General features: G+C 41.7%; 1 protein-coding gene across 5 annotated transcripts; it reads left to right on the plus strand.

The window, feature by feature from the left end:
* The first annotated feature begins 102,232 nt into the window (after positions 1-102,232).
* ENAH (ENAH actin regulator) lies at positions 102,233-239,833 on the plus strand. Of its 5 annotated transcripts, XM_061625049.1 has the most exons (15): positions 102,233-102,784; positions 105,725-105,822; positions 176,231-176,396; positions 183,023-183,200; positions 194,495-194,579; positions 218,097-218,422; positions 221,930-222,691; positions 225,057-225,349; positions 225,679-225,812; positions 226,145-226,199; positions 226,459-226,507; positions 231,692-231,758; positions 232,452-232,530; positions 233,512-233,569; positions 236,747-239,833. In XM_061625049.1, exons 3-15 carry the CDS (start codon positions 176,265-176,267, stop codon positions 236,782-236,784), a joined length of 2,256 nt encoding a protein of 751 aa, XP_061481033.1. In that variant the 5' UTR covers positions 102,233-102,784; positions 105,725-105,822; positions 176,231-176,264; the 3' UTR covers positions 236,785-239,833. The 5 variants fall into 5 exon arrangements, with proteins under 5 accessions (XP_061481033.1, XP_061481032.1, XP_061481035.1 ...); XM_061625048.1 differs by lacking the exon at positions 105,725-105,822; XM_061625051.1 differs by lacking the exon at positions 105,725-105,822 and having other exon boundaries at positions 102,242-102,784; positions 222,581-222,691.
* Positions 239,834-285,153: the final 45,320 nt, after the last annotated feature.

Here is a 285,153-nt window from a genome sequence, read left to right on the forward strand (position 1 = left end):
AAGTGGGCAGGAAGTCTGCCACATTGACAGGATTAGTCTATCCACATTGACAGGATTTAGACCCCTCCTTGAGTGAGTATATAGGAAAACATTAGGACTGTCATCTGATTCAAGAGGGTTGGTTAATTGTGTGAATTTTAGCCAATTAACTGATTAGATCTGCATATATTTGCATATGAACACAATGCCTTTTATGCATGCGTGCATTGCAGCAGACACCAGTGTCTTTCTATGTACTTGCATTAAAATAGCAGGTTTTTTATTTAACAAATTTGCGTGATTAATCATTACGGTTTTTTTAATCAAAGGGTTTCTTAAGTGATCAGCCAATCAAATCAACTAAACAATGCAGCCCTAGGAAATACGTCTTTTAATTAAAAACATACTTCTGCTCAGCACACAGCCCAGTAGACCAATATCCGAAATATCCTTTCTCTTCTGCCATGCAGGTGCATCCACATTATAACAAGCAACAGCCCTACGATACATTGGCACAACACAAAACAGTCCCACAGGTACATAAAACATATGCACATGCAAGTTAGGAAAAGAGAAAAAACCTTGGAATAATAGGGGCAGTACAAAGAAGGGCAGAGGTAGTGTAGCCAACACACCTAGCACCAGACAAAGAGCAAACAGGCTTACAACCCTACCCAGTCCACAACACCAGCATGCAAGATGTGCAGAGGAGCTTCCAGAGGATCCAGCCACACAATGTAGGGTGGTTGGACAGAAGACAGAACAACAACAAACATATTGCCAAGCATGAAGAACCAAGCAACAGGAGACAACCATGGAGTCAGAGACTCATTGCAGAACACCAGATAGTAAAACTCATGTGCATGACAGTGGGAGCCACACACAAAACAGGTAATGTGAGAAGGGTTAGGCAATCCATGTGCCACAACAATGTGCCTAGGATGTAAGACAAGAAGAGAAAGGAAGGAAAGAGTGCAGAGCCTGAATGTTGTATAGGGAAAGAGAGGTGTATAGATGGAGCCACTCTTCTTCATTCAATCTTTCTCATAGTCCCAGCCAGAGCTTGGAAAAGTTACTTTTTTGAACTACAACTCCCATAAGCCTCAACCAGCATGGCCACTGGATTGGGCTGATGGGAGTTGTAGTTTAAAAAAAGTAACTTTTCCACGCTCTGGTCCCAGCCCCACAAATGGAAATATATTCCAAAAGTATAGCTGCATTTCTAAGTTATCTCTCTGCATCCAGTTGTCAGTGCAGGGAGTTCCCTCTGTCTCTGTCTGCACAGAACATATGTCTGACATGCCAGCAATAGTTGCACGGAGATGCATTCCCAATGGATATCCTGCTGCCCTCAAAAGGACCCATCAGGAATAGGGTTCAGCTCTGCCCTAATAACCAGCTACTCTTCTCAGAAGGCTGGCAGCATCTCCACATTCAGACACTCATTCCTTTTTCCACCCAGTGATGATGCTGGCCTCATGACTGATAATGGGAAAGGAGGGAACATAGTAAAAGGTGGGATGAGGTGACATAACGGTGGGTGAAACAGGGAGGGTCAAGTGGACAGGGGAAACTGGGTTAGTGACTTAGAGAGAAGTAACAATGTTTCATCTTGCAGAATGTGCTGTCATGTAATATGTGGCACTATATACTAAAAGGGACTGGTAACAAGGTTACCATGACTTGTGCCTTCCTTGTGATGTGCAATCAGTCACTCACTGTTGATTCACTCTGTTCATAAGGCATGTCCCCAGTCTAAACCACTGGGTCACCGCACTGGTGACCTCTGGGACAATATAACAGAGGTTATTGTTGCTGTGCACCTTACATATGAGCAAAAAGAAACGTCTGTACATTGAAATGCTCACATAGGCTAATTTATTTGCTTTTCAAAACATTTGGTGTCCAAACTCTTAGTAGTTTTATTGGCCTTCTGGGAGGTTTGGAGAAGCTGTTAGTTGCCACTGCCAGTATGCACATCATCAGAGACAGGGCAAGACTAGGGGTGGGTGGGGTGGAGGAAGGAAGGAAGCTGAGAAAAGGTAGACATTTTGGGAAGGTGAGCATGCATTATGAAGTGCAGATACTTTTCTGTTGCTTAGCTTATTAAAATGAGCAAACAGGCACAAAACTACCATGTTGGTTTGTGGGGGGAAATTGTTTTATTTTAGTGACTCCACTTCAAGGCTTCCCAGGCTGAAAGACCTCTCATTAAGTACAAACATGACTATCTACAGAGAAGAACCATTTTGCTCTAAAAATATCTTTTAAAACCACTGAATTTGAGATGCTCTAGACCCAGCCATGGCTATTTCAAAGGTATGACTCACAGGAGATCCTGTGGCTTAGCCAATAGCTGAAATGCAAGCTGCTTGCTTCAGCAAGAAGCTGGAGGTGAGACAAATGAGACACACTAGATTTCCTAAATTCAGTTACAGCTGGTTAACATTCATTTGTTGAAACAGCAGGAAAAATTGTCAAGCTTTTCAGATTAAAACAAAAGGTGAATACATAAATGTGTGAATGTTGTCCCAGAATTACAAATATAGCAAGGATTCTCTCTTGTTTCCGCTCATGCTTAAAAAATATAATTGCCATCACATAGCAAGCAAAAATAGCAGCCTTCTATTATGTGCCTTAGGAGGATGCACTTTAAACCCAGAAGTTCCTGACCTGAATCATAATGGAAGCTGCTGTTTTAGATTAGCTGAAATGAACAAGCCTCAGTGGTGTATGGCCAAGTAAACAAGTAGCAAAGCACCCCACAGAATAGCTCAGCAAACAAGAAGTTGTTTTATGGAGAGCAGCAGCTCTGGACCTCGGCTAGAGGTAAAATAAGAAAGTACAAGCCACTGGTTTTTTGGTCACAAAAGGATGAGATATGGATCAAAGGGAGAGGGAATTGTGGGGAAAGGTGTCCTTGGCTCCTGCTTGGATACTTTTCCATTTGTACAGCCTGAGGATGTGGCCAGGATCCTTGGAGAGGTGTTAGATCCTTGCTCCTCCTAGCTCATTAAAAAGATCAGATAGCCGTTGTCGGAGAAGGGCCTCAGATGAAGCCCAAAGGGTCTGCATAGGTTCATATCAGGAGAGGCATTCCTTGCTCTCTCCTGTTTCTTATCTGTCTCACGGGGCAGGTGGAACTGATAGCCTCTTTGAGGGGGTAGGAGGGGCGCAGCCCTCATTAGAGTTGACGCTCATTCATGCAGTTTGGCTCTTAGTGGTGCTATCACATTAAAACAGTGGCCAGTTTCCAGTAGCGTCCTTTGTAATCTGTAGTTGTAATTATAATTATAACACCTCTGAGCTGAGCAGCTGCTGTTTACGCTCATTACTCAGGTTCAGACACATATATATATTGTGAATAGTATCATGAAGGAAGAGGCCACACAGAGGATCTAAACAATAACAAGAAGTTTACTATAACTAATTATATACAGAGAACAAAGCCCACAGCATGGTGCTGCTTGTAAGGCAGGCCTGGAACTGCCACAGCCTGGGGCTGACTCAGCAGTTCCTGGTATGACAAGCCTGGAGGGCCAATATTGGTTCTTTTTTCTGTCTATTCACAATTAGATGGGATAACACATTATGAGAGAAATAGCTGTGCTGTCCGGTTGCCTGCTAAGCCCATTAGGTAGCACGGGTTCCTGCCGCAGATTGCGGAAGAGGAGTGCAGGGGCCCCTGTAGCCCCAGGGGCCCTCGGCCAGTGCCCCACCTGGCCACCCTTTAGAACCAGCCCTGTTCTTAGCCAATGAGGGACACCACAGCTGACCTGGGAAAATCAATAATTTTAGTCTGCCTGCCTGCTGCATATGCAGAATCTAGGCAGTTTAGAAAAGTACACATGCTCACTTGATCAACATGTGCAGCTCCACTCCTTATCCATAGACTTTCTGGTTGAGTCAGCAAGGAGAAGCAGCCTTTATCTCAACTGCCTCTGTGTCTCAGGGTATGTGTCTTAAGTGGTGAATGCAATGGGAGGGTCTGTCTGCCATCATGGAGGATGGAGTAAAGGCATATGAATTCACCAAATGCTCCCTCCCCTGAACAAATACAAGATATAAAAGCAAACCTCTCTGTAGAAAAGGCTGCTGTATTAGCATTTGCATTTTCCGGCCCTGCCTCCATGTATTAAATGATATTTACTCCCAAGTAAAGGTGCATTGGAATGCAGCCTCACTCACTCTGTTGCCTGGCACAGCCTCCATTCAGCAATTCAGAAATGGCTAAAAAGGTTTTTTTTTATGTACATATCCTTCAAAATGACTGACAGGAATCTTCCCACCAAAGATCACCCTAGTTGATTTCCTCCTCAGGGATGGATGGGTGTGTGTTCGTATGTGTACATAGATACACACTCATGTGCATATACATACATACTAGGGATGGGGGGAATATCTGCTAAGGATTTCGACTCAATCCGACAGTCCACTGTCTTTTTGGACAGGCAATGATTTCTTGTGGCGGATCACAGCAGTCATGGGCACAGGTTTTTTAAAAATCCACTCCTAATTTTATGTTATTATCTCTGTAATTGGCTGTCCTTTAAGTCGATGTATTCTTAACGGCTGTCTAGGTGATAATGATCACCGTTTACATCCATTAACCTTCTTCCAATTGTCTTTTTGTTTTGTTAGTTCTTAGAAATGGCCATTAACATTCATGTTAACTTTTGTCTTTGTTCTCTAATTCTTCTGTTCCTTAAATAATGTTTAATCATTTCGGTCATTGTTCATTATCAGATTAAATCGCAGAAGAAAACATAGTTTTCTCAATCTACCCAATGATGTTTCAATGCAATGCAATTTTTATCATTTTCATCTATGAAAGATTACGTAATTTTTTCTTCTAAGTGGCATCAACATCACTGATACCACACACAGCACAGCATACACTCTGTGTGAGTGTTCTATGGAGGACCTTAAATAACGCTTTGTTGCAGAGTGGGCGGATTGCACTGGCAGACAGAGGCAGATGGACATCGCATTAAGGTTCGCAAGCGAAGCAGCATCATTTTTTTACAACAAAGTGTGTCAGTTGCAGCAGTTTCACTGTCACACTGACTTATGCTATTTTACACATACATTAAAAAATTGACCACTTCTCCTTACTTACTACTACTATATGAATTGGTCAAAATATTGAAATTATTTTCATGTTATGAAATAATTACATTTTGCTGCAATGCAGTGAAGGACACTACATTTTGAATGCTATAGGAGGGACTCACTTTGTTCTCTACTCAGCAGATTTATTCGGCTTTCTCTCATATAAATAAGCCCCTGAGTGCTGCTGCCAGAGGGGGGATGACGATGCTTTGTACTGCAGTGGTTGTTGACTTTTCAACAGTAAAGTTCAAAAGTACTGCAAAACCACACCAATAGCGAAAGGGGGGGAATCATTAAACGGCATATCAGTCAGCCTGAAGCAATAGACAGACTCAATGGGTGATCATCTGCCTAACTGATATATAAATAGGAAAAATGTGTGGAACATCATAAGCATTTGCATAAGCATTTTAATTAAAAATTATGTTATTTTTTCACTAAAAAAATCAGTGGATCGACAAGTGCGAAAGCAAACAAGAACAAAAAAAGGTGGACTGGGAAGGAAAGACGGACTCTTAGAATCGAAGCAGATCAGAATAGGCAGCAAACACCATCCCTAATCCATACACACAGGCGCTCTCTCTCTCTCTCTCTCTTCAATGAAGTGGGGGTATAACCTTCTCCCCCTTAAGACCAATAGGAATGGAAAAGCTGCCCTGTCTAATGCTAACACTGCTTGCCAGGTCTCTAGAATTCATTGCATTTTTAGTTTTTTTTTTTTTTTAAAGGTGCCAGTATTCAAGTTTCCATCAAGTTGCAGCCTTTATCATAGAAGTCTGTGTTTCCCCTCTCCCTGGTCTGGTATGTAAGAATCAGTGTACTAAAGATACTTCTCACATGCTCAGATGCTGCTGTCTTTAGATCAGATGATTGACTGAACTGATAATATTGAAATCTTTATTTCTATCTACGTTAAAAGTTGTAGTGGTGTGTTCATTTCACATTTCCTAATTGTTGGTACAGACAATCTCTCAGTCACAATATTTCTTTTACTTTATGCTTTGCTGGCTTTTTGTTCTATGCTGGATTTTTATACTGCTGCGTTGACTTTTGTTATGTTTGTTTCTATTTTGAGTTTTATTATGTTTTTATATTGATTGTGTATTTTTATTGTTTTTATTATGTTTGTAAACTGCCCTGAGCTCTGTTTTTAACAGTGGAAGGGCAGGATATAAAGCGTCTTCATAAATAAATATTCCATAGTGTTGAAAACCAGCGTCTAGGGCATTTAAGGCGGAAAATGTAAGGTTTGGTTTTTTAAAAAAGATTTCTCACAGTTTTTGGTGGTAATTACTAGGCACAAAAACAAAACAACTGGACAATGCAACCATTAATGTTCTTAATTTGCATAATTTGGAAATAATTTGCATAATATGCAGATTAGCCTTCCAAGATTTGTGGAACTGGAATATGGCAACCCTGCCTGGAGGGGTCATTTGCAAGAGAGAACTGATGGGTGCTTAACACTTCCCCTACCTGCTGATTCTGCAAAATGGCAGTTTTTACTGTTTTGTTATTCCCTTTCCAGACAGGTTCATAGATCAGAGGAGACCACTCAAGCATTGCAAAAAAAAAAAATGCATCACCAAAAAAGAGGGCAAAAGATGAACCAGATCTGCATACATTATGCATATGCTGATGCAAATGTAGTAATAATAGAAATAGAAGTATAACACATCTCATCATAATAGGGGAGGCTGGCCAGGTGCCCTTTGTGCCTGCTTGGTCTGTTGCCCAGGTGTTGACTGTGGATGGACAACTTATTTATTTTAAATCATTTTTATCATGATGTTTAGCCAAAAAAAGTTTCCCAGAGAGGCTTACAAATGTCTTTCATAAGACACTGATCACTTTAAGGCCCCTGCTCCCCATTCTTCATTCCTTGTCTTTCTACTGGACAGCCTTTCAAACAGAGGTTGCCTTCAAACAGAGGATTGTACTGTGTAAAATAGGGCTCATGGCCACCCTATCAGAAGTATGCCTGGCTGGGGGAAGGGGCATTGTAGGTGAGAATGGTTAAGCATGTCACCTTCCTATCATCAAATCTTCCCTATGTATGCCCTCCTGCTTATGTGTTTGCGTTCCATCAACAAATATAGTTTTAAAAATTCATTTTAGTTACCTTGATGGTGGCATTAAAAGTACAAGTAAGATTATTATACAGCCACAAGAGTGGCTGTATACTGTAGTCAGCATGGATTTTTCGCATTCCACAATGTTAAGTTGAAAACACCCCCTGATACTTCCCGTAAGCTCATTTCAAAACAAAACCTCTAAATTTTCATGGTGATACACAAAACAGTCAGAGACAATCAAGAGTTCAAAGTGTACAAAGAGAGAGAAATTCACTAATAGGTCCAATTTCCCTGCTTTTTAAAGTTTGATAGAAATATCTGTTGGCTATAGGTACATTCTTAAACCGGAAGATTTTTTGCCCATTAGCGAATACAATAAATATTTTACAGTGCTAAATTAAAGTGGTGTCCAAAGGAATCCTGAACAGACAAGGTGCTGAGACCATGTGCCCCCCTGCTGTTGAACTCTAACTTCCATTAGCTCCAGTCAGCATGACTGATGGTCAGGCATGATGGGAATTGTAGTCCAGCAACACCTGGAAGGCCACAGCTAGGTTCCCCACTTCTGCTGAACAATAGTTCTCTTTGGGCTAGTTCCATGCTTGAGGGAGCCCTAGGTAGTGGATGATGGCAGGAAAGTAGCAGCAGGAATGCTTTGACAAAGGATTAATGCTCATGCAATGGGATCCCCTCCATGCCATCACTAAATCTATTCTGGAGAGTTGGGGGAACCCCAGAACAGTTTTAGGGGTGGCTGGGGGAAGGAGAGTGGGAGAATTTTTGGTTGTGCAAGGAGAAATCCTTGCACTGATGGAACGTTCACCTTAGCGCTACGTTGAGTACGACCCAATATTTCTGAAAACCCAGGAAACTTATCTGGGCACTGGCCTTAAAAAAAGAAAAAGAAACTCAAACAAATGAGAAAAGCACACAAGAAAAATATTTACATCAGCACGGAAGGTTAGATTCCCCCTCATTAGCTTTATAAAGATTGTGTGTAGTTCCATCACTGTCCTAAAGAGCAACATATTTTTTTCTTGTGATTTCCATCTCAGATTATGACAGTATGACAGTCATCTAGGTCTTTGATGCAGTGGCTCACAGGAAAGAAGGGACAGGTTTGCAGTAGCTTTGGGTCTTTGGATCACAAGTAAGATTTTTCACCCTCTGGGGTTCATTCTGTCCTTGTATTTTTTTGCAGTTTCCCTGTACTGTGTACATAATCTGTAATACCTTTGCCCAGCTACAGCTGCTGTGCCAATTATAGCCATTACTGCAACATGTTGTACTTGGAGCTTTCCTTGAAGACAGTCCAGAAAGTACAACTAGTACAGAATGCTGCTGACAGGTTGCTATTGCGGGCAGCCTGGTGGGATCATGTAACACCAATTCTTAAGGCTCTGTACTGCCTGCCTGTGAGTTATCTGGCCCAATTCAAGGTCTTGCTATTGGCATATAAAGCCTTAAATGACCTAGGACCTAGATAACCAAAAGAATGCCTCTCCCTATACTCATGGTCCCACCCACAAAAACTGCTACAAACGTGGTGATACCTACTATTGTTCATAGTAGCCCCCCGACTCTGGAACTCCCTCTCTGGGGAAATACGTTTTTGGCCCACATAGTGGGTAATTTTAAGAAACAAGTAAACACTTTATTTATTTTACCAGACATTTGGTTGTTTGCTCTGTAGCTTATGAAATTTTATTGGTGACTGTATAGTGCTTTTAACTGTATACACACAGACACAGGTCTATTCCTTGTTTTTTGTAAGTCATCTTGGGCTCCATATTGCAGGAAAGATGGGATATAAGTAACTAATAAATACATATAAATAAATAATACAAAAATCAAGTTGAGAACCACCTCTATACTCTGGGATAAAAGATGGCTAAGGCTGCAATCCAATATACACTTGCCTGGGGGTAAGTCCCATTTAACCCAATGGAGCTTACTTCTGAGTAGACATGCATCCCAGTTACCTTGGGAGTAAGCCCCTTTGACCTCAGTGGGATTTACTTTGGAACAGACATGCATAAGATTATGATGTAAAGTGCACTTAGACTGATCATACAGAAATGTGCTCAGAAAAGAGGAGAATCTTTCGCAATATCACACATTCCCCAGGAGTTGCAGAGATTCTCGGGAAACTGATCTTCAGAGATGATCCAAAGGTGTTTTCATGCCCCTATTTTCCCAGCACTTTTAAAAACAAAACATGGGAAGCTGTGTACATGAAACACAGCAATCTTCATGTGGACTCCAGATGTAAAAATGTGATTCTGACAGAGCAGAAGCTGCAATGGCAGCACATATAAAAAGCTAGTCAAAGGGGAAATCATTAATCATGCTCAAGCTGGTTGAATGGTCGGAGAAGACCAGATGAGGGAAAACAACATGAAACCACCTAAAACGGAGAGAAAATTATTTTGAGTTGTAGACTTATAGTATAGAAATAAATACAACCCAACACACAAGAGAAAAGATAAAGAGAAAAACTGAGCTATAATTAGGGTTGCCAGGCTCAGGGCCTGAGAATGATTCTGTATCTTTAAGAGACGAGAAAATTCAGCCAAGTGCAGGTTTTCTTGCAACACTGTAATGGGAAAAACCACAAGGTGGAATTCTCCCTTCCCCCTGCACAACTTTTTTTTTCAATTAATTTTTATTCCAATTTTCAAAACCAAAACAATACAAAAAGAAAACAACACAAATCAATAACTAGTACAATACAAAAAGAAATATATATATATATATATATAAAAGAAAGAATATTGACTTCCGATTTGTCATAGTTCAGCTATAAATCTATAATATATAACAAACCTATCTCTTAATAGATTATAAAATCACCTTCCTCCAACGGTTATCTTAGTTGGTTTCAAATCTCATTAACATCATATCATTTTAATCTTCCACAAAAAGTCAAAGAGAAGTTTCCAATCCTTGAGATATATGTCAATCAATTTTTTTTTCTAAATAAACATGCCAATTAATCCAACTCATCAAATCTACTAAGTCCAGTAATTTTAAATCGCTCTTCTGTCATTATCCATATTGGGTCCATCTTCCATCTTCCATCTTTACGCACCCAAAAATCTTGCTGTCATAGTCATATAATAAAAGTCTGATAGGAATTCCTCCATCACAGATATTTTCTTGCCATCAAATCCAAACGTATCACTGAAGTATTGTTGCAAAGCCGCATCTCTGTTCCTCTTTTCCACATGATACACTAGTACATCTCTTGAAGGTTTTTCCATTGACACAAAACAGGGATTAATTCCGTTAACTTTCTCCATTTCAAGTTCCATCAAATCCTTCCAGTCCAAGAATTTTTTTGAACCAATAATATCTTTATCTCCAATCTCTTCAATTCCTTCAGGGACAGCGCTGAATTCCAAACTGTAATATTTGTCTCCAGGATCCATCACAGCCAGGAAATCCAAATCTTTTTTCATGTCCATAATTAAGCCAATCTCCATAGTTTGAACCTTGCCTTTAATTTCTCTTTCATCCTTTTTTTGTTTTCCAGATCTATCTTTATTCTCCTTTCTCATAGAATCCTGAGTTTCTTTCAGCTCCTGTCTCATTTCGTGAAATTCAATTCTCCACGTTTGTCTATTATTTCTCAGTTCTTGTTTTATTGAGTTAATCCCATTCATTATTTTCTGAAACGTGTCTAGAGATAAAGTCCCTTCTTGTACATCCATGATCTTCTTAGTTGTCATTCTTAAAGCCAAAGGAACAAAACTCCTTCAATTTTCAATGTCCCAAACAAAGAGCAGCTTATTTCTTTAACCAGTTACAAAGGAGTTAATCTTTCCAACAAACTAACGTCACACGCTAGACAGCCCTTATCTCTTATCTGCCTGGAAGTGTAAGAACGGCTTTAGTTCACAGTGTCGAAATAGCTAGTAGCAGAGAGAATGAGCAGATTCGTCAAAAAAAAAGTAGATCAGGAAAAATAGTCCCAGCCATAAATCAAAAAGATTTCTGATCTCTTCCAATCAGAAATCTCTCGTCCGTTGTAATCTTTAAAATGCTATTTTCCATGTCAGCTTTTTGCAATAAAAAAAAAGATAAGCTATTTATATTTTCTTCCCCCTTAGTTCCGTGAATAAAAAAAGGAAAGTCTTACCTCACCTAGGTTATCTCAATTGCTGTTACTTTGACAAATCTCTTTAGCTGTATAGATAAGAAAATGATGAATGTAGACAGGAGGATGTTTGCCTGTTAATCCGTATAAAAAAAAAACGAGTCACTTATCCAGCTGGGCTAGCATAAAAATCCTCGCTCTGTCTGAGCTGCTGGAAGACAGACAAGTCTGACGAATTCCAGACTCCAACAATCAAAACAAAGCTATGTGGGAAATCTCACGTTTCTTCTTTAACCGGAAGAAATTATTCCCAGTCAGAAAAGAGCCTTCTGACTGAATTTAAACTGGATAAGTTTCATCCAAGACGGAACTCATCTCAGAGGCTGCACAGGCGTAGGGATCCTCCTGGGAAGTCCCACCTGCACAACTTTTAACTAAGAGGTCAGAATGGGTGTAGTCATCCAGGGACTCAGGAGTCTTAGCCCCCTACTTTTTTGGGAGCAGGGTCCCAGCACGGTCCCTATGTCTCCAGCATCCTACCAACCAATCAGCATGAAAAGGGAGTGTGTTAGTCACTGAGAAGAGTCTTCTAACATGCTTCCTTATCCATTCCTGCTGATTCGAGCCAACCGGAGTGAAAGAAGGCAAGTCAGCCACTGAGAAGACTCTTTTCAGTAGCTAACACTCCCGCCGCCTTCATGCTGAGTGGCTCCTAGAGTTGTCTGTTGTTGTGGGAGAAGGCATTAGCAAGGATCTAATTCTCAACCCAGGAGCAAAAAAGGGTGTCTGTGGTTGTGACTATCATGAAGGGACCCTGTACTTCTGAATTTGCCACTACACTACTGGTTCAGAACAACTGCTTTTGTCTGCAGACTGCAACAGAGCCAAGTGTCAGCTGAGGGTGGAGACACACCTATTGTGCTGGTTTCAGTGCGTCTCCACCACTCTTTTCTGAAAATAGGGGCACACAACACTAGTCAAACTCCCCTCCTTTTCACTCTATTTTTTTTTTTTTAAAAATTCAGCTTCAGACAGATTTCATAACTGGTTAGTAGATTAACCTATTGCCTCTCCAGATGTGGCCAATGGAAATAATTTGCTGTAGGTTCAAGCAGAGACAGTAATTCGCCCAATGCTTTGCTGTGGGCCGTCCGGAAAGATCTGAAGTCAGCAGTGGGAAAAGGAGGTGTGTCCAGCCAAGAACAGAGTCACTACAAAACGCAGCCAGAAAACCCATTCTCACTGCTTTTGAAGCGACTAGTGTGCCCACAGCCTTTGTCAAAGCCTGGCATGCAGGCTGAAAAACACAAGTGACTTGCAGTGATTTGAACCATCACATTTGCTTGGGAGCAAATAGATTTACTTTTGAGAACAAGGTTCATGTTGTGAATCTTGGCCAGGGCCAGTTCTAAAGGGCAGCCAGGTGGGGCACTGGCCCGAGGGCCCCTGGAGTTACAGGGGCCCCTGAGGGAACTCTCTGCTCCCCTTCTGTGATCTGCGACAACAGCCACAGATCACAGGGCAGAAGCTTCCGCCTGCTCACCATTCTATTGCCTCTCCCCACCTACCTGTCTCCTGCCTTTTAGCATTGCCCTTAATGAAGATGGCGGCCAAGGTTTCCCTAAGGTGCAGAAGCCCCTGGCACCATCTTGGTTGATGGCAGAGATGTGTATGCATAGTACGTCCGCATGCCATCAACCAAGATGGCGGCGGAGGCTTCATCCCCTTAGGGAGACTGTGGCCACCATTTTGGCTAATGGCAATGCTAAAAGACAGGAGACAGGTAGGTGGGGCGAGGGAATGGTGGGCAGGTGGAAGCTCCTGCCCTGCGATCCATGGCTGTTGCTGTGGATGGTGGAAGGGGAGTGAAGGGCCCCTCTAGCTCCAGGGGAAGTGAAAGTGGAGAGAGGTAGGTGTGTGTGTGTGTGGGGAAGGGGAGCGGAGACAGGTAGGTGTGGTGGTGGGACCACATGCGCACACGCCTGCCTGCACCTGTGCACATGCAGGGGCCCAGGGCAAGCTGATGCCCAAGGCCCCCGGCATGCCTGGAGCTGGCCTTGAGTTAGCCATCAACACCATTGTCATTTTTTAAAAAATTAAGGAAGTGTTCCAAGAGTTACTACATTGCTCTGCCCCTTGGTCATACACAGGAGTCCCAGTAGCAATTGGGGTGGTGGTGGTGGTATTGCGTACCTGGCTTCCAGACACTGAGAGTCATGGCCACTTGTCAAGAGGGGAAGTGGCAAGACATTGGGAGTTCAATGCAGTGTGGATGGTGTGGTGGTGCAACAGCAGGAGTATTGGATTAGCTCTGCGGCCCCACCTGCACCACACTGAGCTCCCCACACCTCTATCTCGTCCCTCCCCATTTTGTAAGTGGCAGTGACCCTTGGCGGCTAGAAACCAGGTACACAACACCTCCCTGTCTCCCTGCCCACTACTGTCCTGCATGGGAGTATGCACTTTCTCACACATTGCTGCAAGAGGACATTTAAATAAATAAATTTAAGTATATAACCTGTTTGCAGTTTCACTGAGCATCTATCTCTTCAACTTGGGATTTACTTCTAAATAAATATGCCTAAAGAGAGTGTTGTGGCTGCAACTGACAAGAGTCTTTCCTTAGTAGGAGGGAGATCAATCTTATTACATGTTGGAAACATTTATAGAGAGCTTACAATTTTTAAAATAGTACTTAATTTGATAGAGAGAAGTGGCTTGTTCACTGCTGTCTGGATCTGCATCACCAGGATATTTTCAGTTTACTATTCCACCTCTCACTCCTCATGACTCATGAGAACCTGTTTCAATCACCCACTAACCTTTCTTGTTCTTCCCCTGCCCCTTCAGAAGTTCTTAGCAAGGATGACCCACATGTTGAAATTTTCATTTGGGTACAATCCTTTAACTACTTTTGGTCAATATTTCCTTTGTTACAGACAGCTGGTTAATAGTTCAGAGTGACTGGTGTGGCTAATATTTCATCCATTTGTTAGCATACAGTTAGGAGAAAATAGGATTCCTTATCCCCACCCCCTCACCAAATTAATACTTTGTGCATGCCAAAGTTTGGCTTGCATGAAAGTAATTCCACTTCCATCACAGCAGCTGGCAGCCACACAGTCTCATCCAACCTGGAGCCAATGTTTGCCTCTCACATCTCTGTGGAATCTCTTTTCCTAATCTTCCTATAAAGTTTAGCTACCCACCCACCCCTCCACAGTTGTTTGTTAAAGGAGATCCCAAAGGAGCTGAGCCTGGGGTGGCAATCAAACAAAATTAAAACAATACAATTAAAAATAAAATAAAGACATATTTACAACATTTGAAAACAAAGGTATCTACAAATATTTTAACAAAACAATCAAGCATTAAAAGAAAATTAAAAACAGATGTAACCAGATAACGTCTTTGGATAGGCCTGCAGAAGCAGAAAGGTTTTCAGCAGGCATCTAAAATGGCATAGTGAGGGCACCTACCCAATGTCAATAGGCAGGAAGTTTCAGGGCACATGTGCTGCCATGTTAAAGAAATGACTCTGGAAATTTGGTTCTATATTCTAAATTAGTGGATCCAATCAAGACCCATACATCCACTGCCAAACTCTGCAGGCATCTTCACAACCTAGGCATCTTCACAAATGTGGAATGAGCGTTGTGTGGCACTTGTAAAAGTGCAAGTTCTGCAGACTGAATTGATCAAATATGCAAGTATGGGGTAAGGTGATCCCTTAAGTTAACTGGTTCTGTTTCTGCTTGAGACACCTTTGATCTATGAGAGAGGAGGAATAATGCAAGTCCACGGAAAAGTAAGTTCAATTGAATTCAGCTGGGGTTAGTCCCAGGGAAGTAGGTATAGGATTGTATTTTATTTATTTATTTATTGTTTGATTTATATCCCGCTTTCCTCCCAGGAGGAGCCCAGGGCGGCAGCCTAAGAATAGATTGTAGCCTAATAACACCAATAATCTGCATTTAAATGTGTGAGGTCAGGGGGGAATGGAGTGGCAATATATATATTAATTACAAACTACAAAGAATAGGATAAGTAAAATTGGGAAGGAAGGATTCTCACAATTCTCTCTAGAATCAGAAGGTGCTTCCAATCCAGACTGTTGCTGTTTTCAGGTGGGTTTCAGTCACATACCAGCAAATTCAGGTTGTGCAATTAAAACTGATCTGGAGCTCTTGTGCAACCCACTCTCCAAAAGATCAGATTTCTTGCTATAAGGAAATTTATGGAACAATACACTGGAAAGTGTGGGTTAACATTTGCTTGATGCAATGCAATATAACCTCCCCGCAAGCAAATTAGAATGAATATGCGATAGTCGTCTAACCTACCCACAAACTTAGTGCAAGCAAATCAGGATGAATGTTCAATGAACAAGTCATCTGGGAGTGGCAATGATCTCATACCATGCAGCTTTGCATGTGTGCCTGGTTCCCTTGCTGCTGCTGGTTAGCCCTGACTGTCATGTCACTGACAATCATGCAAGAGCACTTTGTAGTTTAACTGCAACAATAACCCTGGTTGAAGTGCAAGGCTTCCGTGATCTGGTGCAAGGATACACATGTTCTGAGCCTGGGGGAGAGTGAAAATAGTGCCTTTGACAACTTCCTGAGATTTCTTTCCGTTTCAGGATGCCTTGAGCATGTTGTGCAGGAGGACCCCACTTTGGTAAGTAAGCCATGTGGTGCTGCTTCATGCCATGCAGTTGAGTCTAGCAGTGCAGTTGTTACTATTTCTACAATTGTTCCTTCTTGCAACACCTTTCTCATGCTCTGTGGCATGATTTATCATTGCTGATTAAAGACCCCACTTTGCACATGAGTGTCTGATATTCTGGTGTGTGATGGATGCTGCTGTGGATTGGATGAGAGCAGGGCACATTGGGGAGGTGGAGCTGTATTTTTGTTCCACAGTCTTGTCCTTCATTTGTCTGATGCTTGCTCTACTTATTCAGGATTGTTTGTGCTGTCCCAGTTCCCTTTTCCTCACTAACATTGGGTGCGCTGGATGGTGATGGTTATGGCTATTATTTTGCATTAGGCTGTGTGTTAATAGGTTTTGAGTTAGGACTCATGTTTTAAAGAGTACAGTGTTTTTGTGTGTGGATCCTGGTCCCTGGAAGAAGGATAATATAATAATTAATAACTACTTTCCATCATCCTTCCCTTGTCCTACAGCTTCATGCAATATAATTCTATGCATTTTTACTCAGAAGTAAGTTCCACTGTGTTCAGTTGGGCTTACACCCATGTAAGCCCAATGTATATACAGGACTTCACCTTTCTGCAAGGTTTTGCCTGAGTGCAGCTGCACAGTTTCTTGCACTGGGGCAATCTGGACATACTGAAACTGTGCCAACACAGGAGCACCTATGCATAATCTTATTTAGTTTGAACTCTCTTTGGCAGAAGGTGGAATTGCTCTCTTTAGAAAGTTTTAATTGCATAAACGGAACAATGAGCTCCGGCTGAAAGCTGGTGAATGTTTAACATTAGTGAGGTTTTGTGCCTTTAAAAATCTCTTTCTGAATTGGTTATTGCAGTGAAATTAAATATTCAAAGCCTTGGGTGGGAAGCGTGTCTGTGAAGAGAAGCTTTCACAAAACTCATGCATTATGTACAGTATATAGGAGGGGATTCCCTCTTTCTGAATATGTATTTCAGATCCTGGCAATTGGCTAAGTAAAATAACTTCTTTCCATGTTAGTATTTTTAGCTTCTCTTGGAGAAAAGAATAACTCCCTCAAGATGCCAATGGGGGGAAGGTACTAGCTTTTACAGGAATCAGGCTTGGTCTTCTGTCATCCTGAATATTTAAAGAAACCTGTGAATTTAGGAACAATGATTCTCTGTTGCACTGTGTGTAGTTGTGTTGCTTAATTTCGTTTAAAAACAGCACCACAGCAGCAGAGAGTAACAGCAGATGTTGAAATGCGAGTGTGCCAGAGTGTGGTTGCATTTGCCTAAGAAAGCAGGCTTTTACCCTGCAACAGCATCACTAAATAAGAAAAGCTACTTTATTTAGAGAAATACATAGTAGATAGAAAAGGCATACCTAGTTCTAACTAACTAGCTAAGTTGGAGGCATAACTCCCAGGTGTAGAAGTCAGCCCCATGCTCAGAGAGAGAGCAGAGACAAAGGGAGTCTCCTCTCTCCTGGTCAGCCGGAGGACAAAAGAAGGGAAAGGGCGGAAGGAGGAGGGGCAGGTAAGCTTCCCTAAAGGCGTCACAGTCTAGCGACAGAAGGAAGTCAGTCAGAGCATCACAGGTAAAAGGTAAACAAAGCCTATCCATCTGGAGGACCCTAGCCCTATCTTCCCTCTGGAGATTAAACAAAAGAACAAAACAGGAGTTGCTCTTGCCTCACTTCCAACATACTCTTCAATACTAGAGAGCTTTGGAAAGTGTGAAGGACTGTCCTGAAGGAACAAAAGTCCCATCTAATTGTTCTTCCTTCCTGGGCTTTATTGAGGCTGTAAACACACAAGTCACCAAATCAAAGCATTTCCATTAGCCACAACTGTTGATACTGATTATGTCCTAGTGCTATTCAGCTCTTCAGCTCTCCTAGTGGAGAAGGTAATAATAGACTCATAGGGTAAAGATACACTTACTGTTCTGCCGGTTCCAGTGCATCTCCAGATTAATTATTTCTGATATTCTCTATCTTTGTGGAGAGGATTTTGAAGTAGTAATTCTCTGCACCTGGTTTCCTATTCATTCTTATTTTTTTCCAGTTTGTCAATAGCTTTTTTCCCAATTCGTCAGCTGATGAATAGCTATTCATCAATTCCATGAGTGATACTTTTATTAATTGACTTTCTATGTGAGCTCTTCAAATGTGTATTCCCTTTAATTGATTTCAATGAAGTGTTGATAGTAACTGACAGACAGAAAGCAGCAGGGAAATGAGGTGTTGATTGTAAGGGGGAAGACACTGACTTGATTATCTGCCTTAATCTGCTCTGTAGTGCACTTGAAAAGGAATGTAAACAGGCAATAATTACAGAGTTCAGAATAAAGATTGATACCAGTGGAGACTTGGGCATAAATAGCAATTATAATATTGATAATTCTCTGCAAAGCAAAAAAAATTGGAGGAGATGGGAAAAATGAAAAGATATCAGAGGAAAAATGAATCAGATCATTAATGACCACCAGGGGGCCACACAAAAGAAAAGTAAAAAAGGAGAGGGTTTCATCCCTAGTCTCCCCCTCTCTTTTCTGAAAACGGGCACATGACACTAGTCAAATCCTGCCCCTTTTTACTGTAAAACCTGGTGGGATCAGCTTGAGTGCATTTTTTATTTTAATTTAGCTTTAAACAGATTTCACAACTGATCAGCAGATCACCCCATTGCCCCTCCAGGTGTGGCCAATGGAAATGCTTTACTGTCGGCAACTAGTGTGCTCACAGCCTAAGTATCTTAAAGGAGGGGTATCACCTGAACATACCTGAACTTTTAATTTTTGTTAAAGTTTTTTTCCATTTTCCTACATAGCTACTGTAAAACAACAAGAAGAACATTAGAATGCCAGCACACCCTGCCCATTATTCCATACCTTTTGCTTTTACTGGTTTAAAACAAGAATTATGGAGAGAAAGCTAACAGTGTAGCATTTGTCAATAAACACACACACAGAGTTTCTGTGAACTAAACTCCCTGCAGAGGTGTGCAGAGCTTGGAAAAGTTACTTTTTTGAACTACAACTCCCATCAGCCCCAGTCAGCATGGCCACTGGATTGGGCTGATGGGAGTTGTAGTTCAAAAAAGTAACTTTTCCAAGCTCTGGAGGTGTGAAGGATCTTGAGGTTTCCATTTGTTGGAAGACTGCTGCTTCTCATAATCAAATCTTTATGATCTCCAGTTTTCTGGAGATCTCTCTAGGGCAGTGTGTAATACCCTTCCTCCATTTCTATTGAGACAAATTGCTGTTTTATGGGTGGAGAAGCTCCTCCTGAAAGAGGAGTGTTAATTTGCTTTGCTGCAGATGCCTGCTGATGAAAGAATGACATTTCCCCCCCCTCTAAAAATGCAATCATGTGTGTAAAAACTGTGATGTCACTTTCTTTCAAGGAACTGCAGGAGCTCCTCATATGCAGAGCACATGTAACACTAAACCCCTTCTGTAACTGAAGTATGGAGTTTAGACCTTGAGCTATGTTCAGTTTTAATTGTTGGAGTCAAGCAATAGCCAAACTGGCATCCTCCTGTTCCAGGGAACCGTGTACCGTTGAAACTTGCTGCCACGAGTTGTGGTGATGGCTACTAGCTTAGATTACTTTAAAAGAGGAGTAGTCAAATTAACTGAGGATAGGTCTATCCATGTTGAACCTACATCATCAGAGGTAGTATGCAGTGGAATACAAGTTGCTGGAGTTTAACTGTGAGAGAGCACTATTGCTTGTGGGCTTCCCAGAGCTATCTGATTGGCCACTCCTGGAAGCGGGATCCTGTATTAGATACACCTTTATTCTGAGCCAGCATGGTTTTTCTTATGGTTTGGTCTGGACTGGTTGCTAAAAAAAATTCCTAAAAGTCTCCTTTTAAAAATCCTGTTAGGCTACAAGGTCAGCCAGCGCTTTAGATTGCTTTTAACTGTTTTTAATTATGTGTTTTAAAACTGTTGTAACCTGCTCAGGGACCTTTGGGTGAAGGTCAATTAAATAATAATAATAATAATAATAATAATAATAATAATAATAATAATAATATTAATAATAATAATAATAATAATAATAATAATAATAAAAGCTATAGCACTATTAGGCCCTCCTAACATTCAGTGGAATGTAGTGAATGGGACTGAATAAACTTGAAGTATCTGTAAAAAGCATTTTCATCTGCATTGACAAAGCTTGGGAATCCATCTGAATTAGTTTGGCACTGTGGTCATCTAAACATTGTACTAGAGAATGAAGCTAGTTCAGTAGTAGCTGTGGCAGTAATGAAAGGCATAGGTCACATCCACACCATACATTTAAAGCACTCTTATACCACTTTAGCAGTCATGTATTCCCACAAAGAATTGTGGGAACCATAATTAATTAAGGGTGCTGTTTGTTAAGGGTAGCTCTGTGAGGGGTCTCTTAACAACTCTCAGCCCTCTTAACAAGCTACAGTTCCCAGGATACTTTGGGGGAAGCCATGACTGTTTAAAGTAGTCAAAGAGTGCTTTATATGTATGATGTCGTTTCTATGCAGGATTGACAGCTTTATTTTATGATTAAAAATATCCGCTAATAAAGACAAAAATGAACCACTACATATGTGTGCAACATAGAAAACTGGTAACCATTTGCAATACATGCTGATGTTTAAGGTTTCAGCTTAGGTCATCCGTCATCACCCTTCTTGGATCAATTTGCACTATTATAACTGCTCTAAGGTGAGTTACAACACTGCCTGAAAAGTTTAGGGAGCTGGATTCCGAGAGCACAATACGGTGCCTCTGCTAATGAGAATGCGCCAGCAAACTTTGACTTCCTCAAAGTGAATGATAAAATGAAGCAGTTAGCAAATGGGAGTAATCATCTGCCTAAATGGAAACTGGAGGAACCATTTTGGAGTAGATAAGTTGGAACAGCCTTTCCCAACCAGTGTGCCTCCAGATGTTGTTGGACCACAACTCCCATCAGCCTCAGCAAGCATTGCCAATGGTCAAGAAAGATGGGAATTGTGGTCCAACAACATCTGGAGGCACACAGGTTGGGAAAGGCTGAGTTGGAGAGTTGTTCTGCCTGGGAACGGCCTGATCCTGACGCTTAAGCATAACAAAGACTATGGAATGTCTTTTCCCCAGGAGCGGGTTTAATTCAATGCTCTATAAAGCTTGTTATGTATTCTATTTGCTCCTCAGAGTAGTATCATGACGGTTAATTATTTTCCTGCTCTGACTCGCAGTGAGTTTTGTGCCAGATGATTCTGGCAGTGAGTGTAATCCTAGTAATACCCATGGTAAGGAAACCATTGTTGGCAATGCTCATGAAGAAGCGCTAATGGACCCTGTTGCACATGTTAAGAGTTTTGGCTCAAAGATTAAAGGAGAGGCAGGGGCCTGGAAACCTTAAGACCATTGCATTGCCCTTAATAAATTCTCACTGCAAATAGCTTTTTAGCAGCAAACAGCAGGCAACACAATTTCTCTCATGAGGCTGAGCTGCTTTGGTAAAAAGGAAAGCATTCATTATTGAAGCTAGTGCTGGAAGCTGCTTGCTGCATGAGGAGCTCTATAGAGACTGGATCTTAGGTCAAATCTATAAATGCTATGTCTTGAGTACCAGATGCTGGGAACAAATAGATTGACTGTTGCCACCATGCCCTGTGAGCTTCCCTGAGTAGTAGCTAGCCTGGAATGTTAGTAAGCTGCATTGTACCAGATAATTGGTCGATTAAGCTCAGTATTGTTAGGGAGAGTTAGGGAATCTGTTGTCCTCCAGATGTTGTTGGATTACAATTCCCATCATCCTTGACCATTTGCTATGCTGGCTGTGGTTGATGGGATTGGGAGTCCAACATAAGGAGGGCCATAGGTTCCTCATCCTTGGTTTATACAGACAAGTTGTAGCCCTCCAGGCTCTCAAACAGGAATCTTTCCCAGTTCTACATAATTGTTGTTATGTGCCTTCAAGTTGATTATGACTTATGGAGACCCTATGAATCAGCGACCTCCAATAGCAGCTGTCATGAACCACCCTGTTCAGGTCTTGTAAGTTCAGATCTGTAGCTTCCTTTAGGGAATCAATCTATCTCATGTTTGGCCTTCCTCTTTTTCTACTCCCTTCTATTTTTCCCAGCGTTATTGTCTTTTCTAATGAATCATGTCTTATTATGTGTCCAAAGTATTATAACCTCAGTTTCATCATTTTAGCTTCTAGTGATAGTTCTGGTTTAATTTGTTCTAACACCCAATTGAGTTGCCAGGAATTAAACATGGGACCTTTTGCATGCAAAGCAAGTGCTCAATTACTAAGCTATGACCCTTCCCACAAATCCTAGATTAGCTATGCCTTTGGTCTGATTCCAGAAGCTGATACTGGTGTTTGTACTATTCACATCCTGTCCTGCCCAGAGCCCGAGGCACGAGATGGAGGCAAAGCTTGGTTTAATTCTTGCTTTATTAGGATGATGCTTACATCCAAAGCAGTGCGCTTCATAAACCTGTCTACTCCAGCTCGCTACTTTCCCTAGCTAAACTACCTAAACAGTCTCTGCAGTGTGTGGGGAGAGTTGAATCAGCACTAGAGCCTGGGCGGACACCTGCTTAAGTAGGGAAGGTCTTCACCTGTAAATGACGGCTCCTCCGAAGTTCCAGCCCCTCAAGGTCCCTTTTCTTGCGCCATCTCGCGCAAGGTGAGGGGGGTCGAGCCTCCGATGGCACATCTGACAGCGGGGGTTCACTAGGTGATGGCTTGGCTTCAGTGAGCAGGAAGGTGGTTGGTGGAGAAGCATTTGAAGTGCCAGGAAGTGATTCCTGTGGGGCGTGGTTGGTGCACGCGAGGGGTCGCTTCCCAACAGCTCAGGCAAGGGGCTCTCAAGCAGAGTGGGAATGGCCTTGATGGGGGGGCTGGCCGAAGGAATCTGTGGGCTGACTGCACTCCCCCTTCCTTCAACGCTCCCAGGGACCTCATCCTCATCTGACTCCTCTCCCTGAGCTAACTCCTCTTGCGCCTGGGGCGCAGCACATCCTGATGGCAGCTCCCCAAACACCCAGCTGGGCACTGTAGCATGCCAGTGGACTGAGGGAGTGTCCCATGGAAAAGCAGTGTATCCTTGGGACACCTGTTTGCATAGCATGAAAAATGAGTCATACAAACTACACACCCCACAATGCTCCCTATCTGCTGTGTGAACAGGCAGGATCATCTGCAGAACTGAGGAGGGACCATAACTCAGTGGGAGAGTGCATGCTGTGCATGCAAAAGATCTCTGACATTAAGGATTAAGTAGATGTCTTATGGAACACTGTGTTAGGTCCAAACCCAACACGCAAGCCGTCACTGTCTACTCAGCTCACATCCACCCAGAAAGGTGTGGAGTTGAGAGCAATAACCCACTGCCAGAGATCAGGAAATAAGTTGCCAAAATTACCTTTGGAAAGGGGTCCCAAAACCTGCCAGCAAGTTGCCTTTCAGAAGTGGGAACCCCGTTTATTGAAATACAGTAGATTATATAGATTCCCCAGTGGTTACAAAAATGGGGAGCAGACGTCATAAACTACAAGACAAATAACTGTAGACAAAGTAACTTTTAGATATGTAAAGAGGGGTGCTTAAAGTAACAAAGCTAGGAACATCTTGCTTCTTTTGCAGACATTCACTTGCATAGTTTGTGCAACCTTGAGATAAGCGCTAGGAGCCAAAAGAACAAAGTACAGATAGGAAAAGGGGAGTATTGAAACAAGAGAGGCCCTTCAGTGGGGGATACATTCAGGTTACATTTCTGCATTTACAAACAGATACGTGTAGAAATCTATAGACATGTTAAAAGAAACATTAGCTTTCTTTGTGCTCAGGGTCAGCAATATGATACAATCTATAGGGTATTGATACTGAATGCATAAGGAAGGAAGGGAGTCATCTCCAGTTTATTCAGGCTTTTACTTACCCAGCCACCTGGAGTGTGGGGTCAGGTCAGGGGGAAATAAACCGATATCATGTTTATATCAACCTTCATTTTCTTAACCCAACAACTGTAAGCTGGGAAAATAAACAGAAGCAGTTGGGTAATAGGGCAGCATATACATCAGACTGTTCCCTGGCAAGAATGTCTGATTCCAAACAAGATGTTACAGTGGTTGCCCTCAAAGCCTGTGGTCTAAGAGACCCTATAAAGATGTGAAGAGCAGCTGATTTCCTTAAACAAAGTTCCCCAAATGTCCTTGCCATCTTAATGCACAGTCTTAAGACAGTGTTCCTCAACCTTGGGTCCCCAGATGTTGATGGACTACAACTCTTATCATCCCTGACTATTAACCATGCTGTCTAGGGATGATGGGAGTTATTGTCCAACAACATCTGGGGACCCAAGGCTGAAGAACAGTGGTCTAAGAGATATCCCTTTAATGGATTAATATCTATCAGGAGGAATTATGGGAGTGAGAAATTAACTGTAGCATCAGTACACTGGCCTAATTTCAAAACAACAGATGTTCCTGACTGACACCTTGAGGAAACAAAATGATTTTAAGGAGGAGAAGTTGAGTATTGGGGGGATCTCAGTTGGTCTCAGTGTGCAAGAATTGATAGACCCACTGCCCAAGAGATGAGAGCACAGAAACACATTGTTAAAACAATATGCCATAGTTGATGCATGACAGGCAATGAATCGAGATGAGAGAGAATATACCCACTTTTCATATAGACTTCAAGCATACTCTCTTATAAATTACATCATAATATCTGAGGTGGTGCAACACTTTGTAGGAGAAATGAAACTCAGGATCAAAAAGATATCAGAGTGTGCTCTTTATTGGTACAAATAAATGTGCTTGATAAACAGGTGTCCTCTCTGATCTGGCAATTTAATCCATTATTGCTCACAAGGCACTGTTTGATTGATACTTTATGTGAAGACCTTAAATATTACTTTGAGTTCAAGTTTGGGGAGAACTGTCTCTAGATGTAGTGAAAGATGTCATGAAAGCAGTCATGCAAAGGGTGTGAACAGGTGAAACAGCTAAGATTTAAAAGAAAACAAACTTCATTAAGGAAAGCTTACAGGAGACTACTGCAAAATAGGAACAACACAAATTATGATTCAGCAACATTTTTACCGAGAATCAAATTAGGGGGAGGGAGTTAAAAGCTGTATAGGTGCACGAAGCTGCAAAATCTTTGCTATTTTGCTCAAAAATATTATGAACATGGAAATGAGTTCTAAATTACTCACCAATGCCATGAAGAAGATAAGAGAGAGAAAATACTTAACATTCAAATAGGTGACAATCAGATGACACAAAGATTATTAACAAAGCTTTTGTAGACTGTTACTCTAAACTGTATAAATAAGAATACTCAAGAGAGGAGGATATTGAGAATTATCTGAATAAACTTAATTTACCCACTAGTAATGAAAGGCAACAGGATATGTTTAATAAAAAAATGTTGAGGAGATAGAGCAGATGATCTCAAAGTTAAATGGCAAGACACTGGGGCATTTTAAAATGCTTTCTATAAAGTTTATAGAGATCCTAACACTGCATTTAGAATATTTAGAATGACATCTGAGAAGGGGCCCCTATTTCAGGCATGTGTAAGAATTTTAGAATCACAGTAATTCTATGTATCTGGAAGATATGGGATCATATATCCATGCCCCTACTTGAGCAGGATCAAAGATGTTTACTATTATTCTTGATTCTTGACCGAATAACATACTCACTACTGTATACTCACATGCTAGTAACTACATCCCTCTCTAGGATGCACACCTTAACGTAGTGAGAGGGTTTGAGAGTGTTGAAGAAGCTGAGATCAATGCCGTCAGGAGTCTAGACCAAGAGGCTAGACTCCTAGCAGAAGCACCCAAGGCAGAATGGTCAAAGCTGAGACACCAGACTAAGATGCATCCAAACTCTGAGGAAGGCAATGGTAAACCACCTCTGAATATCTCTTACCACAAAAACCCTATGAACAGAGTATCCAAAATGAACACGAGATTGTGCTGGAAGATGAGACCCCCAGGTTAGAAGGCACTCACCAAACTACTGGGAAAGAACAAAGGACAAGTACGAGTAGCGCTGTGACTAATGACACAACTGGGTCAAAGCCGAAAGGAAGCCCAGAGGCTGATGCTCACAGATGAGAAAGGAGAGTCTGGAGTTGTATGACCCACACAATAGGAACATGGAATGTGAGAAGCATGAACCAGGGAAAGTTAGAAATTGTCAAGCAAGAAATGGAACGTATCAACATTACAATACTTGGCATGAGTGAATTAAAATGGACGGGAATGGGACATTTTCAATCAGGCAACTACAAAATATTTTATGCAGGAAATGAGAAATTAAGAAGAAGTGGGGTTGATTTAGTAGTGAGAAGTGATGTAGCAAAAACAATTAAGAGCTACAATGCAAGGTCTGAGCGAGTGATATCAATGAGATTAAACAGGAAACCTATTAACATAACCATCATCCAATTCTATGCTCCAAGGCAAACGCAGAAGAAGAGGAATTGAAGAGATTTTATGCAGGAGTACAGGAAGAAATTGATCACACACCAAAACAAGTTAATCATGGGGGACTGGAATGTGAAAGTAGGAAACAGAGAAGAACTAGGAATTGTGGGGAAATGGGGCTTAGGAGACAGAAATGAAGCAGGAGAAAGACTTATTGAATTCTGTGAAACCAATAATTTGTTTTTTGTGAACACATTTTTTGAGTAGCCAAAAAGACAACTGTACGCGTGGACATCACCAAATGGTCAATATAGGAATCAAACTGATTATATAATTGGTAGCAGAAGATGGAGAAGTTCCATACTTTCTGCAAAAACAAGACCAGGAGCAGACTGCAGTACAGATCATGAACTGGTCATATCGAAAATCAGAGTAAAACTAAAGAAGAACAACAAAGCAATCATAATGCCAAAATACAATTTAAATAACATCCCAGAAGAATATAAAGATCAAATAAGGAACAGGTTTGAGGCTTTAAACTTAGTTGACAGAGAACCAGAAGAACTATGGACTGAAGTCAGAGACATTATCAGGGAAGAATGCAAAAAGACAATGCCTCTAGTTAAAAAGAGAGAAAGACCTCAATGGATGACTGAAGAAACTCTTAAAATGGTTAAAGAGAGAAGGAAAGCAAAAGCAAAAGGAGATAGAAACATGATCAGAACCCTAAATGCAACAATACAGCAACTAGTACTTAGGGACAAAGAGAACTATTGTATGGAAACAGAAGAGGACAACAAAAAGGGTAGAAGAGCCCTATTCCAAAAGATTAGAGAAATGAAAGGGAAATTTAAACCAAGAGTAGGGATATTGAATAATCAACAGGGGAACACACTGACTGACCGAGATGAAATAAAAGGAAGATGGAAGCAATACACTGAAGAACTCTATAAAAGAGATGCCAGGATGACAGATTCATTCAGGGAGGAACCGTATGATGAAGAACCAGACATTTTAGAATGTGAGGTGAAAGCTGCTCTTAAAATACTTGGAAGAAACAAATCACCAGGAACAGATGGCATACCAATAGAGTTGCTGCAAGCTACTGAGACTGAATCTGTCCAAATTTTGACAAAAATATGTCAAGAAATATGGAAAACTAAACAATGGCCACAGACTGGAAGCGTTCCATATACATCCCAATTCCAAAGAAAGGGGATCCTAGGGAATGCAGTAATTATCCAGCTATTGCCTTAATATCCCATTCAAGTAAAGTAATGCTCAAGATTCTACAACAAAGGCTCTTACCATATATGGAGCAAGAAATGTCAGACGTCCAAGCTGGATTTAGAGAGGGAAGAGGCACCAGAGATCACATCGCAAACATACGTTGGATAATGGAGTGGAGCAAGGAAATTCAGAAGAATATCACCCTGTGCTTTTAGATTATAGCAAAGTCTTTGATTGTGTAGATCATGAAAAACTATGGAATGCTCTGAAAGAAATGGGGGGTGCCACAACATCTGATTGTCCTGACGCGCAACCTATACTCTGGACAAGAGGCTACTGTAAGGACGGAATATGGAGAAAATGACTGGTTCCCCATTGGAAAGGGTGTGAGACAGGTGTGTATTTTATCACCCTATTTATTTAGTCTATATGCAGAACATATCATACGGAAAGCAGGATTGGACCAAGATGAAGGAGGTGTGAAAATTGGAGGGAGAAATATCAGTAATTTAAGATATGCAGACGATACCATACTATTAGCAGAAACCAGTAATGATTTAAAATGAATGCTGATGAAAGTTAAAGAGGAAAGCACAAAAGCAGGACTACAGCTGAACGTCAAAAAGACTAAAGTAATGACTAAAGTAATGACAACAGAAGATTTACATAACTTTAAAGTTGATGACGAGGACATTGAACTTGTCAAGGATTATCAATACCTTGCCACAGTCATTAACCAAAATGGAGACAATAGTCAAGAAATCAGAAGAAGGCTAGGATGGGGGAGGGCAGCTGTGAGAGAACTAGAAAAGGTCCTCAACTGCAAAGACGTATCACTGAACACTAAAGTCAGGATCATTCAGACCATGGTATTCCCGATCTCTGTGTATGGATGTGAAAGTTGGACAGTGAAAAAAGCAGAAAAAAGAAAAATCAATTGATTTGAAATGTGGTGGAGGAGAGCTTTGCCGCATACCATGGACTGCAAAAAAGTCAAATAATTGGGTGTTAGAATAAATTAAACCAGAACTACCATTAGAAGCTAAAATGATGAAACTGAGGTTATCATACTTTGGACACATAATGAGAAGACATGATTCACTAGAAAATACAATAACGCTGGGAAAAACAGAAGGGAGTAGAAAAAGAGGAAGGCCAAACAAGAGATGGACTGGTTCCATAAAGGAAGCCACAGACCTGAACTTACATGATCTGAACAGGGTTGTTCATGACAGAAGCTGTTAGAGATCACTGATTCATGGGGTCACCATAAGTCATAGTCGAAGGCACATAACAACAACAGTAACTACATACTCACTACTATCAACCCAGATCACACAGGGTTCATTTTAGGGTGTCAAGTATCAGATCCAATTCACAGATGTATGAATATAATACAGCATAGTAGAAGGAATGACAATGATAACACTGGTTATTTCTTCTCAAACTTTTGAAACTATTTCATCTGGGAAATAAGTTTGTGGGTTCTGTTGTAAAATTATAGTTCTTCAAGGATAGCACGAGAACCAATAATTTTGATTCCTGTTTGCATTGATTTTATCAGGGTACTAAACAGGAGTGTCCTTGTCTCCCCTATTTTATCTCTTGAGCCCTCTGCCATTACATTCCAGAGGAATGATAGGATTGCAGGGTATGCCAGAGAATGCAGAGAACAGCTGCTGAGTTTATGTGCAGATGACATTGCAATAATGTTACCCGATACAGACCTTACCAGAAATGAGGTGTATTTTGAGAAGGTTGAGGGGTTAAAAATTAATCATGAGAAGTCTGCATCACTTTATGTAACTATTGGCCCCAAAGGGTAAATGCAGACCAAGCATGCCGTGGGGATTGTGCCTAACTTCAAATCAGTCAGATATCTTGGAGCTGAGATTCTTAAAAAAAACTACAAAAACCTGTATGACTGAAACTTATGTCCAGTTTTCAAAAGAATTAGGAAAGAAATGAAAAGCTGGAAAAGCTTCAAATTATCCCTTTTAGGCACCGTAGCAGTGATAAAAATGTTGATCCTGCCAAACTTGGAGGTGCTTCCCATTTTAATTCCTGGAAAAGTGCTTGGAAAATTATAAACTTCCATTATTATCTTTATTTTTCTGAGCAGAAGGGCCAGAGTTTGTTGTAATTTGCTGAACAAAAGGACAATTCATGGTAGAGAATTTTGGTAGAGAATTCCATATCTCAAAAAATACTATGAAATTGTTCAGTTGTGTCAGTTAATTTATCTGATACTGAACAACAAAGACAAGCCCTGAGTGGAGATGGAACTAGCACAGTTAAACAATGTTCCTCTGCAGGTGCAACCTTTCCTTCCAACAAACAGTTGCAAAACTGTAATGCATTCACATGGTGCACACCTTTATGGTATGAAAAGCATTGCAACTCAGATTAATCCCGGGTAATTAATCCCATATTAAATAATTCACCCTTCTACAGTGCAAAGAGACACAATTTTGGAACTTGGTAGGGGAGGGATTATACTGGTTTAGAGACTTCTATATTAACACCCATCCAGTCATGGAAGAACCATTGGGAAATAGATTTGCCAATATCCAAGTAAACTGGCTTAATATCAGATCTATCAATCGGATCAATTATTTATTTCCAACAGAGAGATCTGGAAGCAAGCTACCAGAGGTCTCACAGCTTTTGAGGCCCTTGCTTTGGGCACAGTGAATGAGTTGAGAGCATTCTCTTAATGCTCTGCATTAAGAGAAGATACCATGAGAAACATGGTGGGCCTTAGAACCGTTTTCAAGGGAAATATAGGGGAAGAAATTCATAAGAACATAAGAAGAGCCTGCTGGATCAGGCCAGTGGCCCATCTAGTTCAGCATCCTGTTCTCACAGTGGCCAACCAGGTGCCATTCTACCATGGCAATGAGACAGCATCTGGAAAGTGAAACTGTTGCAATCAGTTTCTCTGTATATCAGAGAAAATACATTAAAAACAATACACAGTTGTTATTATGCCCCAGTGAGCCTGACATACATGATGGGTACAATGGTCTCAGACTGTTGAATGGAGCACATATTCATCTATGGTGGGAGTGCCAGGAGGTAGTGAGATTTCGGGATGAAGTACCCCAGGAGATCAACACCATAACTGGGCAAACAATTATAGAAATACCAAAATTAATGCTACTTTCACTGTTTGACTTAGAAAGGGTGAAGGTAATATTTAAGGACTTGATTAGATTCACATTAGTTGTTGCCAGACTTCTGATAACACACCTGTGGAAGAGCAATAGTACTCCTATAGATCTCTGGTACAGTAAACTTTGGGAAATTGTCCTTGTGGAGAAGCTTACGCATCAAATCCATGTCATCAAGGGACAAGAAAAACAAGTCACCTTTTTTTTTTGGCAGTAGTTTTATTTTTCATGTTAATTAAGACCATCAATACAAGAATACATCCTACTATCATGCCATTGAAGTTTTGGGTCTTTTCTTTGGTCTGGAGTTCTATTTGTTTGCTTCTGTTTGCTGTTGAAACAGGCAAATAATTGTGGTTCTCAATTTTTTTTTTTTTTTAAAGAAAAGTATCAGCAGGTAAAGGAAAAGACCTCTGCCCTGAGACCCTGGAACGCCACTGCCAATATTGGGCTAAATCAACAAAGGCAGCCTCTTATGTTCCTAAAACTGTTAAAGTTGTAGGAATCACTATAACATAATTCTTAGACTTCAGAACTGAAGCTGCCTGGATGTGCCTTTAAAACGTTGGTAGTGAGCATTTGTTCTTGCATGACCAGAATATGGTGAACCCTTTGTTTTCCCACTCTTACCACAATGAGGCTTTTGTTAGTAGTGCAAACAGATAAGTGTTCTCCTTGGCTTTATTTCCTCCCATTTGTGGCTAAGCTTCTATAGCTAGAAGTGTTTGGCAGCTGCTAAATTCCTCTAAAAATCGGAATCACTATTATTCAATAGCGGCTGCCATTGAATACTTCAAAATACTGCTCTGCAATGCTAGATAAGAAGGCTGTGTGTGTGCGAGCATGTGTGCATGAGTGAGCATGCTATTTATATGGTGTAAGCAGCTACAGAATCTATAACTTTCGTGGTGGGCCTTTTGGTGGGGAAACAGATCTGAAATATCTGCAATTTTGAACTTTTAAGCTAAACCATAGCTTCATTTTCACAAGTTGTATAAGATGTACATCTACTTTCTGCACCAGTACTAGGGATGGGCAAGAATTTTGATTCAGTTCCCATTTCAAGCTGAATCTATCAAATTCACACTTTCCAAAACAATATGAGACCTGAAGCATGTATCTGAATTTTGCAATGCAGTTTGCCAACCAAATAATGTTTGCAAAAATGCATATATTAGGGGAAACTGTACATACACATTAATATATGAGTGAAAATCACATGCAAACATGCATTATATGACAAGAAATTGTTTGCAAAAATATGTGCATTAGTCAACATTGCCTGTAAAAATATGTTTTATTAGGAGAAATGCACACTAAAATGCTGGGGAATTTTCATGAGGATTTTTAAAAAGAAAAATCTGCAAATTGCAGAAATGTGGATACCTGAATTTAAGATGGAAAAATTAGAAACAGACGGAACCGAAATTAATCGATCTTTGCATTCCTAACCAGTACTCAGAGTGGTGTACAGGTTTTCAGGCTGCCTTGTGTCCCACTTTACAGAAGACTTTCATCTATTTGAAGGGTTGTTGCAGGACAATCTGATATCCGAAGGAGTCTTCTGTTTGAAGGGCTGACCTGTCTAAACCTGGATTAAAGGTAAAGAAGCAGAAGGGAGAGAAGAAGCTGCACAGAGGCAACCTTGTCACAATCTTTCCCATTGTAGTATAATGTTTTGTATTTATGTTTAAAAGATAATAATAGGCACTTTAAGGGTAAAGTTGCTCGCCTCCTGTAATGCCAAATGCCTAGCCTTTGCCAAGCATAAGACTACTGAGTTTGGCATTTCAAAGAAATCATGAACACAGCTGGCTGTGGGGAAATGAAGGGTTTATTACGGCAAAGAGATACAAACAGCTAAAATGAAACTAAGTAGCTAACATGCTACCACTCCCCCACTTCTGTCTAAGTGCTCTTATCTCACGTCTGTCTCCCTGCATGCTGGAAATCTCCTAACAGCACTATAATAAATCTTGCCTGGGAGGCGTTGAATCTTCAATCTTCTTTCTTTCTTTCTTTCTTTCTTTCTTTCTTTCTTTCTTTCTTTCTTTCTTTCTTTCTTTCTTTCTTTCTTTCTTTCTTTCTTTCTCTTTCTTTCTCTTTCTTTCTCTCTCTTTCTTTCTCTTTCTTTCTTTCTTTCTTTCTTTCTTTCTTATTTGATTTATATCCCGCCCTGCCTCCCAGCAGGAGCCCAGGGCAGCAAACAGAAACGCTAAAAACACTTTAAAACATCATAAAAACAGACCTTAAAATACATTAAAACAAAACATTAAAAACATAAAAAAGCTTTAAAAACATCTTTTTAAAAAGGGTTAAAACATTATTTAAAAAACATATTGAAAAGCAATTCTAACACAGATGCAGACTGGGATAGGTCTCAACTTAAAAGGCTTGTTGAAAGAGGAAAGTCTTCAAAAGGCGCCAAAATGATAGCAAAGATGGTGCCTGTCTAATATTTAAGGGGAGGGAATTCCACAGGGTAGGTGCTGCCACACTAAAGGTACATTCCTATATTGTGAAGAATGAACCTCCTGATAAGATGGTATCTGCAGGAGGCCCTCACCTGCAGAGCGCAGTGATCGACTGGGTATATAAGGAGTAAGACGGTCTTTCAGGTATCCTGGTCCCGAACTGTATAAGGCTTTGTACACCAAAACTAAAACCTTGAACTTGGCCCAGTAGCAAATGGGCAGCCAGTGCAATTCTTTCAGCAGCGGGGAGACATGTTGGCAATATCCTGCCTAATGAGCAGTCATCAGGCTGCATCAACTGAAACTGTTCCCAAGAAGTTGCAGCAGATGTTGCACTGGATACCTCATTAGGGACTACAGTAGATGTGGATGGGGCATCAAGACTGCTACGGAGGCAAGCAACTTTACCCTCAAAGTGCCTTGCGAACAATTCACAGTGGGCCTCCGAAGGGTCTAAAACTCCATTTCCTGGTGTTGATGTCAACAGACTCCTGACAATATGGAAAAGCTCCACTGGACGGCTACTTGAGGATGCGATGGAGGCAGAGAAGTGAGCCTTCTTCGCTGCCCCCACCACCACACAGTAGGCACAGTTATGACATTGACGATACTGGAACCACTTCTAACCATTTGGAGTATGAATCAACAACAATCAAGAAAGTTTGTCCCTGGAAGGGGCCTGCAAAATGAATATGAAGCCACGACCATGGAGTTTTTGTCGATTCCCATGGGTTCGCTGGGGCATGTGGTGGAGCTGGTCTTGAAACCTGACACTTCTCACATCTCTTGACACATTCTTTAATCTTGCTGTCCATCTTGGGCCACCATATATAGCTGCGCCCCAGAGCCTTCATTTGCACTATACTAGGGTGTCCAACATGTAGGGCCTCCAGCATCCGATGTCTCAACACAGTGGGAATGATGACTCTATTTCCTCACAGGAGACATTCCTTGTGCACTGATAGTTCATGTTGTTTGGATACAAATGGTCTGAATTTCTCCTCAAGCTTCCCTAATGGCCATCCCCTCCACACCCAGTTGAGAACACGGGCAAGAACTGGATCCTTGGACGACACAGTGGCAATATTTCCTGGAGGGCCAATACACTACAGCCACATTGACTCTAACATTTATTTATGTATTTTAATTACAAAATTTATATACTTCTTTATTGTAAAAAAATCTCAAAGCAGTCAAAGCAGAAAGAATTAAAACAATAAAATTATTGTCAAAAACAGTTAGACAGGTATTTAAAAATATTCAAAATATCAAAACCAACAATGAATTAAAAATAGATAAAAACATACTAGCTTCTACATGCCTGGGTAGGCTTACCTAAACAAAAATGTTTTAGCAGGTACCAAAAAGAGTACAATGAAGGCACCTGCCTAATGTCAATTGGCAGGGAGTTCCAAAGCATAGGTGCTGCCACACTAAAGGATCAATTTCTTACAAGAGCAGAACAAGTACTATGTGGCACCTGTAACAGATTTCAGAGCAGAGGTATTATGTGCTGATAGGGTCTCATTCATGTCAGCAATTGTGCCACAGCACAGCCCCCATGTCAGGTTGAGCTGCATGGGGATTTTTGTGGCCTTGGCTGACTGGCTGCCAGGATTTTTTTGTTAGGAACCCTGACTAGTTGTGGGATGCTGAGTTTTCCGCTTTACTCATAGGAATCTTGTTGTGGTTGGTATGATATTGCATTTCGGAAATCATCACTGTTTTTGTTTTTCTATTTGCATTTCATTTACCTCTGACTCCCTTAGGGGGTTGCCAACCCTACTTGGATATGAATATCTTTGCAGAGAATCCCTGGTCAAGGTTTACCAACAGCACAATCCTAACAATATCTACTCAGAAGTAAGTTCCGTTGAGTTCTATGGGAGTCCCTTAGTAAATGTGTTTAGAATTGCAGCCTTTGGGGGCATCCATCTTTACTCCTGAGTGCTCCTATCAAACATCTCCACAATGCTAGTTTTTCTTCCTACAATGGCCTTCTGGTGATAGTCTGGCCTGAGGGCACTTAAACCCTTCCTGCTAGAAGGAAGTAGGCTAGATTAAATGTTCCTTACCCAGGTTGTCTAAGCAGGTGAGAAGGAATGATTCCATCACTTCAGCTGGACCTGGAAACACCCTCATTTAGCTAAGATTTCTCTCTTAATTTCCAATCAGAGAAATTTTTTGTTTGAGTGGTATGCTCCAAGCAAATGTGGTTGATGCTTAATGTATTATGGTTAATGACATCACTAGGGCCCTTCCCCTATGACATCACTAGGGCACGCCCCATGACATCACTAAGGCACACCCACATGGCATCACTAGGGCCCACCTCTGAAATCTCAGGGTTTGGGATGCTTCTGACCTGGTAACCCTATTCCCTACAGACCCTCTTGGGTGTTAAGATCAGCAGAGGGGGCCTTCTTGGTAGTCCCACCACCCTCAGAAATTTAGGGAGGTGGCCTGGGAGAGGGCATTCTCTGTGGCAGCCCCTAAATTGTGGAATTCCCTCCCTACAGAGATGTGTCTAGCACCTTCACTGTACAGTTTTTGGCAAGTGCTAACAGTGCACCTTTTTACAGTGGCCTTTGGCTTTTGAGATGTATGTTTTCAGGAATGATCCTATTCATATGAATGTAATTTTTTTAAAAAAATTAAAATTTCTGTAACCCATGCTAGGAACTTCTGGTGAAGGGTGGATAATAATAACAATAATAATAATAATAATAGTAGTAGTAGTAGTAGTAGTAGTAGTAGTAGCAGTAGTAGTCTGGGAGCCGACTGCAAATGCTAATTGGTAAAGGAATGCTACCCTGTACATGCTTAGCATAACCATCCTTCACCCTGTTGGTATATAGAAGTGAGGTCTAGAGTCACAACTGATGAGGAGATACTGCCCCATTGTATTTCCCACCAAATATCTATCAGTTCCCCATTACTTATTCCCTACTTTCCACCATTTGCCACACGCTGTAAGGATTCTTACAAGAAAGTTGTTGTGTGTGTTTTTTCTTAGCAAACTGCCGCACTTTTCACTCTCTTTCCTTTAAAAAGGCTTTATTCTTCAAGGACTGAAATGTATAGCCTCCTGTGGGACAGGGGGAAAAAAATCCTATCATTTATGGACACCCAGAGACAATTGAGGACAGAAACTGAAGATCTGCTTCTCCAGATGAAACAACAGGAGGAATTTTTAGACTAGCCAGGATATAATTACCTACACTGGAACACAGCCAAGATCTCACTAAGCTTAGCAACAGCAAAATCCTAACGGTGCAAAGGGGACTGAGAGAAGCTAAAAAGAAAAATAGAATAACCCAAGTGGGATGTCTAATTTTTACCATCTGGGAAGCAGGCGTTGCTGGTTACTGAATATTACGGTACCTTCAAGGACTAAGATGTGAAACACAAGGGAAATGATCAAAAGCAAGGGGAGAGGTAGAGTGGGGAACATTCTGTACAGTATCAGAGTTGATGGGCAGCCTATGGAACCGATGAAAAATCCAGCCGAAAAATCATGAGGATTTTCTTACTGAATCTGCAATGTGGAAAGGTTAGGTAAAATACAGTTCAGTTTTGGGTGGGATTCTATGACTGGGGGTTAACATTTTAAAATCACTCATGGCAGCATAAATGTAGTATCTAAATTCCATTTCCATTCAGGGGATAATAGAATACTAAATGTGTAAAAAAATTAAAAGAAAAAAGGGTGGTCTTTAAGAACAATATTCCTATTAATTATTTACACAGCGTTTTTCATTTAGTAAGGTCAGGGTGTACAGACACACATACACAGAGTGCATGTTCAGACTGATTTTTTAAAAATGGATCACCTACAATTGTGGCTGGCCCATTAGCTCTATACCCTTTAGCTATTGTTATAAATTGTTCTACATAATCAACTTGCCTTCTAGAGGCCTTTGCTTAAAGAAGACGTGTCCGACTGTTCTATGTGGTTGACCTTCTTATGGGTTATGTGATATAAAAAGTATCCTCAAGAAATGCTCTTAAAATATACTGCCTTTTGCAGTTTAATTTTGAATTCAAGATTGGGTTTTTCTTTGAATCTTGCTACACATCTCTGCCCTTGCAATTGAAATCTCTTTGCAAAAATCATAAACAGAGCTCCTGCTCAAAAATCTTATATAATCCTGGTGTTATGTATCCTCCACAACAACCTTGTGATGTAGATTAGGCTGAACAATAATGATTTTCCCAAGGGAGAGTAATCATTCGGTGTGGTTTTGATCCTGGTTTGTTGACATCCAAACCCAACACTCTCTGCACCACAGCAGCTTACTTTAGAAAATAAAGTGGCAATCCTGCAGATAGGGTGCTTAATTCCTATTGACTTTAGGGATTTAGGCAGCTCAACTGTGCACAGGACTACAGCCTAAGGCTCCATTTCCAACAAGTATCAGTGAAGCCAGATCATTAAAATGCATTCTGTAGTCATCTATGGATCCATGCATTTGTTGGTTTCACATAGGCGATGTGGCTTAAATAAAACACTAAAATATTTGGAGGAGGCTGCGTAATGAATTATGCTGAGCGAAATGTCCTCATTGGGCAATTTTAAAAGAAGTACTGAAATAAAAAAAGGACAACTGAGGAAAGAAACAGAAAACCAGTTAGATTTCTTATTACTGTTATTGTTAAAAAGGTAATAATATATGTGTTAATAACAGAGCATCTAGACATTGTACAAATATGAAAACTAAAGACAGACTCTGCCAAAAGACCCCTTCTAAGAGAAAGGTCACCCCATCCCTTCATGTCTTTGCTGGAAGTTGGCTACAATCAGCTTTAGGCACTACAGAGCAGTGGTTCCCCAAAGCTCACCCCTGGACCACCTGAAAATTGCTGATGGTCTTAGTGGACCACAATGCTTTTTCTGCTTGTTGTGGCAATTGTAATGCACTGTGCTAGGTGCTGTATGTTTTTTTCTTGCTTATTTTCTTATATTTTATTTAACTGTATTATAAGTCCTGGAGCCTCACAGCCGCCGGGCACTCCCACCGCCTCCCCCTGGGAGGCAGGAGAGTCAAGAGAAATAGTGGCAAGCCGCACCAGGGGAGCAATAACCTTTTACCTGCTTGTTGCCCTCCTCCATAATAATTTCAGTTTTCTTACACTGTCATAGAGCAGGGAGGGCGGCTTATGGGCTTCCCTTAGCGAACGCTGACTTTTGTACTGTGTTTATGTATATAGATATTGTTTATGTATTTTGCTTTGTAAATTAATTTGGTATTTTTATTGTACTTTGTGTATTCTATTGTAAACTACTTTGCGATCTTTTAGATAGTAAGTGGTCTATAAATGGAAATAATAATAATAATAATTTGCATTGCATAGAATTCAACTTGTAATACAATTAAATACAATATAAGAAATAAAGGAAGCAAGAAAAATACAATTAAAATGAATATTTAATATGGACATGCTGCAGACCACCCAAATGAAGGCTGTGGTCTACTGGTGGTCGACGGACCACAGTTTGGGAATCTCTGCTGTAGACCATATGCACTACAAATGGAATTAACCTTTTACAGCACAATTCTTTGCATGTTTACTAGAAAGGAAGTCCTAGTATGTCCAATGGGATTTACAAAGATAAAAGTACATAGTAACACAGTCTAACTGAGCAATCTGAATCCCCCTTGCTGTGGGGTAGGGACTGGGTTGGGCAAATGTGTCCCTCCGCCTAGCTTTCCTTGCTAAGCTGGCTGAATGCCAATGGCCAAATGTGCAGGTGGGAGTGCAGTTAGAGGGATGCCTGCCGGCAGTAGCCAACAGAAGGCCCCAAAATGGAGCATTCCAGAGGCAGGCTGGGGGGCAGGACTGAGCTGGCCTAAGATCTGCTGGATCCCAAGCCTGTCTCACTGCTGTCATCTAGGCCAATGTGGCCCTGACCACTGCACTAGCTCCACGCTGGCACAATAATCTTACTGCACCCCCCCTCCTTCCTCCCTGGTCATTGTGTGAGGTAGGGCAATGGATGTGGTGGTGACTCTCAGTTATTTGTTGCACTTTCAGGCCTCCACTGAATGAAAAAATAGGTATCATTACCAAAACTGAATGTAAAATTTAGAGAAATGAAAAACTGTTGAAAAACAATGCTGCAAAATGCTAGCAAAAAAAACATAACTATCCAGAAAAGCAGAACTGGGAAAATTAATTTAAAACAATGGAGGAAGAAAATCCAAATTTTCATTCTAACTAGTACATACTATAGTTGCTGTAAACTAAACAAAACCAATACTCTCTCTTTCTATTAACAGCCTCAAAAGTTTATATATCTTTTCAATGACGCAAAATGAGAGATCTCAAATGGTGTGGTTGTATTGTATGAATTGCCCACAATGGAAACACCTGATCTTGATTTGTTGATGTTGCTTAGATGTTCTATACTTGTTTTCAGGGTTCTGTGGTTTGGTCAATATATAATTTGTCACAAGGACATTTGATTACATAAACTACATAATTTCTGCTACAGATAGTGCATTGCATGAGTATTGCTTCTTGATGGTAGATCTGCAATACTTTCAACATGTAAATGTAAAGATCCTGCAAAAATAGAGATGGTTTTATTGTAAGGTAACTGTGAAGTATATACTGATATTATTGCTTTCAAACCACATCTCTGACCTTTAGCTCCTATGGAATAAATCACCTATACGTGGCCAACTCTTTAGTTATACATAGACCAATTCTCCCAATAAAAGGGAATGTGCCAAGCTATCTACAACTTAATAATAGAAACAGGTTTGATCATGGCTTGCAGTCCTCTTCTGCAGACTCAGATCTTGCATTTCTAATATCCCAGAGCTGGATGCGGTTCACAGATGCATTTAAAAATAGGGGTTCACAGGTCTCAGCTGGCTCAGCTTTACTGGTACATCTTGCTAATAGTACACTATTGCTTCTAAGCAACATTCTTGGCCATTAGCTATTATGACAACAAATCGCCGATACTTGGCCAACTTTTTAGTTGGACAAACTGGACTACGAGGAAGGAGCTCATGCTGCAATTTTTCTCCTACAGTAGCACTGTTCCACTTTTCAAGAGGGGCAATACTGCTTCAGAAAGGTATGTTGGTATAAGCTTTTTTGATGCCCACATCTTCTGGCATTATTTCAGTGGCTCCAATATCCTGCCCTAAAGGTAATACCAGAAAGGCCTCAGTGTGCTGCTGTTAATAGTGGATAGCCTACTTCTTTACACTCTTAAAGGGTTAATATACTCTTAAAAATAGATCATATAAAGTCAGAAAACTTTAAATTGCACACAGTGAATGGAAATCTTTCCATGACTATTTTCTTCTTTTCAAACCCTTAGCAAGAGTTTATTTGGGTTTACATATTCGTTCATCTGCCATGTTTACAGCCCAAATACTCTAGCAGTGATTATCACAGAAGAACTTGAATCCAGTTAAGCTCATATGTGTGAAGCATGTTGGAAAAGAAAAGGCTTACCAAGGCAGATCCTGGGAGGCAGTGAGCACAATGTCTTTTATTGTGCAATGGGAATGCAATGCGCTAAGTAAACAAAAGCTCAAGTAAACTTGACCTTCCAGTTTCAGTCAGCTAAGCTGGGATTTTTTTTTTAAACCCAAAGCTTATATAGTATGCTTTTTTAAAAACCACAGTTTAAATTTAATTATGTTAAGAAGAGAGAACATTCATAAGCAGTGACATCATGACTGAAGCTAATCCTCTAACATTGCAATACTATGTATGTCTGGTCAGAGGTAAGTTCCATTGAATTCAATGGGGCTTACTCCCAGAAAAGTGTGTATAGGATTGCAGCCTATGATTTTGCCTTCATAGATTGCAGCTATGATTGTGCTTTCTCTGTTCAAAAATGTAGGACAATGACAGAGGAATCCTGTGCTTAAATTACACCAGGACAGGAGATATGTCAGTACTACACTGGCAGAAATGCCACCCTATCCAATCTATGCTCAGCCTAGACAGGGCAGAAAAAAAACCTAAAACTGTGTTTACCTTTATAAGCTGTTACATGTAACATGAAGAAACACAAAAAATAAGAAAAATACAGCAAGAGACACATGTATGCAATGTGTGTGCACCATTAGTGACAATGTCTGTAAGAAATAGCAGTATAGTGATCAGAGATCCTGATCACTCACAAACACAACTAGCTTAAATGTGGATTTGCCCTAACGAAATACATTTAAAGAAAACAGTGGGGAAAAGATAGATATGCCCACAATGACCTTAGAAACACCACCACAGCTCACCAGCCAGGGACTGTACTAGTGATGCTGCCCACATGCGGCCCACACACATGGAAAGAGCTCTTGGTGATGAGGACATGCCCTTAGCACACACCCCACACCAGATCACACAAGATGATGTCACAGCACCCCCAGTCCATCTGGCACAGTGGCTTAATCAACAACAACAGTCCCCAGGCAACCCTACAGGCAGAGATTTGAGTTCCGTTGTGCTCATCCCAACCACCATCATTTTATGAGCACAACCTGCACAATGGAGAGGAAGGGGAGCCCACACAACGCAACACCCATATAGCTCCCTGGGCTATTGCTTCTGCAATGACAATCCAGTTAAGCTCCTCCCCACCAACCCACATGACTAACCCATCCTCTCCCGTTTGCCTGATAGGCTAGCCTTGCTAGGTAGCATCCTAGCCAGCCCTAATGACTCCCCTGCTCCTTATCCATCTCCTTCTCCCTCCCCCACTACTGACTGCAGGCAGCAGCTCCTATCAGCAAAGTGGATTCCTTTGGTTTCTTCCCTGCCTTCATTTTAGTTTCCCTTGCTTATTCCTACATAGCTGCAGCCCTTTTAGGCTGTCAGTACCAAAATCCATTCATACTAATTATTATTATACAGTACATCCAGAATCTATTTGTCCCACAAACTATGTAAAATTGCTCTATAGAATGCTGAACACTTGTTTTTTATTATTCTGTTAAAAATCAAATTATATAGGTTTAGCAACAAACTTGTTATTAGGGTCAGTGGAGGGCTGTGGGCTGGATAATAATGTGGATTCTGCACATCTCATCATGTTGCTCCATCATTTGCCAGATTCCAGTGGCAATATTATTGCTCCTCAAAGATATTAATGTTACCAGTAAACTGTACCCCCTTCCTGGACTGGAACTGCTTCTTCAGCCTGTCTTATCTTGCCCTTAGAGTACAAGGGGACCCAGAGTTGCTGCCATGAAGATGAATGATAAAACTGCCTGTGGAATGAGGAACAGAGGAGAACAGTGGAGATGGCAGAATGAACAATAAATATGCAAGAATGGAATGAATAAGTAGGGAAGGGAAATTTGAAATTGAGATAATAAGCTGCATCTTCATGGAAGATTGTGGGATGTGGATGAGACAACTATTTAGCCCATTTTAGGAAATCCCATTGCATCAAGAGAATGAGAATTGGAACACTATGTATATTTATTTGCACAGTTTATATTCTGTATTCAGGGTTGCGTACAAAAGTAGGAAATTATATATAAAACTTTCTAAAATTAAACATAAACAAAACCAGCAGTTAAAATAATAAAACAAAAATATGAAACGTAGCACAGTTAACTTATAGCACAAATACAAGATAATAGGATCAGTTGCAATCAAGGCCTAATCTCCAAATTCCCAACAAAACAAATATGCCCTGAAATGCATTCAGAAAGACAATGGGAAAGATGGGCATTAACTTACGTACTTCTTTTAGGTGGGCCAAACTGCAGAAAAAAGCCCTCTTGTCCTCCTTGCTACTATTCTTACTTCGTACCATGAGTGGAAATTTGATGAAGGTCTCTCCAGCAGGTAGGAGCAAGTGTTGACTCCCAACTTTAGGGGATCTTTGGGCAAGATGCCCTCAGTGGGCCCACCTCATTGTCATTGTCATCCCTGCTCACAAAATCATAGAATCGTAGAGTTGGAAGGGGCCTATAAGGCTATCGAATCCAACTCCATGCTCAATGCAGGAATCCAAATTAAAGCATACCCAACAGTTGGCTATCCAGATGCCTCCTGAAGGCCTCCCGTGTTGGAAAGCCCACCACCTCCCTAAGTAATTGGTTCCATTGTTGTACCTCTCTAATAGTTAGGACGTTTTTCCTGATGTTCAGCTAAACTCTGTGTCCTGCACTCTGGGATGATTGAGAAGAGATCCCAGCCTTCCTCTGTGTGACAACCTTTCAAGTACTTGAAGAGTGCTCTCATATATCCCCTCCATCTTCTCTTCTCAAGACTAAACATATCCAGTTCTTTCAGTCTCTCATAGGGCTTTGTTCCAGTCCCCTGATCATCCTCATTGCCCTCCTCTGAATCCATTCCAGTTTGTCTGCATCCTTCTTAAAATGTGGTGTCCAGAACTGGACACAGTACTGAAGATGAGGCCTTACCAATGCCAAAGAGAAGGGAACCAATACTTCACACAATTTAGAAACTATACTTCTGTTAATGTAGCCTAAAATAGCATTTGCCTTTTTTGCAGCTACATCACAGTGTTGCCTCATATTCATCTTGTGATCAACAACAATCCCAAATTCCTTCTCGCATGTAGTATTGCTGAGCCAAGTATCCCCCATCTTATAACTGTGCTTTTGGTTTATTTTCCCTAGGTGTAGAACTTTGCACTTATCCCTGTTAAATTTCATTCTGTTGTTTTCAGCCCCGTATTCCAGCCTGTCAAGATCCCTTTGAATTTTGTTTCTGTCTTCTGGGGTATTAGCTATCTCTCCCAATTTTGTATCATCTGCAGATGATCCAAGTCATTAATAAAAATGTTCAGGAGCAGTGGGCCCAGGACGCCACCCTGTGGTACCCCACTCATTGCCTCCCCCAGTTTGAGAAGAAAGCATTGATAAAGACTCTTTGAGTCTGATTCTGTACCCAGCTGTGGATCCACCTGATAGTTGTTCCATCCAGCCCACATTTAGTTAGCTTGCTAATCAGAATATCATGGGGCACTTTGTCAAAAGCTTTGCTGAAGTCAAGATATATTACTGTATATCCACAGCATTTCCACAGTCTACCAGGGAGGTTACCCAATCAAACAATGAGATAAGATTAGTCTGGCAGGATTTGTTCTTGATAAATCCATGTTGGCTTCCAGTAATCATTGGATTGTTTTCAAGGTGCTTACAGATTGACTGCTTTATAATCTGCTCCAGAATTTTCCCAGGGATGGATGTCATGCTGACTGGTCTGTAGTTCCCAGGTTCCTTCATTTCCCCCTTTTTGAAGACTGGGACAACATTAGCCCTCCTCCAGTCATCTGGCACTTCACCCATCCTCCACGGTTTCACAAATATAATAGACAGTGGTTCCGAGAATTCTTCAGCTAGTTCCTTCAGTACTCTAGGATGCAGTTCATTGGCCCTGGAGGTTTGAACTTGTTCAAAGTGATTAGGTATTCCTTGACCATTTTTCTATCAATCTCAAGCTGCAATCCTGCCCCTTCAAATCACATTTCTCTGGAGGGTCATAGACACTCTTTTGGAAGAAGACTGAGCTAAAGTAGGAACTTTAGCACTTCTGCCTTTTCCTTTGTTATCTGTTATCATTTTGCCATCCTCACTGAGTAGCTGCACCACCATTTCTTTTCTGTCTTTTGCTATGGACGTACCTGAAGAAAGTTTTTTGTTGCTTTTGGCATCTCTCGCTAATCTCAGCTCATTCTCTGCTTTAGCCTTCCTGACGCCATCCTTGCAATTCTGTGCTACCTGTATGTACTCTTGCTTTGTGGCCTGGCCTTCCTTCCACTGCTTGTATGTGTCTTTTTTTTTGTTTTCAGGTCATCTCTAAGCTTTCTGTGAAGCCACACTGGCGCCTTCTGCTGTCTTTCCCCTTTTTTCCTTGTTGGAATTGTTTGCCATTGTGTCTTTAGAGTTTCGTCTTTTAGGAACTCCCACCCATCTTGGGCTCCTTTTCCCATTAGGGTTGCTTGCCATGGAACCTTACTTACCATTGTTCTGAGTTTATTAAAATTGCCTTTCCTGAAGCCCAGGGTATGCATATGTCTCCTCTCAGCTCTCATTTGCTTGCCCTCTTTCCCTGGGCCCAATAGGTTATGCCAAATTGAAGTTGCTCCTCTTCCTTGCTCTTGTCACTGCTCTTGCACAATTGAAGAGAGAAGGTGAATAGGTAGCACTACTGGGATGTGAAGCATTGCTGTATCCTAGGAGACAATGCATTACAGGACGCTGAGATGTGCTGCTACAAGAAGTAGATCTTATGCAAGACCAACAGCAAATGCTTCACCTACAAGTTTAGTTTTGACACATTGGTGATGTCATAGCTATCCTCCCACTGACATGTGCAAGGTGGATGACTTTGGAGAGCAGGGTTCTCCTCTTCATACAACAGTGTCATGTTCTGGTCCAATGTGGGATCCCATGAAGAAGGAGGTAAGACAGGGCAGGCCTAAGGTTGCCTGAGCATGGATAGCTCCAAGTGAGCAGGCTGGAAGCAGACTGAGGCCTTTTAAGCCTCTGTTTCCAGACTACCTCGTCCAGGTTTCACCCCCTTGTAGAGAATTTCAGAGCCTTATTTTCAGTTAACCCTGAAGACGGGCACTCCTCTCACGTTCCATAGCCTCCTTCCTAGTGTGCTTCCTGTGCTGCCTGTCTGGTGATGTCTGGTGGGAGGCATCTGGTTCTTCATGCTCAAGGGAATGTGCCATTAGGGTCCAGGTTCTGGCCCTATAGGACCTAGTGTTCTGGGAGGTTCTTCTGGGGGCTGCTCTCCAACAGCCTCAGTGCAATAATCTGCCCATCTTCAGCAGTAATTTCTGAGCCCTGAACCTGACTCAGTTCCACACCTGGTGCCCTGCAACCTCTGACCCTGTGTCAGGATCCCTACTAGATCCACAGGTCATGACAAAGAGTCATTCTACATACTTCTAAAGCTTTTACATCTCATGTTATATGTAGTGTCCAATCTGCTCCTGTCTGAACATCTCAAATTGCCAACACTTGGAGGCTTCAATGTACAATATTCTCTCATACTAAGGCAGGGCTGAGAAACCTTTTTGAGCACAAGGGCTGCATTCCAGGGGCTGTGTGCCAGTTGTGAGCGGGGCCAAAGACAAAAAGTAGGTAGAGCAATATATGTGACTCTTACCTTTGTACAGTAGGCTACATTCCAGCCACACGTAAATCAAAAGTTTACACACACACACACACCTTTCCATCATTCAGGCATGGAAGAGGCATTATCACAGTTCAAAGACACATTCCAGCTAGGCAAATGCACTCAGGCACAGAGCACAAGCAAGTAGGGTTATGACCTGGGGAGAGGGAATAATCTAGGGAAAGTCCCAAGAGCCATATCGAGAGGCCTGGAGGATGCAATCGGGCTCCTAGTCTGAAGTTTCCCATCCCTGTTTGAAGAAATACTTAGTGGGCAGCTACATTTCAAGATGTGAAAGGCGTAACTGTAGTGCTTTGGGGCCCTCCAAATTTAGTCTGCTTTGCACACACAAGTGTCTCATGTTGTGGTGGTACTTATATTGATGGCCTAGAAAACACGTGAAAGGGCCTAAATCTGGACTCTAATACCCAATTGGGCATTCTTTCTTTGGAGTTGAGACAGAGACTATCCGTGAGAAGCTTGGGGAGAAATTGGTGGGTGGGTGGGGAGAGTCCATAATTCAGCAAATGAGCATGTATATTGCATTCATGCACAAGTTTACTGGGTCAGAGAGTAGACAATGGTAGTGGTGATGGTAACTTCATAGGTTGAAATGCCTCTGTGTTTAGTTTGTCCCTTTAGACTTTCTATAATCAGGCCATCACAAGCAGACTTCTCAAGATGCTGAAGGAGAAAAGAGAGCAGCAAGCAAAGAGAAGAATGGAAGAAACCAAATGGCAGCTTCCGTAGGAAATAGGAAGTAATAATTTCAATATGTGTATGTCCATGTGTGCTTAAATACTGCCTAGCATACTGTATCCTCCTTTTCAGGAATAAGTCACAAACCTGTATTTCTTTCCGCTTGGTTAACCACTGTATACCTATTGTAACAACAACAACAACAACTAATCATTACCCATCCTTCACTAGCAAGTCCCAGGGCGGGTTAGAGATTTTTAATCTTGTAGAGCTCCAAGATTCAAAATGGTAAAGAAGCAATTAGACTTTGGCTGCCACAAACGTCAAAACATCACAGAGTTTTCCAAACATGGTTTTAAAAAATAGCAGTAAAGCTGCTTCTGGAACAAATTATGACATCACATAAGAGCGTGCCAATCTCATCTAATATATATATATATATTCCCTGAATGTGAACATCAGCAAAGAATTAATGGCTATGAATATTCGTCAACAGTGATATATAAAAAGTAAGCGATACATGGCAAAGGAATCTCTTCTTCGAGTTACATAGCCTAAGTAACCATTGTGGTCTGTGACATAGCTCCACTAGATTTTTTCCATGTTTATCCAGCCTAGCTTAGTAAGCACATCATGCATTCCATTCATTAAATCTGTGCAGGAAAGTACAGAGTGTGACCCTAAGCAATATTTTTACTACTCGTAAGCTTGTCAGACAGGGGGCCGCTTAGGTTGCTGAGTGCCAACATTGCTGTCAAGTATTTGTTTCAGTTTAAGAGTTTAGTACTGCCGAGGAACCATAAAATATTCTTAGGGTCTGATTCTACCTCCAGTTATGCTGATGTTATTCTGTTTACTTTCTATGGGATTGCATGCCTGTGAAATCTGTGTAATGAAGAAGATTCAGGCTCAGATTTCTATTCATGGATGAAGCCTCAAAAGCTGTCAAGAATTATGCATGTTACACTGACAATATTCCGTTCATTTTGAGCCAGAGCCACTTATCTCTCACTTGGCTGTGAAAAAGCACTGTTCCCAAGGTACTCTTGATGACAGTGAAGATACTGTAAAGCATGACACAGGTCTTCTGTCTCATATGCTTTCAGCATACAAAAGGCCTTTAGGTTACACCTTTTTTTCTGTGTAATAAAGAGAGTTCTTACTGAAACTGCTCTTAAAATATCAGCTTGAAGTGTGCAGGATGGCAAATTCTACTCGCCTTTCTTTTTTCTTTTCTTTTTTAAGGCCACTGAATTACAGTTCTAAGCAGGTGGGTTGCACAGCTCAATCCCACTGTTTTCAATTGGATTTATGCCCAATTATACATGAAAACATGCAACATTTAGCCAATTCTCCTGGCTAATATTTTCTTGCTATATTCCCCGTATTTGAATGTCAGTTCCAAATATCATTGGACTTTTACGTAAAAGTAATGCATTTAATGATACAAAAGTTATAAACAAAGACTAAAAATTAATCTGTTTTTATAAGTGTCCCTCAAAGTTGTATTTCAGATTCCTGCAGGGAGCCTGGGTGATAAATGGTGTACCATTGAGCCTGGAGCTGTTGGGAGCTCCATTTCGCAGACTTCTTGGGCATAATCTTGAGCATGATAAAAGCAACTCCCATAAGCTATGCATTAAATGTAAGGCCCTGGATGCTGGTGGAAGCCTTCCTTCCCTGCTGGTGACCACCACTACAGGATAAGTTTTGGGAAATGAGGCAGCAGAGAGGGCTATAGGACCACGGTGAGCAATTATAAGCTTTGTCTGAAATTCAGGATGTAGCAATGTGTGGTGTATTCCACACTGGGGGAGATTAGTTTACGAACTCCCTGCACTGAATCTGGTGCCATGGCAGTGGCACTTGTGATATGGTATTCCCCAGGTTTCTGTTTAACATCTGTGCGGAGCTGTTGAGTGAGGTGAGCGAGGTACCTTTAGTTTGACTATGACACCCAGCTGTTTGTCCTTTTCATCTGAACCAGGAGGGGCATTGGTGCCTAACTGTCTATCAGAGGTCCAACCAACTCTGGATACCTGTACACATCCCCTTACCAGCAAGTTCATAGTTGGAGAGTGCTGTTTGACCTGGCCCTTTTATTAGGTGCTCAAGTATGTCTATGGCATGGAGAGCCTTTCGCAAGCTTCGATTGGTAAACCAATCATAGACTAATATAATCTTGCAACAGTTAGTTGTACCCTTGTAACATGAGGTTAGATTGCGGCAATGCATTTGTATTGGGGCTGCCCTTGAAGACTGTTTGAAAAACTGTTTCAGAATATAGCATCTAGATTACCAGTTACAATACATCAGTCTGAACATATTTCACTTTTAAATTTCTTCACTGGCTTCCAGTGAATCTACAATTAAAGCCCTAAATGCCTTGGGACCAACTACTTAAAAGGCCACTTCTTCTTACACATCATAAACCTACATCATAAATCTGCCAGTTGATTAAGGTCATCCTCAGAGGCCCTTCTCTGGGTATTCCCACCTTCAGATGAGAGTGGCCCTTCAGTGGTGCCCTTATGCGTGGAATATCCTTCCCACACAGATCCACAAGGCACCAACATTGTTATATTTGAGATTACAGGTTGATAAGAATTTTCATTTTCCAAGGCTTTTTTTAATGGAAGGTCTATAGTTTTGCTGCTTTTAAACAAATTTATATTTATTGGATTCAAAAAATCTGCTTTGCTGACTCTGGTTCCTAATGTCTGATTATTTTATTTGTGTGCTTTTATTGCTTTAACTGGATGACTTCTATTATAAGCCATTTTGGATATATTTAACAGAAAACAGTGCATGTATTTTTTAAATAATATAAATAATAAATTGGAATAGCACATTCAAAAAGGCTAGGGAATATAAAACAAAGAGATCCCTGTCCTCTGTAGTCTGCATATAGCAGCCTTATCTCAGTGCTGTAATATGAGCTAAAAGGAATAAAGATCTTAATAACCAGTCCCACCAATAATTCTTTAATTACACTTCATCTTTAAGATTCACAAATGATTCAGTACAATTTCTTTTGATCTTCCCATCATAAAATATTAATTGTATTGATTTTAGTTCCATTAAGTATGCTGACCTTATTTTCATATTTCCAAGTCTGTTATGTATTTCCACTTTGAATTTATCAGAAATGTTTGTACTTCCTCTTGTCTTAAGGGACATGTACCAATCCTTGGGGGACTCCACTTTCTACATCCCTCCAGTAGGAGAACTGTCAATTTATTCCTACACTGTACTTCCTGTTTCTTTACGAGTTACTGTTTCACAAGAGGACTTCCCCTCTTATTCCATGACTGGAATAAGCATGTCTTTGTCATTAGAGACCCAAGTTAAAGAGGCTTTGCTACATCAGCTACAGCCATATCTGGATTGGGATCACTTGGCTACTGTTGTCCATGGACTGGCAACCTCAAGACTGGATGGCTGCAATGTGTCTGTTAAAAAGTACAGGCCTACCACCCAAGCCATGAGAGGGGAAGTATAATTGTCCAGGAGGGACTGTAGATCACTGATGAGTGGTTTTAGCTGGAAACTATAAGTGACAATAAGTAGTTTTCTGTCATTTTCTCTTCTAGGTCTATCCTGTAGTAGATTATTCTTGAATACCAGGCCAGCATTGTTCATCTGTTCCCTCTTCCCCCACATGCACACACATATTCTTCATTAGGTGGATATTGTAGTTGGAGGGATGCTTTATATAAATTTGTAAGTTGTGAGTCTCTGTTTGATGTGTCTGGACAGATGCAGTTGTATTGTAGGGCCGGCTGTAGACAATGGATTTTGGGGTGTTTTCTGGGTTGAAGTTGGAAGCTGTTTAGAAGCGCTTTCTAGGAGGTTGTTGTCAGAGAAAAAGTGTGACAGGATACTCACTGTGAATAGCAGAGAGAAACAAACAAAGGAAATGCAACATAAACATATATCCAGCAAGGTTGACTTTGCTTGCTGGCTCCCAAAATAGGGTTTGGCACTGTAAAATGGCAATAGTCAGGTCATGTAGGCTGGGATCATCACAACTTTCTCTTTGAAAGGAAACTGATCATGTAAAAGGCCACCCCCTGGAACTTTCTACTGCATGTTTAGGAAAGTGTGGAGCATGAAATGATGCATATATATAGATATATATGTAAGTATCATTGTGAAATTTTCACTAGATCTCTTTAAACCACAATCGGAGGACCCTCCGGCTCCCAGCTGTGAATTCCTGTGTTTTTTTTTAATCTGATGCTGTACCTGGTAATAAGCAGCACTGAACTGAAATTGGAGCATGTTCTCTTGCAGTACAAATATGGTCTGGGAAAATATGTCAGAAAGGGGATATGTGGTGACATCAGAGCTGTTGCCCTCCACAAACCTGACACTGTAGAATGTTATGATGGAAATCAGAGAAGCTAGATCTCTGTATGCAGAGCATATGAGTAAAAGGAACCCAAATATATTGTGGTAGGCAGCACATTCACATGAAGCTATCGGACATAATACTGTTCATTTACCTTTTCCGCTTTGCAATTATATACACCGAGGACCAGCTTGCACAGTTCCAGGCGATCACATACACAGATGTAGGTCACACAAATTGAGCATGTGTTTGTGTTCAAGCCTTTGTTGTGTGCTTCTGAAAAATATAGCAGAGTGACTTTGAGAAACTAAGATTAATTTCTTAAATCTTCCCATTCCAACTTTAGGCAGTCCTCAAATATTAAGACAATGTACTCTTACATCATCCAGACTGTTCAAAATATAGGCTTGGTTCATAAGGACAATATTTTATTTATTTATTTATTTATTATTATACATTTATATCCCGCCTTTTCTCCAAAGAGCTCAAAGTGCCATGCAAACATTGTTCTCTCCCCCCCCTTGATTTTATCCTCACAACAATCCTCTGAGGTTAGGCTGAGAGACAGTGACTGGCCCAAGGACACCCTGTGAGCTTCATGGCCGAGTGGGTATTTGAATCCTGGTCTCCCAGGTCCCAGTCCAACACTCTAACCAAGTCTTTTCCAACCTTTGGATCCCCAAATGTTGCTGGACAACAGTTCCCATCATTCCTGACCATTGGCCATGCTGGCTGGGCTGATGGGAGTTGTAGTCCAAAAACATCTGGGGACCCAAAGGTTGGGAAAGGCTGCTCTAACCACTACACCACACTGGCTCTCACAATATTCATAATGCTATGAAACCATGCCAAGATTCATTGAACAATATGATGCGAAATCAAATATTTTAGTCCTGGTGTTATTGCCTATCCCACTTCCACATAATAAGCCCATATGGAAACAATTCATGAGGCTTCCTTCCTTTGCAGTGAAATTCTGGTGACAAGAGTTTACTTATAATTGTATTAATGAAGTGATTCATATTTTAGAAGATTATTTCCAAGCCTCAGTTTATTCAGAGGCTCATTGCTGTATAAACATTTCAGATTTGACATCATTCTCTGATACATTAGGACGGCTGTTTTCTTTTGAAAGAGAACTGGTTTCAACAGGAGTTAATTGTGGGAGAATGTACTGTATTATTAGACACCATAAATAAGGATGGCAAGATCTCACCCACCCCTCCATATGGTTTTCAGTTCATATTAGAGGCCTTGAATCTGGATTGAATTATTATTTTTCTTCTTCTTTCATTAGTTAAAACAAATGTACTGGCTTGGCTCTAGGCATGAGCAGCCTGTGTCATGGTAGTACTAGAGCCCCCAATACAGTGGTCTTAAGGGACACTTTGAAGCCTACCCTCCTTGCTCTGAAATAGAAGGCATTTTGCTGGACTTCATCCCACACTCCCTCACCCAACAACACACATGGGAAGGGTAAATACGGGAGGATGCAAACAGGTGGAGGTCATTTCCACAGACATGGGGGCATGATATAGTTGTATAGCAAAAGGCAGTATCTTTCAACTGGCTGCATTTTTCAAGATACAAGTTGTGTTCTGGTGTAATATTAAACGGGGTAGCCAATGTGGTGCCCTCCAGATGTTGTTGGACTACAAGTCCCATTAGCCCCAGCCTGTCTAGGTAATGGTCAAGAATTATGGAAGTTGTAGTTCAACAAAATCTGGAAGGCACTACTTTGGCTATCTGTGCTAAACCATAGTTTAACTTTGGGAATGAGTGAGGGTCAGCCTTGGGAATTAGGCTCACACATTCCCTCTCCCCTCTTCATCTGTGGTGTGGCCACAAGACTGGAAGCTTTTGCTTCCATTTTCAATCACAGTTACTTGATTATTTATTTATTTATTTAATTTGTATCCCGCCCTTCCTCCCAGCAGGAGCCCAGGGCGGCAAACAAAGCACTAAAACACTTTAAAACATCATAAAAACAGATCTTAAAATACATTAAAACAAAACATTAAAAACATTACAAACATTTTAAAAAACAACCTTAAAAAGGGTTAAAAACATTATTAAAAAAACATATTAAACAATTCTGACACAGGTGCAGACTGGGATAGGTCTCAACTTAAAAGGCTTGTTGAAAGAAGAAATTAATCCCAACCAAGAACTGTTTAGGGTACATATGGGCAGCCTGGGGGCCACATATGGCCCTTGGAGGTGTCCAAACTATCTTCTACCTCCCAATTGCCTCCCACTGCCAAATTTTGCTGTCTTCCTGCTTAGTTCATGCTTCCCCGCTGCATGCATACTCCTCCCCATGTTAATCATTCTACACCCAGCCCTCCAAACAACTGTGTGATGGGTTTGGGATAGCACAATTGTGATAGGTAGGATGGCACATGAGGGAGCGTTAACCCTCCTTTCCCTGCATGTGGTCTTCCCACCCACCATCTGCTTGTGTCCACCCACTTCCAGTCACACCCGCTGGCATGTGCCCCTGACTACCCACCCAACACTGTATGAGGCCCTTGGGGACAAAAAGGTGGCCTACCTCTTTTTAAAAGAAAACAACTCAGGATAATTAGCAATGGTCTGAAGTTGGCATATTTCCGTCAGTGTATGTACTGCCTTCAAGTTGATTCCGACTTATGGCGACCCTATGAATAGGGTTTTCATGAGTCTGAGAGGCAGTGACTGGCCCAAGGTCACCCAGTGAGCTTCATGGCTATGTGGGGATTCGAACCCTGGTCTCCTGGGTCATAGTCCAACACCTTAACTACTACACCACACTGGCTCTCTTTCCCTGTCAGTAGTTAACACTAAGCACTGTTTGTTAAGATTCAGACATATGCTGTGTATACACCATAAGTTTAAAGTGCACACACACACACAAATCCTGGGAACTGTAGTTTGTTAAGGGTGCTGAAATTGTAGCTATGTGAGTGGTAAACTACAGTTCCCAGGATTTTGGGGGAGGGCAGGGGAGAGAAATGTGTTTCAGATGTATGGTGTGTACACAGACAAAACAAGTAAAACTAGTTAATTCAAAATAGAAGCAAATACAGCCATACCTAGAGGGGAGAGGATGGGGGAGCACACAAGCCTGGAGGTGCATGCATATAACACTACACCATAGTTTAGTGTTACTTGTGAACCAGGCTCTAGTATCTTTCAAGAGAAGTAGTCTTTAAAAATAAAACAAAGCAGCTGGATCTTCTCATGCTTTCTGCATAGATGACTAGAAATTAAAAAATACAAAAATAAAAATAATAAATGTGCAGGAACAACAACTGTCAGTTTCAATCAGTCATCATTTTTAAAATGGTCTTGAGGAGGTCTTCTGCCTTGACTTAAAAATACAAACAGAGGAAGTTTTCTGGCCGTAAGTGCAGAAAGGGTGAGCAAATGCAGCTGCTTTACTTTCATGATCAAAACCAGAGTATATTTTAAAATGTGTCAGAAATAAAGCATATTGCCTTTTCCGACACTGCTGTTTGTTGTTTGTTTGTCAGCTCTTTGACTTGGAGCTCTCTTGTGGCTCCAAGCATCCTCCTCTGTGTACACACCATATTCTGAAAGCACATTATTTCCCCCAAAGAATCCTGGGAAATGTAGGTTACCCCTCACAGAGTTACAATCCTCAGCACCCTTAACAAACTACTGTTCCAGACGTCTTTGGGGAAAATAATGTGCTTTTAATGTATGGTATCAGGTAGTCCAGGAAAAAAGGATGCACAAATTTGTAGGTTTGTTTGCATTTGTATAAAACTCAAAGGGCAAATTTGCATGATCAAATCCTGGCTTTACTCCTTTTGCTTCAGTCCTCCCTTCACGCAAGTGGTAACAAGCCAGGATCAGGTCTTAACCATGGCTTCCTGCTAACATGCAAACTCAGAAGTTATGGCTAATGACTGAAAAACAAGTCAGGATATTAAGCCTTGTGGCTTAATAAGGTCCCAGTTCCCAAACCATTTGGGGATTTAAAGGTAAGAACCAGCACATATCTTCAATTGAGCCTAAAAATTAATAGGAAGCCAATGACTTGCATAAGACCAGAGTAATATGCTCTGCTTGGCCAGCCCATGACAAAAGTCTGGTGGTGGCCTTTTGGGCTGATTGAAGTTTACAGATTCCTTTGAAGGACAGCCTCAGTTAAAACATGTTACAGTAATCCAATCTAGTTTCATTACCAAAGCTTGAAATATTGTGGCTAAGTCAGTCTTAGGAAAGTGCAGTTGGCTGACTAGATGAAGCTGGTAAAAATCACTACTCATCATTGCAGCCACCTCTCAGTCTTAGATGAAGAGATGGTCAAAAGGGATATCCAGTGACTTAGTTATTAAGGAACTATATACAAATAATCTTCTCTCTTTGAGCTTCTTTGGCACTCTGAAACCCTGTCCTTTCCCTGGGCTCAGCCTCTTAACCTAGCTAGGGTAGATGTCTTTAAAGATATAATCACACTTATCCTTTCATCTTCCTTTTAAAAAAAAAAGTTGACATGGTCTAGAAATTAACTAAGTTCTATAAGATTCTCAAGAGCCTTCCAGATTTGATTCGATCTTTGCAGATTCATTTTCAGAAGTTGCTTCATCTCTCTGTTGTATGTCTTGGTCATTGTTTGCCTCTTAATGGTTTTCCTGCTGTGTTTCTTCTATCTCCCTCCCCTTTGGGTATTTGAAAGAGATGACACCTTTTGCATCTCAATACTTGTCCATTCCAGGTGTGAATTTCATATGATCTTGGGTCTTCTTTGTGAACAACAGCCCTCTGAGCCCACTTGTCAGCATCAGGTACTCACACTTTGGCAAGAGACAAACTTACCGTTCTGCGGGTTCCACTGCATCTCCACCTCTCTTTTCTGAAAACGGGCACACAGTGCTAGTCAAACCCTCTCCATTTTTACTGTAAAACCTCGTGGGATCAGCCTGAGTGCATTTAAAAAAAATTCACTTCAAAGAGATTTCACAAGTGATTGGCAGATCAACCCATTCACCCTCCAGGTGTGGCCAATGAGAACACTTTGCTGTAGGTGACTAGTGTGCTCCAAGCCTGAATCTTTGGGTTGCAGAAGGATGAAGTAATCACAGATCAGGGCACCCCCTCAACTGTGATCTACTTCTTAAGTGTGTGTGTGTGTAATCCATCCAGCAAAGGCTGTGTAGATAAAACTTGATCAGCCAAACACACCACCAACAAGACTCCCATCTTATCAGGATTACATTCAGTTTGTTCTCACACATCATTACCACCTTCCTTTCATGCAGGATGAGGCCATCAATGGCTGCTACTCATTATACTACCTCCAGGATCAAAGGCAGAATGCCTCTGAATGCCAGTTACCGGGGATGGAGTTTGGAAGAATGTGGAATGTGGTCGTCTCTTTTTTGTGGGTTTTTCACAAGCATCTGGTTGTGATGAGATGAGAAACTGTGAGAAACAGAATGTTGAAAAAGATTTAGCAGGGCTCAGTCAATATTATAAGTGTTGCCACAGCCTCTCTAAAGTCTGATGAAAGCAAGAGATAAGAGATAAGTATCATCAACATTCTAACCACACTTCAGCAACAGCCCCAATCTGTAGATGGCTTCCCTCACAGGTTTCATTTAGATGTTGAAGAACAGAAGAGACGCAATGGAATCCTCAACAACCCCATAAACTCTTAGCCATGGGAGAGAGCATGAAGGCTCCATGACCACCTTTGGGATTTGACCTCCAGGAACAACTGGAAGTGGCTCTCAGCCTGTAGTAAACTTGTCAAGTGCATCAAACCATGGTACACAGGATTTGACCTATGATACTGTGCCACAAGAGTTGCTTTGTTCTTTTTAGCAAAGTGTTGGTACGCTAACATTCTAACTCTGAGTGACCCCAGGCTTGCCATAGGCTGGGGGCCAAACTGCACAGGTGCCTTCCCCCTAATGGCTTCTGTAAACTCTCAGTAACTTTACAGCAAGGAGCACACATAGGAGCCTGTGAATAGGATTTACTCAGCAGCTGTATTGAGAGGTGTACATAGGATTCTACTTCAGAACCACCAAGGGGAATATGGTGTTCCTAACAGGGCTGGAGCCAGTGGGCAGCCAGGTTGTGCCCTGGCCGAGGGAACCTGCAGGCCAGAGGGGCCTCTGAAGGGGCATTCCTTAGGGTGGGAGGGCAGCACTCTAGTTCCTGTAACCTGACCCTGCTGTGGATTGTGGGGAGAGAGCTCCCCCCAATACAGACAGTGTGGACTTCAATAAACCCACCCACACGACCCACCTACCTCTTCTGTCAGTGTGAATGTCTTGTGTGCTGTGTGCACATGCTTGCCATTGCCCAAGATGGTGGTGGGGGCTTCCCTAAGGGACTAATGCTCCTGCTGCCATCTTGGTTGATGGCAGGCATGTGCGCACATCATTCACACAACACGAGAGGTAGGTAGGATGCGTGGGCAGGTTTATTAGCCTTGTACCACCTGTATGGGTGTGTGGGTTATCCTACGGCACAGCAGGGCCAGGGCAGGCTGGTGCCCAAGGGTCCAGTCATGCCTGGCACCGGCCCTGGTTCCTAGAAATCCAATAAAATTCCTTACTCCCAAATACATAGAATTATAGCACTATGGGAGAACAGAAAGGACAAACTTCTGGCCTGGTTTGAATGTAATGTTAAACTGTGGTTTAACGTTATATGCATCTGCAATCCTCATGTTCATGCCCTTCTCTCTTCTCTGCTCTAGTTGTGAAGAGGACATTGGAAGCATCTACTTCAGCTTTGAAATTAAATGGAGTTTTCTGGGCTATGAACTTTGGTTCAATTTTTTTAAACCCAGGACCCATGTGTAACCCACATATGAATTTGGGTTCCTTTTCTTAATTTTTCACCATATATTTGTATGGTGACAGTGCTGCTGTTATGACCCACTATAGATCAGACTGCAATTCAGTAGTGGGTCCTGACCCCACCAGTTGAAGACCGGTGGTCTAGAGCTATTTCATATACGAACAGCAAATTTCTTATGTGATGATCACTTCTGTGTTAAAAATTGCATATACTACGTTAGGTGAAATGAATGCACACAAATGTGTTCTACAGTGTGGATACATGATGAGAAACCAAGTGGCAGCAAGTTCTTTCGGTTGGACCTGAGGTGATCTGCATTCATGACAGAATAAGAGAGGAATAGGGAACCTGTGGCTCTCCAGATGCTGCTGGACTAAAACTCCCATCATCCCTGACCATTGGCCATGTAGGCTGGGGATGATGGGAGCTGGAGTTCAATGGCATCTGGAGGGTCACAGGTGCCCCATGGAACAGAAGCAGGAGCATGCTGTTTGCACAGACTTTGGAGACCACTGCAGGGTTTGTTTCAAGGCTGATTTTTATATGAGCCAAACTATTTTCAATTCATTTTAACAGATGATTTTAGCCTAGCACTTGTTTTCACATATCCCCTATTGGGTAGCTATGGCTGGGAGGAAAAAGAACCGCTGCACAACTGTGAAAGGAATGTATTACAGTGCAATGCTGAAATGCTTAAGAGCAAAAGATGCTGCTGTTCAGCTCTTTTGTCCATGCCACCCTCAAAGCAAGAGTGCTGTAGAGGTGGTGGTGCTATAGGAGTACAGAATGTTTCTTTTTACTAGGCCTCAGAGAGATTGCTGTGAGGCTCTGGGGCTGAATTGGTAAGGCAGTTAGCCGGGCTTGATCACCCCAAAAACAGCAGTTCACAAGGCAGCTGTGGACTTAGCAGCCAATGAAACCATATGAGAAAATTAGAGAAAACGAACCAATTAAAATCACAAAGGGATGAGTTAGAGAATCCTCTTCCTGGAAATTCTGTCTATACAGGGAAAGTTAGTTTCTCCCTTACTGATTTGGCGTGTCCATGTGGCTCAATATATATGTGTGCCAGCCATTTTTATTTTTATTTTGGCTGGGGCAAGCTGCCTAGGGAGAGTTGGGACTAAGTAGTGAGAGGAGGCATAGGGAAAAATCACTGCTGATTTATTTTATTTTTAACCACCAGTAACCAAACAGCAGGTCAAGAACTCAGTCCTTTGATGCACAGTGTAAGGGCCCCTACAGCTGCCCTTTTTATTGCACACTCATGATTATTTGTGTTCATAATGGTATTGGATCAGTTATATGCAATCCCGCTTTCAATCCTGTTTGTGCCTGCAAAGGTTTCAGGGTGGACACACTGCTTGGTTTCCAGTCAGTGCATGTCCTGTTACTTCCTGTTGAAATCCTATAACTTTTTATGCCACAAATGTTCTGAGTTTATTTTCTGTCCTGCTTTTGTTGCTCTATAGTATAAGAATGTCCCTCCAGATGGCAATAATGAGGTAACAATGGAGAAGCATTGCAGAACAACTAATAAAGCGGAATAATGGATGGATGGCCCAGTATAAATCCACCACTCATGCACTATTATTGCATCAATGATATGTTGCAGTATACACCCATAAAAAAATACCAGTCTAGAAGGGTTCCAGAAAAGCACCAGTCTGGATGGGTCCCAAGATACATCCGAGTACAGGAACTAAGATTTCCCATTGGTATTTCAGGCGCACCCGTGCATTACTTGAAGGCTGTGTGGGAATCTTTGTGGAAATGATGAGAGCCAGGAGCAGCAAAGAAAACAAAAGGAAACTAGAAGTTATGGACAGTATATTATTTTCATCCTAAATTATCTGTGCCTACACTTGTGAAAACCCAGTGATTTTGTTTCCCCGCTCCCAAATGAAACTGGAACGCTAGACTGAAACCAACAAGATTGAACTCAACAGAGATAAATGTAAACCCCAGCATTAATGGGAGAAAAGAATCAAAAAGTGACAGGGAAATGCACCAAAAAGTGTGGGCTAAACAAACTTACACAGCTTAGAAACTCCGGTAATAAAACAGTATATAAATACCTTAAATAAATAAATAGATCAATGGGAATAACCACTGCACAAGCAAATCAGGATGAAATCAGGATGAATGCTCATTGTTGCTAACCTCCTTGCAAACAAACCAGAACAAATGCTCAGTAAAGACTGGACATCATCTAACCTCTTTAGGATGAATTAATCCTCAATAAACAGGTCTGTCATGAACCAACCTGTTCAGATCTTGTAAGTTCAGGTCTGTGGCTTCCTTGATGGAATCAATCTATCTCTTGTTTGGCCTTCCTCTTTTTCTACTCCCTTCTGTTTTTCCCAGCATTATTGTCTTTTCTAGTGAATCATGTCTTCTCATGATGTGTCCAAAGTATGATAACCTCAGTTTCATCATTTTAGCTTCTAGTGATAGTTCTGGTTTAATTTGTTCTAACACCCAATTTGTCTTTTTTGCAGTCCATGGTATCCGCAAAGCTCTCCTCCAACACCACATTTAAATGAGTTGGTTTTTTTCTTGTCTGCTTTTTTCACTGTCCAACTTTCACATTCATACATAGAGATCGGAAATACCATGGTCTGAATGATCCTGACTTTAGTGTTCAGTGATACAGTACATCTTTGCATCTGAGGACCTTTTCTAGATCTCTCACAGCTTCTCTTCCCAGTCCTAGCATTCTTCTGATTTCTTGACTATTGTCTCCATTTTGGTTAATGACTGTGCCGAGGTATTGATAATCCTTGACAAGTTCAATGTCCTCATAGTCAACTGTAAAGTTATATAAAGCTTCTGTTGTCATTACTTTAGTCAGTTTTCACACCTCCTTCATCTTGGTCCAATTCTTCATCTTGGTCCAATTTCCATATGCTATGTTCTGTGTATAGATTAAATAAATAGGGTGATAAAATACACACCTGTCTCACACCCTTTCCAATGGGGAACCAGTCATTTTCTCCATATTCCGTCCTTACAGTAGCCTCTTGTCCATATAGGTTGCGCGTCAGGACAATCAGATGCTGTGGCACCCCCCATTTCTTTTAAAGCATTCCATAGTTTTTCATGATCTACACAATCAAAGACTTTGCTATAATCTAAAAGCACAGGGTGATTTTCTTCTGAATTTCCTTGCTCCACTCCATTATCCAACGTATGTTTGCGATGTGATCTCTGGTGCCTCTTCCCTCTCTAAATCCAGCTTGGACGTCTGACATTTCTTGCTCCATATATGGTAAGAGTCTTTGTTGTAGAATCTTGAGCATTACTTTACTTGAATGGGATATTAAGGCAATAGCTGGATAATTACTGCATTCCCTAGGATCCCCTTTCTTTGGAATTGGGATGTACATGGAACGCTTCCAGTCTGTGGGCCATTGTTTAGTTTTCCATATTTCTTGACAGATTTTTGTCAAAATTTGGACAGATTCAGTCTCAGTAGCTTGTAGCAACTCTATTGGTATGCCATCTATTCCTGGTTATTTGTTTCTTGGAGGAGCCCTTAGCTGATCACAAAGTGAACATGAGCCAGCAGTACAATGAGGCTGCTAAAAAAAGCTACATTCACAGAAGCACAGTATACAGATCACAGGAAAGAAATAGCTCTGCTCTAGTCTGTGTTTGGTTCTGGGTGCCACTCTGCCAAACTGCAACTTGTTCAGAAAAGGGGGCCGAGAGGACGGGGACCAGAATGGTGAAGGGCTTGGAAATGATGTCCATGGTGAGCAGTTGAAATAGCTATGTTTAGCCTGAAGAAGATAAAAGAAGAGGGTGTGATAGGGACCTTCAAATAACTGAGGGACTGTCATGCAGAAGATGAAGCAGCAGACTTTTTCTCTGTTGCTCAGTCTAGACAGAGATTTGGACTAGATTAGGACTAGAACTAATACGTGAAAAATGTGGAGAAGCAGATTTCAGCTAAACATTAGAAGGAACTTCCTTATGGTAAGACCTTTTTGACAATGGAAGAGTCTGCCTTTAGGAAGTGGCGGGCTCTCCCTCACTAGTGAGATTTATAACAGAGGCTGGACGGTCAGGGATATTGTAGTTGAGTCCTGTATTGTAGATCCTGCATTGAGCAGGGTCTGAATGATCTTCAAGGTCCCTTCCAGCTCTCTGACTCTATGAAATGTGTCCTTCCTGGCTTAGCAGGCACTGATATTATTACCTCTCCTATTGCTATTAAGTGGAAGAAGCCTGCTGAACTGTTAATTCATCTATCTATAGGTGATCCAGGGGTATCATTATTTTTATTAGGTCTGATTGTGGGACCTGCAACATACACACAGCCACATAGGTCAACCTAAGATGGAAAGAGTTGTGACCCCTTGCTTAGATGCTTTGAGACAATGAACCCAACATGGCACAGATGACAAAGTTAGCAGCATCTAAGTTAGGCCTGCTATATCCTGAGCAGATACATCCAGCTGATTTAGCTCACCGCAAGCCACATGATTTGCATTGTTCTTTTGATCAAGACTCTGTGGGTCATTCATAATGGCTCCATTTTCAATGTAAATCGGATTTCTGTGCACTGATACCCATGCTTCATTTGCGCCAGCTGTGAAGGGGTATAATATAATGATAATCTAGTAAGGAAAATAATGGGAAGAAGAGGAGGAGCAGCTTGTACTGTCCATCCACAACTGTCCATCCTCACCTACATGTTGGAGCATTCAGAAGGGCTGTAGCTCAGTGGCAGAGCATTTGCTTGGTATGCAGAAGGTCCCAGGTTGAATCCCAGGTAGGACTGGGAGGGAACCCTGTCTATAACCCTGGAGAGGTGCTGCCAGTCAGTGTAGACAAATCCATGATAGGCGGACCAATGGTCTGATTCAGTAGAAGGCGACATCCTATGTACCTGATGCCATTTGTTTCAGCTATGGCTTTATTGCAGGGGCGAAGGACCTTTTTCAGCCCAAAGGCCACACGGCCTCATGGGCAGCTTTCCAGGGGCCATATACCAGGCAGGGCAGGCCCAGATGCAAAAGTAGGGAGAGCAATTAATTTGACTCTTACCTTTGTCAGTAGGTTACATTCAAGCCATGCAAAAGTCAAAAGTTTACACACACACACACACACACACACACACACACACACACACGCTCCGTCCTCCATCTAGGCAAGCAGTAGGCATCATCTCAGTCCAAGGATGCATTCCAGCTAGGCAAAAGCACTTGAGGAGGGTGTGGACTGGGAAGAGTCCCAAGGGCCAAATACTGAGACTTGGAGCCACATTTGGCCCCCAGGCCTGAGGTTCCTCATCAAATTTATTGAAACTGTGTGGAGTAATTCTTATGCCGCTGTTTGACAGCAGTTCATTTGCATGCCTTCTTTCTCTGCTTGCTGTTGCTGTTTTGCCCCACAGCAGGTGAGTGGGAGGCCTCGTGACTCCCCTGGCAACGGTTCACTCCTCCGTGGAGAAGCCCAACTCCCTCTTCAGGGATCTCAGAAACAGCAAGCAATTCAGTGTCACTGAAGATTCCTGTTGATCTCCAGCCCATGGATAATGGCTTCTTCAGAATGGACTGTTTGTGCCAAATGTATAGCCACAGAACAGGATTGTGCACGCACTTAGTTATCTGCCTTTTGACACCTCATGCCACAGACTGAATTACACTTGATGCTTGCCCTTCAAATGCCCTACCAGAAGGTGGAAAGATGCAGAAGGCTCTGGAACTGACATCCCTTCGGTTGCAGTTTGGACATTAAGACGGCAATCCTAACCATGTCTACTCAGAGGTAAGTCCCACTGCCTTCAGTTGCTGGAGAATGACTGGTTTGTTGTTACAAGATATTTATGTTGCTCAAGGCAACCTCTGATGACAGTTACAGTGTTGAGGTGCTCAGCCAGTCACCACAATTAAATAAACTGCTTCCTAGAACATCCCTAAGGGTGCTGGTATTATAAACTAATTCACATAGCTAGAATTACTTCCCTTTAATGTATGCCTACGGTATCTTCCTAGTGTGACTGACAACACCTTTTCTCTAACTATTGTGATGGACTATGTACACAGAGAGCCCCTGGCTAGGATCCAAGGGGACACCCAACTAGTTCTCCATGCCCCAGAGATAACATTTTCGACTATGTCTCAAAAAGCAACTCCATGTTGCAAGGCATACCTCCTTTTGAAACTGAATGTAATTTCAAAAGCAGTGTGAGATAAGGCAGCACAATTCCAAGGAGGGAAAGTCAACAGTCCCACTAGACATGCCCATAACTTGGGTATCTCTAAAGTAGCTCTTTGGATCCCAGCCACTGCATCTGTGCAAACCTGTGAAATGTGTTTCATGTAGAGACACATTTCATATTTGGCAAAGTCCCCCTTGCTTCGAGAAGCAGGCTAAAGAACTGGAGTGTTTGGGCTGATTCACATGGGAGGTGAACTTCAGATTAAAAACACAGTTTTTCCCTTCACAATATTTTGCAAGATTCACACTACCTTCCAATCTGCTGTTTTCCACTACCTTCTAATTTGCTGTTTTCCATTCACATTTAGTATCACTGTTTCCTTGTGGCCCTGCCCCAAATGTACATGTTTGCTCCCTCCGGAGTATTGCTAATGGAGAAAGGGAGGGTTTTTTGTTTCACTGTTTCTTGTCAATTGCACACTGAAGCTGGGAGAGTGTAGGGAGTGCAACTGACACAAAAAACTTTTTCTGTCAGTTTCATTTCCTCCTGACATATTTATAGCAAAACCCTGTTTTTTATTAAGTACTTATGAAATGCAATTTTTAGTGGAAGTCTGTGTGTGTGTGTTCACATCGCACATTGCGATGTGTCTGTCACATCGGTAATTGGGTGATACAATGATATTGGGGGGGTTCCATCGACCATCATGCAGGGGACTGTTAAATAACACACACACACACACTCATGATGTAGTTGGAAGAGGAGACTATAGAACTCAGAATGGAGAGGGGGTGCAATCCCCATGACTGTTCTGGCTTCAAGGCTGAAGCCAGGAGAGAGTCTCCACATGTAATTGACATGACACTGACTAGACCCCCCCTTCTATTCCTAGTAAAACCCTTTCTTGCTATTTCTTTTTTAAAAATTAGGTAATCGGAGACAGGTTTTGTGTGTATGTGTGCTGCAATGAAAAGTAGACACCAACATTCCCCCACACACACTTCACAGTCCAACATTCCCTTCCTTCCTGCAGATTGGCAGTGCTGTGCAGGAAAATGGAGGGGGTAGTTCACCTTCGCTTTTGCAAAGCCTGAGGGAGTTTGTGTGGAAAGAGTTTGAACCTTGCCGAAGTTTAAAAAAGAAAGAAAAAATGGGAGTGAAAGAAGGCAGTTTACTGGGTGAGAAAGGAACGAAAGAAAGGAGGGCTGCAACAGTTCAGGAGCAGTCAGTTGGAAGTTGCTTGTTGAGCCAACAGAAATAAATGGAGAGTTTAGTGGGCAGAGAAAGGGAAGTATCTGAAAGTGATGATCCACCCCCCCAGCAAAAAACATCCGAGCAAAGCGCCTACATGGGAGGAGCTCGGTGAAGCAGAGACGGTTTTTCCTTCACTTTTCACATTTTCAGCGGGTTATTTTAATTCAGATTTAAAGAGAAAAGCAGCGACACACATTCCCTTTGCCTGCAATGCCATGTAAATCCTGCGAATTAAACAGGGATGCAAGTAGCACCAATCTTACATTAATCGCCATGTGAACCAGCCCTTTGAGCAAGTGTGATTTTTCTCAGCCACCCAGGGAAGGTAGAAAATCCTTGAAAAGTGAAAATAAAATGTGACCCACATTTCTTTCCCTTTGAAGAGCAGCACATGGAAGGTTTGACTGCATCAGAGAACAAAAGGTACATTTTCCTTTGGGACAAGCCAAACAGAAGGGATGGGCTTCACTTGAACCAGGATGGAACCAGACTGCTGGCACTAAAAATCAAAAAGGTGGCAGAGCGGCTTTTAAACTGACTGAGGGGGGAAAGCTGACAGGAGCTGAAGAAATCTCTCCCCTGGGATAAAGACAGAAAAAATGGTGACAATTTAAATGGAGTAGGCCTAGAACTAGGCATTGTCAGTGCAGGGGCACAGGATAGCAATTCAGAGAGGCCAAAATACCACAGGCCAAACCAAAAGTGCCAAAGACAGTATATAAAAGTTTATACGCTGATGCTAGATGCCTCCGAGCCAGGATGGGAGAACTGGAGTGCTTGGTTTAGAGGACAGCACTGATGTAGTAAGCATGACTGAAATCTGGTGGAATGGAGAAAACCAGTGGGACATGGTTATCTCTGTATATAAGCTATGTTGGAACTACAGGGAAGGACATATTGAAGGTGGTGTCACTCTATGTGTGAAAGAGGGCATTGAATCCAGCAAACTAGAAACCCCAAAAGAGGCAGACTCTTCCACAGAATTGTTGTGGGTGGTGATACTGGGTCCCAAGAGTAATTCAGTACTGGGGAAGTTCTATCATCCCCCTGATCAAAATGCTCAGGCAGATCTTGAGATGAAAAATGAAACTGAGGAAGTATTCAAACTAGGAAATGTTGTAGTAATGGGTGCCTTCAACTAACCTGATATAGACGGGCTACATATCTGTTCCAGTCATGACAAAGAGGTAAAATGTCAAAATACTCTAAATGACAGTGTCCTTGAACATGGAACCAACCAGAGGGGCAGTGACCCTGAACTTAATCTTAAGTGGCACTCAAGGACCTAGTGCAAGATGTAAGCATTGTCAAACCAATTTGCAGCAGTGACCACGGTGCTATTAAATTAAACATATATGTAAATGGCCAATTGCCAAGAAAATCCAACACAATCACATTTGAATTCAAAAGAGGAAACTTCCAAAATATGAGGGGATTGGTTAAAAAGCAAGTTGAAAGGCAAAGTCCAGAGGGTCAAATCACTCCAAAATGCTTGAGGAACTGTTTAAAAATGTTAAAAGCTCAACTGGAGTTTATACCGCAGATCAAGAAAGGTACCACCAGGGCCAAGGGGATGCTAGCACAGTTAATGAGCAGAGTCAAAGAAGCTATTAGAGACAAGAAGGCTTCCTTCAAACAATGGAAGTTTTGTTCAAATGAGGAGAATAAAAAGGAACACAAACTCTTGCAAAAGAAATGCAAGAAGACAATAAGGGATGCTCAAAAATAATTTGAGGAGCACATTGCTAAAATAAAAAAGCCAACAATAAAAGATTATTTAAATACATTCAAAGTAGGAGACTGTCTAAGGGAGGTGTTTGGACCCTAGGATGACAAGGGAGTCAAAGCTGTGCTAAAGCAGGATAAGAAGATTGCCGAGAAGCTAAATGAATTCTTTGCATTTGTCTTCACAGTGGAGGAGATAGGGGAGATCCCTTTGCCTGAACTAACTTTTGCAGGAAGGGAGTCTGAGGAGCTGAGGCAAACAGAGGTGACAACAGACAAAGTTCTAAGTTTAATAGACAAAATGAAAACTGATAAATTGCTGGGTCCAGATGCTATCCACCCAAGAGTTCTCAACTCAGATATGAAATTGCTGATCTTCTAACAAAAATATGTAACTTGTCCCTCAGTTTTGCCTCCACACCTGAGGACTGGGAAGCGGCCAATGTAACACCAATATTTTAAAATGAATCGGGGGGGGGGACCAGAAATTACAGGCTAGTTAGCTTAATGTCTGTCTGAGGAAAACTGGTAGAAAATACTGTTAAAGATAAAATAACCAAGCATATGGAAGAGTTGAGCCTTGCTGAAGCAGAACCAGCATGACTTCTGCAAGGGAAGCCTTGGCTCACTGACTTGTTAGAATTCTTTGAGAGTGTCAGCAAGCATATAGATAGAGGTGATCCAGTGGACACAGTGTACTTGGACTTGCAAAAAGCCTTTTACAAGGTACCTCACCAAAGACTCCTGAGTAAGCTTTGCAGTCATGGAATAAGAAGAGAGGTCCTCTTGTGGATCAGGAACTAGGAAAGAAAAAGCAGAGAGTAGGAATAAATGGACAGTTCTCGCAATGGAGGGCTGTAGAAAGTGGAGCCCCCCAAGGATTGGTACTGGGACCTGTGCTTTTTAACTTGTTCATAAATTATCTACAGTTAGGAGTGAGCAGTGAAGTGGCCAACTTTGCTGATGATACTAAATTGTTCAGGGTTAAAAAAATAGAATTATGAATAGCTCCAAAAGGACCTCTCCAAACTGAGTGAATGGGCCGTAAAATGGCAAATGCAATTCACTGTAAACAAGTTTGCATATTAGAGCAAAAAATCTTAAGTTCATATATATGCTCAGGGGCTGAACTGGCGCTGACTGACCAGGAACAAGACCTTGGGTTTATAGTGGATAGCTTGATGAAGATGTCAACCCAGTGTGCAGTGGCTGTAAAAAAAGCAAATTCCATGCTAAGGATAATTAGGAACGGTATTGAAAATAAAACTGGTAATATCATAATGCTGTTATATAAATCTATAGTGTGGCCACGTTTGGAATACTGTGTACAGTTTTGGTAACCTCACCTCACAAAGGATATTGTAGGGCTGGAAAAGGTTCAGAAAGGGGCAATCGAAATAATCAAGGGGATAGAGCGACTCTCCTGTGAGGCTTTTTAGTTTAGAGGAAAGGCAAGTAAGAGGGGATATGATAGAAGTGTATATAATTATGCATGGTGTGGAGAAAGTGGATAGAGAATTTTTTCTCTCTCTCATAACATTAGGACTCATGGACATCCAATGAAGGTGAATGTTGGAAGATTTAGGACAGACAAAACAAAACACTTTGTCACACTGAGCAAAGTTATAATATGGAATTTGCTCCCACAGGAGGCAGTGATGGCCACCAGTTTTGATGGCTTTAAAAGAGGATTAGACACATTCATGGAGGATAAGGCTATCAATGGTTACTAGCCATAGTTGGAGGTGGTATGCTTCCGAATACCAGTTCCTGGAACTGTGCTCTTGCACTTAGCTCCTGCTTGCAGGCTTCCCGTAGGCAACTGGTTGACCACTGTGAGAACAGGATGCTGGACTAGATGTGCTATTGGCCTGAATCCAGCAGGCTCTTCCTGTGTTCTTATGTTCCTTATCTATACTACTCTTTCAAGGAAGCATTAGTTCTCCTTCCACCCTGCCACTCTTCTAATTTTAGGTTGTAAGATCTTTGTTTTGGTTTAATTAACTCTGCATTGCTTTGCAGAGTTACTTTAATTTACTTTATCATTTAACAGTGCCATGCCCACTGGTGGCTCTAAAAAAATAAAAATAAAATAAAGTCTCAGCACAAAGTGGATAAAGAAGCTCCTGGAGCAGGCCTGTCCAATTAGTGTGACCCACCAAGCTGAAAGCAGTTTACCAGCCATCTGTTGTGGCCTTCCAGGTTCTTGACAGCTCCCCCCTCCCCTGCTTTTTTTGCAGGATCAGGCAAGCATAAAAAACAAGACCTATATCAAACTGCTGTTGTGTCACAAAACATGGTAAAACATGCCTTCAGCTTTGCAGGTCACAATTTGTGCAGGCCTATCCTTAGCTTGAGAAGATGACAGAGAAACTCCTAGAGCAGACTTGCAGTAGTTCAAATGCCCCAGGCAAGGAGAGTACTCTGCAATGGGTTTGGGAGGGCCCTAGTCTGGGCATGTGGATATTGTTGAATATTATGACTTCATTCTAAAGCAGTTAACCAAAAAGAGTATTTTTCTTGGTAAAATCTAGAGAGCGGTGTCAGCAAAATAGGCAATTTAGGAAGTAAGTATTTTTCCACTCTTCGTCTGAATTAGGGTAGTCACTGATATATCTCCAAAAAAAGTGGTCAAAAGATGACAATTTGTGTAACATTTGCATATTTATTTATTTATTTATTTATTTATTTGATTTGTATCCTGCCCTTCCTCCCAGCAGGAGCCCAGGGCAGCAAACAAAGCACCAAAAAACTTTAAAACTTCATAAAAACAGATCATAAAATACATTAATACAAAACAGCATTAAAAACAGTTTTAAAAACAACCTTAAAAAGGGTTAAAAGCATTATTAAAAAACATATTAAACAATTCTGACACAGATGCAGACTGGGATAGGTCTCAACTTAAAGGCTTGTTGAAAGAGGAAAGTCTTCAATAGGTGCCGAAAAGATAACAGAGATGGTGCCTGCCTAATATTCAAAGGGAGGGAATTCCACAGGGTAGGTGCCGCCACACTAAAGGTCCGTTTCCTATATTGTGCAGAATGAACCTCCTGATAAGATGGTATCTTAAATATGCTAATTTATATGTGTAAATGAATATTTCTAAATGAATATTTAGAAATAATTACTTTGGTTTTCTTCTTCTTCTTCTTCTTCACCCAAAGGTCCCAGGGTCACAATAATTTTAAAATGCTACATTAAAAACAGTTAAAAATATCCTAAAATCACATAATATGGTGGGTTCTAAAAAACCCTAGCCCTTGAGACCACCAGAGCCTCCAGTGACAATGCTGGTTCCAGGAGTATCCCAAGCTGCAGACCTGCTCCTTCAAGGGGATTGCAACCCTGTCCAGAACAGGCTGTCTCCCCACCTCTCAGACATGAGAACTCTGGACACATACACCTCTGTAAGGATTTAGCCTAATTTATTGGCACACATCCAACCCATCACTGCCTCCAAACACTGGTCTAGCATCTCAACTACCTCTCCAGATCCAGATCATAGAATCATAGAATAGTAGAGTTGGAAGGGGCCTATAAGGCCATCAAGTCCAATCCCCTGCTTGATGCAGGAATCCATATCAAAGCATTCCTGAAGATGGCTGTCCAGCTGCCTCTTGAATGCCTCCAGTGTTGGAAAGCCCACTACCTCTCTAGGTAATTGGTTCCATTGTCATATGGCTCTAACAGTTAGGAAGTTTTTTCCTGATGTTCAGTCGAAATCTGGCTTCCTGCAACTTGAGCCCATTATTCTGTGTCCTGCACTCTGGGACGATCGAGAAGAGATCCCAGCCCTCCTCTGTATGACAACCTTTCATGTACTTGAAGAGTGCTATCATATATCTTCTCTTCTCCAGGCTAAACATGCCCAGTTCTTTCAGTCTCTCCTCATAGGGCATTGTTTCCAGTCCCCTGATCATTCTTGTTGCCCTCCTCTGAATCTGTTCCAGTTTGTCTGCATCCTTCTTGAAGTGCAGAGACCAGAACAGGATGCAGCATTCAAGATGAGGCCTAACCGGTGCTGAATAGAGGGGAACTAATACTTCACACGATTTGGAAACTATACTTCTGTTAATGCAGCCTAAAATAGCATTTGTCTTTTTTGCAGCCACATCACACTGTTGGCTCATGTTCAGCTTGTGATCAACGACAATTCCAAGATCCTTCTCACATGTATTGCTGGATGGAACAGAAAGATACAGGGCTCATCCACATGGCAATTTAGTGTGCATCTGATGCTACTTGCATCCCCTTGTAATTTGCATGGTTCACATGACATTGCAGGCAAGCAGAAGCTATCACACAGTTTCCCCCTTTAAATCGGTATTAATCCAATCCGCTGATAATGCAAAAATGAAAGGAAAAACCATCTCTGCTGCACTGCGTGCTTCCTTGTAGGTGCTTTGCTTTTATTTTTTTTCAGTGGGCGGGCACTCTTATACCCCATTGCCTGCTCCCCCCCTCTCTCTGCCGCCTGCAAAAGCTGCCACAGCTGCTGTCTACTTTGCCTTTCACTCACTCCCCCCCCATCCGCCTTTCACTCAGGCTTGGACAATGGAGAAGGGGAGGGGGGTCTAGTCAGTTTCATTTTTTTCTTGTACACCAAGGCACTCTCCCAGCTTCAGCCTTGAACCGAAGGGAGTAAGCATGTAAATTTAGAGGATGGAACCACAAGGAAACAGCAACACTAATCCTTCCCAGAGGAATGCCTACTAGTGTGAATGGAAAACAGTGGATTTGAAGCTACCACTGAAAAAGAAGTGTGGACCTTACAAATCTATCACAACAGTAAAAGCAGCGTCTATAGTACGAAGGTATGCTCCTGTGTGGATAAGCCCTCTGTTGGGTGTTATCTGCATATTGATGACACCTCATCCCAAATCTCTTGACAATAGGTCCCAGCAGCTTCATACAGATGTTAAATAGCATGGGGGACAAAATGGAACCATGTGGAACACCACAGGACTGCTCCCATGGTACTGAACAGTAGTTTCCCATAACTACTTTTTGGAAGCAGCTCTGGAGATATGAGCTGAACCACTGAAACACAATGCCCTCAACTCCCACCTTCCTGAGATGCTTCCAAAGGATACCATGGTCAACAGTATCAAAAGCCATCGTCAACAGTATTAAAAGCCATGGTCAACAGTATCAAAAGCCACTGAAAGATCAAGGAGAACAAGCAGGGTCACACTCCTCCTATCTCACTCCTGACAGATGTCATCAACCAGGGTGACCAAGGCAGTTTCAGTGCCATGGCCGGGCCTGAAGCCAGACTGGAATAGATCCAAGTAATCAGTTTCCTCCAGACATGCTTGAAGTTGGACCACCACCACTTTCTCGAGCACCTTGTCTAAAAAGGTGATATTTGTCCCTGGGCGACAGTTGTTTAATACTTCTGGGTCAAGAGGGGTCCTCTAAAGGAGGGGGTGCACCACCCCCTCCTTCAAGGCAGATGGTACCTCCCCCTCCTCCAGTCACTCTCTGGACCCACCCAGTCAACCCCCTACATAGACAGGCAATACATCTCACCATAGTGGGGAAAAATGTAACCAAGTGACCTGTGTGCCTCCTCAATTTGCTGCCTAAGTGCTAATTGCTGATGAGCAACTTCAAGGCCCCTGCTCTTATTGTTCTTTAAAATGGACTTAGACCAGACAAACTGGAGGGGGGGGGAACCTGTGCCCCTCTGTTGTTAGACTCCAGCTCCCATCAGCTCCAGCCAACATGACTAATAGTCAGGGATAATGTGAGTTTGTACTCCAGGAATATCTGGAGGGCCACAGGTCCCCCATCCCTGAAACAGATGGGTCCTTCAAAGTAGAGAACTGCCCTTTCTGAAATAAGGCAGAAGACCACCCTAGCCCACAGGTAGCCCATGGTAGATATAGGTATCTGGGCCAATCAGTAACTTTGGACAAGGCTTGCCCAAAACATTTTCTGCCCGAGGTGAAGGATAGGATGGCACCTCATCTCCCTTTCCACATGCAGAAGCTGACTGGACTGGCAGTTGAATCTTACTTCAAACACTGCTGATGGGACAGCATCACTCAGCCTAAAGGCAGGAGTCAGACTTTGTGTCACTTGTAAAGTTACCTTGGAAGTTGTTTCCTCCAGTTGGTATGTTAATTATCAAAGGCACATGGACCTGAAAACAAATAACACTTTATGGACAAAGGATGCTCCTTCACTATTGCTGCTTAATAGGGTATTTATCAGATGGGTAGGATATGTATGGTGTTAGAACAGAAGTTGGGTGCGAGTGGGTCCCCTGCGTGCAGTGACTATTTCCTGAAGGTGCATTCAGCATCTTCCTCTCTTGGAATCTTGGGCTCAGTTTTGATAAATGGACAGACAACTTGAGTATTAAAAAGTATTCAAAAAGGAGTTTCTATATCACAATGTTTAGTTCCAGCCTATTACTGTACTTTAAGTACTGCTGCTTGCTGAGCCAGGAATATTGCATAGGTTAAATGGTGCAAAGAAGGTGAAGTGGCATCCATCTTATCATGGACCATAGGATAGGGCTATTAGTGCAGAGTTAGTACTGAGTGGAGATGTGAATTAATGTTTTAACTATAAGGTGGTCAAAATGTACTGTAATATTCTTAAAAGTGGGAAGGGGAGGTCTATTGTGAATGGTTCTTTATAATTTTTTGCATAGATTGTACCTTTCCCTGGAGCTTACTGCTAGATATAGTAATTATAACAGCATGTGCTAGTGATATAGAGTATTATAGAATGCTTTCTGCCTTTTTATAGAAAAGTTAATTCATTTGGCAACATGTTTGTGATGTTCCTTCTAAAACATTTAAAGGGTATTCTTGCCGTTGCAACACTGTGTATTTTGCATCTCATGGATGATTTATCACTTACTATATTTGAAATCCAGATTGTGAGTTTGGCTATGGCTGCTGCCAGGAAGCAAATGCTGAAATGATACAAGTACTTAAGAACCAATTATCATCCCTTTGACTTTCCAATTTGAGGGATGTTTCACACCAGACAGATTTCCTACATGAGGGCTATCACTTCAGAGAAGGAAGTGGCATGATTAACATACCCACATCTGATGTCATCTTGGGCACATCAGATTAGCATTAAGTTCCTTTTGTAGGTATAGCTAGCAAAATAATAAGAGCTTGTGACATATGACTGTGTGTTTGTGTGTGTGTATCCAATGGTGGTGTTGCATTAACAGAAGGCTCTTGATCATTCTGTGAATTGGATGGAGCAATTTTTGCAAATCTCCCTTCAACCTACAGCACGCCTCACCACCTCCCACACTGTACTGAAGGTCCCTCCAGATCCCTGGAGCAGATTTTTCTGGGATATAGGAAGAAGAGGGAAATTGAAATGGGTGAAAATGACCCCTGTCCTTCTATTAATGGAATCCTCCACTAGATCCAAAGGTTTTCCATGAATGGAAGAGCAGCACTGGATACAATACATCATTTATTACATTTATATCCCACCTTTCTCTCATTAACTGAAGGCAACCCGCCATGGGGTATATAGGTTTTCCCTTTCTAGCCACTGCCTAGTCCCAGACCTGCTTTGCTTCAGCAAAGGGTTAATTTACACAATAGATTACTGTGTGTTTGATGCTAATCACATCTTCTTTAAATTTGCATGGTTCCCATGACATTACCAGCAAACAGAAGCTATTATGCAGTTTCCCCCCTCTGAATCCATACTATCCCAGTCCAATGATAATACAAAAAGGGGAGAAAAAAAGTTTTCACTCCGTTTCTCTAGTGCTTGCAGATGCTTTGCTCCTATACTTTTAGATGGGCATGTCAATCATTTCCCTTTCCATGCCCACTATCTCCTCCTCTCTTCTTTTATTTTATTTTCTGTAGGCTGACAAGCAACTTCTGGTCAATCTCCTCCATTCTGTTGACCTTTTTTGTGTTGCTGCAAACAGTGCCTTTATTTTCTTTTTCCCCTAACGTGCACAAAAGCATAACACTGCTCAAACAAAGATTTGTATTTCAGTTGTATCCCACCAAATATAGGCACAGAAAACAGAGCTATTTGCATGTCTGTTTTTTTTTAAAGGAACCTACTACAGCTGGTAGAACAGACTAAGTATGCTCAGTCACTTAGCAAGCAGAGGGGGTGGAAATGTATAATTAGAGGGCAGGACCACAAGGAAACAGCAAGACAGTGCTCCCAATGGAGGGGTATAGAAAGTGGAGTCCCCCAAGGGTTGGCATTGGGACCTGTGCTTTTTAACTTGTTCATAAATGATCTAGAGTTAAGGGTGAGCAGTGAGGTGGCCAAGTTTGCTAATGATACTAAATTGTTCAAGGTAGTTAAACAAAAAGGAATTGTGAGGCGCTCCAAAAGGATCTCTCTAAACTAGGTGAATGAGCAGTAAAATGGCAAATGCAATTTGGTGATTTTTGGGGGGCAAAAAAACCCTAATTTCATATTTATGCTAATGATGTCTGAAGTGGTAGTGACTGACTAGGAATGAGACCTCAGCATCATAGTGGATAGCTCACTGAAGATGTTGATCCAGTGTGTGGCAGGTGTGAAAAAGGTAAATTCCATGTTAGGGATCATTAGGAAAATTATTTTCAGTCCCTTTCCTAATGATCCCTAAGATGGATTTTGCCTTTTTCACAACTGCCAATATCATAATGCCATTATACAAATCTGTGGTGTTGCACTTGGAATACTGTGTACAGTTCTGGTCACCTCAGCTCAAAAAATATATTGTAGAGTGGGCAAAGGTTCAGAAAAGGGCAACAAAAATTATCAACGGGATGGAGTGACATGACAGAAATGTAAAAAAAAAAAGCATGGTGTGGAGATAATTTTTCTCCCTTTCTACTAGAGCTCAGGAACATCAAGTGAAGTGGAATGTTGCAAGATTCAGGACAAAAAAAACTTTTTTAATCCTTGTCCAATTGGATGCCAAGCCACATCTCTGGTACAAATGAGCAGTGAGATACAGTACTTCCAACAAAGTTGAGAAAAGTCAACAGAGCAGCAATATAAGTGATAAAATTGCATCCCTTAATGCATATATAAACAGAATGGTAGTAAATTGTCCCGTTAAGAGACAGAATGAGAAACAAGGGCTCCGATCTGCAAAGTGAAAGGATGAGGTCAATGAGAGCATAGACCTCAATTAAGATGTTTATGAAAACCATAGGAAATTTTAAATACACAACCCAACAATGTGAGAAGTCTGTAAAGTGTTGTTATATCTGGAAATATGACACTAATGAAAAACAACAGGGCAAACAAACACAACAGATAGTATTTTCCACTTATGCTATGTGTGATAAATAGCTATAGAAAGAGGCCTTGATAATCATTACAAATGACAATTTGTAACACAGAATGTATTCCTTCATTGCTAGAGGGCAAAACTGAACTCTTTGTTATAAATGGGTCAGACATAATGAGCTCGTCTACACTGTGGTTTTTTTTTTTAAATGAAAGTTACTGGTAGAACAAACTGAGCATGCTTGGTTGCTAAGTAACCAGAGGGAGTAGAAATGTTAAATTAGAGGGCCTGGTCATTAGGAAACTATGTGATTGATCCTCCTTTCAGTGTGAATAGAAAACACTGTGTTTGCAGCTGGCATTGAGCCTTTACTGTGGATGGTGCAAATAGAAAACAGAGGTAAAAACAGCATCAAGTATGAAGTAATTCTCCCATGTGGATGAGCCCATGGTGTGTCCCATGCACACAAACATTCTCCTTAATTTAGAGCCATCCTCCATTATTGAAGTTCTGAAACAAAGAGTAATAATATAAAATAAGATCCAGCAGGGACCCTTCTGGGGGGCAATGTCTACACATGGCTTCTATTTGCCACCCCATAAAGAGCTACCTCACTTTTGTTTCTTTCCTTTTTTGTTGCAGCCATGCTGCGGGGAAATGTCATATCTGTCTGTGTTACAGAACAGAGAGATTATAGAAAGCCAGAGCTGGAGCCAACACCTAGGTTACCTGGGCAACTTGCTCTGGGAGTTAGTAGACAGTGCCAAAGGCTTATGGACAACGTTTAGGGGGAGAGGGTTTCTGCCACCACACCTGTCGCTAGAAGTAAGTCCTGATTATAATATAGTACACCATGTCCCATATTGCTGTATATGGTCAGCAAGTCACTCCAAGTGTCTGCTGCTAGGCTGCCTTTGTTGGAGCCTGGTCCAAGCTTTTAGAAGCAAGGATGACGCAGCTGTGATAGCCAGCTGAAGTTTTATTGCTTGGAGCAGGTCTTTATATTAAAAGAAAATAACATGGGATCAGGGACAGAGACTAATCAGCTGGGTGTGAATTCCAAGAGAAACCAAGATCTGAAAGCAGGACCATTTGGGTGTGTTAGAAACTGGATTACTGGACTAAACCCAGTGTGGTCCTATGGCACATGAACTGAGACAAAAGAGTTGCACCAAGACCACCACCACCAGAAGATGGAATGATGTGATGTGATGAAATGGCTGGGAGAGTAAGAAAAGAGATGGGGGTGAGGAGGCATCCAGAAACAGAGGGAGCTTTTGCATGTCATGGCTTCTCGTGAACACACAGAAGATTCTTGCTTGGCTCCTCTACTCTATCCAGCAGGAGCAACGCATCAAGTTCCCTGACTTAGCATTATGTGAGAACTGGGGATCATGGTTTGTTTCACTCCAGGCACATTATGATGTGAAACTAAGAGGTGTTTTCAGCTTACTAATCATGGTTTGAGTGAAGCAAACCATGATGACCAGTTTTCTAATCCAGGGATCGTGGTTTGTGCTCCTGTTGGCTAGAGGGTAGAAGTGAAGCAGGAGCAATCTCTGCATTTACAGTAAAGCATTACCTATGGTTTACAGCGATATAAAAATTGGACTGGAAAGAAAAACAGAAAGAGAAAGCTTAACATATATGATTAAAAAGTTAAACATAAGATACATGTTTCAGGGTGTGTGGGATTACATGTGGTTCTCTCAACTGGAAAGACTGAAGCCTAATGGTATAGTAGGCTGAGTGTTGGACTTTGGCTGATGTGATCTGAGTTCTAATCCTTGGTCGGCTATTAAGCTCACTAGAAAAATGAGTCTCTCCTGCCTTGAATGAAGGGTGGGATAAATAAATAAACATTTTGCTAGTGAGACTGTACTTGATCCAGAGTAGTCTGGTGATGTGGTCACATATTCATTTATTGATAAAAAATATTTGTATACTGCTATTTCATTTAAAACATCAACATGTTTATAACCACCACCACCACCATAGAATTAAAAAAAGTTAATAATACAATAAAAACAAAGGTCAATTGTTGCAAAAAAGCATGTTCTTAATTGCCTGCATAAGCCTGCTGAAACAGAAAGGTTTTCAGCAGGCGCTTAAAATTTAAACAGAAGGCGCCTGCTGAATCTTTGTTGGCAGAGCATTCCAGAGAACCGGGACGATGACACTGAAGGCTCGCTTTCGTGTTGATGTTAAATGAGCCTCGCCAACTTGGGGGACAACCAGAGCCACTCTGCAGAAGATCTTAGTGATTCAGCTGGGATAAAAGAGTTCAGGTGGTCCCTAAGATACCCTGGATCTAAGTTGTTTAGTGCTTTGTAAATTAATACAAGGGCCTTGAACCTGGCTCAGTAGCAGATGGGCAGCCAATGCAGATGTTTTAAAAAAGGTGTCACATGTTGTTGGCTATATATGGGAAAGAGTCAATACAGCAAACATCTGATGGCCCCGATGTGGTGGACACATCCAGCAATTAAACAAACATCTAGTAGCCAATGCATCAAAATGTTTGTGCATATTTGCCTGTGGGAATGCAGAATGGGAGGTTGATAAAGTAAGCAATCATGATACTCTGTTCTCTCCATGCCAGTTAAATATATTAGTATCTTATTTCTGTCCCAGAAGAGCCTAGATCAACTCTTACAGTAGTAGATACTAACAATAATAGATGCTTCACTAGTGAATCCAATCTGTGGAGAACAGAGAGCTTGAGTCCATTTTTAATATATGCAGCTGATTTCTGCAGTCATAAAGATGGTGATAGATGTCTCCAGTAATCTGCAAGCCTATTAAGATCCATGTATCTGTTTTTTATTTATTTATTGAAGGATTTACTGTATAAAACCACTTCCAACAAATGGTTCCAAAGCAGTGTACAACAAGAAAACTAAAAGAAAAAAAAAGTATAATAAAAATAAATATATATATAACGTAACAATATAAACAGCAGAAGTTAAAAGCATCAAATTACATAGATTCTGTATAGTATACGATATAAAATGGCTGAGTCACGGTTCAGGGAAAGCATTCTTTTTTTCCAAAACACCTCAGTAAGGCAACATTTTGCAACATTTCCCTCCGCAATTGGAATGCTTTGATTCCATTTGTGTTGGAAACATCTGAATTACATTTTTGTTCACATTACACAAACCACATCTCCAAAGAAAGGCCCAGTGCCTGGGAGAGGTTTCATCTGTAGTCAAAAACCTAGAATGGCACTCCAGAAAAAAGTCACAGACTGGAGAAATATATTAAGTGAGAAAAAGGAATATGGTTCTGTAATGATAGCTGATCACATTCAAATCATGACTGTGCCTTATTAGGGATATATGTATTATGTAAGTGAAAATAATATGCAGAATTGAACTATAATATGCTTATTGCACATAACTGTAAGATCCAATGCTATTAACTACTCTTTCTGGAGCAAAGTCTTTGAGGTGAACAAAATACTCTGGAGTAAATGATTTATTGACGCATAGCCTAAATGCCTTTCCTGAAAGGTAACTGTGGCTGTACGCCTTGGATAAACACAAAATCAAAGTTGACAAAAGGCAGCTTTGCATGAGGCTGCTTTCAGTGGAGTGTTACTAGAGATAGGTGCTTTGATCATGTACTTTTAGTTGTGTGTGTGTGTAAGGATATTACACAAATAAAATAAGTAAGCCTGTGCCATGAAAATGAATGCACAAAGCTGTCAGAGTGCTGCAGTACACTCAGAGCAATCCTATACTCTTAACTACACCCAGGCTGAGATAGGGGAGACACACCACCTCAACGCCAGTAGAACAGCTGCCATATCCTATATATGGTCAGCCCAGGATGGGAGGAGAAAAACACACAACAGGCAAAAACAGTAAAAATGACAGACATGCCTACAGCATCCTTGCCAAGGGCCAACCAATCAGGGACTGTGCTGGCAATACCCACATGTTGCCCATACATGAAGAGAGACAATGAACTCACAGTGACGGACACCCCCACCACACCCCCTGCTTCCTCCCTGCTAAAATAAGATCAGCACAGCACATGTCTTAGTTCGGTTATGTGGGCAGATTAAAGGTGTTTCCAGCACTCACCATATGCTCAGAGGCACATGTTACCAAATTCTTCCAAGCTACACAGGGAGTGGACTGGACTGTGAAAGACCAACCCAAATTGTGTTTGCATTTTGATAAATTTGTAGGGCAGTACAATATCTCAGAGAGGAGGTCAGGTCTCCTGCTCTCCCAGTACATTCACCATTGCTGCCCAATTTCTCTGTTTTTTAAAGTTTGAAAGAAATATCCATTGGCTATAGGTACATTCTTAAACCACACTTTTTTGCCTATTAGTGAATTTCTCTGCTTTTGAATCTGGGAGGTAAGAAATGGGATCCTGTGCAAGTTTACTGAGAATGGAATGATGATTTGCATGCTTATTGAGTTCAGTGGGATTTACTCCCTGCAATCATGCTTAGGATAGGTGAAACTGACCACAGGGGAGGAGAAGTAGGGGGAGGGAGGGCTGGAGTGCGGAGGGGAGAAGGAGAGGAGGGGGAGGGGATAGGCAGGAGGGAGGGGATAGGAAGGAGGAGGAAGAGGGGCAGGTTTAATCATTTGCATGCTTATTGAGTTCAGTGGGATTTACTCCTGTGCAATCATACTTAAGATAGGTGAAAGTGATCTGGTGGAGGGGCAGGGAGGGGGAGGAGGGAGGAAGGGGAGGGAGAGGAAGGGGAGGAGATTGGGTAGGTGGGCACTCAGGAGAGGGAAAGCCTCTTTCCTTTCCAAAAGGAAAACATTGTTAACAGTATCATTATTTTTTAGGGTTTCCCTAACCTTTTCATTCTACAGCAGGCACATGTAGCCTCCCACTCAACTTTAAACCAAAGCTGTCCTTGGCTGCATCCACACCAGACAACTTTCAGAATTATCTGGGAAGAGGGGCTGACTGCTAAACCACTCTGGCCACTGGAACTCTGTCAGGGGAATAGAAGTCTCTTAACAACTCTCAGCACCCTTCACAAATGACATTTCCCAGGATTCTTTGGGGGAAGGCATGACTATTTAAAGTAGAAAAATGTCTGGTATGGGTGTGGCACGCTGATTAGCAAAGCCAAACAACTGTTAGTCTGGCTTTTAGAATACTGACAGTTGGCTCTTACTGAGTATCATAGACTCCAATGCTCAGTTTCTTAAATTAATTAAAAATCAGCCATGCATTTTTTTGACTTTTAAATTGCAGAAGATGAATGTCAGAGTTTGGGGAAAGGATAGTAATAGGATTACAGGTACTCTGTGAACATGGCTGATTTTTAATTAATCTCAACAAATTATAAGACTATTGACAGAAAAAAGTCCAACGGGGTCTGGATTTCCCCCCTCTTGTTCTACACTTTGAACTCTAGATTCTCTCTGAGTGTTTTGTGTATCACCATGAAAACTTATTTATTTATTTATTTATTTATTTGATTTATACCCCACCCTTCCTCCCAGCAGGAGCTCAGGGTGGCAACTTAGAGGGTTGTTAAACAAGCGTTTCTGAGTTGAGGACTATACATTTTGTAAGATTTTGTTTCGAAATGATCTTATGGGATCCAGCAGCATGGCATGGGCTTATTTTCAATCTAACATGGCAGAATGTGAAAAATCCATGCTGGCTATAGTAGACAGCCACTCTTGTGGCTGTATAATGTCTGTATAGAGGGCATATTGTGGGGGATGGGGGAGAAGAAGCTTTGCAGTATATCTTGTTCTTGTGTTTGAAGGGACAAATCTCTGAATTGTTGACACAGATTCCCTAGAATGGGGAAAATGTTTTCGTGACACATACTGTAACGCTCCTGTAATAAAGCCAGCAATTGATCAGAATGCAGGCCATCTAACATTTACTAGAACTGATCAATGTTCATCCAAGAGCCTTAAAAGAAAATTTATGGGAAGCGTCAAAATGGCATGGGGGGTATTTTCAATTTAACATGTTGGAATGTGAAAAATCCATGGTGGCTTGCGGCTGTATAATAAGAACAAAATTCCTTGCACCACATCTAGGGCTGGAGTAAAGCTCTACCAATGATGGAAGTGTGGCCATGGATTGTATAAGATATAGCGTAAAGTGCCTCCCTTCCCCATGTGCTGCCCACAATTCCACCTTATTTTAGCTGTTCCGCTGGCAATTTTTTTTATGGCAGCAGTGGGTCTTAACAGTCCATTGATGTAGTAAGACTTCTGCCAAATCCCAAAGCTCCCTTGCTGGTGGATCTCAAGTACAGGATTGTGCCCTAAGAATGCTTATTCTTATGGTGCAATTCTATATTACTAAGTAAGATCCATGCAAAACAATAGGCCCTCATAATGTAAATGTGAGCGAATTTAGGATTAAATGTCAATTTGTTGTTATTGCTGTAAATACTGGAATAATTAAATGCAACTCAAACAGTGAAATCAAGCATTTCATTGCAAAAATATAAAAGGCACAGTGGGCCTTAGAGTGTGCATTCATGTGTTTTAATCTAATACTTTAAGAATTCACTGACATCAACAACCTGTCCTTAACAATGGAATGCCTGCAAGATATTTTAGGAGAATAAATACCATCATTCTCTAAGTACAGAAAGTACTGCACATGAGGTGTAATGTAATGATTTGACATGAGTTATTTTTAGGATTGTCACCTTTGGTCAAGGCAGTTCAGGGTATCTTACTATGGAGCTCATTCAGAGAAGTACAGCTGAGTCAGATATCAGTAATAGAGAGCACTAAACTCTCAAAATGTCTTGATGTGTGTGAGAGTTTGCAGTATCACTGATATATGATACATATCCAATCATTTAAATACTGCCTCTTGGCCCTCAAAAGACCCCTCAAGGGTCTTCTTTGTTATCTTTTCGGCGCCAGGTAAAGACCTACCTCTTCGCCCAGGCATTTTAAAAATTTAAAAATTTGAATTTAAAATTGAAAATTTTTAATTATGTTTTATTGTGTATTGTATTTCCATCCACTTGTATTTTAACCTGTTTTATTATGCTGTACACCGCCCTGGGAGCTTATTGCTATAGGGCGGTCTAAAAATGTAATAAAATAAATAAATAAATAAATAAGGTGATTTACAATATTAAAAATTCAATTAAATAAGTTATAAAATCAGAAAGCATTAAGAACAAATCCACAAGCAGGTAGAAATTAAATTGAAAAATCTGCCCTCCTGAATATCATCAATGAGGGGGCCAACTGAACCTCACTATGAAGGGAGTTCCACAGTCAGGGAGACACAAGGAGGCCCTGTTTTCCATCAGTGAACATTCTCAGCTGTGTTTGTGTTGGAGGAAATACATGGAGATCAGAGGGCATGAAAGATTTTTCCTTCTATTACCTATGACAGATGCTTGGTTGAAAACATTATACATTTATTTATGAAGCACTGGTTTACAACATTATTTCTTTAATTCATTTTGTGTGGTCTGACTGATCTAGCTAAGTTTGGAGGGGAACATTGCTCAGTGGTAGAACATATGTTTTCTGTGTAAAAGGTTCCAGGTTCAAACCCTGGTATCTTCAGGTGAGGCTAGGAAAAACCCTTTGTGAAATCCTAAATTTATTTATTTATTTATTGGATTTCTTAGTCGCCCATCTGGCTGGCTAACCAGTCACTCTCGGCGACGTACAAAATAAGCAAAATAGCAAAAAATGACACATCAATACAATAACATTAAAATCTAAAAGCAATGATGTTAAATCTAGCCCACCCCAAAGGCCTGCCTGAAGAGCCAGGTCTTCACGGCCTGGCGGAAACTCACTGTAGAGGGAGCCTGGCGGAGATCATTTGGAAGGGAGTTCCATAGGGTGGGGGCCACAATTGAAAAAGCCCTTTCTCTAGTCCTCACCAGTCTAGCTGTTTTGACTGGTGGGATAGAGAGAAGGTCTTTTGAGGCTGATCTTGTTAGGCGGCATAGCTGATGATGCTGGAGGTGCTCCTTCAGATAGGCTGGGCCAAAACCGTGTAGGGATTTAAAGGTCAAAACCGACACCTTGAATTGGGGCTGGCAAACAACTGGTAGCCAGTGCAACTCTTTTAGCACTGGAGTTATGTGATCTCACCGGTGGCTGCCTTTAATCAGGTGCACCGCTGCATTCTGTACCAGTTGCAGCTTCCGGACCGTTTTCAAGGGTAGCCCTACGTAGAGCGCATTACAGTAGTCAAGGTGAGAGGAGACCAGGGCATGTACCACTGATGGGAGCAGATTATTGGGAAGGTAGGGGCATAGCCTCCATATCAGATGGAGTTGATACAGTGCTGCCCGGCTCACAGCCGAAACCTGAGCTTCCATGGACAGTTGGGAGTCAAGAATGACCCCGAGGCTGCGGACCTGGTCTTTTAGGGGCAGTTGTACCTCATTGAGCACCAGGTCCAAGTCCCCTAACCTTCCCTTGTCTCCCACGAACAGTACCCCGGTTTTGTCAGGGTTCAGTTTCAGTTTATTCCTTCCCATCCAGCCACTCACCGACTCCAGGCACTTGGACAGGGTTTCTACAGCCAACCTCGGTGAAGATTTAAATGAGAGATAGAGCTGCGTGTCATCTACATATTGGTGACACTGCAGCCCAAATCTCCTGATGATAGCCCCCAGCAGCTTTATATAGATGTTAAATAGCATCGGGGAGACAATGGAGCCATGTGGCATCCCACAGGTGAGAAGCCTCATCCCCCAGTGCTACTCTTTGGTACCTATCAGAAAGGAAGGAATGGAACCACTGCAAAACAGTGCCCCCTATGCCTAGCCCCTCTGATTGGTCCAAAAGGATACCATGGTCAACGGTATCAAAGGCCGCTGAGAGATCCAGGAGGACGAGGAAGGTGCATTCACCCCTATCCAACGCTCTCCTCATATCATCCACCAAGGCGACCAAGGCTGTTTCAGTCCCATGTCCAGGCCTGAAGCCCGACTGAAATGGATCCAGATAATCTGCTTCCTCCAAGTGTGCTTGCAACTGCTTCGCCACCACCCGCTCGACCGCCTTGCCCAAGAATGGTAAGTTTGAGATTGGGCAAAAGTTATTCAGATCTTGGGGATCCAAGGAGGGCTTCTTTAAGATTGGTTTTATTACTGCCTCCTTGAGAGCTGATGGCATCACACCCTCTTCCAAGGATGCATTTACCACTGCCTTGATCCCCTCGCCCAGTCTGTTCTTGCAGCTCATAATGAGACATGATGGGCAAGGATCAAGTAAGCAGGTGGTTGGCCTTAAGGTTGAAAGCACTTTGTCCACTTCATCAGAAGGAAGAAGCTGGAACCGATCCCACATCACCGGAAAACCACTGGCTGACTCTGGCTCACTCACTGTAACCACAGCGTGCGGAATCGTACTCTTTAGACGATCGATTTTATCCACAAAGTGCTTTGCAAACTCATCACAGGAGGTCTTAGAATGTCCCATCAGTTCCGAAGCAACTGGACCGACCAGGCTTCGGACCACTTGGAACAGCCTCCTGGGACAGCACTCTGCGGACACAATAAAGACCTTTATGCTAATCAGTGCAGACCAGCCTTTCCCAACCAGTGTGCCTCCAGATGTTGTTGGACCACAACTCCCATCAGCCTCAGCTAGCATTGCCAATGGCTGAGGCTGATGGGAGTTGTGGTCCAACAACATCTGGAGGCACACCGGTTGGGAAAGGCTGGTGTAGACCCTTCAGAATCTGAATCTGAAGTTCAGATGACAGGACTGTAACTCCCATCTTCCCTGACCACTGGCTATATTGACTGAGGCTGATGGGACGTGAGATTCCAAAACATTTGGAAGGTGCCAGGGTGGGAATGGCTGCATTAGACAATATTAATCTGACTTAGTATGTGGCAGCTGCATGTATTTGGCTTCATAAATCAGTTATTTCCAGATCCTAGTCCTTCAGACATAGATAGAATGGCATAGCCTTATGCAAGTAGTTTGGAGATTGGGAAAGATTTCACCTTGCTTGCTTTGGGAAGTCAAAATATCAAGACCCTCCCAGGGGCAACCTCATCAAGATGGCCAGCCTGGATCACCAATGATTGCAAGAAGGATAATCAACAGCAAGGAACTTGAAAGTGGCACATTTGAACCAAGTGTTCCACTGGGAGCAAATGGTAGTGGTAGTCTGGCACCATGCATGACATACAGTGGCAATAAAAGGATGCTTCTTCAAAAGGAATATCAGGGAAAGGTTTGATTGTGCAGGGTAAGCCCATCTCCAACATAAAAAGATTATCTGAACCTATGAGCACATGGGGCATATTTTTATTTGTATATCTTTGTCCTTTTCCCTGTTCTTCTTTTCTGTTGTGGAAGCTGGTCAGATAGATCCCCACCCAAGGTGAAATTGCAAGTGGGAAAATACAGTAAACGTCAGCAAAGTTAGGGTAAGTTGAGAAGATGTGACAAAGTGAGACTGTCATAACCAGCTGCGAAGTATTGGGGCCCTAAAAATGGACATAATTCCTGTTAAGGAAAACTTCATCCCCTCAGGCTAAAAGTAAAACCCTTCCCACCGAGAGGCAGTGTGGTATAATGGGTAGAGTGTTGGACTATGACCTGGGGGATCAGGGTTTGAATCCCCACTCAGCCATGAAGTTCAGTGACTGACCTTGGGCCAATCACTGTCTCTCAGCCTAACCTACCTCCCAGGGTTGTTGTGAGGATAAAATGGAAAGGGGAGAACCATGTACACCACTTTGCGCTCCTTGGGGGAAAGGTGGTATATATTGTTGTTGTAGTCGTCGTTGTAAAAGAATGATAACATTCTGAATACAAATTTTATACTCCTTTTCTCCCCTCCATGCAACCCCATCAGCAGTGCTTTTCTCCTCTCTCGCTGTGTGTATTTTAACAAGGCTATCACCATGGCAGGGAGGCTTCCCCTGCTTCAGTATCTACAGTGATCTCCTTACTGTTGCAGGAGTGCATCTAATATTCCACAGCATTAAGAGTGAGCATGACCTTGGGGAGAAAATAGCACTTGTGTAAGTCTTTAGTTTAATGTTTAACTTCCTTCCATGTCCATCCAATGGGGGCTTATCATAAGGCTCAGAACAGAATATATTTCTGTTCATCTTAAAAGTAGCTGGTTGGAGACTCTGTAGTTTACTTTCCCTGGACATTGACTCAGTTTTGTATCATCAGTACACAGATCATCATTTATAGAGTTTGGGACATGCTGTCTTTTTATGGCTATAGTGGGAGCATATGATTCATGTCAGAGCAACCAAGGGATTTCATCCAAATCCCTCTGAGTCATGCAGATCTTTTATCCTATAGGCTTTTACCTTTGAGCTCTACCATAATTAAAGTATTGTTTTTGGGGATGATCTATGGGTATTTACAAATGAATGTGGCTGAGATAAGCCCAAACATTACATTTGAGTAGGACTTATATACATTTTGTGAGGGAAGAGCTTATGGGAAAGGACTGTGGCTCAGTGCTAGAGCATCTTCTCCGCATGCAGAAGGTTCTAGGGAAAATCCCCTGCATCTCCTGGTAGGGCTGAGAGACACTCCTTGCCTGAAACCCTGTAGAGCTACTTCCAGTCAGTTTAGACAATATAGAGCTAGATGGACCAATGGTCTGACTCAGTTAAAGGCAGCTTCCTGTATTCTAAACTGTTCCTTAAGTCTGAAGACTTCACTGTTCCTGAATACTGCAGTGGGGTTTTTTGAAGGCAGCACATAGAACTGATGCAGATGTTACTGTACCTTACTGTCCTCCACAAATAACTGTTTAAAAGGTTTAACTCCTGCTCCTTTTTCCTCTTCTTTTGCCCCATCAGCTATCCTGAAAGTTGGTGGAACGGCCCCCCTCCTTTTCTCAGAATTCCAAATAACCCCAAGTGAAGACCCATATAAGTGTTGCCCCATTCTTCCTCTCCTGATCTAGTATAACTTTGCTTTGCTTATAATGTAGTGGATGAGAGAGCATGGATATTGCATCTAATTAAAAACCAAAACCAAAACCCTAGGGTTGGATCCAGACTTAGACTGCAATCATGTACTGCTTTTCAGGGAGTAAGTCTCATTAACTCTATGGTACTTCAGAGTAAAATACATAGGATTGTGTTGTAAGTTCATTACTCTTTATGATGGAATTGCCCAAATGATTTCAATGGGACTAAAATAACAACATTTATTACCCACCCTTCGCCAACAGATCCCAGGGTGGATTATAACAATTTACAATTCAGTATTAAAAATTAAACAGATAGGGTCAGCGACAAGCATGACTGGGCCCTTGCACCAGCCAGCCCTGGGCCCGCGGTATCGCAGACCAACAACCCCTCCTGATACAGAAGGCACAGGGCTAATAAGCCCACTCACACACCCCACCTACCATCAGTGTGCATGATGAGTGCACATAGCACTCATGCCTGCTATCAACCAAGATGGCGGTGGGTGCCACCTTAGGTCAACTCCTTGGGTGATGGCAGGCATGTGTGCACAGTGTGCACACCATGCACATTGACAGGAGCGGTAGATGGGGCATGAGGGCAGGCTTATTATAGCCTGTGCTGCCTGCATGTGGGGGGTGCCTGGGAGCTCCCACTCCATGAATGATCCATGGCAATTTTGGGACGCAGTATCCAATGCTGTCATGGATCGCAGAACAGGAGTGCCATCCTCCCATCCTAAGGAGGGCCCTTTCAGAGGCCCTCGGCCAGGGCCCAATCTGGTGCTGGGCCTGTAAACAGATTACAATCTCAGGAACGGGGTGTATCCTAAAAATATAACAGTTTTGACCGTTGAATCCTTTGAATTCAGTTAGGCTTATTCCCAGATAAGTGGGGTTGGAATTGCAGCCTAATACACTTGCCTCGAAGTGAGATCCATTGAGCTCAACAGGACATTTTTAAGTAGGCATGTATAGGAGTGTACTGTTAGCTTGGATCCAACTCATACAGTGAATAGTCTCTTATAGTGCAATTACAATAAAAACAATTACAAAAGGAAAATAAAAAAGGAGGTATATATCTGGGTATAATATGGAATAGTTATATATTAAAATAGGATTAAGAAAATTCTAGCCTACATAGAATCCCCTTCAATAGAATCTCTTTCTAGAATTTAAAAGGGAAGACATTTTGTCCCAAATATATCTGTTGTCTTGTGTCCCTTCTCTGACATATATCTTCTTCTTCTTCTTGTTATGTGCCTTCAAGTCAATTACGACTTATGGCGACCCTATGAACCAGTGACCTCCAAGAGCATCTGTCATGAACCACCTTGTTCAGATCTTGTAAGTTCAGGTCTGTGGCTTCCTTTATGGAATCAATCCATCTCTTGTTTGGCCTTCCTCTTTTTCTACTCCCTGCTGTTTTTCCCAGCATTACTGTATTTTCTAGTGAATCATGTCTTCTCATGATGTGTCCAAAGTATGATAACCTCAGTTTCATCATTTTAGCTTCTAGTGACAGTTCTAGTTTAACTTATTCTAACACCCAATTATTTGTCTTTTTCACAGTCCATAGTATGTGCAAAGTTCTCCTCCAACACCACATTTCAAATGAGTTGATTTTTCTCTTATCCGCTTTTTTCACTGTCCAACTTTCACATCCATGCATAGAGATCGGGAATACCATGGTCTGAATGATCCTGACTTTGGTGTTCAGTGATACATCTTTGCATTTGAGGACCTTTTCTAGTTCTCTCATAGCTGCCCTCCCCAGTCCTAGCCTTGTTCTGATTTTTTGACTATTGTCTCCATTTTGGTTAATGACCGTGCCAAGGTACTGATAATCCTTGACAAGTTCAATGTCCTCATTGTCAGCTTTAGAGTTACATAAATCTTCTGTTGTCATTACCTTAGTCTTTTTGATGTCCAGCTGTAGTCCTGCTTTTGTGCTTTCCTCTTTAACTTTCATCAGCATTAGTTTCAAATCATTACTGGTTTCTGCTAGTAATATGGTATTGTTTGCATATCTTAAATTATTGATATTTCTCCCTCCAATTTTCACACCTCCTTCATCTTGGTCCAATCCCGCTTTCTGTATGATATGTTCTGCGTACAGATTAAACAAATAGGGTGATAAAATACACCCTTGTCTCACACCCTTTCCAATTGGGAACCAATTGGTTTCTCCATATTCTGTCCTTACAGTAGCCTCTTGTCCAGAGTATAGGTTGCGCATCAGGACAATCAGATGCTGTGGCACCCCCATTTCTTTTAAAGCTTTCCATAGTTTTTCATGATCCACACAGTCAAAGGCTTTGCTGTAATCTATAAAGCACACAGTTATTTTCTTGCTCCTTTCCATTATCCAACGTATGTTTGCGGTATGATCTCTGGTGCCTCTTCCCTTTCTAAATCCAGCTTGGACGTCTAGCATTTCTCACTCCATATATGGTAAGAGCCTTTGTTGTAGATTCTTGAGCATTACGTTCCTTACATGGGATATTAAGGCAATAGTTGGATAATTACTGCATTCCCTGGGATCCCCTTTCTTTGGAATTGGGATGTATATGGAACGCTTCCAGTCTGTGGGCCATTGTTTAGTTTTCCATATTTCTTGACAGATTTTTGTCAAAATTTGGACAGATTCAGTCTCAGAAGCTTGTAGCAACTCTATTGGATCTCCGCTCGTATCCACCATGCACTTTTGAAGTTCCTTAGATCGTTTGATTCTTTTCCGGATGGAAATCTCCTAAAACTCTGCCTTGCCCACCCTTTGGCATCTAAACTGTGGTTTAGCAATCTAGGGGACCTGTTACATAATTACCATATTTCAACTCGGGAGTTCAATTCGATTTCTAACACAATCCGCCTTCACACAATCTGTGTGAGAAGGACCTTGGAATTGTAGTGGATCGCAAGTTGAACATGACCCAGCAGTGTGATGCTGCGGCAAAAAATGCAAATGTGGTTTTGGGCTGCATAAACAGAGCTATAGTTTCCAGGTCGAGGGAAGTAATAGTCCCACTATATTCTGCATTGGTCAGGCCTCATCTGGAATATTGCGTTCAGTTCTGGGCGCCTCATTTTAAGAAAGATATAGACAAGTTAGAGCGGGTTCAGAAGAGGGCGACAAGGATGATAGCCGGTATGGAGAACAAGTCTTATGAGGAAAGGTTGAAGGAACTTGGCATGTTCAGTCTGGTGAAGAGAAGGCTGAGGGGTGATATGATTGCACTCTTTAAGTACCTGAAAGGCTGTCACATAGAGGAGGGTACAGATTTGTTCTCTGCTGCCCCAGAGGGTAGGACTAGGTCTAATGGTTTTAAGTTGCAGGAGCGTAGATTCAGATTGGATATTAGAAGGAACTTCTTGACAGTAAGGGCGGTTTGGCAATGGAACCGACTGCCTAGGGAGGTGGTGGGATCCCCTTCACTGGATGTCTTCAAGCAGAGGCTGGACAGCTATCTGCGGGAGATGCTCTAGCTGTGGATTTCCTGCTGTGAGCAGGGGGTTGGACTCGATGGCCTACAAGGCCCCTTCCAACTCTATGATTCTATACTCTGATTTTCGATATCACCAGTTCATGATCTGTACCGCAGTCTGCTCCTGGTCTTGTTTTTGCAGAAAGTATGGAACTTCTCCATCTTCTGCTACCAATTATATAATCAATTTGATTCCTATATTGACCATCTGGTGATGTCCACGTATATAGTCGTCTTTTCGGTTGCTCAAAACATGTGTTTGCAAGAAACAAATTATTGGCTTCACAGAATTCAGTAAGTCTTTCTCCTGCTTCATTTCTGTCTCCTAAGCCCCATTTCCCCACAATTCCTAGTTCTTCTCTGTTCCCTAATTTTGCATTCCAGTCCCCCATGATTATCATTACATCTTGTTTTGGTGTGTGATCAATTTACTTCTGCATAAAATCTCTCCAATTCTTCTTCTTCTGTGATTGCTGTTGGAGCATAGACTTGGATGATGGTTATTTATTTATTTATTTATTTATTTTATTTTATTTAATTTATATACCGCCCTAAGCCAAAAAGGCTCTCTGGGCGGTGTACATAAAAGATAAAACAAGCACAATATATAAATACAATAAGTATAACAAAATCAAAGATCAAAACAAACAATAACAAAGAACCAACAACGTCAAAATACAACAATAATGAAAATACTGATAAAATACACTATAAAATACAATTTAAAATACACTTTAAAATGCCTGGGAGTATAAAAAGGTTTTCACCTGGCGCCGAAAGGATAGCAGCGTCGGCGACAGGCGTACCTCATCGGGGAGACTATTCCACAGTTCGGGGGCCACTACCGAAAAGGCCCTAGTTCTAGTGACAACCCTCCGGGCTTCTCGATGGGATGGCACCTGGAGGAGGGCCTTAGATGTTGAGCGCAGTGTACGGGTAGGTTCATATTGGGAGAGGCGTTCCACCAGGTATTGCGGTCCCATGCCGTGTAGGGCTTTATAGATCAAAACCAGCACTTTGAATTTAGCCCGGAAACAAATAGGAAGCCAGTGCAGACGAGCCAGAACAGGTGTTATATGAGCAGACCTTCTGGTCCGCGTCAGTAATCTGGCCGCTGCATTCTGGACTAGCTGTAGTTTCCGAACTATCTTCAAGGGCAGCCCAACGTAGAGCGCATTGCAGTAGTCCAGCCTAGAAGTTACCAGAGCGTGAACAACTGAAGCGAGGTCGTCGCTGTCCAGATAGGGACGTAGCTGGGCTACCAGTCGAAGATGGTAGAAAGCATTCCGTGCCACCGAGGCCACCTGGGTCTCGAGAGACAAGGAAGGATCGAAAAGAACTCCCAAGCTACGAACCTGTTCCTTCAAGGGGAGTGTAACCCCATCAAGAACAGGATGAACATCCTCCATCTGGGCAGTGAAGGCACTCACCAACAGCGTCTCGGTCTTGTCAGGATTGAGCTTCAGTTTGTTAGCCCCCATCCAGTCCATTATCGCGGCCAGGCAACGGTTTAGCACGTTAACAGCCTCACCTGAAGAGGATGAAAAGGAGAAATAGAGTTGCATGTCATCAGCATACTGATGACAACGCACCCCAAAACTCCTGATGACCGCACCCAGCGGCTGCATGTAGATGTTAAAAAGCATGGGGGACAGTACCGATCCCTGCGGGACTCCACAATGAAGAGTCCAGGGTGTCGAGCAATGTTCCCCAAGCACTACCTTCTGGTGACGACCCACCAAGTAGGAGCGGAGCCACTGCCAAGCAGTACCCCCAACTCCCAACTCCGTGAGTCTTCCCAGAAGGATACCATGGTCGATGGTATCAAAAGCAGCTGAGAGATCAAGGAGAATCAACAGAGTCACACTCCCCCTGTCCCTCTCCTGACAGAGGTCATCATACAGGGCGACCAAGGCTGTTTCAGTGCCAAAACCAGGCCTAAAACCGGATTGAAATGGATCAAGATAATCAGTGTCATCCAAGAGCCCCTGGAGCTGGCCGGCAACCACCTGCTCCAGGATCTTGCCCAGGAACGGAACATTCGCCACAGGTCTATAGTTGTTCAAGTTGTCTGGGTCCAAGGAGGGTTTCTTCAGGAGTGGTCTCACCACCGCCTCTTTTAGGCAGTCAGGGACCACTCCCTCTCTTAAAGAGGCATTTATTACCTCCTTGGCCCAGACGGCGGTTCCGGTCCTGCCAGCTTTCATCAGCCAAGAGGGGCAAGGATCCAGTACAGATGTGGTCGCCCGCACCAGTCCAAGGATCCTGTCAACATCCTCAAGCTGCACAGACTGAAACTCATCCAATAAATGAGGACAAGACCGTGATCTGGATACTTCGTTAGGTCCAACTGCTATAATATTGGAGTCTAAGTCCCGGCGAATGCATGTGATCTTATCTTGGAAGTGCTCGGCGAACTCATCACAACGGGCTACAGATGAATCTATAATATCCCGAGGGCCAGAATGTAAAAGCCCTCGCACAATTTTAAAGACCTCTGCTGGGCGGGAGAGTGATGACTTAATAGTATCAGCAAAATATCTCTTTTTTGCTGCCCTCACCGCTACTATATACTGCTTAGAACAAGCACTTACCAAGGTGTAATTGCATTCATTGGGAGTTCGCCTCCATCTGCACTCAAGCCTCCTCCTCTCTTGCTTCATCGCTCTCAGCTCCAAGGTATACCATGGAGCTGTATGAGCTCTGCATAGGAGGGGGCGCATGGGAGCGATCGTGTCAACCGTCCGGGTCATTTCCGTATTCCACAGTTCAACCAGGGCTTCGACAGGAGAGCCAGTCTTCTCAGTCGGAAAACCCCCCAGAGCCCTTTGGAAACCCTCAGGATCCATTAGTCTCCGAGGGCAGACCAATTTAATAGGTCCCCCGCCCTTGCAGAGGGAAAGGGCTGCTGTGAGCCTAAACTTCAGCAAGCGGTGATCTGTCCATGACAAAGGAATAGATGATAAATCCCCAACCTCCAGATCACCATCTCCATGTCCAGTGACGAAGATCAAATCAAGGGTATGTCCCGACACATGCTGAGCTGCACCAGATAAAGCAGTCTCGGCATGGACGTTGAAGTCCCCCAGTACCAATAGTCTAGGGGACCGCAACAATACCTCCGAGACTACCTCTGTCAGCTCAGTTAGGGAATTTGTTAAGCAGCAGGGCGGGTGGTACACCAACAAAATTCCCAGTCTCTCTCTCTGGCCCAGCACAAGGTGGAGACATTCCAAGCCAGTCGTCACCTGGACAGGGTGCTTGGTGAGTGAGAAAGAACTCCTATAGACCACAGCAACCCCGCCTCCCCGTCCTTCGGTTCTACCATAATGCTGAACCATATACCCAGGTGGGCAGATCTGGGAAAGAGCAACTCCTCCCTGATCACCCACCCAGGTCTCGGTTATACACGCCAGGTCAGCAGCCTCCTCCACAATCAAATCATGAACAAGGGAGATCTTATGATGTACCGACCTGGCGTTTAATAACAGCATATGGAGATCCGAAGGCTGACTGACAAAACAACCAGCAGTCCTGGGGATGTGAGGAGAACCGGAACAAGTCACAGGCACTATTTGTCTGGGATGAGTTCCCCTTACCTGGCCCGTTCTCCTCACAACACCATACCTCCCACTACCCGTCACTACACTAATAGTTATGCTAATAGGTTTCCCATTTAATCTCATTATCACTCCTCAGACCTTGCATTGTAGCTCTTAATTGCTTTTGCTACATCACTTCTCACTATTAAATCAACCCCATTTCTTCTTAATTTCTCATTTCCTGCATAACATATTTTGTAGTTGCCTGATTGGAAATGTCCCACTCCCGTCCATTTTAATTCACTCACACCAAGTATTGTATTGTTGATATGCTCCATTTCTTGCTTGACAATTTCTAACTTTCCCTGGTTCATGCTTCTCACATTCCATGTTCCTATTGTGTGCGTTGTACAACTCCGGATTCTCCTTTTGCATGTGTGCACATCAGCCTCTGGGCTTCCTTTCGACTTTGACCCAGCTGCATCATTAGTCACAGTGCTACTCATACTTGTACTTTCTTCTTCCACAGTAGCTCGTTGAGTGCCTTCTGACCTGGGGGTCTCATCTTCCAGCACTATCGTGTTGCATTTTGGATACTCTGTTCATAGGGTTTTTGTGGTAAGAGGTATTCAGAGGCAGTTTACCATTGCTTTCTTCTGAGTTTGGATGCATCTTAGTCTGGTGTCTCAGCTTTGACCATTCCGCCTTGGGTGACCTGTTAGGAGTCTAGCCTCTTGGTCTAGACTCCTGACGGCATTGCTCTCAGCTTCTTCAACACTCTCAAACCCCCTCACCACGTTAAGGTATGCATCCATAACTGCAATGTCCCATCAGTTCATTAACAGTTCCTTCTTAGTGGCATCCAAAAATAATTCTAGCCAGAACAATCATGTTTAATATAAATAAATAAAATTAATTTGAAATGTATGGGATCCAAAGGATAATTATAACAAAACTCTTCTTTTTAGTATTGTTTTTGGTCATTTAGAAGGATTTATTCAGTTTGGGCCATTTCCATCCCCTGTGGAGGGTGTCTCCCTTTGGCTCACAACAACTCAATTGTTCAGTCAATTCTTATTTCAGCTGTTGATATGGGGAAATGAATCCCTTAAATCTTTTCATTTGTTCAACTTAGCCAACAGTTCTGTGATGAAGTGAGTAAAAAAATGTATAGTCTTCTTGCATGCTGAAGAGGAACCTGCATGACTGATAATACAAACAACTGCTTTGCCATGTAGTTGGGATAAGGATTGATTTAATCAACATCTAGTCATGCATCAAACACCACACAAACCAGCCATAATACAAAATGCAATTAATTGTTGTGTGAAGGAGAAAGAAGTTATTTCTCTGTTTAGATTATTTTCCAGCAACAAGAAAAGGACAATATTTATTTACATTGTTACCTAGATACCCTAGAACAGCATCTAGGACTGGATGCAGGCCAATAAACTGAAGCTGAACCATCCAGATAAAACATAAATGTGCTTGTCCGTAATGAATAGTATTCCCTGAATAGGATTGTTGCCTGTTTTGGATGGGGTTGCAGTCCCCCTGAAATATCAGGTTTGCAATTGTTGTTGGGGTGCTCCTTGACACAGCCTTGAAATTTGATGTACACATGACAGCCATGGGAGTGCCTCTGGCCAGCTTATGCTGGTGTGTCAACTGTTCACATTCCTAGAGAGAGCAGGACTGACCATGATGACATGCCTTAGATATGTCTCTACATGGGGTTGCCCTTGAAAAGCATTTGGAATCTTCAACTGATTCAAAATGCTGCAGCTAGTTTTGACCAGGCCTACTTTGCTGAATCATTGAAAGCCATATACAGCTTAGGCACAGGATACTTGAAGGATTTTATTCTTCTTTATGAGACTGTTCATTAAGATTGGCTGAGGAGATTATCCTGTATGTTCCTTCAGTACAAGAGGCATGTTTGGCTGGAACGTGGGAGACAGCACACAAGAGCAAGAGTCCTGCTGGATCAGACTAGTCCCACATTCTGATGTAGCACTGGCCAACCAAATACAAGCTGGACATGAATGCAATAGCCCTCTCCCTCCCTCCTTTGAAGCTAGGCTTAGGCTGTGGAACTCTCTGCCTTGGGAGATGAATTTGGGACCTTTGTTGAGTTTTTCACTGAGTTTTAAAAGATGCATCTATCTCAGGAAGTGTTGCTGGATTTGTCTGGCTCACTGGTGGGATTATATCTGCCATTCTGTTTGCTCTTGTTTATATGATTGTTTTAATGGGAATGTTAGGGATTAATACTGATATTGCTTGTTATGTTTTATAGTATAACCTTCTTGGGTGGCAAGGTGGTTACACAAACAAAGTAAGTAACTAAATGCATCATTACGGATACCAAGGTGAAAAATGGATAGGAACAATCTATTTGAATGGAGAAACCTCAGAAAAAAGGGGAAGCTTCTTTTCAAGAACTGGGACCAAAATATAGGAATTTGGCAGCTACTGAAAACTACAATAATACCTCAGTTAACAAATGCTTCAGGAAAGAAGCTCTTTTTTACAAAATATTTTTTGGGTGTAGGGAACATGGTGGTGGGGCACACACTCTGACATTGTCAGAATGTGGCTCCTTGTCTACTGGATTGTGGCTGCCACATGTGGCTGGAATAGCTCTCCTTGCCAGGTGACACAGGCGCCTCTGCACTAAACAGTGGTTCCAAAGCACTGTTTACTGCAGACACATCTGCTCAAGTGTAGGGGAGGATGGCAGAAAGAGCAACTAAGCACAGGGTGGTGGTAGTGACTGCCCCTTGCCTTCTTGCTCAAGTGTATGGAGAGAACTGTGCTTTAGATTGCTATAGCAAGATGCTACATGATAAAAGAAAAAAGGCAAGGCAGGCATCCCTGGATGCATTCTGGAAGAAGCCTTCAAGTAGTCTGTATGCAAGGCTTAGCTGATGTGGTTGTTTCATTTCAGACATGCATATTGTTAGTTTTGAATAAAAAGTCTGCTGAAATATGTTGCTCTTCTTTTTGTGGTGTAGAAACCTATTCATATTCTTTCCGTGCTATTCCTACCGCTGTTACCAAAGCTTCTGTTAAAGGAGGAATGTCCAGGAACGCATGTACATCGTTAACTGAGGTGTTACTGTATACTGGAATGTTACAGTAAGCAAAACCTGGTAAATATTAACTTATATTTTAATGTTTTGAATTATTTAACCTTAGATGCAACTATTAGAGAGTATTTTTTAAAACTAGTTTCACTTTTGTGTTGCTACATTCCTGTGCATGGTCTGAATTAGGAGTGGGGAACCTTTGGCCCGCCAGGTGTTGGTGAACTACAACTCCCATCAGCCCCAACAAGCATGGCCAATGCCCAAAGATGATGGGAGTTGTAGTTCAGCAACATCTGGAGGGCCAAAGGTTCCCCACACCTGATTTGAACATTTAGGACACTTATGTAATCAGACATGGGTAGGAAACCTCAGGCCCAGGGATGAAATACAGCTCTCCAGGCCTCTCTATCTGGTCCTCAAGGCTCTCCCCAAGCCAACTCCCTCACCGGCCCTGCTTCACACCCTCTTTGAGTGTGTTTGCCTGGCTGGAATACGTTCTTGAACTCTGATAATTCCTCATAGTTGCCTGGGTGGAGAACAGAGAGGGGTTTGTGTGCAGAATTTAGCCTGCTATACAATCTACAAAGGTAAAATTCACATACATTGGTTCTGCACACTGGCACTGGCATGTGGCCCCCCGAAGGCTGTCCAGAACGGATTGTGGCCCTCAGGCAGAAAAGGGTTCCCCACTCCTGTCATAAGGGAATGTTTGTGCACAAATGGTGCTTCCAGACTGTCACTATTTTTGTCACATACCATCAAATTCAGGTTGCACAATTATAGTTGACTGGGAGGTCTTGCACAACAGACCCACTTCCCCAATATTGGAAGACAGCTTTTTATGATAAGGAAACTGATGGACAATGCACTAGAAAGGGTGGGATAACACTTCCTTTGATGCAACACTATCTAATCTCTTGGCAAACAAATCAGACCGAATGCTTATTAAATAGTTAACTTTGTTTAATCTCCTGAAAATAAATCAGGATGCATGCTCAATAAACAGGTTGTCTGGAAGGGGGGGGGAGTATTTTTCCTTTCCAAGATAAAGCTTGGAGCAGTCACTCTTAAATGCTACATTAGCACTTCTTCAACCTTGTTCTTATGGTTAGTTTCTTTTTATTTCAGCACTTCTATAGATGGCTATCTGTATACAAACTATAGAAATAACTCAGCAAGAAATAATACAGAAGCAGTCAGCAAAGTATTGTCCTTGAAGAATAAACATGTCATTTTTTTAAAATGAAAAGCAGTATCAGCTAGGAAATAAATAAAAAAAACAAGGCAAATGTAACGATGGGGTTCGCCTTTGATGTTTAGTTGAGAAGCTGAAGGAACAGAACAACAGTGTAATTTATTTCATGGACTTCAGTCAAGCCTGCTGTGACCCAGCCACAATAGTCTGTTGCATTTAGAACACTTACGCCAATTCTCAAACAAGAGAATCTCATACCTGTCCTTTTACTTTGGAAAACAACTCTTGTGGCACCTTGAAGACTAATAAATTTCATTACAGCATGAGCTATAACGGACTAAGGTAGGGTTCCCAAACTGTGGTTCATGTACCACCAGTGGTCCATGAGCTTCATTCAGGTGGTCTATAGCATGTCTGTAAAAATACAGTTAAAAATCATACAGCACCTTATAGTTGCAGCAACAGGCAGAAAAATTATTAAGTGGTCTGCCAAGACCCCCAGCAATTTTCAAGTGGCCTGTGGGGAAAAAAAGTTTGGGAACTACTTGACCAGAGCCCACTTCATCAGATTGCCACCGACTGTACCCTTTGCACTGCCATTTAATGTAACTCCAGCCTTATTTATTTATTTATTTATTTATTGCACTTGCATACCGCCCCATAGCCGAAGCTCTCTGGGCGGTTTACAGCAACCAAAAACATTAAAACAAATATAAATTTAAAACACATATTTTAAAAACAATTTAAAACGCAATTTAAAAATTTAAAACAATTTAAAACACATGCTAAAATGCCTGGGAGAAGAGGAAAGTCTTGACCTGGCGCCGAAAAGATAACAGTGTTGGCGCCAGGCACACCTCGTCATGGAGATCATTCCATAATTTGGGGGCCACCACTGGAAAGGCCCTCTCCCTTGTTGCCACCCTCCGAGCTTCCCTTGGAGTAGGCACCCAGAGAAGGGCCTTTGATCTTGAACATAGTGTACAGGCGGGTTCGTATCAGGAGAGATGTTCCATCAGGTATTGTGGTCCCAAGCCGTGTAAGGCTTTATAGGTCAAAACCAGCACCTTGAATCGAGCTCGGAAACATACAGGCTTTTACATTTCCTCCTTCACCCACGGGTGTGCGTGTATACCTGATGACTAAGGATTCATGCATCTGATTAAGTGAGCTCTAGTCCACACAACCTTACCCCATAATAAAGTTTGTTAGTCTTTATGGTGTCACAAGACTCGTTTTTATTTCATTTACATATTATTTGATATTATTTCTATCCCACCCTTCCTCCCCAAGGAGCCCAGGGTTGCAACAGACTAACATAGCTACATCTCTGGAAATATTTACTTGAAAGCAAGTCCTACTGAATTCAGCTGGAGTTATTTCTGAATAGGCACACATGGGATTGGGAAGCAAGCCAGGGTATTTGGATATAACCAGACATACAGCCCAGTCCTATGACGTTAACTTGGAAATAAGGCCCCACTGAGTTCAATGGGACTTGCTCTCAAGCAAGCATGCATAACATTGCAAAATGCGACCTTAAGTGCACTTCCCGGAGTAAGTTCCATCGAAGTAAATGAGATTTATTTCCAAGCAAAAGTGTTTAGTAGTGGCATTAAGCATTGCTTATTATCGTAAACATAGGTGAAGCAGTGTGATTTCTTCCACGTATTTAATATATTCTCAATTAACTGTGGCAGAGAAATGAAACCAAGCAGATTGAAATTGAAACAGGAATCATATTTACAGTTGGGAAGCGTTGACTGGAAAGTGGTGTGCACTAGGTAGAGGGAGCATGCAGAGTATTTGTCCAGAAACTTTAGGTAAACGTGGATTGAATTACAAGGTGCATGAGAGCTGAGAAACAATCGGAGTATTTCACAAAGAATTCAAGGCAGGTCTGCTGTAGAAAGGACTAAACAGTAACCAGCGGCTTGAGGAGCAGTAATAAATGCAATGCACGTGTCCTTAGTAACCCACACGGCAAGCAGGCAACCATTAACAAATGCAATATGGTGTGCAGAGCAGGCAGGCAGAAACCAGCAGAAGAAAATCAGTAATCCAGTCCCATAGCTGTGCGATGACGATCCGCAAACAGTTTATTCCAAAGAGGTCCCTCTGACTGCAGATTTCAGTCCTTTCAGTCATGGGTAGAGGACTTGCGACCACCGTCTGCAATGGAAGGCAGGGGGGGGCGTTTACTGTACACAGCTTAGGCACGCGCCAAGGTGTGCAACGGAAGCATCCAAGCGGTCAGCAGGGGTCGCCAAAGCTTATGAGCTCACCGCGGAGGCTTCCTCCTCCGCAGCGGGTTGATTCCCCCATTTTCACACTTCCACCGCTCCCTCCCCCACCTCCCGTTATAACCCTCATGGAACGCACAGGGAACGCAGACCAGCCAAAAAGGCGCAGCTTTCTCTGCTCCACCCCCTTGGCGGCCCCTTGCGTGCCTCCCTGCCGCCGCTGCGCTTCCCCTCTCCTTTCCCATTCTTCTGTGCAAGCCGGTGTCTCCAGCAAGCCGCTTGCGCGTTCCCCTGCGCGTTCCCGACTGTCCCCCGTTCTCTTGTTCTCTCTTCCTCCCCCCCCTCGTTCGAGCGTCGGTGTGCTATCCTCCTCCTCCGCGCGCTCTGCCTCCCCTTCCTCCGTCCCTCCTTCCTTTGATTCCCAGCTGTGGTCGGGTTGGGCCAAGCCGGAGGGCGCCGGCAGGCGAGCCAATCTCAGGGTTGCCAAGGCAGGGACTGGCTGGCGCCTGAGGGGGTCACCCCCTCCCCTTCCTTCCACTCGCGTCGCCTGTCGAGAACAGCCCGGCCGGCTCCTGAGGAGAGAAGAGCGAGGAGCGGGGGGGAGAACGCTCCCCCCGGCCCCTGGACAGCAACATGAGGTGATGAGTGTGTGTGTATGGGGGGGGGAGAGGTGGGGGCTCGTAGTCTTTCCTGCCCCTCAAAGGAGGGGAGCCATTATGTTGACGTTGGGGGGCTTCCTGAAGCAGTCTGTGTGTCCATTGAGATTTTTTTCTCTTTCTGTTGCGACGATTGGGAGCGGGTGTGTTTATAAAGGATTGGAATTGAGAACGGGGAAGCCTTGCGCGGGTGGATTGGGAAGGGCCCCCGCAGAATGATGCCGGGGCTTGAAGGGGGAACCCCGACGGAGTGGGAACGGGAGCGGTCTTAATAGGGAAGCCGCGGGCGGGAATACTGGGAAATATCGGTCGGTTTGGAGGGAAAGAGCTGCGGCGAAAATCCGCTGGGGGGGATTTCTTCTCTTCACCCCCCGTCACGCATGTTTTTCTTTTTCCCCTCCAAATTTTGCACAGGACTCCCGCGGTGTTGTAGTTGGAGGTCCTTTTTTCCACCCTGCCCCTCTCAACCCCCCCCCCCCCGTATTGTTCCTTTCTCTAGAGTGGGGGAAGTTTTGTGTTTGCCGGCAGGGAAATAAAGAGAAGGGATTGCGTTGATGGTGTGACCATAGGGATAATAATGGCTCATCTGGTGTGCAGAGCTTTTGTTGCAAACAAGGGTTGTGGAGGAGGTTTTGGGGTTGCACAGAAGGGAAGGGGGAGAGGTGACACTGCTTCGTGAGGGTTCAAAATCACCTCAATTTTTTGGTGGGGGGAGATGGGGATTGGAGCTGAGGGCAGGGAGGCCGGGCTATTTTCAGTGACCTTTTTTGGCGTTTGAAAACAAGACATAGAATCACCTAACAGTTCGCCACAGCTACAGAATTCAAGGCGGAGAAGTGCAAGAGTCTCACCCCCTCCCCATCTCAAATCAGCGTGTGTTGCATTGCAGCAGCCCCTGCTGGGTTTTTCTTTGTGTAATCGATAAATAGGAGAAAATGGCATGCACAACAATTCGTCTAGCAATGACGAATATGTATTTGGGGTTTTAAAAAGGGTTTTCTTCTTTGAGTGTCAGTAGTGAACTAGGAATGCCCCCCCCATGGCTAATATGTGAGGAGGGATGCCGTTCATTTGAAACGATTTTTAGTTTCTGTGTTATACATTCTGTAGCCACTTTGACGCAACACTTTATAAATGGGAATATTAGGCTGTTTCTCAGGCTCCAGGGGAACCTAACCTGGTTAAACTATGGAGGTTGGGACTAAATTATTCCTTCTCCCCTCAAATGTTTGCCATTGTATTTGATTTCCTTTGTGTTAAGATTAATGACGAACAGTTGCCAAGCCCTTTAGAATATATGCAATAAGATTCACATGATATTGCCCACCATTTCTTTTAGTGAGACAAAACGTAAAGTAACTTGACTTTGCCAGGATTTTAAGCTCTTCACTCTGAAAAAGTTTAGTAGAATTTTTTTTCCCAGTGGCAAGATGTACAGTCTTGGAATCCTGCACCTATGTTTAGTTACTTCTCATTACTGCCTACTTTGTCTGTTTAAATCTGTGGTTTTGTTCACGCAGTTGGTACTTGTTGCATGTCCTCCTAGCCTGTGAGCATGGTATAAATGTGTTTTCCAAGCCCTGTCTGAATACTTTGAGGAAGCCAGCAATACTTATGGAATATGTTTATAAAGTCTGGTTGAAAATACTAGATATTTTTGTTTGTTAACTGAATTGGAGCTGAATGTTGTATGTATTAGGTTTCATTTCAATTAGTCTATTTGGGATTACATAGTTTTTCAAAGTATTTAGAAGTGTGTTAGAAGTCTCCCATTTAATTTCTATTACCTTGTATTAGATTTCTAGAAATCTTTGTAATAGAAATTTAGAATATTCTGATATTTAGTATTCTAATTTCTAATATTAGAATTTCTAAATCTTTTGTTTGCTTTTGAATACTGTGTATTAGAATGCCCAGACACTACAGGCAATGTTTTTGGAGCCTGTGTTGCTTGTGTGTGGACACGCTAATTCCCCTTTAAAAGTGCCTCCCATTAATTGTAGCGCATGTCTATATAATGAGTTGAACACATGGCAAAAAGATGTTTTAATGTGTTTCAGTGCTGGTGTTGACAGGCTACTATTTATTTAAACATATGTCAGCTGGTTGAAGTAAGCTGTATTCCTGGCAAACATAACTTCAGAAATGAGCACAGAAGTATAGCCTCCTAAGCTAAATTGACTGCCCTTGATTTCAGGCTGCTATCCTACTTTTATATCCTTAGAATATAACTTGTGCAACTTGTTCTCTTAATCTTTCGTCTTTTACAAACCTTTTGGAAATAGAATGTAGGTTCTTTGGAGTTTTATTACAAATATCAAGGTTTTTAATCACTGAAAAGTTATAGCTAAACAAGTATGTGAAGTGGAAGGAGATAAATTTGCTACTCTTTAAAATACATACCTTAAAAGTATTCAGTGATCTGTTAGCTAACTGTTCTATCCTGTGCCTGATGTCCAGGCTGTAGCTTTAAGTAGTACTTGATTTTTGTGGCCTGTAGTTCATAATGGATTGGTGATACAGACTACAGGTGTCACTATAACTATTTTCAGGTACAAATATTGCTTTGAAATGTAACTTAAAATTAACATTTCACTATATAGCAAATTAACATATATATTAAAATTCCAATAAATTCTGTTAGTCTTTACACGGAAATGCGCTGTGACATGGTCATATTAAACTAGTGTCGTGAATTCACAGAAGTGTGGATTGCCTGTTTTCCCAGGAAGTAATGAGAACACAATTTCTATTCGGTACAGATATGTAATGTAGCAACTTTGTGCTCTGGAAGGACTGCAGTGCACAATGGAAACTGAAGCAGGAGGATTCCTGTTTCTCAGACTCTTGTTGGTCTGCTATGGAACACAAGTGCCAAAAAAAAAAAGAGTGTATAGTCTTTCCCTCTTGTCCTCTGCTTAGGAATCTGAACATGTGAAAGGAAGTCAAGGAGATGCCATGTATTTCCCCGCCCCCTTCCAGTAGGTTGCTGTGGACACAAAGATAAGTGGGCCAGACAGGTGGGTTAGGGATTGTGATAATGTGATTTTCCTTCTCTGCACCTTGCTTTTTTGGTAAATGCTGTATTGTGTGAAGTGTTGGGGATATTCATCTTCCTGCATGGAAAAACCATTAATCTTTTGAGTGGTTTTGGCCACATACATGAATTGTAGGCAGTCAAGGACATATGCATATGCTATGTTAATGTTGTTTTAAATGGGGTTCCTTTACAACTGTTACTGCCTCTGACAATGGCTATATCTAAAGTTGGTGATATTCAATACCTTTCAATATTCAGCCCTCTGAATAGGAACAGGTGCTGCATAGTGGTGGGATAATATGTTTGTGTTAAATCTGAACTATTTGTAAAGCAGTCTGTATGATGGCTGCTTTTTTAGCTTTAGTTACCTGAGTAAACAAATGCTGTAGACAATTGTGAACTTTTGCGCTTGTTGAAATAGTAGTAATTTAAACCTTTTAGTGTCTTTATGTAACTAATAAAATGTATGAAAACTTTGTTATGATCTTTGAATGTAGGCAGCACTGAAGCTGTACAAAAGACAAAATTTCTGTAATAAAAAAAGAAGTGTAGGGTTCCTTCATTAAATCTGGTTACGGAGCATATGTATCACTTCCTTTATACTCAGGCTATTAAGTGGTATTGCTTGAAGGAAATCGTAATGGGCCATCCTGAAAACAAATGTTATTGGATATGCAATATATATGTATTAAAAATGACCAGAGATTTTTTCAAAGCTTTGCCAGCTCAAATATGATAAAACCAAAGCTATTAAAACTGTTTGAGTCTGAGTATGATGTCTGAATCAAAAAATATATTCCATTGTTTCCCTAGCTAAGTATTAGTGGTTGCATTCAGATGCTACACTGAGCCACAAACCATGGCTAAGCAAATATATCTATGCATGAGCTGCATGCTGGTTTTACTCCAGACAAACTACAATCTGAAGCCTAGGTTTATTTTTGGCTTCCCAAACATGGCTTGTTTGTAAACCAGCTGTTGTGTGGTTTGTTTCATTTCTGGAGTGCATGAGTTGTATGCTCCAGCATGTGGCTTGTGTGCATTTTTAATATGTATATATAATATATAATTTGCTTAAACTTTGTTTAAGACTCAACATTGTGTCTGAATGCAGCCAATGACCTGGTTTGCCAGTCATGTTAAACCATAGTTAAAACAAACTATGGCTTAATGTGAAAGAGCAGCATGCCAGTGCATGCTGCTGAAATTATTTTTATTTATTACAAATATCACTTGTTTTATACGATAAAAAATCTCAAAGTGACTTGACAAGATGAAATCAATACATAAAATAATTTAAAACTAGAAAAAATAAAACAATGAACAATAAAATCATATAAAATGCTCATCCAGCATATAATAGGGGCAAGTCCTTTCCACCCCACGAAAATATGAGCACTTATATAGCAGGCAACTTAATTAACCAAAGCTTGGGTAAACAAAAATCTTAGCCTGGTGCATTTGTGGGTGCTTCGCTCTTCCCCTACTCCTGTACCTGTTGTTCTGCTGGGAATAAGCCATCCTTTGGCTTGTTGTGTAGTCTGAACCTGGCTTGTGGTTTGTCTCCAAACAAGGCACAAGCAGCAGTCAAGCTTTGTCCTTGGTTTACCACCTGTGATTCATTGGGGCGAGGGGGAACAAACCAGAAGCCTGGATTCATATAACAAAATAAGCCAGACCATGGCTTTTTCCCGGTGTTCTGCTAGAAATGGAAGAGGAGTGAAGTGCCTGCAATTGCATCCAGTACACTGTTTGCACATATTAAGCCATTGGGGTTGTATCCAACTAAATCATTGCACATGCAGAAAGGCTTCTGTGAGCACTTATCCTCGCTGCCCCTCCCATGAACTCCCCACTGCTTCCAAATCTGTTTCAGAGGGTTGCAGAAACCCCCAGAGCAGATGGGGGAGGGTGCAGAGGGATGTAATGTGTGAACCAGGTCACTGTAATATAGCTTCCATAAAACAAAAGGAAGGCTTTTTTGATGTAATATTTCACTGCAATATTGAGGGACCTTGTTTGTAGGTAATAAGGATAATTTTTGCTAATGTTTAAATATGAGATCAGGGGTAGTATCATTAAGTTCAGAAAATGGAAAATGATGCATTTAAAGTGAACATTGTAAATTAAATAATATTTTAGTGATACTTCTGAGTTAAAAATGCTGGATGTAAAAATCTCCATTGTTACATTTGTTCAGTTTTATGTCTTCAGTTGATACAATCTATTTCCCCCATGTATAATTTGGATAAGTTCAGCACTTTGGTAAGAAAATAAACTTTCCATGTTTTTTCAAACATGACTTTTCAGTTACTTTAGATTCTAGAACAATCAAACACTATTTTGGACAACAAAATGTTTCATGATATTTTAGAAATGACATTTAGAACTTGAATATCTATGTTTATGAATTTTTACCACAGTGTAATGCAACTTCAGATAAATGGGGAGAAGATCCTGTCAGAGAGTGGCAACATTGTAAGCAATATGTAACTTGTTGGAAATATATACTTATATCATAAGCTAATAAATGATGAAGTAACTCAACTTAATTGAATTCTCCTCCAACTGACAATTCCCCAACACATCCCATCAGCGCAAGGATTTTCACCTGTGCAAAGGCACTTCCTTCCCCCCCATGTGTGCCCTGCCCCCTCCCCGAACCTGCTCTGGAAAGTTGAGGGACCCCTAGAACAGCTTTAGGAGGTGCACAAGCAGAGGAGTGGGAGGAAGTTCCATTGCCTAAATGGAAATCCTTGTGCTGATGTGACCATGATTTAGCACTGTGTTGGATACTGTGATGTTCCTATATTAATGTATATATGGTAAGTGTTGGTTGTTTAGAAGATACATGGTAAGTGGAGTGAAAGAGGAGGGGGAGTGAATGGGCAGTAGAATGCTAGATGATTGGCTGAGTGTTTAAAATGGCTGAATGTATAAAAGGAAGAGTGAGAGTGGAATCAGGGGGGGAAAAGAGAACTGAGTGGGTTGTTTGGTGGGGTTTAGAGAGTTGTTTGCCAGGAGGGAGGTGGAGTTCGGATTAGTATTGAGTAAAACCAATACTAAGAAGAAATCTTGTTAATCTTGTTAGCTTTGTTATCTGTAATAAATACTTAATTTGGTTTACCAAAGGCCTGATCCTTGGCTGGGGTTTCACAGACCAGAAGGGAGGGTAAGGTAATGACCAAGGCTGAAAGGGAACTGTAACAAATGGTGGCAGCGGTGAAGAGAATAACAATACCAGTATTCAGAGTCTCTGGGAATACTAGTATTGGGACGTTACTGGTGGTTGCCTAGCAGGGGGATCTGTTGAGATCTGTGCTAGAGCGGGGAGAGAAACCATAAGAGAGAGCGGTCCGGACTGGTGGAGTCCCTGGTGGTGCCTAGTGACAGGCAGTAACCACGAGCAGGTAGGAACCTGACAGGGAGAGCCAGGGATGGACGCCTCACAGATACAACCTTTAGTGTTGCTTACTACTGGAGAAAGTAAGTTAACCTCAAGGTACCTGGGAGTACAGGGATGTTGCGTTAAGGGATTCTCTTATTTTTTCCATACTAATGATGAGGATGAATGGTCAGACACACATGAAACCAGTGCAGATGCTAGTCACATTTCCTTTCAGGTACAATTGTGCACTAAATGTTTGACTTAGGAACCCCTGGATGGCTTGGTCTGTAACACGTCTGCTGTGTTAAATATTTATTTATTATTTGATTTATATCCCTGCCTTCCTCCCAGCAGGAGCCCAGGGCAGCAAACAAAAGCGCTAAAACACTTTAAAGATATAAAAACATTTTTTTAAAGAGAAAAAAAGGTTAAAAACATTGTTTTTTAAAAAACATATTAAAGAGCAATTCCAACACAGATACAGACTGGGATAAGGTCTCAACTTAAAAGACTTGTTGAAAGAGGAAGGTCTTCAATTGGCACCAAAAAGATAACAGAGCTGGCACCTGTCTCATATTTAAAGGGAGGGAGTTCCACAGGGTAGGTGCCGCCACACTAAAGGTCAGTTTCCTATGTTGTGCAGAACAGACCTCCTGATAAGATGGTATCTGCAGGAGGCCCTCATCTGCAGAGCACAGTGATCGACTGGGTATATGGGATAAGTTGGTCTTTCAGGTATCCTGGTCCCGAGCTGTATAGGGCTTTGTACACCAAAAGTAGAACCTTGAACTTGGCCTGGTAGCAAATGGGCAGCCAGTGCAGTTCTTTCAGCAGCAGGGTGACATGTTGGCGATATCCCAGTGAGCAGTCTCGCTGCCACATTTTGCACCAGCTACACTTTCTGGACCAACCTCAAGGGCAGCCCCACATAGAGCGCATTACAGTGATCCAGTCTGGAGGTTACCAGTGTGTGGACAACAGTGGTCAGGCTATCCCTGTCCAGAAACTGCCACAGCTGACTTACAGGCTGATGCTAGTAAAAGGCACTCCTAGCCACAGAGGTCACCTGGGCCTCTAGAGACAAAGATGGATCCAGGAGCACCCCCAGACTACAGACCTGCTCTTTCAGAGGGAGTACAACCCCATTCAAAGCAGGCAACTGACCAATTATCTGAATTCTGGAATCACCAACCCACAGTGCCTCCATCCCAGTTTATCGGCCCTCATCCAGCCCACCACCAAGTTCAGGCAGTGGTCCAGGGCTTGCATGGCCTCTCCCTATTCAGATGTTACAGAGAAATAGAGCTGGGTATCGTCAACGTACTATTGACACCTCGCCCCAAAGCTCCTGATGATCGCTCCCAAGGGCTTCATATAGATGTTGAACAGCATGGGGGATAAGATGGTACCCTGCGGCACCCCACAGCACAACTGCCAGGGGCCGAAAGACAATCACCCAATGGTATTCTCTGAAAACGACCTTGGAGATAGATCGGAACTACTGTAAAACAGTGCCTCCGATACCCATCTCACCAAGTTGGCCCAGAAGGATACCATGGTCAATGGTATCAAAAGCTGCTGAGAGATCAAGTAAGGATAACAGGGTCACACTCCCCCTGTCTTCTCCCAATAAAGGTCATCCATCAGAGCGACCAGGGCCGATTCAGTCCCATAACCAGGTCTGAACACAGACTGGAATGGGTCAAGATAATCTGTTTCATCCAAGAGTACTTGCAATTGCTGCGCCACAACCCTGTTAATCACTTTCCCTAAAAGGGGGTATTTGCAACCAGTCAGTAATTGTCACAGACCAATGGGTCCAGGATGGGCTTTTTCAGGAGTTGTTGGATCACCACCTCTTTCATGGCAGCTGGAACCACTCCCTCCTGGCAATGATGCGTTGACCACACCCTGGATCCGCTCGGTCAACAGCAAGTTTTAATAAGCCAAGAAGGGCAAGGGTTGAAAGGACACATTGCTGACCGCATCATCGCAAGCACCTTGTCTACATCATCAGGCCGCGTCAATTGAAACTGTTCCCAAGAAGTTGCAGCAGAAATATGAACGCCTCTTCATGTCCTTGCCATTTTTAGTAATTGTATTCTGTTTCATAGGAACATATAAACATAAGAAGCTGCCTTATACAGAGTCGCACCATTGGTCCATCTAGGTCAGTATTGTCTACACTGATTAGCAGTAGATCTCTAGCGTTTTTCAGCCTGGGATCTCTTCCATCCCTACCTGGATATGCTGGGGATTGAATCTGGGATTTCTACTTCTACCACTGAGCTGTGGCCCTTCCCCCATGATGCCTGGGAAAAGAGTGCCAGTACATCTTTCAAAAATGGCATTCAGGGACTAGAGATGTGTATAGGATAATGATGCATTCCTAGGAGCTGTTTTGGTCCATCTTTTTGAGTTCTGTCTACTCTGGCTGAGATTGGTTCTACAAGGTCTGAGACAGATGTCTTTCTCTGCCCAGCTCTCTGATATCATAAGTCAAGATGCTGCATATTAAATTGCAATCTTCAACGTGTGTCCCATGTAAGCATATGTCCTATCAATGAACTAGTCCTGCTTTTTAGGAGAGCATGTTTTCCCTTAAGTGGGCATGACATTTCACATTCAACTGTACTAGTAAAACTTCTGATACTGGCTGTGTTCAGTCACGTAATGTTAAACCATGATTTGACATTACATGAATGAACGTCCAGTATCAAATCCAGTCTGCAGTACCAGGCAAGCAGTGGCTCAGATGTACTGGATGGGCGAACCGAACAGGCTCAGATGGTTTCATTCACCATAGCAAATGGGCTGTTGCCTTTGGCTGAGCATAATGAACAAGAAGACTGCTTCTCAAGCTTGAAGCTGCAGAAGTGGATGGGGATTGTCTGGAAGGTTTCTGGTGATCCTCCCTCCTTCCCAGGTCCAACTTTGGGAGGAAGGATAGGGTGTTTGGCAACTGCATGGACATGCAGGACTAAACTGGCAAGCCTTCCCTTGCCACTCCATTTTCTGCTCTGGAGTATGAAAGGGAGGTAGGTTGGGGGAGGGATTCCTTTGCTGCTCTGGAAGTACTAGGCATCTTTGCACAGTAGTGGTCAAAGCAAGCATGCTTTGTGCCACTTTTTCATACAGAAAAACGGGCAGAGGGGTTAATTTGGCAGCTGCTGTGGGTACAGGGGTACATCTAGCAACACAGTTTTGGTCTTTGGAACAAACTCAGTTCAGCCATAAAGTAAAACATGGCTATTCTGGCTTAGGAAGTTTTAATATGGTGTGTGGTTTAATATGATGTGTGAATTGAACAACTATAGTTGCAGTTGGCAAGCACACTGGAATTGAAAACCATGTGTTGAAGTGGGTTTGAAAAGCATGGTTTGTGCTAATTGTGCTTTGGCATAATGCTGAATTGACAAATCCTAGTTAAGGTTATTTTTCTACTTGCAAAAATGTTATACCATAGAGTTAAGACGGCATAAAAAGCAGACAAGCAGCTGTAAACGAGGATTAGACCAATGATCTAGCAATCGTAGAGCAAAACTAGAGCATAGAGTGAGTTCTAAATTGTGGTTAGCACAAACCCATGACTTGGGGTGAAACCTGAATTGAGCCATAGCATCTGTTTTAATCACAGACTAAGGCAGCAATCCAATATACATTTACCTGGGAGTAAGCCCTATGGAACCCAATGGAGCTTACTTCTGAGTAGACATGTAGTGGATTGCAGCCCACCCCTTCTCTTGTGGGTCTGGAGCTATGCCAAAATAAGTTTTTTTTTAAAAAAAAATTAAGTGCGTGTACATGTATGTGTGGATATCCAGCACTTTCTGCAAAAGTATTTTCCCATGACATAGAAACCAATTTTGCCAATAATTATTAATCTTGGTCCTGGAAGGTCCTGGTAACTTGGTCTTCAATCCATCATGCCTAATGAAGTCTATGATTGTGACCCTTGTCTTCAACTAAGTAATCATACTTAGTGTCACATATAGCTGCCCTGGGGATTTTATTGAAGAGCAGGATATACATTTCTCAAATATGACTTCAAAGATGCAGTCAAAAATTTGATCTTCCCTCCAGTCTCTAAGAAGATATAATTCAGCTTTTTAAATAACCCCACAAAAGTTACTAGTCTGCAAAAATATTTACTAGTCTGCTAAAGGCTAGCAGAGGAAGGATGGAGATCTCTTTTCCTTGTGCATTGGTATATTACTTATTTCCATACTGGACTATGGAGTAGGGGCTTCTCTCCTCTGGCAGCCTGCTTTGTTTCTATGCTAGACTAGCTGAAGGACAGAGCACTATATCCCTCTTTCACCACTCACATACATGGAATTCCATGCACTTGTGTGTAATTCTTGTTGCTAGTAGGATAGTGCTTAATCACATGGCTGATATAATTGTGTAGTGCTAAAAACATATGACAGATGATTTTGGATAATTTTCCCAGTTAATAAAAATGTTTTAAATGCTATAGCAAGCAGCTAGTTAGCTTGCACACTTGTTCAGGAAATGCATTAATTACAAGATGGGTTAATATAAATGTATTTAAACCAACGATTGGATTATATATCCCAATTTGGGGCACAATCCAACTGCTATTTATGCCAGGCTGAAGAGAGTTTGATATGGCAGATTTTTGACTGAGCCAGCTGAGTCCTGGCTCAGCTGAACTACTCTGGCATAAGTTCCTCATCCTGGCTCAGCTACATCCTGGTCCCATTTGGTGCCCTCTGTCCTGGTAGCTGCTATGCTGGGAAAAGGGGTGGTGGAAGGAAACATGTATTTAGTTTGCCAATGCAGCCAGCGTCGTCTCCTCCCAGGGGCTCCTGAAGGAATTCTGGGTATGATGGCCCCTTCCACCAGCTCTGCCTTTGCTGGCTCCACTCCTGCCAGCCTCCAGAGATGAATTGCTCTGTTAGTCACTGAGATCTGCAGGAGGAATGCTGTTAATTGTCCCCCTTGTGAATGAGGCCCGCTTCTCATCCATGAGAAATCAAGCTTTTAGCACAGCCAGTTTAGCAATGTAGAATGCTCTCCTGATGAAAATCTGTCAAGTGTCCTTGCTTTTATTTTTAGACATCATTTGAAGACTTTCTTATGTCAACAGGCCTTTTCAGTGGGATGATTTTTTTTGTGACTGGCCAGTTCTTTACGATGTTTTCTGCTTTTGTATTTTCTTACATTTATTGTTGATTTATATTTGCTATTCACTGCTCAGATGCTTTCTATATGAGTTAGCAGTATAGAAATATTTTTATAAATAAATATTTAAGGGCACAATCCTATGGGACCTTGGAAGGTGTCTCAGGAGGCATACTATATTGTGGACCTCTCTGTTGAAGCTGCAGGAATGTCTGCAGCCACTCTGGCTGGTGTTGGAGGTAAAAGGGGTATATTGTGGGCAGATCTCCTAGCATCCGCCTGAGAAGTGATGGAAAATACACTTATTTTCCCTGCAGCCTCTTTTACAGGGCTGTGGAGTCGATACGCCAAACCTTCAACTCCGACTCCTCTATTTTTCTACTGTCCGACTCCAACTCCACCCAAAATTGCTTCCAACTCCACAGCCCTAGAAAGGGCTGTAAATGTCTTTTTAAATTAGAAGCTCTCATAGGAGCATTTTTATCGCTGCCTGAATATGCGCTGATCTTGGCATCACAGCATTTGTCTTCATCTGGGTCCTGTGTCATACACTGACACACAAAATGTTTTCCATCTTGAGTTATGGTGAAATGCTCAACTACTGCTAACTTCATGGGAAGCTTCTTTGACATTTTGAGTTTATATTTTAAAAAATTTCTCAATCAAAATTTATTTTGAAGTCGGAGTCAGTACATTTCTTCCGACTCCACCCAAGATTGCTTCCGACTCCGACTCCACAGCCCTGCTCTTTTATTTCTTGCTGGCATAAGAACTGCATATTCTGAATTTGGCAGGTCTTCCACCATAATAATAATAATAATAAATTTAATTTTTGTGTCGCCTATCTGGCCGAAGCCACTCTAGGCGACGTACACATTAAAATGCAGTAAAATACAGTGTAATACAAAATAAAATACAATGCAGTCAACACTAATGTAGCAGTATAAAACCATGTAGGGCAATCAATAACAATTATAAAACAATCACAGAAAAATTAGCCCACCCCGGAGATCCCAAAGGCCTGTCCAAAGAGCCAAGTTTTCAAGGCTCGTCGAAATGTATCCAGGGAAGGGGCATGGCGAAGATCGAACGGGAGGGAGTTCCAGAGAGTGGGGGCCGCCACTGAAAATGCCCTCTCTCTAGTCCCCACCAACCTAGCTGTTTTTGTTGGTGGGACTGAGAGAAGGCCCTGCGTGGCTGATCTAGTCGGGCGGCTTAATTGGTGGTACTGGAGGTGCTCCTTCAGGTAAACTGGACCGAAACCGTATAGGGATTTAAAGGTTAACACCAACACCTTGAATTGGGCCCGGAAAACAACTGGAAGCCAGTGTAGATGAAATAACACTGGCGTGATGTGATCACGGCGGCGGCTGTTAGTAAGCAAACGAGCCGCCGCATTCTGCACCAGTTGTAATTTCCGGACCGTTTTCAAGGGTAACCCCACATAGAGCACATTGCAGTAGTCTAATCGAGAGGTGACCAGGGCATGTACTACCAGTGGGAGCTGATGGACAGGGATGTAGGGTTGCAGCCTCCGTATGAGGTGCAGTTGATACCAAGCTGCCCGGCTTACTGCCGAAATCTGAGCCTCCATGGACAGCCTGGAATCAAGAACAACCCCGAGGCTACGGACCTGATCCCTCAGGGGTAGACTCACCCCATTAAGCTTCAGGTCAACAGCACTCAACCTTCCCCTGTCACCCACAAGTAGCACCTCGGTCTTATCAGGATTGAGCTTCAGCCTGTTCCTTCCCATCCACCCACTCACAGATTCCAGGCACTTGGACAAAGTCTCCACAGCCGACTCCGGTGAGGATTTAAAAGAGAGATAGAGCTGCGTGTCATCAGCATATTGGTGACACCGCAGCCCAAAACTCCTGATGATAGCTCCCAGCGGTTTTATGTAGATGTTAAATAGCATGGGAGAGAGGATAGAACCCTGTGGCACTCCACAAGTGAGGGGCCAAGGGTCTGAAACCTCATCCCCCAATGCTACCTGTTGATGCCTGTCAGAGAGAAAGGAACGGAACCACTGTAAAACAGTGCCTCCTATTCCCAATCCTTCCAGGCGATCTAACAAGATATCATGGTCGACGGTATCAAAAGCCGCTGAGAGATCCAGGAGGACAAGAAAGGTGGATTCCCCCCTGTCTAATTCCCTCCTCATATCATCCACCAGAGCGACCAAGGCTGTTTCAGTACTATGTCCAGTCCTGAAACCCGATTGGTATGGATCCAAATAATCCGTTTCATCCAAGTGTGCTGGCAACTGGCTAGCCACCACTCGCTCAATGATCTTGCCCAAAAATGCCAAATTCGAAATGGGGCAAAAGTTGTTCAAGACTTGGGGATCCATGGATTGCTCCTCTCCCATCCCCATGTATGTATTGGGAGAGGTGGGTAGTAGAAGGGGGGGAATGGTGGGCCTGGGAAGAGCAGAAGCAGCATGTGTGTAGTTTGTCACTGAATCACTTTGAGCACTGTAAGAAGGAACCATGGCACATTGACTGCATGCTTTGTATATAGAAGGTCTTGGGTTCAGCCCTGTGCTTTTCCAGCCAACAGTCTCTTGGGTAGCAGATTTGAAAGAAACATGCCTGAGATTTTGGAAAGCACTGTCAAAGTAAATAACATTGGACTAAATAGGCTGATGTTCCTAATAGGTGTAAGGCAACTACCCATGTTCTCATAGTATGTATATACTATGCTTGGTTTCTGTGACTTCAGTGTGTGAAGCACATGTGCTTAAAACCATTTTCTATGTGTCTTATTGGTAAGAGATGAACACACATTGAAAATTAGAGGTGAGACTCTGAAAATGATTGGGGACCCTAGACAGTTGTTTAAGTATATGTTCCATTGTTAATATGGCACTGAACATAATGAAAAATGCTGCTTTTTTCTAAGATGGGCCTTCCCTCCTGCTGCCTTCTTGTATGAGAGGGTTGAGGAATAGCTGGTATTCCTTTTGTTACTGATATAGATTTCTCCAAATGGGAGAAGGTTGGAGTTGGTTACAAAATGGTGGCCCAAAGGACAGAGCTAATTATCCACAGCACCCCATGAGCCATGTAATGGAATGATCTGCAAAAATAAACACAAAATTACTACAGATCAGTGGGGATCCTAACAGCCTAATTTGAAAGAAGAAAGAAAAAGCCTTGTTGTTGCTGTTATTAAACAATTACAAGTCAAACTCTTCTGGACCTATTGCAAATCGTCAAGTGAGCTACCGGTAGATCTTGATCTGCCCATCCATGTTTAAGAAGTTGGAATTGTTAGAAGTAGGACAATCCTGTCTTATAACTGGTTTGGCATGAGTTAAATTGATCACTGAGCCCACTCATGCAGTTACATCACAAATAGAATGCAGCATTGGCTAATACCAACCCACCTTTTACTTCATAACCTAGTAGACATTGGTCACATCCGTTAAGCAATCTGATCACCCTGAGTCAGAACAGTCTTCCCATTTGGTGAAGAGATAATTCCTTTGGTGATGTTGTAAAAGGATATTTCTCACAACTATCTTCCAGGATCTTTTAAAATCTCAATAAATAGCTGACTGAGTTGGTTGACATTGTTACACATACACTGATAACTTCTTGACCAGTTTACTGAAATGTACTCCACCTCAGGGTTTATTCAGAACTTTTTCCCTTATTGGTGTAGTGGTTAGAGCAGCCTTTCCCAACCAGTGTGCCTCCAGATGTTGTTGGACCACAACTCCCATCAGCCTCAGCCAACATTGCCAATGGTCAGGAAAGATGGGAATTGTGGTCCAACAACATCTGGAGGCACACTGGTTGGGAAAGGCTGGGTTAGAATGTTGGGCTAGATCTTGGGAGACCAGGGTTCAGATCCCAACTCAACCATGAAGCTTGCCAGCCACAGTCCCTTAGTCTAACCTACCTCACAGGGTTATTGTGAGGATAGAATGGAGAGGAGGGAGAACCGTGTATGCCATCTTTGGGGGAAAAACTGGATAAAAATGTAATAAATAAACAGGTGCTTGCCAAAGAGAACTTACTACATTGACTTAATAAGAGTCTTACTGATTGCCAGTTACTAGGGTTTCATGTGAAATTCAATTGCATTGCTTGCACTGCTTTTAACATTTATTAAAGTATATGTTGTTTTTCAGCCCTATATGGGGCTCACTAAAATCACAATACAATAAAAATATTAAAATACCAAATGCAACAATAAAAATAGGTAAAGTACATAACATTAAAATCAATTTAAAAACAACACTGGAGACTGCAATTAAAATGGCCTTAGCAGGCAAAAGCCTTGCAGAATAAAAATGTTTTTGCCAGCCAGTGAAATACGGCTGGGGGATAGAGGGCTGGAGTTCCAGAAAATCAAAACTATCAGATGATGATCTGTCCATGACAAAGAATTTAAATTAGTGCCTCCTGCCCCAGTTCCCATCCTATTTTGCAGGTAAGAAAAACTGAAGAGTGTGCCCTGCAGTATGGGTGGGTCTTGTTATAGAGAGAGGCTCATGGAGGTAATGAACTCCTGAGCTACTCCATCTCAGCATGGACATTTTTCTGAGGTATTTCATTCAGCCTGGATATTTATTCAGTGCCATGTCCATCATTAGATACAAACGCTCAAAACGTGGAGATTGCCAGACAGGGCAGTCAAAAAGGAGGATGGATTCATGATAAATTATTGGAACTCTCTGCCGTGGGCCTAGTCTGCTACTACACTAAGAAACCTGGAGGATAGAGCTGGGACATATTATAGGCCGAAGTATCTTTGGTCCAATATATCCCCCCCACCCCTGCATGCCTTTCATATAAAGGACCATGCTTGATGCAAATTTATCTTTGTGAGTGAAATCACATTAATAAGATTCTAATAAGAAATGCCACCATGATTGAATTTGTGGCATTTCTGACAAGAAAACTAAGATTGCATTTAAAAAAGAAGGCAAATCTGGCTAAATGTCTTCAATAAATGGGCATTAGTTCATGTTAAGAAATTAGAAGTGCAAGTTTTAATATATTTTGTGTTAAACCCAGTTTTTCTTAAAGAACTTCTTACCATTGTTATTTACTGCAGGGTTTTAAAAACAGATTTTTATTCACCCCAATAGTGCATTCAGTATTCTGGGCCCAAGCCTATAGAACTCACTTCCAGCTGAGATTAGACAGGTACCCTCCTTCCTGAACTTCATGTGCATGACAAAGACTTCCTAATTCCAGTAGGCGTTTTAAGGTAGTGTTCAGGTTTCTTTTTGGTTTTATGGTGATTTTGTTTTATACTGTATAGTTTTTTTTTCTATGCAGTGTACATAAATGCAAATAATTAAACAGTATATAAATGACTTACATAAATTAAAATAAAATTTTGTTTTTATTTTTTATTTTACAGAACTTACATGCTACTTAGTAGAAGACCTTTAAGTAGTTTACAAAGGAAAATCTAAAATACTCCTTTTTAAAAAATCGATAAAAGCAAATATTAAAAACAAGTTAAATAAATATTTAAAATATAAGTAAAATCTGCATATTTAAAACAATTACACATGTTAAAACTACATGGCTGGGTAGGCTTGCTGAAACAAACATTTTTAGTAGGCACCAAAAACAATACAGTGAAGGCACCTGCCTAATATTAATAGGTAGGGAGTTCCAAAGAGTAGGTGTTGCCACACTGAAAGATGGGTTCCTTGCAAGTGTCTGACAAATAGTATGTGGCACTTGTTAAACTTCCAGTTCTGCAGAACAAAACGGTACAGTGGGAACATATGGGGTACGGCAGTCCTTCCAATAAATGGGAAATAAAGCTGCTACTATTGAAGGACTAATTTCTGTCAAAAATGTTGCTATGGTTGCATCTGCACCATACATTTAGAACACTCTTATACCAATTTAACAGTCAGGGCTTCCCTCAAAGAATCCTGGGAACTGTAGTTTGTTAAGGTTAAGGCCGCAGGGTACTATCTTGTCCCCAATGCTGTTTAACCTCTATATGACCCCTTGTGAGTGGTCATCAGAAGATTTGGGGCAAGGTGTCAGCAGTACTCTGATGATACCCAGGTGTTTTCCTCTGTAATATCTGAATTGGGAGGGGCTGTGCAAGCTTTGGACCAGTGCCTGGACTTGGTAACGGACTGGATGAGGGCCAATAAACTGAGTCTGAATCCTGTGGGTGGTTCCCTAGTTTGGATAATTGATCAATTGCTCCTTGGATGTGGTTGTACTCGCTCTGAACGAGCAGGTTCATAGTCTGGGGGTGCTCCTGGATCCATCTTTGTCACTAGAGGCCCAGGTGACCTCCGTGGCTAGGAGTGCCTTTTACTAGCTTCAGTTGGTAAGACAGCTGTGGCCGTTTCTGCACCAGGATAGCCTGATGGCTATTGTCCATACACTGGAAACTTCCAAACACACTTACTGTAATGTGCTCTATGTGGGGCCCCCTTTGAGGTTGGTCCGGAAGCTACAGCTGGTTCAAAATGCGGCAGCACGATTGCTTACTGGGGCACGGTATCGCCAACATGTCACCCTGCTGCTGAAAGAATTTTACTGCCTGCCCATTAGCTACTAGGCCAAGTTCAAGGTTCTACTATTGGTGTACAAAACCCTATACAGCTTGGGACCAGGATACCTGAAAGATCATCTTACCGCTTGTATACCTAGTTGATCACTGCGCTGTACAGGTGAGGATGTCCTGCAGATACCATCTTATCAGGAGGTCTGTTCCACACAACATAGGAAGTGGACCTTAGGTGTTGTGGCACCTATCCTTTGGAATTCCCTCCCCTTTAATTATTAGACAGGCGCCACTCTTACCTTTTCAGTGCCTGTTGAAGACCTTCTTCTTTCAACAAGCTTTTTAAGTAGAGACCTTATCCCAGTCTGTGTCTGTCTTGGGATTGCTTTTTAATATGCTTTTAAAGTTTTTTTTTTAAGATTTAAGATATCTTGTTTTAATGTGTTTTTAAGGTGTTTTGTTTTAATATATTTTAAAGTCTTCTGTTTTTAAGATGTTTTAAAGTGCTTTTAGTGTTTTTGTTTGCTGCCCTGGGCTGCTCCTGGGAGAAAGGAGGGATATAAATGTAATTCAAAAATAAATAAATAAGGTTAGGAAATTCCTCACAAAGCTTACAGTTCCCAGCACCTTAATAAACTCCAGCTCCCAGGATTTTTTGGGGGAAAGCTATGACTGTTAAAGTGGTATAAGAGTGCTTTATATGTATGGTGTGGATGTGGTCTGTGTGTCCTAGATCACACATTCATGTAAATACCCTTGTGTGCGCTTCTACTTGACAGATGCTTGTAATGCTGTGTTCTTAGTTCAGAGACATAGTACACCATAGAGAGATCACCCTTGACAGTACTATATAGGGGAGTTCAACAACAAACCAGAGTTCAGAATAAAAAAGTTATTACAGTTGGATACATTGATTAATATGTAAGTTGTTACAGAACGAAAAAGCATTAAGCAAGTAGCATTTAAGTTGAATTGGCTGCTTAGCTGCAGCTGAGGCAGTTTGGTAAGTGGCTTTTCCCCATCTCAAATAGAGAGAGGGAGATAGCAAGCAGTGCCAAATGAGCAAGTGAAGCCTAACTGGTATAAGAAGGGGAATTAGATAAGTACACACTGCTAGTGCCAGAGGGGCTAAACTTAGAAACCGAAGGGAGGAAAGGAGCAGAGTGAAAAAGGAAAGAGAAGCACCAACAGGGTTCTCCTAGGCTTGAGAGAGGGAGATGGGGAGAGTCTGGAGTTTGTCCATGGCACCAGACTGGTGAGTGTTCCTGGGTTGGCTGTGGTATAGAGTTGGGACTGTCTGAGACATGCAAGTCCCTGAAGTGTGTAACTGTGAAATTTCCTTGAATATGGCTGGGAAGAGAAGCACATTCACTAGAACCTCTTAAGTGAATCAAATTCAGAACAACAAAGCAGAGGAGGGAACAGAATGTCAGGGAGCAGGAAAATGAGGCCAAGCTAAATAAAGAAAGAGGGTTGGAGCAGCCTGTCCTATGAAGTAATCCCCCTCCTGGACACATCAAATGGTCCATCCAAGAATGAGCCCAAGACTGACCAAGATGGGGGCTGGACCCAAGCAGGGTAACTTCAAGACTGAACACTGAGACCTGTATGAGGGAATCCCTCATAGACGTCATATTATACTGAGAGAAATTTTGCCCTTGTAACCAAGAAGAGAAAAGATCTGGATGGATGACTAGGACTTGCCATGGGTGCAGAATGAATAGAAGAAATTAGTTCCTTTCCTTAATATATGTGAATAGTAAGTTATTAATGGGTTGACCACTTGTAGTAGTGTTTTAAGAGTGGTGCATTACTTCAACCAGGCTCTCAAGAGGATCAAATTAAAGGTGTGCTTTTGGATAGCTTGATCAAGCTATGTGTCAGATGATGAGGGACACATCTACATTTCTGGAGTTCTCAGACTGGTATTCATACTTAACAAGTGTATTTTGTTACCTAATGTAAATTGAGGTCAACAAATACAAAAGAGAACGTAATTGCCCAGACTGCCTGTAAGCTTTATGGTTAGTTAGCCTTTCCCAAACAAAATGGAAATAAATAAGGCTAAGCACCTTGGTATCAAATTAGTAATTTATATTTCTGTAAGTTGCCTTGAGTTGTCTTTTGAGAAGGCATCTAAAATAATTAATATAGTTTGCTAAAGGTTTACCTCAATAGAATGAGTGGGAACTCCACAAGCTAACTGAGGAAACTGGTGTTTGCTACTGCCTGATTTTGATTTTTTTCAGAAAGAACTGTAATTTGGCAAATCGAACAATTTTCTGCTTCCCTGTAGTAGATTCTTGTTGCCATGCAACAGTATTACTTGGTGCACAGTATATTAAAATGTTTGCTCTGCGTATCTATTTTATTCTTCTGTTGTAACTTTAGGATTGAATTCACTTATGGCCTTCAGTGTAGAAAGGATCTTTTGATCCAGTGGATGCTTCTGCTGACGGAAGAGGAGGGGGTATGACTTCTGCAAGTTTCCCCTGTTTCAACCCCCCCCCCCGTTGCTTCAGAGGGTTGGGGGCATTGAGGAATAGAACAGTGTGGAAAGTGGTGTAGGAACTACAGGGGAATTGGCGAAAATAGCCTCCTCTCCGTTTCCTCCTTGGCTAAATCAAGGTTCTTCCAGAAATGGAAGAATTCAGTGCAATCCCTTGAGCTATTTAAGATTGTATATAATCTTAGTTCATATAAGATGTGTTATAATTCTGGTTACATATAAACAATAGCATAGTTTAACTTTATTCTCCAAGCATTGACATGCCTATACAAATTGATTGATTGTTTGATTGATTGCATTTGTATACCGCCCCATAGCTGAAGCTCTGTGGGCGGTTTGCAACAATTGAAAATATTAAGAGCAAATATACAAATTTAAAAACACATTTTAAAAAAGCAATTTAAAAACACATGCTAAAATGCCTGGGAGAAGAGGAAAGTCTTGACCTAGCGCCGAAAAGATAACAGTGTTGGCACCAGGCACACCTCGTCAAAGAGATCATTCCATAATTTGGGGGCCACCACTGAGAAGGCCTTCTCCCTTGTTGCCAGACTCCCAGCTTCCCTTGGAGTAGGCACCCGGAGGAGGGCCTTGGATGTTGAGCGTAGTGTACGGGTGGGTTCGTGTTGGGAGAGGCGTTCCATCAGGTATTGTGGTCCTAAGCCTTGTAAGGCTTTATAGGTTAAAACCAGCACCTTGAATCGAGCTCGGAAACATACAGGCAGGCAATGCAAGCGAGCCAGAATCGGTTTTATATGTTCGAACCGTCTGGTCCCTGTTACCAATCTGGCCGCTGCATTTTGCACAAGCCACAGTTTCTGAACTGTCTTCAAAGGCAGCCCCACATAGAGTGCATTGCAGTAATCTAACTTGGAGGTTACCAGAGCATGGAACTGAAGCCAAGTTATCCCTGTCCAGATAGGGGCGTAGCTGGGCCACCAACCGAAGTTGGTAGAATGCACTCCGTGCCACCGAGGCTGCCTGAGCCTCAAGTGACAGATGGTTCTAAGAGAACTCCCAAGCTACGAACCTGCTCCTTCAAGGGGAGTGCAACCCCATCCAGGACAGGTTGGACGCTGTCAGCTCTACACTGCCTCAGCAGTGTCCGGGGGGGGGGGGCTGGAAATTCCTGGGTCTTTGGCAGGGAAGGAAAGTCCTTAGCCAGCAGTCTTGTTGTAAATCTGCCAGGCCTATCCGAAGCGTACTTGCCGAGTCAGAAGTCCAGAAGCGAGGTCAGTGGAGGTCTGGGATCAATTGCCAAGGAGGTCAGTCAAAGAGATGCTGCAGGGAAACTAGGTCTACACAAAGCCACGCCTGACGTTGCAGTCAGCAACAAGCTGCAGCCAAGGTGTGCCTTATAAAGAGCAGGATGGACAGCAGGTGTGAGCCCTCAGCGTTTGGGCCTTAAGGAGACAGGCCTGCCTCTCTTCTGCCTGACCTTCTGCTGTCTACGTTCTGCAGGTGAGGGGGGAGTATCCTGTTCACTGTCTGTGTCTGGCTGCAGGGCCTCTGCTGTCCCTGGGGTGCTCTGCAGCTGAGGGGCAGAAGGAGCTGGATTCTCAGGAGGCTCCTCCGTGTCTCCTGCTGCTCCTGGGTCTGCTGCTGTTACTCCCGAGTCGTCCTCATCTGAGGAGTCCTCTGACGGGGCCATGACAGACATCCACCATCCAGTCAGAAGAAACACCCACTAGCAGCATCTCAGTCTTGTCTGGATTGAGCCTCAGTTTATTAGCCCTCATCCAGTCCATTGTCGCAGCCAGGCACCGGTTCAGCACATTGATAACCTCACCTGAAGAAGATGAAAAGGAGAAACAGAGCTGTGTGTCATCAGCATACTGATGGCAATGCACTCCAAAACTCTGGATGACCATACCCAACGGTTTCATGTGTTGGACTACGACCTGGGAGACCAGGGTTCGAATCCCCACATAGCCATGAAGCTCACTGGGTGACCTTGGGCCAGTCATTGCCTCTCAGCCTCATGAAAACCCTATTCATAGGGTCGCCATAAGTCGCAATCGACTTGAAGGCAGTACATTTACAGACGTTGAACAGCATGGGGGACAGAACTGACCCCTGCAGAACCCCATGCTGGAGACTCTTAAGATGTGAGCAATGTTCCCTAAGCACCCCCTTCTGTAGCCGACCCGCCAAGTAGGAGCAGAACTACTGCCGTGCAGTCCCTCCCACTCCCAACTCAGCCAGTCTTCCCGGAAGGATACTGTGGTCAATGGTATCAAAAGCTGCTGAGAGACCAAGGAGAATCAACAGAGTCACACTCCCCCTGTCTCTGTCTTGACAGAGGTCATCATGCAGGGTGACCAAGGCTGTTTCTGTGCCAAAACCAGGCCTGAAACCCAACTGAAATAGATCCAGAAAATCGGTCTCATCCAAGAGTGTGCAGCGCTGGCCTGCCACCACTCGTTCAAGGACCTTTCCCAGGAATGAAACATTTGCTACCAGCCTATAGTTAAGATTCTCTGGGTCTAGGGAGGGTCTCTTCAGGAGTGGTCTCACTACTGCCTCTTTCAGGCAGCCAGGGACCACCCCCTCTCGCAGGGAGGCATTAATCACTTCCCTGGCCCAGCCGACTGTTCCATGCCTGCTAGCTTTTATTAGCCAAGAAGGGCAAGGATCCAGCACAGAAGTGGTTGCATGAACCTGTCCAAGCACCTTGTCAATGTCCTCAAGCTGTACCAACTGAAACTCATCCAAGAAATTGGGACAAGGCTGTGCTCTGGATACCCCGCTTGATTCAGCTGCTATAACACTGGAGTCTTAAGTCCTGGTGGATGTTAAAAGATTTTATCCTGGAAGTGCCTAGCAAATTCATTACAGCAGGCCTCAAATGGTTCTACCGCGTCCTTGGGGCCAACGTGTAATAGCCCCCGGACAATTCTGAAGACCTCCGCTGGGCAGCAGTTTGATGATTTGATAGTGGCAGCAAAATATTGTTGGTTTTTTTGCTGCCCTCACTGCCCCTAAATACAGCTTACCATAGGCACATACCAGTGTGTAATTGCATCTACCAGGAGTTTGTCTCCATCTGCACTCAAGCCACCTCCTATATTGTTTCATCGCTGTCAGCTCTGGGGTATACCATGGTGCCGTATGAGCTCTACACAGGAGAGGGCGTTCAGGAGCAGTTGTGTCAACTGCCTGGGTCACTTCTGTATTCCACAGTTCAACCAGGGTTCTGACAGGAGCGCCAGCCCTATCAGCTGGAAAACTCCCCAGAGCCCTTTGGAAACCATCCGGATCCATTAGTCTCTGGGGGTTGACCAACTTAATAGGTCCCCTACCCTTGCAGAGGGGAAAAGCCGCTGTAAGTCTAAACTTCAGCAAGCAGTGATCTGTCCATGACAGAGGGACTGATGTAAGGCCCCCCACATTCAGATCACCATCTCCATGTCCAGCTGCAAAAACCAAGTCTAGAGTATGCACTGCTACATGTGTTGGGCCAATGGCATGTCGGGACAGTTCCATGGTTGTCATGGAGACCATGAAATACTGAGCCGCCCTGGATAAGGTGGCCTCGGTATGGATGTTGATATCTCCCAGAACCAACAGTCTAGGGGATCTCAACAGTACACCCAAGACCACCTCCGCCAGCTCAGCTAGGGAGTCTGTTGGGCAGCGGGGTGGGCGGTACACCAACAGAATCCCCGGTATGTCCCGCTGACCCAACACAGTAGTCACATGGACAGGGTGCTTGCAGAGGGAGATGGAGCTCCTATAGACCACAGCAACCCCCCCCCGACCCTCAGGTCTACCCTGATGCTGAACCAGGTACCCTGGCAGACATAGCTGGGAGAGACTGACTCCTCCCTGCTCACCCACCCAGGTCTCAGTTATACATGCCAGATCAGCTGCCTCATCCACAAGTAAATCATGAATGAGGGAGATCTTATTATGCACTGATCTGGCATTAAGGAGCAGCATCTGGAGATCTGAGAGCTGGCTGATAGGGCAACCAACAAACCTGCGGGTGTGGGGAGGACCGGAACAAGGCACAGTTGTTAACTGCCTGGGCCGCGTTCCCCTTACCTGGCAAGTCCTCCTCACAACGCCATATCTCTCTCTACTCATCACTACACTAATTGGGCCCCCCTCAAGTCTCCCCACTTGGCTCTGAGTTCTCTCTTCCAGGCACATGACTCAAGACCTGCAAAAAGCCAGGCAATCTGCAAAGCAGGAGCCACTTCAGCCAGCCAGCTTATGTATTCCCTCCAGGGAAGGGACAGGTGGATGATATCAGCAACAGCTGGCTGAGTACCTGGGGGCCTGGTCCTGCAAGGCGTGACCCCTGCAGAGCAGAAGTCTAACAGGGAGAGAGCGGTGGTGGTAGTCTAGTAGCAGGAGCAAGCAGGCAGACAGCAGCAGCAAACGGCTTCCCTTCTTCCCTTAGTCAAGTTTATTCTAGAATGTGGGTGGAGTTCCATACATAGAATAGGATGGGATAGGACTTTCCCACCCACTTCTTGTGTCATTGTGTCCCCCTGAAAATCTACTGACCTTTAGGGACAACTTGCAAGAAGCAGTGTGGGAATGTGCTCAAGTCTGCAGAAACATATTTTTGTCCCACTATATCGGACAGGTTTTACCACAGTTGGCTGCAACCAATACTTCTCAGGAACCATGGTGTATATTCAACTCTGGCCATAAACAGCTGCTTATGTTTATGTGGCAGAAACAGATTTTCTAGTAAAACATGAATTTTGTGAAAGGAGTAGACATACCATCATTGCCACCACATCACCTCGATCTAGATGGGTGCCTCCTGATACCTCATCTAAAATCAGATGACTTGCACACCACCTTGTGCCCAGTGTTCAAATAAGTCCTATTCTGGTCTCAGAAAGCGAATATCCATCAGAAACAAGGCAGAGACTGGACTATTGAAGAAACCTCAGCAACCAGGAATAGTATTTATAGGGCAGGGGTGCAGAATCTCCAGTGTGTGGACTTACTTAGGCTCACCTTTGGCCCTCCATATGTTGCTGAACTACACCTTCCATCATCCACAACAAACTTGGCCAATGGCCTGCGATGATGGGAGTTAAAGTTCAGCAATACCTGAACCTCTCAGTTTGCTTTACAAGGCCATCTTGAACAAATCACACTCACCTGACATAATATGATGTCATATGACATCAGGCACAGATCTAAGCACTAATTCAGGTGTGGGGAAACTTTGGCCCTCCAGATGCTTGTTTTATTCATTAAATTTATATCCCACACTTCCTCCAAAGGAGCCCAGAGTGGCACAAACACAAGTGATATACATCTAAAAAACAATTCCAACACAGATGCAAACTGGAAAGAACCTCTACTTAAAAGGCTTGTTGAAAAAGGAAGGTCTTCAGTAAGCACCGAAGAGACAACAAAGATGGTACCTGTCTAATAGTTAATGGGAGGGAATTCCAAAGGGTAGGTGCCACAACACTACAGGTCTGATTTGTATATTGTACAGAACAGACCTCCTGATAAGATGGTCCTCTCCTGAAGAGTGCAGTGATCAATTGGGTATATAAGGGATGACATGATGATGATGACTGAATTTATATACCGTCCTTCCTCCTAAAGAAGCCCAGGGCAGCAAACACATCAACAAAACAATTTTTAAAAAGTTCAGATCTATCATTCCTGCCATTGGCCAAGTTTGCTGAGAATAATGGGACTAGTAGTTCAACAACATATGGAGGGCCAAATGATCCCCATGCCTGCATGCAGTGATATCACAGTGATAAGATTGGAGATAAGCCTCTGCTGCTGGCTTTTAAAGAGCATGACTGTCTGCTCCCTTCTTCAAATTTGAATCACCTGATGTCTCTGCCTCTGTTATAGACGCTTACCTGTAACAGCAGACAACCATCAAGGGATGGTTCAGAGTTGGGAGGAGACTGTAGCCCACACGGACTCGTATAGAATCGTAGAAGGATTGAGTTGGAAGGGGCCTCTAAGGCCTCTGAGTCCAACTCCTTGCTCAATGCAGGAATCCAATTTAGAGCATACCTGACAGGTGGCCAGCTGCCTCTTGAATGTTTCCAGTGTTGGATTGCCCACCACCTCCCTAGGTAGTTGGTTCCATTGTTGTGCCGTTCTAACATTTAGGAAGTTTTTTCTGATGTTCAGCCTAAATCTGGCTTGCTATAACTTGAGCCATTATTCCATGTACTGCATTCTGGGATGACCAAGAAGAGATCCTGGCCCTTGTCTGTGTGATCTTTCAAGTACTTGAAGATTGCTGTTATGTCTCCCCTCAGTTTTCTGTTCTCAAGACTAAACATGCCCAGTTCTTTTAGCCTCTCCTCACAGGGCTTCGTTTCAAGTCCCCTGATCATCCTTGTTGCCCTCCTCTGAACCTGTTCCAGTTTGTCTGCTTCCTTCTTGAAGTGCGGAGACCAGAACTGGACGCAGTACTCAAGATGAGGTCTAAGCAGTGCTGAATAGAGGGGAACTAATACTTCACATAATTTGGAAACTATACTTCTGTTAATGCAGCCTAAAATAGAATTTGCCTTTTTTGCAGCCACATCGCACTATTGGCTCATATTCAGCTTGTGATCAACAGTTCCTAGATCCTTCTCACATGTGTTATTGCTGAGCCAAGTGTTCCCTATTTTATAAGTGTGCATGGCACACTGAAAATCCCAAGCCTTAGCCATCCTTACCCATAACCTTGCCTGCTACCACAAGCACCATGGGGGGGTAGTTCCTACTCAGCATAGGACAGAAGCCTCTAGAGCTCTTTGCAAACAAATCCTTTGAAACAATGAGGACTAGTAGGCAGCCCAGGTACGGGGCTAAGCTAGAATGCCTAGAGTGGCAGGAGGAGATTATGTTGCCTCTTAACCTGATAATGCTATCCTGAGTATATTCTTCTCCTTTTTAATTTTCCTTTTTAATGAACAGCAGTAATATCAAGGATTCTCAATTCTGTAGTTATAGCACAGGAAGAAATTATAATATGCACTCTGAGAAATTAAATGTAAACTTAAAACAACTTTTAAATGTCAAAGCTGCTTTTTATTGTTTGTTTAAAATTGCTTTAATCATAACTTTAGAGCTATTAACCCGGGGGACGTGCTGCTGTCGGGGATTCTGTCGCCGCGGCCCGCGCCATCGCCGTTGCCGCTGTCGGCCCACTTGCATGCGGGCGTTGTCGCTGCTGCCGTGGGGCGTGCCGCTGCGGTGGACTCTGCGCCGCGGCCCGCGCCGCCGTTGTCGCCGCTTGCCCGCTTGCGCGTGGGGCGTTTTCACCACTGCTGGGACCGTGTTGCTGCCGGGGACTTCGTCGCTGCGGCTCGTGTTGCCGCCATCGCCGCCGCTGGTTGCGGGCGTTTTCATCGTCGCCGAGGACCGTGCCGCTGCCCAGGATATTACCACTGCGGCTCTGCTGCCTTCGCCGCTTCTCTGCTCGTGTGTGGGCGCTGTTGTCGCTGCTTGGGGCTGTGTTGCTGTCCTGGTGCCATCGCTGGCGGCTCGTTTTTGGCTGGGGGGCCCGAGACTGCCATTGTTGTTTGAAGAGGACTAATTAATTTTAACGTTGTTTGTTCGGTGTGTGTGTGCGTGTGCGTTACTGTTGGGTGAATGATTGTATGATTGCTTGTCTGTGTGAGTTTCTGTATTTTTAACATGTGCCTGGGAGAAAAGATCCCATCCTTCGTGGGGGGGCTTTCGGGGGGCCCAATTAACGTAGTGACGGGTAATGGGAGGTATGGCGTTAGGAGGAGAACAGGCCAGGTAAGGGGAACTCGTCCCAGACAAATTGTGTCTGTGCCTTGTTCCGGTTCTCCTCATACCCACAGGTTTGTTGGTTGTCCTATCAGCCAGCTCTCGGATCTCCAAGTGCTGCTTTTGAATGCCAGGTCGGTACATAATAAAACCTCACTTGTCCATGATTTAATTCTGGAGGAGGGTGCCGTCCTGGCATGTATAACCGAAACCTGGGTGGCTGATCAGGGAGGAGTTGCTCTTTCCCAGCTTTGTCCACCTGGGTATTTGGTTCAGCACTGTGGTAGATCTGAGGGCTGGGGAGGGGGGGTCGCTGTGGTCTATAGGAGTTCTTTCCCTCTCACCAAGCACCCTGTCCAGATGGCGACTGGTCTGGAATGTCTCCACCTTGTATTGGGCCAGGGAGACAGACTAGGAATACTGTTGGTGTACCGTCCACCTTGCTGCCCAACAGCTTCCTTAGCTGAGCTGACAGAGATAGTCTCGGAGGTGCTCTTGAGATCCCCTAGACTTTTGGTACTGGGGGATTTCAACGTCCATGCCGAGGCTGTCTTATCTGGCGCAGCTCAGGACTTCATTGCCTCCATGACAACCATGGGGCTGTCTCAATTTTCTACCGGCCCAACACATGTGTCGGGACATACTCTTGATTTGATCTTCGCCACTGGACATGGAGATGGTGATCTGGCGGTGGGGTGTTTTTCATCTACCCCATTGTCATGGACAGATCACCGCTTGCTGAGATTTAGACTTACAGCGGCTCTTTCCCTCTGCAAAGGTGGAGGATCTATTAAGTTGATCCGCTCCCGGAGCCGGATGGATCCCGCAGGTTTTCAGAGGGCTCTGGAAGATTTTCCGGCTGATAGGACTGGTGCTCCTGTTGAGGCCCTGGTTGCACTGTGGAATACGGAAATGACCCGGGCTATTGACACGATCGCTCCCGCGCGCCCCCTCCGCTGTAGAGCTCATACAGCTCTGTGGTATACCCCGGAGCTCAGAGCAATGAAACATGAGAGGAGGAGGCTGGAGTGCAGATGGAGGAAAACTCCCAGTGGATACAATCATGCCTTGGTAAGTGCCACCAATAAGTTGTATACAAAAGCGGTAAGGACAGCAAAGAAGCTTTATTTTGCTGCCTCTATTAGATCATCCCTATGCCGCCCAGCGGAGCTTTTTAAAGTCGTGCGTGGGCTCTTACACTCTGGCCCCCACGATACTACGGAAACATTGGAAGCCCGCTGCAACGAAATTGCTGGACACTTTCAAGATAAGATTGCATGTATCTGCAGGGATCTTGACTCCGATGTTGCGACAGATGAATCCATTGAAGTGTCCGGAGCACGGCCTTGTCCTTCATTATTGGATGAGTTTCAGTTGGTGCAGCTCGAGGAAGTGGACAAGGTGCTTGGAATGGTTCGGGCAACCACGTCTGTTCTGGATCCTTGCCCATCTTGGCTAGTGAAAGCTAGCAGGGCTGGGACCACCGGTTGGGCCAAGGAAGTGGTTAATGTCTCCTTGAGGGAGGGAGTAGTCCCTGGTAGCCTCAAGGAGGCAGTAGTGAGACCTCTTTTAAAGAAACCCTCCTTGGACCCAGATAACTTGAACAACTATAGACCGGTGGCGAATGTCCCTTTTTTGGGCAAGGTTTTGGAACGGGTGGTTGCCGGCCAGCTCCAGGCGCTCTTGGATGAAACCGATTATCTAGATCCGTTTCAATCCGGTTTTAGGCCCGGTTTTGGCACCGAAACAGCCTTGGTCGCCCTGTATGATGACCTTTGTCGGGAGAGGGACAGGGGGAGTGTGACTCTGTTGATTCTCCTTGATCTCTCAGCGGCGTTTGATACCATCGACCATGGTATCCTTCTGGGGAGACTCGCGGAGTTGGGTGTCGGGGTCACTGCTTGGCAGTGGTTCCGCTCCTACTTCGCGGACCGTCACCAGAAGGTAGTGCTTGGGGAACATCACTCGACACCATGGACTCTCCATTGTGGAGTCCCTCAGGGGTCGGTCTTGTCCCCCATGCTTTTCAACATCTACATGCAGCCGCTGGGTGCAGTCATCAGGAGTTTTGGAGTGCATTGTCATCAATATGCTGATGACACGCAGCTCTATTTCTCCTTTTCATCTTCCTCAGGTGAGTCTGTTGATGTGCTGAACCGTTGCCTGACCGCGATAATGGACTGGATGAGAGCTAATAAACTGAGACTCAATGCAGACAAGACCGAGACACTGCTGGTGAACGCCTTCCCTGCTCAGATGGTGGATGTTCACCCTGTTCTGGATGGGGTTACACTCTCCCTGAAAGAACAGGTACGTAGTTTGGGGGTTCTTTTTGATTCTTCCTTGTCTCTCGAGGCCCCAGTGGCCTCGGTGGCACGGAATGCATTTTACCATCTTCGTCTGGTAGCCCAACTACGCCCCTATCTGGACAGGGACGACCTCGCCTCCGTTGTTCATGCTCTGGTAACTTCAAGATTGGATTACTGTAATGCGCTCTACGTAGGGCTGCCCTTGAAGACAGTTCGGAAGCTTCAGCTGGTGCAGAACGCGGCTGCCAGACTATTGACGAGGACCAGTCGGTCTTCGCATATAACACCTATTCTGGCGCGTCTGCACTGGCTCCCTATTTGCTTCCGGGCGAGATTCAAGGTGCTGGTTTTGACCTATAAAGCCTTACACGGCGTGGGACCTCAATACCTTGTGGAACGCCTCTCTCGCTATGAACCTACCCGTTCACTTCGTTCAGAATCTAAGGCCCTCCTCCGGGTACCAGCTCATCGGGAAGCCCGGAGGGTGGTTACTAGATCTAGGGCCTTTTCTGTGGTGGCCCCTGAGTTGTGGAACAGCCTCCCCGAAGAGGTACGCCTGGCGCCTACACTTCTATCTTTCCGGCGCCAGGTAAAGACCTTTTTATGCTCCCAGGCATTTTAATCTTTTAATTTTCTTAATCTTTCTACTTTTAACATGTATCCTTCTTAATTTGTGTTGTATTTCGTTTTTGTTGTGCTTTCTGTTGTTTGTTTGTACATGTTTTTGTGATTTTTTACTATGATATATTGTATTTTATCTTGTTTGTTCCCCGCCCTGAGAGCTATTCTGCTAAGGGCGGTATATAAATTGAAATAATAAATAAATAAATAAATAAATAACCTGTTAAAGCTTGTTACTTTGATAATTTGTTTTTTGTAACTTTCCTGGTTTTGTGTCATGTTAAATCTACTTTAATTTTGTTTATCCTGAGAGATTGTAACACCTATTTCCCCAAACTGGGTATAAGAAGCACTTGGGACTTATTGTGCAGGGACTATGATTTAGGCTTAGCTTAAAAAGACATTTTTATATCTAAATATTCAAAAAGTTTGTAAACTATGTCATTCATTCATTCATTGGTGATCACTCGTGGCCGAGTAAGATTGTCTTCCAGGGTAAGGTCTTTAACAGTGGGTCCGTAAGTGACTGTGGAGGCCAATTCTGGATCCGCACAGCCTCCCACAGTGAGGACATAGGTTTCCAGATGGAAGATTGTCACGATGAGGATTTGCTTGATGTGCCTTCCGCTTAGCTCGTTTGTCCCTTTCGCCATGTATTCATGCTTCTTCAAAGTCCATAGCACCTTTGATAATGGCTGACCTCCAAATGGGACGTTCATGGGCCAAGGCTTCCCAGTTCTTGATGCTTATGTTACATTTTTTAAGATTAGCTTTGAGAACATCTTTAAACCTCTTTTGCTGTCCACCGATATTCCGTTTTCCATCCTTAATTTGGGAGTAAAGTAGCTGCTTTGGAAGGTAGCGATCAGGCATTCAAACAACATGGCCGGTCCCGCAAAGGTGATGTTGGAGGATCATTTTTTCAACACTAGTAGTCTTTGCTTCTTCCCATAGGCAGCGTTGGTGGAATCTTTCAAGAAGTTGGGAGTGGCATTTATAGATGGTCCATGTTTCACAGGCGTACAGTAAGGTCAGTAGTACAATGGCTTTGTAAATAAGCATTTTGGTCTCCCTGCGAATATCCCGATCCTCAAACACTCTGCGCTTCATTCGGTAGAATGCGGCACTCGCAGAGCTCAGATGATGCTAAATTTCAGCATTGATGTCAGCTTTTACAGAGAGATGGCTGCCAAGATAAGAAAAGTGATCAACATTCTCCAGCATCGCACCATTAAGCTGGATTGATGGTGTTACAGAGGGATTGGTTCACACTCGCTGATCAAGCATTTTGGTTTTTTTTATGTTAAGCGAGAGCCCAAGCTTTTCATATGCTTCTGCAAAGACATTTAGGATAGTTTGAAGATCTTCCTCTGAATGTGCGGAGACTACATTATCATCGGCATATTGAAGTTCTATGACAGAGATTGTAATTACCTTACTTTTTGCTTTCAGCCTACTGAGATTAAAAAGCTTTCCATCTGTTCGATATGTGATTTCCACGCTAGTGGGAAGTTTCCCCTCAACAAGGTGTAGAATCATGGTGATGAAAATAGCAAATAAGGTCGGAGCAATGACACATCCCTGTTTGATGCCTGATCTCACTTTGAATGGATCACTTTGAGAGCCATTGTTATCCAAAATTGTTGCCGTCATGTTGTCATGGAGGAGTCGCAAAATATTCACAAATTTATCAAGGCATCCAATTTTCAGAAGGATGGTCCAGAGAGCAGTTCGATTTACAGTATCAAAGGCCTTAGTCAGATCAATAAACGCCATATACAGAGGTCGGTTTTGCTCCCAGCATTTTTCTTGAAGCTGTTGTGCAGTGAAGATCATGTCCACTGTCCCCCTGGAAGGGCGGAAACCATTTTGGGATTCAGGGAGGATGTATTCTGAGATAGGTAGGAGACGATTTGTGAGGATCCTTGCAAGGATTTTACCTGCGGTAGCTAGAAGAGTGATGCCTCGTTAGTTCCCACAATCTGTTCTATCACCCTTCTTGAAAAGAGTGATAATTATGGCATCCCTAAAGTCTTCCGGGATCTCTTCCCTCATCCAGATTTTTTCGATGAGCTTATGAAGTTGTTGTGTAAATTCAGGCCCACCTTCTTTAAAGACTTCAGCAGGAATCCCATCAGGTCCACTAGCTTTGTTATTCTTCATTTGATTAGTGGCTTTACTGACTTCATCCAAATTAGGGGATACTGCAAGCTCATCTCTAATTTGTTGTTGTGGGATTTGTGAGAAGACCTCATCAGCCACAACAGAGTTACGATTAAGGAGGTCGTGGTAATGTAGAACAAGTTGCAGGGGAAAACTTGGTAGGTTCATTGGTAGGTTGCCTGAATAAGGATCTGCTTGGGATGGTTTATATACAGTGAATTGAGCAGGAAACCTTGCAGCTCTGTTTCTTCTTGTTTTGAGTTTTCTGGTACAAGACACATAGTTAGGTAATATCTCGCTTGTTCATTTTCCCACCTACTCATTATTTGCAAAACTTTCTTTTAAGTAGTTGTGTGTTAACATAAAAGTTATAAAATAAACTCAAAGAAGAATAAAGCAACTATCTACCTTTTAATTAAATTCTACATTTGTCTGGAAGATCACAGGGCAATCCCAGCCTGTTTTTAATAAACTTGCTTTGATTTTAAATGCCAGTCTTATTGTTCAGGGCAATAGTACCTTCCCATTTTAGGTGGAGACGTCATAATGGTATTGAGAAAGAATGTATCAGTTTCTCAGGAGTTTCTTCACCATTTTTGGAATATATTTTGGAAGCTGGGCTGCTGTCTAAAGATGTATACAGTATAACATTAGATTAATGATAAATGTTGGGCTATGCTGTGGAATAATTTGTTTATAAGCCAGGGTCTTTTAGAAAGGAGTATGTATTGTAGTTCTAAAACTACATTTTCACTTACCTTGGAACAAAGATGCACTCTCGAGTCATACCATGTCTGTGAGTAGTAATCCAAGAAGGGGTGTTTTGTTTCAATTCCCAGGAGGTGAAAGAATAGTCCTTAACCTGAGGTGCACCATTGTAATCACAATACTATCAACATAGGAGGTTGTACCTTTGGGTCTTTGTTGACGTGTTAAAGAATCTTTCAGCTGACTCTAAAATTACATCCTTACTTTACAATTCACCGCCCACATGTCCTAGACTGGCCCTCTTTGTGTTAGTAACACAAGTTTCTACCTGTCCATAAAATTATAGTTTCTTCCAAACAAAAATGTATATTCATCTCATCAAGTTTGACAGTCGGGTGTCTCTCACTCCAATAATTCTTTGTCCTTTATGTGCTTTTTATTCTGTCATAGGGCCAAACCAGATCTGTAATCTATGATTGCATTTTACATATCTGGGTTTTTGTGTTTGTTCTTGGGAAGGTTAAATAGCAGCTACTTTGGGGATGAGATCAGGACGCAATAGCAGTTTCTCTCCTGCATCAAATAGCAGGGTTCCAGTACAGGGGAAAGGGTTAATATTTTTCTCCCATATCCACACATTATGGTCCCAATCCTAATCCATTCCCACATAGATGATTAATCCTAATTTATACTCCCCACAAAACTACCATCAGATCATAGGTCTCCTCTGTATCTGCAGGTGTGTTCTGTGATTTGGTTGATGGTTTTGTTGTCATCACATGTAGAAAAATTTCCTGAACATCCAATGATGATCTGTGCCTCAGATCAATGTTTTTGCGGTGTGGGAACTGTGATGTTTACTTTGCAGTTTACCAGTGTAAGCTTTAATTTGATGGTACTTTGGGGGGACTCTGTAAAATTATGCAAACTCTAGATGATGTAGTTTTAATTTTGCTGGATCCTGAAGCCTATGGAAAAGCACTCTCTGTGTGTGCATATTTTCTCTTGTTTGTTAGTGTGGTAGGTGGGTGGGTGAGAAACCAGAGTATTTATGGCACAGTCTCAAAGTTCTAAATGGGTCCAAAATGTTTGCAGCCTCGTATCTCTGCCTTACCTACTTCAGAACATAAACGCATCACACCAAGGCTCATCTAGTTCAGCTTTCTGTTTCCACAGTTGCAAATCAGATGCTTTATGGGAAGCCTACAAGCAGGACATGAGCACAATAGCACACTCCTTGTATTCTCTGGCAACTGTTATTCAGAGATATGCAGCTCCTGATACTGGAAGTAATATGTAGCCATCGATAGCCTTATCCTTCATGAATTTGACATACTTCACAGGGTAGCTGAGGATAAAAGGAGCGGTAGAGAGGAGCCATGTATGCTGCCCCAAGCTGCTTGAGGAAGATTGGGCTGTAAATATAATATAAAAATATGATACTACTGAGCATGGTTAAGTTTTTTTTTCCCTTCCCCCTCCAGTATGACCCCTAAAATAGCATTTCTATTAATCTCTTTTAAGAAGTGGTCAGATGACTTTTTAAGTCTCCCATTGGTGTTGGTACACTTTTAAAAATAGGAATGTCATGTTACATAATTCCAGTACACAGTCTATCATAAAGCATCACTGCATTTTCCCCATAAATGAAAGAACAGTTTCATTCTGCTTGCATTTACTCAGTCATGTCTTGGACTTTTTAAATGCTAGTTGGTGTAAAACCCATCACCCCTGCGTCATTACTTTTTGTTAATGGTACATATCCAACATGATGAAGTCATTGTGACGGGAAATTTCTTGCAGGTAGCAAGGTAGTTCCTGAATTGTAGCTCACCTAGAACTGCATGCATTAGCTTAAATTTTAGTTCTGATACTGGTTGTTAGCATTTTTATTTTATGATTTTAGTGGTACTTATTTTAATTTTTACATTTTTATAACCTGCTGTGGGACCATTTGGTGGAGGGTGAGCTACAAGTACAAATAGTAAGTTTTAAAACAGTGTTTTTGACTACTTCTGTTTTGTGCCACATGAATATATACATGGATAGATTTGTTTTTTTCCATTGTCACACAAATGTTGTATGGTCCATTGATTTTTATTTATCTGTGTGGCATTAAAATGGATTTCCATAAAGTATATAGTATAAACCATCATCACAGTATTGGAAGTTTGCATTCTGAGCTCTTATTTGATAACATATGCTGGTTTAGAAACAGCATTGATTTACAGTTGAACAGTTTGGTTGTATCAAAATAGACAATAGTCTATAATTGCATGTAGATGTTTATATATTCTTCTAATGCAATATATATCAGTAAACCCATTTTAGTGCAAAATCACTCAGCTGTGAAGAATTTTGGAATTAAAGTGCCTTTTGTTTGAAGAATAACTCTGAATACATTATAACTAATTTCACTGAGATGTAATTAGTAATACTTGTGCCTTTAATCTTGCAGCTGTACTAAATGGCTGACAAGGCAGGTGCAGCTGATCTTTCCACCTGTTCACAGAGCACTAAAATATATCTTGAACTGTTCTTCCTAGTATTTTTATTTTGAAGTTCAGTTCAAATGAACTTTTTGCCAGTAAAGCTGTCATCTGAAAATTCTAAAATATGTCAGTAGTGCATTGCTTTATCTAGCCTAGCTACTAACAAGTAATAGCAGTCTTTCTTTTAAGCATATTATTTCTTACTGTGATGTGCACATATTAAGTAAATGGTTGGAACTTTTCATCTGTGATGATATGATGTCCAAGAACTGATTTGTAGTTTTGGAGAGAACATTGCAATAAAAGTCTTGCTATCTTAGCTGTGCAAGGACTTGCAAGCCTGGCACCATTCTCCCCCCCCCCAAAATCATTTGTGACTAAGAAACAATGGACTATTTCTTTTTGCAGCTAGGTTCTCTTCAAAATACTGCCAATCCAACTTTTTGTCTCCATCCAATTAAATTCTATTCTTTGTGTCATACTGGTCCAATAAATGTTTGTGGACTAATATTGAATGGTGGCATAGCAAGTGGCTTCTTTCGGATGATGATTATCTGAACTGGGCCGATAGGTCACAACAAAATGAAATGGAGTGCCTTCAAGTCGATTCCGACTTATGGCTACCCTATGAAAAGGGTTTTCACGGTAAGCGGTATTCAGAGGAGGTTTACCATTGCCTTCCTCTGACGCTGAGAGGCAGTGACTGGCCCAAGGCCACCCAGTGAGCTTAATGGCTGTGTGGAGATTCGAACCATGGTCTCCCAGGTCGTAGTCCAACACCTTAACCACTACACCACACTGGCTCATAAGAATATGTAAAGTTTGGGATGCATCATGATGGCAAATGAGCCTGTTTGCAAGAGCTTAATTCCTTTATGGAATTTAACCTATTTCTCCTTGTAGTTCTGCTACCTCAGCAACCAAATTTCCAATTATTCAGTTTCATGGCTTGGGGAATATGACCTGCAGCTCAGAAAAAAAATAAAGGAGCTTATCAAACAAAGATTTGGAAAGCATAGTAGGTAAATGAAACTATTTCTTGCTTTGGGCTAAATCATATGCTGCCTTCTTCCTCTCTTAAAGTTGAAAGGCTATCCTTCATTCTGGAGTTACTGGAATATGTTAAATATGATGTGGTGCTAATGCTGGTAACAAGCAACTCTGTTCATAGTGCTGCCAAAATTGATCAAAGACCTAAAGATCTAAAATACCCATCTGTACTATCACTGACATCATGAAATCTTGGTTTTTCATTTCTTTGTGATTCATAGTTCACCTGCAACGTTTGGCTGCAGTTCTCAATTCAAAGTGCTGGTTCTGACCTTTAAAGCCCTAAACGGCCTTGGACCAATGTACCTGAGGGACCACTTACGCCCATATATACCTGCCCGGGATTTAAGATCATCTGTCTCTGGTCTCCTCTGCGTGCCTGGAATGAAAGATGTTAGATTGACAGGCATGCAGAAGAGAGCTTTTTCAACTGTGGCTCCCAAGCTTTGGAATACCCTTCCCCCCAGAAGTTCGCTCTGCTCCCTCCCTGTTGGTTTTCTGAAAACGATCTTGTTCCGGAGAGCCTTTGGGAGGGATTGAAGGTAGAGCCTGACACTGATTTTATGCCTTCTGCGTTAAATTTTACCTTTGTAGTCCCGTGTGTGTGTGTGTGTGTGTGTGTGTGTGTGTGTGTGTAGTATTTTATGTATTTTAATTGTATTTTATGTATTTTAAATTATTTTAATGTTTTTGTGATTTTACTGTTTACAATTTTATTATGTACATGTTTTATTTTATTTTTGTAAGCCGCCCTGAGTGCCCTGTCATTAGGGTAGAAGGGTGGGATAGAAATATTTTAAATAAATAAATAATAAATAATCCTCAGGGGTAAATTTGGCTCGCCAGACCTCCCCATTTTTCCTGTGAGGCCATTTTCCCCAAACTATGTCCATCTGTCCTACACCTGACGTCATATGCCTGCCTAATGTCAATAGGCAGAGAGTTCCAAAATACAGGTGCTGCCACACTAAAGGAATTACTTACAGATGCAGAACAGATATTGTGTGGCCCTTGTAGAAGAACTAGTTCTGCAGATTGAAGTGATTAAGTTGGCACATATGGGGTAGAATGATCTCTTAAATAAACTGGTCCCAAGCCTTTAAGAGCTTTATACCAAAAATAGAGCCTTGAACTCAGCCCGGTAGCAAATTGGCAGCCAGGTCAGATCTTTGAGCACAGGTGTAATATGCTCTCTCTTCTGTCAGCAATTGTGCTGCAGCATTTTGCACTAATTGCAGTTTCAGAACCAAGCTTTTTTAAAGAATGTTTTTTAAAGTTGTTTTGTTTTAATGTATTTTAAAGTCTGTTTTATGATGTTTTAAAGTGTTTTTAGTGCTTTTGTTTGCCGCCCTGGGCTCCTGCTGGGAGGAAGGGCAGGATATAAATCAAATAATAAATAAATAAATAGAAAACCTCACAAATCCCACAACATGCTACGATAGACCTGCTATGATCTTGGCTGCTGTTCACTCATATTCCACTGCATACCCTGCAAGAAGCATTTTTAAAAGTCTGTTCTTAAGATGTCTCAGGCAGCAGTCCTATACCCTTTATCTATGAGTAAGCTCAATTAAACTAAACAAGGCTTACTTTGGTGCAGACATGCATAAAATTGGACTGTTAATATCCTGAACATTTAAACCTGGCAGCTGTTGTAGTTGCTGCTGGGCCTGTGATTATCATGAACACTGCTTATAGTTGCTACCAGGCCTGTGATTACCATCAGACCTTCCAATACTTTTTATTGGTTAGTTTCCCTGTGACTGTGAAATGCTTCTGAAGAACGGTGTGAGTTTTCAGTAGTTATTTTCTTGATTGGTTAAAATTGGAGGTGGCAGAAGATATTGGGGATGTAATGCTGGTTTAGATGTTGAGGTATTAGATGATGGGGGTGTGTATAGAAAGAAGAATTGATGAAGAGGGAATATTTCCCATACAGTTGGACTGAGATACTTAGGAGTGAACCTATTGGATAAAAGACTAGGAGCCAGGATAAGTTGGGGAAGGATGAGCTGTGGTGGTTCTGCAAGAGAGCTGCCTGAAATAAAAGTGATGGGCTAGATTAAGTGAAAGCTTCTTGTGTGTGAGCTAGTCTTAAATAGAGAATTGTTAGACAATACATACCAAGTATTTTTTTTAAGACACATTGAACACCCAGGAATATGTTCTCAAACTATTGCTGTTTGTTTGTTTATTTATTTATTTATTAAACTTGTATACCGCCCCATAGCCGAAGCTCTCTGGGTGGTTTACAATAACTAAAAACAAATACAATTTAAAATACATGTTTTAAAAAACAATTTAAAACACAATTAAAATTTTTTAAACAATATAGAACACATGCTAAAATGCCTGTTCACGTTTGCTCATATCTTTCCTTCGTTGGTTTAGTGCATGGCTAATATATTTCTGTGTGGTTTTCAGACTTTCTGCTTTCCACTTCCAAGGAATTCTGTCCTTTTGTCATCTGTCACAGAACCCCATCATCTTGCAAAAGATTTGGGTCTCATGTTTTGACTTGGTCTGTGCTGGTGGCAGTCTTATATAGTCTTATATAGTCTAAAAAAATCTTATATAGTCTTATATAGTGTAAAAAAATCTTATATAGTCTAAAAAAATCCCCATGGTCCATAAAGATGCAACAATATTTTGTAGGGAATGTTCAATGGTTGGTGGACAAGCTTGTCTTCAGGAAAGCTCTTCTATCACTATTGATTGGGTCGCAGATGATTCCCTGATAAGCTTCCAACTTCCAAGGGACCCAGTATTTCTCAGATCCAACTTGAAAACCTCTTACCTAAACAAATCTGAGCAAGGTCTGCCAAGGTTACAGCAGTTAACAGTTTCTGAAGAGATGAAATACGAGGAAAGACTGTTTGCCCCCTTCCTTATAAGAACATAGAAGAGCCTGCTGGATTAGGCCAGTGGCCCATCTATTCCAGCATCCTGTTCTCACAGCGGCCAACCAGATGCCTGGGGGAAGCCCGCAAGCAGGACCCGAGTGCAAGAACACTCTCCCCTCCTGAGGCTTCCGGCAACTGTTTTCAGAAGCATGCTGCCTCTGACTAGGGTGGCACAGCACAGCCATCACGGCTAGTAGCCATTGATAGCCCTGTCCTCCATGAATTTGTCTAATCTTCTTTTAAAGCCATCCAAGCTGGTGGCCATTACTGCATCTTGTGGGAACAAATTCCATAGTTTAACTATGCACTGAGTAAAGAAGTACTTCCTTTTGTCTGTCCTGAATCTTCCAACATTCAGCTTCCCTGAATGTCCACGAGTTCTAGCATTATGAGAGAGGGAGAAGAACTTTTCTCTATCCACTTTCTCAATGCCATGCATAATTTTATACACTTCTATCATGTGTCCTCTGACCCGCCTTTTCTCTAAACTAAAAAGCTCCAAATGCTGCAACCTTTCCTCGTAAGGGAGTCGCTCCATCCCCTTGATCATTCTGGTTGCCCTCTTCTGAACCTTTTCCAATAATGCTGGGAACAACAGAAGGGAGTAGAAAAAGAGGAAGGCCAAACAAGAGATGGATTGATTCCACAAAGGAAGCCACAGACCTGAACTTACAAGATTTGAACAGGGTGGTTCATGACAGGTGCTACTGGAGGTCACTGATTCATAAGGTCGCCATAAGTTGTAATTGACTTGAAGGCACACAACAACAGATGTTCATATGGATATAAACTGCTTTGAACCCTAAAATTCTTTTAAATAAAGAAATTAATATACTTACCTCTAACCTATGAACTGGACAATTTATGGTTACAGCTATTTTTCCTCCAATGCAGAATAATTTTGAAATGGGTTTCTAACTCTGGTTTGGAGGTACCCTATGTACCAACTATGTGTTAACTATGGTTAAGTGGGAACACATTCCTGATGCCCAAAATGTGATTTGGCTGTGTCTTCTTAACTGAACCATTGAGGCTTATTTATCATAACTATATTCACTAACAGGCAAAAAAACCTTGCAGTTTAAGAACGTACCTATAGCCCACAGATATTTCTATCCAACTTTAAAAAGCAGGGAAATTGGGCAGCTATAGTGAATGCACCAGGGGAGCAGGAGACCTGACCTCCTCTCTGAGATATTGTATTGCCCTACAAATTTGTCAAAATGCAAACACAATTTAGGTTGGTCTTTCACAGTCCAATCCACTTCCTGTGTAGCTTGGAAGAATTTGGTAACGTGTCTCTGAGGATATGGTGAGGAAAGGCAGAGGGGAGGACTGGGATGGGAGCAGGCAGGAGAGGGAGGGGAGAAGAAGGACAGATTTGATCACTGCATGTTTATTGAGTTCAGTGTGATTTACTCCCGTGCGATCATGCTTAGGATAGGTAAAACTGACCGGGGAGGGATGGAGGGCTGAAGTGAGCAGGGGAGGGGGAAGAAAGAAGAGGGGAGGGGAGGAGGAAGGGAGAGGAAAGGGGAAGGAGGGGAAAGGCAGGTCTGATCATTTGCATGATTATTCAGTTCAATCAGATTTACTCGTATGCAATCATGATTAGGATAGGTAAAACTGACCATAGGGAAGGAGGACGGGGAGGGAGGAGGAGCGTATTGGAGGGGGGCAAAGGAAGGGGAAGGAGAGGGCAGGTTTGATCATTTGCATGCTTATAGAGTTCAGTGGTATTTACTTTTGTGCAATCATGCTTAAGATAGGCAAAACTGACCATGGGGAGGAGGAAGGGGAGGGAGAGGAGGGGGAAGGGGAGGGAGAGGAGGGGGAAGGGGAGGGAGAGGAGGGGGAAGGGGAGGGAGCAGATTGGGAGGGGGAGGGAGGGGGAAAGGAAGGGGGAGGGAAGGGGCAAAAGGGAGGGGATAGGAGGCAGGAGAAGGGAGGGAGGGTTTGGTCATTTGCATACTTTTTGGGTTCAGTGGGATTTATTTCTGTGCAATCATGTTTGAAAATGGAAATGGACTGCCCAAGGCGACCGGGCTTATGGCAACCCTTTGAATAGGGTTTTCATGGTAAATGGTATTCAGAGGTGGTTTTACCATAGTCTTCCTCTGAAGGTGAGAGGCTGTGACTGGCCCAAGGTCACCCAGTGAGCTTCATGGCTGTGTGGGGATTCGAACCCTGGTCTCCCAGGTCGTAGTCCAACACTGACCTGGCGAAGGGGCAGGGAGGGGGGAGGGGAGAAGACTGGTGGGTGGGCACTGGGCAGAAGGTAAGCCCCTTTCCTTTCCAAAAGGAAAACATTGTGAACAGTATCATTGCTTTTCAGCTTTCCCCCCCACCTTTTTATTCTACAGAAGGCACATGTAGCCTCCCACCCAAATTTAAAACAAAGTTGTCCCTGGCCACATCCACACCAGACCCCTATTTCACTTTGGACAGTCATGGCTTCTCTCAAAGAATCCTGGGAAGTGTAGTTAGTGAAGGGTGCTGAGAGTTGCTAGGAGATGCCCTGTTCCCCTCACAGACCTTCAATCAGAGTGGCTGACTGTTAAACCATTCTCTCAGGGGAATAGGTGTCTCCTCTCACCACCCTTCACAAACTACACTTCCCAGGATTCTTTGAGGGAAGCCATGACTGTCTCAAGTGAAATCAAAGTCTGGTGTGGATGTGGCCCCCTGTTTAGCCATACCCAGCAGCTGGGAGTCTGGCTTTTAGAACGCTGACAGTTGGTTCTTACTGAGCATGCCCCACGTTATCATAGGGTTCCTGCCAAATTTTATTAAATTAATTAAAAATCAGCCAGGCATTTTTTAAACTTTTAAACTGCAGAAGATGAAGGCCAGAGTACAGGGCAAGGTCAGTATTAGGATTACAGGTACTCTGTGAACATGGCTGATTTTTAATGAATTTCAACAGATTATGAGAACTCTGAGAAAGTCTAGAAGGGCTCTGGGTTTTTTTCTCTGTTTTTAGACTTTGAACTCCTGATTCTCTCTGACTGTTTTGTGTATCGCCATGAAAATTGAGAGGGTTGTTAAGCAAGCTTTTCTGAGGCCACGGCTGTAAGTTTGGTAAGGTTTTATTTTGAAATGAGCTTATGGGAAGCATCAGAATGGCATGGGGGTATTTTCAATTTAACATTGTGGAATGTGAAAAATCCATGTTGGCTATAGTATATAGCCACTCTTGTGGCTGTTTAATTCTAGATTTGATGTCAAAAATGTTTAATGCATTTTGAACAACTTTTTGGCATAAGGACATTAGGGTACTGTGCTGGTTTGGAACTTGGAGATATACGCTATAGCAATTAAATGAAACAGCACAGTAGAAAAGGCACAGACGGTGCCCTTATGAGGTTTGACATTTCAAGAGCTGATTTTAAATGTGTTTATATCTGTGTGCACACTGAATGACTACTACTTTTTTATCTAGTCATGGAATGATAAAAATGGGAGCTCTGTTTATGAAAAAACTGTGTGAGCAGAAGATTTGATTGCGTTAGCTTTAAGAAGCAGTGAACTTTTTAAAATTTAAAAATGTTCTCACTCTTAATTTACCGTACCTCAATATCCAAAATGGCTTCAATAACTTAATACAAAAACTAAAAATTCATCCAGCAGTACAAAATCTAAATTATGTAACATCACCATATAAGAAGTGCCATACAGACATTTGCCTGTATATTTCCTATCTGCTGCTTAATATTGGCTGGGTTGTACTATAGTGTGTCTTGGGCATTTTGCAGGTTTAACTGCTACAGAAAAAACAAATGTCCTAGTATCTGCCAGTCTCATTATGTGAATGGAGGGAGGAGGCTTTTGCCCTCAGTTCTGAGCAATGGGTGACTTTATGAGGAGGGGTATTCACTTAAGTGTACAGGACTTTATAGATAATAACCTTGAGTTGTACCATTCTTAAAATAGAAGAAATTGGGTTGCTGTGCAGTCTAGAATGCCTCTAGTCATTATTAATTTTATTATTTATAGTGATTTATAGCCCATCTTTCTTCTATAATGGAACAAAGGTTGATGTATATGGAGTTTCCAAGCAGTTTCCTACCCACCATTCACTGACCAGATCCAGACCTGTTTTAACTTCATTGAGGGTGCTGCATCATGTGCCCTTGGGACTGTTATTCTCTTGCTTTCTGGAGTTTCATCAAAATGTCATGCATTACCAGATGCTATGCTAAAAAAATTAATCTGGAATGCGCATAGTAATTAGCTAATTGTTTTTCATACTCTGTTGAGATCTGTGGAGGGCTGTTATGATGGAATGGAGAAGAGAGAGATTGTGAGGGTTGACCCGTTCACACAAATTACCACTCAGCACTTCCCAGAACTGTGCCAATTTCAGCTTTGTTTTGACAAAATTATTTAAAAATAACATTTAGAAGTGGCTTTGAAAGAGTGTAAAATGTATAAAAACATTAAATACAATGCAGATCAAAATAACACTGCAAGTTAATGCTCGGTATAAAAAAGGCCTTAACTTTAGTGCCAGCGTTGCAAGTGAATCTGTCAACTTTGTTTTTAATTTATTTATTTTTGTACCAGCTTGGCGATCAGCAATGCTGAAGGGTTGTCCTTAAGTTTTTGAAATAAAATAAATTAATAACTTGCTCATATGATTTCATGCTGGTTAAGCAAAACGATTTCCATTTCAAGAATTGTTAGTCTCTTGGTCCTCATCAGCAACTGCACACCTTGTAGCTGGTAGGAAGGAAGAGATCTATAGTGGAACCACTTTTAACTGTCTTTGAGTTGAATCTAGTAGTATTCTCTAAAAGGTAGTGTTGGCTACCTTAGGCTTTTTGCTCTTAGCTGTCAGGATATTGGGAGGAGCTTCGAGTGTAGCTCCAGCCATCTGGTATGATTTGCAGTTTCCCACTGTTTTTTTTTACATCTGTTTTTAGACTTTTCACCCTCTCTCCTTGTTTGTCCTGATTCTCACTTCACAATTTGTGCAGAGCTTTTCATAACATAGCATTAATTAATATGAATGATGGTTGTTCAGTGCAATAGACGAAAAAAACTGTCCTTTAGAATATCTTTTTTAGTGCTCACCAGATGATTAACAGATATTTGTGTGATTCAAAAAATTGCTTAGTCTACAATTACTATTTCGTAAATAGAACTATAAAAGAAGTTCAAGTGGGCAGTGGACCAATTTACTATTTCATTGTAGACCTTCAAGCAAGAGACAGAACACATACAGAAAAAGTTTTTTTCTATGTGTATACTGAATGTTAGTGACCATGAGAGGAATTAAGTCATTTCTCAAGATTATTAATATTATATATTAAAATTATATAATTGAAATTAACTACAGAAGAGTTCTGATAGAGATTAAAGGTTGGTCAGATTGTATAGGCTTAATACATGAATGGTAATACTGCTTTTAATATGGTAGATATCTTGGAAGCTTATCTGTACAGCTTGCTTAATCAAAGTTTGTGACAAGGGAGTGATAGACAAGGCTGAGTACATTGAGATGTGGTTTAATGCATCACAAATTCAGAGTGCCTTAGAATACCAACTGATACTCCAAAAATAGGATTTATTGTCAAATATAGATCCCCTGTACTTGATTGAATAGTTACTGACTGGATCTACTTTTTGTTTTTGTAGTAACTGTCTGAAGTGACTATCAGAAGTCAGACTGATCCTGTCTCACTTGCTGCCATCTTAAGTTGAGGATGCTGTTCACAGTAGAATTGAGAAATAACTGCAGCATGTCCCTATGGCAAACATCATAAAGTAGCAAATATGTAGTGAGCATATGCCTGGTAGCCACATGCTTTCTTGTTTCAAGTGAACTTGCCTTCAGACACTAGTGTTCAACATGGGAACATGCAGTGAACATCTTGCAAATACATTTGTTACATTGTGAAGCAGTCTTCAGAAATCGTAGATGAATACTACAACCATTGCAGCCTAAAATGAAACATGAGATATAGTAATAAAACTCTCTACTGTTAATAGTTTAGTTTGTAAGCATTTTTAAAAACTCTTAAGAATAACATGCTAGATGGATTACATATTATGCTCTCATTCAAACACCCATGCAAGTTTTGATGTCACAAAAATGAATATTTAGCCTCAAGTAGTTGTCATTTGACACAGCCTGTTGCTTCCCTGCAGGCTAAGAGCTTCTAGTGATCAAACAGGGCAGACAAGGAGAGGAAGCCAGGCTGAGGCATCTGATTGAGAGACTAGGCTAGTCTTTCTCAAATTGGTGCTGCCTACCGGCTGGGGCTGATATAAGTTGGTTTATTTTTAAAAAATTCTAGGCTGCTTTTAGGGACATTGCCTTTCCTGGTGGTCATGACAATAGGAAATAGAATAATTACAAGACTATAATTGACATCCATAGTAGTATATTGGCTAAAGACACTGAGTTATAAATTGGGAAATTCTTGATTCAAATTTCTCTTCTACTAAGAACTCACTTGATGGCCTTAGGCATGCTGATTTCTCAACTCGAGTCGCTACTCCAACATGCAGTATGGAAATAAACATAACTTGCCTTGCATGCTTACAGGGTTGATGTGAAAATTATAACAGTTAAAGTTTGTGAAGCTAGAGGAATTGAAGTGCTGTATGAATGTTGTTGGTTTATACAAATCATTTGTATAGTACTTAACTATATTTCAAAGCTTAAACTAGTTGTATCTCAGAGCAAAGAGTAATTGATTTTTTCAAATTATGTAGTCTGACCTTCACTTACCTGAATTTTATTAAATTTTAATGTAGTGGTCATACAGATAATACGCAATCTCCTTTTCAACTTGTCATACTTCCAGCAGTTCATACCCATTCCATATTGTATAATGACACATATAAACTGGGAGCAGTCCCAATTCTCAGAGTGTGGTCTTCACGTAGCCAAAACCATCTAGGCAAAAGAGAGAGGTATCAACAGGTTTGGGAGGCCCCCAAGGTTTCTAGAAGTATACAAATTCTTTAGAGAATATTAAGGGGGGATCTACTAAAAATCAGTCCAGTGAGGACTGGACATGTTTAGTGGCCATGGAATTCTGACTGTTAGAAATGTTTGGTGGAGGAGGCAGGAAATGTTTGGGCAGGTAGAGAATAGAAAGAATAGAAAACCAAGAAGGAGGACAAATGGAGTATTCTGACAAATGGCAAGCTCCAGCTAGGTAGCTAAGAACTGGACCGCTCAACACTGCAATATTTGATTGCAGTTCCCGCTTATTAGGGAATACATGGCCAAAGAGAATAAAATAAAAAGAGGATAGGGAAAACAAATCCATTTTTTTGTGGTCTTCATATGGACTCCATTAAGTTTGAGTTGGCCAAGAGGTTGCAGAACTAGTGCATCAAGATTATAAAGAGCTGTGCAGAATTGCTGCTGATCAGAGTGCAGTTTTTATTGCCTTATTAGTTGCTTACTATAAAAAAGTCTCTAAGTGACTTGCAAAATGGTTAACAGCCAAAAAGGCATAACATATAAAACAATACATTTCAATAATGCCGTCCCAATAACTCAGGGGTTCCCAAATTGTGGCCTGTGGACCACCAGTGGTCTGCTGCGAGCTTCATTCAGATGGTCTTGGAGTGTCTATAAAAATACCATTAAAAATCATGCAGCCTCTAGCACATCACATTACAGTTGCTACAGCAGACAGAAAAATAATTAAGTGGTCTGCCAAGACACTGCAGTTTTCAAGTGGTCTGTGGGAAAACAAGTATGGGAAGCACTGCAGTAATATATGAACAAATACAGAAGAAAAGCAAAAACTTCAGCAGCAATAACATACCCATTAAATAGGCCGTTAACCTGGTTGTCATACTCTGTCAGAAGCCTGCGAGAAGAGAGAAGTTTTAACTTGGTGCCAAAATGATGACACCGCAGGCAGTATTCCAGAGGTGGGGAGCCACAACTGAAGAGGCTCTCTTCCTTGTTGCCACTTTCTGGCAACAGAGTGGGCACATGGGCAAGGGCCTCAGAAGGGTCCGGGTAGATTCATACTGGGAAAGGTATTGCCTGAATCTTACTTGGGGGGTATTTTAATTTCTGGCAGATTGAGTTGTGTTCTGTAGGACTGTTTCAGTGTAATACATTCCATATACAGGAATGATACAGAAAGATTTCTTTCGAAAAATATCATGATTAAACACTTACAAGGAATGATTTTGCAGGTGTAGGAGCTTGTGTTCTATTATTATTTGAGGCATTTATACCCCACCCTTAAACAAAATTGCTGAGATGACTGCTATTCTGCTTATGCATCTTTTGTGCACAGTCTGTGAATCCTTGTGTTCATTTTTGACTGGCATTCCTTAATCACACTTTATGCAGAGGAAAAATAGAATGGCCCTTGTATAAGATAGTCACTTCATAGTAGCTTGGTAAAACTTTCTCTCTTTGCATCCTGCTTATGCTTTACTGTTGCCTACTACATTTAGAGAATGAGTTCAGGAAGGAAAAGAATTATAGCGTAAGGCTAAGATTTCAGTGGCATGTTTATTTTAGGGACCAGATACATTCTTGCAAGACTACTCTTTGACTTAATTAGAAATTTGGGCATTGCTTTCAAGCTTCTAGTGTAGTTGAGCTCTTAAAAGTCTTGAGAAATACCCATTGCAGGGGGTTATACATTTACTATGAGAATTTTAAGAATGTCTGACAGAGAGCAGCAAATGATTAAACTGTGGGATATAACCGTGGCTGTGCCCCAGCTGCCTATAAGCAGTGTAAGTGCATGTCATATTTTTTCTTTGTGATAAGTGTAGATAAATTTTGCTTCTAAAAGATAATACAATTTTTTAATGAATTTACATTTTTTTAGGTGCTATAGGTTAAAATATATTTTTAATAGCAAGTGGAAAGAAATTATTGCAGATAGTTTTTATGTGTAGTAAGACTTTTTTAACACTATAGCTGGAGTGCTACAAACATTTAACAAGATAAGATTTAAACATACATTTGAAAGATACTCCTGTATATGTGGCTTTCTGTAAAATATAAGGAAATGTTAGTAATGGCTAATAGCCATACCAGATTAAGCCTTTGCTATGAATGCTCATAAGATAGTTATATTTATCCTAATAATAAGCAAAGCAGTACTACCTGAGCAATTTTACTGTTGTTCAGTCTTTTGAATGTCTTTTGAACTGTTAATCCTAAAAGGTGTCTTGGTTTGGCTCACTGAATTTTCTGGGTTCTAATTGAAGCGGGTTTCGATTTATATCATAGAAAGGCTGTGTGTCAGGAGATATGGTAGTTAGTATCATCATTTTGTACCTTAGTTAAAACATGCTGCTTTCCAACATTTTAAAGGAGAAAAATGGGTCAGTACTAGCTTCCTAAATAAAATTAGCAGTCAAGATTAAACTGCTGTTATTTCATTAATGACATTTGTAACTTAAACCAAATTAGTCTTCTATTTAAATAGAAGAACAAATTATTGTTAGGAATAAAATCTTCAGTATCGAAGCAGCATTATCGAAAACTTTTCAGTAGTGGAAAAACTACAACTGAAGAGGCAAAGGGTTTTTTTTCTCAAAGTGAAAAAGCAACTTAGAATTCTAGAGCAATTTATTTACCTTTTAATTAACAAAGTTTGTTCACTATAAATCATGGTTCCAGATTAGTCCCATTATTTCTTTTTAGAAATGCTACAGGAGAAATCTGTGTTGAAGGTTTTCAAGTTTGCCTTCCTCCAGGAGCCTATCAGTGGCATAGTGTATCTAAATAACTGTTAGCTGTCATCTTCCCATTCTCAATTCACTGCAGCTCTGTAGCTTTCTGTAATCAGTCATCTGTTGTAGAAATTACTGCTGCTAAAGCTGAAAAGAGGAGTAGCGCATGGACTTGATGTGGCACAAAGCTGTGTTTCTTAATTGGCTCAACAAAAGGAAAGCTTGATAGGCAGCTCGGAATAGAGGACCTCTTGGGCACCTTCCTCTTGAAATGTCAGATATGACAACATTCTAAACAAGGAGCATATTTACAAAATGTTTGGAGTCAAGATTTGGACAAATGCCAATATTTCTGTTAAATTAAACCCTGTTTAAAGTTTACTTATCAAACAAGAGGCTATAACTCTGTTTCTCCAGTATTTTTTCTCCTGGGACAGATTAGAAGTGGACCGCACAGAACTGGAAGGGATCTCAGAGGACATCTAGTCCAACCTCTTTGAGGGTAAAGTTGCTCGCCTCTGTAGCAGTCTTGATGCTACCTCCACATCTACTGTAGTCCCCAATGAGGTGTCCAGTGCAACGTCTGCTGCAACTTCTTGGGAACGGTTTCAGTTGATGCAGCCTGATGACGTAGACAAGGTGCTTGCGATGATGCAGCCAGCAACATGTCCTCTCAACCCTTGCCCTTCTTAGCTTATTAAAACTTGCTGAGGGGGTCTGACCGAGTGGATCCAGGGTGTGGTCAACACATCACCGTGGGTGGGAGTGGTTCCAGGTGCCTTGAAAGAGGCGGTGATCTGACCACTCCTGAAAAAGCCCACCCTGGACCCATTGGTTTGTGACAACTACCAGCCAGTTGCAAATACCCCCTTTTTAGGGAAGATGATTGAGAGGGTTGTGGCACAGCAATTGCAAGTACTTTTGGATGAAACAGATTATCTTGACTCATCCCAGTCTGGGTTCAGGCCTGGTTATGGGACTGAACTGGCCTTGGTCGCCCTGATGGATGACCTTTATCAGGAGAAGGACAGGGAGAGTGCAACCCTGTTATTAAGAACATAAGAAGAGCCTGCTGGATCAGGCCAGTGGACCATCTAGTCCAGCATCCTGTTCTCACAGTGGCCAACCAGGTGCCTGGGGGAAGCCCGCAAGCAGGACCCGAGTGCAAGAACACTCTCCCCTCCTGAGGCTTCTGGTTTTCAGAAGCATGCTGCCTCTGACTAGGGTGGCAGAGCACAGCCATCACGGCTAGTAGCCATTGATAGCCCTGTCCTCCATGAATTTGTCTAATCTTCTTTTAAAGCCATCCAAGCTGGTGGCCATTACTGCATCTTGTGGGAGCAAATTCCATAGTTTAACTATGCGCTGAGTAAAGAAGTACTTCCTTTTGTCTGTCCTGAATCTTCCAACATTCAGCTTCTTTGAATGCCCACGAGTTCTAGTATTATGAGAAAGGGAGAAGAACTTTTCTCTATCCACTTTCTCAATGCCATGCATAATTTTATACACTTCTATCATGTGTCCTCTGACCCGCCTTTTCTCTAAACTAAAAAGCCCCAAATGCTGCAACCTTTCCTCGTAAGGGAGTCGCTCCATCCCCTTGATCATTCTGGTTGCCCTCTTCTGAACCTTTTCCAACTTTATAATACCCTTTTTGAGATGAGGCGACCAGAACTGTACACAGTATTCCAAATGCGGCCGCACCATAGATTTATACAACGGCATTATGATATCGGCTGTTATATTTTCAATACCTTTCCTAATTATCCCTAGCATGGAATTTGCCTTTTTCACAGCTGCCGCACACTGGGTTGACATTTTCATTATGCCGTCCACTACAACCCCGAGGTCTCTCTCCTGGTCGGTCACCGCCAGTTCAGACCCCATGAGCGTATATGTGAAATTAAGATTTTTTGCTCCAATATGCATAATTTTACACTTGTTTATATTGAATTGCATTTGCCATTTTTCTGCCCATTCACTCAGTTTGGAGAGGTCTTTTTGGAGCTCTTCGCAATCCCTTTTTGTTTTAACAACCCTGAACAATTTAGTATCGTCAGTGACAAGTGGGAGGGCTGAAGCCGTGCTGGCAGTCAACGGTGGTGGAGGCAGGCGAAAGGATAGGAGGATTTTCAAAGCTGAAAACCTTGGCTTGCAGTCCAGGAGATTGGGAAAAGCATGAATGATAAAAGGAAGCCCTTGTACATAGTTCAGAGGGAAGGGCTACTGCTTTCCTGCTGCCTGAACTAAACCTCTCTCTTGTCTCTCCAATGCATGCTTTTAATTCTACTCATTCGACGGGATAAAGATGGCCGCCACAGTGGTGAATGCTTTATTGTCAGCTCCGTTCTCAGCATTGTTCTTAGCCCTCTAAGTTTGTTTAACATACTGACAAGTCAGCTTCTTTATAGTCTATTAGACTGTTAAATCTCTGCTGAAGGGCTTCAAGCATACCAAGTTTCACCCTCCCTCCGTCTCTGTTTGGCAGTTTCCTGAGTTATTGTGCAAGACTGATAACCTCTTTTGAGAGAGGTAAGGAGCTCCTTTTTTTTCCTGTTAACTGCCTAGTTACTTTGCTGAACATGGTTCTCTTGATCAAGAAACTAATTCTCAATAGTTTTTAACTGCTACCAGGTTTAAAGATTATTCTTTTTAGATGCAGGCACAATCCTGCACCTTTAAGAAGTTGTGCCGGCTAACTGCCCTTATCTTTTAAAGCCAACATCACTACAAAATGGTTTTCACCAGGAAAATGTACAAAGAGCAAGGCATTGATATAGAGGGGGAAACAACGATGACTCCAGGAAGGCCAGAGCAGCTAAAGATTACTCATTTCTTCACCCCCGATATAAAAAAGTTGAAAGCTGACACATTAACTTTACGGGAGGAGGGATTACAGATCAAAGATGTCTCCAACCCTGAGGACAGCTTGCCTTATAGTTGTGATGTCATCACTCCCAATGCAGCGATTCTGGACTGGTCCACTGATATGAAAGGAACTCTACCACTGGATTTGTCACCGCCTCATGCACAAAACTTGGCCTTGGAATTAAAGCAGGCTGACACTTTATCAAACCAATGTCTTTGTTCGCCCCCTGTTGCTGTAGCTTCAAATGGTCTTTTCCTTGAGACTTCGATCTTGCCCCCCTTGCCAAACGTACGTTCGCCACAGAAATTGTCGGTGCTTAGCAAGGGAAATGTGGGCTTACATCATCCTTATTCTACCGGCGACTCGCCCTTATTGGAATCTAATCGCCAACTGGATATAATCTCGAGAGAGATCCTCTGTATTAAAAACTTTATAATGGAGGCAAATGGACTATTGACAACTCTCACAGAGGAATTTAGAAAATTGTTTGCCTCTTATAGGCCGGCTGGCCCTTTAGATGATCATAAGAGGGCTTGAACATGCTGTGCCAATTCCCGGCCTGGAAATTCTGGGTTGACATTGGCATCCAAACGCCGTTATAAACCCAAAAAGCCTTTAATGGGAAAAAACCCAAAAATATTAAGAACTTTAAGGCTTCAAGGATTAGAAAAATGAACTATAACAAACTTTTTAAGCTGTTGGAGGAGATCTCAAAATCTAGGAGACTTCAAAGCAACAGCCTACCCACCAAGGAAAAACATCTGACCCCAAAATTACATCCTGAGACAACCCCTCCATCTCTGCCTTCAGCGACCTCGGTGACTGAGAACCCCTTTCATCTTTCCCGCCTGGAGCCACAAGATCATCTGGTGCAAGAAACAAACTCTTTCCACACATCGAACAAAGAGAAGCTATGGAACTTAAAATATAGTCAGAATAGAATAGTACTGCTTAACTATCCGAGGGCAGACTTTCGAGCATCCCAATTTATGAGGACATCACATTTTATTAAAATCTTACGGTCATTGGCCCTTGTGCAGTTACAGGCATCAGATATTATTAAAATGGAATACCCTTACGGCACCTCTGTAAACACCAGAGTCCTGCTTACTTTTAGGAGCCCGACCACAGCAAGTTTTTTACGAGCAAACAAGCAAATATTGTCTAAGTATGGAATAACCATTCAAAGACATTTTCAGAACACTGCTTGCTCGCTTCCTGTGTGGCCGCCACTAAACTCAGCTCCCCGCTCCTGTCTTTCAAAAGGTTCACATTCCTGATGAGGGCTCTCCTGCTGCTATCCCCAAAACATTAAAAAAGATAATGCCATCTATGGCATCTTCTCACCACGAGCGGCTCTCAGTTACTGGTGCAACGTCCTCATTTTCCACCGCCTTACCATCGACTACCCCATCCTGTCTGAATCAAGAACCTAGATCAGATATTGGAAACAAAGAACTATACAGCTTCTTTATAGAATAAGAGGAGGATCTCGTTAAAACTTTTACATCTCTTCCGGTGCAAGCGCAAAGGGACATAATATTTAGACTGCAAAATCTTTCCAGCTTGTTGCTGTCTAAATCGCCTCCTGCTGATTTATCCATTAACCTTCAGACGGAAATCACAAGGGCAATAGCTGGGAGAGATTCTCCCAAATCTCTTCAAGCTGACCAGAATGCGACTCCCATGGAGAACCCCCTCCGCTCCCCACACCATCACTGTTCAGAGCCCATTGGCCCTATAGTTGACTTGCCCCATGAACTTCCTTGCAGGGTTCTTCTGAATACTCCCTCTACTCCCTCTTGGACTGAGGTAAGATTTCTGGAGACTGCGGAATTGGGTTCTCCGTCTAAATGTCAAGCAATGTTGCCATTGGTCCCCTAATGTCAGCAGGCCGGCGCATTTGTGCGAGGCAATAATCCATTCTGGGATATCTCATAACCCGGCCCTAGCTCTGGATGACTCTAACTGACTGCCTGTGTCTCGATCCATCTATGCCAAGAACCCTATTAAGGTGATCTCCTGGAATGTCGCAGGATGGTCAGCCAAACTTGTAGATAGAGCTTTCAGTGACTTTTGCACCCAATCTCAAATTCTTTGTATCCAAGAATCTTGGGTTATGTCATCACCCTTCCCTTCATTCCCTGGTTATGCTGCTTTTTTTCTTCCTGCTATGAAGTCAGCTGGAGGCGGTAGACCACGCGGTGGTCTAGCGATGCTAATTTCGGTGGACCTTAACCTGACTATTTCTCAGGTTATAGTGCTGTCCTCTAGTAACATTTTAATTACACAAATTATTTGGCCCTCAAATTTAAAAATTTTCTTAATTAATGTGTATGTCCCCCCCCCTGAAATCCAAGCAAGCGAATACTATAATTTGGTCAGATCTAGATCAGGCCTTGTCCTCTCTATATCAGGAGAACCTTGATCCTCTAATCTTAATGGTTGGGGATTTTAATGCTAGACTAGGCCCAAATAATTATGAAATAGGTGGCAGTTTGGAACTTCTACCGGAAGATTTATCCTCGTTTGCCCCTAGGAATTCCAGGGACTTAGTCATAAATATTGCGGGCTGCTCCCTCTTTGCCGTTATTTATAAATATCAGTTATTCATATGTAATGGTTTGTCTGAAACCCTGGCATCGGATTTATACATGTATATAGGCCCCAAAGGGAAGAGCGTTATTGATTTTATGATTCTTTCCGTGCCATTTGTTCCCTACTTTGAGTCTTTTGTTGTTTTGACTAGACCAGAGAGCGATCACATGCCTATTCGCTCTCTTTTTACTCTTCCAATGACTCCCACGTCCAGAGTATTCATACCCCCGGAAAATCTCACGTCCCTGTCTGGCAAAAGGATTTGCTGGAATGGGAAGACTCAAGCCAATATTAATTTATATTTAAATTCATCCAAGCTTCTAACATCACGCAATCAACTTTTGTCCTTGTCTGAGCCTTTTGAATATTAAACACTGTAATTTCAGATTTAACTCCCTTGCTGACATGCTCACGAGAACCACTTTTGAGAAATTATGGCTGGTTTGAAAACCAATGTGTAGAATTTAAACGCAATTTACTACGAGCCATAAGGAACCTCAGAAAGGTGGATTCTATTGAAAATTTTAACAACTACATACATCTACATAGGTTGTACAAAAATTTACTTTGACAAAAAAAAGCTAATTACAATCACCTACAATGGAAGGAGCTTGCTACTGCCTCTTTGGAACATAACTCGGTTAAATTGTGGGAGTTAGTTACAAAGGAAATACACGGGGGATATACCATTATGGACAATCAAATAATATCTACCCAATGGTGCACCCACTTTTCTGCTCTTTTCACCCCCGTAACACCCTCCCCTTTGACAGATACACATTTTAAAACAGAACACCTGTTACTTCACTCCTGTGTGGAGTGGGATCCAGTCACATCCCAAGAAATATCTATCTTGATTAACGCTTTGCCTAACAAGAAAGTGCCTGGAGAAGATATGCTACCATCTGAACTGTTCAAGTCCAATCCTGACTGGTGGGCCCCGGTGCTTGCTAAAATGTTCACTTTCATCAATTGCTTTGGCAAAGTCCCCAAGGGCTGGGAGGTCAGTATAGTGGTTCCGATCCACAAAAGGGGCTCAAAGTCCGACCCAAAAAACTTCAGGCCAATTAGTTTGCTTGACGTGGCGGCTAAAATCTACGCCAAATATCTATTAGTCAAATTGGAATCCTGGGCTGCCAAAAACACGGTGAATGCAGAGGAACAGGCGGGATTTGTCAGGGGAAAATCCACCATTGATCAATGTTTTATCCTCTTGCATTTAATTCAGAAGTATGTGTGTTGTAACAGAAAAGAACTATTTGTCACCTTTGTCGACCTTACATCGGCATTTGACTTTATTGACAGAGAACGACTTTGGCAAAAATTATTTGCCACTAATATAGAAAGATGGCTTTTTTTTTTATTTGGATGCTCCACACAAACACCTCTCTTAGGGTAAGACTGGGCGCAAACGGACTCCTCTCTGAAGTCATTCTAACCAACAGAGGAGTCCGACAGGGCTGTCTTTTAGCTCCGTTCCTTTTTAATTTTTACATTAATAACATTGTACAGGAACTGTCTGGCCCAAACTATTTCCCCCCTTCGATTTTGAATGTTAAGCTCTCGGTGTTGCTGTATGCTGATGACTTAGCCTTGATTTCTATCACCCAAATCGGCATGAGGAAATTATTAAAAAGTCTGGGAGAGTTCTGCGTTAAGGAACATTTACTCATCAACCACTCAAAAACTAACGTGGTTGTGCTTGGGAAAAAGAAAAAAACCCATGCTTGGAATTTAAACAACAAGCCCATTAAACAGTTATCTAATTTCAGATATTTGGGACTTAGTTTCAGCTCCACCTTCACATGGAAACTCCATCTAGACACAACTAAGCTAAAGGCCCACCATTCTATTCAAGCGCTACTGCGTTTTTTTAAAATCAAAGGAGGGTGTTTGGTTTTTCCGGTTATAGAGGTGTTTCGTAGGAAAATAATCCCTCTACTTCTTTACGGGGCAGAAATCTGGGGGCATGTAAACATTTCTCCCCTAGAGAGAGTTCAAAATGTCTTCATTCGATCTATTTTGTCAATCCCACAAGGCACTCCTGTCCCTTTTTTGAGAATGGAGACTAGCCTCCTCTCCATTGATTCACTGGTTCAAGCGGCTCTGGCCGGTTATTGGCTAAAACTTGCATGTATGTGTGAATCCCGCCTCCCTAAGAAATGTTTCCAAGAACAGCTATAAAATCCATCACAAAATAGCTGGTTTAAGCGAACTAAACATATTCTGGCCGTATATGGAATTACTATAGATTCCTTACCTTCCCACCCTTCAAAGAGGGTGAAACAGATACTGAAGGAAAGAATTTATTTGTACGCTAAAAGATGGGATCTCCACGCTGCCACTCAATTGCTTTCTTTGCTGTGGTACCCTTTATTTAAAACTACCTTCAATATGGAACAATACTTTACCTTTTTAACCGCCCCGTAGTGAGGAAATCCTTTATGGCCCTACGTTTTCAATCAATGCCATCGGCCATGCTCGATGGGAGATACATAAAAACGCCAATCCATCTTCGTTTGTGTATTTGTAAATCAGGCGAAGTTGAAGACATTGTTCACTACCTGTTGAGATGTCCTCTTTATAACGCTCCAAGGCTCAAATACCTACTTCCTCTTTCCCATTCCTTGTTAAATAGACTGCGTTTGGAACAAATATGTGTCCTGCTAGCAGGGAGTGATATTTATTTGACCTTTCAGGTGGCAAATTTTGCTCTGGCTGCCGTGAAAATTAGAGCCAGATATCAAAAACAATTGACAGCGAGCCAGGAGCAATCTTGTATTTAGGCTTTTTATCATTTTTAACCCAATTGTAGATTGTGAACTCTTTTTAGTTCTGATATGTGTGTTTGTATATATATTAGCATTTGTATCAGCCTTCGATGGCCGATGGCTACAAGCAATAAAGAATTATTCATACTTAGTATCGTCAGCAAACTTGGCCACTTCACTGCTCACTCCTAATTCTAGGTCATTAATGAACAAGTTGAAAAGTTCAGGTCCCAATACCGATCCTTGAGGGACTCCACTTTCTACAGCCCTCCATTGGGAGAACTGTCCATTTATTCCTACTCTCTGCTTTCTGATTCTTAACCAGTTCCTTATCCACAGGAGGACCTCTCCTCTTATTCTATGACTGCTAAGCTTCCTCAGAAGTCTTTGGTAAGGTACCTTGTCAAACGCTTTTTGAAAGTCTAAGTACACTATGTCCACTGGATCACCGCTATCTATATGCTTGTTGACACTCTCAAAGAATTCTAATAGGTTACTGAGACAGGACCTTCCCTTGCAGAAGCCATGCTGGCTCTGCTTCAGCAAGGCTTGTTCTTCTATGTGCTTAGTTAATCTAGCTTTAATAATACTTTCTACCAGTTTTCCAGGGACAGAAGTTAAGCTAACTGGCCTGTAATTTCTGGGATCCCCCTGGATCCCTTTTTGAAGATTGGCGTTCCATTTACCACTTTCCAATCCTCAGGCACGGAGGAGGACCCGAGGGACAAGTTACATATTTTAGTTAGCAGATCAGCAATTTCACATTTGAGTTCTTTGAGAACTCTCGGGTGGATGCCATCTGGGCCCGGTGATTTGTCAGTTTTTATATTGTCTATTAAGCCTAGAACTTCCTCTCTCGTTACCACTATTTGTCTCAGTTCCTCAGAATCCCGTCCTGCAAATGTTAGTTCAGGTTCAGGGATCTGCCCTATATCTTCCACTGTGAAGACAGATGCAAAGAATTCATTTAGCTTCTCTGCAATCTCCTTATTGTTCTTTAGTACACCTTTGACTCCCTTATCATCCAAGGGTCCAATCGTCTCCCTAGATGGTCTCCTGCTTTGAATGTATTTATAGAATTTTTTGTTGGTGGTTTTTATGTTCTTAGCAATGTGCTCCTCAAATTCTTTTTTAGCATCCCTTATTGTCTTCTTGCATTTCTTTTGCCAGAGTTTGTGTTCTTTTTTATTTTCTTCATTTGGACAAGACTTCCATTTTTTGAAGGAAGACTTTTTGCCTCTAAGAGCTGCCTTGACTTTGCTCATTAACCATGCTGGCATCCTCTTGTCCCTGGCGGTACCTTTTCTGATCTGCGGTATGCACTCCAGTTGAGCTTCTAATAGAGTGTTTTTAAACAACTTCCAAGCCTTTTCGAGTGATGTGACCCTCTGGACTTTGTTTTTCAGCTTTCTTTTTACCAATCCCCTCATTTTTGTGAAGTTTCCTCTTCTGAAGTCATATGTGACCGTGTTGGATTTTCTTGGCAATTGGCCATTTACATGTATGTTTAATTTAATAGCACTATGGTCACTGCTCCCAATCGGCTCGACAACATTTACATCTCGCACCAGGTCCCGGTCCCCACTGAGGATTAAGTCCAGGGTTGCCGTCCCTCTGGTCGGTACTATGACCAACTGGTCTAGGGCATAGTCATTTAGAATATCTAGAAATTGTGCTTCTTTGTCGTGACTGAAACACATATGCAGCCAGTCTATGTCCGGGTAGTTGAAGTCACCCATTACTACCACATTTCCTAGTTTGGATGCTTCCTCAATTTCATATCTCATCTCAAGGTCTCCCTGAGCATTTTGATCAGGGGGATGATAGATCTTTCCCAGTATTAAGTCCCTCCTGGGGCATGGTATCACCACCCACAATGATTCTGTGGAGGAGTCCGCCTCTTTTGGGGTTTCGAGCTTGTTGGATTCAATGCCTTCTTTCACGTATAGAGCGACTCCACCACCAATATGTCCTTCCCTGTCCTTCCGATATAGTTTATATCCAGGGATAACCGTATCCCACTGGTTTTCTCCATTCCACCAGGTCTCCGTTATGCTCACTATATCAATGCTCTTCTCTAAGACCAAACACTCCAGTTCTCCCATCTTGGTTCAGAGGCTCCTAGCATTAGTGTACCGACACTTGTAAGCAGTGTCTCTCTTTGAGTGTCTTTGGCACTTTTTCGTTTGGCCTATAGTAATTTTGCCCTTCTGAATTGATATCCTGTGCCCCTGCTCTCACAATGCCTACTTCTAGGCTTACCTCTTTTAAAATGTTCTCATTTCTTTGGTCTTTATCCCAGGGGGGAGGTTTATTCCGAACCCGACCTTCCTCAGCTCCTGTTGGGTTTCCCCCCTTAGTCAGTTTAAAAGCTGCTCTGCCACCTGTTTAATTTTAAGTGCCAGCAGTCTGGTTCCATTCTGGTTCAAGTGGAGCCCGTCCCTTTTGTACAGGCCCGGCTTGTCCCAAAATGTTCCCCAGTGCCTAACAAATACTAATCCCTCCTCCCAACACCATTGTCTCATCCACGCATTGAGACTGCAAAGCTGTGCCTGTGTGGCTGGTCCTGCACGTGGAACCGGTAACATTTCAGAGAAAGCCACCTTGAAGGTCCTGGCTTTCAGCATCCTACCTAGCAACCTAAATTTTGCTTCCAGGACCTCATGGCTGCATTTCCCCATGTCGTTGGTGCCAACGTGCACCATGACCACTGACTCCTCCCCAGCACTGTCTACCAAACTATCTAAACGACGGGCGATATCCGCAACCTTCGCACCAGGCAGGCAAATCACATTGCGGTCTACACGCCCATCACCCCCCCACTGTCTATGTTCTTAATGATCGAATCGCCCACTACAAGGATCCCTCCACCCCCCAGAGATATATCTTCATCACGAGAGCATAGCTGCTCATCCCCCAAGGAATGGGTCCCTTCTAAGGGATCGTTTCCTTCTTCCTCGGCTGGATGCTCTCCTTCCCCGAGACCATTGTTCTCCATGATAGCAGGAGAGCTATCATCCTAGGCCTCATCCACACACCTCTCTGCCTCTCTCAGCTTTTCCAGGTCAGCCACCTTGGCCTCAAGGAAATGAAGTCATTCCCGGAGAGCCAGGAGCTCATTGCACTGAGAGCACACCCACAACGACTTCTGTCCAACAGGCAGATAGTCGTACATGCTGCAGGCAGTGCAAAACACTGGAAAGCCCCAACACCCCTGCTGGCTATTTACCTGCATAGTTTTGTTTAAGGTTTATTAGTTTATGGGTTGGAAACTGTGGTTTAGTTGAGGTCAGGGAACAGACGGGCAGAGTGGGGGGCCCTGGCCTCTTCTCCCTGCTGCTGAACTCGCCCTGCTGCTTAACTCGCCTTGACACTTTGTCAGCTGGGGCCTTGACACTTCGTCAGCTGGAGGCTTCCTCTAGCTCGTGGAGCATTCTTACTTGATCTCTCAGCAGCTTTTGATACCAATGACCATGATATCCTTCTGGGCCGACTTGGTGAGATGGGTATTGGAGGCACTGTTTTAGAGTGGTTCCGATCCTATCTCCAGGGTCGCTCTCAGAGAATAGCGTTGGGTGACTGTCTTTCAGCCCCCTGGCAGTTGTGCAGTGTGGTGCTGCATGGTACCATCTTGTCCCGCATGCTGTTTAACCTCTATATGAAGTCCTTGGGAGCAGTCATCAGGACCTTTGGGGCGAGGTGTCAGCAGTATGGTGATGATGCTCTGCTCTATTTCTCCATAACATCTGAATCAGGAGAGACCATGCAAGCCCTGGACTGCTGTCTGGACATGGTGGTGGGCTGGATGAGGGCCAATGAACTGAGTCTGAATCCTGGCAAGACGGAGGAACTGAGGGTTGGTGGTTCTCGAATTCGGATAATTTGTCAGTTGCCTGGTTTGGATGGGGTTGTACTCCCTCTGAAAGAGCAGGTCGGTAGTCTGGGGGTGCTCCTGGATCTATCTTTGTCTCTAGAGGCTCAGGTGACCTCCGTGGCTAGGAGTGCGCTTTACCAGCTTTGGCTGGTGAGACAGCTGTGGCCGTTTCTGGACCTGGATAGCCTGACCACTGTTGTCCACACACTGGTAACCTCTAGGCTGGATTACTGTAATGTGCTGTATGTGGGGCTGCCCTTGAGGTTGGTCCAGAAGCTGTAGCTGGTGCAAAATGTGGCTGCAAGACTGCTCACTGGGGAAGGGTGTCGCCAACATGTCACCCTGCTGCTGAAAGAATTGCGCTGGCTGCCCATTTGCTACCAGGCCAAGTTCAGGGTTCTAGTTTTGGTGTACAAAGCCCTATACAGCTCAGGACCAAGATACCTGAAATACCTTCTTACTCCTTATATACCCAGTTGATCACTGCGCTCTGCAGGTGAGGGCCTCCTGCAGATACCATCTTATCAGGAGGTTCGTTCTGCACAACTTAGGAAACGGACCTTTAGTGTGGCGGCACCTACCCTGTGGAATTCCCTCCCTTTGAATATTTGGCAGGCGCCATCTCTGCTATCTTTTCGGTGCCTTTTGAAGACTTTCCTCTTTCAACAAGCCTTTTAATTTGAGACCTATCCCAGTCTGTCTCTGTGTTAGAATTGCTTGTTAATATGTTTTTTAAATGTTTTTAACCCTTTTTTAAAAGACGTGTTTAAAGCTTTTTTAAAAAATGTTTTTAACACTGTTTTGTTTTAATGTATTTTAAGGTCTGTTTTTATGATGTTTTTAACGCTTCTGTTTGCCACCCTGGGCTCCTGCTTGGAGGAAGGGCGGGATATAAATCAAATAAAAATAAATAAATAAACCTCTGCTGATACAGGAAAGCTCAAGCTTATGTACTCTTCCACTGGTCCCCTAACTATTGCGGAGACGTCAAGAACAAAGAACGTGCAGTTACATGAAAATAATGCAGGAGAGAGAATCCAATTAAACAGGGCCTAAACTTGATCTGAATATGCCTAAAATGAAATTGAGACTTCAGTTCAAAGGCAGCACCTTAGAAGCAAAGAGATAATCTGTAGCAGCAGTTGTCTGACAAGGGTGAGAATATAGCTTTAGTATCTGGAACATTTGCTGGTTTCCCTTTAATGATGATCTTCACCCACAGCATGGTAATACAATCAGTTTGTGGTTTCAAATAACTAGTTGCATAATTTGAAGAAATTAACTGCCTAAAACAATACAACTTTATTTATTGAATAGGATAGCAAAACACACTTGATTAGACTTCTAGTATTCAGGTTTGTTTTTTCATGCTAGAAAGTAATGAGATATTTTAATCCCTTCTTTATAAGCTATCACTTACTTTGTCAAACAGTTCTTGCAGTAGTTGAGTATATTTTGTATTGCTTTTAAATGGTTTTCTGTTGCTGTACACCGCCCTGAAGTTTTGCCAGAGGGCAATATATAAATATTCAGGACTGGTCATGGTACTGAAACAGCCTTGGTCGCTCTGGTGGATGATATGAGGAGGGCGTTGGATAGGGGAGAATATACCTTCCTCGTCCTCCTAGATCTCTCAGCGGCTTTTGATACCGTTGACCACGGTATCCTGTTAAATCGCCTAGAGGGATTGGGAATCGGGGGCACTGTTTTACAGTGGTTCCGTTCCTATCTCTCAGGTAGACACCAGCGTGTGGCATTGGGGGATGAGGTTTCAGACCCTTGGCCTCTTAATTGTGGAGTGCCACAGGGTTCTATCCTCTCTCCCATGCTATTTAACATCTATGTGAAGCCGCTGGGAGCGATCATCAGGAGTTTTGGGCTGCAGTGTCATCAATATGCCGATGACACTCAGCTCTACCTCTCCTTTAAGTCTTCGCCAGAATTGGCTGTGGAGACCATGTCCAAGTGCCTGGAGTCCGTAAGTGGATGGATGGGCGAGAACAGGCTGAGGCTGAATCCCAATAAGAACGAGGTGCTACTTGTGGGAGACAGGAGAAGGTTGGGAAATATCGACTTGGTCCTGAATGGGGTAAGATTGCCCCTGAAGATTGAGCCTGCTCCACAAGCTAGAGGGAGCCCCAGCTGACGAAGCGTCAAGGCGAGTTAAGCAGCAGAGCGAGTTCGGCAGCAGGGCGAGGAGGCCAGGGCCCCCCATTCTGCCCGTCTGTTCCCTGACCTCAACTAAACCGCAGTCTCCAACCCATTGACGTAATAAACCTTAAACAAAACTATGCAGGTAAGAAGCCAGCAGGCGTGTGGGGGCTTTCCAGTGTTTTGCACCGCCTGCAGCATGTACGACTATCTGCCTGTTGGACAGAAGTCGTGGGTGTGCTCTCGGTGCAATGAGCTCCTGGCTCTCCGGGAACGACTTCATTTCCTTGAGGCCAAGGTGGCGGACCTGGAAAAGCTGAGAGAGGCAGAGAGGTGTGTGGAGGAGGCCTTCAGGGACGTTATAGCTGTGTCCCACTCCAACGATGATAGCTCTCCTGCTATCATGGAGAACAATGGTCTCGGGGAAGGAGAGCATCCAGCTGAGGAAGAGGGAAACGATCCCTTAGAAGGGACCCATTCCTTGGGGGATGAGCAGCTATCCTCTCGTGCCGAGGATATATCTCTGGGGGGTGGAGGGATCCTTGTAGTGGGTGATTCGATCATTAGGAACATAGACAGTGGGGTGTGTGATGGGCGTGTAGACCGCAAGGTGATTTGTCTGCCTGGTGTGAAGGTTGCGGATGTCACCCGTCATTTAGATAGTTTGGTAGACAGTGCTGGGAAGGAGTCAGTGGTCGTGGTGCACGTTGGCACCAACGACATGGGGAAATGCAGCCGTGAGGTCCTGGAAGCAAAATTTAGGTTGCTAGGTAGGATGCTGAAAGCCAGGACCTCCAAGGTGGCTTTCTCTAAAATGCTACCGGTTCCACGCGCAGGACCAGCCAGACAGGCCCAGTTTCGCAGTCTCAATGCGTGGATGAGACGATGGTGTCGGGTGGAAGGGTTTGGATTTGTTAGGCACTGGGGAACATTTTGGGACAAGCCGGGCCTGTACAAAAGGGACGGGCTCCACTTGAACCAGAATGGAACCAGACTGCTGGCACTTAAAATTAAACAGGTGGCAGAGCAGCTTTTAAACTGACGGAGGGGGAAAACCCGACAGGAGCTGAGAAAGGTCCGGTTCGGAATAAACCTCCCCCCTGGGATAAAAACCAAAGAAATGATGAAATTTTAAAAGGGGTAGGCCTAGAAGTAGGCATTGTGAGAGCAAGGGCACAGGATATAAATTCAGAAGAGCAAAATTACCACAGGCCTAACCACAAGTGCCAAAGACACTTGAAGAGAGACACTGCTTACAAGTGCCTGTACGCTAATGCTAGGAGCCTGCGAACCAAGATGGGAGAACTGGAGTGCTTGGTCTTCGAGGAGAGCATTGATATAGTGAGCATAACGGAGACCTGGTGGAATGGAGAAAACCAGTGGGATACGGTTATCCCTGGATATAAACTATATCGGAAGGACAGGGAAGGACGTATTGGTGGCGGAGTCGCTCTATACGTGAAAGAAGGCATTGAATCCAACAAGCTCGAAACCCCCAAAGAGGCGGACTCCTCCACAGAATCGTTGTGGGTGGTGATACCATGCCCCGGGAGGGACTTAATACTGGGAACGATCTATCGTCCCCCTGATCAAAATGCTCAGGGAGACCTTGAGATGAGATATGAAATTGAGGAAGCATCCAAACTAGGAAATGTGGTAGTAATGGGTGACTTCAACTACCCGGACATAGACTGGCTGCATATGTGTTCCAGTCATGACAAAGAAGCAACGTTTCACGATATTCTAAATGACTATTCCCTAGACCAGTTGGTCATGGAACCGACCAGAGGGATGGCAACCCTGGACTTAATCCTCAGTGGGGACCGGGACCTGGTGCAAGATGTAAGTGTTGTTGAACCGATTGGGAGCAGTGACCACAGTGCTATTAAATTAAACATACATGTAACTGGCCAATTGCCAAGAAAATCCAACACGGTCACATTTGACTTCAAAAGAGGAAACTTCACAAATATGAGGGGATTGGTAAAAAGAAAGCTGAAAAACAAAGTCCAGAGGGTCACATCACTCGAAAATGCTTGGAAGTTGTTTAAAAACACTATATTAGAAGCTCAACTGGAGTGCATACCGCAGATCAGAAAAGGTACCGCCAGGGCCAAGAAGATGCCAGCATGGTTAACGAGCAAAGTCAAGGAAGCTCTTAGAGGCAAAAAGTCTTCCTTCAAAAAATGGAAGTCTTGTCCAAATGAAGAAAATAAAAAAGAACACAAACTCTGGCAAAAGAAATGCAAGAAGACAATAAGGGATGCTAAAAAAGAATTTGAGGAGCACATTGCTAAGAACATAAAAACCAACAACAAAAAATTCTATAAATACATTCAAAGCAGGGGACCATCTAGGGAGACGATTGGATCCTTGGATGATAAGGGAGTCAAAGGTGTACTAAAGAACGATAAAGAGATTGCAGAGAAGCTAAATGAATTCTTTGCATCTGTCTTCACAGTGGAAGATATAGGGCAGATCCCTGAACCTGAACTAACATTTGCAGGAAGGGATTCTGAGGAACTGAGACAAATAGTGGTAACGAGAGAGGAAGTTCTAAGCTTAATGGACAATATAAAAACTGACAAATCACCAGGCCCGGATGGCATCCACCCGAGAGTTCTCAAAGAACTCAAATGTGAAATTGCTGATCTGCTAACTAAAATATGTAACTTGTCCCTCAGGTCCTCCTCCGTGCCTGAGGACTGGTAGAAAGTATTATTAAAGCTAGATTAACTAAGCACATAGAAGAACAAGCCTTGCTGAAGCAGAGCCAGCATGGCTTCTGCAAGGGAAGGTCCTGTCTCAGTAACCTATTAGAATTCTTTGAGAGTGTCAACAAGCATATAGATAGAGGTGATCCAGTGGACATAGTGTACTTAGACTTTCAAAAAGCGTTTGACAAGGTACCTCACCAAAGGCTTCTGAGGAAGCTTAGCAGTCATGGAATAAGAGGAGAGGTCCTCTTGTGGATAAGGAATTGGTTAAGAAGCAGAAAACAGAGAGTAGGAATAAACGGACAGTTCTCCCAATGGAGGGCTGTAGAAAGTGGAGTCCCTCAAGGATCGGTATTGGGACCTGTACTTTTCAACTTGTTCGTTAATGACCTAGAATTAGGAGTGAGCAGTGAAGTGGCCAAGTTTGCTGATGACACTAAATTGTTCAGGGTTGTTAAAACAAAAAGGGATTGCAAACAGCTCCAAAAAGATCTCTCCAAACTGAGTGAATGGGCAGAAAAATGGCAAATGCAGTTCAATATAAACAAGTGTAAAATTATGCATATTGGAGCAAAAAATCTTAATTTCACATATACGCTCATGGGGTCTGAACTGGCGGTGACCGAGCAGGAGAGAGACCTCGGGGTTGTAGTGGACAGCACAATGAAAATGTCGACCCAGTGTGCGGCAGCTGTGAAAAAGGCAAATTCCATGCTAGCGATAATTAGGAAAGGTATTGAAAATAAAACAGCCGATATTATAATGCCGTTGTATAAATCTATGGTGCGTCCGCATTTGGAATACTGTGTACAGTTCTGGTCGCCTCATCTCAAAAAGGATATTATAGAGTTGGAAAAGGTTCAGAAGAGGGCAACCAGAATGATCAAGGGGATGGAGCGACTCCCTTACGAGGAAAGGTTGCAGCATTTGGGGCTTTTTAGTTTAGAGAAAAGGCGGGTCAGAGGACACATGATAGAAGTGTATAAAATTATGCATGGCATTGAGAAGGTGGATAGAGAAAAGTTCTTCTCCCTCTCTCATAATGCTAGAACTCGTGGACATTCAAAGAAGCTGAATGTTGGAAGATTCAGGACAGACAAAAGGAAGTACTTCTTTACTCAGCGCATAGTTAAACTATGGAATTTGCTCCCACAAGATGCAGTAATGGCCACCAGCTTGGACGGCTTTAAAAGAAGATTAGACAAATTCATGGAGGACAGGGCTATCAATGGCTACTAGCCATGATGGCTGTGCTCTGCCACCCTAGTCAGAGGCAGCATGCTTCTGAAAACCAGTTGCCGGAAGCCTCAGGAGGGGAGAGTGTTCTTGCACTCGGGTCCTGCTTGCGGGCTTCCCCCAGGCACCTGGTTGGCCACTGTGAGAACAGGATGCTGGACTAGATGGGCCACTGGCCTGATCCAGCAGGCTCTTCTTATGTTCTTATGTTCTTATGAAGGACCAGGTCCGTAGCCTAGGAGTCATTCTTGACTCCCAGCTGTCCATGGAGGCGCAGATTTCAGCAGTGAGCCGGGCAGCTTGGTATCAATTACATCTGATACAGAGGCTACGACCCTACCTTCCTGTACATCTACTCCCACAGGTGGTACATGCTCTGGTCTCCTCTCGCTTGGATTACTGTAATGCTCTCTACATGGGGTTACCCTTGAAAACAGTCAGGAAACTGCAGCTGGTACAAAACGCGGCGGCACGCTTAATTAAGCATACCCGTCGCCGGGATCATATCACCCCAGTGTTAGTAGACCTACACTGGTTACCAGTGTTTTACCGGGCTCAATTCAAGGTGTTGGTGTTGACCTTTAAAACCCTAAACGGTTTCGGCCCAGTTTATCTGAAGGACCGCCTCCAGTATCATCAATCAGGCCGCCTCACAAGATCAGCCTCACAGGACCTTCTCTCGGTCCCTCCAGCCAAAACAGCTAGGCTGGTGCGGACCAGGGAGAGGGCGTTCTCGGTGGTGGCCCCCACCCTCTGGAATTCTCTCCCGTATGATCTCCGACATGCTTCCTCTCTGACAGGTTTCTGGAGAGCTTTAAAGACCTGGCTCTTCGGGCAGGCCTATAATCTTGGGGTAGATTAGCTTTCAGTTGTATATATGAGATGTGGTGTTATCAGAGATGTTATATATTGTATATTGTTTGTAGTATTTTAATTGTGTTGTAAGTCACCTAGAGTGTCTGTATAGTCAGACAGATAGGCGTCTAACAAATAAAATTATTATTATTATTACTATTTTTCTGAATGCACAGAACTCACAGAGGGAACAGGCAGGTGGGGGCTGGACATGACAAAATTGGGGGCAGGATCAAGAAGTGCGATCCAGCGTTCCCTCCTATCTGTGGCAATAAAGACTAAATGTGGTGTGTGTGTGTATATATATTTGTATAAAAAAAGGATTCAGAGCAGACATTCAGGAAAAAACCCATACAAACAAGAACATTCTGGTAAAATACTACATTTTCTTCAGTAGTTCATTTTGATACAGAGAGGATGTGCGAAAAGTCATTGTGCATACACATTTTGAATTAGACAGCTAGCTATAGTTCTTGTTTTAACTCTGAACTAGTAGATCGTCTGCAAAATTTTATTCAACAGCCATGATCCTGAGAAAATGGTTTAGGGCTGGAGAGCCGGCTGTGGCTAAATCTGGCATGTACAAATGGCCTGGTTTCAGTGTGCTTTGAGGATGGCATGACTTAACTCTTCCCAAGTGTTTTAAGAAAGGGTATTGTACACTGGGTGTTTCTGTTGATCTAGAAGTAGGATTGTTGTATCTAAAAAAAGAGCTAACCAAATAACAGCTGGGAAGCTATGTGTCAAACACCACAAGCCAGTTTGTCTGACTCATGACAGATGTCCTTGCAGTTTCTTTGAGGCTCAATTATGTAAACATTGTTTCTGTCATGCTTAATATCTTACTGTGTTTAGTCCTGTTTTTCTCAAGTTGTAGTGGATGTTTTCTAGTGGGAGAAGGCTAGAACTTGAATTATATTTATATTTCAAAAATATAGTAGCTGACTATTACACATTTTTACTGATTTCCATAGAATCATTGATATGGTGGTTTTTTGAAGGTTTTTTTATATTTAGTAAACAAATCTAAAATAGCATGTCAATTTTACATGCTCCGTAAATATTTGATTTTTTCCCCAATATCCAAGAATATTTGAACTGAATTATTTAATTAGAGAAAAGCAAGGCGCATTTAGTATATTTTACATGTTATAGTCCAACAACATGTAAGTATTTTAAGACCTGACACTCAATGTATGGGAAGTGTACGCTACTATTTCAATTTTAAGAAAAAAATTGATACGCTGAAAACTTTCTAAAGCACTGTTTACATAAATATGTAATACTCAGAGATGGTCATCTGAAAAAGGTGAATGCAGCGTTTGATCTTAGGTTTGACTGGTAACATATACCTTCCAATTTAACTTGAATCCTACCATACTGGATAATTTCCACTCAGTCTCCAATATTGTATTCTTGGGCACGGTGTGCGAGTGTGTGGTGGCATCTCAACCCCAGGTGTTCCTAGATAAGGTGGACTATCTAGATCTATTTCAGTCTGGCTTTAGGCCTAGTTATGAGACTGAGATAGCTTTGTTTTCTATGATAGGTCTATGTTAGGAACTGGGTAAGGGGATTGCATCCCCATTGGTTCTGCTGGACCTCTCTGCAACGTTTAATCACGGTTTCCATCTAAACTGCCTGGCTGGGATGGGGGTTGGAAGCACCATTTTACAGTGGTTCTAGTCATTATTAGAAGGGCAGTTCCAGAAGGTAGTGTTGTGGGACTCCTGTTTGATATCTTGGCAATTGGCTTATGGCAAGCTTCCCCAACCTTGTACCCTTCAAATGCTTTGGACTACAAATGCCCGTCATACCTTGCTGTGCTGCCTGGAGCTGGTGGAAGTTGGGAGTCCACAGCATCTTGGAAGGGTGCAGGATACCTCAGGGTTCCATCTTGTTTACAGATGCTGTTTAACATCTGTCATGGAGATCATTTGGGATTTGGCATCACCAGTATGCTCTAGTGACTCAACTCTGTCCTTTCCAATTAAAAACAAAAAAAAAATTGAAGTTCTGAATCAGTGTCTGACGTCTAAAATGGACTGGATGAAGATGAACAAATTGAAACTTTATCTTGACAGACTATGGAACAACCATGGAATAGGAGTTCAGTCTGTCTTAGTTACATTCCTGCTTTTGCACATCTAAGGCTAGTGTGCTAATCATGCCCATTTCTTGAGATGTCAGGCCTGGCTGCAGAGATATGCCTTAGTTTCATCTTGTTTGCTCTACTGTGGCATACTCTGTGTGGATCTGCCTTTGCAGAATGTTTGGAAAACTTCAGCTGGTTCAAAATATTGCAGCCAAACTGTTGACTAGGGCTGGTTATATGGAAAATGTGACTCCCATGGTACAACAGGTTCCTATTTCTGGGCACTATTCAAAGGGTTGGTTATGACCCATAGAGCTGTATATGACTTGGGACTGGGTTACCTGAAAGGCTATGTTCTGCCTATCAGCCTGCCTAGATTTTAAGATCTTCAGGATAGGCACTTTCTGTCCTCCAATATCTGAAGAGTGTTTTGCAGGAACTGAAGATACTGTGTTTTTGATGTTTGATCCCAAGCTCTAGAACTCCTTACAAAGGGAAGCATTTCTTGCTCTTTTTTTGCAATCTTTGCCTGCTAGCAGAAGGTTGTTTTTATTAAGGGGGCCTTCTAGCTTCATAAACTGACTGTTATGACCATAGTATGTTATAGTTTTTGTGCTGTTTTTATTTATTTTATCTATTTGAGTTTGCTTTAATTATTTTGTTTTACTGTTAGTGTCGTTTTCACTGTTTGGTGGAAATGTGGGATACAAATTTAATATAATAAACTATGTATATTAGTTACATTATTAATTTATGAAATAACACATTTGTAAATGTTCTGATAGGGGGTGGGGTTCCTGTGAAGCCTGTAATTGGTTGTTCATAAGCGCACCAAATAGCGGCCAAGACAGATCAACCCTAGAGCTTCATAGGAACCTCGTCCTGTGACCGCTCCCCAGAAATACCAGGTTTCTTAGTTCCCAGGTGCTGAATGCTGTGCATCATTGTAATATCTCCAATATAACTTGCAAAGTGCAGCACAAAAGCCAAGGCATGCATGTGAATGTATTGACCAGCACTGTGTGTCTCACCCACTTGCAGTCAGCCACACAAATCCTCTTGACTATAAAAAAATACTACAGTTGATGGCAATGAAATGTAGAGGAATTGGTGCTGTTGCTTCTCCACATAAGCAAATGAACTTCTGAAAATAAGGAGGAATATTGCTTCCCTAACCTAAGGAACTTTCTTCTTTGAGTTGTGTGGCAGTGTATTTGGCTATTAAAGTAATCTGTGCTGGTTGGATTATACCTAGGATGAACCTAGCAGCACCGTGCTGAGCCCAGTAGGTTATGTTAGCAGATTCTTCAATATTACCTTTCTCCTTGGAAATCCTGTTGAGCCCTACTCTGCTTTATGCCCCTTGGATCTAGGCTAGATTTCCCAGATTGGTAGGGATCACGGAAGAGGTAGGCAGTTATAAATGGAACAAGAGTCTGTTCTCTGGTATGTGGTCTGAAGTTCCTCTTTTTTTATTTCAGTATTTATTTATTTATTTATTGCACTTGTATACCGCCCCATAGCCGAAGCTCTCTGGGCGGTTTACAGCAATCAAAAACATTAAAACGAATATACAATTTAAAACATGTTTGATACAGTGCCTTGCAAAAGTAGTCAGACCCCTGACCAATGCTCTCATATTACTGAAGTGCAAATGGCACATTGTAATTTCGTTCTGTATGATATTTTATTTTGAAGCACTGAAACTCAAAATCAGTTGAAAAGTGGGCTATAAGTACCTAGATAAATATGTGAATCACAAGATGGAAAACTATTTAAATGATGACATAAATCGGTTCACCCTGGTCAGACCTCTTCTTTCTCTGTTCAGATTAATTAGGTGATGATGAACCTTTTGAGAACATTGTCTGAAAGTTGTGTGTGTGAACTTGCGGGATGGGAAATGAGTGCTAGAATGTTGTCTTTGTTTTAAAATTGTGTTTTTTTATTTTCACACGGAAAACAGTTGTTTTTTCCTTCTAACAACTTGTTTTTCCTTGTTTTAACAGTGAGCAGAGCATCTGCCAAGCACGAGCTGCTGTAATGGTCTATGATGATGCCAATAAGAAGTGGGTACCCGCTGGTGGATCTACTGGATTTAGCAGAGTTCATATATATCATCACACAGGGAACAATACATTTAGAGTAGTTGGCAGGAAGATTCAGGATCATCAGGTAAGTGATTAAGCCAAAGTGATTAACACCGCCTTTTTTTCATTGGTTAGATGCAAAGGTTCTCTTCCACTGATGGCAGGAGGGATCTTTTGGATCCAACCCAGTGCTTTTTATTTTTAATAGAGACTGAAAGAACTGGGCGAGACTGGGCAGAGACTAAAAGAACTGGGCATGTTTAGCCTGGAGAAGAGAAAACTGAGGGGAGATATGATAGCACTCTTCAAGTACATGAAAGGTTGTCACATAGAGGAGGGCCGGGATCTCTTCTCAATCATCCCAGAGTGCAGGACACAGAATAATGGGTTCAAGTTGCAGGAAGCCAGATTTTGACTGGACATCAGGAAAAACTTCCTAACTGTTAAGAGCCATACAACAATGGAACCAATTACCTAGAGAGGTAGCGGGCTCTCTGACACTGGAGGCATTCAAGAGGCAGCTGGACAGCCATCTGTCAGGAATGCTTTGTTTCGGATTCCTGCATTGATCAGGGGGTTGGACTTGATGGCCTTATAGGCCCCTTTCAACTCTACTATTCTATGATCCTAATGTGGCAGTCACACTTGTTAGGGGCTTTCTAAACACTTTCACCACAAATCTATCAGATTTGTTGTTTCTGTTTCCTTTGTTAAAAAAACCCAGGTAATGAGTGAGACGTTGGGGTCAAGGTCTGGGGTTTTGGACTATAGGGTCTAAGGGGCGGGTGTAGATGAGATCTGAGTTTCATATATTGATTCGAATGAGCTAGCCAGTTCCTAGTCATAATTTCAGCTGTAGAAGAAAAAGGATAATTCTCTTTGAAATATTTTTATATCCTGCCACTTATAAAATAGCTGGAGTACCTCATCTTACTCTCACTCACAATATGGTAATTTCTTTATGGCTTTCTACAAGTGTCCCTGTCTGCAGAAGGGATTGCAGTTGTGGTTGCAACATTCTGAATTTTTTTGAACTAGTGTGCATTATTTATCTCTTGGAGGATCAGGATATGTGGGACCCAGAAAACAAAGATAATTACATTTATTATCACAGATTCATGATTGAGGATCATCTTACTCGTACATAGAGGTACACACAGGTTTGCCATCGAGTTTGTACCCTTAGCTAAATATGACTCTCTGATGAGTGTATTGTGTAACTCTTGTGCGTTGCACTCGACACTTGAAATGTTTAAGAATGCTCTTCAAAGGTCATTTATATACATCTTAAAATGCACTTTGTTGACAATTCCTTAGTTATAGCAGAAAGCTCAACTTTGTCTTGATGATTCAAAGGTATTTAATTGATAATGTAATAAAGATAATATGTACATCATTAAACAAATCTGTGATGCAACTGCATTCAGAATACTGTGTACAGTTCTAGTTGCCTCACCTCCAAAAAGGATATTGTAGAGCTGGAAAAGGTTCAGCAAAGGGCAACCGAAATGATCAAGGGGCTCAAACAACTCCCCAAGAGGAAAGGTTACAACATATGGAGCTTTTTAGTTCATAGAGAAAGAGTAAGGAGGGACATGATAGAAGAGTATAAAATTATGTACGACATGAAGAAAATGGATGGAGAAAAGTTTTTCTCCCTCTCTAATACCAGAACCTGGGTTCCTCCAATGAAACTGAATGTTGGAAAATTCAGGACGGACAGAAGAAAGTACTACTTCATACAGCACACATAGCACACAGTTTAACTATGGAATTTGCTATCACAGGATGTAGTCATGGCCATCAACACGGATAGGTTTAGACTAATTCATGCAGTATAAGGCTGTCAATGGCTATTAGCCATAATGGCTGCGCACTACCTCCAGTACCGGAAGTGGCATGCTTCTGAATACCAGTTGCTGAGAATCACAAGTGGGGAGAATGTTGTGCTCACTTCCTGCTTGCAAGTTTCCTGTAGGCATCTGGTTGGCCACTGTGAAGACAGGCTTCTAGACTAGATGAACTTTTGGTGTGATCCTGCAGGGCTGCTCGTATGTTCTTATGTAAGCATTGAAATGTCAGGAAATAATGGTGCATAAAATTGTCTGGTGAATGTATAGACCTGAAGTATCCTGAGAATTGTCTTTGTAGTGTTTGTAGGCTTATCTCGCCAACGTACCTGTGGTGCCATGTATGAATCAGGTAGTATGTATACACATCCAGTTCTGAAAATCCTTTCATCCACAAATGGTGAATTGTTCATAGGACCCAGGAGTACACGAATGTAAATGTATTTGCTTACCACATATGTGCCCTACAGCAAGTTTGGTATTGCTAAACTGGGGGTGGTGTGAACTGGCCCCTTCCATATATACGGTGCTAATTGTTACCATTAGTTCCATGCCCCTTCATGTTGTGTGGTGCCACTTAATTATATTCTACAGCTCAGTGTCAGAATGCACTTTCTCACATATAAATTAATAATCTACATGTGCAATATCCTTGATAAGAATCTTACTAAAATTACATTGGTCTGTTTCATAGGAATGGTGCTTTTAAATTTTTACTTATTAAAATGTTCCTGCAACTCCATCCAGAACAGGCCATCTTCCTACTTCCTGGACACAACAGCCACCAGCCCACAGCACCTCAGTCTCAGTTTATTGGTCCTCATCTATCACTGCCTCCAAACCCTGCTCTAGTACCTGCAGAGCCTTGCCTGATTCAGATGAAATGTAGACAGAGACAGTGAAGTGTCATCAGCATATTGATGACATTGTGCTCCAAATCCCCAGATGACAACTACATACAGACATAAATAGCATGGGGGGGGGAGTAGTAGAATAGATCCCTATGGGACCCTACAGCATAAGTGTCATAGAGTCAAGCAGCGATTCCCCAATGCTATTCTGTTAGTGATTTTGCAAGTAGGAGTGGGACCACTGTAACATGGCGCTTCAATCTCTCAAAGGTGCTTTATGAGGACACACTCAGTGGCGTTGAAAATACGAGCCATCACCCCTCTTATCCCTCTCCTTAGAAAGGTCATTAAAATCAAGACAGCCAAGACTGTTTCATCTGAAGCCAGACTGGAATGAGTCCAAATAATCTGCTTCATTCAGGCACACTTGCAGCTGGCAGGCCACCACTCTCAGTCACCTTGCCCAGAAAGGGAACATTCATGACTGATTGTTGTCTAATATCTTAGCGTCAAAGGAGGGACCGCATCATCACTTGTTTGAAAGTGATGGACATCACTACTGCTTCGAGCCATAAACCACTCCCTGGACCCACCCAGTCAACCCTTCCTTGGTAGATTTTACTAGCCGTAATGGGCAAGGGTTGAGAGGGTATCTGGTTGGCCAAACTCCTGTGAGCATTTTGTCTACATTCTTAGGTGGTAATAACTGAAACGGATTCTATAAATTCTGTCCTTATATTGCTTTGCAGTTTTATTACAGCAGTCTGAGTGGTCAATTATTTCTGAACCCACACTGGACTTAACCAGCCATTTCACTACTCAAGAAAGCTCGGCTTGGTGGTTTGCTGAGGATGCAATGGTGGTGGTGAAGTAAACTTTCTTTCCTGCCACCACCAACTGGTGTTGAGCCCCAGCTATCCCCAGCGCATCAGGGAGAGTAGGCAGAGGAGGATGAGACTTTTGAGAGCCTTGAGGGAGGGAGGAGCGGTAGCAGCCCTCCAGTTTCTCTGGACAATCCCCCAGGTGACTTAGACCCCGCTCCACCTGAAGGTGCCTTGCCACCTGCAAGTGCTCTGCCAGAGCCGTTGGGGAGCGATCTTGTGCGTGCACCAACTTCACCCCCCCAGGACTCCCCACCTGGACCTTCAAACATTTCCCCGCCTCCTGAAGTCGAGGCGGCACCTAGCAAGCCTTTACTGTCCGATGAGCAGTCGGAGGCTTGCCCTGCGTGAGATGACATGAGAAGTGGGACAGTCAGAGGGTGGAACCACGCAGGAGTCTGAGATTACGGGCAAAGACCTTCCCTGATTGAGGTGCTGAGTCAACTTACTCCACACGCTGCAGAGAATGCTTAGTTAGCATAGTTAGCATCAGTAGTGAGTCAGCCTAGATAGGTCTATGAAGCGCACTGCTTTTGACAGTGACTCTAATAAAGCAAGAATTATTTCCAGTCTCACCTCCCATTTCCTGTGTTGGGCTCTGGGCAGCTGGTAGGAACATATAATCTGCTATAACCTGCATTTGACCATATTCTCCATGAGACTTGCATTGTCTGCTCTCTAACCATCTACTAACTCTCTTCATCACCCAGAATTCTGCAGAGAACAAAGGTGCCTTCTGGTCTCCTCATGGCACATGAATGATCAGGTTGATGACCCTGACCATCTTGCCATTCCACAACCAGACCTGGGCTTTGACCAAAGCACCAGCCATATCATCTAGAAAAGCCCTCAGAACATTCAGGAATCCCTCGGAATTCCATAGGTATTTGAGGGAGAGCCATATGAAGCCGCTGGGTGCGGTCATCAGGAGTTTTGGAGTGTGTTGTCATCAGTATGCTGATGACACGCAGCTCTACTTCTCCTTTACATCTTCTTCAGGTGAGGCAGTCGACATGCTGAACCGTTGCCTGGCCGCGACAATGGACTGGATGAGAACTAACAAACTGAGACTCAATCCTGACAAGACTGAGATGCTGTTGGTGGATGGTTTCTCTGATCGGATGGTAGATATATACCCTGTCCTGGATGGGGTTACACTCCCCCTAAAGGAACAGGTGCGTAGTCTGGGAGTCATCTTAGACTCTTCCCTCACACTTGAGGCTCATGTAGCCTCGGTGGCCCGGAATGCGTTCTACCAACTTCGGTTGGTAGCCCAGCTACGTCCCTATCTGAGTAAGGAGGACCTCACATCAGTGGTACATGCTATGGTAACCTCGCGTCTGGACTACTGCAATGCGCTTTACGTAGGGCTACCTTTGAAGACGATTCGGAAGCTACAGCTAGTGCAAAATGCGGCGGCCAGACTGCTAACAAGAACTAAGCGGTCTGAGCATATAACACCTGTGCTAGCCCGTTTGCACTGGCTTCCAATATGCTTCCGGGCCAGATTCAAAGTGTTGGTACTTACCTATAAAGCCTTATACGGCGCGGGACCACGATATCTGTCGGAACGCCTCTCCCGATATGAACCGTCCCGTACACTACGGTCTACTACGAAGGCCCTCCTCCGGGTTCCGACTCCCGACTCATAGGGAAGCCCGGAGAGTGGTGACAAGATCTAGGGCCTTCTCAGTGGTGGCCCCCGAACTATGGAATGGTCTCCCCGAGGAGGTGCGCCTGGCACTGACACTATCATCTTTTCGGCGCCAGGTTAAGACCTTTCTCTTCTCTGAGGCATTTTAATTCCTGTTAATTTTAAATTATTATAATTTGATTTTAGACTGTACAGTTTTTTGTACAGTTTTGTATTGTGATATACTGTATTGTGTTATTTTCATTGTATTTTTAATGTTCACCGCCCAGAGAGCTGTTGCTAGTCGGGCGGAATATATGATTAAATAAATAAATAAATAAATAAATACTGTAAAATACATAAACATCAAACTAAAAGCACAGGATAAAACAAATTACATCAATAGAATTGATGGGTGTGTTCAAAAAAGAATGTGGTAGTTTCAGGCACACATACATACATATGTACACATACACACATCAATGTACACACATGCATATCAACCTCCCAATCAAAAGTAACCCCATTTACCTTTTTTTTTTTTACATTTCTCCCCTCAATTTACAACTCTCAGCCAAATATCAGTAATGAGCATAAGTGGAAAAGAGTACCAGTAATACTATTTAGATGCATAGCAAATCATTTTGGATCGCAACCGTCATCCACTGCAACTAAACGTTTAGTTGCAGAAATAGAATAGTCTTTGCAACCCATCCCAAAGTCTCTCAAATAGGGCCAGAGCCAAATCAAGTGAAGCAGACTCAGATCTCATCTGGGAGCGCTATATTTCTCTTTGCTCTAACTAGCCTAGCACCCTTTTCCAAAGCAAAATTTCACCTGGAACTGCTGATGCAAGCAGTCATTGGGACAGAAGGGAGAAGACAAAAGACACTGTGTGTCTCCTACCGTCTCTGTTCTAGCCCTAGAGTTATTTTCCTGCTATTGGGGTGTATGTGCAGCACTGATTTTATTTATTTATTTATTTATTTTGCACTTCTATGCCACAGGCAAATTTGATAGTTGATCTTTAGGGGCCCAGAAAAGGCTAGGGGGCTGGACTTGGGCCCATGGGCCAGTGGTTCACTGCCTCTGTCTTAAAGAAAAAAATGTGAGTGACGTAGAACCATCATTCCATAGGAAGTGTGTGTCTGCATGAATGAGCCACAAGAAGATTCATGCTTAGCATTCCCTTCAATCTGTTCATATACTGTAGTTATGCTCCCTCCATCCCCCAAAAAAATCTGGATTAACCTAGCTAGCTCTGCAGATTTTTTGATGGCTAATTATTAAAATAATATAATTGAGAAAAGTCAGTAGGGAAGGGTTTCTTTGCAGGCAACAGGAACTGCATTCCAAAGTATTGGGTGGGCCCTTTAAGCAAGACCACAAGCAAATCTGTTGAATTCTTTTGGGACAAGAAAAAAGGAGTATACCTCTATAGGTGAAAACCTTATAAAGAACATTTAAGCCATAATTATTCTGTATTATATGTTTAGGTGGTAATAAATTGTGCCATTCCAAAAGGATTGAAGTACAATCAAGCAACACAGACTTTTCATCAGTGGCGAGATGCTAGACAAGTGTATGGTCTCAACTTTGGCAGCAAGGAAGATGCCAATGTCTTCGCAAGTGCCATGATGCATGCCTTAGAAGTATTAAATTCACAAGACTCTGGTAAGGATGCTGCAAATATCCATAGTGGTATAAATGGTGGTTTATCATTTGATCTTAATTAATTTTGTTTATTTCTAGTTAGAGTAGAAGTATCAAATCTGTACTTATAAATTAATAAATAATAGTAATACTTTAACTTAACCTGTTTAACTTTCTAAGAGGAGTGCATTAGTCAGGAGCATATGCCTGTATCCTAAGAATGTACATTTCAGAATGTTTCTGTCCTATATAGTGAAGAGTTAACAAATCTGCCTAAAATGTAGAGTGCAGTTAGCTTCATACCTATTGCAGAACGAATAATTAATTATGTTTGGGAAGAGACTGCAGCAAATACCTAAGCAGCATTTCCAGAATTTGTGGTGGGTAAGCTACCAGGTAGAATGAAATAAAGACTTTCTCAAGATAAAAGAGGCATATTCAAGAATTCATAGATTAAACTACAGTTTGGATCTACAGACCTTTCAAGAAGAACATTAACCTTATTAATTAAAATAATAGTATTTTGCCAGCATTCTGCTAGGTCTCAGAAGGGGGCTGTTAAGCTCCTGCTTTCAGAACAGTTGGATGTGGTTCTGCTCGGGCTGCCAAAAGCCAAACAATGTCTCTAGTTTAGGTAGCAAGTGTTTAGCCTTGCTTTGTCAGTAAAAAATTAAAAATGAGAATATAGCGAACTTAGGCTTATCAATTCTATTTTAAATCAGTTTTCCCCAAAGTTTTTAATTTTTGTATAGTTCATGAAAGCTTCTGCGACAATAATTCGGTTAGTAGTGGTTAAGGTGCTGGACTACGACCTGGGAGACCAGGGTTCGAATCCCCACACAGCCATGAAGCACACTGGGTGACCTTGGGCCAGTCAGTGCCTCTCACCCTCAGAGGGAGGCAATGGTAAACCCCTTCTGAATACCGTTTACCATGAAAACCCTATTCATAGGGTCTCTGTAAGTCGGGATCGACTTGAAGGCAGTCCATTTCTATTTTCTTAAGGTGCGATAGGTTTTTGTTGTGTTACTATGACACAGCTTCCTGTATGGAACTTTTGCTTGTCTAGTGTCTGCTTTAAAAATGGATTTCACTTCAAAGAACTTGATTTGTATCTGAAAAAAAATGTATTTATAATATTGTGCCACTGTTTAGAAAAAAGATATTTGTCTGTAACATAGGTATTATCATTTGAAGGCATAAAACACAATGATAATCCAGCAAAATCATACTCATAAGTAAATTTAAATTAAATCCATTGGCTTCAGTGGCTCTGCATATGGCTAATATTTGATGTTACTCATTGATTGCATAATTTTTCTTTTAAGGGCTACCAGGTCATAGATAGTTTGTTCACACTCTTTGTTAGTTTTCAGAACAGCAGTTGACATCTTATCTCTTTGGTTTTCTGTATTACTAAGATCACCGTAATTAAAATTAAATTAAAATGCTAAGACAATGAATTGAATTCTGAATCCTATTTTTCAGAATGTACATCAAGGGTATTCTTAAAACTGAGGGGAGCATACTCTCAACATTAGTACACATGCAACACTTTCAGTGCTTCCTCTCAACCCTCCCTCTTGTAATTTCTTCAGTTTTAGCCATAGCTGCATGACATCAGCACAAATGTTAGTGAGGGTAATGCTATCTGCTGTTTGCTCTTAACCAGCGTATATGCCACCCAGTTTAAAAATTCTGATTGAGAAAATCCTGGTCAGTCTTAATCATGGTTAGTATGTTACATTCAACCACAGTTAAGGCTGGTCAGCTGGGGCAGTAGTGAACTCTCATGAACAAGAGAGAGGTTTGACAGAGGGGCCACACAATCCTGTGGACCGATACCTTACTGAATCTGGAGCAGTACATTTGTGCTGGCTACCATTGAATGAAGCAAATCATATTGATTCATGGAAGTAGTAAATAGCTGGCTATTGCATATCAACTTATTTTGTTACTAAATTTGGCTTATTAAATTTCAATGTATGTTGCAGAATTGAAAATAATTATTTTAGTTAACACTGTATATGTTGGCCAGTCTTGTTTATGAAGGTAGAATGACAAATAGTTGGACTGTAAATGAGATTAATGAACAAAATTGAGGATTAACTTTTAATTTAAAAAAGGAATTTGGCAAGGCGTACCATACCATAATCTTTTTGAAACCTTATGAGGCTTGGTTTTGCTATGTTTTGTATACTGATGGTGGCTTTATATAAAGTCCAACAACCACATTATGTTATAAATGGATGAATGGTCAAGACTTCCCTCTTCTCCCAGGCATTTTAGCATGTGTTTTATACTGTTTAAATTTTTTAATTGTGTTTTAAATTGTTTTTATAAGATCTGTTTTAAATTGTATTTGTTTTAATGTTTTTAGTTACTGCAAACCGCCCAGAGAGCTTCGGCTATGGGGCGGTATGCAAGTATAATAAAATAAATAAATAAATAAATTCAGGGTAGGAATGGGGAACCTCTGGCCTCTAGGTCAGCCTTGGCCCCCAAGGGGCCCATTTTGGCCTGTGAAGCCATTTTCCCCAAACCATTCCCACTTGCCCAGCAGTTGATGTCCTGCTCCCTCAGTTGTCTACATTTACTCACTTGGTGTCCCATTTGGTCTCTGCAACCCCGAAGTGGTGCCCATTTGAGCCCGTTGCTCTTTACTGAACCAAGCTTATGGGCTAATATTTCCAGAGCATTTGAAGAAATCAAAACAGCTCAGATTATTTATACAACTTACTGTTGGCTAATTTCTGTTACCTTTTTGTTTGCATAGTACTGTTATTTTCTAAGTGCCCCTATTGATCAGCAGATCTGAATGGAATACATTTTTGAGAAATTTCAGTAAAAATATGAAATATGTAAGCAGTATATTTCAAATACGAAAGAAAAATATTTTAATTGAAAAGCATTTCAAACAAGAAATTTTAAATTTTAAAATACTTGTATTAATTGATAATGTTTTTCCAAAATAAAATGCAGACAATACAGTGACTTCTAATGTGGAAAAATGTGTAAAGACTGAGGCCACATCTGCACCATACATTTAAAGCATTATGATGTAACTGTAATTGTTTAAAGGTGGTGAGAGCTGTTAGAAGATCCTTATTCCCCTCAGCTACAATTCCCAGAGTTAAAGAGGAATTGATTGTTAAACTACTCGGGGACTATAGCTCTGTGAGGGGAATAGGGATCTCCTCTGCACTCTCAACAAACTACAGTTCCCAGCATGTCACTATGCTTATTCAGGCAACTGAGAAGATATGTTTCTGCAATAGTTAGTTAACAATTTCTGATTTTCAATTCTTACATATTTTTATCATGTATTTATATATGTTGTAAATAGCTTTGTTTTTTATGAATGGTGGTATATAAATATTTTTAATAAACTTTTAAACTGCTTTTAAACTTAGCTCAGTCACTCCAAACAAACACATCTTGTTAAAAAATAATTTGGCCCCTGAAATGGCCTTCCAAAAATACTCAATTTTAATTGAGGCCCATCCTACTGGGGAAAAACCTACACAGGCTCCTTCTACTGATTTGGTAGTAAATACAGAGAAATAGGTTGTGTTCTATTTCTGAAGTTAAAGCATTCTTTAGTTTGCCTTCTGAAGGAGCATTAACACCAAAATTAGAACATGGATGTTCTCTGTGCCCTTTGACAAATGTGGATATAGGACAAGTACTCTAAGTTCAACTGACCTCTCAAGCTTGAATAACAATGAACTCTAATCACAAAGTGTAGTGCATTTGCTTGCATTCCACTGCCTTTGTATGCAAAATTGTTTTTTTTTTTAAAAGAGCCAGCTGTTCCCCCCGCTCCCTCTCTTTTTCAGAGCTATCTCCAACAATGTAGAGACTTTGCACTAAGTGATGGTTATATTCATCGGTGCTCTACATTCAACAAGTCCCTCAGGAACAAACTAGATGATATGAAAGTCAAGTCAACGAAGCTCTTAGAGGCAATAAGTCTTCCTTCAGAAAATGGAAGTCTTGTCCGAAGGAAGAAAATAAAAAAGAACACAAACTCTGGGAAAAGAAATGCAAGAAGACAATAAGGGATGCTAAAAAAGAATTTGAGGAGCACATTGCTAAGAACATAAAAACCACCAACAAAAAATTCTATAAATACATTCAAAGCAGGAGACCATCTAGGGAGGCGATTGGACCCTTGGATGATAAAGGAGTCAAAGGTGTACTAAAGAACGATAAGGAGATTGCAGAGAAGCTAAATGAATTCTTTGCATCTGTCTTCAGAGTGGAAGATATAGGGCAGATCCCTGAACCTGAACTAACATTTGCAGGAGGGGATTCTGAGGAACTGAGACAAATAGTGGTAACGAGAGAGGAAGTTCTAGGCTTAATGGACAATATAAAAACTGACAAATCACCAGGCCTGGATGGCATCCACCCGAGAGTTCTCAAAGAACTCAAATGTGAAATTGCTGATCTGCTAACTAAAATATGTAACTTGTCCCTCGGGTCCTCCTCCGTGCCTGAGGACTGGAAAGTGGCAAATGTAATGTCAGTATCGTAGTGGACAGCACGATGAAAATGACGACCTAGTGTGCAGCAGCTGTGAAAAAGGCAAATTCCATGCTAGGGATAATTAGGAAAGGTATTGAAAATAAAACAGCCGATATCATAATGCCGTTGTATAAATCTATGGTGCGGCCGCATTTGGAATACTGTGTACAGTTCTGGTCGCCTCATCTCAAAAAGGATATTATAGAGTTGGAAAAGGTTCAGAAGAGGGCAACCAGAATGATCAAGGGGATGGAGCGACTCCCTTACGAGGGAAGGTTGCAGCATTTGGGGCTTTTTAGTTTAGAGAAAAGGCGGGTCAGAGGACACATGATAGAAGTGTATAAAATTATGCATGGCATTGAGAAAGTGGATAGAGAAAAGTTCTTCTCCCTCTCTCATAATACTAGAACTCATGGACATTCAAAGAAGCTGAATGTTGGAAGATTCAGGACAGACAAAAGGAAGTACTTCTTTACTCAGCGCATAGTTAAACTATGGAATTTGCTCCCACAAGACGCAGTAATGGCCACCAGCTTGGATGGCTTTAAAAGAAGATTAGACAAATTCATGGAGGACAGGGCTATCAATGGCTACTAGCCAGGATGGCTGTTCTGTGCCACCCTAGTCAGAGGCAACATGCTTCTGAAAACCAGTTGCCGGAAGCCTCAGGAGGGGAGAGTGTTCTTGCACTCGGGTCCTGCTTGCGGGCTTCCCCCAGGCACCTGGTTGGCCACTGTGAGAACAGGATGCTGGAGTAGATGGGCCACTGGCCTGATCCAGCAGGCTCTTCTTATGTTCTTATGAAATATGGAAAATATCAATTATTAAGAATTTAAACAGCAGCATATACCTCTGATCAGGATTAGGTCCATGTGGAGGTCTTATAATACTTTAACATGCTGTTCACGAAAGCTTCTCTTCCAAGGCAAAAAATAGGTTGGGGTGGGGATGTGTTCATTGGAACCTTGGTTTTTTGTTTTATTTATTAATTCACTAATAGGCAAAAAACCTTGTGGTTTAAGAACATACCTATAGCCAACAGATATTTCTATCAAACTTTAAAAAGCAGGGAAATTGGGCAGCTATAGTGAATGCACCAGGGGAACAGGAGACCTGACCTCCTCTCTGAGATACTGTACTGCCGTACAAATTTGTCAAAATGCAAACACCATTTGGGTTGGTCTTTCACAGTCCAATCCACTTCCTGTGTAGCTTGGAAGAATTTGGTAATGTGCCTCTGAGCATATGGTGAGTGGTGGCCACACCTGCAATGAACCCAAAGAACAGAAACAAGACATGTGCTGTGCTGATCTTGTTTTAGCAGGTAGGAAGCAACAATATTAAAACCGTTGATATAGTTCAGATAGTCACTTTAACTATATTTGATTTACATATTGAAAGGATGGGGTAGGGAAGGGACAAGAGGACGGGGATAGGAGGCAGGAGGAGGTTGGATGGGTGGGCACTGGGCAGAGGGGAAGCCCCTTTCCTTTCCAAAAGGAAAACATTGTGAATAGTATCATTCTTTTTCAGGGCTTCCTCCACCTTTTTATTCTACAGCAGGCACATGTAGCCTCCCACCCAAATTTAAACCAAAGCTGTCCCTTGACAGCTTTATTTTACTTTAGAAAGTCATGGCTTCTCCCAAAGAATCCTGGGAAGTGTAGTTTTGTGTATTGTCATGAAAATTTAGAGTGTTGTTAAGCAAGCGTTTCTGAGTTCAGGACTATATGGTTTGTAAGGATGTGTTTTGAAATGAGCTTATGGGAAGCATCAGAATGGCATGGGAGTTATTTTCAATTTAACATTGTGGAATGTGAAAAATCCATGCTGACTATAGCATACAGCCGCTCTCATGGCTGTATAATCTTTATTGGATTTTAACTTATGGGTCCAATGGTACAACATACAGGTAATTTGGTAGACACTTGATGCAATGAGGAATATTATAACACTATATTGAAAAGAGACAGAAACACACCTCTACGAGACGAATAACCGCAACAACCACTATGCCCCTTCCTCTGCAGTGGCATATGAGCAAAGAACATAGTACAGCAAATACACCTACATTTTGTAAAAAATTGAAATCTGCAGAGTTGAGAATTGTGACAAAAATTTATTCCCTTTTTCAACTCCTGCAACAAACTCAGAGTAAACAGTGGGGAACATTCTGGTCTAGGGTGGAATGGTCCTGGTAGCAAGATTCCTCTGTAGACATGGGTTTCACATTCACACATTTATGAAGTCTTGTGAATTAGGATCTTTAGACATTGGCAATAGTGCATCTTGGCTGATATACCCAGTAACTTTCACACAGGTCTTAAACATAGGGATGTTTATTGAGCATATACATACAGGATTTATTTATTTATATTTATATTTATTTATTTATTTATTTGTTTATTTATTTATTTAACATTTCAGTGAGGAATAAGCTCAGTAACAGTACATATCTATTGACATCAGTGGGGATAACTCAGTAACAATATGTGTGAGGGAATCAGCTAAATAAACCTAATTATAACTAAACTCACATAGGCACTCAAATTACACACATACACACGAAGAAGCAAGCACACAAGGCATAAGAGGAGATGGGAGAGAGTTCTCTCTCTCTCTCTGGGCTCACTGTGCAGACTAGGCCTCAGTCACACACAGCCGGGCGGGGAGGACCAGAATATAGCTTCTGAAAGAGACACACACACACAGTCAAATATAGATAGATGGAGCAGATGTGGAGGCTACAATTTGTAGGGAAAGGACCTCCAGAAGACAGGAAAGAGAGCAATATATGCCTTTCCCAGCCCTGATGTGCAATTTAGAAATAGAACTGGAGCATGTTGAGACTCTTGGGTCACACAAGGAAACAGCAAATGTAGCAGGCAATGAAATGTCCTGAAATTGCTTCTTGGGTCTCTGGCTAGCAAAGGTCCAGAGCAAAGCAGGAAAAGTAGTGGAGCCCTGAAAAGAGCCTTTGAAGCATCTTCAGCAAGCAGGGACCTCTGTTTCAGTAGGCCGTGGTCCAGAGATAGTGAAGGAAAAGCAGGGGAGAGTCAGACCCCCGGGTCTGGCTGACTGATTCAACAGGCGATTTCAGGTGAGTGATATTCAGCAGGGTGGATGACCAAGACCCAGAGCCCAGAACAGCGATTCAGCAGGTGATTTCATAGTGGAACTGGGCAACCAGAACCCCAGAACATGGCTCTAGGAGTCCAGTACTTATACCTTTCTGGATAAAAGCCTCAAAGGAGAATGCAGAATTGATTGAATCAGGCCGTGATCCGTCCTTAATTTCCATACCTATTATGAGTCAGGGTAACCAGCTTTTCTTTTGTGAAGACAGGTGGTGGCATTCACTTTTTAGCTAGCTTGATAAGATTTGAATAATGGGCTCTTGAGGGCCAAACTCTTACAATTACTTTTGGGGTTGCACTGATTGGATTGTCAAAGGCCATGTCCTGTGCTTATGACTGGAAGCATCCTCTTGGTTGAAATGACAGACTTAATTCTTTCAGCTATTTTTCCATCAGGTCTCAAGCAGCCTCTGCAAAATGAACCAAACTGAAGCCATTTTAAAAATCATAGGCCATGTTGGGGTGGAGTGTCTCTCAGGTTTATAGACTCCTAGCGAGCCTGCCAACAGTCCAGTCAAAGGATGTTGCTCCTAAAGGGTTAGAAACCTTTTTATATCATGCGTTCCAAATATTAACGTAGCGGACTGGTGGTGCCCGACCATATTCTGCTTGGTTGACAAACTATGAAGGGGTATCAGGAGTCAACCAAATTTTCTTTTGTGAAAAAGCTGCTCACCTGCTGAAGCTTAGAGGTAAAGTTTTCCATGAAAGCTATGTACCATACTTTCTGCTACCAGTATTGGAGGGTAGCCCTGTGCAAATCCCTCCAATGTTTAGCAATTGTGACTCGTGCTGCCATGAGCAGATAACCATTTAGTGTTTTACATTGTAAATCTTGGTTGGAGTCTGGAAAAAATTAAAATGGCCAATTGTGGTATTCTGTCAAGTTCTTGGTTGGTTCATTAGGATCTTGGTGTGGCAATAAGGGTTAAAAATCAGTCCCCTGATGCCATGGTCCTGATTTGCACTGCTTTTTAATTTTTAATTAAAAAAAAAAAAAGATTCATCAAATGTGTGAAAGCAATCACATTTAGCTTTAGACCATAGCTTAAAAATAAGTTTGGTCTGCAAAGCTTGGGTACATACAGATGTGCATAATTTAGATGAGTCCATTGTACATCTGCCCTTACATGTTTTTACCTAGTCTTACAACCCTCTTCAGAGGCAACTCTTCACCGATAACGATCGTTTTATAACAATATTAAATATTTAGAAGTTTAAAACAAATTACAATGACAAGAATAGAATGGATTTTTAATATATATTAAAAAATCAGGTGTCAAAGGCCAGGGTAAAGAGATGTGTCTTCAGCATCAGATGGAAACTGCATAATGAAGATACCAGACACATCTCTGTGGGAAAGAATACCCCAATTTAGAGGCTGCCAAAGAGAATGTCAGTTCCCTGGCTGCCAGCCTCCAAACCTCTGATAGAGGTAGAACTAAACACCTGAGAGGGACTATAGGGAAGGAGGTGGTCTTTCAGGTATTTGGGGCCTAAGTTGTTTAGGGCTTTTAAAACAGTAATGTAAGCTCCTTGAATTGGACGTGGAGACAAAATGGCAACTAGTGCGGCTGTTTTAACACAGGAGTTATGTGCATTCTAAATAAAAACCCCAGCCAGTAATCCGGCTGCTGCATTTTGGACCAGTTGAAATTTCAGAGCCTTCTTCAAAGGCAGGCCCATGTAGAGGGCATTACAGTAATCCAGTATGGAAATTACCAGAGCATGGAGTACTGTGGCCAAGTAATCTCTGTTCAAGGGGCTGTACCTGGCAAACCAGCTATAGCTGAAAATAGGTACTCCTAGCCACTGATCCCACCTGAGCCTCCAGTGACAATGTTGCATCCAGGAGTATCCCCAATATGAACCTGCTTCTACCAGAGCAGTCCCCTCCAGAACAGGCTGTCTTCCCACCTCCCGTACTTGAGAACTTGGAGTACATAATACCTCTGTTTTTCCAGGATACAGTTTTTTGACCACATTTAGTCTATCACTACTTCCAAATACCAGTCTAGCACCTCAACCGCCTCTCCCAATGGAACAGAAAGATGGAGTTGGGTGTCGTCTGTATATTGGTGACACCTCACTCTATATCTCTTCATGACAGCTCCCAGAAGCTTTTGATAGATGTTAAATAGCATGAGAGACAAGATAGAACCTTGTGGACGACAAAGGACAGCTCCCATGATGCAGAACAGTTCACCCCCCCCCAATAACTACTTTCTGAAAACAGCCCTGGAAGCAGAATTGGAACCACTGAAGTAAAGTGCTCTCAACCTCCCCCTCCTTGAGCTGCTCCTGAAGGATACTGTGGTCAACCATAGAGATGACTGTAATTCAGCAGTATATAAATTGTTGAAATAAATAGTATCTAAAGCCACCAAGGGGTCAAGGAGGATGATCTGGGTCACATTTCCCCCATCTCTCTCCTAACAAATGTTATAAACCAAGGCAGTTTCAGTGTCATGACTGAAGCCTTACTGGAATGGATCCAGATAATCCCTTTCCTCCAAGCATGCCGAAGTTGGACTGCCACCACCCTCCTAGGCACATTGTTGAAAAAGGGATTTTCGCCAGTGGACCATAGTAATGATACTGGGTCCAGTGAGGTCCTCCTAAGCAGGGGGCAAACCACTCCCTTCTTCAAGGTGGATGGTAGCTCCTCCAATGAAGCATTAATCATTCTCTGGACTCAAAATATTAATCATTCTCTTGGCTTTTGCATCATATGGGAGAGGATATTTCAGAATAAATGTTTTGTGGGCAGAAAAAAGCTTTCAGCAATATGTAATAAAGGCAGGAGGTTGTCAGGTAGAAATCTTTGATGTGAGAATAAAGATGTGCTACAAATACTTTTTAAAAGCAGAGGAAGTTGTGTTGGTCCATTTAGAAACATTCCAAAATACATAATTGGAAATACTGTTACTGGGACCAGTCAAAATGTCCCAAAATACTCAGCAATCTTTCACATTCTCTGTTGTAGAAGTTGTAGTTGCTATTTTACAAAAGAAGCAAACACTGATTTAAGCTCTCACAAATGTACTGAGCTCATCTCTTACATTAGTTTAATAGATCAAATTTGTAATGATTGATATTTAGAAAATTGGTTGTAACACATTGCATATTGCAGTTAATCCATATGCATATTTGGTAATATAGTTGTTGAGGCAATTACTTTTTGTCTGGTTAATAATGAAAAATTGTCAAATTTTAATGTCGCCTTAGGAACAGGTATCTTTGTAGTTATATTGGAGTTATATTGATGTGGGTATGTTTGCCTAGTTCTCAATACTGTAAGAACAGGATGCTGGACTAGTTGGGCTATTGGTCTGATCCAGCAGGCTCTTCTTACATTTCTTAAACTATATTTAACCTTGCTTCCCCAAAGCACTGTCTTTAAATTGTGGAAGCATATAACATTTATGAATATATCTGTTCACTTCACTGTTTGTATTCCTGTTTAATTCATCAGTTTACATTTTGAAAAGATGTAAAGCTATATTTTTATAGTGATGCTCAGTTCTATGTTTTATAGGCTTTTTGCTGGAAATGAAATAATCAGTAAATGGTTGAATGTTGGCTTTTGTCTTGGACTTTGCACGTGACCTTTGCATTAAAGCTGAAGTGCAACTTATACTTTCCTAGGTCCAACGTTGCCTCGACAAAATGCACAACTTCCCCCACAAGTGCAAAATGGCCCATCGCAAGAAGATTTAGAAATCCAGAGAAGGTTAGTGTGGTTTTACATAAACAAGACTGCTATGATGGTGATTATGAAAGTACTTACTTGGTTTTTTTAATGTGAGGCATTTCATTGTACATCAGAAATGGTAGTATGGCCTTCTCTGAGTAGACGTGTACTGAATTATTTGTGAAAAGGGTATGTTTGATATGGCTTGCATATAGGGCCACAATACTTTGCTGGTCTTGGTAGCCAAGCCAGCATTTTTTGTTGCTGGAAACTTTGCCCCTTCCCTTCAGTGCGGTCCCATCAAAGTCAGTGGGACATGCATCTGAGTAGAAACACATATGATTGGAATGTAGATTGCTGACTTTGCATTTTACCCTGTTAGATCAGGGTCAGTGCCAACAGAATTAGAGATAATTAAAGTTAACGCCTGCAGAATGAATGGAATTACTGCAAGATAAACGAATAGTAATGACTGCCAACTTGGATGGCTTTAAAATGAGGTTCATGGATGGTAAGGCCATCAGTGCTTTGTCAAATATTTAATTTTCATCTGTTAAACAACAGCCACTTTTTCAGATACATTGCTTTTGCTGTTTACTGAGATTTTCTTTTGGTTCAGTTCATACATTTCTCTGAAACAGAGCAAAGGAAATCTGGGGGCTGAACTTATAAGAGCATTTTTGTTGCTGTGTGGAAGCTCTGCCCCACTTTTGTATTAGCCTGGTTCACACATCATATTAAATTATAGTTAAAGTTTAACTGTGGCTTTATGTGAATGAACAACATTCAATGAGTGAGCAGCTGTTCAAAAGTCCTTACTTTGCTCTTTGCCTATTCTTGGCTGCACCATGCTGGGAGAAATAAAACTGCAAGCCTTGGTTTGTCATTCAAACCAAGACTTATGGTTTGTTTCTCTCCAAACCACAAGCAGTAGCAAACAGTTTTTTTAAAAATTAGGTTCCTTAATTCAGGCATTGCTGTCTACCCAACTTTTATAGAAATGTCCTTGGGGGCAGCATAGTTCTTAGATGAACCATGTTGAGCATATGATGATGCCATAGTTCAAATGGTGTCTTGTTGCCAAAGAGAATGGCTGATTTTATTATATTGTTTTCTGCCTTCTTTCGAGGTGTTGAAGACGGCAATCCTTTACCTGCTTATTTGTATGTAAGCACTGTTGAAATTAATGAGATTTACTTATAAGCTATAAGAGTGATGTTTGTCTTGTCCATATAGTATGGGTCAAGAACCAATGAATTTAAGTTATAGGAGACTGACATTAAACAGTTAGGGGTGGGGAAGGAGTTATTAAAAACATTTGAGAACTGAGGACTGATGCTAACTGCCTAATGTACTTGTAAGGGTTACGTTAGGCATAAGAATATGCCCTAGGAAGAAAGGAGGGTGGGGCTAAATGATACTTGTTCCTGTTATTTCTTTGATTCTATATCTTAAATGTAAATTAGGGCTAGTGTTTGAAAGTGTTTTGACTCTTGTTTGCCATCCTGGGCTCCTTCTAGGAGGAAGGGCAGGAAAGAAATTTAATAACAATTGTGGGACATATGCACACATAGCATTTCTCTTAAATGTGAAGTAAATACAGTGATACCTCAGTTAACAAAGTAGATGCGTTCCTGGACATTATTTCTTTAATAGAAACTTTCCTACCAGAGGTAGGAATAACATGGAAATAATAGGGATAGGTTCCTACACCCACTCTTTGATGGTGGGGGCAGCTTCAGTAGGGGCTTTAAAGGGTGCCCACCTGGCACCCACTCACACACCCATTCCTCTGAATCATATTGGATCCTTACCTCCCCAGCCCTGGGAGAAAGCAAGAGATCTCCTTAATGCAAAGCAAACACACAGGCTTGTTGGTTTCACCTTAGCAGAGCACAGGCTTAGGAGTTTATTGACAGCAAAGCAAAGACACAGGCTGGTCAGTTTCACTTTAAAGCAAAGGCACAGGCTTGAAAGTGTATCCAATATCAAAGCAAATCTGGTCAGTTTCGCCTTTTAAAAAAGCTGTTATTAAAAGGAGCTTGTTCCTGGAGGATTCCTTAATTGTACTTGACAAATGTGGATTGTCTGCTGTTTGGCTATTCCTACATTAGTCCATGCCAATGTGGTGCGTTCCAGAAGTTATGGACTATAAATTGTACCATTCTTTCATGCTGGCTGGGGAGTTGTAATGCAACTCATCTGGAGGGTACCACAGACTACAGTAGGACCCCGCTAATACGGTGGGTTAGGGACCAGGCCCCCATCGTAAAGCGGAAATCACCGTAAAGCAGAACGCATAGACTATAATGGGCTGCGTTGCGCAAAAATGACGCAAAACGCCGTAAAAGCCCAAAATCAGCTTTAAAACAGGGAATTTCCCAGAATTGAAAGCCGCTGCATGAGCGGAACGCTGCAGAACGGAACGCCAATAAGCGGGGCCCTACTGTATCCCTTGGCCATTGGTGGCTGGTCTATTAGGGCAAAGGGGTGTTGCCCTACCAACTACAGTCTGCTCTCAGCCAGCCCCCATCTGCCTGCTTTCTTATTTGCAGTGGTTTAAGTTGGACAGTGAAAAAAGTGGATAAGAGAATGTTGTTATGTGCCTTCAAGTCGATTATGACTTAGGGCAACCCTATGAATCAGAGACCTCCAGTAGCATCGGTCATTAACCACCCTGTTCAGATCTTGTAAGTTCAGGTCTGTGGCTTCCTTTATGGAATCAATCCATCTCTTGTTTGGCCTTCCTCTTTTTCTACTCCCTTCTGTTTTTCCCAGCATTATTGTTTTTTCTAGTGAATCATGTCTTATGTGTCCAAAGTATGATACCCTCAGATTCATCATTTTAGCTTCTAGTGATAGTTCTGGTTTAATTTGTTCTAACACCCAAGTATTTGTCTTTTTCACAGTCCATGGTATGTGCAAAGCTCTCCTCCAACACCACATTTCAAATGAGTTGATTTTTCTCTTACCTGCTTTTTTCATTGTCCAACTTTCACAGCCATACATAGAGATCGGGAATACTATTGTCTGAATGATCCTGACTTTAGTGTTCAATGATACATCTTTGCATTTGAGGACCTTTTCTAGTTCTCTCACAGCTGCCCTCCCTAGTGCTAGCCTTCTTCTGATTTCTTGACTATTGTCTCCATCATTTGAAATGTGGTGTTGGAGGAGAACTTTGCACATACCGTGGACTGCGAAAATGACAAATAATTGGGTGTTAGAACAAATTAAACCAGAACGATCACTAGAAACTAAAATGATGAAACTGAGGTTGTCATACTTTGGATACATAACGAGAAGACATGATTCACTAGAAAAGACAATAATGGTGGGAAAAACAGAAATGAGTAGAAAAAGAGGCAGGCCAAAGAAGAGATGGCTTGATTCCATAAAGGAAGCCACAGACCTGAACTTACAAGATCTGAACAGGGTGGTTCACGACAGATGCTATTGGAGGTCGCTGATTCACAGGGAAGCCATAAGTCGTGATCGACTTGAAGGCACATAACAACAACAAAAAAGTGGTTAGAACTGACTGTTGCCTTCCTCCTCCTTAGTCTTAGCTTTCCTGCCCTTTTAGCAGGAAGGACAATGTGGGCAAAACATTAGTTGACTCTGTCTGTGATTGGCTCTGGCTTCACCTACTGTTGGGCTCCCTGCTTTCTGCTCCACCAATGCCAACTGGCACCAGCCATCACTGCCCTGGGCTAGTGCCTTTCTGGATAGTTGACACTAACACAGATTACACAAAACAGCTAAAAAGATTACTAGGCTTGTTCAGTTTGTTCCATATGTCTTCTGTGTTGGATATAATATCCAAAACTTATTTAAGATTCTCAGAATAAAAGATCATAACTGTTGTGTTTAGAGTATTAGTTCTTACTATATCTTTTAACGGTTCATGATATTTATATAGCAGCTAGAAGTAGTACAAATGTCATGAATGTAAATCTGTTGCTGTATCTTATATCAGTTGGTTACTCATTGAGTTAATGTCTATAAATAAAGCAATTACTGAATGCCTATGCTTATAAAGAGGGCAGCTGTAAGAATTAGTATACAGACTACAGGAACAATGAAAGTATACAGGCCTCCCCATATCCTTCAGAGGTATAATGGACCAAAGGTTGACCGGATTCTGCTGTAAGTAATCAATTTTATTTTCAAAGAAATTGACAATATCAAGCCTTTTCCACACACTTAATGAAAGTCCAGCCAGTCTAATTTCATGAAAGCTACTGAAAATATCCAGAGGTTATTACTTTTGAAAATAACTTCAGGGTGATTTGGCTCTGTGTGAATTTAGAGGCCTTTTTGTGTGACTGGAGCATTTTAACATGGGTGTGTCACCAAAACAAGGTTTTTAGTTATGTGTACAGTAGCAATTTGTTCTACAGTTTTGTTTTTAGTTCTGGGGTCCCTAACAGGGCATCCAGGAATATCAATGCACTCCCAGACATGACACGCCCCTGGTGCCTGCCATGGCCCCTGTCACTTTCAAATTTAATTTTCTGATTTTAAAAATTGAGGGTTTTTGGATTTTTCTTTGATTGGAGTGGTTGCCTGGTTTTTGGATTTTTTATTGTTTGTGTTTTAGTTTGCCTGGTTTGCGGGGGGGGCAGTGTCTGAGCATTGCCAGCTTTTCTTCTCTGAAATGGGTATTTTATGGTGCTTATGACAGTTTCTTAGATTTTCAAAAACATTAGGGGCTGTAAGACTAGAATGATAGACTGATACACAGTAAATATACAGGATAAGTACAGTTTGACTGATGTTTGTAATCTGATCACTGAAATGAAACTAGATACATTGTGCTTACTGTGTTCTTCTAAATTCCCCACCTATCCTGGAATGATTTTTTAAAAAACTGAACTTGAGTAAAACTAGCTATCTTGAAAATACAATCTGAATTACTTTAAAGACATCAGACTGACTCTGACGTTTGAAGAAGTTGATTAAACATCAAAACCCAGAAACATCAATGCAAACTCAATTTTTAGGTAGTTTTTAAGCCCAGTTCTTAAATAAGCTATCCATCTGTAACATGTAAAAAGTGCTTCCAGGTGACTAGGCAATGAATATTTGGTGGCAGTTGGAGGTGTGTTGGCATTCTCAGGCTGTGGATGTGGCAGAATGACTGAAATTTGTATGTGTGGAAAGCTAGGCTAATAACTATAAGGTAGTTTAGCAACTTCTGTAAACTTGCTAGTAGGTTTCGTTGAAACTGACTGCCTTTGTATAACCTTCTTTGGAGGTCCTAAGTTAGTAACATTATGTCAGTAATTACTACAGTAGTTTACTTCAAGACACACACATAAAAAGCAAAGGTAGCTATGTTGGTTCATAAGAAAAAACTCCTTTGGGTAACTCCTTTATTAGATCAGAACTCTGTTATCAGGAAGATGTTACAGAAACCAGGGCTGGTGGAACTAGGAAAAGTTTAAAAAGAGTGGGGGGTGGGTGGGGGGTAGGCTAGATGTTGTAGCTGTGAAGTCAACTTGTAGACTCAGTTCCAAGATGGTCAGTTCCCTTCTAGGTACTATAAGTATAAGGTTACACACCTAGGCTAAAGAAGCAATGGCTGATCTCACCACTGATTGAGAAATTAAAGTTTGCCTTGCGTGTTAGGAGTGTAACTTGGTAACTGTAGCATCTGGGAGAGTCTGACTCAGCCTGCAATCTGATGAAGAGTTCACAAGAACTCAAAAGCTTGCCACATTTTTGTCACTCTTTTGGTGGGTCCTATTAAAGGTACTACTTAACAATATTTTACATTACCATAATGCATTGTACAAGGGGCTGCCTTTTGAAATTAATTTGGAACTTCAGTTAGTCCAACATAGGGTTGAAAAGGTTGTTAACAAAATATATTTTGAATATATTACACTAATGCACAGTCATTAACCAAAATGGAGACAATAGTCAAGAAATCAGAAGAAGGCTAGGACTGGGTAGGGCAGATGTGAGAGAACTAGAAAAGGTCCTCAAATGCAAAGATGTATCACTGAACACCAGACCATGGTATTCCCGATCTCAATATATGGATGTGAAAGTTGGACAGTGAAAAAGGCGGATAAGAGAAAAATCAACTCATTTGAAATGTGGTGCTGGAGGAGAGCTTTGCGGATACCATGGACTGCAAAAAAGACCAATGATTGGGTGTTAGAACAAATTAAACAAGAACTATCACTAGAAGCTAAAATGATGAAACTGAGGTTATCATACTTTGGACACATCATGAGAAGACATGATTTTCCATAGGAAGTGGGCCATCACTGTGGGGAATAGTTCCACCTATCGTGCGAAGGCAAGAATGTTTTTGAAGTCAAGACTAGGGACGTCATGCCCCTCCCACTCTCCAGTTCATTCTTGCCTTCGTACGAACAAGATTGGAATTTTCATAGCATTTAGCTAAGTCTCGTATCTGTCTTTAAATCCTTTCTCTTTTTCTGTTTGTGTTTAGCCTCTGAGGGTTCCCTCAGGGACCGCGGCTGCGGCTTCCTCACCTTTCCCTCAGAGCTATTCAATCTATTTTTATTTACTTGACTGGGGGCTCCCTCTGAGACCACGGCTGCGGCTCTCTTCGTTTTGGCAGTTTCTAGCCCCCCCCCGCTCAGTTGTCTCTTTAGCCAGGGGGCTCCCTCAAGGACCACGGCTGCGGTTCTCCCCTTTTGATCACTTCTGATCCTGATCGCTGTTAACCTCTCCCCCCCCCGATCAGTTGCCGCGGCTGCGGCTTATCCGATCTCAGCGGGAGCTTGCAGCTGCGGCTCCCGCCGTTAACCCTCTGCCTCAGATCGCCCTCGCAACGTGGCTTAAATCCCACTGAGGGCTTTACAGACCGCGACGGCGGCTCTCTCTGCGGTGGCTGCCGTTTTTCCCCTACCTGTTTTCTCCGGGGACTTTTTGGAGCCGCTACTGCGGTTTTTGGCGAGATCGGCTGGGCAGCCCTTCCTCCAGTTCGCCTCCGACGGCCGCCATTGCTTCTTCCCTCTCTGCCTTTTTTTCCCGCTCCTTTTTTCCGGGCGCCATTTTTTTTTCCTTCTTCTTTCAGAATTTGAATTTCCCGCCCTTTTTGTTCCCCTTATTATCGGATACCTCCCCTACAGACTATCTATCCGTACGTCTGTGTATATGTGCTGCTGACTAATTTACACACAACTGATTTACACACTTTACTGTGGCTGTAATCATAGTGGCTGAATTATATTATTAAGGCTGGAGCTCCAATCCTAGTGGGCTGGATTGTATTATCAAGGCTGGAGCTTTAATCCTAGTGGCTGGATTACATTATCAAGGCTGGAGTTTTAATCCTAGTGGCTGGATTACATTATCAAGGCTGGAGCTTTAATCCTAGTGGCTGGATTACATTATCAAGGCTGGAGCTTTAATCCTAGTGGCTGGATTACATTATCAAGGCTGGAGCTTTAATATCAGTGGCTGAATTGTATTAAATCTGATTTACATTACATATCCTGCCCCCTATGGGGCCGTGAACAAGCCAAAAACCCAGCCTACAGCACTAATCTGAGTGTGCCTACTCTAAACAGCCTATATTATATTAACGCTGATACTTCTGTGCATTCTGCCCCCTCTGTGGCAGTGCATTCGCCATCTGCCAGTGTATCCTACCCCCTCCGTGGTAGTACGCTGTGCCAGTTCGGGTCTTTACATCCTGCCCCCTCCGTGGCAGTGTACTGCACCCAGGTTCATATAAGATGGCAGAACAGCCAGGCATGTCACCATCAACACACATGGTGCCAGATCAGCCAGACATGCCACAATCAGCCAAGCCACAACATACTAACACGTCTAAGACCAGACATGCCAAAGCACTGGCTAAGACAAAACATCTTTCCAGCCATAGTAAACCAAAGCGCCCTCGTTATGTCTCTGTGCCAACAACTACCACAGCACAGACACACATAAGTGATATTTTCCATTCTCCTGCTACGGCCTCTGACGAGGAAGAGTTTGTTGGCTTTCCCCCTCACGGTTCGCCTAACGAACCTACCTCTGGCTTACCGCCTCAGACATCTGTTCCAATAGCCCACCAGGCACATACATCTCACACATCTGGTCTGCAGCTGTCTCCTGATTTCCTCTCCCAACTCCAAGCCATGCTGGCTTATTTCACACGAATGCAATCACTACCACAGGTTCCTGCCATACCCCCACTCAACATGGACCAACGTGCGTTCCATGCTGCTCATCCTTCCTGCTCACCAGATCCCTTTGATGTAGCCAGAGGCAGATGTACGGACGAAGCCTCGTATGCGGAGGAGTTAACTTTCACTGACCATGTTGAAGGAGACGACTGGAGCGACTATTCAGATCATGAGGAGGATACATCGTATCGCTTGTTCAATACCTCAGATTACCAACCGCTCGCACGTAGGGTACTTCACACCCTTGGTCTCCAGACTGCGCCTTCAACTTCATCCGCTCCAGCTCTCAAAGGGGCCAAGGTCCTCAAATCCCCTGCACCTACTGAACACTACATCCCTGTGCCGGACCCAATTGCCAAATTAACTTCCGAAGAATGGGCCCACCCACTCAAAGCTCGATGCTTCAAGAACATGGCTGACAGACTTTACGCCCTAGCCCCAGACTTCGCCACCAAGTTAGATGTCCCTGGCATAGATGAACCGATCGCTCGCCTCGTTTCACGATCTATCTTGCCCAGGGAAGGGGAATCCCACCTAAAAGATACTACTGAGCGTCGAATAGACTTCGCCCTCCGCAAGAACCATGAGGCCACTGCCCTAGCCATGCGTGCCTCCGCCTCAGCCTCCATCTTCTCCAGAGCATCTATGATGTGGCTGGATGACCTTCTAGAGGATGATAACCCTGATCCTGTCGCCTTCAAAAGAGCACTATTGAAATTACGTAAGACAGCAGCCTTTGTGGCCGATGCCACTTGGGATGCCACCCAATTAGGGGCACGAGCCATGACGACTCAAATAGTCGCTCGTCGTACCCTCTGGCTTCGCCACTGGCAAGCTGATTCAGCGGCCAGATTGAACCTGTCCAAGGCTCCTTACTCCGGATCTCTACTCTTCGGCGAGGAAGCTCTAAAGGCAGTTCTGGTTGATCCAAAAGACGCCCATAAACCGGTTCTAGCCACAGTCAAGAACATCGACCACAGGCCCTTCAGGCGATTTCCCTCCTTTCGTTCTAACCAGCCTTTTCGAGGAACGCGGCCAGGAGGACGAGGCCGCGATTTCAGACCCTATGATTCCAACGCATTCAGGGGTTCCTGGAACCGACGCTTCCAGGGCAGAGGTCAGTACCAAGGGCGCAGGGGCAACTCACCGTCCTCATATAGGGGAGGTCCTCGCCTACACAAGTAGTATTAACGCCATTCCCATAGGTGGCAGATTACTTAATTTTGGAGATCGATGGCTGCGCCTTACTACGGTCTCCTGGATCAGGGACCTCTTCACTTATGGCTATACCATAGAGTTCTGGGCAACCCCATCAGACAGATTCCACCCGTCTCCTTGCCCAAGGGCACCAGCCAGGCACAACATCATGCAGACAGCTATACATCACCTCTTGCACATAGCGGCAATAGAGCCAGTTCCCACAACTGAGAGATCGGAAGGGGTGTACTCCCTCCTATTTGCTGTGCCAAAACGAGATTTATCTTGGAGGACGGTATTGGATCTCAAGTTTGTCAACCGTTTTGTAACATACCGCAAGTTCAAAATGGAATCTCTCCATTCCATTACCGAGAGTCTGCATGAAGGAGACTTCCTGGCTTCTATCGACCTTAAGGAAGCATATCTCCATGTACCCATTTGCATAGCCCACAGAAAGTTTCTTCGGTTTGCTTTTGGCCACCAACATTTTCAATATAGAGCGATGCCTTTTGGCCTCTCCTCTGCTCCAAGAGTATTTTCCAAGGTGCTACTCATCCTAGTGGCTTACCTTCGGACCCAAGGGGTTCATATCTACCCATATTTGGATGATCTGCTCATACGGGCCAAGTCTGAAGAGCTGGCTCATCATCATTTAATGATCACCCTCAATGTTTTGCAGACCTACGGCTGGCTTGTCAACTTCGACAAAAGCCATCTCCAACCAACCCAACGCCTACTACATCTTGGGGCAATGTTGGACACCCTGCAGGCAATGGTCTTCCTGGCTCCAGTTCGCATCACTGCCATCACAAGCATCGCAAGGTCCCTGATGCAACAAACATCCGCAGACGTCATGCTTCTCGCCAGAGCGCTCGGGATGTTTATCTCCACAATCCACATTGTGCCCTGGGCTCGAGCTCACACTCGGCCCCTTCAGTGGACTCTGTTGCCTTTTCAAAAAGACATTGCCAGCTCCAACCATCGCAAAGTTCGTTTGAGCCCCGCTCTGCGCCTCTCCTTCCGCTGGTGGACCAAGGTTCAACACCTCTCCAAGGGCACGTCGTTCAGAGAACCCCGCAGAACCGTCGTGACCACAGACGCCAGCCTCATAGGTTGGGGAGCCCACTGCAACTCCCAGTACGTTCAGGGGGTTTGGCCCAACGCAGAACAATCTCGAAGCATCAACTGGCTGGAACTAAAGGCTGTCCACTTGGCTCTATGTCATTTTCAGTCTCTGTTCCCTTTGCATCATGTGCTCATTCGAACAGACAACACGTGTGTAAAATCACATTTGAACAGACAGGGGGGCACCAGGTCTCGTCCTCTGCAGGACTTAGCCTCCCTCATCTTTGTCTGGGCAGAACAACATCTACAATCCCTGAAAGCAGAGCACCTCAGAGGGATTTGGAATGCGACAGCAGACTGGCTCAGCAGACAACAGGTCTTCCCGGGAGAATGGAAACTTCATCCAGCCATTTTCCATCGTCTCCAGTGTCGGTTCGGCGCCCTCTCAGTCGACCTGTTTGCTTCCAGTCACAATTGCCAGCTTCCAAGGTACTTTGCTCGATACCTGGACTCAACAGCAGAAGCAGTGGATGCTCTGACAACACCGTGGCCAGACGGTCTATTGTACGCCTTTCCTCCCATACCATTGTTAGCCAAAACCTTGAGGAAGGCGCGAACCGAAAGGGCACAGCTGGTTCTGATAGCACCATTTTGGCCACGCCGACCGTGGTTCTCAGAACTTCTGGCAATGTCAATGATGGATCCTTGGACACTTCCAGTAACGCCAGACCTCCTATCCCAGGGCCCAGTACTGCACCAGGACCCTACTTGGCTCAATCTAACAGCGTGGCGTTTGAACGGAGACACTTGAGGTCAGCTGGATTGTCTGACGCTGTGATTGATATTATTTTGGCCTCGAGAAGACCATCTACCACTCGCATTTATCAACATACCTGGGTGGCTTTCTCCAAGTGGTGTCAGTCCCACCACCACGATCCATCCCAGGCCAATGTGCACCAGGTGCTCCAATTTCTCCATAGTGGCTTTATGATGGGACTTCGACCCAACACTCTACGTCGACATGCGTCTACTCTGTCGTCCATTCTCTCAGTGTCCTCTCCTGGAGATCATATTTCCTCACATCCGTTCATCAAACGTTTTTTGAGGGGAGTCGCCCTACGTTCTCCGGCTGTTGTCCATCGGTTCCCCTCATGGAGTTTGCCGAAAGTTCTGCAGGCTTTGCAATGCCCTCCGTTTGAACCCATCAGGACTGTGCCCCTACGCATACTGTCCTTCAAGGTCCTGTTTCTGATTGCAATCACATCTGCCAGACGCGTTTCGGAGTTGGGCGCATTGTCTTCTGCTAGACACCTCTGCGTCTTCCATAAGGACTCTGTTGTGCTGAAGACTGACCCTTCCTTTCGTCCCAAGGTCGATTCAGTTTTTCATTGCAACCAGGACATTGTGTTGCCTTCCTTTTGCCCGGATCCTACCCATCCTCTTGAAAAGGCTTGGCATTCGTTAGATGTCCGGAGGGCTCTCAAGACCTACCTGTCTAGGACCCAAGAGATTCGACGAACGGAGTCTCTGTTTGTATCCTTTCATCCAAGGTCTATGGGGCATAAAGTATCCAATCCTACCTTATCCCGTTGGTTAAGGGCATGCATTACCTTAGCATATGAGTCCCTGAAGCTGCCAGTTCCTGCTAGTATAACAGCTCATTCTACTAGGTCAGCTGCCACTTCGGCTGCTTTTGCTACTAATGCTCCTGTTGCCGATATTTGTAGGGCCGCAGTCTGGTCTTCCCCACACTCGTTTATAAGACATTATAAAATTGATCGTTATGCCTCTGCTGATGCTTCTTTTGGCAGACGAGTGTTGCAACAGGTTCTTAATGAGGATTAACATGTGGGTGGTCCCTCCCTATATGGGTTGCTTTGGTACATCCCACAGTGATGGCCCACTTCCTATGGAAGATGTACCATTGGTCTCACCTGAAAGGTGATTTTCATAGGAAGGGGCCATCACGACCCTCCCAGTTGGAGGATGACTAGCGATTTTATCAATGGGTTACATGTTATTGTTTCCATATTATATTTAAATGTAAGAGTGAAGTCAAGACTTTTAGTTCTGTTATGTTATGAAATTATGTTAGAGTCATGTTGTTATGCATGTGACTATTATGTTATTTTCCTGGCGGGCCTGTTGGCCTTGTTCTTGTATTTTTAGATATCTCTTTTAGACTCGCTACGAATGAACTGGAGAGTGGGAGGGGCATGACGTCCCTAGTCTTGACTTCAAAAACATTCTTGCCTTCGCACGATAGGTGGAACTATTCCCCACAGTGATGGCCCCTTCCTATGAAAATCACCTTTCAGGTGAGACCAATGGTACATTCACTAGAAAAGACAATAATGGTGGGAAAAACAGAAGGGAGTAGAAAAAGAGGAAGGCCAAACAAGAGGTGGATTGATTCCATAAAGGAAGCCGCAGACCTGAACTTACAAGATCTGAACAGGGTGGTTCATGACAGATGCCCTTGGAGGTCGCTGATTCATAGGGTCGCCATAAGTCGTAATCGACTTGAAGGCACATAACAACACCACCACAACAGCAACAACGCTTTATCAGTCTTACTTCATTCTAGTCTATTTCTGGACCCAATTAAAATGCGGTTTTAAACCATGAAACACATAAATGGCTTGGAGCCAGTTTACCTGAAGGATTGGCTCCTCCCATATATTTCCTGGACTTCAGAGTGCCACTGCCAAGTGAGATCTGATAAGTGACTACGAAAGGAAGGGCCTTCTGTGATAACACCTTAGTTGTAGAATCCCATCCCCAGAGAGGCTTATCTGCTTCTTACTCTTTTTGTTTCCAGGCAGACACATTTTTTTTGCCAGGCTTTTTAATGGATTTTGAGGTTTTTGCTTTTTAAAGTTGTAAAGATCTGGTTGTGTTTAATTTTGTTGCTTAATCTCTGTTGTGAAGTGTTTTTTATTATTCATATAGAATTATAACAATTAATGTACACAGCCCAGAGAACTTTGATTATGGGCAGCATGGAAATATTGTTGTTAATAAAAACAAATTCCTAGTGTATCTTTGGGGTTAAAATTATGTCATCCTTAGTTCTGATAGGTAGGGAAGATTCCCCCAGTGTCCTTGTATCTAGAACATTTGAAGACTGACTGTAAAGAACAAAGAAAAAAACTTACATTCTTTTCTATCAAGAAAAATATTAAATCTCGGGCAGTTCATATTTTTAAAGCCACATTAAAATGGAATCAGAATTAGGTAGTAAATGTTTTTCTTTGGTTACTTGGCTTTTGAGATATTTGCCCAGTTTGGGTATAATGCAGCTAAACTGTAGCTTTAATTATGAGAATAGGTATTTAAATTACCTGGCTATTTAATCAATTAAATGAGTAATCTGTAAAATGTTAAATAAGTTTTTCATTTTTAAAAAGTTACTCTACTTTCATTCCTTAGAAATCTGGGACAGGAATTCATTTTTGTGTTTTTAAGAGGAGAAAAGCAGAACACTAGAATAGCTTAAGTAAAAAGTAAAAAGAAAACTGGAAGGAGATGTAGCTTTATAGAACATTTTTAATACCCTTCCACATTGGTCATCAGAAAGGCCAGGCATTTAATAGTATCGGCCATGTTCAAATTGGTCAGCTTCAGCCCTTAGTGTGTCTCCAAGGTACTAAATAAATGATGTTGTGTCTCATGATGTCAAACTGCTGATCCTTCTAGCCCAGTACTACTCGGGTTTCAGACAGTGGTCCTTGGCAGTCCTGTCATCCGAGATCATCATAGCTATAGATGTTGAGGACTGTAATTAATGTGTGCACACCTCTGACATTATGGGGATGTAATGCTCGTACTTAAGAAATTGGATTGCTTTAAAAGAGGTTTAGACAAATTCATGGAGGGTAAGGCTATCAATAGCTACTAACCTGTTTGGCTGTGTTCTACTTCCACTATAGGAGGCATTATGCTTCTGAATACCAGTTGCTGGAGACCACAGGAGGGAGAAACTGCTGTTGCACTCAGCTCCTGCTTGCCCATCTGGTCATCACTGTGAGAACAGGATGCTGGACTAGATGGGCCATTGGCATGATCCATCAGGCTCTTCTTATGTTCTTATATATATAAGAATCTTTTATATATTTCTCCCAGTAGGAGCCCAGAATGGCAAACAAAAGCATTAAAAACACTTTAAAATATCATAAAAACAGACTTTAAAATGTATTAAAACAAAACAATCATTAAAAACACATTAAAACAAAACATCTTTAAAAACATTTGTTTAAAAATATATTAAAGTAATTCCAACACAGACGCAGACTGGGATAAGGTCTCTACTTAAAAGGCTTGTTGAAAGAGAAAGATCTTCAATAGGTGCCGAAAAGATAACAGAGATGGCACCTGTCTAATATTTAAGGGGATGGAATTCCAAAGGGTAGGTGACACTACACTAAAGGTCCATTTCCTATGTTGTGCAGAACAGACTTCGTGATAAGATGGTATTTGCAGGAGGCCCTCACCTGCAGAGCGCAGTGATTGGCTGGGTATATAAGGGATACTACGGTCTTTCAGGTATCCTGGTCCCAAGCTGCATAGGGCTTTGCACATCAAAACTAGAACCTTGAACTTAGCCCAGTAGCTAATAAGTAGCCAGTGCAATTCTTTCAGCAGCGGGGTGACATGCTGACAATACCCTGCCCCAGTGAGCATTCTCGCCACCACATTTTGCACCAGCTGCAGCTTCCGGACCAACCTCAAGGGTAACCCCACATAGAGTGCATTACAATAAACCAGTCTAGAGGTTACCAGTGGTCAGGCTATCCCGGTCCAGAACGTGCCACAGCTGTCTTACCAGCCAAAGCTGGTAAAAGGCACTCCTAGCCACTGAGGTCACCTGGGCCTCTAGCGGCAAAGATGGATCCAGGAGCACCCGCAGACTACGGACCTGCTCTTTCTTACAACCCCATGCAAATCAGGCAACTGACCTATTATCCAAACTCAGGAACCACCAACCCACAGCGTCTCCATCTTGCTAGGATTCAGACTCAGTTTGTTGGCCGTCATCCAGCCCACCACCAAGTCTAGGCAGCGGTCCAGGGCTTGTACGGCCTCTACTGATGACTGCTCCCAAGGGCTTCATATAGATGTTAAACAGCATTGGGGACAAGATGGTACCCTGCAGACCCCACAGCACTATTACCAGGGGCCCAAAAGAGGTCGCCCAATGCTATTCTCTGAAAACAACCCTGGAGATAGGATCAGAACCTCTGTAAAACAGTGCCTCCAATACCTCTCTCACCAAGTCGGCCCAGATAGATATCATGGTCCAGCCTGTTTCATTGCCCTTAGCTCACTGGTGTACCAAGGTGCAAACTGGGCTCCACAATGCTGGAGAGGGTGCTCAGGGGCAACCGTGTTAAGAGCCTGACGCACCTCACTGTTCCACAGTGTGACAAGGGCTTCAACAGGGTCACCTGCTCTATCTACTGGGAACTCTCTCAGGGCATTCAGGAATCCTGTGGATTCCATTAGTGTCTGGGGGTGGACCATCTTAATCTGTCCATCAGATCTGTTCTTAAATGTCAATATGTTGTATGCGAAGTACCAAACATAGTAACTTTATCAATTTTATTTGTAAGAGTTGCATTAGCTCTAGTATCAGGAGTAATCTTTGTACAGTAGGGCCCTGCTTTACAGCACTTCGCTTTATGGTGCTTCGCTAATGCGGCGGTCTCAATTAGACACAATTAGACTAAAGCCCCACTCATACGGCGCTTGTTCCATTTTTATGGCGGTTTTCGGGCATCACACGCCATTCTATTCAATGAGTTCCGCTTTTCAGCGGTGGTCCGGAACGTAACCTGCCAAATGAGTGGGGCCCTACTGTACAGTCAGTCTCCATGTATGCACAACATTTGTTTGCTGTATGCCTTTTTGGAAGGGTGAGGAAGCAGCATGAAAAATGTGCGCTGTCGATGTAACTCAAACAACGATAGTTTAAAATTGAAAATACTGGTATTCACCCCAAACTGAATAAATTTACTCTACAAATGTCTTTATATTAGGATCATGGTAGTACAGTGGATAGAAATTCTCAGCAATCCTTTTCCCAATGAGCATATGAAACTTACGTGTGCTTTTGCAGTGCAATGTACAAAACATTGGATTTTTGACTTTAATAATTTCACAAATTCTAATTTTGATCCTGTGATGTTTAAAAATGTAAATAATTCTACATTCCTGGTAAACAAGAGTGAAAAATACAACTGAAAAGGAATTTCATTTTTTTATTTTAGACGTTAACATTTCCTCCATCTCTAAGAAGAGCAGGATAAAATCTAATATTATAGTTAGCATTATTCTTCTCCAGTTTCTGTAACTCTGTTATAAGTGTTTCAGTGTGCATAACTAGTCAAATAGCTCCTCTTGTTTTATATATATTAAATGCAAGAAGCAAATACTGGCATCTTTGGATAGGATACTGATGGGATTGCCTGTGCTGTCCATTACTGGCTGAGGCAAGCTCAAGAACTTTTAATTGATTCTGTTAAATTTGCAGGTGGGAAAGTTGCTTACGTCCGCTGAACATAGCAGGTTGTAGCTAGACTCATGAGCCCTCTTGTGAAGAGAACGTCATTATCCTACTTTTTTTTTTCTTGTTACAGTTTAGGGCAGAGGTGGGTAGCCTTTTTGGCACCATAGGCCAAATTTGACTGCTGGGAGGTGCTGCCCACCTGTCAATCTCCAGAGACCACAAATTACATCAGATCATAGAATCATAGAATACTAGAGTTGGAAGGGACCTATAAGGCCATCAATTCCAACCCCCTGCTCAATGCAGGAATCCAAATCAAAGCATTCCTGACAGATGGCTGTCCAGCTGCCTCTTGAATGCCTCCAGTGTTGCAGAGCCCACTACCTCTCTAGGTAATTGGTTCCATTGTCGTATGGCTCTTAACAGTTGGGAAGTTTTTCCTGATGTCCAGTCAAAATCTGGCTTCCTGCAACTTGAGCCCATTATTCTGTGTCCTGCACTCTGGGATGATTGAGAAGAGATCCCAGCCCTCCTCTATGTGACAACCTTTCATGTACTTGAAGAGTGCTATCATATCTCCCCTCAGTTTTCTCTTCTCCAGGCTAAACATGCCCAGTTCTTTCAGTCTCTCCTCATAGGGCTTGGTTTCCAGTCCCCTGATCATCCTTGTTGCCCTCCTCTGAACCTGTTCCAGTTTGTCTGCATCCTTCTTGAAGTGCGGAGACCAGAACTGGATGCAGTATTCAAGAGGAGGCCTAACCAGTGCTGAATAGAGGGGAACCAATACTTCACGGCATTTGGAAACTATACTTCTGTTAATGCAGCCTAAAATAGTATTTGCCTTTTTTGCAGCCACATCACACTGTTGGCTCATATTCAGCTTGTGATCAACGACAATTCCACAATCCTTCTCACATGTCATATGGCTGAGCCAAGTATCCTCCATCTTGTAACTGCGCATTTGGTTTCTTTTTCCTAAGTGTAGAACTTTGCATTTATCCCTGTTGAATTTCATTCTGTTGTTTTCAGCCCAATGCTCCAGCCTATCAAGGTCCCTTTGAATTTTGCTTCTGTCTTCCACAGTATTAGCTATGCCCCCCAATTTTGTATCATCTGCAAATTTGATAAGAATGCTCTGTACCTCCTCATCCAAGTCGTTAATAAAAATGTTGAAGAGCACTGGGCCCAGGACCGAGCCCTGTGGTACCCCACTCGTTATTTCCACCCAGTTTGAGAAGGAACCATTGATAAGCACTCTTTGAGTACGATTCGGAAGCCAGCTGTGGGTCCACCTGATAGTTGTTCCATCCAGCCCACATTTAGCTAGCTTGCTAATCAGAATATCATGGGGCACTTTGTCAAAAGCTTTGCTGAAGTTGAGATATATTATGTTCACAGCATTCCCACAGTCTACAAGGGAGGTTACCCAATCAAAAAATGAGATGAGATTAGTTTGGCAGGATTTGTTCTTCATAAATCTGTGTTGGCTCCTAGTAATCACTGCATTTTTTTCAAGGTCCTTACAGATTGACTGCTTTATAATCTGCTCCAGAGTTTTTCCAGGGATTGATGTTAGGCTGACTGGTCTGTAGTTCCCCGGTTCTTCTTTTTTGCCCTTTTTGAAGATAGGGACAACGTTAGCTCTCCTCTAGTCATCCGGCACATTACCGGTCCTCCATGATTTCGCAAAGATAATAGAGAGCGGTTCTGAGAGTTCTTCAGCCAGTTCCTTCAATACACTAGGATGCAGTTTATCGGGCCCTGTCGATTTGAACTCATTCAAAGTGATTAGGTATTCCTTGACTGTTTGTCTGTCAAGCTCCAGCTCCAATCCTGCCCCTTCTACTTCACATTTCCCGGGAGGGTCATAGGCCCTTTTTTGGGAGAAGACTGAGCCAAAGTAGGAATTGAGGACTTCTGCCTTTTTTTTGTCATCTGTTATCATTTTGCCTTCCTCATTGAGTAGCTGTGCCACCATTTCTTTTTTCTGTCTTTTACTATGGACGTACCTGAAGAAAGCTTTTTTGTTGCTTTTAGCATCCCTCGCTAACCTTAGCTTATTCTCAGCTTTAGCCTTCCTGACACCATCCCTGCAATTCCATGATACCTGCCTGTACTCTTCCTTTGTGGCATGGCCTTCTTTCCACTTCCTGTATATGTCCTTTTTTGTTTTCAGGTCATCTCTAAGCTTTTTGTGAAGCCACATTGGCTTCTTCTGCTGTTTTCCCCCTTTTTTCCTTGTTGGAATTGCTTGCCATTGTGCTTTTAGAATTCCTTTTTTTAGAAACTCCCACCCATCTTGGACTCTATTTCTCATTAGGGTCGCTTGCCATGGAACTATACTTACAACTGTTCTGAGTTTATTGAAATCAGCTTTCCTGAAGTCCAGGGTGCGCATATGGCTACTCTCAGCTGTTGCTTCTGTTAAAATCAAGAATTCAAGTATGGTGTGGTCAGTTTCCCCCAGAGCTCCCATAACGGCCACTTCATCCACCAAATCATCTCTATTTGTTAGAATCAAGTCCAAGATAGCTGATCCTCTGGTTGCTTTCTCCACTTTCTGTAGGAGAAAGTTATCTCCAACACGTCAGAAATTTCTTGAGGGGGTCGTGTTTGGCAGAATTTGTCTTCCAACAGATATAGGGATAATTGAAGTCCCCCATTACTACTACATCATGCCTCCTCGAAACATTGGCAATTTGCTTTTCAAAAGTTACATTCTCGTCTTCTCCTTGATTGGATGGTTGGTAGTAGACTCCAAGCACCACATTCCTTTTATTACTTGCCCCATTAATTTTAATCCAGATACTCTCGGTGGAGTTACCAAGCTCATCTTCCTGAATTTCTGTGCAGGGATATATATTTTTAACATATAGCGCAACTCCACCTCCCTTTTTATTCCTTCTGTTCTTTTTGAAAAAGTTATATCCTTCAATTGCTATATTCCAATCATGGGAGTCATCCCACCAAGTTTCAGTTATTCCTATCAAGTCGTAATTGCCCTCCTGTATTAAGAGTTCAAGTTCATCCTGCTTGTTTCCCATGCTCTGCGCATTAGTATACAGACATCTAAGACCATGTGATACTTCAAAGGACTTTGGATTTCAAAGCACAATGCAGGTAGCAAGTCAGTGCTAAAAGGAAGATTTTCTCCTTCGTTTCAGCAGCTGTTTCAATGCTGTCTATGCAAACTCCTCTAAAAGGGTTATCATTGAAACAGCTGCTGAAACGAAGGGAAAAAAATTCCTTTTAGCAACGACTTGCTACCCACATCCTGCTTTGAAGCCCGACACTTGGGACTTCAAAGTGCAGCCAAACTGAGCAGGTTTGGTTGTGTGAGTTCTCTGTAGGGAGCTCACTTGAGCATCAGTCAATGCGTGGGAAGGTCAGTCCTGTATAACACAGGGTTCAGGTGCACAAGAGAATTCCTTGCAGGGAGCGCTCTTGCACACCTGGACCAAGTAGGATTTATCTCCCCACATATCAGCTGATGCACAGTATAGCTATGCTTTGTGCAAAGCATTAGACACTCCCAACAACTAGTTGTTGTCAGGTGCTTTGGAAGCTGCACAAGGGTGCTTTACAGGTGCTGCCCATCAACAGCACTGGAAAAGCCCTTTTCATCTAAGTCCTGCTCTTGCCTCTCCCACACCTGTTGTCAGACCAAATAGAGAAGGCTAGTGGGCCAAGTGTGGCCCACAGGCTGGAGGCTCTCCACCCCTGCTTTAGAGTACAAAATCTTAGGAAGTAACTAGGATTTGAAATCTATGAGTAACTATGAAAAGTGACGGAAAAACAAGTATTATGGCTTGGATCTAACCATGAAATGAATTGAACTCACAGACGGGGACTTTCGCCCATCCTGTTGCAGCTCCTTGCAACTCCTGATAGTTGGGATTCCTTCTGAAATGGCATGAGATGTGACATAGGAGACTGTAGGAGGAAGGGGGAATTGGCATATATCAGGAACCTCCCTCCCATAGTGCCTTTTCACATCCTGTTGCTCAGTTGTATCCATGTATATGATTTTGCCACATTTGTGTCCTAACCCCCTTAGAGTGACATGCAAGGGTCATCCCATTTTACCTTAACAAAGCCTAACTAAATAAAATTGAGTTGGGTGAATTAATAGAGCCTCAGCAGGAATAATCTCTTCATGCTTACTAACTAGCAAGGTGATTGTTTTCTCCATGAACTGAAGCTAAAAACATGGGTTTGTAATGTATGTTTGGGGATCTGGCAGCAAGTAATAACCTAAAATTCACTGGAAATGTAGGCATTGAACTAAGAAGATGACTACTGTAGGAGCCAAGTGAATGGACTTGGGAGTGCTGATGCTAAGCAGGTGTGGATGTGATGACTTTCCTTGACCTGAGACCATATGACTATGATAATTGAATATAATACTTTTCCTTTCACCTTCTATTGAGTACCCGGCATATGCTGGGGGGTAAGGAACTGGCAATCCCACCCCATATATACGGTCTGCCTAGTAAACGTCGCAAGACGTCACCCTAAGAGTCGGAAACGTCTCGCACTATAAGTGCGAGGACACATTTACCTTTTTTTCTATTGAAAAAAATCCTAAGAAAACTTGCTAAAGAAGTTAAATCTGTACTACAATAAAATATTCTGTATGTGTGAAGAATGATTGTGATTGTAAGTGAGCTGGAGCAAAAATGAGAACTGCAAACATTAAAAATGCACAGCTTAAAAGAGAACAAGTTTAAAAGTAGGTAGTTTAGATCGGAAATTGAGGTGACCTACATTGAAGAATGTTATACACAAATGGAAGCTCCAAGTCTATGCTGCCCTCTGTTGGATAATGCAAAGAAATCAGAGCTTGCTTTTCAGATCATTTCTATGAGGTATCCAGTAGCTAGAAGTTTGTTACAAAAGATTTGATTTTCAGTGACTTGGTGCTAAGACTTGTTGCATCAGGAAATAGATGTATATGGTGGTGCATATCCATGGCTGCACTTGTGTAGTAGCACAAAACATTAAATTACCATTGCCTGGATGTTGAATCACCATTTTATATTCATACAACACTAACATCTTTAAAATTGTGATGCTAAAAGTAGCTGTCTCCCTGAGGTACGCACAGGTGATACAGTGTTTGGAGTGACAAGGATGACACCCTGGATTGGTGATAGGTAGCCTAATTTGCACAGACAGTGAGAGCTATGCTTATATATATATATAAGACAGTTTTGAAAGCAACAAACAGAACTTCACTCAAAGCTTGCTCTGGATCCCTATAATGATTCCGTTAATCACCTAAAAATATATATGAACGTAATTGTGATTAACCAAACAGAGGTTTTTATTGTATTAACAAAATGTTTCAGCTTCCGCCTTCATCAGCTGCTAACATACAAATGCTGTTACCAAGGTTGCAGTTATAGAGCTTTGAGGATGTTTTGTTAATACAATAAAAACCTCTGTTTGGTTAATCACAATTACGTTCATATATATATATATAACAAAGGATGTACTGTGCAGATAAGATGCTTTCTTCTAATCAGGAGTATTTATAGCCATTGTTCCAGGTAACAACAAAAAGGGACCTATCTCTTCAGTAGTTCATCACAATTCCATTTCCTGTTCTAAAGTTTTATCAGCCCAGTGATATTTTTTATTTTGGCCACTAAAAGTGCTTTTCTCAGGAGTTGCAGGATACAATGGGTCCCTACTCTTCTAATACATTATAGTAATATTCTTTGCAGCCATTTAAAAGGTTTTCAGTAAGAATATTGTCCTTACAGATATGCAAGGATCGTCTAGATCCAGAGCAGATATATTACAGAGGAATAGAATCATAAATTAATTCTTGTTACTAGACATCTAAGACTCTCTCCCCCCCCCAATGACTAAACAGTGGACATTCTCACCACGTATGCATGAAATTAGCATTCATTGCCCTATACTCCCTACAGCCAACTTGAGTGGTTGTGTAGAACTTGCGCTTTTGTGACAATATGGTGCTACCTACCATATTTTATATAACATCTCTCTGATTTAAAGGCATTGTAACAGATCTAATAGGTAACTTTCTAATTCCAGTAGAAGCTGAGCCTGCTTGATAGTGACTTGACCAAAGCATGCAGTGACCTTCAAGCCTTAGCAGGGATTTAAACCTGGCTTTTGGCTTGTGAAAGCCCAACGCCCTAGCCCCTTCCCACAAATGTCTTCTGGTAGCAGTTGTAAACTGCTAAGAATTGCAATTAGAAGGCAATGGATAGCTAGTGTAAACATATCTAATATGTTTGTAACTATCTTAACCATGCTGTGTTTCAAGGCAAGTCAACCAAGTTAGGCATCTTATTTAGGAAATGGATTGATTGATCTATTCCAGAGCAGTACCATGTGGGTAGAAGCAACAATGTTGTTGTTTTTCTTTTTGCAAGCTGCCTTTTGAATGTTTCTGGATTAATATGCAAAGCTAAAATTCAAATTAAGCAAGAAATAATATTGAGACTATTGTCTGAAGAGTGGAATATAAATTCTTATATTGCTTACTAGCTCACTATGTATATGTTAGTGGTCAGGTGGCCTTTACTCTGGTTTCAGTTGCCCATTTTTTTACCTTTTCCATTTTCTTTATTGTAGACAGCTGCAGGAGCAGCAACGGCAAAAGGAGTTGGAAAGGGAGAGGCTGGAACGTGACAGAATGGAGCGCGAAAGGCTGGAGCGGGAAAGACTGGAACGCGAGAGGTTAGAAAAGGAAAGACTGGAACGAGAGCGGTTAGAACAGGAGCAACTGGAGAGGGAGCGGCAAGAACGAGACCGGCAAGAGCGTCTAGAAAGAGAGAGACAAGAACGGGAAAGACAAGAGCAGGAGAGAGTGGAATGGGAAAGGCAAGAAAGAGAGCACCAAGACCAGCTAGAAAGAGAACAGTTGGAATGGGAAAGAGAAAGAAAACTGTCAAGTGCTGGTAAGAATGTTAATACATTGTTTTGAAGTACTAAGTTTGATGTATGATGGAGTTAATCAAAGTAATTGCACATTAAAATTACTGATTTTCTGTTTACTGATAAATTAACTATTTTCCAGAAATAGAGAATTGGAGCTTATTGTCAGCAACTAAACTTACTGTACTTCTGAAATAATATATGTTGGCTAGTATGTTTTTGAGCTTTCAGTAAGTGTCTGAATTTCTTTGTCTCAAGAAGCAGTTACATAACATTAGTAAGAAAAGAAGTCCTGTGTTGATCATTTATGAAGGTAGTGTAAAATTCTATGCTCAGAGAACTACAGATTCTACTGAACTGCTAGTCTGTAAACCTCTGTTCCTACTGCTTAGTAACCTGTCCTTTATGCTAATCCCAGAGTGAGAACTGTAATTCCTCTTCTTATCCTGGCCTGTTTCTGTTGAACTTCCAATTCTTGCTCTCTTTTAAGCTTGTGTATCCCTTTTCTTTCAGCCTTAGCCTGCTCCACTCTGTCCTGTAACCTAGGCTGCCACCTTCAGTCTACAAATTGGGCAATATATGTCCCTTTCAGGACTTGGACAAGAGAGTTTGTGGCATTTTCCAATAAATGGCTGTACTTGAGAAATGTTGCTTAGATCAGGCAGTGTTAGTTCTTTGAGTGTAGCTCTAACCATAGCACTAGGAATTTGATAGCGAAGGTCTCTGGCAGTTTTACCAGCTAACTTGGAAATTAGATGAAATGTTGACATTGATGTTGGTCAGTTGTCTAAGTAACTGAATATTTGGTATGAGAGTTTAATGTCGCTAGGCAGACTTTAGATGAAGAGTCTTGCTGAAACCTTTTAGCAAGTTGTGGGGAATATATTTTAGATAAGTCACTATGTAAAACTCATTGGATCCAACATTGTTCTCAGTTTGATATATGAGAGTATTTCTTTGGATACAGAGCTGTGACTTTTCTTGTTGAAGACTGCATTGATAAATTGTAATTCAAAACATTCAAAATAGATTTTGAAAAACATACAAAATCTTAGTTTTTCAGAGATCGGCCATTTAAAAAATGTTATATAAACATTGCCCATTCTAACATGTTCAATGAGATAAGACCCAGCCAGATGCAATTGCTATGATAAGGAAATGGACTGCCTTCAATTCGATCCTTACTTATGGCTACCCTATGAATAGGGTTTTCCTGGTAAGCGGTATTCAGAGGGGGTTTACCATTGCCTCCCTCTGAGACTAGTCCTCCCCAGCTGGCTAGGGCCTGCTCAGCTTGCCACAGTTGCACAAGCCAGCCCCTTCCTTGTCCGCAACTGCCAGCTGGGGGGCAACTGGGCTCCTTGGGACTATGCAGCTTGCCCAAGGTTTCACAGGTGGCAGGGCATGTAACCCCTGAGCCACTCACTGTGGGGGTGATCTTTAGCTGGCCCTTGACACCCAGGAGACACAAGCGGGGATTTGAACTCACAGACTCTGGACACCCAGCCAGGCTGTCCTCCCCACTGTGCTATACCAGCTGTATTGCTGTGATAAAGTAGTACCAAATCCTTGGGGTGTCTGGTTGTTTATATTTTCTTGTTTTATGTGAATAGAAAGTTGAGTAATCTCTATATTGTGAATCTGGTGTCATTCATTTGTATTCGTTCGGAGCTACCTGGCTCAGAGAGGTGTGTAGAAATCTACAACATAGGACTCGCTTCATTTTTGATCAGGAGCATACGTCTGTGCATGTGTGTTTTCTTGACCTTGAAGGGCTCAAAAAATGTGCGTCACTCTGAATGTAAAATCTAGAACTGCAGGAATGGTTGCGAGTTCATTACAACATAATGGTCTTTGTTCAGATATAACATTAAAAAATAACCCAGCTTTTCCTGGGAATGTGCATTCCCCCCCTCCCCCTGTAGAGCCATGAGAGGAGTTTAGAAGCTTTTGCTTCTTTGATTAATCACAGCTTGCCATGTTGTCTGAACCTGGAGAAACTGTGGTTGATTTTAATTATGGTTAGTGTAAACAAGCCAATTTCTAACCAATTTCTTATGAAGCTGGCTTTTTTTTTTTTTACGAACAGTTTAAGGCTTCACATGATACACTGAATTGCACTTAATCCAAAATGGAAACAGAAACTTCTGATCTCCTCTTAGCTGTAGTTGTTCTTGACTGAATGCAGCCAGTGTAATAGAATATGCTACCACTAGCCTGTAGCTTGTATCTCAATGTAATAAATATAGTCTTAATTTGCGTAGCCTTGCTCACAAGTCCACATAAATTATTAGCCCACATTTTTACTAGCCTGTCTGCCTATATGCTTGTTAGTCATGTATAGCACATTAGCATCCTAAAAGAACTGTTTCTGTTCCTTTGTACAAAAGCTAGTTGCTACTTTGCCTTATAAAATGGAGGCAGTTCTTACTTGACCTAGGCGTGCAGGCAGATGGCTACTTGCAATCCTGAATTTGCAGCTATTCTGATCTATATTTTCTGTTTCTAATTAATGATTTGCTTGAAAAATCAGCAAGCTGTAAAGCAGACACTTATGTAAGCCAATCACCTGCAGAAGAACTTTCTAATTTCTCGTGTTTCGCATGCAGTTCTTACTTTCAGGATGATATGTCTGCTTTGTATGGAGGAAGTGTAAGATTTAGGCTACACTCATTTACATTAGCTTGGTTTGGAAGTCACATTAAACCATAGTTAAAATTAAATAGTGGCTTAATGTGAACAAGCAGTGGCAGGTGCACACTTCACAAAAATCTCTGATAAGCTCTCACCACCCATGCTATTTCCAGGGAAGAAACAAACTAGAGGCTGGCTAGTGAACCTGGCTTGTGACTTGTTTCTGTTGAAACAAACCATAAGTGCTAAAACCAAGAAGAAACCTTCACTTCTGATTGTGGTTTGTTGAGAGAAAACCAGGCGATGAGCTCTGATTCACCCATACTATGAAGCCAGCCTTTGGCTTGTTTCTTTCCTGGTGTGCTAAAGGAAGGAGTGGGAGAGGCACACAGCAAGGCCTTTTGAGTTGTGTGCACCAGCACACTTGCTTGTTCACATTAAACCACAGTTTAAGTTTATGGTTTAAGGTGATGTCTGCACCAGGTCAACAGGGCCTACATTGACTAGGCATGTATAAGATTACACGGTTCATATGCTGGAACTTTGTTCTCTAGATTTTTTTTTAAAAAACTTAAGATCACTACACTTGATTCCAACCAATTGATTTTGATTATTACCTTTGTGGACCAACTTTGTAGTGAAGTTTCTTGCGTTTCCAAAATATGCTTGAAAATTCATATACTGGCACAAATAAATATGGCAAAATTGGAAGCATCTGTTGATTAGTGTATAAATTCTCCTAACAGTAATTTTACTTGTGCCTAATCCTCCGATACTAACTATAGTCTACATTTATAAGTTTTGTTTGAATGCTGGTTTTGTTGCTTCATTAGCTCCCTTTTTCTCTCTCTCCTCTTTTATCCTGTCTGTGCTGCTGCTTTCCATCTTCTGTCCAGCTCCATCTTACGACAGCTCCCCGTATAGTACTTCACTTCCTGAGTACTCCAGTTGCCAGCCTCCTTCAGCACCACCTCCTTCATATGCTAAAGCAATGTCAGACTCTACTCCGGATTATGCTATAGTGACTTCTGCACAACCGGTTTCCTCTCCCCCTACACCACCACTAAGGCACTCTGCATCACGTTTTGCTACATCTTTGGGCTCTGCCTTTCACCCTGTTCTTCCTCATTATGCCACAGTTCCTCGTCAAGGAAACAAAAATTCTCGACCACCTTCACCAGTGAACCCCCCAGCCTCTTTGCCGCCAAGTACCAAATCCACTACTTGGTCTGCGTCTAGTTTTGCACCTCTTCCCCCTTCTCCTCCTGTAATGATTAGCAGCCCCCCAGGCAAAGCCACTGGTCCAAAGCCCGTTCTCCCAATTCCAGTTACTGCTCAGTTATCCCAATTATCACCATCCCCTCTTGCATCCAATGGTCTTCCAGAATTGGCCAATTATCCAGCACCTTCACCACCTACCTCTGGTCCAACACCACCACCTTCCTTTCAGCCTCTCTTGCTTTCTGGACCTCAAGCCCCCTCTCCAAGTTCCCCTAATGTCTCGACTCCCTCATCCAAGCCTAGTGTTCTCCCTTCTCCCTCTGCAGCTCCCCCTGCCTCTGTTGAGAACTCTCTAAACTCTGTGCTGGGAGACTCCTCTGCTTCTGAGCCAGTCTTGCAGACAGCCTCTCAGCCGATTGAATCTCCGTCCCAGCAGGGTAAGGTTTCTGTTACTGCTACTAATTAACTAATCAGGAATGCACTCAAAACTAATTTGCATCTGAAACTTGATTTATCCTGAAGAATCAACACTTTGAAAGCTGCAGTGATCTTAATACCCTCAACAAAGGTTTAGCAGGATGTTATGAAGAATTTTGAGACTTTGCAGAACTAATATATTAAAGTTGTTTTTCAGTCAAATTTAAACAATGTATTTTGTTACGTCTTTTCATTTTTGGAAGAACAGTGCCTACTTGCTGAATGTGTTTTGCTAGGGTTTTTTTTAATCATTGGAAGTTAAATGAAGAATGCTGACTGTTGATTGGTTTTTTCTCAGTTCACTATTATTCCCTAAAAAAACCTGGAAAGCACAATTGATAAGATTCAATATGTCTATTGTACAACATATTTGAATTCAGTCTGTATGTGTATCCAAAATAGCTTTAAGTTGAAGCTGTTCCATTGATTTAATATGTTTAGCTGAAATTTCTGAGGAGTCCAAGGGCACGTACTTAATGTGATGCAAATCAAATTTACAAGATCACCTGATCGTTTTAATGTTTCCCCCAGTCTGAGATAAACATTTTAAAGAGTATGTTGTTATACATATGTCACAACTCAGAAGCAGGCAACCCCTTATTGATTTGTGATAGTCTACCACTGTGAGGAGAGATGGAAATCAACCTGCACTTCATAGGAAAATTGTATCTGTAATCATGGGCCACCCTTATGTAAGGATCTTAAAAATAATAATAATAGTAATAGTATAACACTTATTTTTCATCCAGGCAGCGGAGGGGAAGCTACTCATTTCATCAACGTTTAAATTTTTTCTAACTCACTAATGTATGCTTTATTAATAGTTCTGGAAATCAGTATGGGCATGAGGTACAAATGTATATCTTGTCTTAAACTTGCTTAAACTGGTGAACAACGGGTATGTTTTCTAGGCTTCCAGTTGGGATATAAACTCTTATGGAGTTATGGTCATTGCCTCAAAAAGAAAATTGTAGAACAGGAAAAGATGCAGAAAAGGGTGGCCAAAATGATAATAGGGATGGAGCAGATCCCTTACTAGGAGGGTTACAATGTTTGAGCTTTTTAGTTTGTGAAAAAACTGGGGGGGGCATAATAGAGGTGTATAAAAATATGCACAATGTGGGAATGGTGGACAGAGAAGTTTTCCTCCCTCTCTCATAATGCTAGCACCTGAGCTTATCCATGGAAGCTGAATGTTGGGAGATTCAAAATAGGCAGAAGGAAATACATCTTCACTTAGTGCGGGCATGGGAAACCTCTGGCCTGTGGGTTTAAGTAGGCCAAGTAAGGGTCCCAGTTCATCCTGTGAGGCCTTCCCCCCCAAAACCACACTCATCTATCCCACAGCTGACATCATATGTGATGTCATGTCTGGGGAGGTAGATATGGGATTGCCAATTGGGAGCCTTAAAGTGCACTCCCAAGTGAGGCTTGCTGTTGCCACCAATCAGCTGATTGGTGGTGAGAGGAAGCCAGCTGGGATCAGTGGCAGTACGGATTTCCTCATAGGGAATGCTGTAGCAGCCAATCCCAGCAGAAAATGGAACTTGGGGTCAGCATCGATCATAATGATGTCAGATGATTGACAGGTCGTTGGGCCACCAAGGCTGGGGGACTCAGGATCTGGCCTGTTAACCTATGACATTTGCTACCACAGGAGGTATTAATGGACACCTACTGGCACAACTTTAAAAGAGGATTGGACACATTTATGGAGGATAATGCTATCAGAGGCTACTAGCCATGATGGCTGTGTACTGTCTCAGGAATTATAAGCTATATGCCTCTGAATGCCAGTTAGTGGTGATCACGAGTGGGAGTGTGCTATTGTGGTCATGTCCTGCTGAGGGCTTCCCGTATGCATCTGGCTGGCACTGAGGACAGTGAGAACTAGACAGGCCATTGGCCTGATCCAGCAGGGCTCTTATGTTTTTATGTCATTGGGCTTTTTTTTATTCATAGAGTTTGTTGGGGTACTTCATGGTTAACATTACACCTGTGCCTTTAAGAGTCGTTTTTTGTATGTGGTACAAAGACTGCCTAGTATCTTATCCCTCAAAGGATTGGCATGAATTATGTTTGCGGCAACACTGTTTCCTCTTAAGAAGTTTTAAGGGTAGTTTTTCTTCAAGCTGAGTTGTTTGTTCATTACTATTGAAGTGTGTGTATTAAAACAGGAGAATATTTTTCTGTGATGATACTGAAAAAGCAACCTATATGGGCAATGTGCATTTTTTTCTTAATGTTGTATAAAATTGGTCTTCTGACAATCTTCACTTTTTGTCACAATGTTTCTATTTGGTTTTGTATGTGTGTTTTAATTAGGTGTTATCCAAGGACAACCAGCACCCCCACCCCCACCCCCTCTTCCATGTGGCCCTGTCCAGTCACCTCCAGCAGTCCCACTTCCCCCTGGGCCACCTCCACCACCCCCTCTTCCACTATCAGGGCCACCACCACCAGCACCTCCTCCCCTCCCAAACCAGGTTCCTCCTCCACCTCCAGCCCCCCCTCTCCCTCCCGCTGGTTTTTCCACGGGATCGATGTTTGAAGACCACCGTCCTTTAACAGGACTAGCAGCTGCTCTTGCTGGAGCCAAACTCAGAAAAGTCTCACGGGTAAGTACAATTGCAGGTTTTAAATTTTGAAATTTAACTTTCAAATTAAACTTTTTATCTGTTCAGACTGTTTATAATGAATGTTTAAAATAGTTATCAACAGTGTCTTTAAAATGCCTATACCTAATTTTATTAGAATTAACTATAACAGGTAATATTCAGATGAAGCCCTATATCAGTCTATGGTTAGGCTTTTGTTTAGTCAGATCTAAGCTAATTATTAGAATCTTTCCTAAACTATTCAGATACATGATTTTTTTTTGCCCTGTATAACAGCAGTTTAATAGTTTAATTTCCATGTCTCTATATGTGCTTTATCAATATTTTAGAATGAAGAGTCTCCTAATATAAGTGGAGGAGCAAGCTGTGCTTCGCTGAAAACAGATACTGGCCGTGGAAATGGGCCACTTCCCCTTGGAGGAAGTGGTTTAATGGAGGAAATGAGTGCCCTGCTGGCAAGAAGGTAAGATAATAATTTGATGTTTACATAGCTTTTGCAGTAGATTCAGAATAACTAACAAGATTGATTTTAGGGTAGTTCACACTGTATATGTTTGGACCAATGTATGTTGCCGACCATGGAAGCAAATGGTGGAGAGCTACAAACATCCAAGATCCCTGGCATGTGTACCGTACGAAGCACCTATAATAACACATTTTCAGTGCATTATGTTTTTACACTTTGAATGCCATTTGTGTACTCTTATTTCATCCTTCAGTGGAGGGCAGTTTTTCAAGGTGCCAAGCAGTGTTGGATAAGGAGTAACTGAATTCACTTTTTGCCCCTATTTGAAGGAGACGAATTGCTGAGAAGGGATCAATAGAAGTGGAACCGAAAGAAGAAAAAAATGTAAGTTGACAAATTAATCTGACACAATATGCAAATTAATACTACATTTGAACTATTGTAATTTCTGACAACATGGCTTTTAATTTGTCTTAATGGGAAACACCGCTTCAGCATTTCATATTTGGTAAATTAGCTTTAAATGGTCTGTTACTTCCACATTGCTTCTAGAAATTTTATACCTATGTGACCCTTGACTGCCTTCGGTCATAAATATAACCAGAAATGCAAGTTTATTGTAATTTTTATCTCATTTAAATAGGAAGAACCAGAGTCTTCAGCTTCCAAGCCTCCTTCAACAAGCACACCTGGTAAGTTGTATAAAATTGTTCACATAGTTGACACAATTCTGTGTGTTCAGTGTCCTTGTTTTTAAGGTTCACATTCATTTCTCCAGGATTATGTATGGTTACACAAGCAAAATAGTAATTTGTGTAACTTTCAATTGGATGCTTACTGTAAATACGGGTAAAGGAAATTTCTGAGGATTGAAATATTTTAATTCCTAGTTAAAATAATTTAGCTGTGTTTTTCAACATTTTAAGTTCAAGTTCGTGGCTTCCTTTATGGAATCAATCCATCTCTTGTTTGGCCTTCCTCTTTTTCTACTCCCTTCTGTTTTTCCCACCATTATTGTCTTTTCCAGTGAATCATGTCTTCTCATTACATGTCTGAAGTATGATAACCTCAGTTTCATCAGTTTAGCTTCTAGTGATAGTTCTAGTTTAATTTGTTCTAACACCCAATTTGCTTTTTTCGCAGTCCATAGTATGAGCAAAGCTTTCCTCCAGCATCACATTTCAAATGAGTTGATTTTTCTCTTACCCACTTTTTTCACTGTCCAACGTTCACATCCATACATAGAGATCGGGAATACCATGGGCTGAATGATCCTGACTTTAGTGTTCAGTGATACATCTTTGCATTTGAGGACCTTTTCTAGTTCTCTCATAGCTGCCCTCCCCAGTCCCAGCCTTCTTCTGATTTCTTGACCCTTATTGTCTCCATTTTGGTTAACGACTGTGCTAAGGTATTGATAATCCTTGACAAGTTCAATGTCATCGTTGTCAACTTTAAAGTTACATAAATCCTCTGTTGTCATTACTTTAGTCTTCTTGATGTTCAGCTGTAGTCCTGCTTTTGTGCTTTCCTCTTTAACTTTTATCAGCATTCGTTTCAATTCATTACTGGTTTCTGCTAGTAGTATGGTATTGTCTGCATATCTTAAATTATTGATATTTCTCCCAATTTTCACACCTCTTTCATCTTAGTCCAATCCTGCTTTCCATATGATATGTTCTGCATACAGATTAAACAAATGGGGTGATAAAATACACCCGTCTTACACCCTTTCCGATTGGGAACCAATTGGTTTCTCCATATTCTGTCCTTACAGTAGCCTCTTGTCCAGAGAACAGGTTGCACACCAGGACAATCAGATGCTGTGGCAGCCCCATTTCTTTTAAAGCATTCCATAGTTTTTCATGATCTATACAATCAAAGGCTTTGCTGTAATCTATAAAGCACAGGGTGATTTTCCTCTGAAATTCCTTGCTCCATTCCATTATCCAGCATATGTTTGCGATATGATCTCTGATGCCTCTTCCCTTTTTAAATGCAGCCTGAACATCTGGCATTTCTCTTTCCATATATGGTAAGAGCCTTTGTTGTAGAATCTTGAGCATTACTTTACTTGCATAGGATATTAAGGCAATAGTTTCATTACTGCGTTCCCTGGAGTCCCCTTTCTTTGGAATTGGGATGTATATTGAACGCTTCCAGTCTGTGGGCCATTGTTTTATTTTCCACATTTGTTGACAAATTTTTGTCAAAATTTAGACAGATTCGGTCTCAGTAGCTTGTAGCGACTCTATTGGTATGCCATCTGTTCCTGGTAATTTGTTTCTTCCAAATATTTTAAGCGCCGCTTTCACCTCACATTCTAAAATTTCTGGTTCTTCATCATACTCCATGAATGAATCTGTCATATTTGCATCTCTTTTATATAGTTCTTCAGTGTATTGCTTCCATCTTCCTTTCATTTCATCTCGGTCAGTCGGTGTGTTCCTCTGTTGATTCAACATCCCTACTCTTGGTTTAAATTTCCCTTTGATTTCTCTAATCTTTTGGAACAGGGCTCTTGTTCTACCCTTTTTGTTGTCCTCTTCTATTTCTATACAATAACTATTGTAATAGTTCTCTTTGTCCCTACGTACCAGTCACTGTATTGTTGCATTTAGGGTTCTCACCGTGTTTCTGTCCCTTTTTGCTTTTGCTTTCCTTCTCTCTTTAACCATTTTAAGAGTTTCTTCAGTCATCCATTGAGCTCTTCCTCTCTTTTTAACTAGAGGTATTGCCTTTTTGCGTTCTTCCCTGATAAAGTCTCTGACTTCAGTCCATAGTTCTTCTGGTTCTCTGTCAACTAAGTTTAAAGATTCAAATCTGTTCCTTATTTGATCTTTATATTCTTCTGGGATGTTATTTAAATTGTATTTTGGCATTATGAGTGCTTTGTTCTTCTTCTTTAGCTTTACTCTGATTTTCGATATGATCAGTTTATGATCTGTACTGCAGTCTGCTCCTGGTCTTGTTTTTGCAGAAAGTATGGAACTTCTCCATCTTCTGCTACCAATTATATAATCAATTTGATTCTTGTATTGACCATTTGGTGATGTCCATGTGTACAGTCGTCATTTTGGTTGCTCAAAAAATGTGTTTGCAAGAAACAAATTATTGGTTTCGAAGAATTCAATAAGGCTTTCTCCTGCTTCATTTCTATCTCCTAAGCCCCATTTCCCCAAAGTTCCTAGTTCTTCTCTGTTCCGTACTTTTGCATTTCAGTCCCCCATGATTATCAGCGCATCTCGTTTTGGTGTGTGATCAATTTCTTCCTGTACTTCTGCATAAAATTTCTCCAATTCCTCTTCTGCATTTGCTGTTGAAGCATAGACTTGGATGATGGTTATGTTAATAGTTTTCCCATTAAATTTCCGTGATATAACTCGCTCAGATCTTGCGTTATAGCTCTTAATTGTTTTGCTGCATCACTTCTCACTATTAAAGCATCCCCATTTCTTCTTAATTTCTCATTTCCTGCATAAAATATTTTGTAGTTGCCTGATTGAAAATGTCCCATTCCTGTCCATTTTAATTCACTCACACCAAGTATTGTAATCTTGATACGTTCCATTTCTTTCTTGACAATTTCTAACTTTCCCTGGTTCATGCATCCCACATTCCATGTTCCTATTGTGTGCGTCGTACAACTCTGGACTCTCCTTTCACATCTGTGTGCATTAGCCTCTGGGCTTCCTTTCGGCTTTGACCCAGCTACATCATTAGTCACAGCGCTACTTGTATTTGTCCTTTGTTCTTCCAGAGTAGCTTGTTGAGTGCCTTCCGACCTGGGGGTCTCATCTTCCAGCACTATCTCGTGATGTATTTTGGATACTCTGTTCATAGGGTTTTTGTGGTAAGAGGTATTCAGAGGTGGTTTACCATTGCCTTCCTCTGAGTTTGGGTGCATCTTAGTCTGGTGTCTCAGGTTTGACCATTCCGCCTTGGGTGCCCCTGCTTCTGATGGCATTGCTCTCAGCTTCTTCAGCACTCTCAAACCCCTTCACCACATTAAGATGTGCATCTAGATGGGGATGTATGTGCATAGGCTCCCTTTTTAACTTTTCTTTTTTTCCTAGTCCTTTGATTTACTACTGCCTCCTTGAAAGGAAAAAAAACACATTTGGGTAAAGAATGAACAGTGAGGTAGATGACAGCCAATGATTCAGCATTGTAAAATCCTTAGCAAGAGCTTTTTAAAAAAATCTCTGCAGATTAATGGGTCAGCAGAATGCCAGATGAGATTGAGTTTGCAGGGTGGTGTACATAGGAACAAAATGCCTAATACTGTGTATAACCTGGAAAGACTTTCAGGTCACAATGGATCACTTACTGAAAACGTCAACTCAGTATGTTGTGAGTAGCAAAAGTTCTATTCATATTCAATAGGGATTATTAGGAAATGGATGGAATGTAAGAGAACCAAGTATATTTCAATGCTAGTATATAAATTTGTGATACAGCCAGGCAGAAAGTGTCTAGAACTGTACAAATCTTATTTCAAAAAGAACACTCGTGTTAAGGTTTTACTGTTAGAAGTCCAGAGAATGCCTGTTATGAAAAAGTAAATAAACATTAATAAATACTACTATTAATAATAATTAACTTTATTCATTTTAATACTGGAAGGTGTACATAAAAATAGCCACACAGTGAGGAAACTGAAATAACTTCTCTGTGAAGGTAGCTAATTCTAGGTAAGAAAAAAGGCGATGGAGGGCCATGTTAAATGTGTATAAAAATATAAATCAAGAAAATTAGGAAATTTATTTTTCCCAAAGTACTAGCATTTGGGTCTATGTAATGCAACTGATTAGGCTTAAGTTAAGGATAGTCTAGAGGAAGTACTTTTTCACACTGCACTTAATTTAATATGTAGAGCTCATTGTGATACAATGTGGTAATGGATTGTTTAAAATAAGTGGACAAAATCAGGAAGGAGATCTGTCATTCACTGCCAGCCACAAGAGTTAAATGGAATCTCCACATTCAAAGGCACATATTGAACATTAAGATGCTAGAGCCAATTGCTATACTGATTAATTAACTAATTAATTACATTTATATACCGCCCCATAGCCAAAGCTCTCTGGGCGGTTTACAGCAACTAAAAACATTAAAAACAAATATGCAAATTTTAAAAACACACACAAAAAATTAAAAACACAATTAAAATTTTTAAAAAACAATTTTAAACACGTGCTAAAATGCCTGGGAGAAGAGGAAAGCCTTGACCTGGCGCTGAAAAGATAACAGTGTTGGCGCCAGGCATACCTCGTCAGGGAGATCATTCCATAATTTGGGGGCCACCACTGAGAAGGCCTTCTACCTTGTTGCCATCCTCCAAGCAGGCAAGGAGGAGGGCCTTGGATGTTGAGCGTAGTGTACGGGTGGGTTTATGTTGTGAGACTACCCATTATAATTTGACCAAAACCCCTAACACACCTGCATTCAAATACATTCGAGTGCCAACTTGTAGACCCACCTAAGTTTGTGAAAAGAATCTTCACACACACAAAAAGGCAAGTCTTGAACAAATAGAGCGGTCCCTTCTCTTTTTGATGATTAAACAGCAGCCCAGCCATCTAGTATCAGCACTGGGCTGTTCCCCTAGCCCTGCATCTCAGCACAGAGTCTCAAAGCTGAGAGCTGTTCAGTATTCTAAAAGTAGTTGAAAGCAAACATAGGAACAGGTATGTGAAACCCTAGTCCAGTGAGTATGTAATAAATTGCATAATGCCTCCACTGATTTTATGGCATGTGAAATCTTGTTGGTCATAGAAAACATATCTCTCTCCATAAGCACTTGAATTCATCACAAAATATTTAATTGCTCATTGTATGTAGCTCTCACATCCAGTGATTTTTATCTCTTACAGAATTAACAAGAAAGCCTTGGGAAAGAACAAATACAATGAATGGAAGCAAGTCACCCATTATCTCAAGGTACTTGTCTATTGTTTGCAAAGGGACAGGCCATGTTCCCAACCCATAACTGGAACAGAGGAATTTTATAAAAGTTTTTTTAATATCAAAATAACAGATCAACAGTATATTATGCATTTAGATAGGAATATCTATCAAATAACTCTTGGACAAGGAATTGGGAGAAAAAAGTGCCTTTAAACTTCCAATAATTTGTCCTCTGTAAAGATAAATTTTAAGTCATTCAGACCATCCAGTGAGAGATGTGAAGAACTGGAAGAAAAAGGAGGGAAATTACTTTTTATTTTCCTGATACTGAAAAACTGGAAATTTGGCAAGAAACCTTTTATGAAGTTAGATTCAAATGCAGTCGATTTTTACTAATTGTGACTTGAAAAAAAGATTGACCTACTATATTTTCAAGGACAAAGAATTTACGGTTTTCATGACACTACTACTTCAAGATGGCTAGTTTGATCTACAGCGACTGTGCACTTAATGTGCATGATGATAAGGTATTAAAAAGCCAGTGTTACACATTTAGGCTAAATATCTAAATTTATTCTCTCCTTTTCAACACTCAAGTAAGAGGGCCCTTACTTGTATAATCATGGTAGACACTAGATCAGTGTTCAGATAGTAGATAAGTTCAGTTGCTGGTGGAAAGTGCAGGTAGCATAGTTAACTTGAACCATGTTCACTTGTTCTTTATAGACCAAAATCTGCATCCTCTGGGCAACCCAGTACGAATGGAGTACAGTCCGAAGGGCTAGACTATGACAAATTGAAACAGGTAAATAGGCTCTAGCCTTAATGTTATTTATGTAATATGCTTTGATTACTTTCAATGGGTAGCATACTTTATTTCCAAACTTAATTCTCTGTCATCTAAGCAACATGGCGGTGTGCAACATGATAGGAAAGAATATAAACCATAATAATAAAATAAACACACAGGTACTCTCAATATGCCTGTTCAAAACATATACAGAAAATACCAAAGTATAACTGCCTTCAGAGAGCATCAACTTTAATGAAAATATTTTAACTAGCTGTCAAATCTGCCAGCAGAAGTGGATGAACATGCTTCCAATGGGCATTAATAAGCTTTTGGTCTTAATAGTCTCCTTAATTAATAGACATTAAACCAGAATTACCCATTTTGGCCTTAATAGGGAACTCTAGTTTTAAATTAGCAGCATCTCTGAACCAAAGGCAGGGGCAAGGACAGAGCACACAGACACTAATTCCTGGCTTCATAAACTATACTTTGTGAAGCTGGTAAGAATATGTCCTAGTGGGACTTAGAATTGCTACTTAGCCCATAACCCTTGTAAAGAAGCATAAAATACATGCTTGTATCTCTTCTTAAGATATTGCATTATTAATATTCAATACTGCACAATGCTTTCCCCTAGTTCATCTTAAACACAGGAGGTGGGGGAGCAAGATCACACCTTTTTGTCCCATCCCACCACTGAGATCTGTCAGTTTCCAAACGTGCATGTAACATTCAGTGTGTGATTAGTTCCAAGATTAGGAAACGGAGAGAATCATCTGCACATTTGGGGCTAGTGGGCATTGGATTCTAGGTGCACAAACCCTACACAAACGTAGGAGGAATTATAATTTCATTTAGGTCATAGAAACACTTCATTTGGAGTGTTGGTAGTTGAAATTAAAAGGTAGACTTGTTAATCTTTTGTTCAATTTTTATATCTCTTGAGTTGCCTTGGGCAAAAGTTTTGACTTTTAAACTGTTCTGATATCACAGGATATTTTAGATGAAATGAGAAAAGAATTAACAAAACTAAAAGAAGAATTAATTGATGGTGAGTGTTTAAACCTGTGTTTGATTTCTAAAAAGCTAATGTAAATATATATGAAATTAACCTACCTTCAGGTGTTGTTTGAATATCAGGCTGGATTTTAAAGCAGATTGCAAATTAAAATCACTGTGCAAATGGTCAATGTCCTCCTTTGCTTCTGTTCTTAGCAGAACTATTGCTCAGTTTGTTGCTACTGTAGGCCTTTTTTTTGCATAAGACTAACTGTTTTCATATCCACCTTCATTCCCCTCCTCATTGTCTTCCTTGGTCCCCTTTGCCAGGGAAAAAATAATTTTCTGCAATATCTGTTTAAGCCTTTATCTCTTGATCCTGCAGTCCAAAGGGTGCTAATCCAGTGTTAGTCATACTCAGAGTAGATCAAATGAAATCATTGTAAAGTATCTTAATGACAATTGATTTCAGTGGGTCTATTCTGAGTATGACTTACGTTACTCAAAGATTCTGTGTTGAGCAGAATCTAGAACACATGGTGATTTTGTCCAAAATTGCAAACAAATGTTCTGCAGCCTGGCCACTTCAGACTCAATAACATTTTCTCTGTACACTTTCGCACATATAATTGTTTGCTGTATGTGAGTATAGACTGACTTTCATTATAATTGGTTTATTTCTGTAAAATATTTTTATACTGCCCTTTGTACAAATCCCGAGGTGGTTTACAACACAACTTAAAACAATGCACTAAAAGTCAGTAAAAGCACATCACAGTAAACAGATTAAAATACACTCAATAGCCAGTCTTTCAAGACATAGTGACCCTTAAAAGCCTGGGTGAATAAATGTGTTTTCAGGAGGCACCAAAACTCATCAGAGTTTAGTAACTGCCATATTTCAGGAGGTTGATGGTTCCACAGACTAGGCACTACAGCAACAACAACAAAAGCCCCCCTCATGGATGCCTCCAGATGTATTTAGGCAGGCTGTGGCACTACCAGAAGGGTCTCATCCTGAGATCTCAGTAGTTGGGCAGATCTATACAGCTGAAGTTGTTCCTTCAGATAACTAGTTCCAAGTTACTTAAAGCTTTAAAAGTGTACAGCAAAACCTTAAACTTGGGACAGTAGCAAATTGGCACTCAGTACAGTTCTTTCAATAATTGCATTACATGATCTTGGTAGGCTGCTGCAGACAGCAGCCTAACCATTGCATTTTGCACAAACTGCAGTTTCTAAATCAGTTCTAAGGGCAGGCCTACACAGAGCACCAACACTGATATGGTTACTCAAGTATGAATCACTGTCAGGATTTATACCTGTCAGGATTCTATTTCAGCTTTCCCCATATCCAGATCAATCCTCTCACATTCTGAGGCAAAAACCAAATCAAGGGTGTGCCCGGTTTTATGTATTGGTCTGATGACAAACTGAAGCAGCTTCATTTTGTCATGGAAGCGATGAAATCCTGACCTGCCCCAGTTGAGGCAACCTCAGTGTGAATGTTGATGTCCCCAACTTCAGAGGGGGCTCAGGGTGGAGTATAATACACAAATTCACAAATCTAAAACAATCAAAACTATTAATTTAAGAGGAGCTGCTAACATCAACATCAAAACTTCTAAAAACTGCATGGAGGGTTGCATAATAAATATCCTAATATCCTGCAAATGCTTGGACAAACAGATGAATGTTTACCTGGCACACTGAAACAATAGTTGTTCTTCCACGGGGTGGACATTTCACCACAGAGAAGGCCCTTGCCCATGTCACTGCACAGTGTAAGTATCCCAGTAGTAGGGTCCCAAGAAGAGCCTCTTCTAAAGATCCTGAGACACATGTAGGCTAGTACAGGGAAAGGTGTTTGGGTCCCAAGTCAATTAGGGCTTTACAGATCAGCGCTAGCATGTTGAATTGGGCTTGGAAGCACGTTCACAGCCACATGCAGAATCCTTTAGAATTGGTGTCACTTGATTCCATCTGGCTAAATTGGTGAACATTCTGGCAGCTGCATTCTGCACTAATTGAAGCTTCCAGATTATCTTCAAAAGCAGCCCCACATACAGATGGGAGGTTACCAGAGTGTGGGTTACTGTGGTTGTGGGCTGTCACGGAACAACCATATCTGGCAAAAGACTGGCAAAAATTACTTAGGCTTTCAGTGACAAAGCTGGATCCAAGAGAACCTCCAGACTACTTACCTGCTTTTTCAAGGGGAGTATAATCCCATCCAGGGCAGGCTGACTACCTAATTCCTGGACCTAAGAAATCAAACTGCAGTCCTCATTTTGTCAGAATTCAATTTCAGTTTATTAGTAATTGTTAGACTCCCATGCAGAAGTATTCCTGGTGCTGTCTCGATAAGACAGGTTTCCTGAAAAGCCAGTATGGTGTAATAGTTAGGGTGTTGGGCTATGACCTGGAAGACCAGGGTTCAAATCGCAACTACCGTGCCAAGTTCAAGGTTCTAGCTCTGGTGTACAAAGCCCTATACAGCTCGGGACCAGCATACTTGAAGACTGTCTTACCCCTTATATACCCAGTTGATCACTGCGCTCTGCAGGTGAGGGCCTCCTGCAGATACCATCTTATCAGGAGGTCCGTTCTGCACAACATAGGAAATGGACCTTTAGTGTGGCGGCACCTACCCTGTGGAATTCCCTCCCCTTAAATATTTGGCAAGTGCCATCTCTGCTACCTTTTCGGCGCCTTTTGAAGACTTTCCTCTTTCAACAAGCCTTTTAAGTTGAGACCTATCCCAGTCTGTGTCTGTGTTAGAATTGCTTTTAATATGTTTTCTTTAATAATATGTTTTTGACCTTTTTTTAAAAAAAAGATTTTTAAAACTTTTTTAAAAAATGTTTTTAACATTTTGTTTTAATGTATTTTAAGGTCTTTTAATGATGATTTAAAGTGTTTTTAGCATTTCTGTTTACAGCCCTGGGCTCCTGCTGGGAGGAAGGGCGGGATATAAATCAAATAATAAATAAATAAAAACTCAGTAATGAAGCCTGCTGGGTAACTTGGGCCAGTCACTATTTATCCGCCTAACCTACCTCACAGGTTTGTTATGAGGATAAAATGGGAAGGGGAGAGCCATGTACACCACCTTGAGCTCCTTGGAAGAAAGGTGGGATATAAATATAATAAATAAATAAATGACAAAACTACCATCTTTCTCTTCAGATACTTCAGCAATTAACCACTTTTTTCCTTTTCAAATCAGCAATCCGACAAGAACTGAGCAAGTCGAATACAGCATAGGTAGGACTAAGCCATTGTGACCACTGTCTTGGCACAAAAACGACTGCATTTTGTGACCTGTTAGAAGAAAATGGAAAAATACACTTGGAAGAAGGGCAAAGCAAGATTCTGAACACTTTCAGACATCACTTCAGTATACGATTTCGCTTTGCTGCTTTTTTCTGACTTTTCAACAGTGTGGAAAATGGTCTTGAGTTGTAGTAACAATTTATGCAGAAAATCCCATACCAGTCAGACAAGATCACAGTGCATTGAAATGTTTTCATATCAAGATGAAGCTGCACATTCACAATTCATCACAACAACAAAAAAGGAGAGACACTTGGGAAGGCTTTTCAGAGAGGTTTTCTTAATGAAGGTTTTAGCAAGTTATACTGTTGTACAAACGTATCTCAGGTTAGTCTTCCTATCATATGGGGTATTTCCATGAATTAAAGATCAAATATGACTTCACAAAATAAAGAACAGATAGTGCATGTTGTGAAATACAATACTGGTTAATGAGAGATCTAGGATGAGATGATATATTGAGTTTTGGGATCTTATGATAGGAAGCCTCTCTAGTTAGCCTTCATACAGTTTTGTAGAGAAAAATGCAAATGCTGTCCAGAATATAAAGATGTAGATGCCTTCCTAAATTGTAATGCTTTACCAAATCTAAGACTTATCCAGAATACAAATCAATGGTCAAATGTAAATTGTTAGATTGTTAGAGACTTACCGTAGATTTTTGAGCTTTTAAGATTTATGCATGTAGACATTTTTGTAATATAACACAACCATCGAGTTGGCTTTTTAATTTAAAACATCCTTGCATGCCACAAATATTAAGTAGCCTTTTTATAGTAAGGCCTAGTTAATGCCCAGGCGAAACTTGGGAGGTGTAGGGTTGGGGATAGGGTGGCTTTTTTATTTAAAAAAAAATTTGTAATAATTACTGCACTATTTTTCCTTATATTGCATGCATGTGTAATAATAAGGAAAATGTTGTGACTTATCAGTAACCATGTTAAATAGAAGCAGGTACTTAATAATTTTTTGTATCATTTTGTTTGTATTTCAAAATTAGTAATGCTTCTGTAAGAGGTTTGGAAACCCTTAATCAGTTTTGCTTCTTTTTCTTAACTTGATATAAAGTTATCATTATCATATTTAGAGATAATTTTTAAAAGAGGTATACAAAAATAGTACAGAGCATTCTTTCCACAAAAGCTACTTTTATCTGTGCACTGAGGTTAGCTTTTGTTTAATTTTGGGGTGAAATTATAGTGCAAATGCTATGCTACCAATCTTTTAATCCCAGGTTAATTTATTGAGAGCATGCCATGAGACCATGTGCTCCTTCCCACCCCATCCCTTCCCCAAATTCCTGCTGCCCTCCACCATCTCTGAGCCATGGTTAAGGGTTACATCATCACTGACCTACGTGCCAATGTAGCCTTTAACTATGGTTAAAGCATGGGGAGGGGGATGGAATTTACACCAGAGAAGAGAGGGGTTGGCGGGAAAGGTGCACATTATCCTATAGCTTGCTCCTGCTCCTTTAACAGTGCATTGGACCTAGGTACTTAGCAATCAGATATTGACGCACAGGATGGAAAGTCTTAAGAACAGTGGTGGCAACAATATATATTTTAGAAGAGAATTCACTTAGCTTCATCTCCTGTCCCAGTGTCCAGACCTGTAAGATATACCATACAGACTTCCAGAAAAGGGGTGAGGGTAGAAATCCTTGTAATTGTAAATGTTATAATTTGGCAAATAATGTACAACAATCTATAATTCCACTGCATCTTAAATTCTCCTTGCTATAATAGTGCCATATTTATTTTGTGAGCTATGCTGATTTGAAAATAACTTGTGGCTTGACAGAATTACTAATTTCCTTGAATTACCCACTTCCATCCAGTTTAGTTCCCAAGAAAGCTTTAATTTCCATATATTCCCAAGTGTTGGGCACCAAAGCAAACTAATAGCTGTTTATTGCTGCTTAAAGGTTTCAATGAGGATGTCCTCTATTTCCCCTCTTTCTGTAAGATGGAAGTATATCATATAAAATATAACCCCAAATCAGTGGTTACTTAAAAAAAAAAAAAAAGGTGTTCTCTGCATGCATTAGTTGAAGGCATTTTTAAATCTCAAGGCAAACAAATAATTGCTTTCAAATTAAGAGGAGGCATTTTCATCTTTTAAAAGTAATTTCTGATTAAACAGTATAACCCCAAATGCTTACACTTTTCAGAAATCATGTCTGATTTTGTTTATAAAGAAAATTCAGAGATAGTCTAGCAGAATGTTATAGGTGTAAGTGATCCAAAGGTAAGAAAATTAAGTTACTAGATTGTGAACGAAACTGGTTAATGCACTAAACGTTTTGTGCCTTGGTCTAAAAATAACATGATTTCTGTGTAAAAGGAAAAAAGAAACAGGTCTTTATACTCTTTCTACATAGTTGTGTGATCCTGATTTGGACCGTTCTAGAAAATCCAGTTTTAGATAAACTGTAAATTCAAGCTGTTGTATTAACAGCTATGCCATTGCCAGATAGTCCTGTAATTAAAATGAGCTACAAAAGAAGCTTAGGTTATTTTAATTACTGTTTAAAAAAAATATTATGATGGTTCCTGTGCTTTTGTACAGTGGATGCCTTAAGCTGAATATGGTTTAGGGGATCACTTTTAATTCCAGGAAGGTATTGCTTTCCTCAACACTGTGATCTGATCTGTGATAAATCTGTCCTATTCATACACAAGTGGCTAACAAGTCAATTGCAAACAAACTGAATGTACAAATCTTAGTGCTGGTGCTGAATCCTTTTCAGAGTTGTCATGAAACAAAGTTCATCATTTTAAACGTTTGCAAGCATCAAGTGTCAATCAAAACTGAAGATGAACACTAATGAATGTTGAATTTTCATGCATTTAGTTTTACCTCCTTTTGAGTTTCAGTTAATTATCTGCTATTTTTACCATATTGTGTCATTTTAAAATTTCTTAAAATGCTAACTGTTTTGTTTGAGCAGATGAAATAAAAATTGCAATATATACATGCTGCTGCTATTGTTTGAGACTTGATGTCATAATGAGAAACAAACCGATTCTTCCTCCTTAGTGTAATCTATTTCCACTGTACTAAATTCATAGCATACTAAAAAGTGCTACCTCGGCAAAGAATGTAACAAATTAGGCTCATAATTCAACATTGATGCTGAATCCAAGAAATTGTACTATTTCAACTTGAGGTTGCTTTTGAGCCTCGATTTCTGTGCATCCAGGCCCCCCATACCTTAGAATGTATGTAAAAACTACACAAAATCCACGCCATACATATTGTCCAAACACTGTCATTTGTGCTGTTTGCTTTAAGTAGAGAATATGAGGGAATCTTGAGAGTAACGTTAGGAAGAGGGTAAGTTGCAGATATATGTGGAAAACACAAAGGAAAGGGGAACAGTAAAGGTGTAAACATCTGACTTGAGATGGAAGGATGATGGGCAAATGCTAAACACTAAGCATGGAACCATAAGCCTCTTTTGAGAACATTGGATTTTGTAGTCTGTTTACCTCTGCTGGCTACAGTTGGAATTTCATCTGTTTGTGCATTTATTTTAAAATAGCGGTTAAATATTTAGTACATGCAGATAAATAGTGATGGGTAATCTCCAACTAAATTATACACAGAAATCAATGGACTTGTTACTTTATTTCAAAGAGTCTACTCTGAGTATGACTAACAACGGATATCTCCTTATGCAAGAACCTTAGGGTGTGGCATTTCCAAGGGTTATGGTATTGATATTAGGAGCTGGTGAGCAAATAGTTACACTGGGGCATGTCATTTTCAAAAAATATACCATAGAACTTACAGCTTGAAAAACAATAATGCATTAGAGGTGGAAGAGCCAATAATCATCTTAAAGCTTAGAGCACTACATATAAATTACAATTATTTTTTTCAGTATGTCAAATTTGTGTGTATGTGTAGGGTGGGAGGTTGTGGTGCACGTACCAAAACGTTGCTATATGTGACATCAACAAGAAACATAGCCCTTGTTACTGCTGCTTCTCCATTAGCACTTCCAATATGACAGGAAAAACAATTAGTTTATTTCCCAGGAATCCAGTTGTTGCTCTCATGTTTTTCCTGCTATGTCCTCCCAACTTTCCCCCCTCATCCAGCTCTTTGGTAGATGGGTTGTCCTGTTCTTGCTTCCTTCACCATTGCTAGATTGTGCCACATGGTGTTATGATGAAGATATTGGTATTGGCGGACGCTAGCAACAGTGTGTTGATTCACACAGCTGTGTGAGTGCAATACCATGGGAAAACACAAGGCCACTAGTTTGCTTGTGCTGTAGCTGTTCTACACATGTGCCCAGTAGTATTTAACATTTTTTCCCTACAGAACCTTAGGGTGTGGCATTTCCAAGGGTTATGGTATAGTTATTAGGAGCTAGTGAACAAACTAAATACCATTATTTTTTCTTCTCTCTCTCCTGACAGGAGTTGAATGCCTCTTGATAAGTTAAGCTGCGTTTTAAAGGCCATTATTGTGCTTTTCACAGTGGTCTTGTTAAAGGGTTCCATAAACTGACTGCATTAAATGTGGAGAAGTAAACAGGAACATATTGTAAGATTCCATTATGATTTGTTTACAACAAGGACATGGAGCTTGTGACCTCCAGATGTTTGCTGTATAGAAAGGAAAGGTATCATCCTTGGTCATTGGACATGCTGACTGGGGCTTGTGAAGGTTGGAGTCCAGCAACATCTAAAGGGCCACAGTTAACCCACCCTTGGTTTACAATGTAGAGGATCAAAAAAGGAACTGACAAACCAGCTAGAGAGGGATGATAAATTGCAGTGTAGGATAAGACCATAGCATTTCATAATATTGAATTGGGCTTGTAACAGGGAGGTATCTTGGTTTGGGGCTGAGTGCAGGTGTTGGGTGATTGGATTGTGAACCCATTGAGGACAATGGCCCACGTCTCTATTAAATATTAGTGTGGTCCACCCTAGTAGTAGGACAGGCAGAGAACAATGAGAGGCATTGCATCTCTTTAAGTCTGGGCAGTCAGGCTTGAGGAAGCATGAGAAACATGCCCTGGGAAGTTGGATGCAGCGTATTACACAAACAGTGTGGCCTGTTTGATGTTCCCTTACCTGACACTGAATTTTGATATTGGCTTAACCCAGGCTAACATAACAATAGTTAAGTTGGAAGTTCCAATTTGAGAGATTCATGCTGTGTCTTCCAAGGCACTTTATGCCATTCCAGAAAGCAAAATTGGCTTGATAGGAAAGGAACAATATTCAAAGCAAAATGTGTAAGACACAGCTTTAGCATGTGTATTTTATACAGGTGCAAGGAATCTGAGAAACTTAAGCAGAAATTCTATCTGTGCTGCATGACCTCTATGAAATTGCCTCTTTCAGGATATTGATAAAAATATTTTCAATGGAAAATGCAACAATTTAAACAAAAGCAACCTATTTTCAAAGCTGTCTTTGCTTCATTTTTTCTTCAGAGTTGGATGGTAAATGTTTTCCTTGCACAAACATACTAAAATAGCAATGGCTTAAGAAATAAACAACTGCAGGACCTATTGCAGCCTTTTCCAATCAGTAGTTCAAAATAGCTGGAGGGCACCAGGTTGTGGAAGACTGGCCTGTTGGCATTCCACAAGTCCAATATTTTAAAATATTTAAATGACATAACAATGAGAACTGCATTCAGTTACTTTACAACAAAAAATCACAAGTACCAGTGTTTTCACCCTTGCGGGCAAAAACTGGGAAGAAGTTGGTTTTTCAGTTTGACACAAGGCAAACGCATTGTATAGAACCTGATTGACAGTAGACTCTCAATCTATTTAAGACTTCAAATATACCTACAAAACCAAAATAACATTTTAAAGTAATACATCCTTTAATTCAGCAAACATTTATCACTACTTGGATGCCATAATTGCATCTGATGGTGCCCACAGTGGATTGCTCAATGAGTGTTACCTATTGCCATGGCTAAAGCTTAGCTGAAACCATGTAGATGAGACTTTTTGCTACTTAAGTTGATTCCTATGCAGCAGAGCAGGGTAGTTAGACCAATATGAAAGTAACTTGGTGTTCTGAAATGATCTGCGCATACTGGATTCAGGTCTATTGTCAGTACTTAACGTTATTAACTGATCAGCCACCACTTATTTTTATGTATATGTTCATTTAATAGCAATAATTTCTTGTGAGTTTCGGGAATATGGTCTTTGACTTGCTGCTGGGCCTTGCATCTGTAATAAAACCCAATCTAAGCTATAGTTATAATCATAATGGCTCATTGATATCTCTGTGTTGCTTAATAAAATGAATCCTAGGCCTGTATGTCTTTTCCTGGGCAGCAATTGTGGTCTAACACATCTGTCTTAAAGTTGCAAACCACTAAGATAGAATGCTAACATAACCTGGGTGGGGGGAGAATGTTAAGTAAATTCTTTTATATTGATAAGTACATAATTCAAGACTTAGATTTGATAAAATGTGGTACATACAAATACATAGCTTACTTTTGTAAAAAACAATTACAGCTCACCTTGCTGAATTAGTGTGTATATGTGAAGCGCTTATATGTGAAGTGTTTAAATTATTTCACTAATTTGTAAAATATCCATGAATGTCTTGAGTTCTACTTTTAATATAAAATCAGTTCCAGTTGTAGCATTAACTGGGACAGGAGTCTTCTGCCAAAGTTACAGTAACGAAATAGAAGGGGGGATGAGAGAATGCACACAGAGTATGTACTCTATAAAAGTGCCTTAATCTAATTAAAAACTGTATGAGATGCATGCTAATTTTCTGTAATCATTTCTAAACCTAATGTGCATGGCATTAATATGCAAGTCTGCGTAAATAACATAGAAATCGGATTTCTTTCTTCTGTCTTGGTTCTTCCATCATGTCCATTTTTTTTGCTTTGCTGGTTTTCTGGATAGTTTCTTACTCTGCCACTTGTTATCTATTTTCCTTATGAAATAAAAGTTAATCTTGCGTAAAAAGTGATTGTTGTATTATTTCTCCCCCACTCCAAACTCTAGTGAATGAACCATGTACTTTGGCACACTGTAAAGGCAAACACAAGGAAAATTGGTTTTTGTTTATTTATGCAAAGATCTATATCCCACCCTTAAAAAGCATGCGCATTACCCAGAGTGGCTTACAACAATCAAAATTCCTCATTCTGTAATAGCAATATAAAAACAAAAAGCCCTAACTGGGATTCACCATATTAAAACCTCATATGCCCAGCATAACAAAAGCTTGCTGGAATAGGAATGTTTTCACCAGCCAAAAGAAAGTGGCAAGGGAAAAGGCCAAATGAACATGAGGCATGGTATTTTGTAACTGGAGTATCTCAGGTGAGAGAGCCCTTTCTCACCTCGCAGTCAATTGCGCATCTACCAGAGGTAACAAATGGCTTCTCCACCAGATCTTGAGGAGTGGGCAGGATGGTATGGAAAGAGGCAGTCTCTATGGTATCTTGGACCCAAGCCATTTAGGGATTTAGAGGTAATTACTAACAACTACTTTTAGTGATCATTCAGATGCTGGGTAACAAATTGACTTCAGGTCAGTACTGATCCACAATTCAGATGTAGAAAAGCACTTTGGGGTATGATTCTAAACTAGGCCTGTAAAACTTGCAACCTGCCAAGCCAGGCACCAGCAATTAACCAGAATTCCTTATGTGTGCTTGGTTCTGCTAAAACAAGGAGGTTGTCAGCTGGTAAATCATAGCACATGCCTGCTTGATACATTATGACTTGTGTAGACCTCTAAATTTTAAAATGCTAGATTTAATGGCACAGCAATACGAACGTGTACTTAAGTTACTATAATCCTTGTGAATCAATTGTACATATAGAATCCTTCCTACAATGGCTATTTACTTATTCATAAGAATTTTTCATAAAGGCCTAGGTGGGTTACAACAATATAATACAGTATTATAAAAACAGATGAAATGGTTATAATTATAAATCAAGTAAAACGGTAACTGAATAGTTATGTGTCCTTTCTGTTTTCAGAGTGTGTCTGCGTCACATCACACATGTCTTTAGGTATACAGCTTTTTTTAAAAAGTGTTAAACTGATGCGTCTTTTCACCAAATCCTTCCATAGCCATTAGTAGGGGGCGTAAATATCTGATGCATGCTTCCCCTTTAAAAGAGTTGGAGGCTTTTCTGGAATTCATTTCAAACTGATTTAGATTCCTTTCTTCAAAGGTTTTAATATACGAGTATAAATACAACTCAACCAACCAAATTTGCCTCGTAAAATAAAGTGGTTCTTACTGTGTCATGTGCTGGGTGCATTGAAAGAGCTTTATATTACAATTGGAACTGTAGTGCAGCCCTCCCTTTCCCAAAATTGTCACAAATAAGCTCTGGCTTTCCAAGCTGACAATTGATCTCTGTATTCTAAGGAACCTTAAAAGTAATTATTTTTCAAGTCCAAACATCTTATATAATTGCATGTACTATGTGAAAAAGAAACAATCTTGGCAAATCTTCCTTTTATTTCAATAAATGACTGTATATGCAGAAATGTTAATGAATGTCAAGAGAGTGATACTTGAGGGTTTGGCCATCTTCAGATATGTAAGTTACTAATTCACCAAAGGCAACAGCTACATTATGTGGAAATAGAAACCTACATTTTAAAGAAGTTTGATTAGATGCTGTCAAGTCATGAAGTTGAAAGACGAGCATAGAGAACAGCAGTGCCTGGGATGCATACTTGCTTTGTTCTTCATAAGAAAAGCCCTGTTAGACGAGGCCAAAGGCATCTCAGTGGCCAACCAGATTCCTGTGGGAAGCTCGCAAGCAGGATCTGATTGAACAGCACTCTTCCCCACTTTTGAGTCCTAGCAACTGGTATTCAGAAGTGTACTGCCTCCGACAGTGGAGGCAGTACATAACCATAATGGCTAGTAGTCATTGGCAGCTTTAACTTCCATTAATTTGTCTAATCTTTTAAAGCCATCCAAGTTGATGGCCATCACTACAACTTGTTGAAGTGAATTCTTAGTTTAACTATGTGCTGTGTGAAGTACTTTCTTTTGTCTGTCTTGAATCTTCCAACATGCAGCTTCATTGGATAGCCATGTGTTCTAGTATTAGGTGAGGGAGATGAGCTTCCCCCTATCCGCATTCTCCATAAGATGCACAATTGTATAACACCTATCATGTTCCCCGCCCCCAGTATTTGCTCATAGAGGAAATACGCTTAGATATGTAAATATAATTCTATGTTGTCCTTTATTGTAGAATCACATCACATGCACAAATAGATGGGTTTTTAAACATTTGAATGGACTGCCGATCGTAACACAACTAATAGACCAAAGGCTTTCTTAAAAATATTTTTAGTTTTTCACTGCTTGCCCAAGAGCGAAGTAGACTATTCCATATCCTCAACACTGCAGTTTAATTCCTAATGTAGGGATGGCCAATGGCTACTCCTTCCTTAATGGTTAAAACCTGAAGTGATCTGTTCCTTTTTCATTTGGTCCTTTTTAAAGTGAGTTTCTCCACAGCAGTAGGTCCCTGTGCATGCTCTTACAGGGTGGTGAAATCTTTTTCCATGTTATTGGGGAATGTTTGAACCTTTGATTCACTGGGAACAGACCACACTATTGACCCAAACTATATGGATGCTTCATTCATGCATATTTCCCATGCAAAATATGGCAAATATTCCAAATATGGCATGGGATTGCACAATGGGGAAGTGATCCCCATCCTGCTGCAGGCATGTATGGAGGTTGGACTCTATCACAGAGAGAGAGAGACAGACAGACACACACACGAGTACCTAAGTATTTGCTGAATTATACTGCCACAAGAGTGGCTGTATACTATAGCCAGCGTGGATTTTTCACATTCCACAATGTTAAATTGAAAATACCCCCATGCCATTCTGATGCTTCCCATAAGCTCATTTCAAAACAAAACCGTACAAAACTTATAGTCTTGAACTCAGAATCACTTGCTTAACAACCCTCTCAATTTTCATGGCGTTACACAAAACAGAGAACAGGGAGTTCAACGTCTAAAAAGAGGAAAAAAACTTTTGGACTTTTCCCCCTGAGAGTTCTCATAATCTGTTGAAATTCATTAAAAATCAGCCATGTTCACAGAGTACCTGTAATCCTAATACTGACCTTGCCCCATACCCTGACCATCTTCTGTAGTTTAAAGGTTAAAAAAAAAATGCCTGGCTGATTTTTAATTAAGAGATTTTAGCTGGAAACGAATGATAACGTGGGGCATGCTCAGTAAGAACCAACAGTGTTCTAAAAGCCTCACAGCTGCTGGGCTTGATTAATCGGGGCCAAATCCACACCAGACTTTGATTTCACGTGAGACAGTCATGGCTTCCCTCAGGGAATCCTGGGAAGTGTAATTTGTGAAGGGTAGTGAGAGGAGACTCCTATTCCACTGAGAGAGCTTCAGTGGCCAGACTGGTTTGACAGTCAGCCACTCTGACTGAAGCTCTGTGAGGGGAACAGGTCATCTCCTATTAACTCTCATCGTCCTTCACTAACTACACCTCTCAGGATTCTTTGGGAGAAGCTATGACTGTCCAAAATGAAATGGCCTGGTGTGGATGTGGCCAGGGACAGCTTTGGTTTAAATTTGGGGGGGAGGCTACATGTGCCTTCTGTATAATAAAAAGGGGGGGGGAAGCTGAAAAGCAATGATACTGTTCACAATGTTTTCCTTTTGGAAAGGAAGGGGGGCTTACCTTCTGCCCAGTGCCCATCCACCCAGTCTTCTCCCCTTCCCCAGGTCAGTGTTGGACTACGACCTGGGAGACCAGGGTACGAATCTCCACACAGCCATGAAGCTCACTGAGTGACCTTGGGCCAGTCACTGCCTTAGCTTCAGAGGAAGGCACTGGTAAAACCACCTCTGAATACCATTTACCATGAAAACCCTATTCAAAGGGTCGCCATAAGTTCGGTCAACTTGAAGGCAGTCCATTTCCATTTTCAAACATGATTGCACAGAAATCCCATTGAACTCAAAAAGTATGCAAATGTTCAAACTAGGGTTGCCAGGCCCAGCCTCCAAGAGGTCTTCTGTATCTTTAAAAGTTGTGCAGGGGGAAGGGAGAATTCCACCTTGTGTTTTTTCCCATTACAGGGTTGCAAGAACACCTGCACTTGGCTGAATTTTCTCTTCTTTTAAAGATACAGAATCATTTTCAGGCCTTGAGCCTGGCAACCCTAGAGCAAACCCACCCTCACTTCTCCCTCCTATCCCCTCCCTCTTGCCCCTTCCTTCCCCTTTGCCCCTCCCTCCCCCTCCCTCCCCCTCCCCTTCCAATCCCCTCCTTCCCCTTCCTCCTCCTCCCCTTCCTCCTCCTTCCCCTTCCTCCCTATGGTCAGTTTATCTTAAGCATGATTGCACAGAAGGAAATAGTACTGAACTCTATAAGCATGCAAATGATCAAACCTGCCCTGGCCTCCCCTCCCCCTTCCTTTGCCCCCCTCCAATATGCTCCTTCCTTTTCCCCCCCATGGTCAGTTTTTCCTATCCTAACCATGATTGCATAGGAGTAAATCCCATTGAACTCAATAGGCATGCAAATGATCAGACCTGTTTTTCCCCTCCTTCCCCTCTCCTCTCCCTTCCTCCTCTTCCTTCTTCCTCCTCCCCTGCCCACTCCATCCCTTCCTCCCTCCTCCCAGTGAGTTTTACCTATCCTAAGCATGATTGCACAGGAGTAAATTGCACGGAACTCAATAAACATGCAAATGATCAAACCTGTCCTCCTCCCCTCCCCCTCCTGCCTGCTCCCATCCCAGTCCTCCCCTCCCCCTCCTGCCTGCTCCCATCCCAGTCCTCCCCTCTGCCTTTTCTCCCCTCCCTTCTCTTCCTCCTCCTCCCTTCCCCATACCCTGTGGTCAGTTTCACCTATCCTAAGCATGATTGCAGGGGAGTAAATCCCACTGAACTCAATAAGCATGCAAATGATCAATACATTCTCAGCAAGCTTGCACAGGATCCAGTTTCTTACCACCTGGATTAAAAAGCAGAGAAATTCACTAACAGGCAAAAAACCTTGCAGTTTAAGAATGTACCTATAGCCCACAGATATTTCTATCAAACTTTAAAAAGCAGGGAAATTGGGCAGCTATAGTGAATGCTCCAGGGGGGCAGGAGACCTGACCTCCTCTCTAAGATATTGTACTGCACTACAAATTTGTCAAAATGCAAACACCATTTGGGTTGGTCTTTCACAGTCCAATCCACTTCCTGTGTAGTTGGAAGAATTTGGTAACGTGCCTTTGAGCATATGGTGAGTGGTGGCAACACCTGCAATCAGTCCAAATAATAGAAAGAAGACATGAACTGTGCTGATCTTGTTTTAGCAGGGAGGAAGCAACATTATTAAGACAGTTGATATAGTTCAAATGGTCACTTTAAATATGTCTGATTTATTTTGCAATTTTAGTGAAGTTTCCTATAGGAAATCATTTTCTTTTGCTTTTGTGTCTATGAATATGTGAAGTACAGCAACACTTTGCAAAATTTATACTAAAAAAATTCCAAACATAATTGTGGAATAATGGCACTGACGTCTGCAAAATAATCTCCAGTGAACCTCAGAAGTGTCTCAATTTGCACAAGATAAAACAGTGGGAGGTGAAATATATTCTAGCAAAATTCTAGGTGTGCTCTATGTTTTTAATTGATTGTGAACACCTTGCCTTAAATAAAGTGGTTTAAACATAGCAGGCTGAAAACATGCATCCTCTTTTTTCCAACAACTAGAGCCATTGCTAAAGTAGCAGCATATTGGAATCAGTCTGATTTTACATTAAACTGCAGTTTCAGGTCCAACTGTTAATGCACCCAAAATAGAAATAGACCATAACCTCCAGTTTGAAACAAAAAAGGCTATCTTCACCATCATATGACATTAACCAATAAAAAGACTTTGAAATTAATAAAAATAAATTTGACACAGATTTCTAGGATGAATAATGAGGGAAATAAAATTTTCTAGTTTAGATTCTCTGTAGAAATATTAGTAACACAGGAAAGAAGCAAAGTAAGAAGAACACCAACAAACATACAAAAATATAATTCTCCATCTTTGGAGATGGCAGGTGTTGCCACCACTCACCATATGCTCAGAGGCACATGTTACCATGTTCTAATCTAATTGCTGCAATCTCTTGTCATGCAAACACTTTTTATTCTATTTAACAGTAATATCATCAGAGGTCTACCATGAAAAACTTTTTTGGATGATGTTGCTTGCAATGATCATGTTTCCATATTTGGATCATGAACATCCTTAGTTGGACCATCTACCTACCCTTAATTTCGGTTGTTGCATTGTATGTGGTCAGCCCTGTTCTAGAATTTGCCTTAAAAACCTGTCCTTTTAAAAAGACATATTTTAAGATATGTCTTAAAGATTGTGCTTTTTCTGTAGCACGATGGTGGCATCTTGTGGTCATTTTAGGCAGGTTCCATTTTGCATTCTTCTCTGTCCTTAAGAGCAACAATTTAAAAAGAGATAGCGTTCAGTTGATTGAACTGAAAGGTCCCACATTACCTTCAACATTTTTTAAAGCACCTATATTTTAATCAGTTAAAAGGCAGATGATTGAGCATAAACAATTCTCTAATAACCTTAATTGAACATATGAAGTTGTCTTATACTAAGTCAGACCATTGGTCCATCCAGCTCAGTATTGTCTATTGCAGGTGTGGGGATCCAAACTAAGAAACATCAGGATTGGTTTGATGAGAATGATAGTGAGATTGAACATATCATCGACAAGAAAAGGAAAGCCTTCCAGATACAACAGAAAGACATTAACTGTGCTGCTAAGAAAAAAATCTATACCAGTGCAAAGGCTGAGTTCCAAAGAAGAACTAGAGAACTTAACACCTGGTGGATAAAGAAAGCTCAAGAAATCCAGCACTTTGCAGATGCTCACGATGCATGGGGCTTTTTTAATGCCACAAAGCCATCCATGGACAAACAAATTGTGGTACAAATCCCTTATGTTCAATGGATAAATGTCTTAAGGATAAAGAGTCTATTTATAATGCTGGAAAGAGCATTACCACAACCACCTTAATTGTAACTCTATTGTGGCTGGTAAGGTCTTCTAGCAAATTCCACAACAACAAACTAGGGATGAGCTCGCAGTATCCCCTAATTTGGATGAAGTCAGTAAAGCCATCAATCAAATGAAGAACAACCAAGCTAGTGGACCTGATGGGATTCCTGCTGAAGTCTTTAAAGAAGGTGAGCCTGAATTTACAAAACGACTTCATAAGCTCATTGAAAAAATCTGGATGAGGGAGGAGATCCCAGAAGACTTCAGAGATGCCATAATTATCACCCTTTTTAAGAAGGGTGATAGAACAGATGGGAACTATGGAAGTATCTTTTTTCTTGCTACCGCAGGTAAAATCCTTGCAAGGATCCTTGCAAATCGCCTCCTACCGATCTCAGAGGATGTCCTACCCAAATCTCAAAATGGTTTCCGCCCTTCCAGGGGGACAGTGGATGTGATCTTCACTGCACGACAGCTTCAAGAAAAACGCTGGGAGCAGAATCAACCTTTATATATGGCGTTTATTGATCTAAGGCCTTTGATACTGTGAATTGAACCGCTTTCTGGACCATCCTTCTGAAAACTGGATGTCCTGATAAATTTGTGAATATTTTGCGACAACATGACAGCGACAATTTTGGATAACAATGGCTTTCAGAGCGATCCATTCAGATTTGGGGATCAGGCGTAAACAGGGATGTGTCATTGCTCCTACCTTATTAGCTATTTTCATTGCTATGATTCTACACCTTATTGACGGGAAACTTCCTACTGGTGTGGAAATCATATATTGAACAGATGGAAAGCTTTTTAATCTCAGTAGGCTGAAAGCAAAAAGTAAGGTAATGTCAACCTCTGTCGTAGAACTTCAATATGCAGCACATATAGTCTCCGCACATTCAGAGAAAGATCTTCACACTATTCTAAATGTCTTTGCAGAAGCATATAGAAAACTTGGGCTCTCACTGAATATTAAAAAAGCCAAAGTGCTTCATCAACAGGTGTGAACTAGTCTGTCTGTAGCACTGTCAATCCAGCTTAATGGTGTGACGCTGGAAAACGTTGATCACTTTTCTTATCTTGGCAGCCATCTCTCTGTGAAAGCTGACATCAATGCTGAAATTCAACATCATCTGAACTCTGTGAGTGCTGCATTCTCCAAATGAAGCTTAGAGTGTTCAAGGATCGGGATATTCGCAGGGAGACCAAAATGCTTATTTACAAAGCCATTGTACTACCGACCTTACTGTACGCCTGTGAAACATGGACCATTTATAAACACCACTCCCACTTTCTTGAAAAATTCCACCAACGCTGCCTCCGGAAAATTCTGCAGATTACTTGGGAAAACAGATGGACTAATGTTAGCCTTTTGGAAGAAACAAAGACTACCAGTGTTGAAACAATGATCCTTCACCATCAGCTTCACTGGACTGGCCATTTTGTTCGAATGCCTGATCACTGTCTTCCAAAGCAGCTACTTTACTCCCAACTTAAGGATGGAAAATGGAATATCGGTGGACAGCAAAAGAGGTTTAAAGATGTTCTTAAAGCGAATCTGAAAAAATGTAACATGAGCATCGAGAACTGGGAAGGCTTGGCCCATGAACATCCCAAATGGAGGTCGGCTATTATCAAAGGTGCTATGGACTTCGAAGAAACACAGCAGGACAAACGAGCTAAGCAGAAGGCACATCAAACAAATCCTTATTGCAACCATCTTACATCTGGAAACCTATGTCCTCACTGTGGGAGCCTGTGTGGATCCAGAATTGGCCTCCACACTCACTTACGGAACCACTGTTAAAGCCCTTAACTTGGAAGACAATCTTACTCAGCTATGAATGATCGCCAATGAAAATGATAGTCTGCTGCAGGTGTGGGGAATGTTTGGCACTCCAGTTGTTGCCGAACTACAACTCGCATCATCCCTGGCCATTGGCCACGCTTGCTGGGGCTTATGGGAGTTGTAGTTCAGCAACATCTAGAGAGCCAAACTTAATCTAGTGACTGTCAGGGTTTCAAACTGGGGTCTTTCCCAGCCCCACCCTGGAATAACCAGGTACAGAACCTGGGACCTTTTGCATGAAATCATGTGCTCTGTTACTAAGCTCTCAACGTACTGTAAGCAGCACCCGCCTGTATAAACAACTTATAAAGCCTTAATATAAAAAGATCTCAGGAGAGGGAGGGAACATTGGTAGTAAACTTCTGGTCATCATTTTTATTTCAGAATGTATCTCTTTAGTTGCAGAATTGGTCCAACTTCTCTGTACCATGGAATTGCAGGAGATAATTGCATATCACTCATAAACTGACTTTTAAAGACTGAGTTTCAAGTCTGGAACCTATTGTTCAAGACTAATCAGACATAAATAGAAACAGAAAAGTAAAATTCAAATACAGCTGCACTGGGCTAAGCAAATTGGTTTGGAGATGGAAACTGCAAAGACCATTGCAGTTTTCAGATTTAAATAAAGAGGCATGGTGGCACAATTTAGAGAAGGATGCTTTCACTCTTAGACAGATAGTTTGTAGAGAGATTACAGCATTTTGTCAAAGCCGCTCAAAACCTATATAATTTCTATGCTGCAGGCTTTTCAGAAAGCCCTGAATATTTATTTATTGTTCAACTTGGGTTACTTTTGGACATGATGTTCCTTAGCTGGGTGATGGTCTGACACATTCTGTTCTCTTTGGTTCTGCCATGAAGAATGTGAAAATACCCCCCATGACATTTGGCTGCTTCCCATAAGATAATTTCAAAACAAAATCTTACAAAACTTATAGTCCTGAACTCAGAAATGCTTGCTTAACAACCCTCTTAAGTTTTTGTGGTGACACACAAAACACTTAGAGGGAATCCAGTTCAAAGTCTAAAAATGTTCCAGACTCCTTTTGGACTTTTTTCTGTCAGAGTTCTCATAATTTGTTGAAATTAATTAAAGATCAGCCATATTCACAGTGTACCTGTAATCCTATTATTGACCTTGCCCATTTCTCTAACCTTCATATTCTGCAGTTTAAAAGCTAAAAAAAAATATGCATGGCTGATTTTTAATTAATTAATTAACATTGGAGTCTATGATAGTGCAGGCATGCTCAATAAGAACCAGCTGTCAGTATTCTAAAAGCCAGTCTAAAAATTGTTTGGCTTTGCTAATCAGAGGGCCACATCCATGCCAGACATTTATTCCACTTTAAACTGTCATGGCTTCCCCCAAAGAATCCTGGGAAATGTAGTTTATGAAGGGTGCTGAGAGTTGTTAAGAGACTCCTATTCCCCTGACAGAGCTCCATTGGCCAGAGTGGTTTAGCAGTCATCCCCTCTTCCCAGAGAATTCTGGGAATTGTAGCTCTATGAGAGGAATAGGGCGTCTCCTAACAACTCTAAGCCCACTTCACAAACTACACTTCCCAGGATTCTTTGGGGAAAACCATTATTGTTTGCAGTAGAATAAATGTCTGGTGTGGATGTGGTCAGGGGTAGCTTTGGTTTAAATTTGGGTGGGAGACTACATGTGTCTGCTGTAGAATAAAAATATGAGGGAAACCCTGAAAATAATGATACTGTTAACAATGTTTTCCAGGGGAGCAGTAGACCTGACCTCCTCTCTGAGATAATGCACTCCCTATAAATTTGTAAAAATGCAAACACAATTGCATTTTTCACAGTCCAATCCACTTTCCATGTAGCTTGGAAGAATTTCTGAGCATATGGTGAGTGGTGGCAACACCTGCAATCAGCCCTTGTAACAGAAACAAGACATGTGCTGTGCTAATCTTGTTTTAGCAGGGAGAAAGCAACAACGTTAAGACAATTGATAGAGTTCAGATAGTCACTTTAAATATGTTTGATTTACTTTGCAATTTTAGTGACATTTCCAATGGTAAATTTTCTTTTGCTTCTGTTTCTGTGAATATGTGAAGTACAGCAACACTTTGCATAATTTGTACTAAAGAAAACTCAAAACCAATTATGGAAAATGGCACTGACTATTCTGTAGAATAGTCTCCAGTGGACATGAGAAGTGTCTCAGTTTGCACAAGATAAAACAGTGAAAGGTGAAATATATTCTAGCAAATTTCTTGACCATTAATTGACCATTTATCTATGTATTAGATATATATTCTGCCCTTACTCCCAGTATGGCCATTATTAATAAATGTATTAATAAAAATAATTTTGATACAGATTTATAGGATTAATAAAGAATGAAATATAATTTTCTAGATTACATTCTCCGTAGTAAACAGAGTAACATAGGAGAGAAGCAAAGTAAGAACAGCAACAAACATGCACAAAATATAATACTCCATCTTTGGAGATGCAGTCCTGATTGCAGATGTTGCCACCACTCACCATATGCTCAGAGGCACATGTTACCAAATTCTTCCAACCTACACAGGAAGTGGATTGGACTGTGAAAGACCCAAACCCAAATTGTGCTTGCATTTTACAAATGTGTAGGGCAGTACAACATCTCAGAGAGGAGGTCAGGTCTCCTGCTCCCCTGGTGCATTCACTATAGCTGCCCAATTTCCCTGCTCTTTAAAATTTGATAGAAATATCTGTTGGCTATCTTCCGTGGCGCAGAGTGGTAAGTGGCGGTAACGCAGCCGAAGCTCTGCTCACGGCCGGAGTTCGATTCCAATGGAAGAAGGAAGTCGAATCTCCGGTAAAAGGGGTTGAGGTTCACTCAGCCTGCCATCCATCCGTGGTCGGTAAAATGAGTACCCGGCATATGCTGGGGGGTTAAGAAAGGCCAGGGAAGGAACTGGCAATCCCACCCCATATATATGGTCTGCCTAGTAAGAGCAGAGCAAGTTCCTCATTCCAAGGCACAGGATTCCAAATAAGAGTCTGGAAAGGGGACCCACAGGGGTCATCCATTCCAACCTCATACTCATAACACTATTTTTATAATTTCTTTTGCTTTTAAGCCGCTTTGGACAGGCATTTGTCCTGAAAAATGGCTGAACAATATTTTAAATACAATAAATAATAATGCCTCGAAATTTAAAATGTCTTGTGTGAATATGGCAACATTTTTTTCTGAGGCTCTTTGCTATAGAAATAGCCATTCCTGAATAACTAGCTGATCTTGGTTAAGACTACAGACAGCCTAGTCGAAACAGTCATCTTATGTACATTGTATATAATTAGTTTTTCAGGACCAACTGAAATAGCAAAACTAGTGAGCAAGATTTTGAGTTCACTAAAAATACATCAGACAAAAAAGGTTATGGGGAGGAAGAGAGAGAATAAAGTCTGACAAATGGTGGTGGTGGCACAGTTCTCATTGGGGGCTGCTACCCACAGCCACAAGTGCCCCCTTGGGAAATATGCTATGTCATAATGTGGCATTATTCTGGGGCGGGGGGGGATGGCACCTCCACTGATTTCCTTTCCTACATTGCCTCTAATTTACAGATGGGGGAGAAATTTGGTAAATTCAGATTTTAATGCAAACCTGCTACATTTGCTCATTCTAAAGCCTGTGAATGGAAACCTAGCTATCCTCTGAAATTCATGCTTCTCTGAATTTTGTGATGCAGCTCTCCAACCAAAGAATGTGTACAAAAATGCTATATTGGAAGAAATTGTCCATAAATGTTTATAAATTAGTGAAAATAACATAGGAAATGCATGATATTATAGAAATTGCATATGAAAATGTGTACATCAGGGGAAATTTGAACAAAAATGCTTACAAATTTTCATGAGGACTTTAACAAAAATCATAAACTGATTCAGAAATGTGGAGAAGCTAACTTAAGACTTGAAAATAGAAATGGAGAGAAACCAAAACTGACAAATTTGTTCATCCCTAGTCATGATGTAACATCCTTTTAGGGATGTTTGTGGGGGAGGGGAAAATAGCCTAAGTTATTTATGTGTTTATTCATTTAAAATATTTTATAGTCCACTGTTTCTTATAAAACGGCATCCCACAGTAGGTTCCAATAATAAAAACCCCAAACATCATAAAGCCAGATAAAGATCAATATAAATAAGAGTGGTAAGATTTGATCAGAGCAGACTGAGTGGACAATACAGTGGCCAAAGGCCCAGGCAAATAAATAGATCTTTAATTGAGGCTGGGAACTCATAATGGTTGGTGTCTTATTTGGGTGAGGAAGGAATTCCATAATCTGGGTGTTATACTGAGAATGCCCTCTCCATGTCACTGCGTACCAAATAACAGGTTGGTTCCAACATTGCCAGGACAGCATTTCCTGCAAATCTAAGAGTAGGGTCTATATGGGATCTGTTGCTCTGCTGAATATCTAGGTCCCAATCTGTTTAGGGCTTTGTATGCACTTTGAATCTGAATCGGTAGCAAATAGGCAACCAGTACAGTTCTTTCAACATGGGTCTTACGGGTTCTCAGTAAGCTATCCTATACAAACAGCTATATCACTACATTCTGCACCAGCTGCAGTTTCTAGTCCATGGTAAACCCACAAATAGTCCATTGTGGTAGTCCAGCTCTGAGGTTACCAATCCATGGATCACTGTGGCCAGACCATCCCACTCCAGGAATGACTGTAGTTGGCACACCAACCAAACCTAGCAAAAGGTGCTCCTCACCATAGAGGCCACTTGTGCCTCCAATGACAGTGCTGGATCCAGGAGCTGGAGCCTGACCTACTCACCCATTCTTTTAGAGAGAAAATTGCATTTTGTTCAAGGTCACTCTGTATATTGACTGCCTTAATGAAACGAGATGTACAATAACCCAAAAAAATTCAAAATAAACTATTTTAGTAGTCTGAGTGGATGTTTTTACCATGACATAGATAGGTTCCTTGACCCAAAATACCCTTATTTAGACAACCAAACAAATGAACCACATTCTTCATATTTCTGTATGGAAAGTTACTGTTTATCAGTCAACTTGCATTTTTTGTTTTGTACATTTTCCTCAAATATTTATGAGAGTCACTTCAGCTCAACTTATCTTCCACAACTCTAATATGTGAAAAGTGCTGTCAGACCTTCTTTCACGTAAAATGGTAACAAAATCCTAATATTTTTCTTTTAGTGAAGGACAAAGCACAATAATTATGTTTTTAATCTTTTCAGAGGGAGAGCATCCACTGCTGCTACAGCCCAGCATGCCTTGCTACAGCCTGAGACCTTTTTTGCACTAGGCCTAGTCCAACTGAATGAAGTCTTCAAAGCACCTCCTCCTCTAAGTTAGATAAGTCCCTCTTGAAAGCATTATATATCTTTCTTAGTTTTTTAATGGTTTTGGCTTTTGGGATCCAAACTTCTACTTAACAACCAGGGTCAAAACAACTGTTCAGCTAGTTCTGCATGCCCACAGGGAATCTGGGCTTACGTTTCTTGAACAGAAGCACATCCCACAAGGTTCATGGAAAACCACTTTAAAACTGAGGGAATGCTCAAAAGCAATTTGTGACATGGCATGGAAGCCTGATGTTCAAAGAAAAAGAAAGAAAAAGATAAATATCTAGCCCCATGGCCAAGCCCTTGGATGTACCCAAAATAGCTCTTTAGATCTCAGCCAGTATCTTAAATTACCATGCAATGTAATACCAAAACGTTTTGGCTTCCGCCTTCATCAGCTGCTAACATACAAATCATACAAATTTGTATGTTAGCAGCTGATGAAGGTGGAAGCCAGAACGTTTTGGTATTACAATAAAAACCTCTGTTTTGTTAATCACAATTACGTGCATATATTTTTAGGTGATTAACGGAATCCTTATAGGGATCCAGAGCAAGCTTGAGTGAAGTTCTGTTTGTTGCTTTCAAAACTGTCTGTCTCTTCTGCCTATCTATCTATCTATCTATCTATCTATCTATCTATCTATCTATCTATCTATCTATCTATCTATCTATCTATCTATCTATCTATCTATCTATCTATCTATCTATCTATCTATCTATCTATCTGTAAAAATAAAACTCTCTTGTGTAATAGTTCAGAAATGGCAGGATTTCTAAAGGTTATGTTGAGAAACAACTTTTTTGTGCGGAGAACAGCGTAATAGCCCCCCGCCAGCAGAATACAAAGTGGGTATTATCTGTTCCAGTATATTTGGAAAATTCATATTTGAATGGAAGTCCTCTAAAGTTGATCGATTCAAAAACAGTAAGTTTTATTGAACGATTCTGCCCTGTGCATCAAATGGTGGAGGTTCAGTGAAAGCACACAGACAGGCAATCAAAAATTTGTGTAAAAGCCACATCCTCTTAGTAAAAACAATCCCTGATTATTATGTTACTGTTATATGATGATCTGTAATATGTGAGAGGAGGCGGAGCCCATGGGAACTGAAATGACACACATAATAAGGGATTTTTCCACTTCGCTGACTTTATTACAATGCAGAGATTCTGCAAGGGTGATCATCCATTAGACAACGCTTCAAGGTTTCTGAGATGTTCCACTAGTGGACAAAGACACTATTTTGAATATATGATTGTATTTTTTTTCTGAATAAAACTACCTTGAGAGAGCTGCTTAAAACGTGGAGTAGAATTATTTAAAATAAATATTGTGCAGTTATTTCAGCGATTTTCTAGTTGTCTGTAAACAATATATTATGTTATGAATAATATTTGTATAGCTTTTATTAGTTCTTTTTGTTCTTTCATTCAGTCATTTGGTGCCCTGGGCTTCTTTTGGGAAAGGTGGAATAATAACAATAACAACAACAACAACAACAACAATAATAAAATTCAATTTATGAGCTGTCCTATTAATACTAGTTCTCTGGGCAGAACTAGTGTTTTTAAATGATACGTTATCCTACTTAGTAGATTCAGGTTTAAGGGTGTGCGTTTTTCCTTGCTGGCAGAATTATGAAAGAGGCTTGCGATCACAGTTTTAATTCTTGGAAACTTCATACAATAAATATGTTAGCACCTGCTATTCTATACATGATATAAAAAAACCCCGAGGCCCACAACAATACAAATTAATATAGAGGGAATGCCAGTAGGTACAAAATGATGTGTTGTGCCTAGGGAGGAATGAATCTGTCGATTTTGGGTTCTCTTATTTTTTTCATTTTTCCAGTCTAAAGTTCATTTTTCCACATTTCTGCATCAGCCTGCGATTTTTTTAAAAGTCCTCATGAGAATTATCAGCATTTCTGTGCAAGATTCTCATGATATACACAACTTTGTGTGCCATTTTACCTGATATATACATTTTTGCAAGCAATTTCCCCTAAAATAATGTAATGGACTGCCTTCAAGTCAATTCCGACTTACGGGCGACCCTCTGAATAGGGTTTTCATGGTAAGCGGTATTCAGAGGGGGTTTACCATTGCCTTCCTCTGAGGCTGAGAGGCAGTGACTGGCCCAAGGTCACCCAGTGAGCTTCATGGCTGTGTGGGGATTCGAACCCTGGTCTCCCAGGTCGTAGTCCAACACCTTAACCACTACACCATACTTCATTTTGTATGTTATACTTTGTTATATGCTCAAGAAGGAGGTTGCGGTCCAGCCCCAAGTATGCTTTGGAGGACACTAATTACTTGGATCCATTCCATTCTGGCTTCAGGCCTGGCCATGACACTGAAGCTGTCTTGGTCAACCTGGTTGATGATATCTGTTGGGGGGAGAGATGGGAGGAATGTGACCCTGGTTGTCCTCCTTGATCTGTCAGTGGCTTTTGATACTGTTGATCATGGTATCCTTTTGGAGCATCTCAGGAAGGAGGGGGTTGGGGGCACTGTACTTCGATGGATTCTACTCATACCTCCAGAGTTATGGGAGGCTACTATTTGGCATCTTGGGAACTGTCCTATGGTGTTCTGCAGGGTTCCATCTTTCTCCCCATGTTATTTAACATCTATATGAAGCCACTGGGAGCTGTCATCAAGAGATTTGGAGTGTGGTGCCATCAGTATACAGATGATGCCCAGCTCTACTGTATTCCATCTGAATCAGGAGAGGTGGTTGAGGTGTTCAATTTATGCTTGGAGGTGGTGATGGGCTGGATGTGGGACAATACATTGAGACTGAATCCTAAAAAGACAGAGGTGTTATATGTCCAGAGTTCTCATGCCTGGGTAGTGAGGCCTGTTCTGGATGGGGTTGTACTCCCTTGGAGGGAGCAGGTCCACAGCTTGGATGTACTCCTGGATCCATCATTGTCACTGGAGGTTCAGGTGGCCTCAGTAATTTCCAGCTCCACCTGGTTCACCAGCTTCAGCCACTTTTGGCTACAGTACTCCATGCTCTGGTAACTTCCAGACTGAATTATTGCAATGTGTTGTATGTGGGGCTGCCCTTGAAGATTACTTGGAAACTTTAACTGGTCCAAAAATGCAGCAGCCAGATTACTGGCTGGGGTTCCCTTCACAAATAATATAACCCCTGTTTTAAAACAGCTGCACTGATTGCTGGTTCATTTCCGGGCCCAATTTCAGTTGCTCACATTGGTGTTTAAAGCTCTAATGACTTAGGTCCCAAATAGCTGAAAGACTACCTCCTTCCCTACAGATCCTCTCTGGTGTTAAGATCCTAGCAAAGAGGGCCCTCTTGGTAGTTCCGTCACCCTCAGAAACTCTGGGGGGTTGTCTGGGAGAAGGCATTCTCTGTGGGTGCCCCTAAGTTGTGGAACTCTCTGCACACTGAGGTGGGTCTGGCAACTTCACTGTACATTTTTCAGGAAATGCCAAAGACTCGCCTTTTAATCCTGGCCTTTGACACCTATTTTTAGGACCTACTCTTTTTGTGGTGATGTGAGTTTAGGTTGTTTTTAACTGTTTTAATGATGTATGTTAAAACTGTTGTAACCCACCCAGGGACTTTTGGGTGAATGGTGGGTAACAAATTTCAACAACAACAACATTTATGCATATTTCCTGCTAATACATGTCTTTTGTACTCATTATCTGATTGGAGAAGTGTATCACAACATTTGGAGACGTGTGAATTTCAAAGGATGGCTATGTTTCAATTCACTTATTTTTTCATATATAACTTTTTCATACACAGAAATTTAATCTTTGTATAGGAAAAAGTATTTTGTAAAATATGAAGGACAGTGGCTGCCCAGTCAGTATAACCACTGTACAAGATCTACTCAGCCACTGTAATTACCTTTTTGTTTTGAGTGCCCTTTTGTCTGGGTCTTGGTTCAGGTGTGTATCCAACTTTGATGTGCTTATGGAAGGGGTGTGCAAGTAGTACCCCCCCCCCATGTGTGGAGGCTTGGACGAACATTGTGTTATGGAAAACCAAAGTCTGTGTGAAAGTACATATTTGGGGATGCCATCAGTGTAATCCTAAGCACACTTAATAAATAATGTCATATTGAACTTGCACGTCACAAAATATTTTGCGGTCATGTCCATAAGCACCAAGAGTGTAGTCGCCCAGGGGGTCTTAGTCCCTCTGCTTTTTTGGGAGCAGGGTCCCTATGTCTTCAAGCATCCTACAATCAGCATGAAAAGGGAGTGTGTTAGTCACTGAGAAGAGTCTTCTAATATGCTTCCTTGCCTTTCCTGCTGATTGGAGCCAATCAGAGTGAAAGGAGGTGAGTCAGCCACTGAAAAGACTCTTCTCAGTTGCTAACGCTCTCCACTTACATGCTGATTGGCTCCTAGAGATGTTTGTTGGTGTGAGAGAATGCATTAACAAAGATCTTATTCTTAATCAAGGAGAAAAAAAGGGTGTATGTGGCTGCAACTATCATGAAGGGACTCTGCAGTTCTGAATTTTCTACTAAACAACTGATAAATACCTATGTAACTTTGTGTCTGGAGACTTATTATTAAGAATCACTTTCCATAATTGTAAGGAGGTATGTCCACACGCATGCATCCCAGGCACCTAAATGAGGAGTGAGAGCAGCATAGGGACATAAGCAGATGTCTTATACGAGGGGTTCCCAAACTTTTCTTCTACATAGACCACTTGAAAATTGCTGAGGGTCTGAAAGTATCTGAAAATTTACTATGGGCATATGCAAGATAATTAACTCCCATTAGTGATAAGAGTAAGAATTTATAATTATTATTTTAATTAAAACAAGAGGCTTATCAGTACTTTGAAGAGGTCATTGTTGTTATGTGCCTTCAAGTCGACTATGCCTTATGGCGACCGTATGAATCAGCGACCTCCAAGAGCATCTATCATGTACCACCTTGTTCAGATCTTGTAAGTTCAGGTCTGTGGCTTCCTTTATGGAATCAATCCATCTGTTTGGTCTTCCTCTTTTTCTACTCCATTCTGTTTTCCCCAGCATTATTGTCTTTTCTAGTGAATCATGTCTTCTCATTATGTGTCCAAAGTATGATAGCCTCAGTTTCATAATTTTAGCTTCTAGTGATAGTTCTGGTTTAATTTGTTCTAACACCCAATTATTGGTCTTTTTTGCAGTCCATGGTATCCGCAAAGCTCTCCTCCAACACCACATTTCAAATGAGTGGATTTTTCTCTTATCTGCTCTTTTCACTGTCCAACTTTCACATCCAGGACTGGGTCTTTCATGATGCCCGGTGGGGGGGGGAGCAGGAGAGTAGTCGATAAGACAGACATCCTGGCATTGGTAATCTAATTAGCAAGGTATGTGTGGGGTTGTTGCACACTTCCAGGCCCAGTTTCATTTTGAGTAGGGAGGTGGAACCTGTGTAGATGTGGTTGATCAAAGGGAGAAGAAATTTTGAGTTAAGCAAAGCCCAATTCAAGGTGTTGGTTTTGACCTTTAAATCCCTATACGGTTTCAGCCCAGTCTATCTAAAGGAGCGCCTCCAGCATCATCAGCTATGCCGCCCAACAAGATCAGCCTCAAAAGACCTTCTCTCCATCCCATCAGTCAAAACAGCCAAACTGGTGAGTGCAAATTAAGTAGGTTTGTATTAAAATCCTAACCAAACAGAAATTCTCCCCATTCGCGTTGCAAAGTAAGCTCAACCTACTTTGAGCCCATCATGTCCTGTGAGGACCTCATCCCGTATCTATTTAATCCTCCAGGTTGTCAACAAAAATTAGTACTAGCATTTTGTATATCCCTTGTGACTAGGGCTACTTCCAGATTGTTACTATTTTGCAGGTATGATTCAATTGCAAACCTGTAAATTTAGGTCAGTTAAACTGGGGTTGGTGCTTCTGAGCAACAAATCCACTTAAAAAAAACCCCAAATCATAGATTTTTGTAGTATGAAAAATCATGGGAAAATGTACTGGAAAGTTTGGGACAGTGGTGACATCAAAAAACCTCCGCACAAACCAAATCAGAATGAATGTTCCATAAAAAGCAGTCAAATTTATTGAATGCTCAGTAAGCTCCACTGGCTGCCAATTTGTTTCCGGTCACAATTCAAAGTGCTGGTTTTGACCTACAAAGCCCTATACGGCTCAGGTCCAGACTATTTGACAGATCGCATCTCCCTACATGAACCTGCCCGGGACTTGAGATCTTTAGATGAGGCCCTTCTTGTGTTCCCTACACCTTCGCAAGCACATTTGACGCAGAAACGAGATAGGGCCTTTTCGGTGGTGGCCCCTAGGTTGTGGAACTCCCTCCCGAGTGAGGTACGATCAGCTCCCTCCTTGCCGTCTTTTCGGCGACAAGTAAAGACTGTTTTATTTCAGCGGGCATTTGGGACAGAGAACGACCAGGATTAATGTCTTATAGGCTTGGTGATCATATTATATGATTATTATTTTAAATTGTTCGCTGTTTTAACTTTTATCTTATAGTTTTTAATTTTCCCTTATAGTTTAATTCTTTTTTTAATAATATACTCTGTAAGTTTTAATGATGTTGTTTTTAGTTGTAAGCCGCTCTGAGTCCTATTGGAAAAGGGGGGGGTAAAAATAAAGTTTTATTATTATTATTATTATTATTATTATTATTATTATTATTATTATTATTATTATTATTATAAACAGGTCACTGGAAGAGCCCTAGGGCTGTCAACAAATATAAGATATCTTAGATGATTATCATAGGAGTGTAAATACAATCTGCATAAATTAGCACATGAATACAAAAGAACAGTACTGAAGAAAAACATGGCTCACACATGTTATGGCAGCCAACATCTATATGAGGTAGAAGGAAGGGAAATTGCCTCCTACAAGATGGTGTTTTCTATCCACAGCTGAAGTTTTAATATCTGCTGCCTAGTCAACTGGCACCTTTTTAATTCATCAAGAGGCTTTTAATTGACTGTATTTTGCAACCCTGTGCTTGTGCTATTGGTGCAGATATTATGGGAGATGTTGACAAATGAAGGAGAGTTTCCTGCTGAACAAGTGAATGGTAAAGTGATCTGAGTGCAAAAGTGGGTGAACAACTATATATTTTACCTTTGTACAGCAGGCTAGTTTCTACACACACATACAGCCCTCTCTATCCTCCATCTAGACAAGCAAGAGATATTATCAGAGTTCAGGTACACGTTATTGCCAGAAAAAACACTCACAGATAGATATTGTTGAGAATGTGGTGGATATTTACTAAATAGGCCTATCACAATGGCTCTGTTCTAAAGCGGAGGTTCCCAAACTCCCCCCTCCATGGACCAACTGAAAATTGCTGAAGGGTGGACCACTTAATGATTTTTCTGACTGTTCTAGCCATTGTAATGCACTCTACTAGATGCTGTATGCTTTTAATTGCATTTTTGCAGACATACCACAGATAGGGTTGCCATATTGCCCGGTTTTACCCGGATTCTTTGCATGCCACCCAGCACCCATTTAGCCCCTTAGGTGGCCCGGATTCTCAGCTTTAATTTAAAAAATAAATTAGGTTTCTAGGTGGTCCGGTTCTCAAGATATACATAAAAACATCAGCCAACCCCCCCCACTGTTAAATCTTTTTTTAAAACAAATCTGCCCTGTATAGCACTTCGTAGCTCAGTCTAGCCCCGCCTGTTCAGGATTGCAGCCAATCAGTGTGAAGCCAGTTTGGTTGACCTGGGCAGTGTCTAGAAAACTTCATTGCAATGCCAGAAAATGGTGGTTCCCCCCTCCCCCCGTTTATCTGAAAATATCATAAATTGGGTAAGTATATACATTTCAGTTTTTTCCCTCTTGTGTGAAGGAGTCAGATCCTGGGCAGTGTTTTCAAAACCTTCCGAATACTTGCTTTTGTGGGGGTAAAAGCATGCTAATCCCATATGCCCAGAGTAAATCCCATTGAATTCAATAGGACTTACTTTTGAGTAGACATGGTTATGAATGTGCTCTAAATTAATGGGACTTTTGAGTGAATGTAAAAAAGAATTGTGTTTGTGTTCTAACTATTTCTGTCCCCCCTCCAGTCCTATTTTAAAGCAAGTAGGCAGGTATTACAGTTTTTATTCTGTAGGAAACTAATACTGATTTTTAAAAAACTAATACTGATTTTTCTGCAACGACCAACTGGTTTGACAATAAACTATTATATGTATTTATACATCTGCAGTGTGTGTGTGTGTATGCAGTCTTTCCAACAACCCTGTGAGGTACGGTTGGGAAACCAAGGCAACTCACAATAAAAAATAAATCCCTTTAAAATCCAATAACCATAAAGCAAGAATAAACAATTGGAAAACAGCCTAAAGAGGTATGATTCTGAATTTTGGGTTGGGTGAATGAAGTTTATTTATTTATTATTTGTAAGAAGCACCTTATGACAATTAACCACACCAAAACCAAGATCTTGATCTTTGGCAACAAGAAGGCAGCTTCCAATTGGTCAATTGAAGGCCATGCACTGGATCAAGTTCGCATGTTCAAATATCTGGGCATCTGCCTTAGCGAGAATTCCTCATGGAAGCCCCACATAAAGGCCATCAAACTGGTGGGAGCGAGATCCTTAGTACAACTTCAAAGATTTTTTTATGCTAGAGGGAGGCAAGTGGTTCCCCCGATGCTTAAGGTCTTTGTTGCCAAAACAGTTGCCACCATATTGTACGGGGCCGAACTCTGAGGGGCCGCGGCTAAGCAACAAATAGAAACTTTACAAAACCAGTTTATGAGGAAAATTCTAGGATTCCCTCTGGGAACCCCTGCTGCACATCTCAGAGCGGAACTTGGGCTACCCTCTCTTGCGGCCAGAATAGACCTAGCCCACCTCAGATATTGGAGGAGAATATATCAAATGGACGACAATTCCCTCACCAAACTTTGCTGGTCCGAACAGCTGTCAAAGGGGTGTGTGGGCCCATACCAGCCAGGCACTGCTGGAGCAATATAACCTCCCCACGGGTGAGCTATTGAACCTTAGCCCCCAAGCCCTTAGTAATTGGGTATTCAATCATGCAGCGAGGAAAGATCGGGTAGACATTTTAATAGCCCCCTTCTCTATTTGGTATTCCCAACTCAAACTCAATCATGCTAGATCATCGTATTTTGAGATGCTCACCCATCCCTCTCTTCGTAAAGCATTCCTGGAACTTAGGTACCAATTAATGCCCTCGGCCTACCTGGAAGGGAGGTATAAGGGAATCCCTATCGAGGAACGGAAATGTATTTTTGGGTGTAATATTGTGGAGGACATTATCCATTACCTGTTATATTGCCCACTGTACGCCAACCCCAGACAGAAATTTTTAGCCCAATTCATCCATTCTCCTTTGGTTAAATGCCCTAAGGATCTAGTAGTAGAGCTCCTAAATGATAATTTTAAACATGTGACTATCGCCGTAGCTAACTTTGCCTTGGCAGCTAAAAAGTTACGCACGATTTATATTCAAAATCAGAAACCCTGAAATTTTAAAATGTTTTATTTCTACTCACCAGGCTCAACATGGGTCTTATGGTGGCTGATTTTATTTTATTTTATCGCATTTTGTGGCATTTGTTGTATTTGTGATGTATGTTGTATTTGCAATGGCCTTTGGCTAAATGCAAGATAAATAAATAGAAATAGATTTATATCCCGCCCTTCCTCCCAGTAGGAGCCCAGGACGGCAAACAAAAGCACTAAAAGCACTTTAAAACATAATAAAAAACAGACTTTAAATATATTAAAACATCTTTGAAAATATTTTTTAAAAGCTTAAAAAAAACATATTTTTTTAAAAAGAAAAGGCTTAAAGATATTAAAAAGCAATTCCAACACAGACTCAGACTGGGATAAGGTCTCAACTTAAAAGAACAAGTTGAAAGAACAAGTTCCTTATCACTTGAGGCTGTAGTTCTCTGCACACTTGCCAGTTTGAGTAAGCCCCACTGAATACATTGGGACCTGCTTCTGAGTAAACAAACATTGGATTGCACTATAAATATACTTACAGATTGTGTAATTCATAAACATATTTGAGAGTCATGTTTATATAGATATTTCTTCATACTGTGTCCCAATAATGCGGCGGCCAGATTGCTGACAAGGACCAAGCGGTCCGAGCATATAACACCTGTTCTGGCCAGCTTGCACTGGTTGCCAATATGTTTCCGGGCTAGATTCAAAGTGTTGGTATTAACCTATAAAGCCTTATACGGTGCGGGACCACGATACCTTGCGGAACGCCTCTTCCGATATGAACCGGCCCATGCACTACGTTCTGCTATGAAGGCCCTCCTCCGGGTTCCAACTCACAGGGAGGCCCGGAGGGTGATGACAAGATCTAGGGCCTTCTCAGTGGTGGCCCCCGAACTATGGAACAGTCTCCCTGAGGAAGTACGCCTGGTGCCGACTCTGCTTTCCTTCCGGCGCCAGGTCAAAACCTTCCTATTCTCTGAAGCATTTTAAGTTACATTGATCTAATTTTAATAATGTTTATTGTATTGTTGATTGTATTTTAATATTATTTTGTTATTCATTGTATTTTTATACTATTTTATGTTCACCGCCCAGAGAGCTATCGCTAGTCGGGCGGTATATAAATTTAATAAATAATAATAATAATAATAATAATAATAATAATAAGTATTTGATTTCACACTATGGTTGTAGATGATTTTTTCCTCTACATTTTAAGTGTGCCCTTCTTCCTGGGGGAGGTCATGGTTCTCCGTTGTTTTCATCCTGAGGGGAGGATAGGCTGAGAGATGGTGAGTAGCACATTTAAGGTCTCTTCACCTCCCCCCCTTTTTTATTTGTATTTATTTTATATTTCTCCAATATCTTCCCCTGGCTGTTTTTATGTATTTTAAATATTTTTAGATCAAATAAATAGGAAATAATAATTGTGAACCTCCCTAAAAGCAATTTACCTATGCTTATGTTTTGGCAAAGTGATGGTGTGAAGGCATGCTGGTAGAACAAGAGACCATGTCTGAGACATGTTATAAGGTGTTTGAGGGCTTTGTCGCACATTACTTTTTGAGACGTGTAGATTCATGTCGGAAAGAACACGTGGACATATTGAATGGTGGCTTGGGTGCTGTTTTTTCAGTGATACGTCATCTGGCAGCTAGCTTCATAACGTGAGAATGAAAAACATTTGGATCACCATTCACTTGTTTACTGGAGGAACTTGTAAAACTTGCTGCTACAGTATTTAGAACTGAGCATGTGGTGTGAAAGACTCCTTTTCCTAACATTTTGGCTTCTTGTTTTTCTCCACCCACTACATCTCTGAAATATATCGTATATGTAATGGTTAACCGGACTGGTGCCCTGACTTACTTTATGTTTGTTGCTATTTTCTGTTTTTATTGTGTTTTTATATTGATTGTGTATTTTCATTGTTTTTATTATATATGTAAGCTTTCCTGAGCTCTGTTTTTAACAGCAGAAGGGCAGGATATAAATCCTCTTAATCAATCAGTCAATATTCCATAGTGTTGGAAACTAGAGTCTAGGCATTTAAGGTTGAAAATGTAATTAAAAAAAAAAGATTTCTCACATCTTTCCCCAGTTTTTGGTGGTAATTCCTAGGCGCAAAAACAAAACAACTGGACAATCCAAATATTAATATGCAAATACTTGCATAATATGCAAAAAATGCAAATATTTGCATAATATGCAAATTAGCCTGCCCGGATTTGTGGGACTGGAATATGGCAACCCTAACCACAGACCACCTGAATGGAGCTTGTAGACTACAGTTTGGGAACCCCTGTCTAAAGCAATGCCTGGTCAGAGGCTGGGATTTGACAAAAGAATCTTAATGTGACCTAATTAATGGCAGTGACACAAGACAGGGCATTCTTCCATTGCACCTTGCCTATGGAATTCCTTCCGAAGCTACATTTGGTCTGCCCCCACGGTTGAGAGATTGGAGGCCTAATACCTTTTTTTTCAGCCAGGCTTTTGTTCTATGAGGAAAACATTATTTCTGATATTATCACTGCTGCCCTTCTTATTATGGTTTTATTATGATTTGGGTGTTTTAACTTTGCTTTAACTTGTACAGCTGTTTTACTTATTCTCTTGTTAGCTGCCCTGGGCTCCAAGCTGGGGGAGAGGTGAGACATAAAAGTTTTCTGTGTGTATGTATAATTGAATAAACAAACAAAGGTTCCAAATCACCAGTCTTTATGGGAGCTAATTTCTCAAAGATAGTTTCTTGAGACATCTGTGGAATGCTTGGAATAGGAAAACCAGAGCTTGGAGAAGATGACCCAACCAAACTCCTAGCTGAGTGGAGGGGGTTGGTGTGTGTGTGTGTAATTTTGAAACAGAAAGTGTGAATGAGTGGAGAGCTGAAGGCTGAAAGCAGAGTGCCTGTCTCTGGGGGTCTGATGCAGGGTAGCAGATCTGCAGCGGGGTAGAAACACATGTTGTTCTCTTACGCTTGTGTTCTACATGTATAGCAAATATTAACAAAATGCCAAAAGTCTCCAGTGCTCTCTCCTCCAAAGCAAACTGAACACTTATAGTGCTGGCCCTTGGACTTCTCACTGCTTGGGGAAGTAGGGATTGTGAGGTTTCTGTCTGGTGCACCAGTAAAAAAATTATGCCAGTCTTCTTAAGCATAATGTTTCATTTGTTCAGTAGGAGATAGCTTTAATGTTTACTTTAACCTAATCCTTTGTTATGCTGTATTAATTGCCTCTTCTACCACTTCCACAGTCTGATCCTTCTTCCGAGGCCCCACCCTCATAAAATCACCTCCCAGAGGGTTTCCTTACAAAATGCAGTAAATTCTCTTAAAGGGATATCACCACAGGTGATGCACAGGTGATGGTACAACAATACAGTCCGTTCTTGGTAGCTGTCTGAATGGCAATAGGTTTTGGCTCTCAGTGGAGTTGAACAAGAATGGGAATAAGGTGTAGTGGTGGGAATAAGATAATTGTTTTGCACAGTGCTCCCAGAGTGTGGGCCCTTTAAAATAAAGGAGGTATAATGAGATATGCCGTTATGGAAGCAAAACTTGGCATAACCCTTGCCTAATTTCACACAGCATTCCCTTTCAATACATGTCTGATGCATTCCAGATGGCTAGACATTCATATGACTAAACCAGCTGCTTTCCATATTGTAGTTTGGTCATCATTTTGGAAAGCTGATTTCTGGACAACTTCCAGAGATCTTTTTAGTCTTGGACTCTGTCTGAACTGACGCTGGCTTTGCTCTCATCTTTTGCAGAGCTTTTTCTCTCATTGCTTCCTTCATTGTCTTGTGTGCATTAGCCATGGCTAGTTCTGATATGTGGGCCTTGCTCTATGGATGATTTGGTATGGCACTCACTCTCAAGCCCCCCCCCCGATTAGTTTTTATGAAACAACAACAAACACCGGTGTGAAATTGCTATGCGGAAAGGGGTTGAGCACGTTTAGCCCAGTGAAAAGCTACTTAAGAGACAATATGACAGCCACCTTTAAATATCTAAAGGGCTGTCACATAGATGAGGGAGCAAATTTGTTTTCTGTTCCTCCACGGGGAAGGACTTCAACTAAAGGACTCAAATTAAGAACCTTAGGAAGAACTTCCTGATGGTACCAGCTGTTCAACAGTTGAGCAGACCCTCTCAGCATGTGGTGGACTCTCCTTCATTAGAGATTTTTAAGCAGAGGCTGGATGGCCACCTCTCAGGGGTGCCGTAGCAATGGATTTTCTGCATCAGCAGGATTGAGCTAGATGACCTCTGAGGCCCCTGCCAACTTTAGGATTTTGTGATGTGGTAACTAGAACAAAAATGATGCCATCTGTGTGCACCATGCACTTTTTGTAATTTGCACTTGATTAATAGGGGGCAAAGGGTAGTGAGTGGGGCAGGGGCAAGGATTGAGTTGTAGTTTTGTGAGTAGTTAGACTCACAAAAAGCTTTAATGGGACAGTCTCAGGGCTAGTACAAGACATCTGGTATAAGTGGTATATATCAAAGATTATGCTACATTGAAGTGGTAACTGAGGGCTACATCAATTTCCAGCTATGTATAATGATTATACAGTTGCAGGAAGTGAGAAGCAAACTTAAAATTGTGTCAGATTTAAATTAACACGTCATAGATACAATAATACCTCAGTTAACAAATCCTCCAGGAAAGAAGCTCCTTTTAACAAAGTTTTTTGTGGGGTGGGGGGCATGGGGGGGCAATCTCTGACATAGTCAGAATGTGGCTGCTTGTCTACTAGACTGCGGCTGCTGCAGGCAACTCTCTCAAGTGTGGCTGGAATGGTACACCTTGTTATGTGGTACAGGCTCCTCCGCAATAAACAGTACTTTGGTTCCCCTGGAAGCCCTGTTTATTGCAGATGTGTCTGCTCTAGTATAGGGGAGGATGGCAGACAGAGGCCAATCATGGGGGGGGGGAAGGCCGCCTCTTGCCTGCTTGCTCAAGTGTACAAAGCCTTCAAGTGGTCTGTACAGTATGCAAGGCTTACCTGACCTGGTTGTCTCATTTCAGACATTTTGAATAAAACGTTTGCTGAAATACGTTGAACTGCTCTTCTTTTTTGTGGTGTAGGAACCTATCCCTGTTCTTTCCATGTTATTCCTACCTCTGGTACCAAAGTTTCTGTAAAGAAGTAATGTCCAGGAATGCAACTACTTTGTTAACTGAGGTATTGCTGTAGTTTAAAAGGCTTATATTATTGGCTGGAATCCTCATAAAAGCTATTTATTCCAAACAAAATAAACCGATTACCTGGAGAAACGTTCGCCAACTACCTGGTGAAGCATACACAAAATAAGCATGCAGATAACTGCAAACAGAAATATTTTAAATGACATAACTAGAGGACAGGCCTCTGCCCTGGGGAGCCTGCAATCTAAAATTCCCCCTGCAATCTAAAATTCAACACAGGATAACAGAAAAAGCAGATATTTTTGACGGTGGCTGGCCGGAAAGACAAGGAACTTAAGAAGCCATAGGCTTGATTTATTTATTTGATTCCATTTATGAATTGCTTCCCATAAAATATCTCAAAGAAATTTAAAGCATCAAGAATAAAAGCAATGCAGAACAATATGTAAAAAGAATTCCATATGCACAATAAGCAACAATTACAAATATAAAAACAATTTCAAAGCCAATACTGATACAGACTAGGATAAAGATTTTCACTTAAAAGGCTGAAAAAGGAAGGTCTTCAATAGGCGCCAAAAAGACAAATAGAGATGGCACTTATACTGTTTATGACATAAACTGGTGCCATCAAGCGGTGATGCAAATGCACCGTTGTAAGTCCTGACTTATGCAGTCAGTGCATATACAAAACTTTATTGCTGACTGATTTCTGTGACTTGCTCCTGCAATCCCGCTGCAGAAAAAATTGATTATGGTTGCTAAGGGGAAGCAGAGGCTGAAATTGCTGGGCTGGCTGCATGGTTTTCTTTTAATCCAAAATTCTAAGAGAGACTTGTTTCCTTCTGAGCTGAACTAGGCAGCATAGCTATGCTTCAGGCACTGTTTTTTTAAAAAATCTATCAGGTATTCCTTTCTCATCCAGCCTGACCCCAGAATTCTAACTCTCAGGCTGTAGAATTGGGCAGCTGGGTGCTCTCATGGACTTAAAAAAACAACAACTACCATGCCTATCAGCTCTAAAAGAGTCCCCAAAATAGCTTATGTTAAAACAAAAAAACAATACAACCAGTACAGCAAGATCAACACACCCACACACCCACAAAATCCAAGAGCATAAAACTTGTTCCCATTTTTGTTACACTTTTGCACTTGTGTATTGTGAATTGCCATCTATAATGACATATCAACAATTGTAACCATGGTTATTTTATGGTAACTTTTCCCTCAACACTCCCAACATCGTTATGAGATAACAGTTACAATAAAAATCACATTGGATAGCAGTTTTTTTAAAAAAGCACACTTCCTTTTGCCACTGTGAGCCCTATATTAGGATGGGCATAGCTTTGAGGTTATTGTTCTGAGGTTCCCTGTAGGACCAACATTTCCTTTTTCTCAACAGTGTTACTCTAATTCTGCTAACATGCATATGCTACAAGGGTTGCATGCTAGTCTCTAATCAAATGCATATATGAAGTTGCTTAGAGCTTGCCGGACTCTTACGAGTTTGTTCAGAAATATTACTTTGTGGAGAATTTCCCTCATAATTTGTTTTCATTAGTGATTTCAGTGTTTCAAAATGTGCAAAATGGTGTTGTATTGATGATGTCCCCTGGTCTGTTTGAAATGATGGGGCTGCCACACTGGGATAGGGAATGTAATTGAGTGCATTCAGATATACCATGGTTTGCCATTTACAACAAGCATGAGTACTGAGTTTTCTTAGTTCCTCTTCCCATTTCATCCCTGCATAACAGAAGGAGATTAGAAGCTTCTGGTGCTGGCTTTTAGCAAATTGTAGTTTGCTCACAAATCAGGGTCCCAACCCATGATCAAACCATGGTTTGAGTTTCTAGTTTTTGGACAAACTATGGTTTGTGTAAGTTATAGTGTGCCAAGTTCAAATAAAATGCAAATAGTAGTTTGCTACTGACCACTAGGATGCACACCTTAACGTGGTGAGGGGGTTTCAGAGTGTCAAAGAAGCTGAGAGCAATGACGTCAAGAGTCTAGACAAAGAGGCTAGACTCCTTGCAGGGTCACCCAAGGTAGAATGGTCAAACCTGAGACACCAGACTAAGATGCATCCAGACTCAGAGAAAGGCAATGGTAAATCACCCCTGAATACCTCTTAGCATGAAAACCCTGTGAACAGAGTATCCAAAATGCAACATGAGATAGTGCTGGAAGATGAGACCCCCAAGTCAGATGGCACCCATCGAGCTACTGGGGAAGAACAATAGACAACTGACTAATGATGCAACCAGGTCAAAGCCAAAAGGAAGCCCGTAAGCTGATGCACACAGATGCGAAAGGAGAGTTCGGAGTTGTACAACATACACAATAGAAACATGGAATGTGAGAAGCATGAACCAGGGAAAGTTAACACAACATAACCATCATCCAAGTCTACGATCCAATGGCAAACACAGAAGAAAAGGAATTAAGAGAGATTTTAAGCAGAAGTACAGGAAGAAATTGATCACACACCAAAACAAGTTCTGATAATCATGGGGGACTGGATGCAAAAGTAGGGAACAGAGAAGAACTAGAAATTGTGGGGAAATGGGGCTTAGGAGATAGAAATGAAGCAGGAGAGAGACTTATTGATTTCTGTGAAACCAATAATTTGTTTCTTGTGAACACATTTTTTGAGCATCCGAAAAGATGACTGTACACATAGACATCACCAAATGGTCAATATAGGAATCAAATTGATTATATAATTGGTAACAGAAGATGGAAAATTTCCACACTTTCTGCGAAAACAAGACCAGGAGTACACTGCGGTACAGATCAAGAATTGGTAATATCGAAAATTAGAGTAAAGCTAAAGAAGAAGAAGAACGCAATCATAATGCCAAAATACAATTTAAATAACATCCCAGAAGAATATACAGATCAAATCAGGAACAGATTTGAGGCTTTAAACTTAATTAATAGAGAACCAGAAGAACTATGGAGTGAAGTCAGGGAAGAATGCAAAAAGACAATACCTCTAGTTAAAAAGAAAGACCTCAATGGATGACTGACGAACTCTTAAAATGGTTAAAGAGAAAAGGAAAGCAAAAGCAAAAGGAGATACAAACACTGTCAGAGATGGATTGATTCCATAACGGAGGTCACAGACCTGAACTTACAAGATCTGAACAGGGTGGTTTATAACAGATGCTATCGGAGGTTGCTGATTCATAAGGTTGCCATAAGTTGTAATTGACTTGAAGGCACATAACAATAACTGACTGGTAAGGGGAGCTTCTAATCACCCCTCCATTCTGTGTGTGGAGGGAGGAATGAATATGCGAGCTCAAGAGTTCTCAGGCTTACAATGTCAAACCACCATTAGCCATTATATCTGAGTGTGCATCTCTGTTTCTTGGGTTGATAACATCAGGGACGGAGAACAGGATTTGTTACTGCAAGTTTACTCAAAAACAGTAGTTTATTTTTTGCTATAGAAATTAACTGGCAGAAGTAGGACCTATTTTGATTGTTAGCAGCCAGCCTTGGAACATGAGAGGAAATACTGGAAATGGTACCTTTTGAGCAGCTGACTAAGTTGTTTGGGAAACACTGCGCAAGGGACTTCAATAGGTGTATGGGACAACCTACCTGCCAATCATTTGGTGTCATAGTGACATCAGTGACTGGCAGATGGCATCAGGTGATTGGCAGGAGGGTTTTCCTGCATTCCTGTCAAAGTTGGCCCATGGGAGTGAGGACAGATGAGGATGAACCACATTTGAGGTTTTACATATTTGGAGGTCCACATTTGGAGCAACATGTTTCTGCTGCCTGCCCAAAATAAAGGCTTCTTATGTCTCTACAAAAGCTGGAGAATTGAGAAGACTCCAGCTGAAAAGGGAATTCTTTGGAAATTGAAAGCAGCCTTTGCTTCTCAGATCTGGCTTCCAGAGGGCAACAGCAAGAAGACTGCTGTTGTAAGGAATTGTGAACATAATGCAGGGAAGAAGTTTGTCTCTAACTGAGGTTTTGTAGAGTTGTGTGTTGTTTATGGTAGAGGCAGCATGGGAGGTACCAACTCAATTGCATCCTAGGTTTCCAACTATATTAAATAAGAGTTCAAGGATGAGGAACCTGCGGCTCTTCAGATGTTGTTGGACTTTAACTCCCATCAGCCCCAGCCGACATTGTCAATGCAGTTGAAGTCCAACATCATCTGGAGGGCCACAAATTACTCATTCCTGATCTAGTCCTGTGGCATTGGATATGGTTTTCTAAACAGATTTTGAGCTTTTCAGTTAACCCTTTAATGGTGTGAGGTACAATGTAAGTCCACAAAAAATTGGCAACCGAGAAACAATATGAGACAGTTCTTTTGTGCCTTTAGCTTTAACTGATTCTTAGAGCTGTTTTTGTTGTTTTGTACTAGAATGAGGATTTATGGAGATTGTGATTCAATGTGCTTGTTTTGCTTGACAAAAGCCCTTCATAGTCTTGCTGGTACAGGTTTTTTTTTTAGCAATGCTGTGCCAAGAGATCAACAGGCAGAACTTACTGACAGGAAATGATCTAAACCACAGCAGCTCTGAGACAGATGTGTGCATGGGTCTGCAAAAGAAAAGCTCTCATTTAGTACAGCTAAAATAGAAGAAAAAGAAGAGTGAAGATCTCTCTGGTTCGTCAGAGAGTAAAATGGCAACAAGAACAGAACAGGGTGGAAAGTGTGGTTTCATATCTTTTGACACAAATGAACTGCATACTGTTCTAGATGTGGGGTAAGGCCATCTGTAAATACTGATAAGCATTTATTATAATTATATAGCCTTCTCTCGAGCTCCAATGGTGCTGCTTGTCTTACAGGATTAAGATATGTCCATGTTGTACATATAAAGTTATAGTGAATGTCAGCAGACAATCCCAGACAAATGCTGTGAATATGCTTTAAGCTGGATTCCTGCATTGAATGGGGGGGGCAGGTTGGACTCAATGGCCTTGGAGCAGCCTTTCCCAACTAGTGGGCCACCAGATGTTGTTGGACCACAATTCCCATCTTTCCTGACCATTGGCAATGCTGGCTGAGGCTGATGGGAGTTGTGGTCCAGCAACACCTGGTGGCCCACTAGTTGGGAAAGGCTGCCTTAGAGTCTCCCTCCAACTCTACTGTTCTATGATTCTATGAATATCTGAAAACTAAGATCCGTGAATGTTGGGTCATTTAGGCATTGTTGTCAGCACTGAATATTAGATGTTCAATAAATGGGGAATATATCTCTGTTTTTGGACACCAGTGAAATTCATCTGGGATTGTTCAACATTCACCACTTATTGTGGACATTCACTGTGACACATGCACACACCTGTTGTCACACTAAAGAACAGTTAATCAGTGTGTTATCTTACTTTTGTGAATATGACCCAGCGCAATAATGATCACATCATTAAGTATGTATAATTTCTCTATAAATTAATTGCTAATGAAAACTCCATTGATCAAGTCATTGCTCAGAATGCAATGTCTGCTGGAGTTGGCCTTAATTGTATTTTATTTAAAGGAAAGTACCTTTGGGGAGGGGGGGATAGCAAGAGCAATGTAGGACAAAAACAATTCTTAGCTGCCGCTTGGAAATTTGAATCAAGTTTGTTGTCTCTGTCAGTTTAATCGTAGCTAAACCTGTTGGCCCCTTAAAAGTGCTGATCCTGCTTTCACCAAACCCATCTCTGCTTTGTCAAACCTTGTGCTTTCTTGGGGCTTTCCCACATAATCAACTGAAAGATGCTCTCAAGCTTCATTTGATACTTGTAAGGATACTTCTGCATGTTCCTACAGTACAATAACTCACGCAGATGCTGGGACAGGGAAGAGATGACACCCAGGAGATGAAGCCATGAGGTCTTGCTTGCTGCTGCTTCATGCTTCTCTTTTAAAAGGCTAAATAAAACTGGTTGAAAGCACCAGTACATTTTTTAAAAAATTGCCACACAAACAAAGGCAAGTGCAGAATGAATGCTGCAGTGCCCCCACATTTTAATAATAATGAAAAAGGTTTACATGGTGTGAGCAGCTGTGACTCATCACTGTTCACAAGAAATCTCCACTTAGGTTAGTGATGCTCTCCATACTTACAGCAGCCATTTTATAGCTATCTGGAAGAAGAACTGTAGTTTCCTAAAGACAAAGTATAGCTGTGGGGTGCTCTGAAAATGTGATACGGCCCACTACAGAGGCACTGCTTTGAGAGAAAATGGCCCAGTGTTGGCAAGAGGTTTTGTCAATGGGTGCTTTGAGAAGGAAGGAAGGGTCCTAGGGCTAAAGCCTTTATACTCCTGCCTCCCCCCCCCAGCTTCCTGCCAAGTCCCATTACCCCAAATGCTATTCTCAGTCCTCCTTTTGCTTGTCAATTGGGCTGGGGACAGGGGACCCAGAGGAGAGAAATTCTCAGAGGGCCAGATCTGATCCACTACAACCATGCTATTCATAGGGTGGCCTCTGTTCTGTTCTGTTCTCCTTTACAGAGGACAGTCCCCTATTTGAAGGAGTTCTCTATTTGGAAGGGTGTCCAATCCAAGTCCAATTTAAAAACAGTGAACCATAAGACAGGAGAGGAAAGACCTCAAAATAATTGCTCATCAACAGTTAGCACTTGAACAGCAGACTGAGCAGGCACACAGGCCCCTTGTGCACAGTCTTCCACACTATGGTGAGAGGTACTGTATTTCTAATTAAATTTTTGTAATGATTTTTAGTTTTGCATCCACATATATCAATCAGCATATGCCAATATTATGCATATCTGTGCCACAGGGTCACAAGAAGTTGCTTTATATTGAGTCACACCATTGGTCCATCTATTTCAGTATTGTCTCCACTGATCGGCAGCAGCTCTCCAGGATTTCAGACTGGAGAGATTTCCAACCCTACTCGGTGATGCCAGGGATTGAACCTGGGACCTTCTGCATGCAAGGCAGGTGCTCTAACACTGACCTATGACCCTTTTTTAGGTGACATGTTTCCTCTTTTTTGGTGATGTGTATCCCTAGAGATTCAAGATATTCAGGGGAGCATTGTTTTCTCCTTGGTATTTCATAGAATCACAAGTACTATTTTTACATATATAATTATTTAAAAGTTGTGCTATTAATTTATTTAGATGAGGCAAGATCCAACTTTGTTTAACCATCAGAAATCTCTCCTTCTGCCCTTCTTACTTCAGGAATCTTTAGTGAACCCTTCCTATTTCTTGCAGACGTATCTCTTACTATCTCTTACTATCATACTTGCAGCTAGTGAATAACATGGTTACTCTGGGCAATGACATTTGCCCATGTGCACCTACCTGTTCATTAAGATAACTATCATGAGACCCTGCTTTGGGTGTCTTTCCCTTTGGAGAGGATGTGGACAGTGACCAAGGACAGGGACATTTTGGTGTGGCACCACAAATGTGGAAAACCCACTCCAGAAATATCCATTGGGCACTTTCTTTTATTTTCTTTTTGGTGACATGTCCAAACTGTTGCATTTCCTTGTGCTTTTTGTTAATAATATAATATCTGGTTCTAATTTATGCAGCTGCATTTATTGCATTGTGTATTTTTAGGCTGTCATTTAATTTATGCAGATTTTTATTGTAAATTGTATGCTGGACTGCCTTCTTGCTAGAAGACTTTGAAAGGTGGAAAGTTAAGAGTATAAATGTTTTAAATGATTAGGACTAAATTAATAACAACTCTGCATCTTCAGTATAAAAATATATTATCTTGAAGAGTCCCAATGAGTATGTCATGCCCCAAATATTCTAGGGATTTGCTGTTTCTGAACTCTTTCTAGTCAAAGAAGCATTTTTTTGAATACTAGCTCAGGATACAACACTGATGTAAGAATCTGAAACCTGCTTCCTGTATATAGGGTGTTTTCTATTAGCACAGTTCCTCTAATTTACACAAGATATCTGTTTGACTTGGCAGCATTTTTAGATCGGAATAAAACTTCAAAACGTTTAAAAGCTGTTTAGTTTTGTTCTGCTTGCTTATATCTAGACTTCCTTTCGCTTTTTGTAACTTTTTAAACCTGGGGCTGCAATCCTAGGCACGCTTCTGAGTAGATATGCATAGGATTACACTGCTAAACAACCAAACATAGACAATCTAATGCTCAATTGTAGCAGAAAAAATAAAAGTCATTCACTAATATCATTTGTATTCAGTGGGCCTCACTCTCAGGTAAGCGTGCATAGGATTGCAGCCTACATCAGATATAAAGGTTTATTTAATTTAATTGGTATATATTGATTAATGGGATAAGGGGATAAAAATCCTAATTGATTAGGATTTATCAATTCATTTTGGTTTGATTCATCTGGTAATGGGAGAAAGAAGAAATATTAAAATCTATATTTTTCAATTTAGATCAAATGGCAACTAAACCTATAGCAGAACTGACTCAAAAGACCATGAAGAATTCAATTGTCTTAATGTGACTTTGTTTTGGTTTTTTTGTTGAGACCAGTAGAACAGAACAGTATCTTCACTATAGTGACAATAAATAAGATGTTCTGATCAAAAAGCAGAACACAGAATGGATAAAACTGAGAATAAAATAGCCTAAACTAACATATGGGGGTAGTGAGAATTCATCCACTGGGCATGTCTCTTCCACACTTATATGCCCACAGACCACATCCTCTGGCAGCCACACAATCAGCATTAGTGAGAAAAAGGCCCGCCCAATGCACATATAGCTCCACCAACCAAACAGGAATCATAGTTCCATATCAAGTGGTGGAGACCTACACACATAAGGCCCCCTTTTCACTCTCAACATGCAGCCAGTGAGGTACATGGACAGTGGGTACATGGGAGGGATATAGCCAGCAGTCACATGCCCACTGTCCTCTCCAGCATTTATTGAATGTACAAGGAGCTTCAGTTAAAGATCCCCAAAATCTTTCATCCAAAGAAGTATGATTGGAAGGGGAAAATAATTAGTACTACTCCAAAAATCTTGTTCAAGAACTTGTACAAGTAGGTTCTATAAAATTTATTGTGTTTCTCCTCCTCAATGTTGCACAAGGAGAACATTGTGCAGTGTGCAATGCAATCATATGAATGTTTTATACAGAAGTGATTACCATTGTGATCAATCAGGGTTTGAGTCCCCTTTAAGTGTGCCTTTAAGTGTGTCCTTGGTTTTAGCTTTCTGTAAGCAGAAGACAACTTCTATATTCAGAAATGTTCCTGAGGAGCTAACCGCAAAATGTCTGTTTGTTTGTTTATTTATTGATTTAAATTTATATCCTGCCCTTCCTTTCAGAAGGAGCCCAGTCAAACCATCAAGAAGAAATACAGGTTAAACAAGTGGACAAGACAAGAAAGTGGAGTACTGAACATTAATAATTTACTACATTGTGTAGAGGAGCTAGATAATAAAGCCAGAAAAAACAATTAACTGTTGTGGGGACTATCTGCAGGAGCTGAAGGCAAAAGAAAATTTGATTATGTTATTGCTTTCTTCTTTTGGTCTAAAAACTGGGCCTTTCAGCTTAAAACTAAACATTCTGGTTCACATAAGTTCCTGTGTCGCTTACCTGAACCAGAATATTAAGCTGAAAACAGCCTTTTTCATGTTTATGTTCTGTTACCATTTCATTTTTCTCCTGCAATGCAAAATAAAAGAGGGAGTTAAAGCTTATTGCCACAATTCTACAAAACTAAATTGGTTAGTGGTAGGATCTCCTTTCTGTTGATCAAGAATAAAACTATTTGTTAAAACTTTAGCAGACAGACTAGATTTTTGAATCAGGTTTATGTTGTAGAAGGAAAAGATCTCAAGGATGATATTATCTTGAGTTCTTTTGAGTAGTGCTGGGGTTTAATATGAGCAGAACATTCTAGGGAAGGATATTTTGGGATGATAATGAAGTTTTGAGGACCAATTTGTAATATAAAGAGCTCACTTGTTAACTGTGGAGTTTGTGGAGTTCTGTTATGACTATTGGTCTTTGTATATACATTTTTGTTTTGTTTATCAGCTTTAGTAGTTTTAATATTAAAATTAGTTCATTTCTGCTCTGACTTCATTATAACGATTATCCCATTTGCATTGTTCTGAAGACTGTTCCTGACTGAAGAAACATCTAATCTCTATAAACAAACCCCTCATATTTCCTAGACACTCCAGAGAGTGTCTTATCTTTTTCAGTATGATCTGACAACTCTGCATAAGTGACACAGTGTTTAACTATGGGCAAAACTGAACTGAGGTTTCAATGGAGAAAGTGGTAACATCTGCAACTTGTAACAAAATTTTTATTAAAGGAGAAATTTTCCTTTGCTGCCTTTTAATGTCTTTAAAACACCCAAGAAGGGTAGAGGGTATGGCTTTGGAGGTTGTATGGCCTAGGAAGAGTCCTGAGGGACAGACAGAGAGGTCTGGAAGACCGCATTTGGCCTCTGGAACTGAGGTTTCCCATCCCTGTATAGATCCCTGTATAGTTACTGTAGAGATGATCAGATGAACATATGGGGGATAGTGACTGCAGGTATGATCTCAACCCCTTTCTTTCACATATCCGTTGGTCATCTGAATAGCACTTTCTGTGTAAGGGTATATGGAAAATGAGTCAGGAAAAGCCCCAGAGTTAAACATAAATCCAGTCACAGATTAATCTTATTTGATATGTTTTCAGGTACACCATCAGTTCTTGCAGGGGCCTTGTGTCAGCTTGAGCACTGGATAGCCAGTTTCCTTTGTGATCTGGTTTAAAGGGGTGCCTGAATGGAAGCAGAGTGATTACTTCAAAAGGAACACACCCAGTCTCTGTGACACAGAGAGCTTCCTGTCATGAGAACCCACATGGCATTCCTTGTCCAGTGCAAAGTGCTCTACTCTACAGTGAGAGAAACATTTTTGTGCTCCAGGAAAAGGTAGTAAAGTCTCCACCAGCTGGAGTCTTTTCCTGCATTATTCCACTCCCTTCATCTTCCTCTCACCACTTGGGTTTTGCTTATTGACCTTGTCTAACTCTGCTAGTGGTTCCTTTTCTTAAGTGATAATCTGAGGTGACCATCTGAACCTCATATGCACTTGGAAGGCATGTCGCTGCTCTATCAACCAATAATATACCAGGCAGACAAAGAGATGAGTCAGCACTGTTTAATCTGCTTATTTCTAAGGAAAGATTGTTGTTCTAATCTTGTTCTGGTCTCATGGAGGAGCCCATGGAGTAAGGGAGGTCAGTTGTTGCAGCACCAAGGAGATCTCCCAGTGAACAACTTCCTCCAAAGAGCCTTGAAACTGAACTGAGGTCTTTTGAGTCTCTGTCTCTCATATACTCCATCTCCTTTTGGAAACTAGAGACTCTTAAAGGGCCAACCCTCTCACCTAAAGATGGGTTGTTCTGCTACGCTCTATGGCCTCTTGCCTGGTGCATGGTCTGCACTGTTGAACTGATGATATAATGTGGGAGGCACCTGGTTTCTTGAGCCTGGGGCTAGGTGGGTTTGAGGGTCCTGCTCCGGTTGCATGGGCCCTGGTGCTGTGTGATCTAGCTCAATAGGCTCCTGCCTGCCAGCCTTGAGCTCAGTGATCCCCCGATCACCAGAATCAGAATCAGAACCAGAACCCAGTAGCTGGTGACACTATAGGCTCCAAATACAATCAAAGAGTCTTGTGGCAATTAGGAACAAATTTATCATGGTATAAGCTTTCATGAGCACAAGCCCACTTCAGGTTGAACAGCAATGAGGTGCAAAAATGACAGCCAGTGCTAATTAGCCCTTAAACATATGTCTAACAACAACAACAATTTTATTTTTGTTATCCACCTTTCACGTGGAATGTTGGTCCCGAGGCAGATTACATAGATTTAAATGGGAACATCTTTAACATTTTGCAGTAGCAAATTGGTGATAATTGCTGAGATGATTGCATGAACACCTGTAGTGAGGCAGGGAACCAAATAACAAATAACAGTCATAGGAAGCACAAATATCCTGGCATTAATAAGCTAATTTACATACAGAGTAAAACAAAAATCCTTTCTGCCTGCTGGAGGCAGCCTTATTGTGTCTTTCCTAGAGTTAATTAATAGCTAAATAGAGGTATAGAGGTATATGCTTGCATTTAATATGGCAAAGGGTCTGGGGACTAATTAGGTTTGTTTTACATTATCCAGAGACTCCTTATGCACATTTCCTATTGTGGGGAAAATACCCTACACAGCAGCTATTCTAGAGAAGCTCCTGTTTAACCAATGTTGCTTTCTTTAATTCCTTGACAAACTCACCAAACCCATTGTTCAGAGAAAGCCAAAATAGACATAAAGTTCCAGGGCATGTGTAGAGTTCTGAGCTTTTTGTTTAACAGGAGCAAACCGACAACAGCAATTAAACAGCCAAACATTTTCAA

This window comes from Rhineura floridana, chromosome 4 (genome assembly GCF_030035675.1).
Source record: "Rhineura floridana isolate rRhiFlo1 chromosome 4, rRhiFlo1.hap2, whole genome shotgun sequence".
In the NCBI taxonomy this organism is placed as follows: domain Eukaryota; kingdom Metazoa; phylum Chordata; class Lepidosauria; order Squamata; family Rhineuridae; genus Rhineura; species Rhineura floridana.

Bases quoted from the DNA above. Each gene is read 5' to 3' on its own strand.
- ENAH (XM_061625048.1), top strand. The intron at 225,813-226,144 runs GTAAGATAATAA...CCCTATTTGAAG, and splicing joins AGTGCCCTGCTGGCAAGAAG to GAGACGAATTGCTGAGAAGG. The intron at 226,200-226,458 runs GTAAGTTGACAA...TCATTTAAATAG, and splicing joins AACCGAAAGAAGAAAAAAAT to GAAGAACCAGAGTCTTCAGC.